We start from the raw sequence: 288358 nt of genomic DNA, 5'->3' as shown, positions 1-288358 counted from the left end.
TTTCTAACCCAAACCGTTTAATTTACATATTCATTTACATATGTCCCACAACACTTTAAAAGTTCCTCGTTGCATTGGTTCAATAGCAATTCATTTATATTTATCTCACTTCCACATTTGTAACATCATTAGAGTCACAATGAGCTTCAAATACTGTAACAAAACCCTCGGTGTCGGCACAGCCCCACCTCCGAAACATCTTATTAAAATTCCTCATCACCCGGTCTCAAAACATCTTCTAATCATATTCCAGTGCAACAAATTAGCAAATTGCAAGGTTGTAGCTCACGTTATCCAATTAAATGAAAATGAAGGACTTTAGCTCTGTCAAAGACAAATTATTCCTACTGCTGTTTTGGGCCAACTTGGCCTCCCGTTTCTGGTTTCTTTATATCACTGTAGCTACCGAGAAACATCCCATGAGCAGTAAAGACACGTTGTTCCAAAGCCCATTTCCCAGATGTCCCATTTTCCTTTGCCTCCCATGGACCTTCTGTTTTCCCACAAGGATGACCCCATGGCCTCCGCATCTGATGGATATTCACTGTCCTGGTCCACCCAACACAGAGCATCCACCACAATGAGGTCCTGGTCTGTGAGCAAGGCTTCAATGCTCTTCAAGATTAACAATAATCCTTCACTTTTTAATTCTCTGTCCCTAAAATCATTCTCATCTTTTGTCAGTCTTTCCTATTTATATCACAAGCTCTCCAGAGACGTTTTATTTAGAAGTGAGCACAATGGAGCCCCAAAATTCCCTCATGAACATAGGTGATATTCCTTTCTTAATCATAACGATCAGCACCGTCACTGACCCTTTCATACCACATCCCAATCCCACTGTCATCTGTGGCAGTTATTTTTGGAGCCATTTCACACATCTAAGGTGGTTAAAAAGCTTTCATCATTTTGGCAGTCGGAAAAACTTGCTACCATACAAGGACAAAGTTTCTCAGGATCAGAGATGCTACTCAAGAACCTTCTTCTCATTTTCCAAAGCTAACAGTGTCACTGACAAAGGCATTCACAGGTTCTCTATGCAATGGGCTAGAATTAACGAAGGGGTGAGTCATTTTTCATTTGCAGAATTTTAATGACTATCATCAACAGCATTTGCATTCATTATTCCTTCATGACATACCGAAGAGCTGGGAAATTTTTCTGCACTTAGAAAACCACATCACTGCAATACTAGTTATGTCAAGGCCTTAATATTTATTGGAATTATTCTTGGCATGTTTTTTTCTTCTCAGAGCACTATGGAGCATGTAATTACTGAAGGAAATATATACCCCTACAAGCATGTTTCTATAAAATAGTGTAAATATACCACGGAACTGATCATCTCTGTAACATGATTTTTTTTTTCCCCATTGAAGGATCATATTCTTCATTTCAATTCCTTCAATTCATGAAGGATTCATGAGTTTTCTTTCATTTTCAGTTGAATAACTGTGGGACTTGAGAATCTGTGTCACAGTGGAAATCCATAGATAGGATTTTCTAAAGGAATAAAGGATATGGATTACGGGTTTTTTTCATGGAGGATTTGGTATATCACCATTAAGAACCTAAATTTCAGAGTTACAGATATCTCGAACCAGACACTTGCAATATCACTGCAGACATGAAGTGTGAGATAGGCTCTATCATGAGCCAGTTCTGAACAGTCATAGCCTGGCAACCAACTGAACACCAGAGGCAATATTACTAAGAGGTTTTCCCCCTGCATGTTCAACAGCCCCAGTTTAGAGAAGCTGCTCGTAGGAGTTCAGTCCTGACAGCCAGTTCAGTTGCTGGTTTCCCTGGTGAGAATGATGACAAATGAGTCAGATCACACCAAGCAGTAGAGCAACTTTCCTGCTTTAGATTTTCCATCACTAAGAAGAGCTCAGAGAGCAATAAGTTCTGCCAGTTGGGTCAACAACAGATTCCAGAGTATTCTGGTTTTCATTATTTGATAAAATAGATAAACCTCATCCAATACCTACCCAGCAGGAGGTTAAAACCCTTTCCAAAGAAATAAAACTCATGCTCCGGTGAATGAAGACAAGCACAGACCCCTAAGACTGGCTTACGTTCAACAGCCACCGACTACTTTTCCAAACAGAAATACCAACAAGCTTCCCACAAGTTCACCAGATACAGGCAAGAGCGGCATTACCTGTGATGGGAGAGGTTTAGCAGGTATGAGATCCCCCACTAGCATGACACTGTATGGCACAAATTTAGCTTAAAGGATGGAGAGCAACAGCGCTGTTATCTGCCCACGCACACACCGAAACCTCACAAACCTGTCTGCATGCAGCCCTGTGCAAAGCCATAGAATATATACTTCTGCTTCTTCCCAGCACTATGAGCTGAATGCAAGCTCTGAGTATCAGCTCAAGCTCTCCTAAAGGCTGACATGATGTAAATGCCTGCACGACAGTCAGGTATGACAGAAAGGGCTGTGGTGAACCTGGTCCATGGGCTGAATTTGACCAGAGGACTACTGCTTCCACTCCTCAAATCTCAGCAGTCCTCTGAGGCAAGAAGCACAAAAGCGGGACCAGTAGCTACGCTTGCCTCTGTACCTTAAAGGGAACCTTGATGGATTGGTTTATTTATTTTTACATGTCAGAGTAGAAAAGCATGAACATTTACTGACAGAAAGCTTTTTTTTCCCTTTGGTTTCAATTCTAGCTGTAGCAGTGCTTTTCTTTTATGTTGGAATATGCCTCGCAGTGTAAATTTTCAGCATAATAAACCTGAGCTACAGAACTGACCTGTCACAGATCATTGCAAACCTGGCCCAGATTTTAAACCCATCACAAAACAGTAAAATATCCCATATTTTATCTTTTAACCTTTTAACCACAAGTATAATTTATTTCATTCTTTGGTAGGACAGTGAACACAGGTATTAGTAACAGAGTAGAGGTACCATTTAAAAGAGTTGGGGGAATCTGTAATCCCTAGGCCAACACTGCCTATGTTTTATATGATATTTACTCTCCCTTGAATTCCTGTTCATGAGGTTCTATGTTCTGTTGACATTCCCCAACTAATTAGAGGGACATTTTATGGCACCAAAGAGACATTGCTTCCCTTTCAGTCCCAGACCTACAAATTCCCTTCTTTCTCATCCTTATTTGATCAACAGGTAAAGAAATGACAAATTGGTGATTTACAATTCTCTAGATGAAGCCTAAAGCTCTGGCTGTCTCTAATGAAGCTAGTCTAATGTGTCAGGAATTTCTGATGCGATCTTTTGGCAACACTTGCAATGCAAAGCTTGGATGAAACAATGTGCCTACAAAGCTATATTTTATAGTCTACCTCCTTGTGTGGGACTCCCACACACATGTGAAAAAGCACTTAATAGTAGTTGTCTCTACTCTACTGAAAAAGGAACTTTCCAATTTTCAGTTATGTTAATGCAGTACCTAATGTCCTGTGGAGGCTGATGTGAGTTGTGCATGCATGAATTCTTATCGATTTCCTTGCAAAGACTTATCTCTGGACTACAAACAGTCTCAACAGAAGAGTTAAGGTGAAATGCTCTCTAAAATGTGTTTCACAAAAGGAAACTATTTCCATTCTTCTGTGGGTAAACTGACGGATATTGCTATGATACCTAGTTAATCCTTTCTGGATGAGCTTTAGATTTTTCTTGGCACAGCATCTTGTACTAGTAAAAAAATAGAAAAAAGTAGAAAATGCTGTTGCCAAGGCATTAAGCAGGAAAATGTTGAATTCTATTCTTGCAAAAGTAGCTCAACTAAACTATCAATGCACAGAATAAAGTGGAAAATGCATGAGTCAGGCTAAGCTGTTTTATCTGCTGGAGAGAGTGGGGAGCCACGCAGCACACCCAGGCTCTGCCTGGAGCAACCAGGGAGCCCTCCTGCTGGAGATACTGTCCCGTGAGCTACCTTCCAGTATCCCAGCTTTGTGTTTTGGTGGTGACTCAGAGTTTAAGCTTGTCAGAAAATAATTCTTCTGCGTACCCAGGGAAAACATTGATCTTTACATGAATACCACTAAACTGTACACTTCTGCACACCATGTACACCAAACCAGAGATTAATAAATGATGCTACAGTACTTCACAGGCATTTCTACTCTGCCTTCATTGTGCTTGCATTCTCCCATGCAGTGGGTGGACTACATTTCCCCCAGCACACTGTAATTTCATTTCTTGGCAGTTTCCCATTGTTCATCATCGGAGTTCCCAGCTCAAGCGCATCAAGAGTTTTGTGTCCAAGTGCAGAGTCCACACCAAAGAAGATACAGGCACATGAAAGGACAGAACAGCAGTGCATGGATTGAGGATCAGTGTGTTCTAATTTGTGAATGCAAAGTTTGCCCATTCCTGCTGTCTGCAACTCCAGACTGCTGGAGAGGGGCTCTTCATTAGGGACTGCAGTGACAGGACAAGGGGGAATGGGTTTAAACTTAAAGAGGGGAAGTTCAGGTTAGATGTAAGGAAGAAGTTCTTTACTATGAGGGTGGTGAGGCTCTGGAACAGGTTGCTCAAGGATGTTGTGAATGCTCCATTCCTGCAGTGTTCAAGGCCAGGCTGGATGAAGTCTTGGGTGACATGGTTTAATGTGTGGTGTCCCTACTCATGGCAGGGGGTTGGAACTGGATGATCTTGAGGTCCTTTCGAACCCAAACCATTCCGTGATTCTATGATTCTCTTCCTTCACCACTGCTCCATCAGGAAAGCTGTGGTCAAGGAGAAGGGCATGTGAATACTGAGAGAGAACTTAATTTTCCACTGGTTTTACCCTGAATAGGAGAACCTGATTCTAAACTAGCTGGCCAGGAAGATGAAGAGCCACCAGCCGAGCTAGAAATAGCAGGCAGGAGCATGTAGTTTCTGATTTTATGTTCAGAGCAAGTCTGCTGATTTACTGAAATGACTATCCATTTACACTGCTTTAAATGGAATCGAAAGCTGACTTGGAGTCAATACATGGCCTGTACTGATACTGCATAGCTGCCATTGTTTTGTTTTTCCCTCCCCTATCACAAAGGGATGTAATTGCACAGGGTCCCCAAATACACTATCTTCTGTTCACTACAAGAAAAATGAATTCATCCTGATCACTCCAGCAAACACTAAACCTGCTAAGGCACATATTTAATCAAATAATTAGGAGAGGTGCAGGGGAAATGTGTGCTGAAAAGATAATGTTGCACTTCAAAGGATTCACTCTTGGTGATTACATTTTACATAGAATGTCATTTTCTTTACGAGTTAAAGAAAAGGTGAAGGAAGAAAAAACAAAGTCCTACAGACTAAACACTCCAGCTCCATCTAAATTATAGACTGCTAAGAGCATGCCTGAAATTGGAGGTGCCACCTTTCAAAGCAGCACTGCCATTAGTTGCTAACATGGCACTATCTGATTTTTCTCTTTCCAAAGTTACTCTCTACATTCAAGCACTTGAGCAAAGAGATACCTGGGCATTCTGGCCGAGCATTTCTATCCTGTAACCCCAAGAACCAGCATCCCAGCCTGCTTGCGGAGCATGACAAACCTGCAGGAGCGTGCAATGCAATTAGAGCCCAGGAGTCAAATGTGTGTGTCACTATTCCATGCAGGAAAGCACTGGAGTATACAAACACTTGGCAAAGACCAAAGGAAAATGACGAGAGCAAAGTGCAAGCACACAAAGCACAGGGAAAAGGAGATACAGAAAAAGAGGGTGTGAAATGCTGATCCTCACCCACATGTCAGCATCCAGCAATAGTTCTGATTTAACATGAAGTAAATTAAAGGACAATCCAATCCACAAAAGGGCTTAAAATCCTTCCCTGTGCTTCACAAACTGCAGTTCTCTTCACCCTCAGCTGAGGAGTATTTTAAAGCCAGAAGACTGACAAATAGTTAAAACCCACCTATTGAAAAGTGTCTGCTGCTGGTTCTGCTGTTCGTATTGAGATTTCCTGTCAGCCTTTACAGAAATTCTTTGGGAGTCTGACAGGATTAAGGGGATTAATACATTAAGGCATTATTACAGCTTTCACAGGGGATTTTCAAAGACTTTACACTGTGATCTATTTGTCCTGTTACATAAAATGAGCATTAACAGGCTGATTGAAAAGAATCACTGCAATCGATATCCTTAATTTTTGTAAACATATTCTGCTCCCAGAATGAGGAGTTGAGGTCACCAGCCCTCCCACAGTGTGTTACTTAAATTAAGATGCATAAACCTAGTTTTGATGCATGCCAAAGGTTGGTCTGGGTGTTACAACCTACTCCTGACAGGGAGAGATTTGTTAACACTGAATCACCAACTCCAATTTGACAACCCCTAAGGTGTCCTGGCTGAATCATCATCTGGATTGCACATAGTCTGCTATTCAGAGACCCATGCTGCAACTGTATTACCAAATGGGTTTTTACCTTAATTAACCATTCATGGGTAGACAGGTGGCTGTCAGTTGCTGTTCTCTTGCTGGACAAGATCATAGTGCTGGGGACATCAGGCTGTGAAGTCCCCTTCCCTCCCCCAGCCCTCCCCAACACTGGCCTGGTACGGCAGACTCCTTTGCACGACTAACTCAGAGAGCCTAAAAACCCTAATGCCTCCATTCTTCAAAGAGCCAACTAATTTATTTCAGGGTCATAAGTAGCACTTGCCTTTGCTTATGGCCTGGTTTCAGCAGGTTTTCCAGGTTCCTCTTCCATGGGCAGAGCCGGTGCTCCCTCTTAGCACTGCACTTTCACCCTTCTTTTTATTTCTCTAGAAACCATTTCACACCACCCCCTAGTACAAAGTTCGGTGCTTTGCTGAGAAAACTTCTCTTCAAAAAGCATTAACAGAAAAAGAACATAACCCCTCTCTTTTCATTCTCTGGCTGCTTTGTGTAAATCTCTGGAATATTTAGGTGTAGAGAGACAGATACTCATCTGTTGCAAATCAGCATAGATCAGTGCAGGTGAGATCAGGGCAACATTTACCACAAGGATGTCTCTTAAAATAGAGGGGCACTCTTAAATTATAGGATCTGCCATAGAGAGGATTCCAAAGTTTTTCTTTTGCCCTATGCTTTCGAGATAATATAGAAAAGAGTCCTTGCTTATACATATCCTGGGCTTTCAGACAGCACTTTACTTAACTAGCCCTGACTAAACTAGCATCTACAAAATGCACAGACCTTAAAGTATCTATGAACCTCTAAATTAGAAGAAGAATTAGCTTTGGCTTTCAGATCAAGACCTAAAATATAGGAATATTTAAGTTGAGACTTGTATTTTTCTAAGCCAGACTAGGTAGCCCATCCTCAATGAAATGCAATAGCTATTCCGTGCCTTATTTCCCTAAACTGTTCTGAAAATCCAGGTACTATAAAATCCCTCCAAGACTGAACAGGGGTCACCCACCTCACACCCATTATCTGCTGAAGTGGCTGCTTAGCCATTGAGTCTCATCTCAATTAAGACCTATTAATGAGCTACTTGTATCAGTGAGATGGATATTATTGTAGAAATGAGACTGGCAATTTTGGGTTGCTATGAAAAGGGGGGTTGGCTCTGTGAAAAAGGCTCCACACTGAGATTTCAGCATTGCCATGCCAGGCAGAAAAAATTATGTTATCTTACAATAAGTTAACAACTTGTTACGGAGTTACTAAAGCATTGAGGCAGTCAGTAGTGTGGTGGGTGGAGGGTTAACACTAATTTGAAGTTATGCTGGAAACCAAAGAGATCCATGTGGGGAGAGATGCAGCTGGAACAGAATATCAGGCAGGATTTAGAAAACAAAACGCCAACCACACACAAAACTTGCATATCCAAATCAGTGTCCTCTCCCCTGATGGCAATCTGACAATATGGGCTTTGCCTAAGAGCAGGAGGCACAGGCCCATGATAAAGTTGATATTGCAAATGGTTTGCCAGCTGGATAATGGAGAATCAGAGAAGTCTTTTGGATGTAATCTAAGCATGAACAGATAGAAATGTAGTTTTCCTCTGTTTCTTCCCTCCTTTCTCCATGGTGCTGCAACTGTGCTACCTGTGCCTTTATTTTACAAAATAGTTTTACAATTTATGTTTCATTTTATATTTACTACTTCTTTAGCTTCTTTGACTCTCCACGTTCTGTCTCAGTTCAGGTCTCCAAAGTACCTAGTAGCAGGTTTCATCTGTGATAAGAGGTCTGGGCTGCAGGGACTAGCTGGGATTGCTCCTTGGCTGGGTGGGTTCTGTACCACCAAATCCCACTAGTTTACTCCTGGCCGCAATCCTCTCCTTTCGATTTTGTGGCTCAGGAGAACCTATTGTATTTTTATTGGATGCAATAGGAATGGCAATGTCCACGAGTCAGGGAACCTGTTCCAAGCCAGAGGTGAAGAGAGGCTTTCCAGAATTTCTCTACTCCTTCCCTTCATTTGCTAAACCAAAGTGATTTGCAACACCTCGCATAAGGAAATGGTTAAAAAAGCAACTCTAGCAAGTGGTTGCTGATATTGCTTTTAATATTGAGATCTCCTGTCAACCCCTTCACAGAAATACTTGGGTAGTTTGACAGGATTAAGAGGATTAATATATTAATGCATTATTACAGCTTTTATAGGAGACTTTCAAAGACTTTAAGAGTGAGATCCATTTGTCCTGTTACATAAAACATACAGTAATTGTCTTAATTGCTCCATTGTGACTAGGTATTGCTGCTCAAATAGTACTGCATGTCTAATTGTGCCAATTGTTCCAGGATCTTGCAGCAGTACAAAACAACAAGGTGAGCCAAACAGGGATTGCTGTCCAAAGATTTCTCCCACCACAACCTACATTCTCTGTTGTTTCTCTAAACTGGACACAGGGAACAAAAATCATCCTGTAATCCTTTAAAAATCCTGTCCATGCACACAAAGTATGCAAAAAGTAGTGCAAAAGTAGTTACGAGCACAGATTTGTTTTCTTTCACCCACCAAGTAGATATGAGTGCAAAGTTCAAGGGAGAAAGTGGAGTAAAAACTTCACTGCTGAAAGAGGGAGATGTCCCTTTGCCCCTATGTTGTTTTCAGAGAGGAGCGAATCATTAAACATCCCCCAAAGCACTTGTTCAAGCAGCATTCAAACAAGACAACAAAAAAACATGACAAGATGCATGCTCTGCTGCTCGTGCATGGCCGTTGACCTTCTGGCCATGACACATGCCGGGAGTTGTCGGTAAGAGTCCTTCTGCAGGCACAGAATTAATCATGTATTAATCTGTTATTAACTTTGCCTTATTGATCAGATCCAGTTCTCTCATGAAGACACACGATCTCTGTCCTTTATGCCCTGCAAAGAAACTTGTCAAATTGATATGAGAGATGCAGCTGGGTGGGTCTCACTTGGAGTGACGTTTGACAGACAATTATAAATAGATGGTAATTCAAGTAGTTCTCAGTAAAACACTCTTTGCACCCAAAAACGCTGATTTACCATTGTCCTGGGTTCAGCTACAGCAGTCATTTTTTCCTCCTTCTTAGTAGCTGGTGCAGGGCTGTGTTTTTGACTTTCAGCCTGGGAACAACGCTGATAACACCGATTTTTTTAGTTGTTGCTATGTAATGTTTATTCTGACTAATGTTTATTCTGACCAAGGACTTTCTCAGTCTCATGCTCTGCCAGGCAGGAGGGGCACAGGAAGCCGGAAGGAAGCAGAAACAGGACACCTGACCCAAACCGGCCAAAGAGGTATTCCATTCCACAGCACGTCATGCCCCATATACAAACCAGGGGGAGTTACCCAGAAGGCCCAGATCGCTGCTCAGGTTGAGCTGGGTGCCAGTCAGCAGATGGTGAGCAATTGTGTCCTCTCCCCTTTTATTTCCCTTATCACTATTATTATTGGTGGTAGCAGTAGTGGTTTTGTATTATACCTTAGTTACTGGACTGCTCTTATCTCAACCCATGGGAGTTGCATTCTTTTGATTCTCCTCCCCATCCCTCCAGGAACAGGGGGAGGAAGAAGGCAGGGAGAGAACGAGCAGCTGCGTGGTTCTGAGTTACCAGCTGGGCTTAAAACAGGACAACCATGGAAATGAGCAAACACCATTTAAGGCTAGGAAGGGCAGCCTAAGTTACTGGGTGCATGAGAACAGAACAGATTCTCACCTATTTGGTCTAGTTTTTTGCCTCTCAGAAACTGCCATCATGGGCTTCCAAGGAAAAAACATGAGAATAATTAGAGTAGATCAATAAGCAAGAACCTACATTGCAGGAGACTCTTCTCAACTCTCAAGTAGCTCAAACAACCAAGCACAAGAACTGGGGTCCTTTCAAAAACCCTCCCTACTATATTGGGTTAATCAGTCCCTGTCCCATACCCCAGACTGCCAGGATTGCCTTGGCTGATCACTATGGGGCTACAAGCCAACCCACAGTCATCACAACACACTGGGTCTTGGATGACACTTAGGTTGCCTGAATTGGATCAAAATGCCTCCATTTGCCTCTTCTTTGTAGCCTTTCTCATTGTAGAGAAGAAAAATGTGATTATAGTAGCGAACCAACTATAAACCATCCTTCTAAAGCGTAGAGCATCTTGCTTTTGAGATATTTCAAAGCAGGTAGAAAAACAGCCAAACTTTGTGACACAGTCCCACATAATCAACCTTGAGTTTTCTTATTCCAGTTATTTCTCAAGCTCTCTTGCATGCTTAATTTCACCTGACTAAAGAATCAGCTGTATTTCCAAAATGTATTCCACAGAAATCCAAATGAAAATGCCCATGGGGTAGTGAGAGAACAGGAAAAAAGCAAATTGTGTTGGAAGAATTTATCAGCAAGAAAGTAAAAGACTTAGAGTCAGGAAGAAGTCTGATCTAATCTGCACAGGTCCTTTGTCCGACTGCAACATCCCCTTCCATAAAGGGAGCAAGTTCTCATTTCAAAAGCGTAGATCACTGCACATGCAATTGACGCTATCACCTGTGAAAGCCTTTCTGCAGTTAGGGAACAAACAGCACCACACTGATTTCTCCCCCCTCCCCCCCCCCCAGCCCCGATTTGCTACAATGGAAATTGTATATCTCACCATGCCTTCTACATCTAAATTACTCTTCGAGTTGTTACCCATTCCATAGGGTACACTGAAGTCACTCACACAACATCTCCCCATTTAAACTCTCTTGGATTTCTTTGGTCTTTGGAAAGCATGGGTAATATCTGCTGCAAAAAAAAAGCCTTTTATTTCTTATCATTTTCTTTACCTTTTGGTATAATACAGGCAGGTTGGGAGAGGAGACACCCATGGTGTCCTCAGGAGCTGTGCTCCCCAGTCCTCTCCACCATCTATTTAAATGTCTGCATCTGCTTTAAGCTGACAGAACCCAGCTGAGATAATGACTTTGCCCCCACAATGTGTGACTTTGTTAGCACATTACTTTGTGAAGAAAGGAGATAGATTTGCCCAAAGGTTGACTGGGGAGAAACTGAGGTTAAGGTTTAAATATCTGTCACTAGATCATAGAAGTAGGGAGGAAATACATATATTGATGAACTGTTTGCATTTCTTTTCATTGTGGGCTTTAAGAAATGCTAATTTGTGGGTTTCAAGCCTGTTAATAAGCTGTCAGATCGAAATGAAAAATTACATAAAGTGCAGTAATTGAAAAAAAGGAGAAGAAAAGCACAGAAATTAAAGAGAAATCTTTGTCCTAATTTGATTTGTGACTTCATTGTAACAGAATAAAGCATGTGTAGATATTAACAATTCATTTACATAACCAACTCCAATCAAGCTATTCAGATAAATGTGCATTCACTTCAGGAAAGGTGGGAGGATTCATTTTAACCTATTAACACCCTTCCTTTCAGATATGTTCTTGTCTGCTTTCTTCCATTACCAGATAAAGTTGTTTACTGGTGAGGAAAACAACTTACTAAGTGGCAGAGCATTTACTTTTCAAAGCTTCAGGGTTCAATCAAGCCATTAGTCTCGGTCTATGTAAGAAAGGAAGACAGGCCTTGGAAACCAAAAGGTATACAGTGAAGAAGCAGTATAGCCTGTAGTCCCCATTTGAGAGAAGGGAAACTGAGGCACAGAATACAATTCTCAACTTTAATCTTCCTATACTGTAATTCTTGATCTGAAAGCTAAAGCAAATGCTTCTTTTCCTAATTTAGAGGTTCTTGTAGGAGCTTTCATGGGAATTCTTTAAGAAAGAAAAGGATCCTTTGGTCTGAGACCACCAAAGTTGTCTCTGCTGGCTTCTCGTATTCCTCTTATATCTTTTATCCTTGTATCTGTTCTCCAGTGGCAAGGTTTCTAATAAATCTTTCCACCATTTCAAACACTTCATATCATTTACCACACGAAGCACATATGCCTTTTTCTTGCCTGTCACATGCAAAGCAGCAGAGGCAGAGAAATTTTAGTGCCTTGTCTGAAGTCAAAGGAAAAAACCCTGAGGCACAATAAGCCACGAGGACTGGCCAACCCCTAAATCCTCTATTCATCCTCACCATGCCCAAAGCACTGTGCTCATTGCTTACATTGTCCCTGATCATAATGAAATAGACCAGTTCTCCACTGAGTAATAATAAAGCAAAAGCAGTCAGACTCCCAGATCCTCCATTTACTGGTATAGGTAAAGCTGTCTTTGTCTACATACATTACTCAAGTCTAATTAGAACTGTAAAGGATTTTTATGACTTTGTGTTTTTCCCTTCTCAGAAGTAAATCCAGCCTTAATACCATGGAGAACATCTTCTGAGGAGAAAAGGAAGAATTAAAGGAAAGCCCAAGTGAAGATATGGGAGAGGATGCCAGGTACAATCATTGAAGCACATGAAGTGAATTAGTCCGAGAGGCAGCTAACCATTCTGCTGAGGAAAGGCATGGAGGGCAGAATGGCAAAGCAGGGAGATCTGAATGGTGATATAAAGCTAACAGAGAGTTCAGCAGCCACATGCTTTCTTCTCATTTACATGGGTATGGGATTTAGCTAACCAAACTGACATGAGGGTAACGTACACTATTTGTCCTTGCGTAGCAAAGCACAGAATTTGGCGCCTTTTTGTTACAAAGTCTTAGATCTGTCACATAACAGTGGATTTTCTTTCCTCTTCTGCCAGCTGTCAAGTGAATGATAGGTCGATTGAAGGCTTAAGCCACAGAAAACACATTTGCCAAAGCCACTCACTTCCTACTCATTTGTTCCCAGTAATAACACACTTGGTTTATAGCCCATCCAGGATCACGTTGTTGCTTAGGTGGCCTATTTTCCACCAAAAACATGCACTCCTTGTGCTTCCTAGTGGCCAGACCAGCCAGTAGGACACTTGGCAGGGAGAACTTAATTTAGGTATGGTCCCCATCATGTCTTGTTACTGTGATATGTAAAGAAGCAAGCAGTGATACCAGAGAGACTAACTTTGCATCCTGCAGTTACCACTGTCCTTGATAAAGTCTTATCAATATCTTTGCATGACAATGTAGTAGCTATGGCACATTATTTTGCCACTTGAAGCTCATCCTGCAGAGGACCAAGGTCTGGATTTACATGCAGGTCTGCCCTGCATCATCTCTGAAAATGCCACGAGACACTTTTGTGGTTCCAGCCAGGGTAGCGACGGGAAACAGAACGAAAACACATCAGGGTGAATTGAGCCAGTCGTGGCCTGGTTCTGTGCTTTGGGAAAAGCCTCAACCACCAATAAGATACTGAGATTGATTTAAAAGAGGAAGTCAGATGCTTCTCCAAGTGCAGGTCTTGGTGTTGAAACCACTATAAACCTAAAAATGCTCCTGGTTTGCATTTCAGTTTGCTAAGGAGCTTGCAATAAGTAGTTTCCCATCCAGGTGTACTGACCAAACTTTAACCTTTCAGCTGAGTTTGTGGCTTTTGCAGCTTTTTTTTAAGCTTTAGGTAGTTTAGAGCTTTTCCATGAAGCAAGTGTGAACGTGGTATCGAACAGTGCATAGACCAGAGATGTGGCAATGCTTTGACAAACTGCAAAGAGCACAGGATAGCTCTGCAGGCATGAGATACCGGGAAGACATCAGCCATCTCCATTCAAGGGGAGACCACCCTGCATTGGGAAACTACTTTAGCCAGAAAGGTCAGTGCTGTGGGACAGAGCAGATGTCTCAGCCATAATTTCCATGGGACAACTTCCGAGGAAATATACAGCTTAATGTTGAACCAGATCCAGAAGTGTAATAAATAAAAGATTAAAGAAACATTAGTCAGTTTGAGCCAAGTGAAATACGCTGCTTTCAAAACAGCAAATCAAACTGTTGCAGTTCCCCTTCCCTTATTACAAAAACTAAGGTGAACATTTTCACGTGGGCATGTCTTGTTTTGCAGAAGCTGCATTTTTCTATTCAAAACACCCCCAAAAGGTAAAGATCCAAACCCAAACCTTTCCAAAAGGAAACTTGAGTAAGTTGGTAACAATGTAATCAACATGGATTAACTAGTACAGCTGCACAACACATTCTGCTAGAAGATATTCAAGTCTATGTAGAGACCAATGTCTTTCTGGATACTTCAGTGCTGGCAGCAGCTTCCCACACATCAGCATCCTCAGCACCCAACCAAATGTGCTTTCCTGGGCTCAGTTACCTCCAAAAGCACCAATGTGCCTCCACCACAAGCCTGAAACTTTCTGAGGAGTATTGGAAAAGCAGCTTATTGAAAACCCACTTGTTTGCTTCCCCAGCAGCTCTGTTGGCACACATTCCTCTGTATCCAGATGGAAAAAGCACAAAGGAAAGCAAATAATGGGATTGAATTCATGTCTATTCCTCCTTCAGTTCCACCCATAGACCACTGTTTGTTTATTCTCTTTATTGCATGTCCTTGTCTCACAACTGCATTCCTGTGATTGACTTGCCTGTATCTATGGAATGTCTGGGGGAGGAGAGGGATAGAAAAGGAAAAGGGGAAGGGAAAAGGAAAAGGAAAAAAGGGAAGTGGGAGGGGGAAATAGGAAAGGGAAAAGGGAAATGGGAGGGAAATGAAGAGATTAAGGAAGAGAAAAGAAGGGAAGACAAGGCAAAAGGAGAAAAGGGTCCACACTTTGAAAAGGGATGCCCAGGTCTTCAGCAGTAAAATGAAATTATTAACTGCAGAGAAGTGCAAACTTTAGCCTGTTCTCTGGCAACGCTCCTCTGCATCTTCCTTGCCTGACAGGACAGGCACAGGGCAGAGAGATGGGCACAGTGCACAGGCAGTTGGCAGGGGAGGGCTGCAAGCATTTCACAAACATCCTACTTAGATCTATAGACATATTTATACGTGTGCCCAGCGCTCAAAGGCAGCCACAGCTCACAGCGAGATCATTTCTCCCACCACTGGACAACAATCATACCTGAGGTAAAACAGGCAGCTGTACATACTGATGGACTGCTAAAGCAGCAGTGCATGGTGCCAGTGAGCACTTTGATTTCCCCAGACAACTACCAAAGACCCGTGTAGACTATTGTCTCGGCAGAGTGGCTGAGCACTCTCTGAAATGTATTTTCACACTTTCTTTAATATTGCTCAGCAAATAGCTTCATTGCACTTCTCCAGACATCCCTGACTGTGTCTATCCCAAGATCTGGGAAAGCATTTTATGTTTGCCTAAAAATGCACTCTATTTATACCTCTGTCTACTGTAGCAGGCAAAACACGTTTTGCTAGCCCCTTTGCCTGGCAACCCCATCTCTTGCATACATCTAGTTACATATATTTTGTCCCCTTCGTTTTCTCATTCACCGAGCCACAGATAATATTGAGCTGGGAATGATTAAAGACAGGCCAGTTAATAAAGGAAAACAGGAATAAAAATGCTACCAGTTTGTGCATCAGCCAAAATGCACCTTTGCCTTAGATGTTGTGGGCAAGCATGGCTGTCATGAAGATGCTCTAGTCTGTCTTTCATAGTGGCAGGGAAGGAATAGTCCACCCACAAACTTAAGGCTCCCTCAAGTCCTCCTATTTATGTGGACTCTTCCAGTTAGTTTCCCCTTGCCTTTGCTGAGGCAGCTGAGCTATTTTCTTAGAGTTTGACAAAGGTGGAGCACATTCCCCTTGCATTATATCAACTGCATCTCAAGGAGACCTTGTGCAGAAGAGATTATGAGATGCTGCATCCTCTGTCTGAGCGTCAGGTTAAAGATGTGCCCCAAGTGACAGGTCTTGGGAGCTTCCTGAACCTGGAACAGGTCCAGAAACAGACCTGAGGTGGATTGGCATGAACCAAGAACAAAAAATAGGCAAAAAGATCTTTCAAATAGCCAAGATTTAGGTGTCAGAGGTGGCTCGGGTGGCACTGTGTGGATCTGAGGCCAATCCACTGGTGATTCCCAGTTCAGTCAGAGCTTGCACAAAACAGAGCATGAATCAAATAGGGAAATCTGTGCCCTTAACATTTCTTGATGAGTGAATGTTGTAAGAATATTTCTCAGATTCCCAGCCATTTCCCCCATTTTGTGTCCAGATGATACAAATGCTTCCAAACTGCATTTCTGCAACAGGAATTTCAGAGCCATATAGCTGATGAGTAAATCTGGACTATGTTTGAGTAAGTCTCCTGGTGATGCAAAGCAGCACCACTCCATTGCAAAGTCTTGTTTGCTCTGCTCATTGCTGCACATTACTCATTGTTCTCCTAATCCATCAGTGGAGAGGTGAAGTGAAATAAAGAGGGAGAAGGTGCTTGGGAGAGGGAGGGGACAGATGAAGGGCAGTGTTGGAAATTACAGCATGAAGGTGATTTTCACCCTTTATTGTTCAGTACATTTGCCATCAACACAGATTATTATTTGAGCCTTAGTTTACTCCCAAATCCAACCACAAATGACTGGGTGTTGTAATATAGTACAAAGTGTTCATACCTGATAAATCCTGCTTGGCTTAAGTACATGGCTCAGCTGAAAGCATGCCAGCATGCTGAGAGTAATCAGTCAAAGTCCCTCCTCTTACCAGTGATTTATGCAGGACCAGAGGAATTGTTTGTGACACGGATGTAATCTCAGTGATATCTGCTCCCATCAGCTGGAGACATGGGTGAACTGTGGGCTCTGGATTCTCCAACGTTTTCATAGCATTGCCAACCTGGATTGAGAGAGGGAAAATTGTTGTTCTCTGCATTGTACCACAGGCTCCTACATACTCGATCAGCTGAAGACACAGAAACATCCAGATATGAATGCGGAATGACCTATATTCCCAGTACATCAAGTGTACACCTGCATGATAAACAGATTTTTGACTTTTCAGTATGTATCACACAGTGAAAATTGTACAACAACATTACATTGCCCAGAAGGTACAGGTTCACTGTAGAAGATCACCAGTAATATGATCACCGTATGGTTTTGTCTTCCCAAAAGACCTGTGTCTTAAATTCCCCTGCATACATCAAGGAGTCAGAATAGTCTATGCTTATAGGTGTCGTACTTATGTGCACTGAAAAAGTATCAGGATCTGAGGGGCAGATTCATACCTCAGTGCTATAACATCTGAAAATACAAGTGTCTGAAAGAAATAGAGACGCAAGTGATACAGCTCTTTCCCCTCTGTTGTGCCAGCTCCTCCACACCCTGCTGGGGGGGGGGGGGGGGATGAACACACTTTTTGGAGGTTTTGAAAAGGATCAATCTTTATTGATTGATCGTTCCTATACATGCTGTCTCTACAGTTGTCCTGTTTCCTATTTTGCAAGACTAAGGTACAGTTTCCCCAAAGAAACAAGTGGTGTTTCTATACAAATACACACCAAGCAACACATGTGCCTATTGGCATTCAGGTCTTTACACCTCCCTGGTGATTAATATGCAGCACAGAAACACACTTCCAGCTACAGGCATTCAGCACAGTAGATCTCCATTTCAGCCCTACAAAAGGCAAAGGTTTGAAGGATTTATAGCCATCCTATTAGGACTGCATGTAGCTATGCATATATGTGGCTACAGATATGTTTCCAGTCTTTGCAATCATGCAAAACATGTATTCACCTACCTCTTCATTCTGTACAGTCTGATATATGAACAAAAGATAACCACACACAAAATCCATTCATAAACACACAAATATGGAACATTTTCCCATATGTATGTGCAGCAGACACAAGCTTATGTGCATAATGATGTTGATGACACATAGGATCCTACTTGGTTTTGTGAAGCCAGGTCCCTGCAGACTCACCATCTCCGTAAGATACCCAGATCACACTAGCTTTTTCTGTCCATGGCTCTCCTGATCCCCTTTGTGGAAAGCAGGGCTGTATCAAGAGCTCTCAGAGAGCAAGAGCTCATATTGCCAACCAAATTGAAGACATGGCTTTGCAAGATGTTTAAAATCTAGCAAAGCTGCAGCTAACAAAAAAAGCTCCAGAGCACTGGTAGAAAAAAACCCCATCAGATTCATTTGCAGACCTAGAATTTGGGGATGGGTAGCCAGCTAGTTATATCATAGATAATCAGCTGCAAATGATCAGTTTTAAGCATTTTCAATCACTGAGTCACATAGAAGCTAAATACTCCCACATGCTGCATCTGAGGGGTTTGGATTGGGGTTTAGGATGCAGAAGGGGTCTTTCAAATTGAACACACAGCCACTGGGTAGAAAAGCTGCTTCAGCTATTGTTTTTATTAAGCTTAAAGGAAAGGTGGGGTAAGGAAAAACGAAGTCTCTCCTATCACAAAATCAGCCTGTAAGAGAAAAGGGGAAACAGCGGGTTAGATGAATCCTGGGGCCAAAATGGAGAAAACCTGAACTTTCAGTAGCTGATCTCCTCCGCCTTGTGCAGCATCAAAGCAGGCAGTATGCGGGCACCTCTGGTTTCACTGTGCGACTACTGCCTCTGATTGCGTACGCTGCACAGGAAGCAGGAGCATTCCCTCAACTCTTATTAAGCCCAAATCTTATTTTATCAATACCATTATCGTGCAGCAGGGAAACTGTCGTTTTCCCCTAAAACCCCTGGTATTACTTTTTGGTGCTCTCATGAATGCTTTTTGCAATGAAAACACCACTCTCTATAATATTATTTTAGTAGGGATTCATTCAAACAAACAGTATGGAGAAACCCTATCCCTCTCTTACTTCATTTCGTAGCTGCACATTGCTTTGTCCTTGCCCACAGTGGGCACACCCGTGGGCTGAGTTTTTCTTTTCACTTCATTTATGTTAAGTTTTCATTTTATTTGACAAGTGTCAGATTGACCAAGGAGCAATTGAGTTCCCAGCGTGGCTCATAATACTTAGCAGTGGTTTATCCTATCACTTAAGGATCAAATGCAATAACTGGGGGACTGAAAAGGTGGGGAAGGATTTAATACTAACTACACTAGCTAGCAGTGGGTCCTGGTGGCAAAATGATCCAAATGCCAAAAATACAGAAACCCAAAGCGTTTTCTGAGCTGCCAATGGGGTTTGCTGTATGGTCAGCCTTAACCTGAGCCAAAGCAAAAGACATGAGAGCTTCAAAGAGTTAACGGAGTCCCACAGGGATCAGAAGTAATTTCTTTCCACGCATTGCACAATTAGTCTAGTGAAAAATGGCTTGAGGGTACAGGTCATTTTCCTCTGAATCATCACAGACTGGCCACCGCCAAAGGCAGGAAACAATGCAAAATGCATGGATGATCTCGGGAGATATGGCAAATCGTGTGCTCCCACTTGATGCAAAAGCCTGCGCTCTCCTGGTAGGTCCCCCAAGGAAACTGGAGTTTGGCACCGTTTCCATAAGTATTCCTATTCAATAATTGATGAGCTCAGTGAGTTCCTAGCAAAGGAGCTGCTTCCAGCCATTTCCTTTATTTAAATGGAATTGTTTGTTTAAGACCGTAAAATGAAAGCCCAGAGGGAGCCAGAGAATTTGACCTACAGTGCCCACTGTAAGAGATCCACAGCCCCAGCAGGGATTTCACTGCTCTGCAAGGCTGGCAGTTACCAAAAGTTGCTGTTAACGCCAGAACTAAAGCCCTCTCCCTTTTGTTGAAGGAGTCTTCATGGCCTCTTGGCAAATCATGGCATATAACACCCATGTAAGTGTTCTTGTTATGTTTAATAAGGTCCACACATCATATAAATTCACCTTTCCAGCTATCATATGGCAAGCCTAGCTTGCCATGATCCCAGAGGAACATCTCAGACAAGTGGTCAGATGCATTATGAAGTCATCTGGGTGATCTGTTGGAGTCTCTTTGTCTCATCCTAAGAGTGGTACCTAGTTGTGATCTGTTGCTAAGTGACAAAGGCCAGGAAGCAAGGAACAGACACTAGATACCTTCCCTGTGTGACCCTTGCACTGTAAGGAGCACCCAGAAGCCTTGGTGGTTCCATTCCTCCAGCTGTCAGCATCTGCAAAGTTAAGGTGAGAGTTGTATAGCAAATATGTTTCTCCACAGGCTTTCTACTGCTTCCTGCTGGCATTTCTGTATGGGCTGGAAATAGCCCATATCTTCATCAGAGATATTTCAGTCCTGCTTTTGGTCTGGACTTCAGAAATACAAAGTCAGATGAACATAGTGTATACAAGGAAAGTAGTTTTCTCTCCTCATCTCAGGAGCATGATTTGGATTTGGTGTGGGTTAGATATGCAGGTCTGCAGCAGTCTTATCCACCAACATGCCAAATGTGCTCAGTGGTACCTGTCAGAGGGTCTGCAGGTCTGCCCTACAGCCATTACCCAGTTCTGCAGGGTCTTGAGCATCCCGAGAAGGTGCACTCACTTACACATATACTCACAGGGACATCCCAGCAGTGCTTGGCAACCCAGTACTCTACCACTTCTCCCCTTCCCAGGCAGCTCCCTCACAAAACACCTCTGGACCTATGAAGCCAGGAGGAGCGTTTGCCATGCAAACCCCATCCTCAGGAGACATGGTCTGGATGCACACAGCCATGTTTCTGGGCTCATTGCCTTTGGGCAGAGAGTGATTCAGGAGGCAGCAACTTCCCTCAGGAAAATATAGGCGTATCTGACCAGTCCAGGAGGGTGAGATGTGCTGATTGCTTTGGCCCTGATCCTGCAAAGACTAAGAGGAGCGTTAACTTTATGCACTGCAAATAGTGCCCCCGCAGCTGTTATAATGGCATAGAGTTCATCTTGTTCCTCATCCATGTTCTGCAAAGCAGCTTGACCCTCTTTGCACTAATGCATCCTGGACTGAACCTCCACATCTCTTCCTAAGCATGTTTGTAACCGAGATAAAGCCTGGCTGGGATGGCAGAAGCACATCTGGCTGCGGGATGCTTATAGCACCTGAGGCAAAGCCCTGTGTATTGTATGCTTGTGGTTAAACCTGCGCTGTGTGTGCTTGATAGCTGGGTATCAGCTAGGTATATGGCTATGTAATTATACTGCAATTAAATTTAATAGCTTTGCTAACAGCTCAACTGCAGGAGAGTTTGTCTAAGAATTTTTGTACTGGGATTATTAACCTTTTGATGGCTTCACACATCTATTTACACTTATATACTGTCCCTTAAATTATATTTACATACTGTCCAGAGGTTTATAAGAACATTTTTGTTGTGATTGTTCTTTTATGAGCCAGCATGGCTCAGTGCAAAACTAATCAAGCAGGGTATGGTGCACATATGGGGTGAGTCCTGCCTGCTAATGTCCATGACGGGAAGGTCTTGGTCCCATGAGCTGGGTAGTATGATGGAAGAAGTGGGCTTAGCCCTCCCAAAACACAGCATGGAAGGTCTAGGATTCCTCCAGGTGGCACTGAGATGTGGCACAGGGAGGCAGGAAAATCCTGCTGAGGTGTAACATAAAAGCCTATATTTCAATCTGGGATCAGTACTTCCCCATCACCTGGTTTGTGCTTTCTCAACCAGTGGATTGTGGCGAGACAATTGAGGACTTCCATCTTAAGGTCCAAGTTTGAAGCCAACTTGTGTGTCTGAAAGAGCTACCAGCTGGTCTATGGCAGCAGCAGGAGCAAGAGCAGTAACCCAGGTTTCCATTAGGCAAGATGCTCTTCTCTCTAGATAATTCGTTGCTTCAGTAGGTTCTCCAGGGACACAGTGGAATATATCTCATCTTCAAGGCTCAGACTTCCATGCCTGTTTAACATGCAGTGAATTTCCATCCTTTCACTTGTTCAGTTTACAGGACTCTATCAATCTCTTTATTTTAACCTTTTGTACTGTGTAAGGTCTAAGTTTAGGCATCCTCGTTTCTCTCTGTTTATTAAGAGGAATGATTTTTGGTTTGCAGATTGGAATCTGCTGAAGTTTTCACTGTGATTTACAAAGTCCTGTGTCTCCTACCACACCAGGTTTTGGTTTTCTGTTTTGTTTTCAGCTGCATAATGATTTTTAATCAGTCAACAATTAATGATGCAAATAAGAAGAAGAGACACTGAAGGATTGCTACATCTTCTGTTTTACAGTTATTTGGGTTTCAGTAATTCTGTCCTCTTTTTCCTTATATTATTCAAAAGTCTGTTGCCACAAATGTTTAGCAACATGTTTAATAGTCAATGCGGAGGAGCACAGTGGACATGATACGGTCCAGTGGAGAGAGCTTTGTGCAGGAAGACATGATACATTGGCTTTTTATGCAAGTGGTGATTATGGGCAATGAAGGATATTAACCTTTCCCCTGCCACTGCATTATACTAAACAAGAAGACAAGGGTCACGCCTTTAGCTACAAGAAGCCTTCAAGTTACTAAGACCCATTGCGACAACCTTTAATCAAAAAAGATAGAAGCTTTGGTAAATACACTGAAAAAGAAGGAATAAGAAATCATCTTTTTGACTTAACCCAGATATTAGTTTTCACTTTCATGCATCTTTAGTGTGATTGCTTTTAGAGCATATTGAAATATAAGGAATGACTCTTTTCAGGGAAAAAGAGGAAGTCACTTGACGACATGATTTCTTTGCTGACTCCAGCTATTTCCTTGAAGAAGACATCGCATGTCCCAAGCCATTCCTTAGCATATGACTGCCCCAGAGTATGGGAGGTGTCACCTATAGACCTTTCATTAATGCAAACTGTGATAGAGAGCACCTGTAACACAGAAGGTTTTATAACCAGTGGGGTGATTTATGCTTTAACTGCAGGACAGGTCCCCAGAGGGAATGGGCGAACTGGAAGGATTTTCGGCCTTTGTATTTGAGGCAAACCAGAGAAATACCATGTTATTGCTCTTTGAGTGCTTTCTTCTAATTGAAGTGGAGGTTTTGGAGGCTTTTCTCCCCACTGCAGTCTATATAGTGCAGTTTTCCATGAAATGCATAACGATGCATCAATAAATCACTAGGCAAAATAAATATGCAGATCTTTTAGTCATGAATGTTGCGAGAAATAAACCTTTTGTAATTGATAATTAATGTCTTCAGAATCAATATCTGGCAGAAGAACCTATAGAGAAAGCCTGATTCATCTATGACTACTCAGGAATGACCGATGCTCTAAAAACAAGCTTGAGTACCAGCCAAGTGTATAAATTACAGCTTTAATGTAAGATAGGTACCCAGTGGCTTGAAACAGGTTCTACTAGTGACAGACGCTGGCCGTTTGGTGTTTCATGAGCACTAACACATTCTTTCATCATGTTAAGATAGACATAGAGGGAAAAGCATTACTCCAGTTTGGGACTGTCTCTCACACAGTGCAGAGATGGGCTGTCCTGCTTTTTCTTGACATCAGTCGTCCTGGGAGGTGCTGTAACTAGAATAATGGAGATACAAAATCCATTGAAATAAGGTGCAGGAATGGGCCTTTGGGACGTATTCTTACATGTGTGCAATTAATTCCAGTAGCCCAAGCAGTCTCTGCTGCAGCCCACAGAGAGAATAGGCTGTAGTAGCTCCTGTTATATTGTGAATCCAGGGGAAAACTGATATACAGAGCAAGTAAAATAATCAAACTCTCCATTCAAGCTTTGATATTTGGGGATGAGGCTAGGCCTCACTGCTGAGATTATCCTGTCCAGTATTTGTGATAGATCTCTATCCTCTGTGTGTGTAGATATAGATGTTAAATGCGCTATATGTCCATTATATGTCATCTCTACATTGATACATGCACAGCAACTAAAAGGACAAATGTAATTACACAAACAAATTCAGGCAGCTCAGATTATGTGCTGAGAGACCCCGTTATCATAGAAAGACCCATAAGAAAGAGTAGCAGGATGTTTGACTGCTGGAATGACTCTTGTTTCCTTTTCATTATTCTTAATAAAAGGAGATGGTGCCGAAAAATTGTGTTTCCTTGGTTATTTTTCCCAGGAGATACTTTACAAAACACAGAATATATAAGAGTCTGTGTTGCAAGCAAATACCTTATTAAGTGAATATAGTTACAAAGAAGAATAACACAAACGAACAGTAATATGTTTCCCCTTTTACACTTAGTAAAAAGTGCAATAGTTCTTGATATGGATTCAATAGCAGCTGCCCTAACAGTGGTGAGAAAAAGAATCTCACAGCCATGGTGTATACAAGAACTTTTTAAATACTGGTACTGGATCATTAGCAACCAGAAAGATATCATAAAACTCTCTGAGCAGACAGCAGCAAGATTTCAACTATGAAATCTGGTAGTGAAGAGAAGGCATTTCTTCTTCTAGTCCAAAAATGCAGGTCTCTAGGAAATAGTGCAAGGACATGCTTAATGGAGGTATCTATGTATGTAAGGACCAATTTCAAGCAAAGTGCTTTAGATATGTATTTACATTACACTAGTAGGGCTGACTGTCAAGCACAGCCCCTTGACCAAGCCATTCCCTCTCTGCCTCAGGCCCTGAGCCCAGGAGTCCTGCCCTTTCCTCCTGTTGCTGGGAAGGGAGGGTGGGTTTCAAAAGAAACCTAACCCAAAAGACCAACTGTTGCCTTGGAACCATGGGCTGTGTTCCAGCAGCAACCCTATGGGAAGTATTATCTGAAACACTATATTTTGGATGTCTAGATTCACAAACTTTCCACTGCAGCCAGCCCATAACTCAACTCATGACCCATAATGTGGGTAGGTAGTGCCAATCCTGTGACATGATGCAGAGCATTGAGCAGAGCCAAGGCCAGATGTGTTAGACATGCTGTGCTGCTAGTCAGCATGAGGGCCTCCACAGCTCTTCAAATGACTCCATCTGTGGGCATCTAAGTTGAAAATGTAAGTGCTCAAGATTTCCACTTAGTCAACAAAGAGAAGGTGGCACATCCAGAGGACAGTTGAGGCTTTGGTGCTCTGCCTCCTCAGGTGTTTGGCTCTTTTATTCACTAACCATGAAAATATGCTGAATTAGTCCCTTAATCTAGGCACATCAAGTGCCCCAAGTTAGCTGAGATTGATGTTAAGCTTTGGGTTGTAAAGAAAATACAAACCAAAGTGCTAAGTGGGGATGTGCTCATCCAGTGTTTCTCCTTGAGGGAATTTTCAGCTCATGGGCCTGTGCCCATGAGTACAGCTGCTGACTGAATGCAATTGGGTTCCTGAAAGAAAAAATATCAGTTGACACAAGCTTAGCAGCGGCAGCGACACAGTTGCCTGATGCTCTTGTGATCCAATGAAAAGGTTTCTATGTCAGGAGACAAGAGGGGCATCCTTTAGTGAAAAGCCCACCAAAGCAGCACACTTACTGGTTACACAGCCTCTTTCTTCCAGGACAAGCTCCATCAGCCAGGAAATAAACCTGAACAGTAGAGATAAAGTTGTATTGTTTCCACTGATGGTGACGTTTGATTTTTCAGTAGAAGCCATCCTATTCAGTCACATTAATGTTTATGATGTTCTTTTCCTCAAAGATTTGAGTTACCTTTGGAAGGACCCCCCACCTCTTTGTTGTTATCATTCCAGCACCATTCCATAACGCCTGTAAAAACAACAACGAAATCTGTGGAGGAAATTGTTTGGGGGTTATTTTTTTAAGAATAAGAAAAAAAATCAAAGATATAAACAGCCAAACCCAACCAGAACTTTTCTTTCACGTTGAGTAACCAGCTTCCATGAGGCATGGCAAGCAGACATTAAATCCTCACTCGACTCACAGGCAAAGCATTCTTCTGTAATTTTGTATGTAAATAAGATGTATTAGGAAATCACTCAAGCAATTAATTAAACAGCTGTTACAGAATAAGTGATAAAGGAAACAGGGGGATGAATATGCGGAATTTTCCTCGTGCAGGCATCAGTGTGTGTTTATTTAATTCTTTGTTTTTTGTGTAGATGTGCATTACAATTCCTGCATACCTTACTATCAGCTCTGAGCATCATCAGGGGGCTGCTATCCCATGTTGTCGGATCCTGACTTCATTACTACAGCAAGAGGAATGGGGCATAAAGACAATTTTGAAGGGGACAGGGGTCTGTAGTTGCTGTCACATGAGGCTGTCAGTGGCCTCAATTTAGCTGAAGGAGGGACTTTATTATCTTTCAGAAGCAATCTTTTGTCTTGGAGAGGTGCAGTGACCTGGGAAAGATGCGCTGACCCTAAGCCAAATGGTAACATCTGCCTTGCTGTCTTCACATGGACACTTACTTGGAGAGAAGCCTACGGTTTTTAACCCGGGCCATGTATTTCACACAGAAGCCATACAATAGAGGAAACAATCTTGGGACAGGCCAAATACCGAAGGATATCACAGCTGAGATCCAGCCAAAGCAGTGAAAGACACACAGCAAGGGACAGTCTGGGACTGATGAGCGAATGAGACAGGACTGATGAAAGGTAAAAGGAAAAAGGGCACCACAGAGGTGAGATTTGACTAAAAACACACACAATGGCATAAGTTGACTAGACAGCTCAAGTCTGACATTCCTAGATCCTTCTATGTGTACTGTCCATTCATTCATCTCCCTGGAAGCACTAGCTGTGCCCTATATATGGAGCAGGATCAGGCCCTTGCCAGGTCTTCTCTAGAGCTGGTGAATGTAATAGACTTCTGAGGTGTAACAGGAAGAAATATGAAGGGAATCACAGAGAAATGAAAAAACTGATGATGCTAGTTATGGTCTTCCACTCCTATCTCATATGCCTGATGTTCCTCATCGATGGGACTAGTCTCAAGACACATCTCATGTGCAGATATTCAGCCCTTTAGGTACAAGACTGCTGTTTTCAACAGTCCTTTTATTTCTGTAGCAGGCTTGGCAGCCGTCTTCACAGCCATTCCATTTGCAATGGGAACAGGCTGTACCACTGCCTCAGTGCAGATCTGTAATGGATGTGGTCCAGCTCTAGACAAGGTCCAAATTGAACAGAAGCCTTCCAGCTTGTGAGCTGCACTTGTGAGGAAAGGAGACACAAATGCCTTGATGGCTTTGAAAGGTAGAGAAAGGCTTGCAATGAGCAGTTAAGGGATTCACTCTCTGGGATGTATTCATCCCCCTACAGAGGTCAGCACAAGGCAATGCATCAGAGCTTCTTTCAGCCTTTGGCTGTTCCCATCCTTTGTATGAAGCTCAGCAGAATGAATGCTCTGGGAAGGTGGCTGCAAACTGAACCTTGTATAGAAATGGCCGTGTTGTGGGTAACGTGGCCTTCAGAGTATCTGCAGCAATTTGCTTAGCTCTGGGACCAAAGTGTGTCATGTCCCCAGCCTTATTAGAAGGAGCTCACTGCCTCTCCAGTAGGAAGGTTCAGAGCCTTGAAGAGATGAAGGGCTGTTCTGCCTAGCCGAGAAAGTAATTTTCATTTGCAACATTCAGCTTCCAACTGTTCAACAATAGCAAGAGGTTAACAATGTGGAACTGGGTCTCGCTCAGAAGAGATGGTTTGCTCAGTCACTGTGCACTTGGCATTGCTGGTCCTCAGGCGGCTCTTTTCTCCTGCTCCCCCTTCCCCAGAAGGGAAGATCCAGATTTCTTTCTCCAGTCCCATGAGATTACTCTTGATTGCAGCTTTTTATCTTATCTTAGGTGTGCTTTAAGATCTTACCTTTCAGATCCTGTCACGAAAAGGGAGCCTGTATATTAAATAAACCAGCAGAACAGATCCTCCTACCACACCACGCCTCTGACATTTCTGAACAACAAGTGAACCCCAAAGGGTTCAGCAGTAAAGAATCAGGACAGCAAAAGTGCTGGTCTCTGGTGACTCCTTCATTAAAGGGACAGTCCAGCTCTCCTGAGAAAGAGACCTTCTGTGATTTTCCAGGGTGACAGCTTTCCTGATGTTTGTGTCTTAGCCACAAACAGGCAGTCTGTAGCATGGAAATGCAGGGAGGAATAGGCTCCTTTGGGTAGCAAAAGACAAGGATGCATCAGTCCCAGAGCAGCCCACCATTGCCACATCATTGTGGAGCACAGGCTGCCCACCATGTACAATTCAATAACTTACCACCATCAGTCCGTTCTATTTAACTAGGAAGCACTTGGTGCCTGGCTAATTAAAAAGGCAAAAGCCAAAAGCAGCTAGGAGGGAAGGGGCTGGCTTTGCTCATTGCTTGGAAATGCAGCATTTCCCCATCCAGAAGTAGGAGAAAAGGAATGCAGCATGGTTCATGACTCCAAAATGACTCAGCAGATCATTTTCACATCAGACCACCTGGCCTCTAATTAACAGTCCCAAAGAAGGGAAGGACATGGATATATTCTTCTATCCACACCGGACAATTATTCCAACAGCTGTCCTAGACATGGCAGATTTAATAACTGCAAATGAAAGACATTTATCTCTGAAACTACTGTTTTGATAAAAAATGGTAGAATCGGTGAATTCATTACTACACACTGACAGTAACACTTGCGGGAGGAGAGGGAACAAGCTTGTGCTGTTATAAATGATTGCAGTCTGGTGGCATTTCGGTCTTGAAGGAGGGTGTTTGTGTGTAACGGAAACATGTGTGGCCTTTATCTGGAATTGCAGTGGTTAATATGCAGAGCACACCTTTTGCAAACACCACCACAAAAGGCTCCTGAGACACCTGTAATTTCTGATCTACCCTCATCAGGCAGAGCTTGTGGGAAATTATATCCAGGAAAGCAGCCACTCAACACATCTTATCTGCTGAGACAATGAGGGAGGCATGGATAGAGATCTCGTATCAACACCTCTGTTCTCACCAGTGCTAAAGCCTGAATACACAAACCTCCAACATGCACAGAAGTTAACTCAGCATAAACCAATATTTAATGAAGTGACTGATTTAACTGGTTCTGGTAGGGCTAGCCACAGCAGCCAGCGTGTAAGGAGATATTCCATGAGGGTTGGAACTAGATGATCTTAAGGTCCTTTCCAACCCAAACTATTCTATGCTTCCATGATTCTGTGATTCCTGCAGAATGCAGCTTTCAGGATCCTTTTCGGCATTTCGTTTCATAATAGGTCCAGATTGAAAAATTTTCCTGTGCTGTTGAAAAATTGCAGCTGAAGAAAGGTAAGAAATAATTATTTCCTTCGCAAAATCTTCAAAATTACTGTTGGAAAATTCCTGCAAACTATTTTCACTGCCAGTTTTGCATCTGCTGCCTATATGATATTCTTTCCTTTGTCCCCTCATCTCTCTTTTTCCTTCCTGACTTTGCCACTCAGAAGAAAAGGAGGAGAAATAATTTCATTAAGCCAATGTTTCGTTTCCTATTTTTGCACGTTAGTGAGAAAAGTAAGAATAAAATAATTTGTAACAACAATTCAGTTCTAATGAAGATGATATTGTTCTTTTTGACTGAACAGAAAAATCAGCCAGCTCTGTCACTCCTTTGTCATTTCTTGGACCACCCAAGTTTAAACAGACCCTGAAGACTTTCATCTCCCATAGAAGTGAAAGGCTTTACCCCAATTTAATTTACCATTATTTCAGGTCAGAAATATGTGCTGAAAGTGTCATATGTTGTGATCTACCATCTCAAGGCCTTCCAGCTGTCAGGCTCTATAGAAATAACTCAGAACATTCAACACAATAGGTTCACTGGGTGTTCAGTGTAAACAAACACTGATGGGATTTATGGATGTACCTTCCAACTCTTTTCTTCCTTCCAAAAAGCAGAGGTGGATTTTGTGACATGAACCTGAAAACCCTCTGTATGCATTGGCAGAAGTCATTTAGTCCTTGCTCATCACACCTGTGACACTGAACTCCAGCTTGGCAGCTTCTCTCTTCTCATCTTGTTTTGCTTTTGATCCTAATATATCTTGACGGGGATTTGCAGTGACTGCCACTCCAGACTGTTCACAAGAAGTCAGTATACGACATGAAAACTCTCAGCCTGCAGATCCTCACATCTACATTGCCATCAATGGACTGGGGCCATCTGACACCAGCTGAGGAACTGTCCCATCACCTCTAGCCAGAGGACCAGCAATGGATAGCTCTTGGCTGGGCCCATTGACTGGACCAATACACAGCTGTATGGAGCAACACCAGAGCTTAGATGCAACAGATCAGTCTGAATAAATCCATGCTGTAGTCACCATTCATTTGCCCTAGAAACAACAGCCTCGTCAGAGCATGATGTACTGGCAAGAATAGCAAAGCATCCGACATGATGAATAATGTTTACGACGAGAATCCAGATGTCATTTTCCATCCTGTAGCTTTAGAAATAATGGCCTGTTACTTCTTATTAAATCAAGGGTAATCCATTCACCTACAGGCCCAATGATAGCTGTTTCTGCTAATCTCTACTCAGGGAGCTATATTCATCAACAGGAAAGGCCTGTGTTTCTAGCAACAACTGGAAGCCCAGTGATCTTCAGCAATGAAATTTCAAATCTCAATTAGTAGTTTAAAAGTATGAGTCTGTCAGCACAGTCCAGCATTTACATAAACCCCAGTCCTCCACCAGTAGTGTCACCTCCTGTGTCCTCAAGCTCGCACACCCCAATATTATTCATTTCCTCCACAAAATATTTTATCTACTAGCAATAAAAAGCTCATTGATTCTTCAATGATGATTCTCCCAGTGTCATATGGCACTTCAGCCAGTTTAATCCTCCCGTGGATGGATCTGGCTGCAAAATTGGCCCTGCACTGAGCTAGGGGTTGGACAAGATAACTTTAGAGGTCCCTTTTAACACAGTTCTTACTATGATTCTATGAGGGAAGTGGTAATAACAGCTACGATTAAAATGCTATGACCTTGGAAAACAACGGAAAGTTCTCTTTAAATGCCCTTTATGCAGTTTGCTTTTCCTAGTTGGGTTGAACCACTGACATCCTTGATTTGACCTGGCAATTATGGCAATGTGCACTTGCCTTCCTTTGTCTTTCTGCTGAAGTGTGAAGAAAGGTTATCTTTCTGTGCAAAAAAAAAGGGGGAAATGTAGAAAGCAGAGATTAAATAAACAAGTGTGTGACCAATTTATTATGAGATATTTGCACACAGCAAGATCTGGTCACATCTACTTTCAGATTCTAGTCTTTTGCTATGGGGCTTTTGGACTGTAATTGTGTTCAGCCTTCTATATATACAATGAATCTATAATGTAATTTTGAGGTACTGAGATGCACTGAAAAACATATGAGCACTAAGTTGCTCTGCCTAATCCATATGAAACAGTGTTGGAAGTCAGCCTGGTAAACATGGCAAGAGAATGAGTAAGGATTTCATCTAGGGCTCTGACACTAATCTAAAAAGGATTATCAAGGAGATAGCCTGAGACGCAGAGCACTTGAACAGAGAGGACAACGAGTCCTATTCAAATGAATGCATTGGGTTGTGGGTGGCTTGTAAGTGATTAGCACATGGACTTCACACTGACCAAGCCAGTAGGAGCTCATCTCTCACAGCCACTGCACTAGTTACATTTACTGTTCTGCTTGCTGAATACAAATAGAGGTTAAGAGAAACAGATGATTTTCAAACATTAGCTTTTAATAGGGACAGCTTGTCTGGTGAGATGAAAAGAATGAAAAGCCCTTGCTGTTCACAGTTGTAATCCCCCCTAGTTGTCTTGCTGTTGTTTGTCCACAAGCTCCACCACTTGTTGCTTTGGGGAACCTGCATCAACACAAATTGATATGAAGACAGCCAACACTCTGCTTGTGCCCCAGCAGAAGGTGGTTCTCATGCTGCAGTGCACATATGTGCCAAAGGTGGTGATGCTTGTGACCATGGTCCTCGACCTCCCTGCTCTATTTCGCTTGTCTTGATTATTCTTTAAATTGTATGTTGTTCCTAATAACAGATTTGTGAGCAACTGTCCATTTGGGGTGATGGAAAGTAAAGGTCAGGCCAGCAAAATATTTAATTGCAGCTGTAACTTAAAACATGAGAATTACCCATTTTGAAACAAAAGAAATCACTTGTTCCCTCTTTTTGTGGCAGAAACCTATAAGCCTACTGATTCCCTCTATCTCATCTGCTTGTCTTCCTCTGGCAAATTGAAGGTTTTATGGCTTTTGGCCTTTTGAACTATAGGATTTAATTTCCAAATACCAGAAAATGCTTTGTGGATTGTAACATGTGCAGTCCTGTTTTCCTGTATCCCATGTGCCTAAAGCCAAGCATCTAGCCAAGATCAAGAATTTATGTGATGTTTCAATAGCAACTGAACAAATCCATGGTAATTCCATAATAGAGCTGTCATCTATCCTCTTACTGTTCTCTTTGGTTTTTGGCTACAATAAATTATGCATGCCCTGAAGTCCCCTAAAATTTTTATAGGTTTGTGGGGTATCATGCAAAGAGTGAATAATTTAAATCAATTTAAAGCCTCTTTAAAGCCTGACAATGTTCTGCATACCGTGGTGTTCCTAACAACCTTGAGCATTACTGCGCCTAGAGCACAACCACTTCGTTAGCACCACCACTTCGTTAGCACAAGGGCTAACTGCCCCCAGTTTATATACTGAGTGTGAAGTTCTGTGGTATGGAACATCCCTTTGGCTAGTTCAGGTCAGCTGTCCTGGCTGTGCTTCCTCCTTACTAGCAGAGCATGGGAAAGTGAAAAGTCCTTGATTAGGGTCAGCACTACTTAGCAACAGCTAAAACATCGGTGTGTTATCAATATTATTGCCCAACTAAAGCCAAAACACAGCTACTAGGAAGAAAATTATCCCAGCTGAAACCAGGATTGTTCTATCAGCATGGTTCAGTGGATGGTTGAATTAGAAATAGTACTGAACGATACAGAGCCTTCCTTGTAAGTAAAGCTGTCACAAATGCACCAAAAGCATCTTTTCCCTTTTATTGCATGCCATACAATGGAAGGTGTTGTGTGCACTACAAGCATTTATCCATTATAAAGTCATATTTGGTTCAGTAAAACTCAAGTGAGTTCCAGTAGGTTAAATATTTCAAAAGCCAAAGTTCTCTCTTTCTGGAGTTCATGTGCTTAGTTCACTTAGCTTTCCAAACATAAAAGTAATCGTAACGTAATAACATACCCAGGGGATCTCAAAACCTCACTGGGTATTTCATGGGACGTATTAAACCATCCACCATGCCTCTCGTCCACTGTAAGATTTGTGCAAAATAGAGAACATTGTTATAAAAGAAGACACATCATAAAATAGAGGGCCAAGGCCTCAAGTTGTGTGTCATCGTAAAGCTGGTAACATTGCACTGATTTGTGCCAGCAGAGAATCTGGCTCTTTGTATTTAAAGTAGACATAAATATCTCAGAGCAATAAAAATGAAATATGCTTTTGCTGTACTTTAAGGAGAGATTTCAGCAAACTTTATGTTTAAATTTCTTGCTTGATTAGCCCACAATGGCTTCTAATCGCTTGGGAGAACTTTTCAAAATCAAACTTGAATATATACTCAAGGCATAAAAGCTGAGAAAGTTGTCTGCAGTTCATGGGGACTAACTTGTGTTTTTTAAGGGGGAAAGAAAATCCTTCAGCTCATTTGCAAATAGTTATTGCATCCAATATTGAGGATCTGAAACTGGCAAAGCCTATTGTTTGAATGAAAGCTCAACACCTCATTTTCCACTCATCTCGCAAAGGATGTGCAGTCCTCTGGAAAATGATAGAGTAATGTTATTATAAAAACGGAGTGAGAGATAAATGGGATCTTTCATGTTTGGGGTTTTTTTTGAGCTAGCCCTTGCAGGTGCGTGTTTTGTGTGTGTGTTTGAAGATGGGATGTGGATGCATCTGGAAGACTAGACTGAACTGTTTATTCAAACTTAGATTGGCTCTGGGTATAACCAAAACACTTGTTTTTCCCATGGGGCTCCAATTCCATTCCTCACCCTGACTTTTGCTGCAGCTGAAGGCGTTCGGTATCTCTGAAGACCCAACTATTCAAGAGGCACGTCAGGCTTTCAGTAGAGGAGAGATAATGCAGCCATCACTGGGAAAGCTGCCTGCACCCCTGACTGCCCATCTGTAAAATGTAACTAATTTTATTCACTGGGGAGTGCTGGGAGAATTAATTGGATTTAGTGGCCACAATGTACTTTGCATTGGTTGGTTGGAAGGAGACTGATAAGAGTCGAGGTGCAAATTTCTCAGAGGTGCAAGGAAAAAACTGACCAAGGAGGAGGGCAATTATTTGAAGAGTCAGTGAAGCAAGGAAAAGACAATTAGCATTGGTATCACCCTAATTCACAACAATTTACAACAATGAGGCTGAGCCACTCTTCCCATCAAGGCCAGAATGCATAATTCCTTGACCTTATTATAAAACATAATTAAAAAAACACAAGCGAAAAGGCTGCTTGTCCACATGGGCAAACAGAAAACTGAAGGACGCAGGAAGGAACTGAAGGACGATGTTTCTTAGGAGTCCTGGAAGTGAAAGAAAACAACAGTAGGTCTAGCAAGCCTAGGGTTACTCAATGGACCCATGGCAAATAGGGGACAGAAAATGAGAATCACAGCACCTTCAGCCTATCTTCTAGCCACCAGAAGTGTCTCATCCGGATCTTGCTTGCAGGGAATCCCAATGCAAGTGTCCTGATGAACAAAGAACCACATAGCTGGCCATTCTCCTGCATTGCAGGAGGCTAGGAGGCTGGGATTCCTTTTTCCTGTTATCTTAGATGTTGGCCTCAAATATCTCCAGCAATGTAGCATGGAGCAAACATTAGAGAAGCAGATGGAACACCAGGAGCAGCAGCATTGATGCCTTCTGAGTGGATTAGAGGCTGAAGTACAGCTGCCACTTTCTTGATCTTTCATTAGCACATAATGTTGTTAATAACAGAGTTAAAGAAAAGACACTCCAAAGGGTACAAGAGAACAGGCCTCTAATGGAACTGTTACTGGTTTGTACCATGGCCTTTGTGTTCTTTTCTGTGTCTAGTTTTTCTTATGTGGACTATCTGTTTTATTTAGGAGGATATTTTATAAGGAGTATGTGGAGATAGGGACTCAGGCCAGGTCAGTTTGCAATAAGAAAAGTACGCCTACCTGACCATACCACCTTTAAATTTCTCCTCTATGACTTTTTTAGGTTGTTCATGGTGTTTATTGTGTTCAAGAGTCTCGTATGCCCAAGAATCAGTGAAGAGACAAGTGGTAGATCTCCTGTTTAACCATGATTGCCTTCATCTCCTCAATCGGGGAAAAAAACGATGAACGAAATCAAAACCAACCAACCAAAAAACTGTTCCAAATAACTCCTTAACTCTGTTAAAAAGAGCAGCTTTTTCTTCATCTGTGAAATGCTCCATTCTCAAACAGAAACGCTTCCTATTATGCTGAGGAGGAAAATGTCCATTAGCATTAAAGGGCAAGCGATCTTTGATAGTATCAACTTTACACGGGGCTTTTCACATGTGCATCCTAACCAGCCATATCCTAAAAACTTGGAAATAGGCACCCCCAATCAACATAAATATGGTACAAGTCAGTCTAACTTTCCTGATTTTGAGGTATCTGCAAAATGTATATGTGCTGAATATCAATGTCCTTGCATTTTACAGTTGTTTGCGAAACACCTAGTGCACTGTAGATGCTATTTATAAAGCTATTGATTTTTATCATTCATCTTTATGCCTGCCTTGTTCTCTGTCTGTTGGCTGATCACTGTCAGATGTACTAGACTGTACTCATGGATTGGACTGGAGTTGAGGGGATTAATTGATTTTATTACATTGAGTGGAATCAGTGGATTTCACATCAGATAGAATCAATAATCTGAACTACATTAGACAGATGAGCAAATGTTGGACAGGATCATTGCTTTGGTTTTCATGGGCTGTTACAGTGGTTGAGACCAGTGGATTGAATTCCTCTGTGTGAGATATGGGGACCAGTTCCATTCGAATCGCACTGGTGGGCTCAATAACTTCAATTCCTTTTTAACTTGAGTTTTTACTGATCTTTATTATAACAATTATACCTAGCGGCAATCACTCTCTCTGGTACACACAAAAAAAAGTTCATTATATGACACAGAGATGAAGTGGCTCATCTTTCCCCTGTTCTAATTTGGTAAATGGTGATTACAGAGGTAGGAGCTTAGCAAAACCCAATGAGCCTTGATACGTTAGTTAGATTTTTAGCAAGTCATCTTTACTGAGACCTAGCTGCATGTAGCCAAGCCAGATGAGAAGTCCAAAACTCTTGCCTGCTGGTAGTGGTGTTATTCTCTTGATTATCTTCCAGCATGTTGAACACTTCTGTGTTAGAAAGGCAGCACAAACGGCTACAGCATCACACATGGTTGTCTTTCTCTTGTCCTTAATCAGAAATGTTGAACTGTTCTCTAAACCTCGAGAGGAAAAGGAATTCATTAGATTTTATCTTTTTTCACTTCTGAATGCTAAGTGTCTCTTCTTTTTTCTCTCTCTTCCTGGGGGAAATGTGTGAGGAGCTGATGTTTAGAAAAAGGATTCCCACATGATGCTGAATTCCATCTTCCGCACAAAACTGCAGTCAAATGTCACTGTGCCAGAGGGGTAGGATGTTAGTAGCATTTTCTTTCAATCCAGTGATCAAAAATAGATTAGCCACCTCTTTCCCTGCTTAGTGACATAAAAACCATGGGGCTGGTCTGCAAAAGTCAAAGGGAGACAGTGTTGGCAACGAGAAGACAGTTCAGTGGGTCATGACCGAAGCTGTCATTTAAAAATAGAAGTTCATTCATACTTCCATATACATAACACTACCAGATTAGAGTGCACAAGGCAGAAGTTTTAACAGGAAATCAGGGAGGGTTAGAAGAAAGGATTAGAGCCAGAGGCTGCCTTCACCTGTGAAACTGCTTCGAGGTCAGCTCAAATCTTCTGTATTTATCTTACGTTTGTGTCCATCAAGCATTTCTTGTTCAATTGATTTAAATTTGTACTGGAAAATCTGCATTATTGCCCAGACTTTTGCTCCTTTTTCTGTTCTTCTGCTCTTCAGGTTTTCTTTCTGCCTAAGAAATGAGGCCAGAGACTGAATCCACAACTGGCATCCCAGAAGCTAAAAACTTTCCGCTAGGTCTGGAGTTATCAGAACCATCCCAGACAAGGGGTGGATATGAAAGAGGCACAAACCTACCCTTAAGGACATCTGCTTTTCTCAATCTGCCTGACTGCATGGGTGAGTTGTCTAATTTCTCATTGCTCAAATAGACATCCAACGAAAGATATTGTAGTAAAGGATGGAGGATAAAAGCAATATAAAATTATTTGGAAATACAGATAATGCCAGTGTCTGCCCTTGCATTTGTCTTTTACTTAAACTGTGAATGTTTTATTTAGAGCTATAGCTTACTGTTTACAGACATTTTTATTATGGGAAGTGGTTGCCCATTATATCTGTGCACATCTGGACAAGAATATTTCCTGGTCTTTCTCTGTAAGGGCAGACTGCATTAGGCTATTAAAAGGGTGGGGGAATATACCTGGTTGAGAATATGAAACACATAGCAGTATTCCACTGTTTAGCTGTTTATACAGTGCTCTCCAACCTAACTGAATGCTAAGAGATCGGCTCAGTTTAAAAACACATTAATGCAGAGAGTCAGATTCACATGTTATACACAAAGAACAGAAAAGCTGCAGCATTCAGTTCAATAATATCTCAGTAAGTCCAACTTGCAGCTCGTCACTGTTGCTAGTTATCTGTTGAGACCTAGTGCCTCTCAACCCCTTCCTGCTGCTTTCCCCCTCTCCCTGTCTTCCTGGGAAGGCAGAATTTCATCTGTCTGCAGTTAGCAGAAACCAAAGTAACTGGACTTGCTGCTGGAACAGAAGAAATATGTGATGTTAACAGTTCATTGAGCTGTGAGATGAACAAGCTGGGTGTTGAAAAGGAAATCCAAGCTAAGAGTACATTTCCAGTGTTAATCAAGCTTCTTCCTTTTGTTGTATATTTCCAAACACTGATTCTAGAATAGTTGTCACCCGTTTTCTTCCAGAATTAGGCAACAGGATGAATATAAGGTGTCTTGGACTCATTTATCCTTACTAAATGATAGCTCTCACTGCTGAATTAGGAGTTCTGCTTCCTCCTCCATCTCTTCTTAAAAGTTCTGTCATGTTTACAGCTGTCAATGCCTTTTGCAACAAAGTCTTGTACAACAGTTTTGATTCTCTCTCGCTTGTGTCCTTTCAACAAGAAGCGATAAGCTGGAAAGCAAGAGGTGAATTTGCTAGGAACAGGAGCAAGGCTGCTTTCTATTCAGAGGAAGATGAAGCAATATCTCTTCTGATACATGAAGACACTTTTCTGTCTTACATGCTGACAGATTTTTTAGGACCCAGTCTTGTTGCTGATGATGGAGGAGACTTCATATAACAGCAACCATGAAGACAAGCGGAAGAGACACAAGGAGCTGGGCGTATGCTGTGAGACAGAGAAAAACCCGCAAGAGCAAAGTTTTCTTTGAAGTCCATGGTTTTCTTCAGAATGTGCTGCTTTAAAAACATACTTTCTCCCCTTTTATTTCCAAGGACTGAGACATCGCTATAAAAGCCATAGTATTTCCACCTTTCTAGAGAACTAGCATAGGTAAGGTAGGTGGGGGTGTGAGCTACTTTTGCCAGATGTTTCTGTTCTCACTCTATGTGAGCAGATGTTGCATGCAGGCTGCTCTGTGCTATTCTTGGCAGGAGCTAACTCAAATAAAACTTTGCACTACACTTTTAGATGGAGAAGAGTTTCGGTTGGGTTTTTTTAGGAGCATTATGTGTAGCTATTGCATAGCCTGAAATGATTTAGAGATCATCTATGTTACAGTAAGCCCATTTGGTGTTTACTTTCATGAGCCACAATGGAGACCTCATGCTGCAGTGAGGTTTGTCTTGAATTTGTGTTTCACTGTCACAAAGCCATCATCATCTGCTGTTTGCTTCTGAGTTTTTATCTTTTGCTCAAGAGAGGAGTACCATATATTATTCACATCACATTATTGTTCACAACACGGGAAGTGCTGGACAAATGCATTATAAGAAAACAGTCCCTGCTGTGAAGAGTTTACAACCTAGACAGAAAACGCTGATGAAATTTAGAGGAAAAGAGCTGTAACATAAAACCAAAATGAGATAAGAAAACATTCAAGGTGCAGTGATCAACATCTGTGCTGTTAATTCCTTTTTTTTTATATATATATATTTTATTTTATTGGCAGAGATGGTTGAAAATCTTTCAAAACTCACCCTCCTTCTGCTAAAAAAGGTTTGCTGTGGAGAAATGAAACTAGTTTTTACTCTGTGTTTTGAATTGAAGTTTGATTTTCAGAAATGCTTTTCATCTTCTGCAAACTAAGCCTTGAGAGGTGCTTTATTAAACTCTATTTCCAAATAATCATGTTGCATTTGTCTTCAAAACAAAAAAGAAAAAAAACCTTCACCAGAACTATGCCCCCCATAAAAATCTCTCCTTCCTTCTCTTACAGTAATTCTATATTCAGTGCATTACTGACGCCAGGTATCATGTCATACACTCACATCCAGCAACTTATATGTTACCATTGTGTTGTATTCGTCCCCTGCTCACCATCAGACACATCTGACAGGTATCTTCCCATGCTTTAGTTCAGCTATATTTGCAGTCCTTGTGGTGGGTAATCACTACCACACTTACAGCAGCAGCTTTCTCCTCTGTCGGAACACTCCTTTTGCCTGTGAATACCAGTTTACACATAGCAAATTTTGGGCTTGATTTTACTAACCAAAAAGCTGTTTTCCATCTCCCAGGAGGGCAAAATTCACCTTCTTCCTTCAGAAATACTGGCCACCATTTTCTGTACTGCAGGTCTACTCACTGCCATGCCATCTAACCTACCCTGGGCTGCCCTAGGCAAAGGGAAGTTGGATAGGAGTAACAGAGAGAGCAACAGGAGTTCGTATCCAACAGAACTTCCTAATCCCATAGAGAAAGATAAGGATTCTGCTCTGTCCATCCTTTGGCTGCACACAGCAAACTCATTGCATCTTTCCAGCCTGCTCACCAGTCCTGAGGGGTTTGGTGACTCCTTTGCTGGCTGTGCTCTCCACCATACTTCCACCTACAGAAATACAAGTCTACCTGATACAGGCTCTTGGAGGATCCCCTATCTTGTGAAGACTACAAATATGTATCTATCGTAAGCGTGTACATTTATCATCAAAATTCCAGAGCATGCAGATAGCTTTGTAGTGGCAAATTGTCTGTTTAACCATGGGATTTTAGCTGGCTTTTTCTAACATATCTTTTATAGCAGCTGCTCTTCAGTGAGTCCTTGAATCTTACATTTGCCTTTGTGAAACTGCAGCAGAGATCACCTTTATTTTATTTTCCTCACTGCCTTTCAGTTCAGTAACAACATCCCTGAGGTGTCCTGTAAAATCCTGAAACATGGGAAGCAGCAGCCTGTGTTTGCATCTAGACAGGAGATGGCAAGTCCAAGTGTGCAGTCACTTTGATGTGATTTCTAGGAGCGGGGATTATATTGCCAGTGCTAACATGCTCTTTTTAGGCTATTCATATTTCATTAAAACCAAGCAGGCTGCATCACTGCAAGAAGTGGGGGAGAACCACTGTTTTGTGTCATGCCACAGAACAGAGTACAGGCAGAGAGGAGGGAGCTGGGCAGGCAGTGGGTATTGCTCCACAGGAAGCTTCCTTTAGAGGAATAGAAATACATTCAGAAGCAGATAAGGTCCTGTGGTGTCATTTTTTAGTTCCCTTTTAATGAACTGTCACAGCCAAAATGTTTTCAGTTGGTCAGAATGGTTTATTTTGAAGAAGGATGGATAACTTTTTCTGAGTTTAATGCTAATCTGAATTCTTTCTATGTGAAAGCTGTACGATCTATAAGGAGCTTGCCATGTATGAGAGGGGCCTGAATGCTGCATGGACTCTTCTTAGCAAGAGGAGTGGTGTGAGTGATGTTGGCTGCAAGTGAAGAAGCTCCTAACAGTGAGACCTAGCCTTAAGGAAGTCCATTTCCAAACTATTTTAAGCCATTACACTCCATATAAAGAAATTCCAGGTTGGGTTCAAATAAAATGTAATTCAGATGTTTAATGGTCCCTTTGGCTTTCTTGGTGTGTTCACATCAAGGAAAAGGTGCTGTTCAGTCAGATCTGGCTGGCTCCAGTCCCACCAGTCAGCTCCATGTACCTGCTCTACCCTCGTCGTGCTCACTGTTAGTTTTTACTGGTTGTATTTCTCAGCTCTTTGGATTTGACACCAAATACATCAGTAAATCTAGATTCTGGTTGTATCACTGCTCTGCTTCATCCTCTCCAAAGGAGTGCACTAGAGGAATTTTGCATTTTCAGGTTCCTGGCTGTCACAGGAGGTTATTGTTCAGGTGCTAGTCTTCTATTTGTTACCAACAGCTCCATTTTCTGCTTCAACTGAAGGATGTTTACAGGGCATTGGGGCTGGTCTTTCTTTGCTTTGTTTTCTACCAGATTCCTAGATTCCTTTTCCTTGCCTCTCCTCCAGCTTATTGAATTCCTGTTGATATGAAACAGACTTCACCATCCAACTTGTTTTTCTCCCTAAGCTTTTCAATGTCTCCACTGTCACCTCTCATTTTGCTTCTTAGACTTACTTCTCCAGGCTATTTTCACAATTTATAGTTGATTATTGTTGCCACTTTTAGTGTACCGTTTACTTTCAGATGTAAAGTCAGGTTTCACATATGGAAAGGATTTCTATTGGAAAAAATGAAAAAGCTATTGAAATGTAAAACTTGCTGAAATAAATCATAGAATATATAAAAAAAAAAGGTGTCAAAGATGTTCTGTTTCATTTATATAAATATACTTAAAGGAACAAGTGACATTCCAGGGAACTATCAGCAGATGGCAACTCCACCAGCAGCAGGCTCAGGGGGAGCAAGTTCTGCTGCTTTAAGGATGAGGTAGCTATTTTTCTCCAGTGCATAAATCTATAGATTATAGTTATTGCTTGACAACCTGCCACTAATTAAATTATAAATGACATGACAAGAAAGAAACACTTTAAATTCACTGAATAACTTTTTTGGGACACTTTTAGTACTTTCCAGTTATGCTCCATTTTCCGAAAGAAAGTGACATCTCCGGGTGTTTATATTTAAAGTAAATTGAACCAGAGAAGAATCTGACATATCTCCCTTCACAGGGAAACTAGGGTGATTACTGAAGGAGCTGCAGGATCTCTGCTAACAGCGTGGATTCATTCCTCTGTTCCCTGTTCAGTAGCTCTGCCTGGAATGACCATCATCCCTCCATGAGCTGCAGCTGGTTTAACAGGGGGAACCTTCTCCAAGTGGGAAGAGAGTTCCTGCCCTTCAAGATCCACCTCATGCTGGAGGAGAAATAGCCTAACAAAGGGACAATCCACCCTGGGGCTTGCAGTTCCATAATGTTAAACACTGCATATGGTGAAGGCTGTAACAAACAAAGCCTCAGATTCAAACAACAGAGGCTAAACCCCAAAAAGTTTCCTTTTCTCAGGTCCATCAGAGTTCCATTGCTTTTGGCAGAGATGGTCCATATATCAGCTCTGAAACATCACTGTATTCATCTCCCTGATATCCATTCCAATGAGCTTCATGCAGTGCCCATGTTTGCTCTCTAGCTCTGTGCTCCATGTCATTTACCGATGTCACTTCATGCAAGGAAAACAACATGGTTTCTGCATGCCAGTACCTGACTGGAACCCAAGTCCCATCTCTGGGTGCTTGCAGAGCCTTGTGTCACCCTGCAGATAATTAGCTGATAAAGCAGATTCATTGCCTCCCTTTTGCCACCAGAAAATGACATAAATCATAGCAGATTTTTTTTCCTTTGATAACTTAATGCTGCAGATGTGAAGTGTTTGGGGATGAACAGGATTTGGTGTTTGTTAATGAGAGTTTAATGTCTTCATCTTCTACATTAAACTCCAGTTAATTAATATTCATTCAATTAGAAAATGTAAAAAGAAATGGTGCAAAATTAAGCTTTACACAGGAAGCAAGTGACCTCATTTCTGCTGCTTTCAGGTGCTAATTAGATTAGCCTCTTTCCTATAAAGGGGGAGGCACCAAGCCCTCCTAGCCCTAAAGAGGAGCCTTGCAGATGGCTGCAGCCACTTTCCTGGAAGCACCTGGTTTTAGTCTGCCCTGAGCTGGTGGAAATGGAAAACTACAACCAGGTAACACACAATGATAGCTTTGTTCGTCTGGAAAGCTTGCTGGTCAGTGAAAGACTCTCTCTGATGGATTGATGGTGTTTTTATGGAGCTGGGTGTTCCTGGGAGCGAAGGATGTGAGCTCTGCTGGTGGCAAACTGGGAGGAACTGTGTGAAGTCTTGGTTTTATCTGGCTCTGTCTGCTTCGGCTGAGTGATTCCTCCTCCCTTTGTTGTGTGTGGTGTCTTCCTGCTTCCCCGCCGGTCTGAAAGGATTGTCTAAACACAGAGTCTTATAGAAATGCAATAAATGGTGCTCTTCTGGAGCTGTGTGTCTTTGGCTTCAAGAGAAGATGTGGCCCTCTTTATACAGGCAGACCACTGGGGTCCTGAATAATCACGATTATCAGCTTATCTAAGGTAACTTTGAAGTTGTCCTTGCTTTGAGGCGGGGGTTGTACCAGATGACCTGCAGAGGTCCTTTCTACTTCGATAACTCTATAACACTGTTACTTACCTAGGTTCTAAAGCCATGCTTGTTTTCTCTATCAGAAATATTGTAAAAGGCAGCCAAAGCCAGTAGAAAACTCAAACTACTTAAAGACCTGTTGTGGATTACTGGATACTGTTCTGGGGGTGGGGAGGCGAGTAGGTGGAATAAAGGTTTTATGTTGTTAACTCTCTTATAGTGCATCATCCATCACTCTCCTCTTAATCTGGTGCTTTCCAGTAGTCCTGAATAGCAATTCCCTTTTAAAATGGGTGAAAAAAACTCAGAGATGAGGTTTTATCTTCTCTTCGGACACTGTCAGAAAGAGTAAACACCATTGCATAAGGATAGTTCAACCACTAAGTGTTTGGGGAATTGGTTTTGTGTGTATTACTAAGAAGTACAGACTATCAACGACACTGCAGTGAGACTGCTTGTGATGATAATTACTTCTTGCAAAGGAGGAGGATAGGATGAAGTGGTAGAAACTTCAGAACAACTTGAAAGCTGCAACACTATTGACACAGAGATGGGGGACCCAATTGTGTTTCATTATGTCCTCTCAACCTGGAGCGATATGGGATTATTCTTAGTGTGAAACATCTTATTTGACTGGGGTCATCAGGAAGATGTAATGATTTTTCAAGGGATACACAAATGGACTACAGTGCAACAGGCACCTTGGCAGAAAGGAGGGAGATCAACAATGCTACAAAGGACAGCTTTTCCTTTGCTCTCTGATCCTGCTGTGGCCCTTTACAATAGAACACAATAGCTCTACCATGGTTTGCCTGATTATGAATTTCTGTGAAGTTTGTCTTTTTTTTTTTCCTTCTTCTGCTTCTGTATCTTTCTCTTGTTCTCTCTGCTACATCTCCTCATTAGCTAAAACATCTTAATCTTCAGAACCTGTGCTTGGTTTCAAGCCAGATTCCTGCTTTCCTTGGCTCATTCTAGCTATCACAATAGTTCGTGCCAACTGTTAAGGCTGTGCTTAAGGCCCCAGTTCAGGATACTGCTTATGAGAGAAGTTGAGGTGCTTATTTGTCTGGTGTAGGCAATGCTGAGAGCAGTGGAGTGCTTTGTATTCCTTGATGTCACTCAGGCTGTCTTTATCTATTGTGCCCTTCTAATCTGCAAGGGGAGGAGGGAGGCCCCTGGGTCTCATGTTTATAGAGTTGTTTGGCTCAAATGATATTCCTCTGATCACAACATTAGTGTGTGGCAAAGCACTTCTGCACATGCTTAACTCATGTTGCATGTATCAGGTTTGTTGAAGCCAATGAGATTTGGTTCTGTGTGCTGAAGTGCTTGGATGAATTGACCTGCTTGTCTTGAGTTTTGAAGCTACTCATCTCTAGGGACATGGCCCTGTTAGCAAATGGTCTTGCTCCTGACTTGGAGATGAGCTTCAGGCACTTGAGAGATTGGCAAGGCTGTAACAAGACAGGTTACATTAAATGGTTAAAAAATAGAGCACGTTTCCCAAGGTTATTGGATTATCCTTTGTTGGACTCATGTAGGCAATGGGCAAGACATTCCTGCTCAATCGTTTCCTGCTGTAATGAAGAAAATATGATTATCTATATCGCCCACAAAACCCTCTTGATGAGAGGGACGTAGAAACCATTGAGAGATCAGAGACCTTACCTTGCATGCTCTGTATATGAGGAAAGCTTTTCATTACTGAAGTAATGTCTGCTTGAGTAGAGAGCTAACAAACACATTGTGCCTCTTTACATCACAGCTTTGCAGGTTAGGTTTCTCCCTACCGTTATAGGTTTTCCTGTCATATCATCCAGACATGGTGTTTCTTCTGTGATAATTGGGAAAACTGGCAGTTGTGGGTCTGTCAAAAAAGGAAACCAGCCTCATATTCCCCACCCCTACTCACTGCTGAGTCAAGAAGTATTTACACTTGACAAGATTAATCTCGCCAGCTATTTGAAGACTTTGCTGGAGTCTCTCATTTCACTGCTCACTCAGGCTGCTCAGGAAGATTAGAGTGATTGCTGATGGCTTTGCAAACTGCTCCAGTGGACACTGAGTAAATATTTCAGGAAGCACAGCAGCAAAACACTCCAAATCCAGCCCTTTCAATGACAAGCCTTTACCTAACCAGCCCAGTCAGAAGGGGAAATGCCAAACCCCTGACCACAAATCCTGTTATCCTTTTAAGAAGGACTAGAGTCATGTTCAGATACCTCACAGCACCATACCCTGAGCTGGTGGTGTTTTGTGCTGTGCTTCTGTTGGGCCAAGCGTGTACTTGAGCTTCCCCATGCTTTGTTTGGGATTAATCCTTCTGGCATGCTGAAGGTTTTTACTTAATTCAATGAAAATATTTGGAGATGCCTGTGTCTTGCTCTTCCTGATTATTGGAAATCTATTAATGAGTGATAGGTCTTGTGAGTACATTAGTAATGTGTACATTAAATGAGCTACATGAGCTGCCAACCAACCAGCTATGTATTTCTGCCCAGCAGTCATATTCGGGGTGGACCAGAAGGGATGGATATCCATATCCCACTTCGGTTTTGGTTTTTATTAGTATCTGGGTTGTAAGTGTGGAAGGGTTCCTAAGAGTACCTCATGCCCCACTTGATACCTACCAAACTGAGTCTGAGCTTTGTACTCAAACCAAACCGTTCAAATCTTGATTTAGTATGGACTTTAACACCAAAACTAGTAAAAGCTTTGCTGTTGGGGCCAAAGCTCTGGGCAAGAATTCAGAGAAGGCAACCCTCAAGTATAGGAGGCAGTTTCTAGGCTTTGGGAAATGAATGTAGCATTGCCATTTAGGCTAGGGGAGATCCCTGTGTTTCTTCCGTGCTTTTTCAATTGAATTCAAATATGGCAGAGAACTCATTCAGAAGGAAATCCAATGGCTTTGCAAACTCTGGTAGCTTCCACAAAACCACCTGGTGTTTTTGATATCTGAACAGATCTAAGATTTGTCCAAAAGTAAATAATTTAGATTTTTCCATATGAATCTTAGTTCTGAAAGTTTAAACCACTCCTTGTCAGACTTTTTAGATCTTTGCATGATTCCCATATGTTTAAAAGGTACCACCCTTGAGTTATCATATTCCCTCTCCTCTTTGCATATCACTGGTGAGAAGATGGGGTTTATAGTCCAGCTCTGAGGACTGAGTAAGAATAAGGGGGAGCACTGCTGACATGAGCTGTCTTGTAGTGTGCTACATCTCCCCACGTCAGCTCTGCTCACTTTTCGCATCTATCACATCTATCGTTAGCACACACTAATGTTACTGGCAATGGCAAGAATTTCATGCTTATTTTATATTTATCTGTCTCCTTGGCTGATGTCCAGTCTGAAAATCCAACTAAAAAATAAAAATAGCAAAATAGAAGCTGTTGTGTCTGAACTGATTATAGGCCATCAGACTTGATGTCGCTTTCAAATTATGATCAGCCTTCAGAGATGGACAGGTCTGTGCTCCTGTCTGATGCTGATGGGTTGTGTGTTCCTACAAGAGAAAACGGGGGGAGGGCAGGCTCTGAAGCTTTTTTCCTTGGGTGAAGGGGACATTTTCTAAATGGGATTTTATTACAGTGACAGTTCTAAGTGTGAATCACCCCATTCATGTGATATTTCCAGCAGCTCCACCAATTATGGCCACCTTTGCCATGAAGAACAAGGAAATTAACAGCAGCTAATGGACTGACAAAGCTTTCAGTGCCAAGTCGCTAGCATATGACAAGGCAGATCAGTCCCCGCCTGCCTCTTTTCTTATTTTCCTCCCTGTCAGATATTTATTGTAATAGTTGAAAGGCAGCATTTAGCTAGCATAGCACTTTCTATTTAAGGTGCTGTGCAGAACAGGCCATTCCAGAGATAAAGGGAAAAAGTATGTTTGAGGATGATATTGGGACTGAAATGGAAATTGCCTTAAATTGGGTTGGCGAGCATCCTTATTATTCATTGGGATGACTCAAGTACCTGTTTTAGGAAAGAGAAAAGACTGAAGGTGGTGATGGGGCAAATATTCTAAACATGAAACTGTTTTCTGCTCACTCACTAAATGAACTCGTAACCCAGCAATGCCTCAGGGGGTCTTCCTCACAGTAACCTCCAGCCCAGCCAGGATGCAGAAGGACTTTAGGGCTGGTTTGCCTGAGAGCAGCTCTATCTGGATCAGCTTCTTGGAGGGCTTCCGTAGAGAGCATCCTTGGTGGGAACTGCTGAATTTGAGGACTAGTAATGGCTGAGGAAGAGGTCCTGTCCTTTGCCCCAACCTCTGTGTGCAAGTGCTCTAATAGGAAGAACTGGCTGGTATAGGATTCACATGGGACTGTCGTGTATTTATGGAGGATATAGCAGAATCTGTAGCACATGTTATCGTGTGTTTCACTTCACTTTTGTGGAGCAATTTGTAAGCTGTATAGGAAGCTACTAAATATGAGCAGCCCAGAATGAAGTATCCTGGACTGATTAATATCTCAGCTCACTGCAGAGTTTCCAAGAGATGAACATATCCTTTCCCTTTCCAGTCTTGTGTTTCCATGGTGGGTGCTTCAGGATTTCCATGATGATATTACAAAAGATATTATAGCAGATACTGTATTTTTTCCATGGTCTGGATTGTAGGATTTTACCTAATGAGCCCTCAACAAGCCTTTGATAACATCAGACTCCTAAACATTGACATCTCAATCCCCTATTTAGAACCTAAGACTTCTAAAGCACTTTTCCCAGTGCCAGAATTGAATTGCATGTCATGCTTTTGAATTGTAACCAGTTTGGAGAAGTACATTATTGCAGGTGCTGTGGGGCAGTGATGCTGTCCCAATATTTAGAGCAGAAAATGAGTAGCCACAGTATCTAACTGCAAATGAGCAAGGACTGTGCTTATCAGAGTGTAATTACCCTGCTCTGTTACCCTGAGGGAGCTGAGGATCTGATAAGAAGCCCCTGGGAAGGGTAGTCTCCTGTCAGGCTGAGAACATGCACAGAGATGAGCTTCTGCTGTTATCCTGCTTTCTCCTTTCTTTCTTCCTCTTTTTCTCTTGTTCTTACAGAAAAGCTTTGCGAGGTTTGTGCCTTTCAAGCTTCCTGGGCAGCAGGCTGAAGAAAATCACTTTCACATCCTCTTCTGGCAGGGTTTTGGACACTTCTGGGTTCCTCTTCAGTGAACTGTGGGCAGCTGGATTGTCCTGGTGTCATCTGCGGTGGTCTGCTCTTGACAAAACTTTCTAGTTCAGTATACTCATATTCTCAGTAGCCATTAGCTCTGCAGCCTGAGCATCATTTGATGGGCTGACAGTGTTTAGGGGCCTGAACACACAGTGTATGAACAGCGCTGAAGGCAAAACTGAGATGATGCTTTCCCCCTTGGGCATGTGGATCTTCACACCCTGCTGAAAGCCCTGTAATGGTTTAGTTCAGGCATAGGTTTAACTCTACTCTTCCCATCCCCAAGCAAAACCAGGTAAAACATTTGTACTCCAGGCCATACAACATGATGCCCCTCAGCTGCCCAGCTTCACAGCAAACTAGAGCTGCATCCCATCTATCTTACATCACTTTACACTTCAAATATTCCCTTCCCCTTAGAAGCATACTTTTAAATGATATCCTGTCAGTCCCATGAAGGAAGGCTGAATTATGCAGAGCAGAGGCTGTGTCTATGGTTGGCAAGTAGTGTGGCCCCTGTGGAGAACAAAGAGTTAATGCAAAGGACTGTTGTCCATGCTATAATAAGTTAAAGCGAGTTACTTTAGGCTACCTCCAGTCTGTTCCCAAAGTCTGACTGATGTAGATGCATGCACACAGGCAACATGTAATGCCTAAAACTGCAGAGCAAATTCTGACAGCTACGAACAGGACCGAGCAGCCTGATCTTGTGCTCTTCCTATCTGACAGATAACACTCAGTGCATCCTCAGAATGGACAGTACTTCATGGTTCATGTATGTTCCCTTCCAACTGGGTCTAAAACATGTTTAGCTGGGTCTAAACAAAACTTATGGTATGGACCTGTGAGGGAGGGCTAGAGATGAGCTAGAAATAAGCAGTTGGGTTTTCATGTGAATAAAAATATATGCAGCATACGAAGAAGAAATAGAAAACCTTTCATTGCAGCTGGTGCTGGAAATGTCATTTATAAGCATTTGCCAGAGGATTAATTTTTAGTTTGTGTCTGGAAACTGTTGATTATTAAAAGAAAGAGCTATGAAAAGTATTGGACCTGAAGCAGAGTAAAACTCTAGTCCATAGTTTCAGTTTTGAAACACGAGTATATAGATGGGGTCTTGATCTTCGTATCATTGTAACATATGGTGTTGCCCAAAAAGAACTCAAGTTGCTGGAAAAAGAATTAGCAAGTATATCACAAGAAGCTGTGCGGAACTGCTTTTTTTTGGTGTGTATTTTTCCCAGCATCTCTCTATATGTGGAAAATACATGAGTATAATTCAGTTTCAAACAGCCATGCCTGCTAACCATATATAAACCAACAAAGCCTAGATGCAGATGTACACTGCTCACATAAGTTGGCTTCTGTATTAGGAAACAGATGTGTTCCTTGTAGGCTTCCTAGGTTATTTAAAAAAAACAAAGCCACTGTATTACATATAGCCCTGACTAGGTTAATTTACATTATGCTGTAAATTAACATAGTTAATTTATTGCTATTAATAAATTAACATAGTTAATTTATTAACTAATTGCTAGTAACAGCACTGCGCCCTCTCACATTAGGATCAACATGTACATGTTCTTTCCAACAGGATAACAATTTAATATCCCATTGCAGCAGTTCAAGAAGGGCTATTCTAGGAAACTAGAAGGTAGAAACTTATTCTTTATTACCCGCATCACATTGTGTATGTGGCTTCAGTTACACTTGGCTGCCTGTACTTCCCAAAAGCTAGCACTGATTTGTTCCAGGCATCCTGCTGTCATTTACAGAGAACATCTAGAAAAATGAAACCAGAGGACACTCTTTCCAGAAAGTCTGTATCTGTACTTGGGGTCCTCAGCTGAGGACCTTTCCTGTCTATGGGCTCATACTAATAAGGAAGAAACCTGGAGCTGCTTCCTTGAGTGTTATTTATCAGTCTCAAGAGAGATGTTTGCTTTAGGGCCTTTGGAGAACATCTTTCTCTGAGGCTTGTATGCAGAGATTTAGGGATGTATTCTTAGCAAGCCAACACACATGGCCTGAGGGTCCTGAGCTCATCATGACTGCTGCCACTGCTGAGAATATTGCCACAAGTGGTGCGCTGGCTGCTCCCGAATCCAATGTCAGCAATAGGAATTGACAATGTGCTGGTAAATCTCGAACCGAAACTGCAACTTTCATTTTGCTGCTAATTGTTGGGAGTTCTTTGAACTCACGTCTGTGGATGGTACTTAAAGCTGCCTCTGCCTGGTACACCTCATAAACAGATGGAGCGTTTGTTGACGTTTCTGTGACAGCTTGAAAACTTGTCTCCTACCTCTGAGCTGAGCCCTTTCTGCCTTGTCCTCCATCTGCCACCTCATTTTAAAACTAGCAGAACAACTCGAGTGAAGCAATTCCGACTTTTTCCATCTGTGCACAGTTAATTAAGAGGGTAATGAGAGCTCCGAATGAACAAGCCCTGCATTAATTCAAGATATGATTAAGGGAAACAGCCAAAAATGAAGAATCTATATGTGCCTACATGCATATATAAAAAAAGTCTGAGTCCCTTTTGTCTGTCTCTGTACTTGCCAGTGTTATGGCTACGGATGATTAAAAAGATAGGAAAGATGACTATGGAAAACTGAGTCCATATTCTGAATGTGAAATCTGTGTATTAGCAGCTCAAAGATGTAGGGACTGTTGTAGCTGAGGCTCTTCTTGTAATGTCTGTGTGTGTCAAGATGGGTGCTTGATAGTGGGAGAAGAAAACACTATTTGCTTTATCCTTGGGTTTGAAAGGTGAGCTACAGAACCAAAGGCATGGAAAGATGCACTAGTCAAAGAATTGTCCCAGTTGAAATTCATGGAATTGTAGAATGGTTTAGGTTGGATAGGACCTTAAGATCATCCAGTTCCAACCCCCTGCTATGGACAGGAACGCCTCACACTAGAAATTAACTGAAAACGTATGGTTCTCCATGATATTTGCTTTTGCTGCTGTCTCTGTGTGTCTTTAGCCAGGAAATATGTGATCACATGGATCTACCTTGGGGGATTTTACAAGAAGCCAAGACTGTCTCTGCAGATACTCAATTAGCTGAGGCTGGAAAAAGGGATATAGTGCCTAATTTTCTTTAGTCAGGCTGAAGAGGCAGCAAGAACTCGGTCAGGGACTCAGGTGTATGAATTGTATAGGGAGTGAGACAATCTCCAGTCCTGTAGAATTTGAAATCAGGATAAGCTCAGCAGTTGGGAGAGGACTGGGCTGTGATAGTGCAGGAGGTAAAACAGGACAGGCAAGAGAAGAGGGCATGAAGACTTCAGAGTGAGGAAGAGGAGAGAGCTGCAGAGCAAAGCAGCAGCTGATGAAGACGATCAGCATTTCCTCTGCACCTTGTGGCTTCCTCCAGTTTTACAGCTTCAGTGTTGCTTTCCTGGGGGTGGAATAATGAGTGGCACTGAAGAGGCTGAGTGAATTCCTGTTTGGGTTTTTTTTCCCCCCTTCTTGGTTTCTTACAGCAGCAGGAAACACAGCAAACATTTCTAAACAAAGCCTGAAATTGGCTGTTTGCATTTTGCCTGTGAAATTTCCTGTGGCTCACAAATTGGTCTCTCATCCCTTTGCTGCCGGGGGAGGCAGACACATTAGAGGCAAGCTTGGCAGCAATCTTGGCTGCAGTCAACAGAAAGGGGCTCAGTTTCACCTGCTAAAGGCTTTACCCACTTAAAACCACTTTTCTGTGAGCCGTGGAGCTCACTCATTGTGAAGCCTGTTGCCTGGTGGGTGTCACTGAGAATAACCCTTTAAAGCCTACCCCATGTGCTGTTTGCCAAAGGAGGGTTTGCACTGGGAGGTGGTGGATTTGAGGAGCTAATGGCATTTACACATGGATCCCAAGGAGACAGCCAAAGCATAATGTCCCAGCCCGAATGATTACACACAGGAATGCAGGGTAGGATGCAAACCATCAAAATATGTATTCTTTCTTATTTCTAAAGGATTTACAGAGCACTGTAGGAAATGGGGCTGGAAGAGAAATCAAGATATAATCCCCTGCCCCAAAGGAACGTCAGAATTGTCACTCCTGTCATGCATTTGTCTAATCTGTACTCAAACCTCCCAGAGTGGGGATTTCACACCCTCCCTGGGCCATCTTTTCCAGTGTTTAGCTACCCTTGCTGTTAGGAAGTTTATATTAATGTCTAGTGTGAATCTCCCTGGCAGTAATTTAAGTCCATTACTCCTTGTTCTACCCGACACAGACACCAAATTTATTCTCCTTCACAACCATTTCTGAAAGCAGATATCTTCCAAAAGATGTAGGTATTGTTCAGCCTGCAAGTAGGAGCAGGGACACAAATGCTCCAAAGCACACCAGTGACACACTTGCATGTCAGGATTCTCCTTGTTCCTCAAGGTAGTCAATATTTGTACAATACCAGAGCTGGACTGATTTTTACACTGATTTGGCAAGGCTGGCTGACACAGTGCAAACCAGAACCGGAAAGTGGATTGCCCAGAGAAGTGAGATGTCAACCTGGGACTACAAAATGGAATTCAGCTGTTATACAGCTCAATTATATATAATATATATCCATACTGTCTTCAGTGTGACTTGGGTTTTACAGGCCAGCCTTTGGGAAGACCTGAGCATCAGGACTCTTTGTATGGGGACCTTCAGCAGTTATTCCTGGGAATAAGGATGTGCTCTGTGCAGGTATTCAGAGCTGTTGTCTTATCCTAGTGACACAAATGCTATTTCTGAGGAGAATGTGACAAATTTAACAGTACCTTGATTTTGTATTAATGTGTCTCTACATGTGCATAGAGAGTATACACTAAGCAAAGCTGAATTGGTAGTCTGAAGTATGCTGTATTATATTATTGAAGACTTGTACTAAACAATTGCACAATTATCTCTGTGTGTATATATATGTGTGTATATATATATAATTCAAGTAAGAAACTTCAGAGTTCTTCTGCCTAGAAGTCCTAGACAAAAAACTCTGCTTAGGCAGTCCAAATACAGGATGGTGTGATGAGCTTGTCCAATCTCGTGGGGTTTATAAGCACATAGACACATGTGAACGTTGATCCTAACTCATTAAATTCAGGGGTACCTGAACTCCCGACACATGAGGCCATCTGTCCCACTCATCACAGCTTTTGTTTGTCTAATTTTATAGGAAATAAGTTGTTATAAATGGATCTTCTACTGCAGTGTGTGCCCTGCTCTGAGATCTAAACCCCCCGCATGAACTGCTCCAGTGAAACTCCCCAGCTGAGTTTTCAACATCTGATATTTATCTTTCGTAAGGCTTCTGCTTAATGTTGCACATTTTTGGGGGGTTGATCTCCTCACTGCATTTGAACAATAAAATGGACAAGTGGTTTTTGCTCAAATCTGAAGGAAATCAAATTCTTCCCCAGGCTGGGAATTAGTTAGAAGTTTCCATTAAGAAGTATCCCCCACATTTCTACCAACTAAGTCTGAAACTCCTTGAAAGAAGGGCTAGTAATGGAAGTGCTGACAGTATCTTAACTAGAGCAGCGTGAAAGGAGTGATATAATAGTTTATTTCAGGTAATGCCATGGTGATTTTTAATTTACATAATGTCAAAAATGCAATATGTGAACCTTCTGAAAGCAAAAAAGTGGTGATAAAAACATCTATTTATTCCTCCTGCCTCCTTGTAGAAATGAGAGAATGAACAAAGCCACAAGGAAAAACCTCAAGGCCATGGTATTTGCATGAAGCATGCTACACATAATGTACCCTAAAAGTGTTTGAAAGAGAAGCTGACCCTGTACACTTACTCTTGTCTCAAATCATTTGCTAGTTTAATAGCTTAACATTTGCAAAATGATGTTTAGATTCTTTTCTTTTCCTAGCATTAAAATATAACTGGTATTTAGTGAATGTGAGCGATCTGTGGATGACTTCCAGGTCCCAAAGTCAATTCTCCCAACAATTCAGCATGTCCTAGCTGTGGATGCACAAAATGTGTTGCAAATGGAGGGGCCTGTGGGGTCTGAGAATAAATGGTCCTCATTCCTGGAATAAGGCATTCAAGTGTTGTCCTCCAACCCCTCTCTGTGCCACAAGTGTTGAGCTCTGGGTCCAGAGCTGTTGCGTGTGTTCCTCAACAGGCTTCTTTCCAGCCATGGACAGGAGGACAGGAACAGGGAGCTCAGCCATGCGATGTGCTGGTGCATGAAAGCTTTGTCTGAGTGAGTGGTAAGGGGATGCTTAGCCTGCTCCCTTGTCCCACTCCCTTGAGCAGGTGACTCTTTGGGGGACCCAGCTATCTTAGTTACAGATTTATTCTGAAATGATCCTGGAGGCTAGTACTAAGTCTGCTGTCCATCCCAAACAATTGCATTGGAGTTATTAAGAGGTTGCTATGAACAGAGAAGGATCAACCAGCTCCTTCCTGAAGAAACTGAACAGTGGATCTATAGTACACTTCCTACTCAAAGAAAGTCCTTTTCATGCCAGAGTAGCTGTTAAACCATTATTTGAGGAAAAAAATGTAGTTTGGTATAACCAGTCCACTAAAATCCCAGTTCAGAGTTGCTAATATTGAACCAGTCTGAGTATCTCCTGGGATTGGAGTTAAGTTCTATGGTCCCTTCTGTTAGTAGAGCTCCATTGGACACTGACTGCATATAGATTACTAATTATTTCTAGGAAACAGGGCTTAAAGATCACTGTGGCAAGCATTACACAAATACAGAAGGAGCATGCCCTGTGCTAAAGACTTTGGAGGAGGAGAAGACAGGAAATACAGGGAAATGGAGATGATGTGGGTAACCAGCATTTCAGAGGAACAATGCAGAAGTCTCCCAGTTGGTACCAAGTCCTCAAACCAGACTTTTCACAGACTTTCAACATGGCAAGTCCTTGTATGAGCCCTCCACGCAAAGAGTAAACTCCAGCTTGAGCTATTAACACAACCCAGTGTGACACAATAGAGCTTGCAGCCACTAAAGCAGCCTAGTGCGACAAAAAATTCCTGAGAGCAGTTAATAGAAATCCTGCAATGATAAAAGAACCCACAGAATAGGAAAATCTCTTGTGCCAACATTAGACTTGGGATATCATTCATAAAAATAAAACAAAAGTCAATTGTAAGGTCCAGGGTACCATAAAATATGAGTTTAGAGAGAGACACTTAGAAGGGAAATTTGCCTTAAATCTGTGTAACCACCTTGAAGCCTCACACATTTACAGTTTTAATCTAGCACATTAGTGAGATTAGTACATGGGTTTTTTTGCAATTAAACTGCATATTTTATCACTTCTTCTACTTTCATGCTATATAAACTTCCAGGAAATTACAGACCTATAAATGTTGCCAGAGCCCTGCCACTGTGAGAGACAGAACAGACACAGAAGCAGTGTGGGAGGCTGCTTCCTTTTTTTCCCCCTAATTGTGTCATTAGGCAATAAACCCAAACCTTTGTAGAGGCAACTGTAGGATTAGGATACACACACACACAGAGTTTGGGTTCCCACAGGAAGCTCTGTGCCTGTAGTCACAAATACCTTCCAAAGAAGGTGCAGAATGAGTCTTCTTGTTTTACTGAGGAGGAAGCAGAGATGGCAGTGGTAGCATTGACACGGTTTCCCAATGTTGGCTAAATCCTTCCCTTTGGTGTTAGGCTGGGTCACTGAGGAAGAAGAACTTGCTGTTCCTCAGACCTTATGCTTGTTAAGTACAAAGATGTTCTTCCCCTTCTTGCCTCTGTTCTCTCATGGCTGTTTCTCCCTCTCCTCTCATGCTGAGCATCAGTTTATCAAGGCATGTCTTCTATTATCACAGTTTACATTTTTTAGTTATTTTAATATTTTCCACAATAGTCCATCGTCCTCAGACATTCATTCCAAGTGACCCCTTAGTTTAAATGTGAGGTGAACCTTTCTGTATTGCATATTGCAATTTCCATATTGCAAAATGTTAACATCAACGCTTGCAGTTCTTAGGATTTGAGAATGCTATGCCTCTGTGACATCAACCGCAGCTCTGCCTTTCCTGCTTAGACTAAAGAGCAGGTGAATGTGTTTGTTTCCCACCAATATTCTGGAGAATGAAGGAGTCCATCCATGTCCCCACGTCAGCCTTTTTCTAGTTATTAACTGAGTATTGTGCTAGACCATGCTTGTGTGTGTCCTGGAGAGAAGAGCAACCCTGGAACTCATTCATCACATTGATCAGTGGGTCCTAAACTCCAGACCCTGTGAGTCACCATCTGCCTTATCTAAAGTGCTTTCAGGCATGGGAGGGGGGTTTGGGCAGTTCTACCATGTCATATGCTGTAAAAGACAGATAACGCTCTCAGCAGAAAGGGATGAAAACAAGAAAAGGGCAGATGCCAGCATTTCCAGAGATCAAGGCACCTCTGTTGTAGGAAACCAAATTAATAAGAGCTGAGCTTTAGGCAAGGTTTGAGTAGCTTTAGAGTCAGTCTGGAATCTGATCCACTCAATCCAGTGCTGCTGATGCCTCTAGCATCGTAAACTCAGCTCCTTTAAATGTCACTTTGGAAGGTGAACAGATGGGAAGTGGAGCTAGAAATATATAATCATGTTAGCTTTCTTTTAAGAAAAAATCTTTTCTTTCTAAAAGTTCTTCCTTGCAAGCCCTTATCTGCCCTGTATTCTCTTCCTTCCACTCTTAGAACTAACAGAATGCTCATCTGGTGCACTTTAGCAGATCTCAGTTCAAGCCAACAGCTGAAAGAGACCCAACATATCACTGAGATAACAGGAACACTTCGCCAGGCTCCAGGCTGAAGCTCCAAGTCCCTTCCTTGAGTGCAACTTTTGAGGCTGACCTTGCAGTAACCGCATTTTAGATGTGGTCATGTCATGGACACAATCAGCTGCCTGGGAAGTGAGAAAGCACCAAGAACTGAAAGCAGAGCATTCTTTAAGGAACCAAAGAAGATTTGCTGAAGCATCTCCAAATAACGTGCAAAAAACCTCTATGTGCTTGTGGATGTAGCCGGAAGGTGGCTTGCTTCTAAAACTCCTGGCAAAGTCATTGCATATAGATTATGAGCCTGTAGATTTTGGGAAATAATGGGTAGAATGTAAAGGCAGAGGCACTAAACAAATTTGTTCATCTTATCAACCCACTGTTTCAAAACTGACAAGTGATCTGGGATGCTAATGCTTCAACAACGCCACAGCTATATAGCCTGAAGAGAGTAGTTTCTCAAAGACAAACCTATTAAACACATTGCACAGGAGCTCCTCCTCTCATGTTCCCTGCTAACAGCAGTTGTGCCTCCTCCAGAGCTCCCTGCAGATGTGGGATCAGGCTCATCTGCTGCATTAGGTGCCTGCATGGTAGAGATGGTCACATCCTAGCTGTGACCTTGTGCCACAGTTATTCTCTGATAGCAAGATTTGCTGTGCAAGCGCATGCTGAACATAAGTCAGATACTCACTAAATTCTCATGCATACCAGACACATGCTCCTTTCTGCAAACAGAGCTCTGCAAAAGCCTTGGAAACAGGGAAGAACAAGTGTCTCTGAGTTCACATTCCCCTTGTGTAGCATCAGAATTAGCATGCTGACATTGCTAAGTGCAACGAGAGGTAAAGATGCACCAGCTACATGTAAAATCATCATCCTCAAATATTTTTTAGGTATTTAACCCCTACTGCTTTGGGATAAGGGCAGTCTTGTGTCCCAGGTTAGGACTACAATGTTCTGCTCTGTATCCGGTGCCCTGAGCTGGCAGTGCCATGGTACATCTGAAAACCACCAATGGTGAAATGCTAGATAGCTCACAAGTGACACTTGTGATGTTTATTTCCCTTCTACTTTGCAACTATACAAGCTGGTGGACATGCTGAAGGATCTGCTGGGAAATCAAACTCCCCACTGTCTATTTGAATAGATAACACAAACTCTTCCAGCTCACTACACATTTATCCTCTCATGATTCCCAAGAACCCCAAGTTCCTCTTATGTCATGTCATGAAAGCTACTTGGCAAGAGAATTGGAGAGGGGAATAAATAATGTAGTTTGTATAGTCCAGTCTCATTTGTAGTTTGAATACTCATCTCCAATGAACTTCCCTGTGGTCAGGAAACTTGGTTCTGTGGAGGGGTTTGGTTGTGGGGGAAGGTTGGGGTTTTTTCTTTATTCCCCACTGATTTGTGTCTCCAGAGAAATGAGTAAAGCCTTACAGATGAACAAGGCATAGAAGAAAGAACATATGCTGTACATGCATTTAAATAGCATTTATCTTACTTTTTCACTGACGTAGTGGTGAAATATGTTCTCTTTGCTTTCAAATTTTAGGGACGAACAGATGGTAGAAAGCTTAGTTTTGGGTATTATGTCCATCAAAATAACCTGTATTGCAAGTACCTCTTACTATAATTGGGGATTTCAGCTGCAGCAGAGTCTGGACTCTAGGAACTAAAGTCCCCTGGAGCTGTAGTATACCCAAAAAAAATGCTTGAATGTTGCCCTATCTATATATGTTTATCAAAAAATTGAGTTCTTCAATGGAGAGATAAGAAATGCATACACCTTTTTGGTCCTGCTTTTGATATGGATGGAGTATAGCCCAGAAGAACTCAGTTTCTGATCTGACTCCTACCTCTCTCCATCTCCAAATGCTCTTACCAGATGTATTCAGTCAGCACTGTGGGGACGTATGAAAATAGGAAAGGAAAGATTAATCTAAGCTTCTCTTTCAAGAAGAAAATCCCAAAAGGTCCAAGAGTGATCTTATCACAGTTTGGGAATTCCTAAAAGCTCTGAAATTCCCAGTGTGAAATGAGTTTGGATGCAACATGGTCTAATGTGTGGTGTCTCTGCCCATGGCAGGGGGGGTTGGAACTAGATGATCCTTTCCAACCCAAACCATTCTATGATTCTGTGTTCTGCCACAGCCACCTTGCTCTGAATAACATGTTCTGTACCAAACCTGTAGGAAGTGAAGGATTTTCTGGTATTTTATGAAGAATTACATTCAAACGCTGCAGAGTAAGCCAAATCCTTTGCTGAAAGCACTTCAGAAAGGGGAAAGTTGGCCTTGGAACTAAATAAGCTTTTGGGGAGGAGGATCATGTAAAATATATGTTTATACCATATCCAGCATGATGGGAACCTCATCTGATGTGTGCCTCCAGGAAGGAAATGCTTATGTACTGCAGTGTTTGTAGAGACATGCGAATGATCTCATTATGGTTTATATATAGACAGGCAAATTCTGAAGCATTCAAGAGCTGTCTTGCACAATTATAGAGGATTTCAGGTTTCTTTTTCTTTGTGGTTTTTTTGGGTTAGTATTTTCTTGTTGTGGGTTTAGTTTTGGTTTTGGGTGTTGTGCTCCTCAGTACTTTTCCTGCTTCAGTGACTCCATTTCTAATCTCTTTGGTCAGTGGGTATTTTGCAGTAATTTAATACCTGGCCAGCATTATCCCAGCTTCCTGGAGGAGGGTCTCTGACATTCCCATCTCATTCTTGCAGCTTGGATTCAGGTTAGTTAATTACACCAAGGGGATATTCTAGTGATGTGTTTAGGGACTTAAAAACATAAAATGAGAAATCCCAAGAGGCAAACATGTAATTCCAGCCACCTTGCTGGAAGGATGCCCAACACAGCAGCAGCCTTTCGAAAGTCACCATTTGCCAGTAATAGCTGCAGAGTGGTAACAGTGGTTCAGTCTTTTCTCTCTATGCTTAGAAAATGTAATAACTGCCTCAAGGATGCTGAAAAATAATTATGGGAAACATACTTCAGACACATCCCTCATTTTTAGGAATGTCAATCATTTCAGTCCCCAAATTACAATGTACAATCAATGGCCCTCCCATTATTTTCCTTTCAAGATTGTTTACTTCAAAACGAAAATAATAATATAAAGCCCAAATGATGGATAGAGTTATCTACATACAGAGAAGGAATCCAGCCATATTTTATTCACCTACATAAATAAGCATTTTATTGAGTGTAGACTCTATCTCACGTTTGGGCCCTGTCAGACTGAGAGCTATCGTTCTGCTTGTACTTATCTACATACACTGAAGTGTGGATATGTTTAAATTAAAACTGGGGGCTCAGAGACCTGTAAAATGTTTAAACATGAGCACGATTACAAATTGGCTGGTGTGTATTTACCACGGCCCCCCGCTGCTTGATATGAAGTTACTTAATTGTGCTTGTTTGCATCATCTGTTCTATAATGCTAACAGCATTTTTTTCATGTAGTAGGAGCCAGTGGTTTTGCATAAGGAGGAGATTGTTGTGCTGGAACAGGTTAAAGATGTTGGGTTTGATTTTCTTAAAGAAGGAAACGTATTTTCTCAACTTCTTTTATAATTGAATAGTGAAAATGGTTTGATTGGGATTTTATTTTTCCTGAAAAAGAAGATTTTGAAACAAAATGGAGAATTGTCAGATCTTATTACACAAAAGAACTAGTATCAGTTTTACCCTTGTTCCCCCCCCCCCCCCCCCCGTGTTTGTGACATTATGAATAGCTGTTCTAATCAAGGGTGCTGCCTCTTCATGGTGTTTTGGGTGGCTATAAATGATACTCACCAGATTTAATCTCCTTGAAGGATAATACATTAAAGGGGGAAAGGGCAGGAAGTACGCTTAAAGTTTTAGTTTCTCTAAATAAGGAGGGTGTTACATGAATCCTCAATTTACTTTAAATAAACCTGGTCAAATGGCAATGATACCAACTTCTAATGTTTCCCTGGGCTGGGAGATGCCATGAATTAGACCAAGAAGGAAGCATGTCTTTGTGTTTTGTATGATACACATATGTACAAGTGACATTCATCAAATAACGTGGCTATGCTGCTAGTCAAGCCATGAAATCCAGCACAGCTTGGCTCAGATTTGGCTGCGTGCACTTGTGCCAGCAAAGGCTCTCACCAAGCACACCACTTCTTTGAAAAACACACAGGTCAAGCATGCGGTGTATGTTCAAAGGATAGAAGGATAAAAGCTGAAGCTGTTTACAGAAGTCTTTGGCAGTAAGACTCAACATTCAGAGAAACTAACGTGATTCCAAGTCCTAATCCCCATCCATGCTGGATTTGCTCGTTTGGAGTGTGTGTAGCTAGGCTTTACATTCAAGCAAATCAGCACTCATTCTGTGGGTGGAATCATTTGCTTTGCATCATTTTGGTAGATGGACACATTTAAGTGAGCTTCTTCCTTTGGAAAAATGCTATGTAGGACCTAAACTTCAAAGGTAATACTGGGAAGCAGCATAAGGGCATAAGAACAGCCAAACCAAGAGCTCTGTTGCCAGCAAGTCTGTCTCGGGCAGAGACATGGACCACGCAGGGCTCCTTCACTCCTAGCCTCCCACCTAGAAGAAATCTGCATTTGAAAGCATCTCAGTTTGTGTTTAGTAGTCTCCAGATCTTTCTCCTTTATCAGACCTGTCTGCCTCCACTTGTCTATTGTCTTAGAGAACAACAGGAAGCTGATCCCAGGTGTGTTACCCCAGCAAACACAGTCCTGGCAGTCCAAACATGCCTTTATGTCTCTGTATACACGTGCAGATCTATACTTCGCTGTAAATGACCTCCCACAAGTATCTGGAGATGTTTATCAGCTCCCAACAGACAGCCAGACCTCTGTTGCCTCCCAAAATCCACCTCTCCCTCCCTCCCTCTGTGTGAGGGTGGATGGGCACTCACAGCCTTTATTCTGTAGCTCCTATTAACTCCACCTCCAGTATGACCTTTTAACCTGTAATTTTTGGAAGTCTCTTTCCAGTCTGATGGTTAAGGGTGCAGGTTGCAGCTGGGAAGGACTTTATAAGCAAACACAGCTTTGTGTGCTCATTGTAGCAGAATTAGTTTGGGGCAAGAATCCAGATGTGAAAGCCACAGACTGCACATATTCCCCTGTAGTTCCCAAGGACCCAGTGTAAATCTACACAAATTATACTCCTTCCTATTTTCTGAGAATAAAAGAATACTGTAAAGAGGAGTTTTCACTACTATACATTAGCATAAGTGTTCCCGTGTTACCCTATTACTGTCACTCCATGCAAACTTTGGGATGCGCAGAATTCTGTCCAGGTTTTTGGACAGGTAGTGCAAGAAGTACAAGCGGTATTAGTTATGTCTGGATGAAATGGGGAATGCAGAGAAAACATGCCTATCAAAAGTTCATGGATAAAATGTATCTGTTTGAGAGCTGATACAAACATTTCACTGTTGGCAAACCAGATTTTAAGCCTAAACAAAGTGACATTGTTTCTTTAAAGAATTCTTATTGCTTTCCTCCCTTGAAGCATCTCAAAACTCCTTCTCCTTAGCAATTCCAACTGCATAACTTTGACATGTCAAGGTTATCTATAATTTCTTCATTTCCTTTCAGAAGAGCTTCCTACCTACACACTACATCATGCATCTTTTATCACCACCTTCACGTATATATAAAATATTGATAATTCCGTCCAAATGTCTTTGCAAATGAAGCCATGTGGCATGGTACTCCCTTCAATTAGCAGCATGTTGGTCTGTTTACTCAAATGACCCCATATGCAGGAGCTGGTCCTGAAAATGAACTTTTAAAATAAGCTTTTGTCTGTTTTCAGTTCTTGTGCTGATTTTTGTCTCTGGTTATATTTAGTATATAGCCTGAGTAATTTCTTTTTTGTTCAATTCTGTGAAGTTGTTCTCAAATTACACTGTCTGGGGACAGAATGGGGTTAGTGGATTTACTCTGTTTTTTTTTCTGCAGCAGCAGAGTGAAGGGTAGATTTAGCTATGACTTGCATTGCAGTAACTGGGAGCAGCAGAGGGTTGCTCTGGATTTGTTCTGGTGTCCTCAACACAAGAAGGAGCTGTTGGAGTAAGTCCAGAGGAGGCCATGAGTATGATCAGGGGCTGGAGCACCTCCTGTATGGAGACAGGCTGAGAACATTGGGGCTGTTCAGCCTGGAGAAGAGAAGCTGCGTGGAGACCTCAGAGCAGCTTCCAGTGTCTGAAAGGGGCTACAAAGATGCTGGAGAGGGACCTTCATCAGGGACTGTAGTGATAGGGCAAGGGGTGATGGGTTCAAACTGAAACAGGGGAAGTTCAGGTTAGATATAAGGAAGAAGTTCTTCCCTGTGAGGGTGGTGAGGTGCTGGCACAGGTTGCCCAAAGGAGTGATAAACGCCCCATCTCTGGCAGTGTTCAAGGCCAGGTTGGACAGAGCCTTGGGTAACATGGTCTAGTGTGAGGCGTCCCTGCCCATGGCAGGGGATTGGAACTGGATGATCTTAAGGTCCTTTCCAACCCTATTCTATGATTCTAACTGAAGACACAGTAAGGCTGGTCTCCATTGACACCAGGAGAGCTGAATTTTTAATTGAGCACCCAATGTGTAAATTAACACCTGGAATTAATTTAGCATCTCACTTGCTAATGAGAAAATAGAAAAGCGAGTTTATAAAACAAAGAAACACATGATTCAGGAGGAAGAGTAAGTGATAAGGAGGGCTTGTTGAAAGACTCAGCTGCAACCTCCTTCATAAGGCAAGTTTGTTGTTAAATTTAATGGGCTATAGGTGTTGATTGGTAGAGTCATAAAATGAACTGTTAATTTGCTATTCTAAGAGAGGAGAAGCTAAATTATGCAAATTGCTTTTAAAACTAGTCTGTTCTCAACATACAGTATAACAAGGTAACGTGGCCCTTTCCACACCATTATTTTTAGGACTTTTCCCCATTGCCATCACTGGTAAATCTTAATGCTTTGAAGTGCTGCAAGGCTTTGATTGCCTCTGATGTGCACTCTCACCAGTGCAGCTCTGTTAGGTGCTGCTGTGCTGTGTCAGCTCAGGAAGGGGCTCCCTTTTGTCACCTATGTTTGAGCACCTACGTGAGTGAGATTTTAAACTGACAGCCCAAAGGAGGCAGTGGTGCTTGTTGCTTTCAGGATGATACGCAGGAAGAGAACTGTGTGGTGAATATGAAGCCTTCCTTCATCTCCTTCAGAGCTGCAACCACGTTGCTCAAAGACTAGACCAGGGAGGTGTCAGCGTTTACACTTTATGAAGAATGAAATGTATCCCGCCAGATCTGGTGTTTCCAACGCAGCAACGGAAATGTCAGCGTCAGTAAGCTCAAAATGAGCAGGTGAAACACAGCCCATTAGAATCAGCAAACACAGGGCAACGGGTAGTGCTTTTGTTGAGTGTGTTGTGATAAATAATAAGCATGCGCAGTGGATGCACAAAGAGCTGTCTCTCAGGATGATGCTGAAACATGTCAGATTGGATGTGTGAGTTATTCTGGGCTTTTTGTGCCACGGACATGGTGTTGGCACCAACCACAGTGCCGTAACATAGACTCTCTGTCCACTAAGATATCAAATTTACTTCTGCTCAGAGCAGGGATCAGTGGACCACTTTCCTGCTGAGTTAGACAGAGTTCATCCTGAGGCCATCTCCTACTTCATGAGAATGGTAAAGGCAGCATCCAAATCAACATCTTGGGGCTTAGTTGGTGCCCTGTGAAGTGTGTGGTGCCTCACATTTACCTAGTGGCCAAGTCCATATAACAATTCCTGATTTTCCCATGCCCCCTGCCACCTTTGGAACACACATGGCTCAACAAACATGAGCATTGCAGAACTGAGAGCGCTATTGACAGGGCTGGATACAGGACAGAGAGCAGGGACCTCTGCATTCACCTTCATAACCTGCATCATCCCCCAAAACGAATACAATGGGTCCCACAGCCTGTAGCCACTGTCCCAGGACTCTCTGCAGTCACATTTTGTGACTTCTTTTGGAGCCATAATTCTTAAGAAATGTGTACATCTGGATTCTTCAGGGAGAAACTAGATATACCACATTGACCACAAGCTGGCTGTTTTCTAGTTGTTTCAAGCTGGAGCCTTTGCAGGTTGGAGGATTGCAGCATAGATGAAGACTTTTTTAATATCCGTAAAAAATAACTTCCAAGTGAGCAATATTTCTACCAAAATGGTGCTTTTTCTTTCTTTTCAGTGAGTTAGAGTAATTTGTGCTGGTAGGCTAGCAGAATTCTGCATCTAATATTGACACTGAGGAGAGGTATAAAAGCTATTACATCCAGTGCCAATAGCTTCTCTTTTCTAATCAAAACAATGTCAAATAAGTAAGAGAATAGGAATGAAATAAGCCAGTTCTTTCCAACTCACCTGTCCCTATAAACCAAGCAAGAAAGTGTGATGGCATTTCTGATATGTGGAGCAATCGGCTATGAGGTCTCGCAAAACCCTGTGGTTTTCTTGCGTGATGTTTGTTTGGGTTTTATTATTGCTATTATCATACAACTGTTAAGTGAATTGCTGAGAAGGTTTCAGCTGAACATCCAGAAGAAACATGCCTAGGGCAAGAACATGGTTTTACTTTTTTAACTTCAAAGACAAGGCAGGGGGGAATCTCTCTCATACATGTCCATCTTCAGCTAAGCATTGTGCATCTGTTTGTTTAGCCAACATCCATTTTCTTGGCACATCAGTTCCTGGCTTATCTGCCCTCTCAAGCCCCTCTGCCCTCCTCTTGCCTTGTGCACCCCGGGGGGAAGGAGCTTCTGCCTAAACATATCAGGCACTGCTGCAGGAGCAGCACAGCTCAGGTGTCCCTACGCAAGGAGAGGAGATGCTCAGTTTGGAGGGGAGCAGTGGGGACATGTATCCCAGCCCCTCAGCTCTGCCACAGTGAGCAGAGTGCTTGAAGCCCACATCCTCCACACCTCACTTTCAAAGGTGCACTACTGCCTTTGCAAGCTCTTCTTCATGAACTGGACATCCCTTTCCTGCCCTGGTGAGGGCTTTGTGTCCTGGACAGTGCTGGCTTTTCTGCCTGCATTGGAGAGGGGAAGGGAGGAAGCCCAGGCTCGTTCTTCAGAATTACTTTTAATTAAGGGTTCCTAAACTTTTGTATTTTTACCAAAACAGAGTGAATATCCAGAAATAACTGAGCTCTAAGGTGGTTGCAGTCACAATCCAGCTCTGTGTTGTGTTGTACACATTGCTGGGCAGAGACATAGGCAAACCCCTCCTCATCTTCTTATCTTCATGTGTGGGAATGAGAGCTCAGGCCAGGGAAGAGATGTTGGGCTGTTCAGGCAGTGGTTGCTCCAGAGGATACAGCACATGAGATTGTTGCTGTTGATGATTTCTCTTCAATATCAGTTATGAAAGAGTTTGTGTGATGACTCATTTCAACCTTAGTTAAGGTCAAAGCACCTAGAGTACAGCCACCCTTAGGATAACTGCAGGTATCTCCACTGAGACAAAGACTCTTTATATTGCTAAGAAACCATCTGTGAGAGTTGTGAGTTACATCTGCAATGAGCAGGTATCTGTGCAGAAACAACTAAAATCTCAGCTTCTTTCCTCAGCCATGCCTTGGGCTCAGCGTGCGCCTGCAGCATCCTCTCAAGGGCTTCGGAAAGAGTTTGATTTTTCCATGGCCAAGCCAAAAGCCTGCTCAAGTTGTAGATGTCTCTCCTTGACACTATAATTCACCAGGGATAGGGCTAATGCAGGACGTGACAGGAGCTCCCACATTAGCACAAAGGAGATGAGCCATGCCGTTACTTGGTGCTGAAGGGCTCAACACCAAGCACAGGAGGGATCTAGACCCCCAACATCAGACACCGTTATGGAGCACACCAAGCTGTGTCCCAGAGCAGTGTCCCACCACTTCAGAGGACCAAGCGTGATCCCGGCTCACAGCTCTCTGCACCTCCATTTCCCATCTGGGTTTGAGACTGCTCTGCTCTCATTCAGATTTGCTGCAGTCTCTTTGTCCATGTTTTGTTCCTTAGTCCCTCCCTTTCCAGGGTAGGCAGTGGCACAGGTAGCTTTGGCTCCCCAGTGGCAATAGGAAGAGGGAGAAGGGAGTGAATCTACTTGGCGAGGCAGCTCCCTGCACAGAGTTCTTCCTATTGCCCAGCTACCAGAGTTCAAATCAACATATTTTCCATACCAAGGGGCTGGACTCTCACACTTCATTTCTTTTCATTACATCTTTGATTAAACACTTCCATTTAAGTACACCTGCTGATACCAGTGGTTCCAAGTAGGAAGCTTGGTGTTCATATTCTGGTACCATTGCTCTGAGAAGCACCTTTGTATCTTGAGTAGCTTAATTAGGTTCAGGTAGAGTTCTGAGAGACCTGAACTCTGGTATCTGGAAGACACCAGAGTTCAGCCATCAGCTGTAGACCTGAACTGGAATACCCCAGTTTGTACTGGGGTACAAAGAAATTTCATTTCTTATTAAATACTTTAAATATCTTTTTCTCAAATAAACATCATTTCCCTGTTGTTATATTTTATAAGTAGATCTATTACTATAGTAACAGTAGTAATATGTTTATTCTGTTCAATTTATGTATGAAATAGAGGGAAGATAGACGTTAATTGGGGCATTTATTCTGAACAAAACCAGGCTATTGGTAAGGAAGGCTGGATGGTGCAGACTCTGGTCCATCACAGGGACATGGCACCTGGAGCTGTTCGAACTGCTTTTTGTGGTCCCTAAAACAGAGCTATCCACCAACCACATCATAGCTCAAGGCGGCTATAAGCAATTGAGGCTGTTTATTGTCCAAAGGTGATGTACTTTGTTGTAAAAGGATTAAAAAGACCACATTTAGGGGCATAAATTTGGAGCCAGGACTCCTCTAGTATGTTCCTTACTCTCCTGACCTTAGACCCTCTGCACATCCCGCACACAGTGGGATGCAGCAGAAAAAATGGCTCGCTCTTTCCTCCTCTCCCCCATCACCAGGGATGAGTGGGACCAGGCAGGGAAACAGGGACATGTCTTTGAGCATTACCACTGCCATGCTCATCTAAAAAGCAAACCACTCTCATCCCACACTGCAAATATTTGCCTCCTGCATGACACAGGGACAACCCTGAGCTCTGGAGAGCATCTGTGGCAGCAGTGAAAAGACATTAATGAATCTCTGCTGATAAGCACTATTTACCTGTTTTGCCTGACCTCCAGCTGATAAACCAGGCACACAAAATGGCACATGCTGACATGTCTTGCTGCTCTGCTCTGCTTGAAGAGAACATTTTTCCTCTATTCAGGTTCATTTACATGTTTTTCTTTCCTAGTTTAGCTGCGTGGCACTAAAAGCACTTTACACGGTGGTGGTGAAATGAGTTTGTGCTGTCTCACTGCCTGGCCTGGCTCTGTCTGTCTCGGGGTGATATTTCCTTTTCCCTCATTGTATGTGCTTGCTTTTGATGATCTTTGCATATGCGGATTAAGCTGGGAAGGAGTTGGAGGAGGCTTTTTCCATCAAATCCTAGATTAGCCAGGCCTGGAGATGGAAGATCAGCCCAAGTGAACTTAATTAAGGTGCTCAGGAGATCTGGATTTCACATAGTCTTGTGCAATCACTTGGACTATAATCCCAGTGCAGTGTTTAATGATATAAACAGTGCTAATAACTCTGGGTCACCTGTCTGGGGAAGACAGATAAGGAGTTGAAAATTATGTACATTACCATAGGTAATCTACTAACAAATACTGTTGAGTAGAGCCCTTGATTCTTATTTCCTTCCCCTTCTGTTCTTGCCCTGATTGCACAGCAAATAAATTGGAAATTCAGAATTAAAGGGTCTGCTAATTCAAATTGATCTGCAACCCCTAGCACCTCATTCACCACAGAAGGTGTAAATGGATCCTGGTATCCACCCTGTGACAGCAAATCTTTAGTCTTCTCTGCTGCATTGTCAGAAATAAGGGAGAAAAGACTATTTTCAATGGCACCAGGAAAAAAGAGAAGTTTGCAGAGGGAGCAGGTGATGTTCTGCTTTATTGTATCAGACAATTATTTTCTAGCAGTTAATATCAACAGTTCTATTTCTGTCTTTACAAACCAAACAGTAGCTTCAGCTTGAAAGTCACGCTCAACTTTCAGGACAAAATGCAACCCATTCTGGCCTTTGGGAGGAGCTGAAGCTGCAACAACCTCTGCTGTGGAGCAGTTGGAGAGCTGGTGTGAGACCCTAGACCATAGATCCCATCACTTCTTAGGCTAAAGATTGGTGGGGGTGCACAGAACAGTAGAGGATGGTTTATTTAAAACCTGATCAGGTAAGAAAATCAACCCCAGCACCTTGGGGTGACCTTCATGGGCATAACTGTATCCTCTTCGCTATGAGAAGAGAGGAAATAACAAATAAGTAAATAGAGGGAATAAAAGAACATATTAGAATGCCCAGAACCAGAATGGTCAGCCTTTGCAATGCCATAGACATGATGCCACAGGCCACCTGGACTCATGGGACATTCCCTCTTGTGTAGCCACACAACTACTTGCATAAGGTCTCATGTGGGACAGCACAGGTCGCACCAGCCCAGCCCCATACAGATCTCATTACAAGGATGTTATATGTTTATTATTCCTTCATACATAGATGTAAATTGCTTTGGGCCAGGTGAAGTCACCTGCCACCTCTTAAGTGAGAGTAGGTCCTGCAGCATGAAACTGGGGTAGCATGGCTTATTTTTGGGCTGACTTCTAAGCCCATGTTATAGCTGCTACCCACCAGGCTGGGAACCGCAGATGAAAAGTGCCCTTTGAGCAAAGTGAAAATAGAGAGAAAGCAGTGTTGTTACTGTAGATTACATTTCTCTCTGCTGCCAGCCATGTGACAGACAGACTGTGTTTCTCTATTTGTACCTGGAACGCTCCAATTTCTCCCAATAGTCTTAAAACCTTATTTTTAAATCTATCTTTTGACACTTACGCAGTGTGACTTGATTTGATAAATAAAACCTTCTGGTGCTGTTGTTCGGGTCTGAGATTAAACACTTGATGCTCTACATAAGGAAATGCTTTTGATGGGTGAATTTAATAGCTATTGGCTACTAGCAGGACTAAGTTAATTGCAGATGGTTCAATTCACAGGTGAATTGCAAGAGGACCACGTAGCCGATTCTGCGAACGCAAGAAGACCCCTAGCTATGGATTGTCTCTGCTGAACATCATGTTTCATGCTGTTTGTGATAATATGATGGCATTCGATTTATAAGAACAGAACAAGCAAAGTTACTTTTCCAGTAACTCAAACGACACAAACTAATTCTTAAAATTTATTGTGGAAGATATTTTTTATTGCTCTGGAGCAATGAGAGCCATATCTGAGTCATCCTTCTTGCTGATTATGTCGAGTTGGTGAATAATACTGCAGTCTACCATCCAAATTTTATATCTCAAAGCTCTTACAGCTCAAAGTATTTAAGGCGCACTGGTCGGGATAGTTATCTCCTTGTTGCAGATGAGGAAACTGAGGCATCTGGATAAGCAGCGTGTGCAGTATCACCCAGTGGATCTGTAGCAGAGTGAGGGCATGAATGCAGGATTGGACCGCTTCCCACTTCAGCTTGCTGCTTGAGTTTGCTTTATTTGTGTTGTTAATTATTTGCATGGCAGTATCCCCTGGAGGCCCAGAAATGGATCTCAACACCTCCTTCTTGTCTGGGCACAGCCTGTGTCCCAAGAGGCTTCTGATTGAAAAGCTCAGCTTTGTCTCTTGAGCTGGGTATATGGTCCTGTGTTCTTATATCTTGCAACAGCAATCAGGGCAATAGACCATATATTCCAGCTCTTGGTCTTCTTGTTTAATATAATAGAGGAGTTTATTTCGTTATGTGAATCTAATGTTTTGTTTTCAACTGTTCATTCACTGAACTTTTATGCATTATGGCTTGTGCTGTCCTTTGTATTCTGTCTCTGCAATCCCTTCCATGCAAGAACTGCCCTGGGCTTAGAATACTCATTGGAGAAGTCGGAATTATCCATAACCCAGCAATGCAGCACCGCACATGCATGCACAACCCCATTTAAACTCAGGCTGGGAAGGTTAAACGCTACACAGCCTGTATCACTGAGATACAGTAAATTCCTTGACAGAAGTATGAGCTTGTCTGATTCTGTGAAAAAATGTAACAGCATCAAAAACATGACACTCAAAGGTCAAGGCAACATTGATCCATGAGAGCTACCTCCTTCATACAGTGCTCTCCTTATGTCAGTTTTGATGGTGATACTTTATATATTTAGGTATATATACAGATACTTGAATATATATTTTGAAAACTTGTTACATATTGTAGTTGTTGGTTTTGGTGTATGTTGGTTAAATCCCTGTATGTTTTGGGTCTAACTACTTCAGATATTGAATGCCACCCTAGATATGATCAGCCTGGTGCAACTACACTGGTACAGTGTATTAAATAATCTAATTATTTAAATCAGCTTTGAAAGAGAGTAAACTGAGGATATGAGGAAAGGGGTGACCTGTCCCTTGTCGCATGAAGAAGGAATAGATGATCGTGCAGTGAATCCATGGAGTCCCAGCTTTCTGACCATTTTACATCCTACCTTTTCTAAGTTCCACTACGAACTTAGAAGAGTTTCACTTCCACATTGATTTTCCTGGACACAGTCCCCTAGTTTTAAAACTACTGAAGTGGTAAAATACCTCCTGGCATTAAGGACAAACAAACTCAGCTGTTGTCATGAATGCTATTGATCAAAGATCACTTAAACCAACAACATTGCATCATGTCACCCCTGTTAACCAACCCGCTTAAACCGTCCAGCTGTACCTGCACCACTTCTCTGTTTGCAAAGACAAGCAGGATAATACTTATGGAAATGCCTGCGATATGAATAATATGAGATGATTATAACCGTATAGATCTTGGCTAAAGGTCTTGCTTAAGAAAGCTTATACTCAGTCAATTCCTGGAGATTTTCAACACAAATAATAGCTTATAGTATGCAATTGGCTTCCTGGCCTCTTGCCTGAACCCTTCATGGTTTCCGTTCTGCTCATGGACTTCTACATTTATAAGCACTTTCTTTTATCTAACCCTGAGAGCCCATCATGTTTTATTTACCCTTTTTTAAGCTCTACCTATGCATTTCCAGCTACACAAAAATCAATAAGCACGTCGCTAATTTTACCTGGAGAGAAAAAAAGAGAATTTACTAGAGAATTAAATGCAGTTGGTCTTGAAGGCTGGTTTTTAAGGGTTCTTTTTTATCTGGGGGAGGAGGGTTAAAATATCCAAACTCACTTTTTTGGGCAATCAATGACTGGCACAAACATAGATTTTAAACATCTGTGTGCTTATGTTAGAGCCAATATTTTTGCAAGCATTTTGATTTGTACCTACCTGTTATAATAGATGCAAAATTAAAAGGTATGTTGGTTTTCTAGAGCAGTTTGTCAGTGGAGTCCTAGAAAAGGCAGGCAATTCATAGGTAGGCAATTCATAGGGAAGTTTCAGAGGGCCTAATCACAGCCTCTAATGAAAGGGGAAAACGAAGGTCTTGATACCAGGACATTGCTTTGGACAGGGGAGCACTTGACCATGATCTTAATGGTGCTCCAACTGGGTAGGTTACAGCCATACTCTGTGCCTCTATTTCCCCATATGTAATGGCAAGGTCTTTTTATATTTCTCTCATTTTCCAAGCAATGAGAAGATCCCAGCACTTCTGTGCTTCTGTCTCAGCCTTTCTTTTCAGCATACTTTCCACCTTCCCGTTATTCTTGTTTGTCTGCACCTCTGACATGGTGTATTTCAATAAAGATAGGGATATATTTTCCATGTGTGTGTACCCAGAGAACAGTGAATGAACATTCACCACATAAATTGAAAAAAAGAAGCAAATTGAATAAATATTCCAGAGCAATCAGTCTGCCAGCAGAATCTCTCCAAAGCACAAAGAATATTCAGGGGAGAAATAACTCTGAGTCCATTTATTTGATTCGCTCATAAGAAAGGAAAAAAGAGATTTGCTTGCTCTTAATTCTGAATGGAGATATGCTTCGGGTCAGATCCTGAAAGATGCTGAGCTCTGAATGTTAGCCTTTGGACACCTTCTGCAATGCAATAAGCACCTTCATCCACTAGTGAATTCAGTGGGGATTGAGCATCCTCAGCACTTTGCAGGATTGTACCTTTTGTCAGGAGACTATCAGCAGGGTTTGGGTACTTATTTGGAAGGAGATACTTCATGTGCTGGCATGATAATAACTAGATCTAGGAGTATCCCCCTGGAAGTAGGTAGTTGCTTTAGATCTCATAGACATTGTCTTAATTGTGCTCTAAATCAGTGCTAGATGGAAGACAGTTCAGCCACAGGCGGCAGAGCAGACTGCACTGGTCTCTGCTGATACTGTGTATTATCAACCCCAACCAAATGCTTTCTAAATAAAGAAATGTTTTGTGCCATAAACTCTGCTGGGTTGGTACTGGAGTGATCTGTTAATGCATCTCGGAGCTAGATTTCCCTCATTGCCCTTCGTCCTTTTTTTTTCTGCCTTTAGTGGATAATAATCAACTTGGAGAGGGGTTTCTAAAAGGAGAAAAGGTTATTCCACTGGCATCAATTTTTGCATTAAATGTGCACTTGGCCAAATGCCAGAACATGCAATAGCTTTGCCATCTGTCCCAGTTGAATACAATTTCAGATTTATTGATTTTTCTCTTTTTTAATTTTGACTTGAGACAAGGTTAAGACTTACAAAAAAATAAAAAGCATCTTTTTTTTCCCCTCCAACGGCATCATAATCTTTTGGCTAAGACCAAACTGCCTTTTGACATGCAGCTGGTGCTGGCTGTCTGGGGTTATAAATGGTCTTTTCTCCCCTGGACACCTATGAGTGTGCACGTTGTTATCTGCACGCATCAGGAAGAGAGGTTGTGTTCAGGGGGTTGTTCCTTTCAGTCACTGGGAAACCTCATTAGAGAGGTTCATTAATGTGTCATGGTTTGCAGTTTGTGCTATTTCTAAACAAATGTGGGCATTTCCAGTTCACCATCCTCCTCCTCTAAGGTGAGGACAGCACCAGGGATACAGGAGCACAAGGAGGTCTTGGTGGAGATGCTTCACTGACCATCAGTTCTTCAAAGGAAGAAGTGAACTTCTCTGTGTGTAGCTCACTGCAAAACAGGTTCCTGAGTGATGATGGGGACCTCTGAGTAGGAGCCCAACAGTGCTAATAACACAATATTTAATCACTTGCTTGAAAGCTTCCTTCTGAGCCACGCAGAGGAAGAGGAAGGTGGCATTTCCTAACCCACCCAGAGTTGACCTTTGCTGAGCCGTGGGGCTGATGACCAGGTTTGCATCCTATAGCACAAACCTCCACTATGTAACTTAACATTAATGGTTAGACTCACCACTTCTCCATCACCTTTTCAGCAAATACTTACCAAGGGACATAGAGAGACATCAAGCTTTTTTAAGCCACCATAGCGATCTAGGTTTGGTCAAAGGCCAGTCCCTCTCATTTTATCCTAGCTCCCTACCTGTGTTATTAAGCTCCTGTTTTGGCAAGTTCTACAGGTTGTATTCAGCCACAGAAATTAATGGGAGCATTCAGAAGGGTTTGATTAGCTCTGAGGTGATAACCCTGGGTATCACCTAAGGAAAATGATAGGTATGTTTGTGAGCAGTTATTTGTATAGTATCCACTTCCCTTCCCATCTCCATAATGTAACCTGACTCACTTCCACAGGAACTCCTGTTATTCAGCTAAAACACTCTTCCACGAGCCAAATTAACACCACAGTGCTGTGCTATGGTGTGTCGTTCTTGTACCATTTCATTACTGTTTTATTGTTTTAACCTTATTATATTACGAGAACCTTTTGCATGGTTTAGTGCACTGAAGAAGTGGTGCAGGTCACTAATGTACCTCTAACCTGGTAACAGATAATTAATAATGATTACAGCTTTGCCATAGGATCCTACTTCCCTTTGTGAATGCTCCAAGTCACTTTATACCCTATTGCCAACCATCTGTTTTAGAGACTCCACTGTGAATAGTGCCTTTTCCCACATTACCCACCAAAGGAGCATCATCCTGCACTGACCTTCCCTTCCACCGATTGCATGATGCATCCATGGGTCCGTCATGAGGATTGCACAGGCCTAACATGGTTTGTGCTCATGTTCTTAAAGGGAAGTAAACTAACCTACAGCACATATTTCTTGAAGCACATGAAGTTCAGATAGTGTGAAGAGGATCGGCCAACTTGCTGGCTTTGTAAATGAAGTCAAATGCCTGTTTGGAGTAGCATCCTGCTTTTTACTTCAACTGAGCTCTGCTAGTTGATGTATGCTGATCTAGCTCTGATGTTCCTTCACCAGGCTGAAAGCAGCAGCCTGCAGGCATGGCTGTTTCCCACATATCTGGAAATTCAATAAGGTCATCTGCAGCATAGATTCTTGCACAAGGGCAAGTAAGTTTTTTCCATCAGCATAAATGTGTGTAGCGCAGATACTAACAAACTTATCAAGCTGTGCATTGACAACCTGATCCCCTGCGGCAAGAAACACATGGCACAGTTTCCCTGGACAGAACTGAGCTATGTTTGCTTTTCACCATTACTACAACAGGAGGATTTCTTTAGAAACGTTCATTTCCCCGCGCCCCCCCAATATCCAACATTTCCCTAGGCACAAATTAAAAATAACTGCAGTGTTCTCTGATTGTTGGGAGAACTCAGAGCTGGAGCTTTATAACTAAGATGAGTCTTTACCATAAATCAGGGCAGCCCAGCCTTTATTGCAGGGCAAGTGATTTGCTTCTGAACACAGTCAGAAAAGGGCAATATCTCCCTGAAAAACACCTATATGCCACCTGCCCAGCTCTCTCCGAGAGCCCTAGATTTACTGAGCATGAAAAGCATATTAACTCAGCTTGTACATACATATTAACTCTTGCATGTACATCTAGCAATTTGCAGGCACGTAGCTCCTCACTAAAGGGAACTCATGTGAAAGGGCATGGCTGGAAGCTGGCTGCTGTAGCTATGAGATTTTGTGCCTAGTTACATGCCCGGCTCCGTGCAGGACTCCAGCATCAGTGCTGCTTATCACCTCCCCAAAGGCTTCAGGTCTGGCTGGTGGTGGGTGTGTATTATTAGCCCAGTTGGGAAGGTGCTGGTGACCCTGCTAGGAAAGAAGGGAATGAATTCAAGGTGGGGTGAGCTGTCCTGGCAGGCTGTTGTCTTCCTCTTTTATTACCCTATTTGTGCTAGTCACAGGTGAGAACATAAAAAGCTCAGGGAAAAAGCGTTACAAAGCTGTATATACAGAGTGGTTCATCCACCCTGTGAGCCACATGGGTACCATTGGGAACATCTCCCAGACCTGTGCACCCAGGCACCAATGACTGAAACCTCTGGACATATGAAACATTTATCCCTGGCTTTCAGGCTTTTAGCCCCGACTGACTGTAGTAGATGCAAAAGAAGCAACAGCGCTGCAGCCTCCCAAGGCTTTATCCATCAGTGATGATGTATTTCTCTTTTGGAATCATGGAAAGAGACACATCCTTTCTGCTTTATTTATAAATTCCCAAAGGAACATAATGCTAATTCTAAATGTCCGACAGAATTCTTTTGGATGAAGAGCTGAGCTGCTATGGGCTGCATTTATGTGTTAGTGTTCAGACAGCCTATTGCCAAGTAAGCTAGTCCTTAAATAACAAATGGTCCATGTTGATATGAAGAAGAATTCTTCACCTTCCCAACAGGCAGGAGCAGCCCATACAGTACCAGTGCAGGTTATCCCTCTGCTGGCTGTCACAGGAGGGACTGGTTCTAAGGCCTTTTTCCTCTGGTCTGTGTAATTCTGGGCTCTCCAAAGTAGGATACTATGCTAAGCTAACATTTTGGTGTGGAAATGGCTTTTGGACACTGGAATATCACCTATCAACCTTTAAAATTCTGGAATTTTCAGTGCCAAATCCATGTGCTGTGTTTATCATGTAGAGTTTAGCCTCTGTACTTGGAATATATATAGATTGATATTATATATTGATTTCAACCAGATTCTCTTTTCATTTCTACCTTCACAATGCAATCTCCTGGAGGTCCAATAGGATTGGTTGGGATGTCATTCAGGCTAGAACATGGCCCTTTAATATTTGTATGAAATAAAAAAGAAAAAAACCCTTTTCATTATTTAATATCCATTCCGGAGTTTGCTTTTCCAAATGTGCAAATACAAATCAATAAATGCTCTTTAGAGATGTTCCGAGATGTCTCTGAGTCAGAGAAACTCCAAGGGCTCCCCACAGACGGAAAACTCTCTCCATCTTTGGCAGCAACCATAGGAAAGCAGAAGGGGGAACAGAAATTCTTTATTCTCCTTTCTGCTTGCAAGCATTATCTATAAAGCATCTGCAGGAAATTCTAGGGAGATTTTATAAAGTAATCCAACATGGATAGTTCCATTTAGATTCAATAGAAAGTCTGTAGGAAGTGTTTGTGGAAAATCCATTGGGATTTCTGAGGGTAATGTATCACAGCAAATGGCCTTTTTAAAGTTGAGCAGACAGGCAAGAGGCGAGAGAACACCTATTTCTTACGTTACAAATGAGGTTGGGGTCATATGTGTTTACAAATCAGCCCTTTGTTAAAACCCCCTTTAATAGGGCTCTCCTTAGCACAGCTCCTGTTGAGATTAACAGACCTGGACGTGAGAGGCAGCAGTAACAGCAACCCATTAACTTACTGCTTATGTGACTCTCATCGAGTCTGGAGAGACTGACTTCCACTAGCAGTAATGAGCCAAGCAGGAGGGCTCCTTCCCTGATGCTGCTCTAACATGCTGGTAACCCCATTGATCCCATCTTGGCTCATGTTATTAAAAAACTGTTATTAAAACTGTTATTAAAAGCTCTAATTTGAAACACCCAGATATGGTCAAGGATGCGAGGGCTGGGCTGTGGAGCCTCACCATTGGTTCCCATTGAGTGGTTTTAGATGTCACACAGGCTGTGCCTTCAGAAAGTACAGGCTTTGCCCCTTACCAAGCTGCAACCTTGATTTTTCCTCCCCCTGGAGATGTAGGACCGAGGTCCTCAGTGCTGGTGCATCCCTGCCATTGACTCTCTTCTTTCTGCATGAGCTGAATAAGTAGCTCCTGATTTCCTGACCTTTTCACCTGCAGAAGGAGGTAATTTAGCCTCCAATTAATGCTTTTATTCCAGAAAAGCAGCAGGGTGGGTGGCCCAGTCATCAGAGTATTCAGGAGACCTCAGTTTGCTCCCCATATGTCCTGCTGGATGATATTGTTCAAGGCACATCATCTTGCCATGAGCCACTTGTGAAACTCAATTAATGCACTGAACTCACAGAGAAAGTGCTGTGAGAGCAGCAGCATCTAAGACCTACTGGATTTTTGTTTTATGATTGTGATGATTTAAACCATGTCAACCAGCATGGGAGGCACCAGCTGCTTCCACCATGGGTGTAGGTTGACATTCGGTGAATGAACAGGCCACCCATCTTACCGTAATCCAGCTTTTCTATGCCCTCACACTCACCCTCATTTATCAGCCTGTACATTATTCCCTGCCTTGTTATCTTTGCATTTGGCTCATCACAGCTTCACACAAGATAAGTGTCTCATATAAGGGTGTAAAAACACATGCAAGCTGCTCACTGCCCCTGTGTGCATTCATACCCATGTCTTTTGGACATACAGTTGTACAACTCCCACTGCCCATGAGCTCATGCTCTGTGTGTGCAGGTCTTATCTTCAAATTCCCTCTGCATCACGCCACTATCTGGCCCCATGTACTTACCCACTCAGCTACTCCTTGGAATAAGGCAATGCAGTTCCCATTGAAGCCAATGGCAAAACCACTCTGTGCCCAAGGATGAATTTGGCCCATTATTTACAAATAATTTAAAGCAATTCTGTAAATGTTTGTGTGCCTGAAGGTCTGAGGATGATTTACAGCTCTCTCAGATTGTATAGACCCTTGATCCAGCAGTGTCATTCACAGTAATGGGATGTCTCAGCTGTCCAAACAGAGACATGTTTTAAATGTTAAAAATGTTCAGTGATCGATTTTTCTCTGTTTATAGTAAATGCCTTGATTAGATTCTCTTGTAGGCACTCCAAAGGCAGACTCCCACTCACGGGTCTTCCCACATGATGAAATCTAGTTCCTTCTTCGCTCTGCTTCTTATTTTCCCCTCCCTTAAATGAATTTAGTGCTTTAGAAGGGTGACTGATTGATGGCCTCCACCACTGAGGCTTTCTCAAGCAGCACCTAGGAATATCTTTCTACTGCCTGACCTCCAGGCAAAGGGGTGAGCTCTGAAGGCAGGGGGGAGTGTGAGCTACGGATTCCCTTGGGATGTAAGGGGTAGCTAAGTCTGCTATATCCTGGCCTCAACATTAAGGTGGTTAGATTTATGCCTTCATAAAGGCACTCAAATGCCATCTCTCCTTTACATAGAAAACCGAGACTGTGTGGAACCAGGTGATTTGCTGGAACTGGAAGAAATTGCAGGGCAGAGGTGGGAATTGATAAAAGATACCCCCATTGGGTGCTTTAATCTCAGTTTTTCCCTTCCTCAGCTCTCTGCATTTCTACTAGAAAAATAATGCAAGACAGGTTAAGGTATTTTTGTGAAGTCTGCTCTGAACTGGATTGAGACCATCAATTCATTTCACATCCATCACTAACCAGCCATTAAATGCAATGGCTTTCATTCCTATTGACCTGGTCTATAATCAGACCAGAGACCTTGAAATGTGAACAACGTTCTATCCTATTAACAGACCCCTGAGCCATCCAATCCCCCTGATAGCCATGACCTTTTTTCCTTTTCTTTTTTTAATTTTTAATGGAAATAGCTCCACTTTAATCCATGTGTCTCTATTGATCAGGAGATCAAGTCCACTTGATGCACACTGTGTAAGGTAGTATGACGCCAAGAACATCTTGTGACTTAGTAAGAAAGAGTCAGCCTAACATTCAGTCATTAACCTCCCTTTTTTAATTTAGTTAAATTGCAGCTTGCCCTTTTGATTTTTGTCTCTGTTCCCCCTCTTCAGTTGAGATTCACTGGCATATGTGGATATTTCATCTACAATGCCATAATGTCATGGATATTGAAACAAGTAACATGAGCCCATTATTTCTCTTGAGAATATCAGAGATATGTATAGCATGCAGTGGCAGGACAGACCCATAGACAGAAATAAAGGTTCGCTACATTTTTATTGTCCAGGTTAGAATTAATTGGTGACAAGGCAAAATTTCTCCAGAACCATATAATATAGGAATGGTCTTGTCAGAAGATGCTCTCATATTCATTTAACTTCAAATCAAGGGGGTTAGAGGAGCTCTGTTAGGCTCAGAGATGTTTATTTCACACCAGAAATCAGATTGCATGGAGAACTCGGAGTACTCTGCCTGATTTTCCCTTCATAGACACCAGTTTACACCCTAATCTGCCAATATCGTATTCATCTAGAACCTCTAAGAGAGGAGGTCCAGGGCTTTTTACTGGCCAATGTGTTAATACTACATTTTCAGTCATCACTGTAGTGTATCGTGCAGCTCCCCTCCACCAAAGTTCAGCTCAGAGATGCCTATCACGGCTGCGCTGCAGAACTGCCAGTTTCCTTTATTAGATGAGAGATATTACCCCAGTTGAGCTCTGGGGGTTTGCTACCCCGTCAGGGGATCAAATTGTTTCTACTCATGTCTCTGATTACAGAAATCACTCTGCTTCTCTACTAAATGATGGCTAATGTCCTTTCATACCCTTAAAAATAAATATGAGACAGCACTGATCCTCATTATTTAATTTCCAAGGACTATACATTGATTGTTGAATAAAGATGTCAAGGGTGAATTAACAACTCATCTCTACTGCTACAAACCTACAAATTAAGTTGAAAGGGACCTTAGCTTTTGGATAGCTTTCCAGCATCAACTGTCTCCTAAAGCAAACCTCTGTACCATCACAACCAGTGACCTCTGCACCATTCTTGTTCTGTTTGGATCATGTTTAACCTCAATTTGTGCTGAAACAGAGCCAGGCAGGAGGTGTTCTGGATTTTTGCAATTCTCTGGACACAGCGATGGGCAGACTCAGATGGTAATTTCAGGCATGGAGACAGATTAGGAAGCACATAATAAGCTCCAGTCAGCTAGGTGCAAATCTTTTAAGGGCCCAGACTAGTTATAAAGTAGTGCACAGTTAATGTAAGAATTAATTCAGGGCCATGACAAAGTAAAAGGAAGCTATAGCATGTTCGAGTGCATTTGTGCATGTACCTGGAAGCACTGCTCGTATTCTTTAATATCTCTTTGCAATATGTATTTCAGATCCTGCATTTTACACCTATTAAGTGTGAGAAGCACTTATACACTATAGCTAAATCAAGGAATGAATTCCTCTTGCACAACCTCCTCCCATTAATTTACTTTAGTGAATTTGGGGCTAATGAAAGGATATAGGTTGGCCATTCCTTTTTTTAAGGGACCTTTATCATGCAGCACAGTTTTTCTTTTGATACTTTTGGAATCAGAATGTGTTGAGTAAGAAAGGACCGTAAGATTATCCACTTCCACGCCCTGCTATTGGCAGGGACACCTCACCTTTGTGGTTTTGTGCTGTCCTGAGCTAGCAATGTCTCAGAAAGAATTTGCTCCACTTTTTCTCAGGACTTGGTTTCGTTATTGCAAATATCCACAGGGGAAGCAGCTATGACCATGGTTTCTTTTACAAGGATAATAGAGACCTCAGACACCAAGCGAGAGTAGCATTAACACACCACTGTCTGAAACCATATTGCAATCTCCTATCTGGTAATGAACTCTCAACATCTCATTGCCATGTCAGACCCTTGTTAATTTGTTCTATGATGTTTCTCTCTGTGCTTCTCCCCAGCATGTGTCTTCTCTCCTTGTTTCATTTGCTAAACATCATCATGACTATATTTCACTTGCAGACCGCACAGTGTGCCATTACATATGTCAGCATCACCGGCACTGTCTTTACAGATGGAGAAAAAGAGAAGCAAATTTATACTAAAGTTGCACAGTGCCACTCAGCAAGGTCATAGGAGATGCAGAAGAAATAGGTCTTTGGTCATTATGACCAGGTGAAGTTGAGATGAAGCAAATGCATTTTGACCACAATAAAATTGGAACGGGTGGGTGGATTTCTTTGTAGCCTGGGGCTCACCTGCAGCTTCCCCAGTAGTCAAGCACACGTTATCGAGCAGGAGTAGTGAGTCACACTATAACTCAACTGCACTTGCAGTGATTTTTTTCGAGCCTGAGCACAACACACTTGGTTTACCTTGCTGCCAGGTCAGGCAAAAGAAGCCAGAATAATCTGAATGGAGAAAGCACAGATAGTGTGTCCAAATGGCAAATAGCTTCTGAGCTGTTGAACATGCTGTCGCTCAGGAATCTCATCATGACAGCTGTCTTGGGCTGTTGTACTGTCTGCAGGGCTGTGCTGGGAGCCCACAGGGACTCATCAGTGTGTGTTCCCTCCTTGGGCAGGAAGGAGGTTTGGGTTTACAGGTGGTATTGAGGCAGGAGAGTAAGTTGTCTCACAGTAGAGAAGAAGTTGCTTTAAAGGAGCACTCTGGAATTTATGGTGCAGCCAGACTATCACAAGTCATTGGCTGAGTGTATTTAAGGCCTTACTGCCTCCATAGCTGGATGCTGCAACTGCTTCTGTGGAAAGGTAGTGGTTGTGTATGAGACTTTTCACCAATGCTGTGCAGGGACACAGAGAGTACTTGTACAGTCACATATAACACCTCACTTGAGAAGGTCCATAACTGTTTTTAATGACTCTAAATGCTGGCGAAGGGATGTCCATCTTCTTAGGGCAGTACTAGCATATGGCAGCCCAGCACAGCAGGGTCAGAGGAGGACAATACCGATGAATCAGCTTCAGATGGGATGCAGGATGTGCCTTGTCCTTACATACAGTGAGTTTGATTGTGTGTAAGTTCTCTGAACCATGGGTTTATTCAGTTTGACTGGAAACCTTGTGAGAAGAGGCTTTCCTTGTGAGATGTTGAGCAGCATTCCCATCCCTGGCTGCACGATGTCTTTTTGAGCATGACATCCTACGGTGCCAGGACAAGATTTGAAGGTTGTGCTTCCAAATGGCCTCACAACTGGGAGATGTTCATGTAGCAGGGGTATGTTACAAGGCAGTTCCTCTCTTCCAACAGGAGCTTTCTGCCTGAAATAAGCCTCCTCTGGTCATGTACCTGTCCTGCTACATGACAGCGTTATGCAATGGTCCTCCTTGCTACTTATTTTCTGTTACTGAATGCCTTGAGTGTGGCTGGACTGGAATTTGGGTTATTGCTGATGCTGGGAAACCATGATGCTTTGTTCTAGTATTTCATTTCTCAGCCTGTCTGCACTTCTTGGGCTGCCCTTTACTGTGTATCCCCCTTTGTTCCCTAAGGGTCACCGAGGCATGGTGAGAAGGCCAGGAGTTTTGTGCATTTTAAAATGTCACATCAAAGTAAGGAATTCATCCTAGCCCAGAGACACAGGCTTGAGACTGCTTATGCTTCATTCTTGATTATCTCTTAGGTCAAGGTCCCTGCTAGCGGAATAGCATTTAGAAAGCTCCTTAGGCCCTGCCTCTGCCACTGACCTTCTCTGCAGCCTGAGGCAAGTCACTTCATTCTTCAGGATTTCTGCTTCCCCTTCTACCTTTCCTTTATTTGCTTGAACAGTGTGTGCTTGAGGCCAGGCAGTATTTCTAAACACGCATATCTTGCCTAGAGTGACAGAGGCTTGATTTCATTTGGGTCCTGTGCTCCTGTAGCACAGAAGAATGAACTCATTCCCACCTCTGTGTCTCCCACGATGTGTTTTGATGACAGAATGAAGTAGCGTTTAATGAGTAAGAGGCACTGTCTTGCAGTCAATGTCAAGGGAGGATGAGGGACAAGACGTGTCTACTTACCAGGTGTGCCTTTCAGTTCATGTGCATCAACTCTGTATTTTTGGAAATAGAAGGGCAAGATTCTTGTCTGGTGTCCCAAGGTGTTCATATAGCAGTAGAACCTGTAGTCTATGGATCTGTCTGAGCACCTTGCCATAACAGTTGAAGCAGTAATAGGCATCAAAGCATGCCGGGGGAAGCAGGATTAATAGAACCCAATGGGAGACAAGTTGCATCATTATCTGCTGATGACATGATTAGGACTTTTCAACAGAAACATAGGTGCATTCCAGGGGGGGCTTATCATCTGACTTAGGCTCTAACCATCATTCAATCATAAAATATGTTCAGTTGTTGGCAGGTGGAAAATAGCAAGTTTTAAAGGAAAGATTTTGAGCACTCTTAGAGGGCAGTCGGTACAGAGGGAGGCCATGCTTGTTGTTGAAATCACGGTGATCTGGAGCCAGTTAGAGTTAGCTCACAGTCCCATACTGCAGTCCCTTTTATCACAGCAAAACCCAGAAGTCCTGTTCACAAAGCATTAGACCATGTGCCAGCTCATTCAGCCATCTCTGAAAAGGATGCTTCAAGACACACAGCACATAATAAATTGATGCTTGCATGAACGTGTATTCCCACTTCCTGCAGTAAATGTGAACCTTGTTTTGTTAAGAATTCCTGGCAAGATTCCTGTTTTCTTCCTGAAACCAAACAAGAAGCCAGGGGACTTTGAGCGGAGTAAAGGAAAGTTATTATATTCAGCCTTATTTCAACAGTCTTTCCTAAACTCACAAGCTCTGTATCCCCTAACGCTGAGAGGAAGAATAACACACATTTACCTATATGCAATCAGTGGTAGTTACACATCTTAATAGACAGTGAAATGTGAACAGGAATTCACAAGACAGACCTATATGATTAGGAGGTTAATTAATACGATAGCTTAACCAAAACAACACTGACAAAACCCAAGCTTCTGACTTACAACCTGCGACTGAAGCAATTCAGCAGACTGGAACAAGTCTCGGGTTTGAGGTTTCATCTTATTTATTGTTTTGTCTTGGAGCAGTACAGTTTGTAAGTAAAAACCAGCCCGAGCAGTTCTCTGGAAGAGTGACCACCCCTTTTCACTCCATGGAAGCTAATGGCTCATCTACCAATTCAGCAGGAGTCAGGAGATAGTCATCTTCCTTCAATATCTTTTGTCTTTCTCCACTGACACCTCATTGATGGGCAATTTTTCTAAACAACAGCAAAATTGCAGTGCCTGCTTCTCTGTCAATAAATTCCATTATTGCACATGGAGGTTGGTAGCATAGCTAGAAAACGCCAAAGTGATTACATTGAGGAACTACACATCTGTGGTCTGAGCACTCCATAAATCTATGGACAAAGTTTGATAAAGTGCATTGATACTTTATCTGACAAGAGCCCGTCTAGATTTATGGGGCTCAAAGCTGCTCTCACTGTCATTCCTTGATTCAATTAGTGCAAAAGCACTTCCCATCTTCACACTTCTTTCTTGTTGGGCAAAATGGGATCTTGACATTCTTCCCCCACTTTAATGAGCAAAATAGAAAGTGATGGAATCAGCCAAAGAATAATAGTGTGGCTCTGGAAGCTGATAGGATAATGCAATCACACGCTTTCAGGTTAATGTGCTGTGATCCATGGAGGATTTGCTACAGTGTTGGGGTGCCGTCAGTTTTTCCCTAAATCTGTTGTAGTCCTAATGATGAGCAGCAAAATCGGGTGAAATTGTGGCAGGTTTAAAAGAAACACACTGTACTTTTTCATTTGTTTTAAGGTTGTTAGGATTGAGAGGCACTGAGAGACAGGGAGAAAGAGTAGTTTATGCTTTAGTACAACTGGCGAGTCATGTTGCGCTCCTGCATTTGTTTTCTGGAATTGGCAACGTGATGGGAAAATAGATTTAGTGCAAGGACATTACTGGGTGTAGCTTTTGAGGAATTATTGTTAGAACCTTGGTATTTTGAGAACAAAGGACTTGTGTAACAAGCACATCACAGCATGGTTTGGTGAAGAGGAAGGTTCGAGCAGCCTCTCTCTCCTGCTCTCACTTTACAACAGATAGTTGCAATAATGTACTCCCTCAACACACGCTGGCTTTGTCTTTGCTTTATTACAGGAAAAGTGTTTCTAACACTTGCTGTTGCATTGATGCCTCAGGCCCAATTTATGTCCCTGAAAGTTCCAAAAATCCTGCTGCTGTGAGAATTCAGGACTGTTTTTCTGTTGGGATGATAAAGGAGAGTTAGAGTTGGATATAATGTCTGGCATTGATATGCAACTTGTGTAGAGGTATGGAGAACTCATGTAAACAATGGACGTGCTAGATGAGGATGGTTTGCTGTGATTTCTGCCCAAGAAGAGGGACTTTCTCCTGACCGTGCCTTGCTGAACTTTGAGGACTGAAGTGACACTTAAGAAGTGCACAGGCTTCACGGTGACCCCTGGGGCAGGGACAGATTCACCCCACAGCATCGTTGCCATACTGTGGAGATTGCTTGCTTTCCCCTGACATCATGTAACTCCTCTGTGCTCCCTGACAGGAATACAATTTACTGCAATTTACTATAAATCCTCATAAAAGCCCTTCTCTTGTGACACTCAGTCAGAAACCCTAAAAATGATTGACAGGCTCTTCATAAATATTTATGATCTCTAAAAAAAGATTGAAAGAAAGAAAAGTTAAATTCTTCCCTCAGTGAAGTTTGATGGTGGAGACTTTTCTGCATTGTCCAGGTCTAACCTTCGTCTGGTGTAAGCTACAGGAGCTGGGGCTGGCCCAGGAGAAATGGCCTCATGCTGCCCAGCAGAGCTGGTCCTGCTTAGGCTTACCCTCATCCCCAAATCACACACGTGCAAAGAGCTCTAACCAGCCAGCTTGGCCATGGTGATGGAGTCCTCTGGGAAGGCAGCCCCGCTGCTGCTTTGCTCATGGCATGGAATCCAGATGAAGCATGGTGAGATTAGAAGGGCAGGAGGCCTTTAAAGCCCTAATAACTTGCCCAAAATTGGAAAACCTGCTTTTCTGACTGCTTTTGTACAAGGCTGCTACATATAGTCTTGTCTCCTCTTTTTGCCACGGGGAAGACTTGTGATCCAAAGAGGGTCCTTCAAGGCTGGTTTTCCCAAGAGAAATCAGCCATGGGCGTTTGAGCCCATCAACTAAATTCCATGGGGCTGATTAAGAGTTTATATTCATTTTATTTTGCTACTTTGACTTCTGTTCTTGTGCAGTTTATAAATAGTTATGACATTTACTGGTTTTTAATTTGGGAGGAATAAAGCAGAATAGGTTTGAATCAGGTAAGTGTCGGTGTTTGAGATGCGGAGTCAAGCAAGGAGAGGAAATTTGAATATGGTAAATTAAGAGAATGTTCCTCAGATGAAACTGTCTCCCAATCATAAGTCATGTGACGATGTATTTCAGTTGAGTGACAACAATATTAACAAACTGAAGAAGAGATTGATGTGCATCACAGGTCCGTGAATGCAAAATAAAAGGGAAAGGCTTGCTAGCCTGTGATAGGCAAAGTATAAATATGTATCACTCGGTTCTAAAGTGAGTTATGATTACATTTTCCTACTTGTACCTGAAATCTGTAGAGGTTATTCATCTTATCCCTGTATCAGCCATGACAGTTATAGCCATGCGGTGCATACGGCAGAGATACCCGCTCAGCAGATAAATCAGCAGGCATGAAGGGAACTGTTGTTATCAATTTGATCTTCAGAATAAATATACAAATATGTGTACAGTATTGTTGTCACCGAGAACAATTTCCCTTCTTCTTGCCGATACATTTTTAAGAGGTTGTTCCAAGAGCCACTTTCCGACAATGCCAGAGGGAGATGCAGGGAAGAAATGATCAGGCAGGAGAACTAGATTTGTGGACTGTTTATTTTCCTTTTTTATTAGTTAAAAAAGAAAAAGACACACAAAACCCCAAGAAAACCCACAAAAATCCACTTCCCTCTAGCATCATTCAGCGTGCAATTCTGGCTGGATGCAGGAAGTGAGGGTAGGGAAGAGAGGCGATGGGGACGGTTACGGTCAGTGAACACGTGTAAAAGAAAACCATTCCTGATGAGGCAGAGAGTCGTATTGTCCCTCTCAACTGGTGCTCAAGAGCTAAAGGTTTTATGATGCAGCACAGACTGTAGTTTAATCCTGATTTACCACGGCAGTTCAACAAGGAGGAGAGACTCTCACAAGACTCAGCCAGGCAACTCAGTTGCCGCCAGGACCTGCTGGCATACACAGGGCAGAGAATATGGGAAGGGGAAGCGAGGGGAGATTTCTTCTCCTTCACTTGCAAGTCAGATCACAGTGACAGGCACAAGGATGTGGAAGTGCTGGGACTGTGCCACTGCAGCAAACCAAACAGCATCTGAACAGGGGGACGTCAGGTCATCTAAGTGCAGGAATAGAAGAATGCTGCCCCGGAGGAGTCCTTTCTCCCCTGGCATCATTTTGGCCACTCATCTAAATCATTCCAAGGCCAGTCCTGGGGCTGGGGTGTGAGACCGTGCCCCACACCCACAGCTTCTCTCAGCTGGAACATCCTTGCAGAGGTACAAGTAAGGCAGTATGGCAGCAGAGACAGCACCATGTCCCAGTTTTGAGTACTGGAAGCAAAATGGAAAGGTAGGGACAGTGACTCTAATACCATTAAGAGGCACCTGCATAAGCTGAGTCCTATGGCCCAGGCTATAAAGGCTCATTCAGCTATAAGTGCCAGTGGGTACCAAAGTTAAGATGTTGAATTCACTGTCTGCCTTTTCTGTGTGCATTGCTCCAGATTTACAGATGAGGAAATGGAGGCTCTCCACGTTCAGCTGCTAAATATCTCAGCATGATGCAAAAGCAGCAGCAGCAGCAGCCACGCAGCCAGTCCCTTGCCCAAATGATACCAAATACCCTTGTAGATGATAACAATATGAAATAGTTACCGTCCTTGACAGCTACATTCTGCCCTCTTCCTTTTTGCAAGTCTGGGGGGAAGGAGAGTGATTCTATATAGTTACAATTTCCAGGTAAAGGCTGGAATGTAATCTCTCAGTAGCCCAGGGAGAAAAGACCTGTGCCTGAACTGTCTTGGTTTTTAAACTGCTGTCTCTTCTGGGGAGGCTTTTGTTACTTCATTACTACCATTCATTTAGCTTGCATCATAACTGTGCTCAAGGTCCCCAGCAAGGGTAGAGTCCCAGATTTGCCAAGAAGTAAAAAAATGTGGTTTCCAAATAAAGTATTACTTGGACAGGTCTTTGAGAGTTACAAATCATAACCTTCAGGCTCCATCCTACCTCACAGAACTTAACATCTCGACTTCCCTGTCAGGCAGCCTTGTATTATAAGGCTGTAACCTCAGATACTCTGTGGCTTGGTACATACCCGGGTTATAAAGTTTTCTAACCCTCTCTCCTCAAGCTACAAAGCCAAGCTCGTGCCTTCCTTTTTACCAGCTACATCTTGAAGTATGGCAAGGATTTGATTTTTATTTCCCTGAGGAAACCTCAGGATTTACTCGGGAAAGTCAGAGGTTAATAAAGATGTGTTTGATTTGGAAATGAGAAAGTGCCATGGAAGTGCTGGGGAGCCAGGAGTCTGTGAGATGCAGGAAGCAACAAACTTGACTCTGAAGATGACTGAGGACGTCACCTGCGAGGCATCCGAGATGCTGCATGCTGAGTGTGTTTAATGACATGTAGAGAGAGGAGATGAATTGGGTTGTGGTTTTTTTCCCCTAAACTATCATACTTTCATGAAAAACAACTTCTGTCCTTCAGCTGTAAGAGCTATTCCTATTCTTGAACTGTGAAGGAGGAGGAGTGAGCAGGAAAATGCCATATGAAATTGTTGAGCTAAATTCAGAGACGGTACATTGGCCAACAAGGAAAATGTAACCATATATCACAGCATTCTGTTAATAAGGATTCATTTTTAGCCCAACTTGTCTGTAGTGAAAACCCGTAACATTTAATTTCCATGACGCTAGAATTAAGGCTGACTTTAACCTCTACACTTTAGGTTTCTGCTATGGTGTAAATCTCTCTGCTCAGATAGCAATACAGGAGCCATCCCCGTACCATAATAAGTGGAGAATGCTGACTCGTAACTCATACCGCGTAATTCCAGACCCCAAATATGCAGCTTCCATTGCTGCGAATACTGTTGCTAAAAAGGTACCCATTGCTTTAGAAAAGTATTTGCTAAAAGAAACCATTTTTCATAAATGGTTGTAGTAAAGTGATAGTGAAAAGGATGCAGGTAGATACACTTGTTTTCTATCCATAAAAATTGGAAAAATTCTATTTTCCCCTGCATTTATTTCCAACTGTATTAGTAACTTACACTGCCATGGCAATTTAGGCACCTATTTTGTGTTCTCCACTACCAAAATACCTTTGAAAAGCTGGATCTTAGGCATTACAGTGATTGTTTTGCAGGTAAAGCTAAAGCAATCCACTACCAAATGAGATGCAAAGGACAAATCTTGTGTCACTGTGACACTGCTTTCACTCCAAATCACTGCTTTCTCTCACCTGCAGAGTTCTTTTGCATCAGTGTAAAAACAGGGCCCAACATGATTTCAGATGAAGATGGCAGAAGCTGATATGCACACTGCTATAAACGAAAATTGCAGAACAACACGTTATTAGATGTGTCTCCATTTCATCCCCTGCTGAATGAAGACATGGTCTCCTTCAAAGCAGGGCTATGGGTTTTACCTCCTGAATGACTGGAAGGTGTTCAGAGGGAGTCTTGAGTGGAAAAGGCAGAGGAATCATAAAGTATTGTTATAGTAGGGCTGCCTGGAAAAATTAGGAACCCTAATGCTAATTAGAGCTGTGTGAATAATTCATAACAGATCGTTTATTAAAAGAATGCTGCTCCTTCTTTTCTATTTGCAAATTGTCCATAAGCAGATGGTGATTTTTCTGGATTGCGTTCATTATTCAAACCTATTTGGCTAAATCATTTTGGGGGAGGAAGCTCTGCTACGTGTCTCATTCAGGAGGAGTTCGCTGGGCGTATTTAATGGTCAGCATTCACCAGGATCATGTTAGTTTTCATTGGATATATTGATCACCTGGTGGGTTTCTGTTCCTGACTGAATATGTTCACATTTAAAATAGGGACTCTGACATGAACACTCATACACTGTGCATTACAGCTCCTTGTGCTCCCCCATCTGTATGCCACATCAACCCGCTGTCTCTCTGTTCAGAACTTGCCTTTGCATAGAATTATTCAGAAATGTTTAAATCAGAATAATTATTCCTGAATAGCTCTCTCTGTGAGCACTTATTCTATAATAAGAGTGCTGTGTACCAGTTTAGTTTAATCTGCTTGAAAGTGAGCTAAACTAAACAGGAATAAGGCATGCCAACTGCCAGAGAAAAGATGCCACAATTGAAATTCACAGCCTATCATCTCCTGCTTTTAAACACAAAATACCTTTTCTGGGTCAGGCGCCCCTGAGCAGCAAAGCTGTGGAAGCTGGAGGGTTGCACTCTAAATACCCTGTTCAATGCACCCACTGTTAGAGAGGAGATACTCAAAGGGACCTTGAGTTTGACCCCAAACAGCTGGTCTTTGGTTATCCAAATTAATTCCCATGCGTGTACAAACCCTTTGGCTCAAGAAGCCTCTTGTTCTGGGGGTGTGCAGCTCCCAGCACAACAGTGCCTGGTCCCTGATGGGCAGTGGGGTTAAGGAAGCAGGTAGCATCATGTAGCAAGGGTGGAATTAGGATCAGACACCAGCATCCCGAGACCACCTCCAAACCTCTGTTTCTAATCTCTGAATAATATTACTCCTCAGTGGAAGCAAACAAGAAAGAAATAGACTACCAAAACATCAGTGGATAAATATTCCTTCTGCACTGCAAACTGTTGCTTACAGCTAGTATTTTTTGGGTAATGATCTGCTTTAAGATTTTCTCCGAGATGTATATTCCATCTCTTTGACACTGTCTCGGCCTTATCTCTGCTCTTTTTTTTTTTTCCTTCCTTAAATCTCTTTACCTTTAAAATGTTCTTTCCCTGAGCAGTTGCAGATGTATCATTGCTGTTGTGCTCTTAGCACGCAGCTGAGCACCTTGGGAAGCAGAGGGAGGCTGCTCACAGCAAACTCTGCACCCTGGATGTGGATGAACTGGCTGCCCTGATCCTCTGCCTTAAGCACCGCCAAGTGCTTAAGCACTGCATCCACCCGAGGTGGAGGCAGAATTAGAGCAGAAACTAGCAGCAGGACACTACTTTTTTTAAAAGGAGCTTAAAAAATAATTACAATAAATTTTAAAACCGAGGGAACTTATTTAAAAAGAAATCTTTGAAGTCAAAACTATGGATTTCAGTTTCTCAGCCCCAGCAGGAAGGCTTCCTGTGCAATCATGGATGGGATTTTAATAAGTGCTTAAAGCAGTTGCATTTCAGCCGGAGCCAGGCATTTGACTTCCACAGTGATACTGGATGGGGTGCTTCTTGCCAGGCTTTAGCTGTTTGGTACCTAGCTTTACCTGCTGAACTAAGATTTGTGTATACCCAAAAGAGGGAGACAGTCACTATCAGATGGACATCTTATCTAGAAGAGATCAGCTGTCCTCTCCTGCAACAAGAAATCTGCATTAGATTCCCTATTGAGGCCAGCAGGAATGAGGATTGCAGCAGCAGAGATGTGATGAAAAGAGAAAAGGCTGCCTAAAAATATGTGGAGAAAATGCTGAACATACACGTACATAACAGGAGATTAATTTAGTGCATTAAGAACAGTCCACCCCTTCTGAGCTACCCAGGGCCATGACAAAGGGGGAGCAATGAAGAGTATAGAAAGCACAGGGTAACTCACCAGCGCTTCTGCATCAGTTTTATTGGAGTGAGAATCATAAAGATACTGGGGGGTTGCAGGAGTTGAAGTAAAAAATGTTCTTAGAGATACGTGATGTTTGAACTAACAAGCTAGAGTGCAACAGATTGCCAAGATACTACAGGGAGACCGGCAATTGGAGAGCTTACATTTTAATGTGTGACAGGGCAGAGATATTAAGTGCAAAACAAGCCATGTTGCTCTGACTGACAGCCATGCTCCACCACTGGCATCCAACCCTTTCCCACCCCATCACCAGCATCTTCTCCCTGAGCTCCACAACATCCTTCATCCTTTAGTCATTCCTCTGCACAGGCTTGGCATCACTTCCCCTAGTGCTCATTGCTTGCATTAGTCCTTCTGACAGCTCAGCAGACTAGCAAAGGCTTAACTAGCATTTAATTCAAAGTCTTTGATATGTCCCAGTGCCCTGATCCTCTTTGCCTCATTTTCCCTGGAGACACACAGTGCCAGGCCAGGCTTCAGCTTTGGTGCAGGGCACGGGAGTGTGGTCATAAAATCAACCAGGTTGGAAAAGACCTTTAAGATCATCAAATCCAAGGCTGGCAAGACCATCATTAAACCATATCACTGAGGGCCTCATGTATACAGTTTCTGAACACATCCAGGGATGGTGATTCATCACTCGGTGAAGAGTGATGCAGCAAGGATCCTTGGCTAGGGTATACCCTTGGTATCTCATTCCCTCTATTCCAACAAGGTGCTCACCCCACCCCTTTCTGTGCATTGTGTGACTGACTCCAACACCATGAGGCCCCATGAAAGTTACGGTGTAAAGCACCAATGTGATGCCAGGCTTCGTGCTGACTCTCCAGAGAGGAAATGTTCTACCCAGAGGCACTGGTTGACATAGTGCCTCCCTAGAGACAACTTGAAGCCAAGAGGAGCCATGGCTCTCCCCATCCCTATATTTTCATCAACATGTTTGATTCTATTAGGTTAGATATAAGAAGTTCTTTACTGTGAGGGTGGTGAGGCACTGGAATGGGTTGCCCAAGGGTGTTGTGAATGCTCCATCCCTGGCAGTGTTCAAGGCCAGGTTGATGGAGTCTTGGATGACATGGATTGGTGTGTGGTCTTAAGGTCCTTTCCAACCCAAAACATTCTATGATTCTGTGTTTCCAGATTGCAACAGGGAGTTAAAGTTCTGCAGGTCACTTGCCAAGCTTCCCACAGCCAACACTATAAAGAAGAGCAGCTGATGTTTCTTCTGTGCTTGTGTTTCCCAAGAAGGGTATGTTAATATAGCCTGTCTTTATTATCCTATCTGAAAAGATATTTCACTTTACCAGTTTTTACTACACAATCTCAATAACTCCAACTTGTTTAAAGGCTCACTGCTCCAGGAAAATGCATTAGATCTTGTCTTTTAAATCCGCCAGCTCCCATTTATTGGTATTAATAATACATTGGGAAAGCTGTTCTTTTTATTTTATTTGGGTCCTCTGAATATTCTTTTTTTTTTTTTTTTTTTTGGCAGCTCTAAATTCAAATATTTTAAAAAGAAAATGTTTTCAACCAGCATTTCTGTATCCTAGAAGTAACGATGCTCTGCATGTCATTAAGGAGTTATTTGCAGTGCTTAGGAAGGGGGAAATGCGAAGGAGGGGAAAAAGTAAGTAGCAAAACTGTTTTATAATCATTTGTGAATCCAAAGTGTCCAGGGAGAAAGTTTTTAATAATAAAGAAAATACCTAAATTAGTTTCCATTTAAAGTTTAGGCATCTTGAATTTATAAATGCTATTTAAGCAGAGAAATGTTGATGAGGGCTCGAGTAATTATTCGCATAAGTGGAAACGCAAAACTTTGGTGCTTCTACACAGTTCATTCTACTTCTGCTAACTCCACCGAGCTTTCAGCTCAGCTCACCCCTGGGATTGCTGCATGTTTATGTATTTACTGGAGAAGATACTTTTCTCTTTTGCCAAGCTAGCATAGGCTTTTTAATCTTTCACTCGTTTCAGCATTACTATTGTGAAGAAGGGTATTCACAGTCAGGCACTTCTCTGAGGAATGCTGGTGTAAAATCAGAGTAAAGGGGCTGAAGTCAGTGGAATTTCTCTACTTCTTAAGCATAACCACATGCAGCTACAGCCCCCAGTGCTTAAAGGACCTGGTAACCCAGGATCACCTCGTGTTTACCTTCGTCTCCCTCCTCCTGTGCTAATCAAAATGGGAGAGAGGAAGTTTGGCCAATAGCAATTCTTTTTCCTATGCTGTATAAATGCAATCCCTGCATTATTATATTGAAGCTGGGAACCTCTAAGCAATTACTTCCCAGCACATTAGTGTCCATGTACTAAATGCTAAAGTGTTTATTCAGTGCATTGCAGGATCAGGTTATTGCTGATTCTGTCCATCATGCCAAGAAATTATTGCTATAAGTGCTTTAAGAGTGTGGCCAGTACAATGGAGATATAACCAAGCTGAAGGACTGCAGTACTCTTATTTAGGGGGGAGAAAGAGGCTGCAAACGTGTTCAGATGCACAAAATCTCATCATCAAACGTACATTGCTTTAGGAACTGGGAGAAACAGGGAGGGGGAAAGACACAAACATCTTCATACTGAAATTGAGTGGAAATTGGAATAGGGAAGGAAATATGCTTTCTTTTTCAATTCCAGATGCTCATGCAGTCTTTTGCCTGGGATTAAGAGGTCACTTATTGCAGCCTTAAAGGATAAGGACTGGGCTAGGTAGGAGACTCAGCAGCTGTTTATTCTGTAAATGTTTGAATATGAATCAGGTCTTGCTTTCCAGAGCTTCGCTTATAACTTTTATTTACCAGGATAATATCAGAAGTCTAATTAATTCTTCCCACCTTTTTCAATTCTCAGTGTCTCAGTGCTTCAGCAAAGCTGGAACCCTTTAGAGCTTTCTATCTCTTGAATGAAATATCCTTGTTTATAAGGATGGCTACGTCTTCATCTTTTCAGCTGAGATTGTCTTAAAACGTACTGGTGCAGAGCGCACAGAGAATGCTGGGGGAATAATCATTTCTCTTTTTGCATTTGGTTTTCAACTGGTCGTTCATTTCTGTAACCACCTTTATCAGAGTCCTTCCTACACAGTTGTTAATATTCAGGAATGATTATTCTCTCTTTCAAAAGTTTAGAGATATCAGCCTCAGTGCGACAAACTGAGATCTGGGGCTAGGAAGTGACTTCTCCAAAACCACACAGGGAAGGATTTTAAGGCTGGGATTCAACAGACCTAAATTGGTGTCTAATCCTCAAATACTTCTGCAGACTCTTTCTGAGGCGAGTTGCCACTCTCTGGGGGTATTTCTGGAGACAACTCTTTGACTAAATGCAGCCATAAAAGGGGCAAAGTTGGGCTTGATAAGTCCCAGTCTAGGTATCTGGGTGCATCCCCAGGAGGAGGAGGAGAGTGGGGTTGATGTCCAGGGTGATGCACCCCAGCTTTCCTGGATCAGGTACTGGCTACCACCGTAACCTTGAGCTTTCCTGTGTGAGATGACAGCCCCTCCTCTGAAGCCTTGTCTATTTTGACTGTAAGCTCTTTAAGTTGGGTCTATCTTGTAATGCTCGCACATCCTAGAAAGCTACCACAGGAACGGCCCTTATCTTGATGAGGTACTCAGTGTGCTGCTCTAGTGCATTGTAATAATAATATCATTAGAAAAGTTCCTTCCTATCATCCAGCCCAAGGACAAATGAGATCTCCCTCTGTGCTAATTCAACAAGGATTTTGTTTATTCTTGATTATTTCTATTGGTAATACCGGAGTTCGTCCTGTTTGCTCACAACACTCTCTCTGCTGCTAAAGCCTTTTCTTTTTGCATTCGACCTAAATGCTTCCAGTTCTGACAATGTTTAGGTCTAGTGACTCCTTTTAGCTTTTAAGCAAAATTTCTTCTTTCTTGTATTTCTGACACCCCCAAAATAGTTGTTCAGTAAAAATGGCTGATAACATTGTGGCCAAAGGAGATGCATCAGCAGATCAACCATTTCCTAAACATATCACAAGAAGTTCTGTGTTGATTATGCATTCTTTATTGATAATTATTAATTATATGCTGGTTATTACAGCTGTGTCTTGTTTTATTGGCATGCTATGCATTTCACAGAGGAAAATAGGTGACATTAGCTCAGCTCAGTGATTAATAACTTTATGATAATGATATATATCTACTTATCATTGAACTCTGGGACACATAAAGTCCTATACAAGCTCGTTCACACCCTGCTTGGTACATGCAGGGGTGACTTTGCCACTGATATAGGGCCACCTGGACAGCCAAAAGAGGGAGATGATAATTAGTCCCCATTAATTAATGGAGATTGGCTGGCTTTGGGCTTCTTGAGTTTTTACAATGTGATTTTACGCTTGGAGTTTTGCTGGACTCTAAAGATATGCCTAAGCTTACACAGCCAACTGGGCTTCCTTGAGCAGGCTCCATGTCCAAGAAATAGGACAAAAGTAGGGAAAATCATTTCCCTTCCCTCATGTTTAAACTTTTACAACTAAACAGAATTCACCTCTGAAGATCCTGACCCTTCTTCTCCCATGTCCCTTTGAACACTTCTGGAAACATGGGAGCACAGCCTTAGCCATACGGGTGGTCTTGCTTTACTGCAGCTTCTTCCCTTCCCTCCATCCAGAGCACTGGGGACATGGGAGTGATCCAGACCCACTGACAGATGTGCTTTGGAGAAGGGAGTTGCTCAGGATTTACACCAGCATTCAAACCCTCCTCTTAATGCTTCTTTAACTTTGGCTGTGCCAAGCAAGTACCTGTTTTGATTTGCAACCTCGGTGTTATTTGAATGTACTTCTTACTGGCACATAAGAGATGCTGATAGCTTCTGAAATCTATATTCCATCCATGAGATAACAAGACAACAAATTTTTTACATCCTAGGGGGAAAACACCAGTGACAGGCTGTTAGGGGAGGAGATGGAGGCACATATCCCTGTCCCTCCACTCAGGATTCAGCCCGATGTAGTTGAGATGATGGAAATGTCACATTTCCCACAGAGGGACGGGGCACCTCAGCACTGGGGCTGGATTGATTTCCCTTTGCTGGAGCAATTACAATTCCAAAGTGGCAAAAAATAATAACAAGAAATGAGTAATAAACACCCCATTTGAATCTCTAAATTAATATCAGATTTTAATTAGAAAGGTTTAATTTTTGGAATGGAAAAGCTACTTTTGCACAATTACTCCATGCAACTTTTAATTAACTTTCAAGAACTTTCTCTTACTTAAGAAAAAATCTAATTAATAATACTTAGGGAACTATCAGCATAAAATAAGCCACGGAAAGGGGTAGAGAAATATAAAACATATTAGATAAAATTACTTGGAGGAAAGACTTGTTAATTGTGAAAACAAAGCCAAAGCTTCCAGCTTTCCTAATTCTGGCCTAGAAGGAGTTTTTGGTGAATGGAAGCATGAGAAAGACATGTGAATCACGAGGTTTAGAACAGAAAATACTGTTATATTAGTCAGCTGTTGCAAAGATCTGTATGACTAGAGGAAATGATCTGTTTCACTCGCCAAAGGTTCCTTTACGTGGGCGAAATATGACAGGGGTAGACAGGATGGTTCCAGGGAGATGGTGAATGAAGGGGCGAAGAATGAGTTGGGAAGCCACACGATTGCTCCCCAAAGAGCCCTAAACCCAGCTGCAAAGAGAGGGGAGTGTGCCAAGCCTCATTGCTGGGCAGGAAAACGCAGGCAAAGAGCAGTACATCTGCTTGTAACCACTGTGAGGATGGGGATGGAGGGGAGCTGTAGAATCACAAGCGAAACCAGAGTAAAGGAAACATTTCTGAGGCATTGCTCAGCCCTCCAGAAGGAAGGCTTGGGGGACTACAAGGGTCTGTATGTGCTAGATGGGCCAAGCAGAACAAGGCTTGGAGCAGGAGTGTTACAATGTGCTGGAGGAGAAGTATATTACTGCAGGAAACAAGAGGGAAATTATGTCGGGGTACAAGGACACAAAGGGGCAGCCGGTGGTAAAACCTGTTGCTTCAGTAATGGAACAACACCAAATGAGAGTCACTTCATAGTAATATTTTGCCCAGCTTGTTCCAGCTGAGTTTTAAATGAACCAGTGTATACAGCTGTCAGTGGTTCTTTTCTGAGATTGCTCCAACACAAGAAATCCTCCGTGGTCTAAGCAGTGTGGTTTGAAATATCTGTATTTGAGCATATAAAGGAGCCTGAGCCTCTCTAATGTAGCCCTCTGCCAACACGGCTTTGGCTCAGCTAAATATACCCTGAATTAAACTGAACCCTACAAATCCTGGATGTAGTGTCCTTTATGCCCAGTTCAGCCAGAGCAAGCGCCTACCTCCATCTCCCTTCAGGGAGGGGAGGAAGGATGCAAACCCAAAGATATAAAGCATTCCTTATAACAGAGGATGGGGGGAAAACTGATGTTTGCAGCCCCTTCTCCTAATGAGCTCTCTAGCCAATATAGCTAAAAAATAAATCAGTTGTCAGGAACAAAGCGCCTGGAACAGAAACAGTAAAAGTTTGGATTGGGGACCTGCCTGAAGACCCCAGGGACAGAAACATCCTGCTTTTTGCATGCTGCTCTTGCAACAAGCCCATGGGTTGTGCCTAAGCTGCTCTCAGACAGCAGTTGAGAGCAGAGCATGGGCTCAATCCTCCTGCCTTCCTCTTCCTCTGTGCCTGGCCAGAGGAAAACATGCCTGTTACTGCCCTATCAAGCTCAGCCTACTGCTGTCATACCAAGACCAGGTCCTGTATCCAGCCTGGTTGGTGCTGCCTGGGTTTTTCTGAAGCAGGGCTGGCATATCTGCTGGCTGAACTAGACCATGCCAATCACTGGCCATATTGTTGGCACTCCATAGTCTTTGCTAAGTCATCTTTACTGTGGTGATGTCTGCTTGGTGTTGCTACCCTTGCTCCTGTAATGCATTCCATATGCATCAAGTATTTAGACACAACATAGCGTAGTGTTCGGGACCCAGATTTCCCTTCTTCGTTCTTCTCTGCTCTTGCATTTTAGAGTCTGCCTTTGATGGCCAGTAGAAGAGGGCTGTACACTTGAAGATCTGTTGTTCTACAGCCACACAGGTGATGTGCTTGCACTCTGTGCTCACACCAGAGGAGCAGCATGTTCCCTAGAAAGCTGAATAAGCAGCAAGCCCTAAGGACTCATCTGCAGCCCAAGAGCTTGTCTGAAATAACTTTAAACCACTTAGCTCGGGTTCTGTTGGCAGCTTTTTGTATTGTTTTATCACCTGCATTGAGGCACATCATGCAAAGGGGATGATTTGGAGCTCACTCAGGTCTATCTGCCCCTTGCTATGTAAGCTGCAGTTAGAGAAGTGAGCGCAGTGTGTGGCTGCCCTACAACCAGAAAGGGGAGGAAGATAAGGGAGGCAAAGAGGAGGAAAGCATCCACTTGAGCAAGTTCACATTTAAATCAGTATGAAAAATGATGTGGTCCAGAGCCCCCAAGTGCACAGGGCCAGCACTGGACCACGCTTGTCTCTGCTTCTCTAGCTGAGGACGAACCTGAAGCTATGCTTTTCTCTGGAGCTATGAAAGCATGTCACCAAATGTGCTACTTTTGTATTCCAAGTAATTTTACTTTGCAAGGAAAAAACCCACCCTCAGCTCTTGCAAAACAACCGCCACAACAACAGAAAGAAAAGGGGGAAAGAAGAGAAAGAATAACACCCAAACGAGTTTAGATTCTCACATCCCTGCTAGGATGTTCCAAATATAACCACAAAACACAGTTCTTAAGCCCATATTTATTACTATACAAATCTAGTTTAAAAACAGCTCTACAGGGGTTTGTGTTTAGCTGTAGCACTAGATCAGAGGAAAAAGGACAGCCTGTGCCAGGCAGAAGTGTAATGCTGCACTGACCTCCAGTGGAATTTGAAGGAATACTCCAACTGCAGAGGCTTCGGAACCCTCTGAAGCCCAAACTAGCTTTGTTTCAGAGCGTTATAAGGGCACCGACTTCGTATGGGGATGAGGGAATTTTTTGCAGATTACTGTACACTTAGGATAAATGCATTCAACTGCTAAAAGGGGATTTGTTTCGAATAACACTTCCAGTCTGAGTCTAGCCTCATCAAATTTAAACTCAAATATGCAGGTATTAAATAGAGCTTTCCAAAATCAATCAGCTTGAGGGGTTTTTAATTGATTGAGGAGCAATTTTCCCTCCACTTTTCCATTGCAGAGAATTTTTAAAGATGGTTAATTTCGGTTTTCCCATTAGAAAACCTCTTATTTATCTCGGTTTGGTCACCTAACCAAGAAACTCTAATGACAGTCGCTCCGTCACATTTCCTCTCAGCAGTTAGTAGGAGTTCCTCAAGGTCAGACAAAGGTGATCAAATAACAGTGTCACTTCACATCTCAACCATGTGTGAATGATTGATCGCCCCGATCAGATATTAGAGTGGCACCGCTTAACATTGTGTCCTTTGATCTCCTCATCAAAGAAGAAGAACGTAATATGCCCAAGATATTCTCCAGAGCGCCTTAATTTAACAATCTCAAGGGCAGATGAAGGAAAATGTGGTGTCTTTTTCTCTATCAGCCTCTAACTTCAATGACTTCATATCCATTGTGCTAGGATACCAAGCACCGAAAGACTGTCACCGACTCATCGCTCACAGTGTGAACATCAGAAAACCAGCTCAGCTTCAGTTTTAAAAGACAACCTTTTCTGAAAGGAGTCCCTTTCCTGTGAAACAGCTAGAGGGCCCTTCCAGGTTGTTCATAGAGTTTTCTCTGAAGAGCAATTAGAGAACTATTGTTCAAAGTGTGCTCAACAAGGAGGCAATGAGGACTTCAAAGGGAAGAGGCAGAGATTGATAAAGCCACTCTAGAAACAAGCAGGGGGGAGTCAGACAGACAAGGGGACCTGAAAGGAGAAGAAGAACAAGAGAAATGAAGGGGGTGCTCTGGGGTTTAATTTGTTATTGCCTTCTTTTTTCAAGCAAGGTACAAATATTTCCACCCAAATATTCAAATGAAGTGAAACAAAATGCTTTGGCTTCAAGTTGTTTAACCTAATTTAACATTTTTTCTAAGCCCTTCATTCCAACCATCCTTTAAACTCAGGCCAAATTTTAAATTAAAATTGCAGCTGGACAAGTTGAAGAGTTTGATTTCCTAAATTAGCCTCCCACATCCTTCAAGGTATTTACTTGGCACCCATCTACAGACCCTATGTGTGATGAGAAGTAAGAAGCAGGCACACAAGAGGCAGAAAGGCTGTGTACCATTCACTGCCTTACACCCACCATGCCAGTAAGGTCATGTTTTGACTCTAAATCATGTAAGTTAGCACTTGGGACCCCAGGACACAAGCACTTATAAAAGTCCCACTCATTTTGCTTGCCCTGCTTAGACTGTAATTCATCTGAACCAAGTACCATGGTGTTAGGTGTTTGTGCTGGGATCCTGCTCCATGACGTGGGCTCTTGGTTACTGCTCTACCATTAACATCTAGATCCTTGGGGTGTACATACACATGATCATACAAGGGAAACCCAAAACTTCCTTGCTGTGGTGGCAGAAGTGCAGGTGTATTTCCTTGGTTTAGGAATGTATTTTCTGATATTTTAAAGCAAAGCAATCAGATATAAACTGAAAACAAGGAAAAATTCAGCCCAAATTTTGCCCAATTTATAATCATCTGACAACAGTGTTTTTATAATAAGAAGTGTCAGCAAATTCAATAGGTTCAAATGCTGCTCCTCTGTATAACCTACTATGCATACAATTTAAGGCATATACCAACCTATTTAAATACATAGTGATTTTGGTTTTGCCAAAGGCTCTGGTCCACCTCTAACAAAGTCTTCAAGGGATTTTTCTTCTCCCCCCACTGCTGTTGCACAATTTCATATGAGATTTCTTGCTATTAGTAATACGACAGAGCAAAAGAGTAATGTACAGCAGGTGGAGAGATGCTGTGTATGGAATATACTGCATGCTTAGTGGGATGTTTTTGTTCATGGGCAGTTTTTGTTATTGCAATAGGGTCAGTCCTGCTTTGACCTTTCACAGAAATCCTCCCCCTATGGCTAAAGCAGCCTGAAACACCTTCTCTTTCACTCTGGATATAAAACCAGCTGCACTAGAAAGGCCCCGTCGCTGGATGAAGTCCCATTGAATGCTGTTAAAAGGAGGTACTTGTGAATGTCTTTGTAAGCTGCCAAGTTTTAATGCCTGTGGTGTATTATTTCCTTGGGAATGCATGAAAAATGTCAGTTAGTGAAGTGAAGAAATGGGATCTTTAAAAAATGAAAAGACCAAAAAAAAAAAAAAATGGAAGAAAAAGATCTAATTTACCTTCTAATGATGATTCTTTGTGAAGCTCCAGGGACCCGCAATTTCTAATTGAAGCTGGAAATGCATAAACAGGCATCACTTGGGGTAAAATTTACCTCTACCAGTGCTGCGGTATATGGTAGAGGCAACCTTTCTGTTTTGAGCGCCAGCAGAGGCTTTAGGAGGTCTGAGTATAGTGGGTCCATAGAATGACTTTATTCTCCCATGAGCTACATGTACAGCCCCTGACACATTGGTGTTGCTGCTCTAGGGAGAGAGCTCAATTCAAAGGTACCACCTCCACATCTACTCGCTTCTCCTAAGAGAAAGCATTCCTGGTTTCAATCTATTTGCCACTTTTTCAGCTTCTCCTTGCACGCTCATTGCAATGCAGGAAGTGTAGCAGGTTTATATCATCTATCATATCTTAATTAAAAGGTCTGCAGCTTTTGCTTGGACGTTGTTCATTTTGGGTTAGAATTATCAAACTAAAGCGATTGGACATTATTGAAAAAACATGTCTTGATGGCACTGAACCAAGACTCCTGACAAAAACTGTTGGCAGAAAACTCCACGAGTGTGACTGTTCATCATGCTTTGCAAGTTATTTATTTCCAAATGTCAGAATTTTTCCACAGACCAGAAAATCCCATTCCTTCCTGTCTCTATTACAAAGTACCTCATCCTCCCCTCCCCTCCACCCAAACACTGAGGTTGGAGGAATGCACAGATCAGCAAGACGTGCCAAGAGCTACTGAAAGGATAAACCAAGTTACTCAAATTATTCTTACAAAGCAGGAAAATATGGATGTAATTTTATGCCATTATTTGCTGAGTCTTGAGCAGTGAGACAAGCCCTCCGGCCCAAGTACGTAACATCTCAATTATGCAAACCCTGGATTCATTATTCCTGCTTTGATGTCATACCTCCTACAAGCATATTGCTGTAATTCCTCCTGTCACGTGGCATTTCAGGGGGTAAAAAAAAAGCAATATTTCGGGGGTAGAAATTTAACCTGCCAATTAGTAGGATGTGTGTGTTGTGCAGAAGACTAGGGGAAATAGTTTCTCCCTCTCAAAAGGGATGTGAACCTTTTCTTTAAATACTTCTTCACCCACTTTAGTACTTTAAAATCCAAACTCGGTTTATTTCCAGGGCCCCAGTTATCCCTATCACAATGAGTAATAGAATGTACTCTGTTCTCCACCAGTTCACAGTCTTCAAATCCAAGTGTGGCCTTTTCTTAAGATATCTCTTGTTAGTTTCAGTGTTGACGCAGAGGGAGCTGAATGCTGTCCCTATGGTCTGAGTTACATGGTCAGACTGGGCTATCAAGACAGCTCTTTGCTGTTTCAAGAGCAGTTCTGGGAACTGCAGAAGTGTTCACAGCTGCAGTGACCTATGGGCAAACAGCAAAGACTATTTGTAAGGGACAAATTTCACTTGGGTTCACATCAGAAATCTAATTCAAAGGATTAGATCACCTTGTCAGGGAGCTAAAACAATACCCTGCCACCTATGCCCAATGAAGAGCAATCAACACAGCTCTGAATTTTGTGACTGCTTATAACAAACTGCCCATAAACAAGCTGCAGACCGAGGCAGGAACTTCAGATAACAAATGAATTTGAGCAAATCTCAGCAACAGCTCCTGGACAACTTGTGAACAGACAGGAAACTAAATTAATCAGATAAATGATTTGCTCAGCTCTGGTAGAAAATGTCAAACACTCCAAAACTAACCTTTTGGCAGCAGGATTGCTCTTCTCAGATCTATGTAAGATTTCTGCCTTTTGCATTTGTCAACAGAGCTAGGAAGCAAGTGTATTTCAATAAGGGCAAAGTGCTATTCTTAACACTAGGCACAGACCCTCTGACTACCTGCAACGAGCGTGCAAACTCCACTGCACATACGGCACTGGCTAGAAAGCCAAATGCTGTTTCCCAAACTAAAGGGAAACACTTTTGAGCAGCCTGTAGCTAAACCTGAGCAGAATATTTCTATCAGAGCTGATTTTTCTCCTAAAAGCTTTGACTGCTGTTTTTCTAAGGGTTATTTTCAATTAGACTTATCTGTTCTATAGAAATGTTAATTTTGTGTTTAGAAATTAGGCACAACATTGATTTTTCTTGCTGGAAGTTAAGAGTATTCTGAAAGGTTGTTGCAGTGCCAACAAGAGCGATAGCCAAACTGGCTTGTGTTACCTTTCCATTTGGTGGCAGGGTTCTCCATCTAAGCCTTGGCTTCAGTGCTGCAGCCTGCTGGTCCCCGAGTGCCCTCCCAGCCCTGGCACACAGCACTGGGGTGCTCTGTGAGGCTTGTTGCCCATCCAGAAAGTTTTCCTGTTGTGGTTGCTGTTTTCCTCCAGAAACAATCCACCAGAAAACCTTCCTGTGTTGACACAGACTCTTATAATTAGAAAAATCCAGTTTTACAAAAGGAGAAGCAGCACTTATTAGTACAGCATGGATGCACATCTTGCTTTGTTTCACATATAATCGCCAGGAGTAATATTCATTCTCCTGCAGAGGATCAAAATAAGGTCCCTGCAGCAGCCAAATCCCCTTCCTCTCTTGTGAGTGGGGTGAACAAAGGACAGGAACACACACTGTATATTTGCATATGCTTAAGTCGTGTTGAAGCAAGTGCTTTTCTGAATCAGAGCATCTATTCTCTGTGTACCAGCGTGTGGTACCGAGCCTCCTGTTTTAGGTACATTCACCATGAGTACAGGTGGGGAGACCTTGTTCTACACCAGGTCTATGGTATTGATTAACCATAGGTGTATTTGGAGTGGAGTTGTCTCTTTACTAGGTTGAAGTACAGGGTGTTCAATGTTTATTGTGTTCTTAACAAAGTCTGTTATCAACAAGTTTGAAGTTTGTTGCTATCTTCTAGCGTCTTAGGCTAATCACAGTAATGAAGGCATTGAACGGAGCCCTTCTCAGGTGGCATTTACCATTGTTTGCTGCAGATAACATAGCTTTCTGATTACAGTCGGCTTTTATCACTTCAGAGCAAATCTACTCCACTGAAATGTGCTAATAAAACCCACGGAAGCAACAAACTGGAAAGAAGTGTTACAGCAATAAAGGAACATGAGGGGAAAATGTACAGCTTTTGCCGCTGTTATCGTTTTCAATTTATTAAGATCTAACCATTTTTGTAATATGGCACTATTGCTGGGGGTTAATTTAATCTTCTGTAATACCAGGCTTGAGACAGTTTTCAGTGTCAATTTAGATGTAATGCATATTTCTGCGTTAGAATCAGAGAAACACCCTCCGTGGCCCCATGACCATATGCTTTCAACAGTCCAAGTGTAAATGTCCAGCACTTTACACGATCATTTTATGAGATTAGCTCCAGCCTTTAAACACACAAGTCCCAATAAAAACGTTTGGCTTTGTGGCTCCAAGGACAGAGTGGGCTCCTTGCTGTAACAGAGATGAGCTGAGTTATGACCTGTAGCAACCCATCCGCCTGCGCTCCACTCAGCCAACCATCCTGTATTTATCTACTGCCTTTCACTGTAAAGGGTCCCAGAAGCAGATTAGAAAACTGCTGGGCTAAATCCTGAGATCTTCATTCAACCCTTGCTGAAGACAGCAGTTGCTTTGCGTGTATAAGGATAATGTAAAATCCAGTCAAGATTTTATGCTGCCACGGGGGAGGCTAAAGTCAGCAGCCAGGGCAGCAGCCTACATAAAACAGAGAGGGGAAAACTGGATCCAAGTATTTGGGCCAGCACAGGAGAAGGACAGTCAATGTCCTCCAAATCTGCACGTAGGAGATAGGACATATAGAGACCTCATTTCTGTAATCACACAAAATAAATAGTATCAAACTTTGTGTCTGCTTTGTATAAGATACACTGAACTGGCTAAGATTTCAATCTGCCTTTGTATTCAAGTTATCTCTTGCAAATCAAGGACATCAAACCTTCCCCATCTTCCACCTCCCCAATGGATACCTGGTTCAATCCAGTCCTGCTGCCCTATGACCTCTTCCGTTCTTGTCTTTTCTGAAAGATTCAGCTCCTGCTATTTCTCTTTTGATGTGCCTCCTTGCAGTTAATGCATTCATCTCACAATAGGAGCTGGAGTGGAAAAGCAAGTTACTAGAATACGCTTCCCTTCTTTGGAGCCTTGTAGGCCTCTAGATTTCACTGAACATTGTCCAGCCCCTGTGGTTAGAGACTGCGTGTTTTTGAACCCGTTCACATCCACATGCCCTTCGTGAGGGGTGAGTTTCACAACTTACCTCCAGATTCATTGTGGCCTCCCAGTTGTTTTTCCATTTTGTTTACTTGAAGGTGATGCTTTTGTGAAGGGAGAAGAAATGGGGATTAAAGAGGAGGCAATGGATCTCACAGAGGCATGAGACTATTCAAGAGACCAAGTCTCTGGAGACATATAGGAGGTTTAAGAGTGCTGAGTAAGAAGCATCATGTGGTAAGAAACACCAAGCCCAAAGACTTGGTCTGTCACAGAGCTGCTGCACGTGCTGCAGACATTCAAAGGACAGAGCAGTCACACTGTCCCAAGCCTTATTCCATCCCCACCCTGCCTGTGTCCAAGTATCTCATAAGCTCTAGTATGCTCAGCCTGACATATCTTGCTCCCTCCCCCCTAATGGAGCAGATGGAGAAATTGAATCTTCAAAAGATCAAGTGATTTAACAAGGTCATGTAGGACAGAAGGAGAAGAGATTGAATTTAAGTCTAAAGAACTCGCATTCTTCTCCTCCTCTCTCCGGACTCTAATGAGAGCCCCAAATGTGGAGCCAGGGATGTCAGAGTTACTAAATGGAAAGGCAGCATATCTGCAGTGTTCTGTTAAAATCCTTGCACAGAGATCACACATAGTTCCTGCACCTCTGAGAGAGGCCATGCAATATCTAGCAGGCAATTAATTAGATCTTCAAGTAGGTGCCAGCAGAGAGGCTTCAAGCTTCATAGAAGGCTTGGGGTGAATGAGAAGGGTGGATGCAGGATTGCAACACGGCAGGGGGGAATGGAAGATGTGCTACCCCCTCCCTCAACACCACAGCTCCTGGTGCAAATATCTATGTTCCTGTGCTGTTTAATCCCAGGAAATGCTGCAAGGTGCTGTTTGTGTGGCTGGTGTGATAAGGAACGATGTACTGTGCAGGGCGGAACTGAGTTTCACTGGATTGTATTACACTGGAGTAGAGTGAAGAAAATACCAATCTTCTATGAATCTCAATGATTGAGGCTGGGAGAGAGCGTGGAATGGCAGAGCCTTTGAATGCTCTGCCTGCGAGGTTGTGTGTCTTGTTTAGAGGATGCTAAAAGGCATTGCTTGTTGCTGAATCAAGATTTCCTCTTAAACTCACTCCAGTAGTTTTCCTGTGTTTGCCTCAAGCCACCAGGCAGATATCAGGGGATGTTCTTGACAGAACAACTTCATCCTCCCTGTTGCAAGTGCCTCAATATTGCAGATGAGACTGTGTTGGGTGGGAAGGGCTGCTCAGGGGGAGGTGAAAACGCTCAAGCAGTCCCACAGAGGAATCCCAGGTACAGACCTATTGTAGGCAAAGAGCCAGAGAAGGACTTAATTAACTCATCCTCATCTCTGTGTTCCAAAACACAAAGCCCAGGAAGGTGTGGGAGGGCCAGGCACAGAGGGCAGAGCAGGGAAGGCAGATGTGTCCCTTCGCTTCTGTGCTCCCCCAGCTCCCCAGCAAGAAGCAGCTCAGGAGTTGCATTGTGGGCAACTAATGAGATTAATGCAAATGGGTAGACGAAGTTCTACCCATATATGCCCTTCACACAATGACGGACACCTTCTGCTACAGTTTATTTTTCTAGCAATCATCAGTAGCACTAATAATAATTAAATCTCAGAGGCTGTAATGAATAATACATAGCAGCATTCTGTTAGCAAAACAAAAACACTGTAAAAGATTTTCTCCTAAGCTAACATCAGTGCCTGTTTCTTGCAGTGATTTATTTTTTGTGTGTGATGTATTAAGCACCTTTAAAGTTTGCTGTATTGAAACATAGATAGTACTGAGTCACTGATGCGTGGAAAAATCCTGGAAACAGTTTAAAGGAAAGCAGGCACCACTAAGCTGATCATTTTTATTTGTGTGTAACCGGCAGAGACAAGCAGCATTCACAGCTCAAGCTGTAGCAATGGACAGGAATGGAGAGGGCTGGGGGGAGACTGAGCATAGCAGGGCTTGAATCCTTCTGTCTGACCTTGGACACATAGATTAGGGATGAAATTCATCTCTTCCCAAAGTTAGACATCTAGTTGAGGCTAATCAGTGAGGCTTCTCAGAGCCAAGGACAGGACAACACTGCAGAGAGTTTAAGTGGCTTTTAGTGGCCAAGGTTAGATGAAGTTATTTGGGCCAGTGATACCTGTGCAGGTATCTAAAGGCATCAGTCAGGCCCAAACAGCTGCTGCTCAGCACAAGCCCTATTGCAGTTGCAGTTCTGCAGGCAAATAAAAGTCCTTTTGCTTAGAGAGCATCCCCTATTCCTGGAACTGCAAATGACAGTGTGTTCCCTCTTACTGCTGTGTTTGCAGAACTGGAGGAGAAAAATGACCATGTCAAATGCCCCTACTTACACCAGTGTGTAACTATTTGGTCACTCTCAGAGAGGCCTCCAAAGGATCATCACTTACAAAGTGTAACACAGTCATTACTCAAGGAGTAGAGCATCTGAAGGCTGAGAATATGGTAGGTCTGGCCCTAAAAGGGTAAGAGCATCTGTCCCCCAGCTGCATTGGATGCTCAGGCACTGCAAATTCATGTGACAATGTGCATGTTACTGCTGGACTCACTCAGATTTAAATACCTTGCCTCTAGTATGCAACATAAATAGGCAATATGGGGTATAAGATACCTGGTAAATGAAGAGATAAAAAGTCCTGGCCATGTTTTCTTTTCAAGTACTGAAGGGGTTAATGCATCACATACATACCTCAGCTGCATATGGATGTCCTGCTACTTTATAAACTGAAATCATCCCAGTTCTAAGCAACTACTGGATTCAAGTCCTACAAGGACGGTTCTGTGCTATGCACCTTATGGGTGGCCAAAAGCCTAACCAGCAACATCCAGGAGTGGTTGGTTTACTCATTGGACTCTACCAAATGAGTAAACCACCTTTAGAAGACAGCAATGACATTCAGATCAAGAGGGATGGATCTGGAGCTGCAAAAATAACGTCTTTACATAGCAAATTCAGTAATTTCTAAGAAAAGAACAGTTTCCAGGAGTCCCGATGCCAAAGAATAGTAGAATAAATGTAAATGCAATGCAAGAAATTGATCAGCCTCAAGAAAATGATCGGAGCTCTTTGTCCAGATATCAGTGAGACCAAGCTCATAACATCCACCATGCTGCTACAGAAATGCCATTTCAGAGATAGGGCTGGTACAAGAGAGGGCAGCCTTGGCAGTGCTAACACCCCTTCACTGCTTGTAAAACCACTTAGAGACTCTACATCCATATTCTCTGATGGAGTTCCACTGCCAGGAGGTTTCACAGTCAACTGAAAGAAAATATTAATGTGAACCTGATCTGAAGAGCAGAGAAAGGACAATTTGCCTCTCCGATACCAGATCAGACAACGGAATAGCCTACCAAAAGGAGCAACTGGTTTAATCAGTATAATCAGATATCGCACGGATAAGCACAAGATAAATAACCTGATACCGCAGCTACGAGCACGGCATGAATAACACAATACCCTAGCAATGAGCTCAACACAAATAACCCAATACCACAGCAGTGAGCTCAGTATAAATAATCCAATACCATGGTGATTAGCTTAGCATGAACACTGTGATACCACAGCAATTAGCCTGGTGTAAATAACCCCAAATCCCGGCAGTCAGCATGGCATGAATAATTGTATCCCCACACCAACCACCACAGCATAACTAAGGCAGAAAGAAGGCAGGTAGAAAGGCATTGGTATGTGTTTATTAATACAGTTAGAGGTTCATACAGCAGTATCAGCATTGGAATGCTCCCAGTTTTCCCCATCCAGCCGACAAAGCTAACCCCTGCAGCCACCCACAAAATCAGATTTGTGGGCTGTGCACACAGTGTATCTGGAGGGAAGGAAAAACAGTGCAGGAAATGAGGCGGGTTTGGGGTCGTTTTGAGCAGGCGGGATGAACCCAGGCCTGTGGTCAGTATCCTCAAAAGCACTCTCTGGATCTTGATTTCTGCTCCCAATAAATTCAGTGCAACTGAAAAACTCCTGTGACAGTAACTGCAGCAGAGCTGAGCATCCTCCAGATATCCCCATGGATGCATGGGCTGCAGGTAGAGGGGAAGGGTGGGCGCAGTGGGGCTGGAGCTCAGTTCTTCCTTCTGGGGGTCCCCACTGTGATTCTACCCTGAATCATGCTCCCTGTCCCTGCCAAGTCCTCCTCTGATTATGAATGTGACATTGCTACCACCACGAGTCCACTTAACATATGAATGCTGAATTTATATGTGAGTCACAAATACATCTTTTTATGCACTCTTAAAAACCAGAAGCATAATTACTAAGGTCAATATATAATGTTTATTTCCTTTATAATAGACATTATGATTTCACTTGAGGGAAAAGAAACTGTGTGCATAAAAATAATGACAAATATTAAAGTCACCAAAATAATGGAACCAGATCACTCTACTAATCCTAAATTTAAATGCATTAACGATCCCTGTAACATTAAAGGTCTGATAAGCCAAATTAGGTTTCTTGTAAGCATAATTAATCTTCTTTTTCAATGAAGATATTACAAGGGAGTTAATTTGAATCCCAAAGGCATTTCTGAAATTGAATTATATAGATAAAGCAAATATTTGACCTTTTACTGATAATTACTATAAAAAATCAACATGCAAATGAAGCTTATGAAAACCTCTCCTGGTTTGAAATGGTATTATTGGGGATAATAAAATCCTCCGTAACCAAAACCCAAGAATTTAATGACTTAAAAGACAGGTAGCCCTTACCTTCATCTATAATTTGGGAGCATTACATTACAACTGTGGGGTCTGTGTTTATTTATAAATAATTGAATGGAATAAAGCATAGATGATTATGTCAAATGCACAGATTATCTGGTTTCATTTGTAGGTCATTAAATGTAAAAGACTGCTAGGTTTGGGGCACCTTTCCTTCTGAAATAATTTTTTGGTGTCATGAAATGATGGTAATATTTACTGATTTAAATTGTCCTATGATTGGAAGATTCCTTCTCATGGCACTATATCAGGATATTTTAAAAGAAATCTTTATTCAGTTCAATGGAAATAGCGCTCATTCCTTTATCACAAACAGAAGCTTCTAAAATCTCACATAACTGGAGACTGATTTCTGGATGTGTTTAGGAAGGATTCAGGCTCTTCTAAGGTGCCAAAGAGCCTCTGATGGTGAGTGTGGTACCCACAGGCTGGTGGGATTCGCAGGATTAAATTGCAGATCATCAAACAAGTAACAAGATCACCCAGGGAATGCCTTTTTTGCCAAGGTTCTGAGTTAACATGGAGGTTGCTAATGACCAGGACACCATTTCCGTGTGTTTGCACAGCACCTTGTGTGAGGGAACTGGCTGCCAGGACTTGGTCTATCAGTTATTGCTTATAATCATAGAATGACAGGATGGTTTGGGTTGAAGAAACCTTAAAGGGACTAGTTCCAACCCCCTGCCATGGGCAGGGACACCTTCCACTAGAGCACGTTGCTCCAAGCCCCTGTGTCCAACCTGGCCTTGAACACTGCCAGGGATGGGGCAGCCATAGCTTCTCTGGGCACCCTGTGCCAGCGCCTCACCACCCTCACAGCAAAGAACTTCTTCCTTATATCTAATCTAAACTTCCCCTGTTTAAGTTCAAACCTGTTACCCCTTGTCCTACCACTACAGTCCCTAATGAAGAGTCCCTCCCCAGCATCCTTATCTGAAGGCCCCCTTCAGATACTGGAAGGCTGCTATGAGGTCTCCACGCTTGTGTGGACTTCATAATGCAATAGGATAAATCTGGGGCAGTCTCTCTGACATCAGCCTAAATTCTTGTCCCCTTTTGTCAATTTTAGAGTCTAGCTGTTACTTGCCAAAATAACATTTTCATGCAAGGACCAAGTTCTCATCCCATGAAGCCATCTAAACACTTCAGGTTAACTGTCATCACAAAGGCATGATGCCCTCATCCTTTTCTCCTTGCAGTTGCGTGCAAGATGGCCTTCCCTGTTGAGGTTCCCCAGCCTTTGTGCTTGCTGAGCAAGCCAGAAGAGAAGGCAAGACCAAGAGAAGCAGAAAGTAGGTTTTATTTCGTAGGAGCAGAGAAAAAGCACTGAACTTCTCACAGCTGGGTCGTTATTGTTGGCCATGGTTTTTATTAGCTGGAAAAAGAAAGTACAAGAATAGATCCTTGTCACTAAGGCCTCGGCTGATACAACAACTAGGTTGAAATCAAACCTCACCGTCACCCATAAAACCAGCAAGCTTCCTATTAGCCAATCTTTTAGCATGTGGCAATGCCAGAAAGTAAAGGGAAATGTTTCTCATACTTCACATTGCTCCGTTCAGCCCAGATGTGAGGCCCAACAAAACACTAGAACAGAACTAAAGCTCTTATTGTAACGATTCTACCCCTGTTCTCCTGTTAAATTAAGGCCTTCAGTCTCCAGGCCTGTCAATCAAGAACCTCTCACAAGCAGAAAATTCCCTTTAAAAATGTATAAAGGAAAAGCAATGCTCCGCTGACCCTGGCTGCACACCAGCTCAAGACAATGCATATTGTTATGAGCGTGGAAGCATTTCCAGTCGACACCGACGTGTATTGTGATGAGGCTGCTCTGAAGCGATGCCAGCCCATTTGGGTTTGAATGTGCACTGAAGTAAATGAGCTGCTGTTTCTGAGGCCAGCAAAAGGAATTTTACAGCTCTGACAGTAAGCGGTGTCACATCAAGGAAAGAGTGGTTGTGCAGCCATGACTCTTGGGTTTTATTTCCAGCTGTGCCATTGATTAATCAGCCAACTGCAAGTCACTTTAATGTTGAGTTTCTCAAACATGATCTTGTAATTTGGCCCCTCCTTGAATTTTATTGTCGTTGAGTCAAGCACAAGTACACTGTGAGACACTCCAGCAGCTCTCAGCATAGATGCTGCTCTGCAGAAATGGCACTTAGGGGGAATCTCTTTCTAGGAGAGCAGCTAAACCAAATGGGTTGCTATTGTGAAATTTTACCTCCAGATATACTCTCCTTATGCCTGTGTGTCTCCAAGAGCCCTGATCCCTACTCAGAAACTCCAGGCATTACTATAATACCAGTAGTAACATTCCCAAAGAGCTCAGTATATTTTGAATGTCCATTTTCAAACAGCTTGAACTGCTCATTGTCAGGATCACGTTATCAAGAAAGCCAAAGAAGGAAGTGAAGCTGATGCAGATAAAGCTAAACTCATTTTAAACTAGCTAGCTCAGGTGTCTGCAGCAATCTAGCAGCACAGCTTGGGTCTCAGGTCAAGGCATAAAAGCTGTCTATGATGCGATCAGTACCAAGCAGGGTAGCCAAGAGGTGCTGCAGTCACTCTGCGGGTGCTGGCTGGCTGAGCTGTCACACACTTCAGAGCCTCAAGTCTCCTCAGTCCTCCAGACTCTTTTGAAATATCTACCTAGGAACACATAATAAACTGCTTTTATTCAGGTCTGGTTTTGACTTAAGTAGAGCTGGTGGAAGATGCTCTCCACTACCAATTTTACTCTGATCAGGGTCATTGGAAGCCTGAAGAGAAGCATCATTCCTTTATCAAGAGACTTTTCGGGGACAACATTAGCCAGTCTATTCTATCTCAAGCCCCTAGCCTTTAGATATAACTGCTTTATTAAATGTCACAAATGCTCATTTGACTTAGATGGTCTCTCTCTCTCTCTCAAAAAGAGAGAATGTTAATTTAGACATAGAAAATGGCCCATTTACTGTTGAATTCAAAGCAAATACCCCGTCTCTGACTCTAAACGCAGCCTCTTCTGTTGGGAGTGTTTGTGGTAAGGGACATTTAAATGGCCTGAAACAAAGTCATTTTCTTTGTCATTATTACACTGGAGTTTTCTATCTCTCTGATTAGATTAGAATTGAATCTGGTTGAAAGAAATTGAATTTGTACATTTCCCTAATCATACAATCTTCAAACACTGAACTTTCTTGTACCAATTAGTCTGTCCTGATCGGAATGAACCTTCAGAGATGTCCCTATTGATGGGAACAAGGAATGAAAAGCTGTTGATGAAAGTGATGATCGATTGATAAACTGTCACCTGCATAAACACTCTCATGCTCTTCTCAGGGCAATTGCATTTGTGGCATCTTCAGAACTTCTCTGACTACTAAAAAACACGCTGTTCTGCTCTGTACTTGTAGAAAATTCACATCCTTCATTCTCATGGACACTCATATTTAAGCACTGCAATACACATTTGTTGTAATAAATTATTTTCTGGATATAGAACTCTGTTTCCATCCATTCCTCTTTCCAAACTGAAAAAAACCTAACATTTTGCCCCCCTGTGTATGCCAATTGCTTGTCTTTTTGTGATATGAACCATTTCTAATTTCATACTTAGCAACCCAGCAAAAGGTAGCAAAGGGCAACTCAGTGACACTTCCTCCAGCGAGAAGCACAGTTATATATGTGTGTGCTCATGTGAGTGTGACAGCAGCACACATGATAAAACACTGCCTTAAAAGCTCAGTGCCACTTCTCAGTCTGTAGCCTCTGTCAGCTGTGACCCCGCTATGGTGGGAATCACCAATAGCAGGAGAAGGGACTGGGGAGGGCTGATGAAAGGAGCAGGGGGGGAAAGTGCAGGTTTGTTAGAGATTAGGGAGTTATCGATGGGAAGGCAACAGCAAGTATTCAAGGCGAAGGAGATGGTTTCTGACAGCCAGCCCAAGTTAAATGATTGCTGAAGTGACATTAAATTAAGCTGGTTTTGACACAGATGTATTTACCTCTATGTAAGCAGAGAATCACCTCGCTGGGGCTGGGGTTTTTCTTCAAGTGACGAGTGGAGACATTAAGACAGTTTTAGTGACTGCTCAAATGGAATGTGTTTTTATATTGAGAAGGGTTGTTTCAAAGAAACATCTATCAAAAGGGAAAACAAGACTTCGGCGAGCAAAAGCGCTGTTAGATCAGAACCCGAGAGATGAAGTACAGAATCATTGTTAGTGGAGGAGTGAAAATATAATAGGAGAACTCGAACTTTGAAACATTTGGCTTCATTACTCTTCTCAACAATAGAAATGCCTCAGGTCATCTTTGCTCAGGGGTTTTTTTCCCCCTTGTTTTGAGCATTATTCCACAGGGCCACTCTCTGCAGTAGCTCATATTTGTGCTGCCTTGTAAACCAACATGCTGTGGGAAAGGCTTTCTGTTCCCCAGAGACAAGACATAGCCCTGCCTGGCCTGGCTCTTTGGCAGTGTATAGTACAACAGAAGTATTTTTAAGGAAAATAATAACTGTTCCACATAAAATGAGCATCTAGGCTCCCTCTACAATCAACAGAGAGAGGGAAAGGTGTTTCAAGGGGGTGACTCACCACGAGATAGGTCTAAGAGCACTCAATGGACTTGTTCTCATCTCCAGAGACTAGAGAGGAGCGTAGATGAGTGGCATAGTGGTAGATGGCAATAATCAGATAAAATTAATACATTCAAAGTGGCTAATCCTTTCCAGATGGCTTGGGGATAAGCAGAACTCTACAAAATTGGAGTTTGAGCAAGAAATCAGTGAGACTATTGAACACCCTTTAGCTTTAGAGATCATGGAAGAACAGGGGCATTGGCAGCAAAGCAGTGTGATGTGGCCTTTGCAATGCTGCAGAGGACAGGATGCATCTCTGACCCTCCGGGAAAACTGAGCACAGGCTGGAACAGGTCTCACAGGAGACTGCTAATGCAGGCAGCACCAGAGCATCCAGCGGCAAAGCTCCTGGTTTCCATCTGTATATCCACCACCCCAAGAGTTCATCCCATGGATTCTACACAGGGGATCGAGGTTTGCAGTATATGCTCTGCCTGATGCAGCAACCCAGTTTTTTGCAGGCATCAAGAGGGAATTCTGTTCAGCTTTCTGAATATAGTGACTTCTAGTGCTCCTGCTCCATCTGGTCCTTCTTGGAGGGAATGCAACAGTGGCATTCAGAGGGAAGTTGAGGATGGCTTGTCCCACATCATACTACAATGACACGTATCAAATGATCTCCATGAACAGTGACTTCCCCTCATGGGACAATCACAGCGATGCTCATTTTTAGCACCAAATCATGGCTTTGCAGAGGCTCCAGCTCAGAAGCTAATGAATGTTTGCTCAAGGAAGGGCTTCTTTCACCAGCTGTTGGCAGTAGCTATTCTGCCTTTAATCATGGATTCACATGTCTGGGTCAGATAACAGCATCTGCTGTGGAAAAATGCAGTTTCATGAATGGTCCTTTAAAAAGAACTCACTATTTTAGGTACCAGGAACCACCTGATCCACCATTGTCAGTTTTGCAAAGGCTGGGATTCTCCAATGCGTTCAGCATTCTCCTGAATAATGATAATTCATCTGTGTTCACTAAACTATCATATTTCATAGAAGAAGTTAATTAAATGGTGATTTGCACTTCCGCTGAACATTAAACATTTAATGCAGATGCTCCAGTCATTGCCTGAGCTCTAAAGTGGGAAATGGCTTCAAAACTTCATATTTCCTTAAGAGGTTTAATGATGCTAGATCAGGCTATTTGCATACATACATATCCAGGCATATTTTATCCCTGCATTTATTGCAAACAAACCCAGCTTTCTTTCTCCCATGTTCTTAAGAATATGAGGCGGGACATACAGATTGCAACTGAAGGGTTCTCTCTGGATGATTTGCCCCCACCACCATTAAATTAATGGGCTCATTAATGAGAGATTTTCTAGGAAGGCATTAGAAAGGAACAGTTATCTACAGCAGGTCGCCTCTCCTATAATTTAGAAGAAATTAATTGGTAATAAATTAAGAATGCTAAAAATTAATTCTCCTGCAGCAGCAGTGGGGCTCATACACGTTGCCTTCAGCTGAAGTGCCACAGTAAATCCAAAGCAAAGTAAATAATTGTTGGGATGGGGGAGGAAGAAGGAATTAATATTAATGTGCATTGGAGAGGATGACACAGAAGGCAGCCTTTGGATGGTGTGCAGTGAGTGTTCTTGCTTTCGAAACTATGAATCTTTGTAGGAGGTAGTAACATAAAGCACGAGATATTGCTGGGTGTCTTCCGTCCTTCACGCGCTGGGTGGCCCTGATAAATCATACTGCTCTTGTCCAAATGGTCCTGTCTGTGCAGCAGGTCACATTGAGGGTAAGGCTTTTGCTTGCTAGGCAAACGGATGGCTGTCAAACCTCATCTGGCTTTGGATTTGTAGGCCTGCAGTGATCACTTTTGTGTAGAAGCAGGCCCTCACTTTTACAGAACTTAGCACTTTTTTCCCTATTACCCCTCAAAAGGAAAACCAACTTGGAATCACTTCAGTTTTGGAATGCAAAGTGTGAAAGTGAAGTAATTTCTTCTTCTTTTTGTTCTTTTGACGTTGCATGCTTTCAAGTGAGAGAGAGATGGGGAAAAAGGGGAGAGGTTTCAGCACATCTTCAAAAGCAAAGAAGTTTCATTCTCTCCACGCCCAGAAACCAGTTAAAAAAGGCAGCAGCAAACTTCTTCTTTGAGTTGTTCCATTAATAACACTTCATCTTCCAAGTTGCAAATAGCTTGGGTTTTCCCCTCCTCCCATATTTGCACAACCTTAGCTTGAAAACAGAAGAAGCACTGATTTAGCATCAAACCCCAGGATTTTCAGATCTAAACTTCTTTTAGCTATTACACAAGAATCTCTTTCTCAAAATAAAAAGGCTTAAACCAGTTATTGTTGCATATAACAAATGCACTTAGAGTACTAGTTATGCTTTAATGTACATTAATTTAAGGTTTGCTGGCCTTTTTCCAACCAAGCCTGTGCCTAGAGCGTTTTTTTAGGCTATGAAAAATTATTCACAGATACGCCATGCATTAAGTTAGTAAATGAATATAAGTTTGAATTCAATTTGTTTTAGCAAACTACTGTTATAAAGAGGCTAGTGTAGCATGAATGATTATCCAGATTTATGTTTAGCATCTGACTAAATGTTAAGCTACTTTTTCAAGGATCCACTAATTCTAAATAAAGGCAGAACTGTGCCATTCCTGCATGGCAGCTCCCAGTGCCAGCTTCACACTCTGTCAGGTTCTTAACTTGGTGCTTTTCCTGCAACTGATATCTTCCATTCCCAGGTGCTTCAACAGAGGCAGGATTCATTCAGAGCCTGATCCATGCTGGCTAGCCTGCTTATATAGAGTTATGTGACTTTTCAATGCCAAAAGTGTGTTCTCCTTCACTCTTCCCATGTCCTACACATGTTTCAGGCTGGTCCAAGAATGACATTTCCCCAAAAGACAGAGGGAGGAGCAAAAGAACTGGTGTTTTTCTCCAGACATTTAGATAAGGAAGGAGAGGGGGGTACAACAATTATCCCTTCAGCGACATTATCCACTATAGGAAGCATCATGTCTTATCAGACCCTTCCTCCTCAGCAAGCAATGAAAGGAAGGGTCTGGTAAGACATGATGACAACGCAGGACGGTCCCTTCTCAGCAAGGGAGGATGCTTTTGCCTCCTAGTCTGATATCAGTTAGATCCAGGGGGGCTTATGTGAGCTTTGCTTTGAATGTAGCTTTTTTCCCCCAACACATGGTGTGTCTGCACTATGTATTCACACACTGTCAATGAATGTGAGCTTTAAGCTTGCCAAAACTGGGATCAGGTGTGCCAGATGCAGGGCTAGGGGATGGGGACAGTTGCTGTACATCACAGGCTTTGGGAGGAGTGACAACACTGCCACCTAAAGAGCAGCCAGCTGACAGGAGGTGTCCAAAGGACTTCAAAAAATGATGGCTAAGGTCCATATCCTCTTCAGAGGTCAAGCTATATGAGCAAAGCTGGCTTTCCCGCCTACTAGCCATGGCAGCTCAGGCAGTAGAAGACAGCCTTCATGATAAGCAGCTTCAGTCCTTGTTTGAGACCTATAAGGAGGAAAATGGATTTACAATAGGTTTGTACTCGGGCCCTATGCACAGGACCATATTTTCCTCTCCAGAAGGGAGCCAGGCAGCAGCACAACACAACCCACGCATCATTCGCACCATTAAACTGCTCTTATGGTGGGCTGGAACATCTGATTAAACGTTCACCAGGATGAGCTCCAGGCTCACCCTGGAAAGAAGCCACCAGCACATCACAACAGCATTGCAAGATTTACAAGGAGCAGATGAAGTCGAGTCCTACAATAGTTCATTATAATTAACAAAGCTGGAATTGCACTGGGCTTTGAGCTGTATATCAATGCTAAATATCTCATTACCAGCTTAAAATATTTATGTCTCATGGTCTTTATCACAAATGCAGGCTCGTAGTTAGTGTGTCCCGGTCCAAAAGATGAATTCCAAGGAGAAAATGAACTGCTTGGATTAAAAGGCTGGCAGCCCTGCAGGATAAAATTCCTTACTGCACATGACCCCAGTAATGGAGGGAGAAAAAGACAGCAATGAATGCAGAATATGGGGCTGCAGAGTTATGGGCCATGAAGGATAATGCTCTCCACTTTCCCCCCTTGCTCTCTCCTTGGGGTCAGATCGCTCCCTGGGCTGTCACAGCTGATGGCAGCTTGTGCATTCATTTAATCAAGGGCTGACAGGAGCTTCTGGGTCCAGCCTGAGCATTGGTGGCAACTGCTGGTGTTCATGTATCCATGTTTGTGAACACTTTCTCTGTAGCACAGCCTGCTCTCCCTCCAACCTGAGTGTCTTGAGGGATTTCCAGGTATTGAGAGTGAGAGACAGCACTGATTGACTTTCTCCCTCATCAGAGTGCACCTTAGTGGGATGGGGATCTGTTTCAGGAGCTTTGGTGAGCTCCCTTAGTGTCTCCTTTTTTCTCTTCACTTGGAAGGATGCATCCTTGCAAACACAGCCTTCCTCTGGTGACATCAGCATCCCATGCACTCATCCCCAGCTAGTGCAAGGCTTCAGAGTCACTGTGAATATGTCATAGAATCACAGAATCACTGGTTTGGGTTGGAAGGGACCTTAAAGCTCATCCAGTTCCAACCTCCTGCCACGGGCAGGGACACCTTCCAGTAGATAAAGTTGCTCCAAGCCCCATCCAACCTGGCCTTGAACACTGCCAGGGATGGGGCAGCCGCAGCTTCTCTGGGCACTCTGTGCCAGCGCCTCACCACTATCATAGTGAAGGAGAAGTAAAAGTTAACTGCTGTTATTCTTTTTAATGTTTTCTCTGGAGAACAAGGGTCAAGTCCTGGGCAAAAGCTGCAACTCTTTTTCGTTGGCTCAGCACTGCTTCACTGAGGACTTGAATAATTTGGAGGTGTGAATACTGCACTGGGACTTGGAAGAGCTGCTTCTCTCCCTGCTATCTGTGCATCATAGGCTTGACTCCCTTCCCCTTCTGCACAGGGAGGCAAAGGAATGTCCTTGTTTCTTGCTTTTGTCTGTTGGTGTGGGGCAGAGCGGGTACTGCCTTGTATTCTGCACATGTTCAGTGACGGGAGCAGCCAAGCCCTGGTCTCCACTGGGACCTCTGGGCTCCACTCTAGTATGAATAAACAATTTTCCCCTCTACTGCCTGTTACTCCAAGTTTGTAAATAATTCCTAGACTCACTGAAAAGCTCAGGCATGAAGCCTGAGCCATCCAAGAGGCACAGTAGAAGTGCAGCAAACTGGCAAGGGTCTCAATAGAGGGGATGAGTAGAGCAGCCTCTGTTGCCCATCCACTCAACAAGCAGAGATGTGCCAAGCCAGTGTCACACTGTCCCTGGTCCCATCCAGCCTGTATGTCCCCCACACCTTCCCCAGTTCCTTGGCCTTGCAGGGAATTAATGTGCTAGGTGGGAGAGGGTGCATACTGGGAATGAGCCAAGGAGAGATGGAGTATTGATGCGACAGATCCCAGCCCGGCTGGAGGAGGGCGAGGTGGATGGATTACTTTGCTTACAGCTTTCTCCTGTGAGGCGCTAAACTGTTCGACTTGGCAGCATTTAGTTTCCAAAAGCTGATACAGTTATTGTGAACATACTCCAAAAAAATGGGGCAATTTTTAAGATTCCAATTAGCAGGTGAGCATTTTGTGACAGAGAGAAGTCGGGAGCACGGAGGCATATTCTGTATACATAGAACATTTATCTGGGAGATTAGCACCTCTTAGTAAATAGGTATTAACTAAAATCTGTCTGAATTATGCTTCTAATTACGATTTCATTTGCAGGGTGGTTGTATTTATTACGATAAGCTTCTTGTGTATTTATTGTATTATGTATTGGAGTGAGCCTCTCTGGATGTTGAATGCATGCGGTAAATGCCAGGGCTCATAAGAATTACAGTGAGTATAACTGCAAAACCCTTGATAGGAGTCAAGTCATTTTATTCAAACCTCGGGAGCTTTCTCTTGCATTAAATGCAAGAAACATTCCAGGTCTTTCCATTGACATCTTTATATGTATTGCTCAGGCATCTTTTTTTAATTATTTCTCCCTCTCATTCTTTAGCCTGTTGCCCAAAATGCAAATTCTAGCTTTTTTCCCCAATAATCTCTCTATTGGAGGTATGGTTATTATTTAGATCACCCTGTGCTTTTGGAGGCAGCGCTTTGCTGCTATTTGGTGGACTTCCTGCTCTATCTTCTGCAGGCTCAGGTAGACTGCATCAATCTACATTGCTGGGCTTGGTGATGGCAACCTCCAAAGTGACCTAAGAAGCAGCTGTGGGTGGAGATCTAGATCTAAGGAGCCCGTTCCAGGTTTCATACAAGAATATATTGAGTCTTTACACAAACTCCACAGAGCCAGGGTGGTTATAAATCGTAGTCAGACAATTGTGCATTTAATGCTTCTCATGAATGTATAAGGTTTGTCTCCAGAAAGGTATAATGAAGGAAAGCAGATTAAAGCCAGGAAGTGTCTCGTTAGCATGTGATGGAAATGTTAATCAGGAGGCTTTAAGGAGGGTGTAATTAATTCCTGACACACTGCTGTGTGAGGTGCTTGGGGCCAATCAGGAATCAAAGGGCAAATCAGTTGGAGGGGGAGGTGGGGAAAGGTTACTTTACAGTGGGAGAGGGGCTGCTTGGGGTTGTTTTGGGTGTTTTCCCCCATTTTACAGGTGTTCATGTTGGCCTGGAGCAAGACCTACATGAAACCTGGCCTCAGTTCCTGGAAACAGGTAAGTCATGTTGTTGCTTTCTGCTTCCTCATCAGAGAGTTGGAGGTATTCTTATGCACTCTGTTAGCAATGCTGTGCAACAGATGCTGATAAAACAAGTAGATGATTTGAAAGCTCTTACTAAGCCAGTAAGAGCTTACTGGTCCTCTCTCTCCCTACTGCTCTTACATGTGTAGTTTGTTTTGCTCATGTTCTCCCCTGTATTGACTAGAGGGTCTCTCTGTGTCAGGCAGAGATTCTGATCTTGTCTGCAAAATGCAAACTAAACCTGTGGTGTTACATCAATGATAATAATTGTATAATGGTACATATAATAATAGTAATATTTGTAGTAGTTCATATGTGTATTGTATATAGTATGCATATAATAGTATACATATTACATATTTACTAGTACATATAATCATAATAATAATTGTCTGTGGCACTGACTCCTGTTCTGATAGTGTATTCTCTGAGCTTTAAACACAATGATGCCAAGGTGCCTGTGCTACCAGCACAGTGTGTGCCTCTGATGCATAGTGGTGGTGAAGAGCTGTACATGTGTGTGTGCCTCTGCAGGGATACCAGTAACTTCCTCTGGAAAGAGGCTTTGCTCCATGCATGGGAAGCAGAATGAGGAATTTGTTCCCCCTTGGGAATGGAGGGTGGTACTGTCTGATTTTGGTGTGACCCTAGAGGAAAGATGCAAATGCATGTAGCTGCTCCATAGATCTCAGCTACAGTTTCTGTTAGGGCAGCCTCTTTCAGAATGTGAGCTAAAAGGTTGCTGTGTATTTCCCCAAGTGAGCTTCATTTGTTTCTGTTTCTAGTACAAACAAAGCAGGGATTCAATTTTTATGCTGCAAACACAATCACTGTGTTAAACATCACTCTGTATGGAACCTCTTGCATTTTTCCAGTGAGAAGGACTTTCCACCTGTATGGAAATGAAAGCTTGAGTTTATTCCCTTGGACTTAAGCACTTCTGCTAGCTATCACTCCTGGTTTGGATCCAAATTTCATCCTTGTTATTGCACTCTTCACACTCTGCCTGAGGCCTCAACATTCAAACAGAGCAAAAACTCCCAGTCCCTGAGGATCTCTGTTAACTGTGACTTCTCCAACATCTGGGACTCTCCCACCCCAACAGATTTGCAAGTACAGAGAGACTTGATTTTACTGGCTAATATCACAGAAAAGAATAAAACATGCAATCCAGTGAGACTGTGAACCATTAAACTTGATTATTGTCAATGTGTGCCTTATACCTGCAGCTTGTGGGAAGTTCTCGCCTGTGGTTAACCAGCAACTGTTGTTGTTTATGTGTTTATTAGCTTGTAGCCAGCATATGCTTAATGGCTCTTCTGGTCATTGTTTTTAGCTGTGGTTTTAATCTCTGTTTTTGCAAGACATTGTGGCCCCAGCACTCACAAACTATCTCTACTGACCTTTTAGTAAGAGGTCCCTTTTGTGACAGGCTCTGAACTTTTATCCTCCTCTCCAGCATTGCTTTTGGCTGGTGAACTGCAAGGAAAATACAATAGTGAGGAAACTGGCTACAACAAGAAGTTCTGGCTCAGGGCTGGTCAAGGTGGGATCAAGGCCAGCCCCATTAGAGAGGGCTGCTAGATCCAAGCATGATCTGGGCAACAAGAGAAAACATTCCAGCTAGTCGCTCCAGAGCCAGCTGGATGGTTACTTCTCTCCCTACGGGAGAAGGAAAATTTGGGGTTGTATTTAAGCTTTTTAAAGTCTTAAACTGGATCTTTTAGCACCCGAAATTATTTGTATGATGACCCCATATGCCCTTCAAGGATGATTTGGGATAACATTTCCTTGGGGTGGTTGCCCGAAAGCCCAGTTCAGCTGTTACCTATGCATAGGGGCACCTGATCTTCTTGGTTTGGGGCCCTGGTGTTTCCAGACCAGAGATCTCTTCTAGTAGGGAAATACTTCTGTGCTTACTCTGTCTTTACACCTAGCAGCATCCAGAACCGAAGCTTTTGTTGAAGTCTCCGAGGAGGCATTTTTATTGGACACATAACTAGACTGGGAAAAATTGATATTCCCAAAAAATTCTGTCTCTCTAGTCAGAGGAAGAGGTTAATGATGCATCTTTCCTGGGAGAATCTGTGTCCTAGTGCAAGGAAGGAGTCCAGGATTCGCTGTGCAGAGAGGAAAGGATCTGGTGGCACACAAATCAGACCTAGGCACTCAGGCCTAAGGGTTTGTCCATAGCTGCCTGATTTCTGATAGCTCTGATATTGGGAATACCTTAACTTCAGCGCACGGGCTGTCTTAACTCTGCTCTTCAGTCAGGGACCGGTGGTCCTCCGCAAGCCTGGGAGGTCCCAAACCTCTCCTGTAGCAAACCTTTGAAGGCAATTGCAATAGCTTCTTTCTTCTTAACTACAAAACCAGTGTTTCTGTTCACATTTTAAACTGAGTCAGTAAGAAATGCAAACTATTACTTCAGCACCTGCCTTTCTCTTATGGGGCTGGAGGAGTGTTACCTTTACTTAGCTGGTTGAACAGATATATTCCATAACTCTTCAGGGAATTAATATTCATGTTATTAAGTTTAACATATTGCTCCCAGTTCCCCATCTTTTTGGTTTAACAAGCAATTGCAGAGTTGGAATGATGAGCTTGGTTGAAAATGCTGCACCTCTTTTTGGGGTCTGGGGACTGAGTTTTACCAATTAAAGTGGAAATATATTTGAACTGCACAGTGGAAAATCAACAGCTAAATTAGTAGTATGTAAGATTGAAAACACTATGGTAGGAGGACCTCACTGGGGACCAGTGTAACCCCCACCTCGATGAGGTTATATGAGGGAGCTGGCTTTGCTACTTTGGCATAAGATTTGTCCTTAAGGAAGCTCATGGATCTGATGGGGCCAGAGCATCCTTCCTGGATGGTGCCGCAGCCAGTGTAACTCTGGAGGAGAAACTCTTCTATGGGGATGGTGCAATGGGACCATAGTGGGTCTCTGCAGGTGGATAGAAATAGCAAACCTCCAGCATCTCTTCCCAATATCTGCAGCCAATCCTGGTTTGAGGAGTTCGGTTGGTGTGGTTTTTTCAAACAAGAATGTCTTGGGAGAGATGTCCCAGTGATGCAAGTCTGGGGGCACCAAAGGTCCTGCTCCTCAGTTTGTTATGGGGTAGCTGAAGATTCCTGCCAGAAGCATTCAGAAAAACCCCACTTTCTGGGCTTGCTTTCTAGCCTTCCAATTTCATAGGTGTCTTCACGCCTCCTATCCACAGCTGAAACACAACATGTGATATGCCAGGAATAGTCTTTAAACCAGGCTATTATTCTGAATACATTGGTGATTAGAGAAATCTCTCCCACACTTATGTTGGAAGATACCAAGGTTTAGGTGTTCCTTTAATGCCAGCTCAATCCCTCCTCCTTCCCCAGGAACGATTGCCTCTCTGAAGGCTGTTCTACCCAGCAGGATAGAAAACACACCTCTATCACTTTCCTTCTCTGAGCTTACTTTCTAATGTGTTTACACTTTTCAGCCCTCTGTCCCTGTACGGAGTTCTCATGAATGCAGTACAAAGTTAAGTTCATCAGGGAAAGCTGCAGTCACATCAGGTTATTTATTAGACTGGGCAGCAATAATCAATAATAGATGGCTTAGAAGTTTAAAGGTTTTTAATGAGCAACTTACCAAGAACCTGCTTCTGGAACATATTTGTTGGCATTTTCTACCTTAATCTGAAGCAGTGGCTGATTTTCTTTCCTAATCTCTGGAAAGTACTTGGTGATTTGAATGGGATATGAGCGCCTGAGAGACTGTGTTTTATTTCAATTTAAAAGATATAAAATCAAAACTTTCAGTAAAGCACCTTGTAGTAAAGGTGGGTTTGCTTTGTCCTGGGCTATTGTGCAGCACTGATTTCCACCACTGAGGTCCACATTGCATTTCATGCTTTCCCATTTGTATGGAGTTGTTTCTCCTCCACTGTCTGAGTGTCAGTGCTGCTGTGAGCTCTTATGTCTTGCTTTTGCTAATCTTGAATGACTCTCTTCTGAAGCTGATACACTCAGTCCCTTCCATCTCACCACCCGTATGTATGCAATTGCATAAATAAAGAAATAATAAGCCTCTGCACCATTAAATTCAGGGAAAAAGCTGCATTTCAAATGCAGGAAACAGAAGCAACTGAAAGTCTTGCTAATTTTTACACTAATTTACACCAGAGGGAATAAGGAGTCTTGTAAATCAGATGCTAATTTTGTTTGCTTAACTTCCTAGTCAGCACAATGACCTTTCATCCACGAGGAGGAACAAATTAGTGTACAAGTTCTTTGTGGGAGAGAGGAGAAATTGCCTCAACCTGATACTGAATAATGCCCAATTAAATGTACTTCTAAACAGCTCTGCCTTGCCTCTGAGAAGGAAGTTTCAGCTAAAAGAACAAAATGATACCCCTTTTATTTGCCACTTCACACAATCTCTTCACGCCATGCAAACAACCCTAACCCTAGTGTGTCTGATAGAGGATTTGCAACGCTCTCGATTATTGGTAAGAGGATAAGAAGCTTATTGCTGTTTATAGGGAGAGGATAAAAGATTCCCTCTTCCCCTTGCTAGGAGGGGAATGGATTTCCATGTTTATCAGCAATCAGGAGTGGGAAATATATGGGTAACAAAGCTGCAAACACACCAAAAAAACCCTTTCTGGTAGGTAGAAGGAATTCTTCATATTTGGTAATGGGATAAAGGACATTAGGCGTGCTCTTTGGTGAGATAAGGAGCTTACAGTGAAGTGGAAATGCTTTTTCGTATCAATATAGAGAGCCAGAGTCCTCCTGAGGATTAGGAGGCAGCTAAGCGGCTACCTGGGGATTTGTGGAAGGAACAGAGGGATTCTTGAGGTGGCAACAGCTCTGGAGTGTTTGCAGCCGTGATGGAGAGTGAGCGATACCCTGCAGAGCTTTGTGCTTGGGCAGATGTTTGCCCACAGGCTGTGGATGGGGAACCAGCCAGTGAGTTACAGCTATAGGAAAGCAAAAGAGATGGCAGATGCTTTGGTCACTACTGATGTAGTGTGATGATGCCTTCGATCTCTGGGCATACAGGGCCTGAAAGATATTAGAGATAGAGGCTTCTTCAGCATCATTCCTTCTGCCACCTCCTGCTCCGTCCAGATGGCAAGGTCTCTTCTCCAAGAAAACCCAGCTGTTTGTGCTCAGCCTGGGAGATGGTGATGAGGCAGGAGGAAAAGCAGGAATCCAGACCCGTGCCATGCATTTGAAGGGATGCCCATCCCTTCCTTGCTCCAGAGGCAACGTTTCATTTCCTTAGCCATGCTCTCATTGTCAGGTTGATGTAAATTTAATATCCTCAGGTCATAATGACAGAAAACCAAACAATTTCCAGGCATTTGTCACACAGTAAATGAAAGAGATGATGTGGTGTCGGGCAGAACATTTGATTCACTGAGCTGTAAAGGCAGCTGCCCAAAACATCACATTCCAGTTACTGTTGGGAAGAAAATAGAGTGGAGCAGTCAATGAGAGGACGAGGAGAGTGCCATGATGATGCTCCGTGCATCAGGTGCTGAGATGCTGCAGGGGCCGCATCTCACTGCTGAGTCTCATTGCATCCCCTGATGTCTACAACAGGGGAGGTTAGAAGTCAAACATATCAAAACATTAAATTTGTGGCACAAGTCTTGTTTAGAATAGGCTCCTTGTACCTGGAGGCAGAAGGTGGGGTATTTTAGACATCAATAGCTTCTTGTTTCAGTAGAGGGCTCTAAGCCGGGACCTGTGCTGTGTTGGTGGCACTCGATGTCTTGGACATCTCCAGCATCAGCTCTCCTGCTGCAGCCACTGTTCAAGTCAATGTATGTTCCTGGTTCGCAAAGAGCCATGAAATGGTGACAGGACACATGTGAGCAACCCTGTCTGCAGTACTGAGGTAACCAGGAACTATCTGGGGTTTCTTCTCCAGATGCAGATTGGGATATGTTGCTCAGGCCAGATGTGGGGCTGGCAGGTTCTCCTCTGCTCATCTATGGCTCGTGCTTCTGTGTTAAGGCACAGCTGGAGCAAAATCCCATCAAACCTCCTTCACAGACTCCGCATGGGACACTGCTCTTCCCTCCTGTCTCACACGTGGCAGTGAAATAGGAACTAATGGCACTGGGTAGAAGCAGTAATTCAGATGTTATCCTTCCTCCCTGCCCCAGAGAAACTGAGGATGTTAAGAGGATATCAGCTACACAGTCCTATGTACACTTAGAGCAGATATCCAATTCCTCTCTTAGCTCCTTCATAAATCTCCACCAAGGAGTCACTGTTGCATCCACCTCTGCCAGCTGTGGGTCTCCTCTCCTCCTGGGAGCCATGAGAGGACACAGGACACAGCAGCAGCAGCCTGGGCTTGTGAGGACCCCAAGGACAGATCTGATGGTCAGTCCCTTCATAGTGACTTTATCTATAAGCATCATTAGAGCTTATAGATGGTTCCTGAAGCTGTGGTTCTCTAAAGGCAAAAGTCAGATAAGGCTTGTGAGGAAGTTAATATGACTTTTGTGACCTGCTAATGCCACTGAGGGAAAGGAAAAGAAGCTGTCCAGCATATAAACCTTTCTTCAAACATGCAGCGCTATGCAGATGAGACTGTACTGCCTATCCCCAAAACTTCCTCCTTTTAGTGCTTTCCAACTTACACCTTTACCAGCCTGAGCCAATGTGACTGCATCCAGCTAAAACATCCCAGGAAACTTCAGAGGGAAGAAATCCTTTCTTTACTTTGCTTTTTAATCAGCTGTTTAACCCAGAATGTTCTCTTAGTCTAAGCAAGGACTTTCAAGGCAGCAATGCCTCTGTGTGAAAGGAAAAAGGAAAATCAGACAGACTGCTGTAGCTGGGGGTTTTTAAGCAGTTTTCAAATTCGTGTTGGTTTTGGCAGCTTCACTGTCTGTCACCTAAATTCATACTTCAGATGTAGCTACTAATTGTCCCTATTTTCAGGAGATCCTGGGGTGCAGGGCTCACAACTGAGCACTCTGCAACCAGGAGTAACTTGTGTTTCAGCAAAGCAGGGTTAGGCTGGCTTGTGACTGACTTAGGAAGCAGAAAGTACAGACACAAGCGTAGTATAGGAGCCAGGTTCAGCTTTTGGCTGAAACAAAACTAGGCCTAAATGAACCATGGTGAGGAGTGAACTCGCCCTTAAGCTTGTGGCAAAGAAGTGTGAGCAAAATGTGGGATCTTGTACTAAGTGTCTTTTGCTGTGTTGTGCCATGTGGTTCCTTTTTGGTCCCAGACAGTGAAGTCCCACTGACAGGTGACCTGTCCTCTCTGGAAACTGTTTCTCTCATTAGGACACGGGGACCATGAGTTAAGGTACGGAGGGAGATTATTTTGCAACCAGCTCTAGCTAATCCTCTTGTACTTCTTCATCCAGACACTGGAGAAGAGAGAGAGAGCTTGGGAGCCGTCTGTCCATGCATTGCACAGGTCACCAGGCTTCTTCCATGGAGAAATGTTGACTTAATCCTCTCTGTTGCAGTAGGGCCAAGAAGGCAGCACAGCCCAGCAATGCTGTTGCCGTGCAGTGTGTGGCAGCCCTCAGCCCAAAGAGTTCAGACTGAAGGGTTAAATCCATATTCATGGCTCTTCCTCCCACTGTGCAGATCCAGGGCTTGGGCTGCCTCCCTCACAGATGGAAGGCGAGCAGGACGCTCCTCGGATCCAGATCCAGAGCTCAGGTCTTTTCAAATAAGAAATTAGGATTGGGCTCCTCTCCACTTGGGTACAGGCAATAGATTCATGCATTGCTTATCCTCCCCTTGACAAACCCTCCAGCTCAGAGGATAAGCTTCAAGCCTAACTAGTTACCAAAGGGATCCAGATGCCAGCTAGCCGAGTGTGCTTGCTGGCAAGGACCAGAGTTATGCTTTGGCCTCTCCAAAGGACTGCAGAGTGGAGTGGCAGTGATGAAACTGCTCCGGGGGGGCTGGCAGCAGACCAGGCTGCCAGTGCTTGAGTTTATCGGTGGAAACTCATGCACTAAGTCTATTGAGGTGCGAGAGTTGTTTTCTTCATGCATATTGCTCTCTGAGCTGAGTGGGGTTGTTTATTAGACCTGTGAAATGTGTCTATTGGAACAGAGAAAGAGGATGGAAACATCCTCTCTGAGCTCAGCTCCCTGTTGCTTCATGCTGAAGCTTTATGGTAGAACTCTCTCAAATCTATAGGTTTTTGGTCTCCATGCTAGGGCCTGAGGACCTGTGGTGGATCTGTGCTGGTCTGTCAGGAGCTCAGTGAAGGGTGAAACCTGCTGCCCCACCAAAGAGTGGGAGAGCGGAAGCACGTTGTATTGCTTTTCACAAGAATTTAGAGTGATGTTCTGTGTTTTATTTTTTTTCCCCACCCAAAAATCCTGGCAAGGATGGTTCAGCATCACCCATGCGCTTGCAGCATCCTCACCACCCCACCAGGAGCATCACCAGCTTCATAACCAAGCCCTGCTCACCCATGGGCACACATTGCCCACCCAGAATAAATCACTGCAGCCCTCTTAGCCAACTGTTGCCCCAACTACACACCCCATGCAAGAGCCTGCTGGCAAGGCCCTCCCTGCCCTCATGCCCGCGGATGGCAGGGGACTTCTCATATCCCTTTTCCAGCTGAATCTTTCTCTCTGGAGCTTAACTTCAGCAAAGGAATGATTTGCTCTTACAGCCTGTTAATGAATTTCTGAGCTAAGGAATTAATTACCGGCTGCCTAAATGAGACTTGTCCTATCCTTTGAGATCCATCTTTTTGATTCTAATTAATTTTAAAAATTACTTTTTAGAGCCTTCAGTAGAGATTCTCATTTCTTTTACTCCAATATTATTTCTCTGATAAGCAAGTTAATTTTTAGATCGGAATCCGCCTAATCTCAAATTTGTCACACAAACCCCTGCTCTCTAAGATACAGTTTACAGCCTTTATGGAGATGATAGGACATGATGCACAAATCATTCTTTCTTCTGTTCTCCTTTTTAAACACCTGAATGTGTGTGTTCAAAGGAGATTAATTGAAACTCTTCACTGTGCTGTGTTTAGGGAAGATCTTTAATGTTTTAGAACCAAAAACAAATATTAGTTAGAAAGCTTCTCTAATTGCACTTTTTCACGACGAAAAATGCATGTCTAATTTGCTTCTTTTAGGAGAACATTCGCTTTATGGGTATTTGCTGGAGTTTGACAGTTATTTAACTGGCTGTTTTTATTAACTCGTGTTCTCAGCATCGAGTGCAATGACAGCTGGGGAAAATTCAAATATCAATTTTGTGTTCTTATCAAAGCTGCCATCCTACAGGCTGCAATAAACTGTGCAGCAAAACGTCATTCCAGCTCCTGAATTTCTCCTGTTGGAGTTTCGCACTTGAGACCGTTGTTTTTGTTTGTTGTGGGGATTGCAGCACCTCATCTGATGCTGCAGCTCCCAACGATGTACCAAGTACATAAGGAAGACCCAGGCTTCCTCCTCTGTGTCTTCAGGCTGAACAGAACAGGCTGTGATGGGTGAGTGCCAGCCTGGCCGGTGTTTCTCATTCTCTGCTGGGTGATAATGCTGATACAGCAGGGACTAAGATGAGTGCATTGGTGAGGCTTGGAGACCAGGGAAGGGCAGCCAGCATAACAGGCTTGGGGTCTCCATCATGATGGATGCTGTGTAGGCACACAGCCCTCTCTTCAGGACCAACCACAGCAGAGGGTTGAGGAGACACTGCTGCCTTTCCTTCCCTATGGGCATTTATTTGTTTGTTTTCTGTTAAGGATGCTTAAAACTCGATAGAAGGTTTAAAAATGTATTAGCAAAGGACAGAGACTTACAATATCTCCAGAATCCTTGCAAGCAAAACCCTAGGGAGTCATGGAAGTCTTTCTGGTGACCTCAAAGGAATTTGGATTCCTCAGTATGTCTCATTTGTGGAGAACATCACTGCTGCTCGGCTGCTGCTCTGCATCCCTCCATGCCCCACATTGAGGTACACTATAGACCATTCTCCATTCCTGGCACATTTTGAGGAGCACCAGTGCATGAAGTGGATGCAGTTGCTTGACTGTGCATCTGTGTAGGGCATCTTTTAAGAATCAAACTTCCCACATTTGTATGCAAGCTGGGAAAGAAACTCCTTAGTCATTTTGGACAATTTTGTCTTATGGTTTGTTTGGGTTCTTAAGCTCCTTCTATTTGTATTTTTGCAATCCCACCTGTGTGTGGTATGGATCTTGGAGTCGAAGAATCCCAGATGCTTAGCAGATGGTTAGCTTGAAAAAATAATCAGAGAGGCAGCAAAATTCTGTGTTCATGAGCTCCTATTTATTTCAATCTGGTGTTTTGCCTCACAACAAGACTAATAAGCAATTACTCCAGCATCTCAAATGCTTATGCAGTGTAAATGCATCTGTCAACCAGATTCAACATCATCAATAAAGCTGCCAAAGCTGTTCATAATTCAATGATATATGCTTTGAGCATCTTTTTTGAATATAATTTAAAGATTGCAGTCCTATGATTCTGACATTATTTGCTATGTGTTTAAAAATACCTCCAGCTGGAAAGAGCCATGTGTGCATCGCATAATCACCTCTGCCTGTGTGGACCACTGCAAACGGTGCCATTTGGCTTGTGCGCTGGTCTTAGTTTCTGGCTTGTCTCTGACAGGGCTCCCATGAGGGCTGGAGGGGCTGTAAGAATCTATCTGGGATTTGCAGTGTTTCTTTCCTCCTTTCTCTTCAATTCATCCCTGTGCAGAACTTCATCGAAGCTCTATAAGCTTTACGTGCTGCTCATGAAGGGAATTTGTCCACAGAGAAGGTGTATTCTGCAATATGCTGGGGGATTATTTGTTTTAATATCTTTTACAGCCAGAAAAGGCTGATGTGATCAGTCTCTGTGTGTGTACACACATTCATTGCTTTCCTTGATTTCAACCCAATTTGACAGAGATGTCCCAGATATGTTTTCATTAACACACATGAAAAAGTCATGGTGCGCTTCTGCAAGCTGAAACATTGCCTCAGCTTAAAATTAGTTAAGGCTAGAATCCATCACAGGCACTGAGGATCCCCATGCTGCTCTCCAACCACTTTATATCTCCTTCTCCATATCCCTATCCCAACCTCCTTCCTTTCCTCTGCACCTTGCTGTGCACCCACAAACTGTTCTATTCCACCAACGCTTTGGAACAGAGTCATGCTGCAGACAAGTGTAATGCTCATGCCTCAGCCGGAGAAAGATCAGCCCCAAGCTCAGCCATTCCTTAGATCTTAATGTGTCCATGTGGGAAAGGTGTTTATGAATGTCCCAGCTGTGGGAAAAGCTTCAATTGGATCTTGCAGTTTGCCCTAAGACACAAATCCATGGGAGATGATCATTCATTAGTGTCAGTGCTGGTGGGGTGATGCTTTCAGCCTAGAGCATCACACTGAGAAAACAAGGAGTATTTTGTATGGGAAATGTCAGTGGGTCCTTGCAGGTCACTGATCTGGTGTGGGGGGACCAGCATCTGCCTGGGGTCCCTGCCTTAACTCCCATCTGCTGCCACAGCAGGTGAACTTGTAATTACACATTGACCATGCCCAGACACCTCAGGAATGCTGAGCTCCCATTGTGCCAAGCACCATGCGGACCCACGCTAGGATGAGCATCATCCTCCTCTGTGCTAATGTTTGTAGCAACACTAACTAATGGGTGGAGAAAGCATTACACTTCTCTGCAGCATGACTCTGTTCCAAAGCATTGGTGGAATAGAACAGTTTGTGGGCGCACAGCAAGGTGCAGAGGAAAGGAAGGAGGTTGGGATACGGGTATGGAGAAGGAGATATAAAGTGGTTGGGGAGCAGCATGGGGACCCTCAGTGCCTGTGATGGATTCTAGTCTTAACTAACGGTGGAAAGAGGGGGCCCTTTGCTGCTGGTGGGTTGTGAGCACAATTGGTAGCTGTGCACAGCCAAATTGCCCTGGTCTGTCACCTGTGCCTCCCTACTGTTTGTGATGGTGTTCATCCACTTGGGCAGTTTCAGCGTCCAGAGGGTGGTAGGCTTTTGGGTGAAATGAGGAGGGGGCATTGGTTTAGCTTTTGAGCCCCCCATAACCAGAGCTGACATCTCACCAGGTCTGGATGGACCCTGGTCCACTTCCCACCTAGGTTTTCCCTCTGAGTGACAGAACCAAGCCATTTGTCACTGTGTAATGGGATTATTGTCACTTTCTTGCATACCAGCTTCCCTCCAGCTGTCTGTGTGTGGTGGTTTTCTGTCAGGGTGCTTTCAGCTCTTATTTTTCTGAGCGTGGTGCACATGTTTTCCAATTGCTCATCAATTGCAAGAAACTGATGCTTGCTGGAGTTTGGCTCAGTCTTATCTCTGCTACCAAATTCACACAGACCCTGTTGAAAAGTGCATAGGCTTTTATTGCAGCTCTGAGGAGGGATTGACTATTCCTCCCATCAGGATCATTCTGTATGAGTGCAAAGACTCGGTTCACTTTGCACACTGAGTATGCTAATTTACTCTTCCTCTGTCTCCAAGCTACCCACTGGTGTTAGTTTCTCTTTATTTTGCTTTGTATTTTGTCTTATGCCAGAGTTACTGGAATACAGATTTCTGAGATCCCAATGATGGTTTTAATACATATATTTTTAATATTTATTGTTTTAAGTCTCTGTGTAATAAGAATCTGAGTCTATCAATGCAGGAGGCAATCCTGCTCTGTTTAATTTCTCTGCTCTCTCAACTGTGTCAGTTCCTGAAGGGACAAAAAGGGAAAAGTAAAAGAAACGAGGGTAAAACAGAAAAGATGGTTAAAGCACCACACGAGGAGCAGTAGCCCAAGGATAGACGAAGGAAGTGGTTTGAAATTATCTCTTTGGAAAAGATATATCTCAACTTCAGGCAAGACAGAGCAGGGCACATGATGCTGTGTGCAGCCCTGGTCGTGTTGCACAAGCACTATAGGATGTGATGGATGTCCGTGTGTCTGTCACTCTGACCAAAAACCTTGGTCAAGGGCTGAGCTTGTTGGACTCTAGTCCCTGACCTGTGTATTCAATCATGTCTCTCCTTGGCTATCCAAGCCTGCAGGCAAAGAAAGTGAGGTCAGGGCAGGTTTTAATGTCACCACCATTGTTGAGGTGGTTATGGGGTTTACCTTGGAATAATAGGAGCTGTCTCATGCACTGCTGCATTAGCCTCATTGCCAGCCATATGGAGTTTCTCTTTATTGAGAGATTTTGGAGTGACCACAAGTTGATCTTTCCCCATGTCAATAGAAAAACATTCTGGCTGAGGTTTATCCCAAAAGTGAACTTATTTTGTCCTCATGTTAATTCCTTCACTGGAACGAGTCAGATTGCTTTGACTGACCTTATGTTGGATTTTAGGTTTTTCATTCCTAGACTCCACAATTAAGTGTTCATGTTATGAATCCCGGGAAGAGGTCAGCTTGTATTTGTATATCGCTGCATTGGGCTGGGTTTTGGGGTGCTGTTTTGGTCTGTTTCCCTGATGTTTTGTAAATAGCTCCCATCATTGGTGGAGATAAGTCCTCCTGTTTCTACATGCACAAGTGTTTGAATGGGTCCTTCGGAGTCTCCAGTAAAAATAGAGTTCAAATCCAAGTTTGCCAGGAGCATCTTCTGCCTCGCTCTGTGAAACCAGTGAAGCTTTCTATAACACCGGTCACAAACAGTGGATCGACTCTTACTATTGGTCTTGTGAGGAATTACAGGATCACTTTGGAGTGTGTATTTTTACATGAGAGATCACATTGCACCATTTTACTCCATTTCGTACTTTCACAGCTAAGAGTTCTTATAAGACCATGGAGTAAGTACAAAAGCGAAGGTGGTTTCCCTCTCCCAGCAAGCTCTATTCAACTGAGCTCCAGCTCTTAAATCCAGCCTGGTTTTATAGCCAAGAGGAACAAGCCAAAAAGATGACAGAAGAATTGAAAACCCTGTATGAAGTATTTTACACAAGAGTGATGTGGCACATACAGGCTGGTTAATAACGTATTGTAAGTGTTTTACTGGCACTTGTGAGCGATGCAATTGCCACACATCTCATGCTAATAAAAACTTTAATTGACACCATATTACTATGGTGTCTTGAGTCAAATCCTGTTGCTGCCACTCATGCGGTTGATCCCCAGGGAGATGGTGGGGTTCCATAGGGAGGGAGCCAAGCCAAGGTCCCAAGAGGCTTCCACAGCTGTGTGCTAGCACCACGCAAGCCAATAGCTATGGATTGATGAGCAGATCCTCCTCCCCATCACTGCTGCCCCTGTGAAGCTCTGGTTTTCCTCAGGCTGGAATAGCTCCTGCTCTCCTTCATAAGATGGTGGTTGTTTGCTTGTTGTATTGAGGCAAAGTGCATGGTGGTTTCTGTAGAATATCAAGTCAGTTTGGACACTGCAGTTTCTGTGGAGGAGCTGCAGCAAAGCTGATGGCCATGCAATGCTCATGGTGGCCACTTGCTGCAGTATGAGATAGCCCAAGACTGTGGAGGGTGCATTTAGACTAGAGAAGCTCCAGGGTTCACCTCTCCATGCAGAAGAGTATGGAGATGCTCTTGGTCTCACTGAGGTTGCAGCTGTGAGGTCTTACAGGGGACATAGGATCATGGAATGGTTTGGGTTGGAATGGACCTTTAAGACTATCTAGTTCCAACCCCCTGCCATGGGCAAGGACTGGCAGGAGCTGCAAAATCATTCCTGAAAAGTGGAGCCTGGAGGGAGAACCAGCACAAAGCAGGAGACCTCTAGGGTCTATGGAGAGCAGATCATTACAAAGCTGCTCCGGCTGCATGGAGTTGTCAGGATGTTTCTCTGTTTCCCTGTGTTGAGGTTCAGTGTGAAGCCTGCAGTGTTTGTGCAGGTTACCAGGCCAGCTCACTTCGTATCGATCTTTCTCTCTGCATTACCATCAGATGTGACTAAAACCAATCAAGGAGCAGGTCTGTGCAAGCCTGCACTCAAGTGGACATAAATACAAATATCCTTCCCATTCTGCAGGCTGAATTCCATCAAACAGATGGGGTTTGGGGTGGGAGTTAGCCCTGTTCCTGCTTAATGTCACATTTTTCCAGCACGAGACGTAGGAATGTCGGGTTTTAGGCACATGAGCATCCCTGCATTTACACCAACAAAAACCAATCAGGCTCCAATCAAAACTGGTCCCGTTATCTGGACAGTGGCTGACGATGATGGATCGAGACAGGTTTAGAAGATCAAACACGAGACAATCTGCACTGCATTTCAAACCAGCTCAGGCTTTTAAGCGCCAATGTGACATCTGGTGGACTCAGCAACACAAACCGCTCTTTAAACCACCTCCTCTGTCCCCATCAACCCTTATTTGCCATTGTTATAAATGAATAGCTTTCTCCAAGATATAACTCATTATCCCATATGTGCATTTGGTGTGTTGCTCTGATAGGAATAGTGAAATTAGAGCTGCATGATTCTCCTTTTTTTACCTCCTTAACCACCAGTGGTTTGCTATATTTTATTAGCATTTCTACCTGAAGGAGGTTGAGAACAAAGTAACTTTAAAAATCACAGTATTTCTCTAATGCAATGTCTGGAGAGAAGTTTATTGTGCTTTTAGAGGATGTAAGTAAACACGTTCCTTAAATGTATTCCCATCTACCAAAAAAACATAATCCTGATGTGGCTTTAGGCAAGCAGAATGCTGGTGGGGACTGTCAGAGCACCAGTGTGTACCATAGGCAAGGACTGGCACAGGCTGGTGCAGCGGCACAATCTCTTTCTCTGTATTTCCATGCCTTGAGGACAGGGGAAGGCTGAGTTTAACACTGAGCTGCAAGGGGATGCTCTTGTATCTGCCAAACGGTACTATGGGATCACAACATGGGTTTCACAGCAAGTGATCCTGGAGGGAAATGGGGAGCAAATGGGCTCAAAGTCTGCTCAGGGGAAGCGGAGAACTCGCCTCTCCCATCCAGATGTGCACACAATGGAGTTCTTTAACTTCGTATTAGATGACTGCTGGAGAATGCATAATGTGCTCTGATGACTTGAGGCAAAGCAGGTTGGTCTGTCACATCTTTGACATCATTTTTCAAGGCTTTCAACATCACTTGCAGACTTGAGGGCCAGTGGGGATCAAGGATGAGCACCCAGACACCTGCCTGTGCCCTGGCTGCATCCTATGGGAGCTGTGAGATGCTCGCACTGGGTCCAACTGCAGCTGGGGTTGGAGGAGAGGGGCACAAGGTGGACATGACACCCCATAGACTGGTGCAGAGCCAGGCAAAGTGTCAGGGTGTGATTTCTCTGAGTTTGAGCAGCGCAAATACCTTAATGAAGCCTTAAATGAACTTCTGCTTCAATGTGCTTCTCCTCACTGAAACAGTGGAGGAGGGCTGCAGGGATGGGGCAGCTCCTGTAACAAACCACCTCACCTCTTCTAACCCCTGGAAAGTTTATTTCTATATATACACCATCTTTATATAGTGCAAAGATTTTTCCCTGTCAGCTGAGATACTCTATGGAGGGGTGATGAAAGGCTCAGCCTCCCCTAGTTAGTTCATAGAGCAAATCCCTGCACCAGAAATCGCAGCTGAAGCTCTTGTATCCCACCTTCCCCTTCACCCATGTGCGGTAGGATGTACACCAGTGAGTACGTATGTCTGGGGGTTAACGTACAGGTGGGCACATCTCCAGCACCACAGTGTAGGGGCAGGGAGAGAGGAAGATGTGGAGTTGCAGCCTGAGGCCAGCACAGGGGTGGGATGTTAAGCCAAGGGAACACAACTCTCTGCCTATCCACAAACCCCTTTCTGTCCCCATATGAAGCCCCATGGCTCTGGGAAAGTGCCAAATTCCTTCATGCTGAGTGAAGGGGAGACCATAAAGAGCGAGACATGGCCTGCAGGCAGTTAAATTTCCCACTTCTCTGAGCATCAATATCACGATTGCTCTGTCTAAATAACACCCAGGCTCTGGGCACTGTATTACGTATCCTAAGCGTGATTTACTGCTGCAATAAATTAGCCTCTAAGCCAAAGAGTCGAAAATAATTGGCCTTACATCTTGGTCTCCCTTTTACCCTGCTGCTTTTTCCTTTCCATGCGTTCTCTTCCCTCTCCCTTTTATCCATTCCCAGGTATTTTCCCCCCTGTTATTCCTTCTCAAGGGGCACTTTTTGATTCTTTTCCACACTTTGTGTTCTTGTTGGGATTTAACAGACCTGTTTTCTTGTCCGTTGTTTTCTCCTCCAGCCGTTCCAAGCTGTCGTGTCCTTGAGCTTTCACCCTCCTCCTGGGGACAATGATCCAGTGCTGGCTACAGCTCATCCTGTGGAGCTGGAGGAGAAGCCCCTGTCCACAGTGCAAAGGAGGTGATGGAGGAGCTGAGGTTGGTCACAGATGGGTTTTAAATGGACTTTAAAATGAGCTACACATCTTATTGCTCTACACTAGCAGTAGATGACCTCTGAATATGAAATACAGCAGGGCAGGAGGCTGGGGTATGGATGGCTTATGAATTTTCTGCATCTTCTCTGTGTGGTTCTGCTTTATGCATTTAATCCAAAGGCTTCTGATTGATACAAGAGCTAGCAGCTTATATCTGCACTCATCTGACCTTCCAGTGGCACCAGCTCCTCCCATATCCCCACTCGGTAGCAAGTTCCCAGTGTAACTGGCCAAGGGGCTGGGCATCAGCCCCTGGGCAGGAGGAGGTACAAGGTGTGTGTTGGGAGGGAAGAGGTGAATTAATAAGGGCAGCTCTGGCAAAAAAGGCTCAAAGCTTCAGTAATTGTGGTCTTTGGGGTTTGACCCAGAAGGTTTTGTCCCATGACACACTCTGAAAGCTGTGAAGAGGGGTGGCTAACTCAGGCTTTAGTTATCTCTAACACCAAGAAAGAATGGGCTCAAAAATGCAAGTGAATGGTATGTATGTGTGTATGTGCACATATAGATACCAGGAGAGATGGAGAGGGCAATCCTCCCTTTAGCACAGCGTAAGTACCACCCCAGCCCTGTAGCTGCATATATATCAAGTAACCCCTGTAGCTGTCAGGAAAAGGGGTTACTTGATGTATTTATCGCTTTAAGTTTGCTGTTTTGCAAAGATGTGGTGCATCCACATTGATGCTGTTATCACCTATAGTTGAGGGTGCTTTTGATGATGCTGCACAGTGCACTGACACCTCTGGGCTCCCCATCAACGCTGCCTGTGTGTGTCACACTGAACACAGCAGCTCCAAGCCCGTTTATTCAACAGCGTATAGAACTGGGAACAACTTGACTGTTTTTGCCGCTCAGCAATCCCAGCGAGAACAGCTTGAAAGAGAGGAGAGTGGGGTGGGTTTTCTTTACCTCCCTTTAAATAAATGGGCATTTTCTATTTTCTTTTCTCTCTGTGCTTTTTTTTTTTGAGCTGCTAATGTTCCTTTTGCGTGCGGGTGCGATGCTGCCGCTGCTTGAGGATGCACACAGTGGAGTGCAAAGAGAAAGATTGCATCTCATGCATAATGCATGGCCCAGCAACCCGCTGCTGCCACAAATTACCCGAGTAGATTCCTCCAACAGGGCTGGAGGGAAGGAAGGAGGGGTGGGAAATATCATACTGAGTATCTTTCTAAAGGGATGACAAGAGAAACACCTAAAAAAATAGGGAGAGATGCTCACAAGAGGGGTTAATATGAAAGTAAAGGTAAAGGTGGTGTGGTTGATGAGTGTGGAGCAGCAGGTCTGAACAGGGAGTGGGGCAACAGCAGTTCTGTGGTCCTGGATGGATGGGGACAGCCCAGAGCTGCCTGTGGGGATGTCCAAGGTGTGAGTTTGTGTTGGTGCGAGTTTATGAGAGGAGCAACTTGTGAGTAGATAGGTAGGAAAAGGGTTACTTGGTTTATTTCTCGCTTTCAATTTGATGTGTTGCAGCTCTGCATTGATGCTGCTTCCCTAGAGCAGGAGCGAGCAGTGCAAAGTACATGTGAGAGGATGGTGACGAGGGAGACAGAAAGATGGGAACTGGCCACTAAAGAAATTTGGAATCTTTCTTTTTCCTTGCTGTCAGCATCCCAAGAGCAGCCTTGGCTCCCCCCACTGTTGCCAGTTGCTGTTTGCAGCCTTGGATGCAGCCTCCCCTCCCTGCAAGAGGTACTTTCTGCAAGCAGATGCTGCAGCCTTTCCTTCTGTAATATACAAAGTAAGTGACGAAGCTTCACCGCTTCTAAAGAAGCTGTGTGTGCTTCACCACTGCTAAATCTGAGTTATGCACTGCAGGATGGCAGGAGAGGAGCAGCCCACGGCCCTTCGCCGAGAGCAATTCCTTCTGGAGTGCTGCACTGTGGTGAGAAACCTGGATGCTGATCTGTGAGTTGTGTCAAACTTGGAGGTGGAGTAACAGTGGCATTATAGGAGCAGACAGGGTGTGATTCGCTTCAGCTTCATGCTGGAGCGTGAGGAGTTGGCCCATCAACACAACAGGGATGCTGTTGCAAGCAGGGGTGAGGGGTTTGGTGCTGCCAGGGATGGGGCATCCATGGAAACCAAAGCCTGTTGAAAGGAGCCAGGGATTTGCCTCAAGGGGAGTGGGTACCAAAACTTCAGCAAGCACCAAACATGCTGGTAACTGTACAGTGGCCTCTGGATCACTGTGGTTCAATGTAGGGCACGTTTTAAGACTGTTTGGTGTTCGTTTTCTTCCATGTAAGTAAGGCAGAATAAGACCTGGCTCCAAATCTCATCTTACTGTCATTTAAGGCCAGGCTGGACGGGGCTCGGAGCAACCTGCTCTAGTGGAAGATGTCCCTGTCCATGGCAGGGGGTTGGAACTGGATGAGCTTTAAGGTCCCTTCCAAGCCAAACCATTCCATGATTCCCAGCAAGGTGTGTTTGGGTTTATTTCAGCTTCCTGCAGGCAGGACCAAGCACAAACCCAGAGCAGCAGCTTCATGCAAGAGGGTTGGTGGCCGCAGATGCTGGGCTCTGCACAGCGTGGTCCATAACCCGCTCCCCACACTGCAGCCCAGTTCTTCTCCAGCACAAGTTGCTTTTGCCATCTAGTGGCTGTTCCAGAAAGGCTCAAAAATGGACCTGGGCAGCCAAGGTGGAGATGGGCAAGGTCAGGAAGGGGAGAAATGTATGGGCGGGGGTATTGGTGTTGTCAAGCAGCTCTTTTCCATGCTGTTACAGAAGTGAGGATGGCACCAGTGTGTCAGGCTGTGCCCAGTGCACTGCTCATAGGGGAAGGTTAGCGCTGGAGTTCCCAGGCCAGAGCATGACAGCCCTTGAGATGCTGCCTGTGCTCTGCTGCCTGCGTTTGACACATCCAGAGCAGAACCTGTATCTGGAGGTGCAGATCACCCCAAATGCTTGCTGGAGTGCACCAAATGGCTTTAATGCGAGCAGCTCATGGGCTCCCTGACCCCGCAAGGGGATGTTACAACAAAGCCATGTGTCTGCCTCCAGGTACAGGATTTAATCCCTGTCCCACAGCTACCTGGGCTGGAATTGCTCTAGGAAGCCATAGATTCAACCAGCTCATGTCTGTGGGTGCCTGAAGGTCAGGCTTTGGCTGTTTATGAATTGGGATGTTGGTGTCAGTAGGATTCTAAAGCGTTTTCCTACTTTCTCTTCTATATCTTTCCTCCCAGATCACCATTTCAGTTGCAGTTACAAGTGCTGACAGGACTTGCTTTCTGCCTACATCAGGAGTGTCTTTACACTTGGGGTCCCCTCTGCTTGGCTTTCCAGGACACCATTGCCCCACACAGATCCATCCCTCTCCTCCTGGGCAGACACATCCCACAGAGCTTCCCATGGGATCTGGCAGCTTCTGTTGAGATTAACCCACCGCATGGCTCCGCTGCGCTGTTGTTTCCAAGCACTCGACTGCATTAGCATTGATTTATGTCTAATACAACCACCCACCGGTGAGGTTTTGGGTATCATTTCTATTTGTTCTCTTTGGCAGAGGTAATTACAACCTTGGTTTTAAGCTGCAGGCGCAGGCTCCCAGCCACGCTGAGCTGAAGGGATGGCTCGGGGCTGGCCGGCAGCACCGGGGACGTGTGTGTCGGTAATGCACTGCTCTGCCCCAATGGCACTAATACTTCCTTTATGCCTGTGTAGCTGCACATGTTCTAGGGGCCTAAAGAGAAGGAAAAAACCTTCTCTTTTCCCCCCTTTCTCTGCTCTTTTCCCCCCCTTCTCTGCTCTTTTTTCCCCCCTTTCTCTCACTCTTTTTTCCCCCCTTTCTCTCACTCTTTTTTCCCTCCTTTCTCTCACTCTTTTCCCCCCTCTTTCTCTCACTCTTTCCCCCCCTTTCTCTCACTCTTTTTCCCCCCCTTCTCTCACTCTTTTTTCCCTCCTTTCTCTCACTCTTTTTCCCCCCTCTTTCTCTCACTCTTTTCCCCCCTTTCTCTCACTCTTTTTCCCCCCTTTCACTCTTTTTTTCCCCCTTTCTCTCACTCTTTTTTCCCCCCTTTCTCTCACTCTTTTTTCCCCCCTTTCTCTCACTCTTTTTTCCCCCCTTTCTCTCACTCTTTTTTCCCCCCTTTCTCTCACTCTTTTTTCCCCCCTTTCTCTCACTCTTTTTTCCCCCCTTTCTCTCACTCTTTTTCCCCCCTTTCTCTCACTCTTTTTTCCCCCCTTTCTCTCACTCTTTTTTCCCCCCTTTCTCTCACTCTTTTTTCCCCCCTTTCTCTCTTTTTCCTTTTTATCTTGCCTCTCTTTTCCCTTTCTCTCATTTCTCTTCTCTTTTTCCTTTTCCCTTCTCACTTCCCGCCTTCAGCATCCTCTCTGAGAAAGCCCATTCACTGAGCACAAAACCACCAGAGAGGTTCAAGGTCACAGGTAAAGACACCACCAGCCCTGTGGCTCTCCCCTCACCTACTCGAGTGCTGGTTCCTGAACTCCTCTCTCAGCAATGTCTCCACTCACCTTGCACATCTAATGAGAGCAGAGGCAGGCAGGAGCTCACTAAGCAAATGAGCCCCTCCTTTACAATACCATTTGCTTACGCTGCTTATTTTTCTTGGGCATAATTATTTTTAAGGGGGAAAATGTAATTTTGCTTAATGGGAACCAAGTTTAACACTCCGTGAGCTTTGTCTGCTCCATCTGGGAAGCATTTTTCCTTCTTTTTTTTCTTTTAATTATTATTAAACCAGCCCAGTAAATTGCATGTGGTTAAGAGGCACTTCTCATTAAGATGAAATACTTTGATCTTGGAGGATCATCTGCTTTTAAAGAGGTGATGATACGCTATAGGGTGTATTTTAACTCCCCCATTAACCCAATCTTGCAGCACCCACATCCCTTGGGACCTGCCCAGCACATGCAGGGTGCGAATGCTGATGGGAAGCTGGATGCAGCAGCAATCAGAGCTGATGGGAAGGAAGGAAAAAGGGGTCAGGAGAAGAGGGCACAGCGGGGACCATGAAGAAGTAAGTGGCAAATCATGGCAGGGAAGGGAAATGTTTAATCAGATTATTTAAGTACAGATGGTATAGAGGGGGGAAAAAGAGGCTGCAAGAAGACCAAGAGACAGGAGAGCACTATATATAGATGTACAGCTGCTTCCTTCAGGTGGTGTAACTCAAGACCGTGGGGTGATTAATTTTGTGAGTTGAAATGTATAGCGGGTTCTGATTGCATCTGAGTGTCTATAATTTAGCTACTTAGTAAAATTAACTCGACGTTTTTAGTGAGCTGTGAGGACAATAATGTGTGAAGAGACTGAAGAAGGAGTTTGACTGCATTGGCTCTTCCCTTACCTCCCCCTTTTTGTCAATTTGCAAAGCTTATTTTTAACTTTCCCAATTTTCTTTTCCTGGCATCTTTCCTCTAATCCAGACGAAGGAATTGGCCTCCCCCTGCTGTCGGCTAAGGACAACGACGCATTATTACTGAGCTTTCATTTCCCTCCACGGACTAGAGGCGCAAGGATGCAGCAGCCACGATGTGAGATGGATGTTCAGGCTAACTCAGGTAAGAGCTGTATATTGGGATATCCAAGGCATATAATGTAGTTCAGAGAATGATACCTCTGGAAGACCATGGGATCTCCCATTAAATCCATTTTCAGCCTTCAGAAGGCATCATGGCACAGGTTGCCCAGAGAAGCTGTGGCTGCCCCACCCCTGGCAGTGTTCAAGGCCAGGCTGGACAGGGCTTGGAGCAACACGGTCTAGTGTGAGGTGTCCCTGCCCATAGCAGGGGATTGGAACTAGATGATCTTGAGGTCCTTTCCAACCCAAACCATTCTATACTGGCACCCACCCAAACTTAGGAGCTGCCCAAAGGGAGCATGCACAGCTTTTACCTCTTACTATCAAGCTGTGATTTAGAAGTGAAGTGATGTAGAGCATTTTTGTGGTATTCAGAGTTAGCTGAATATCATCAACTTGTTGGGAAACCATCTGAACAAACCAAAGCTTTAGTGGAAGGAGCTATTCTGGCTTGTCTTGGTCCTCGACGTGTTGTGCATGTAGTACCAGAGCAGTTGAAATGGCTTCTGTCTCTCGGCCAGCACAGTGGGTGTCAGAGCTATCTGTGTTCACAGCCAGGTTTAAATGAGCACAGATTGACTGTTGTGAAATGACACATTGGTTATTCTCTAGAGTGCAATATCCAAGGATATTATATTGGGTTATACCCAATATAACCACAATCCTGCACAGAGATTTCCCAGATGTGGTGCTAAACTTCTTGGATGATGAGGGTGAGTTATCCAGGATAATGAAACATCATCAAGGGGAAAAAAGAATAAAATCACACTTAGTGAGAAATTCACTTAGTTCAGTAAAGCCATGATTGTACCATAAAGTCTACTTTTGTAACCAAAAAGATCACTTTAAATTAGTCTTCTTAGGGTTAAACTACCTTTCCAGTTCACTTAGTGGCACTGAGAGGAGGTTGCAGGCAGTCAGCATGAGTTGGAGCATGAAGGGAGTACAGCTAGGCATGTTTTATACTTGTGTTCTCTGGCCTTGCCAAAATACCACTTCTATGTATCAACATGGGACATAAACCCCCAGTAAAAGATTTAATTAAGTTTATGAAACATTTTTCAGAGGTGTTAGGAGAAAAATGGATTCCAAAGCTGTTGGGCTGTGTCCTCTTTCTGCCCTCTCTGTACAGATCCCAGTGAGGGTGGGGGATGACACTGATGTTTTACCAACAGCACAAGCTCTTTCTATTCAATGTTGTCGAAAGCAAGTTTCCAACACCCCCACTCAGCCAGGATAAGCCTTGTCTGTACCTTACAGACACGTCATGAAGGACTGGATTGGATTCATTCCATGCTAATGTGGCTTCCCGTGGCAGGGGGTTGGATCTAGATGATCTTTCAGGTCCCTTCCAACTCTGAGCACTCATTGAACAAAGAATCATAGAATGGTTAAAGTCTGCTGCTTTAAATAAAATAACACAAACACATTTGTGATGATGTTTCATTTTAATTGTCTGATTCTAAGTAACACCATCAGACTTGGCATCAATCTAAGTTTCTAACAGGGCAGTGAGAAAGCTCCAGAAGAACCTTCCAGACAGGTTTCAAATGCTATAAAATATTGAACATTTCTCACATTGCTACAAACCAATGACAACTGACAGCATTATTATTATTATTCTTTTAACCTACATTCTTTTAGCAGTAGACAAACACTTTGGAAGGTGAATCACATTTGTGATTCTTTTAGGACCTGTTTCGCTATAACAACAAATAGTTTTCTAACAGGACAAGTACAAATATAAAATTTCAAATGAGCCAACTTTAAAAAACAAAAAATCTGGATTTTTTCACTTTCTCCAGTACCTCTTTTTCTGTAATAAATATTAAAAACCATCTTTTACATTACAGAAAATGTTAAATAAGTTATTTACCAAAAGATTATTGTTGGTTTTTGGTCAAAGGCTGATTCCATTAAGAGCTGAACCAACGTTTTTACATCAATAAATAGTAAGGCATAAAGAAGCAAAGAACAATCACAGGAGCAGTCTCTATGAGTGGACCCTTCTCCTTCAGAGAATCCTTTTTTTGCTGGTATAGGAAGGTGACTTTTGATTCTCAGCTGGTGGGACCTGGTGGGAAAAGCAATAATTATTGTTACTGTTTTATAGCACTTCAAGTGCACACAATTTGTCTCTACCCCTGGGCCATGATGCTGCAAAAGGATCTGCAAATAGGAGCTTCTGTAAGAAGATCTCTGTAGGAAGAGTGTTTTTATGTCACCACTTTCTAACTCGGGTAGGGCTGAGGCAAAGCAGCCACATAGTGGTCAGGAAGGCATTGCTGGTGAGGAAAAGGGAGAAGAGATGCATGGAAAAGGTTAGAGGAAAATTGAAGGAGGGGCTGGGAAATGTACAATCATTCAGAGTGCAGTGGTGTGAGGAGAAGGAGGGGATGCAGGAGTCAAGAAGTGTATTACATCCTCCTGGGAATAGAGTTCAAACCTTCTGGGAGAAATCTGAACAGTGATTACTTAAACTAATTTAATACATTGCATTAGCAAATAGCTGTTTGCAAAAGCTTTGCCTGTGGGTCTGTATTTTAAAAAAAGGCACCACCAGTTATTAATACATCCACAAGTTTTAAATAAGGGTGTCTTTGGTGAACTTAGTCAGTAGGCAAGTTATTGGACTGTGATCTGCTGAAAGAAAACTACTGGATGAAGATGATAAATGAGTATTAACGTAGGGAAGGCAGTAGGTTTAGCTGTTGACATGGTCAGTCATAAAACTCTGATTCAAACATCAAATATTGCAGAATATCTATCCTACTAACCTGCTGCCACCCAAATTGATTAGGTAGGAAACCTAAAGCAATTCAGACTAATTCTGCAGCATACTACTAACACAGCAATGCATATTTCTAACAGGTATATAAAAAGGCATTAAATGCAACCAAAAATTGTACTTACTTCCAGGTTTCCTCTAGCCTTCTTCAAGACATCATGAGTTAAAACCACTGGAAAGAAAGAGGAGAATGAAAAGAACACTGCACAGTCTTTCTATATTCCCCTGTATTTAAGTCCTAAATAAGGTATGTATCTGCAGCAACTTGGCAATCACACACCACTTCCACTTTCCTACTCACCACAATCCAGAGGTGTTCCTCCCTCCCGGGCCCTGTTAAGAAGCTCAGGCTGATGTACACCCCTCCAGCTGCAGCAACCCCAGATTAAGGGGCAATGCTGCCCAAGGAGATGGTTAGGGAAGAGCAGAAGGACACTCACAACCACAGGGCAGGTCCAAAGCCAGCAATGAAATGGCATTTCCTATCCCCAGCCTATGTTTCATCTAGTGCAGAATCTGATTTTCAAATCTAAGCACCAGGGAAATGTTTTTAGTTTCTCTACCATAAGAACAATACATGTGAAAACAGCCATAGCTCATCACAACAGGCGTGAACTACAATACTGATGACCTGGTTCCCTTGATCCAAGTCATCATAGGAACACTTTCTGTTAATTTTAAAGGGAGGTGCTACATGATCTAACTACAATTTGATCTATTCAGTAGCTTACTTGGTCTGGGGAGGGGAGAAAACCTGTGCATTGGAGAGGTTATGGGGGATGATGGGCTGGGAAAGGGACAGATGGCAGAAGGCAGCCAGATCCTCCAGCAGTTCAAGGACAAAGCAACCTATATATGCTTAGGGGAAATTATGTCAGTGGCTTGCTCTGAAGGCTTCCAAGTTTCCTCTATTCAGCTAGTTTGCCTCTGTGGGGACAGCATGAGACCTGTGGAAGGAGGAGGGGATGCTTCTAAACAAAACTGATCTTTAGAAATGTCAGGTTAAATATGTGATTCTCTAATCTCTGTCAGGTCCATAACTGCAGAAAAATACCATTCACAAGTACCAATTGAATATTCCAGTCTCAAAAATAAACAATTTAGCCATAATAAAGATTTTTCATTACAATAATAACAATCCAACAACTCCAAGGGTGTAGCTGTCATGAGATAATTATACCCTTGGCAGATTACTGCAATTTGGCACTGCATTGTTACATGTTCAGAGGTTCAGATGAGGTTTATAAGCAATGAGTTCTCACGCCAGAGAAAGCATACAGAAGACTCTGAGCCACCAGAATGTTCCAGTCTCTGCCTCTAAATATATTTAGGAGTGCTCAACTAAATAACAGAGGCAACCTGAATATCCTCAGTGGATTGGCCAACTAACAGGATGTTGGGAGAATGAAGGCAGCCAAGGTCACCTATTGTGATGTTTTTGCTTTCTTACTAGCAAAGGAGAAAGGAAGAAACATCAAACCCAAGTGTAAGCATCGTAACAAAATCCAGCAGCTTCCTATGATCCCCTAGTTTTGTTATATGCTTGGCCAGGAACTTGTGTACAGATGCAATTTAGAAACATTTCTGAAATTGCTCTTTAAAGGCAAAGGTAATCTGACATCCATAATTCCCATAATCAATGAAACTCACCGAAAATCATATCTAGGTCTTTCTGTGTAGCAGATTGTTATGTGCTCATAAAGAACTCTGCTAGTAAAGTCATTTCACCTGGCAAACTCGGTTTTTCTAAATCAAAAATATTAAATTCAGTACATGAAGAGACTTTAGAGGATGTGATACTATCAGCCAAGCTGCTGCTAGCCAGGCAGTACTTTGCATTGAGGAGATTGCAGGAAATACAGGCTTTCGTTTATGAGGATCTAGTTTAGATGAGGTTGAATGCCCTGAAAAGGAGTGAGTAAATTAAGGGGGAGATGATGTACTTCTTTTTGAAAACATGGGGTGGCTGTGGGCATACCATTCTGGCCAGGAGGGTAAAATCTCTGCTGAGTTATACTCTGGAATTACCCAGATGGCAGTGGAACTAGGAACTGACCAAACAAAACCAGTAAATCTACTGCAGGGCTATTATTTGGACAGACACGATGATAGAATAGCTTTGATTTTTATATGACAAACCCAAACTGAGCAGTTTAAGTTTAAAACCTAAACAAAACATAACTTTGGATTTAATATAAGTAGTTTGTACATCATTTAATAGAATCACAGACTGGTTTGGGTTGGAAGGAACCATAAAGCTCATCCAGTTCCAACCCCTGCCAGGGATGGGGCAGCCACAGCTTCTCTGGGCAACCTGTGCCAGGGTCTTACCACCCTCACAGGGAAGAACTTCTTAATATCTAATCTAACTCTCCCATTTGTCAGTTTAAAGCCATTCCCCCTTGTCTTGTCCCTACAGAGCCTTGTAAAAATTCATGTTGTTGTTTCTCCAATTTTAGAGGTAGCCACGGACTACAAAAATTAAACAAGAACCAGTATGCAGCCTACACTTACACTGGTCAATGATGACTTTCTCCATGTTTTCCTTCAGCTGGTTTGTGGAGTGCAAGCGTTTTACTGTGCTATGTAACTTCTTCTCTTGCTCAGAGAGTTTCTTCCGTAATCTGAATACTTCTGCTTTCATTCCATCATCCTAAATTGAGAGAAGGAAATATAATATTGAAGTAGTATATATCAGTATATTTTTTATATATATATATATATATCAGTATTATATAACAGTATATTGTACATTGCTAAATACTTTTGTACAAGAGCCTTTAAGATTCCTAAAAGGAGTGAAACATCACTGAGTGCCTGTCCTTCCATGTTCACTTCCCCAGTGACATATATGATTTCCTGTGATATCTGCCAAGAGACAACTGTAATTCTTAGCTGGCTTTTAGTGCAATTGATTTTCCTTCTATTCTGAGAAAAGCCTTAACACCAGTGCCTATTTTTGCTTTCCATTCCTCTCTTCCTTTTTTTTCCCCCTCAACCAGAACATCTAAGGAAGGCCAATGCTATGGGATCAGCCTACCAGTTTCAGAACTTCCAGCTTCCTTCTCCACTGTTCTGTTAATAGCTGATGATGCCTTTATCCAAGGGCTAAAAAGCACTGTACAAATGACTGGGACAGTTATATTGCAAGATTATACGACAGTGTCACCATTTAAGCTTTAGTTTTCACCACCATTCTAATCAAGTTACTGTTAGTCTCTTCAAACAGGACTATAAGGAGCCCTGACATAGTCTGCTAGTATCACTGATCTTGATTCTCATGCAAACTTAAGCTTGTACATTTACTTCTTTTCTTGTTGTGCCACTTGTTAACTAATAGTATCTATCTTCTGGAATTTGCCCCTGGCATTTAGCTCTTCAGAAGAACTGATTACTCACAACTCCTGTGGGGCTGAAGAGAAGGCAGCGAATGCTCAGTATCTTTTAGAATCAAGCTTCAAGAGACACACTGCATTTAAGACATCAGAAACAATCTAATATCCTTAAGATCTCGGGATGTTAGATAAGAAACTCCAGGAAAGATTCTATTAGGCTCTAATTAGGTGCAGTCCTGGGAATTCAGATACTCCACATGCTAAGGTTGGATTTTCAGAAGTGACTGATCCAGATCAAGAGGGTTTAGATCTGTATGACAGTAAAGCATCAGATGCATCACCCACCATGTGTGTGAGCTATGTTCAGATACTGCAATCCAGGCCAATATAGAGCTGTCTATATAGATTATACACATGAGGATAAAAATGGAAGTATACACACTTGTCAAGACATCCTAAATATGGAGCTGAAACATCAGTGAATATATTAAACAGCAGAGTTCATTCTTACTGCTTTTGTGATTTTTACACACTGAAGGATGCTAGAAAATAACAGCAAAAATGTTATGAAAATTATATAGAAAATATTTACTTTCCTAAAGTTTGGGGTTATTTTCCCAGCAATATCCTGCTTCTTTTTAAGGAAACACATACAAAAAACCTCAGTGAAAAACACTTTAGATTCATTTTCAAGCCAGACTTTGAAACAGTTTCATTACTGAGTGGTGGTATTACGACAGTATAGACAATTCATTCCTCATTCAGTTTACTTCCACGCATTTGCATAGTGCAATCCTTTTTAGTTAAAATGTTATAAAACTTGTCTGGGGCTTTTGTCACACTTGTATAAAAACATCCTATTTTATAGCTTAGGCATCCACAATGTAAAAGGAGAATGTAGCTCAGATTACATCAAAGTTGCTGAAGTTTCTCTTGTTACTAGAATATGCATAAACAAATTGAATTTGGTTCTGTAGCAGGGAGTCCAAACCTTTTCTTGATGAAATGGAGCATTTGCCTGCCTGGGTTTCCTGTATCATGTAACAGGCTTACAGAATACCACTGTAATATAAAATGTATATAAATATAAGTGTAAATAAACACCTCAGTATGCAATGTGATAGAAAACCAGCACACATTCAGCCTTAGCCTTCAGTGACAGGAGCTGTAAATCCATGTGGCCAAAGACATCCAAGATTCATGGGTTTCAAAAGATTTTCCCAAATGCCATGTTCCTAATATTGCTACACCAGGAAAAAACCCCAAACCAACAAAAAACTACAACCAACCAACCAACCAACAAACCCCACTAAAACCCACAAAGCCCTCCAAAATGAAGCACAACAGTACCTGAGTGCCATGAGTGGTACCGTGTACACCTTTCAGTGGAAGGGAAACTCTCCAAAGAAGTTTGAGTAAACGTGCAGCCTCTTCTAAAATCTGCTGTACTGTGTGAATATTAGCTGAAAAGCTCTGCAGTGCTGCCTGCTCTGGTACCTGTGTCATAGGAGTAGAGACATGGTAAATTTTATGCTTAAAACATTATGAAAATGTTATCTTAATTAATGGTTTAAACCCCGTTGGTATTTTGATTTCATATTTAAGATGATGTACACAGCTATTGTGTGCCACAAAAGCTAATTTGTTGGTTTACAAAGGCTGCTGAATTATGCATTATCTGAGAATCTCAGGGAGGGAGGGGGATTTATCCTAATCAATAACCATGATTAATAATAGATTATATTTACTGGAGTTGCTATGCCACATGGTAATAGTTGGCAACTCTCTTCTCTCTCCATTTGCATTTCGTGTCATGTTATTTGAAAGTCAAATGATTACAGACATCAATTTAAGCAATATAGATGTTTCTTCCTTAGCAGACCCTTTAAACTGTTCCATTTAATGCTAAAATAACTATCAGGACACACATAAAATGTTTTCCTCTGCTGACAGATGAGAAAACCAAATTGAAGAAATTGCATAAACGTGAAATAAAGGAGGGGAAGAATGCAAGGGTTGGAAATGAATTACCAGAGCAATGGTGATACAGAAGGGGGAAGGGTAATGAAAGAAAAGCATTCACAGTTCCTGCCCCATGCAGCATTCCATTTGAATACTTATTTAGCATTGTTATCTAACCAGAACCCTCCTGTCACATAAAATATCCCATTTGCTAAGTAGTCTGAAATTTCAGTGATGTAAAGCTTGATAGGAAACTGCAAATGGTGAAACTTATTGCTTTTATCTTTACACCAACACCACAAGTTACAAACTTAGCCAGATTACTTTTGCAGTCATTATCAGGATCTTAACTAGGTCATTTGAAAATATATGATACTTCAGAGAGTCTTAAGTGTCATTCAGGCATCATTTTAGTGTGTGAGCACCCATGTGATCCCACAAAAAGAAGTTCAGAATTGGTGAAGACTGTGTCTTCAGGAGCTTTACTAATTAGGACTGGCAAAATAAGTAGTGCAAATTTATCCATGCAGTTAAGACCTTCTGGTTTTTGAAGAGCAATGAGCATGTTTTTTACACATTTATATTATCATAAAATCATAGGGGTGAAAGGACCTTCATTAGTCACCTCATTTACTTTCCCACTCAAAGGCAGGAAAGCGTTACATGTAATTTTTCAAGCATTCACATAATCTGTTCTTAAAAGCACCCTCCATTCCAGTGTTTCATTAGTTTTACCACTGGCATGTGTTTTAAATGCCTGATCCAGGCCTTTCCTGTTGTGGTTTCTTAGTTCCTTATTAGCTGCCATGGTCATGTACAAATTGTTCCTTCGCTGTTGTTGAAGCTTGTAGGTAGATTTGTCTTATTCAATCCACCCCATATCTTTATCATCAACTGTATCCAGAAATTAACAGTATTAAACAAGAAAAAAATAGCATAAGCAAGCACTAGTTCTCTTGATTCTAGAGGAAAAGGATTGACATTATTCAATACAAGGCAAACATTTTATTGGTTTAAGAATTATTATGTTTAAGACTATAGCAAGAGGACTGTGACTTGATACCGATGTGTCACATGTGACATTGTCTTAGAAGACAGTGTTTAATTATTTATGAGCTATTCAAGTTTCTAGACTAGCTACTGATACTGCTCAGGCATTCAACCGCTTCCAGGAATTGGAAACATATTAAAAAGCTTCCCTAATATGAAACAAGCCTCATTAGTATACATCAGTCATTGATGTACAGCTACAACCTGGTGTTACCAAGTGAGGAACTTCGTCAGCTGCATATCAGACTTCTTTTAACTGTCTCATATTTCCTGGATTTATCCCAAGTCTTCATTACAAAAAAATCTCCTTAATTATTTTTATCCTTAGGTTACTGATATATACCCCTAGTTTAAGCCCTTTCTAAAGCATTTCAGTTTTATCTGCAGTTTTTTGTTGGTTTTGTTTGGCTTTATTACTTCCAGTGTAACAATCACCAATTTCCATAGTAAAAACAAGTAGTTCTACCTCATTTCAGGTTGCAAGTAGAAGTGAGATTGCTTATTAAAGGACTACAATTAACTAATTTACCCACAGCTTCATTAACCCAGAATCACAAATAGGTGCCTGCATCTACATGAAGCTTGTCAGGGTTGAGGTGTCCTGACAGAGTGACTCTGTTAATGGTACCTACTGCACCATTAACCCAGTTCTTTGCTTTTGTAACCTACACATTTTGCACCTCTAGGTAAAATTCACCATCCTTTAACAGCTTTCTCTGCTTACCTTTATTCCAGGCTCCTGTAGCTTTGTACCAGTGACCTCTCTTAAAGGAATTTCCATTTCTGCTAAAACCTGTTGCCCTTCTGAAATCTGCTTCCGTAGAGCATTATAATCCTCAATCAAGCCAAGAACATGGCGCCCGTTTTTGTCTGCCCACATCCGATGCCCGGGCACAAGGCGAGGGGTACAAGCTGTGCTGGAGGATGAAGTGCTACTACAGTGTGAAGTGCTGTCTACATCATCTTTAGAGGCTGAGGGTGTACCTGGGGCAGAAAGAGCTTAATGGTTTTAATCCTTACATTTAGAAATAACCATTCTATGACACTAGACTCATCTTAAACAGCAAGTCTGGGATACTGATAACACGCCCGTTAAAGATGATACTTTGGGATGTACCTGGTTTCACTAGTGAAATGCAATGTCCATCCTTCTGCAGCTCACAAATCTTTCTGCTGGCAGCAGGGCATTTGCAACGATTTTCTATATATAAAAACAGGACAAGGGAGAGTACATAACATTAACATGCATAAAAACCAATTCATAACTCTACGTCTGTTCCTTTTTTTTGCTGATGCTGCATTTGGACTCAGGAAGCAGAGAAACACAGCTAATTTTCTAGAACCACACCACGTATCTTCCAGTATTTATCCACATTTATCTTTTTAGCATCCATCCAAAGTCCTAGATACCTCCCAAAATCAAATCTAAAATACATCCTGATGAAGACATTTTAATCAACAAATGCAATCTTCTCGTTAACGCCACAAGTGTGACACCCTCCACAACTATAGCATAAAGATCATATCTGTACCCCCCCTCTTCAGACATTCCAAATTCCCTAAGTACCTATGAGTAAAGACTAATCATGTAAAAAGCTAACAAATTCAGCTCACATTCCAAGGAGTTTTTCTGGTCCATATCAAACCAAGCTGTTATAACTCACTTCACCATTTTCTTAAACAAATTAGGAGCTTCTCCAGCTCCTATCTACTCTACCTGACACACATCAAAAGCAACAATATGTAATTTGGGGATACTGTTACTACAGGTTCCCCACAATAACTGTTCCACACCTACTTGATCATTGACTGGCCCTAAGAAACCATCCCCATATGGAGCACAGACTGTAATTTAGCGTTCAAGTATGAAGTGCACAGAGAAAGGTAGAAACCCAGAAATGTTACTTGCTACATTAAGCATCTTTCTTTCTTGCTAGGAGTTATGCTCATTATGCATTTCATCTGAAGTATGATTCTAACTGGACATATGTCCAGTCATGATATGGACACACAAATAAGATGGTAAAAACCCCTGTTGTGTCTCATGAGCTCTCACACTAATCCTCTGGCTGATGCTACTTAAGTAGGCATGTTCAGCTGTATGGACCCAAAAAGCCCCATTATTATTGGTTCCCATAACACGATGTAAGCCTACAAGCAGCAGGAGAGGTGGCTTTATTCTGGAAGTATAGAAAGATGTTACTATGCAGAGTACTTCAGCAGCAAGGAAAGAACATTCTTATGCCCTCTGTATCCCATGTACATCTATATTGGGACAATAATCTAACCCTGAGTGTAAACACTACATTTTCCCTGTATCACTTAACAGTGACTGAAATAAAGGTAAAGTATTCCTCAAGGGCAAAAAGGGGACAACTGGTTTATAAAAAACCCCATTTAGTGCACTTATTGATCATTCTTCAGCAATATATACTTGCCCTTAGCAAACATTATAGAGCTCTGCATTAAAAAAAGAACCCCCAGGTAAGCAAAATTTATGGCAATTTAATGCAGGCAACCTTCCATCCCAGAGACTGTCTGCAACTGCTTTTCTGGAAGGAAAAGGAAGTGACAGTTGGAGGCTATAAGACACTGTGCATTTTACCACCCTGTGAAATGCTCTAACAGGAAAGGGATCAGGAAGGCTGATGGGCAGCTCCCACATGTACAGTCGATGTTGTACAAGGCTTTAAGAGCATCTGTAAAGAACAAGGCACAGGTTCTACAGTATAACAAAAGTATATATGGCACAGTACCATTCATTCCTGCATAGTGCTGAGATTCTTGTTTCAGAAAATAGTTGATATTTAGAGCTGACACTGCTCTCACTTCCTCTTTCTTGTCTTTGGAAAGCTGCTCCTCTAGTTTTTCATGCAAAGACTTGTTTGTTTCGATGCTCCTCTCAAGCTGCACTCGCAAACTCTGTATTTCAGTCAACAGCTCGTGTAAGTCAAGTGGATTATTCTGATCTTTCCGGAATTCTTCTGCTGCATCACATCTGGGATCTGAGACAATTTCCAAAGAAACACTTCACATCTTTAACAATTAAAATAATATTAGCTAGGCTCACAGTGCTGAGCAAGTAAATTACAGCCAGCCTTATCCTCGATATTAAGAACTACAAACAGCATTAAGATAATGGTTTGACCAAAAAAGCATGTCTTAATTGCTTTTACCCTTGAAAGATTTGAAGAGCCCAAAATTATCTTTCACTTGGTCCATAAAAGCTAAAAAGCCAAAAGCAAAAAAAAAAAATACAATAAATGCAAACATGAAGAGGATTTACAAAATGTGAAGTGCATTAATGCACAGTCTGGGGCAAGGAAAAGGAATGGGTAATCTCGGAGCTCGGAGGAGGGATGGAGTAGACTTAGGAGTTGAATTTTATACACAGAAGAACAAAGGAAATAGTGATCACCTGGCAACCAGAGGAACAAATCTGAAGCTGAAAAGCAAGGGCTGTGTTTGTCTTTCCATAAAAGGAGGTCAATACACAAAAAATTCCATGTATTCTTTCATGCTGAAATCCAACTGATCTCCAGACAGTGGGAAGGCACTCAACTGTATGAGGAGAGTGCTGCTGCTCTCTAATTACATTACCAGTTCTGCAAGGAGACTTACTTCCATCCCTAAGCCAACTTTGGCTTAAAGCCTTATGCCAACAGGGCTCCTCTGGTGCAGACATGCATGAAATACAAGTGATGGCAGGGCATATTACTTAAAGTAGTAGGAAGAAAAAAACCCCAACTTTTAGAAGCACTTCCAGTGAGAAATTTGCTAGATACTGTAATGAGTAAGCAGCAATGAACAGTATTCCACTTCTTTACCTAACCAGATCAACGTGATGGTATAGATTCCTTAAAAGGGGTAGGAAGAACTTGTGTCAGTGTCACTCCTACTCCTCATCTTTAAGTGGCAGAAAAGCAGGCAGGAAATAATTAAACATCTCATTCAGAAAGCAGTGCCAGCACTTCTGCCCTCCCTAGGGAGAAGACACTACCCTCGGATTCAGACAAGAGAAAGCACAACCTGAGTAAGCACTACCTGCAAGGATGCAGCAGCATGTGTTTAGATGACAAGTAAATACGAAATCTTAGATGACAAGTAAAGCTCCCCATGAAGCTTATCCAGCCTGAGGCACTGAAACTCACTATTAGTTTTTAGCTTTGCTAAAAAGATAAAGGAAACTTGGGTGTGCCAAGTCAGAAGATAGCACAGATCTCAACCTCACAGCTATATTCCAAAGGTAAAAAGCAGTATTTTATCAAGTTGTCAGTTCTTTGCATAGCAGACACAAGGAGAAACAGCAACCTGGCCAACTGTCCTTTGACAGGATCATATTCAGAGAGGGAAGGGTTGCATGGGCTAAGGGTGTAGAAACAATGTGCATTTATACCTGTCCTCTTCCTTCTTGCTTCTTCCAGCTTCTCATAAACCTTGATCTCAGTTCGGAGCGACTGCAGTAACTTCTCATTCTCAGAGAACTGATGTTGCTTTACATTGATTTCTGTTTGCAACCTGCGAAGTCCCAGTAAATACCTAAGTTAAATTTGCTCCAAAATCTAAAATCCATTCCCCCTTCCCTCCATCATTCTTCTCTTGCCTTTGGAATACATCTATGTGCCTCATTCATGTTAATGGCTATGACTAAACACGTGCTTGTCGCACTGACAATTTTCTTCTCTAAATGAATGTCTAAATGTGGACAGAATCAATACCTGTTTAACTCATTACGACTGCTGTAAATTTGACATGTCAGATATCTGGTTTCATCTTCCTTTTGGCCAATTTGTTTTTGCAGCCTTTCATTCTCTCTCTTGATGCATTCGTAATCCTCATGAAGATGCTCAATGATTGCATTCTTTTTAGAAAGAGATTCTCTTAACTTTTCATTTTCCTTCTGTTTGTCTGAAACAGGAAGAAACACCAGGTATTTGCAAGGCCCACAACCCACCAAAGCTATGCTCTTTAACAAAACCAGCTTTTTCAGTGACACTCAGAAAATCACAGCTGCTCTTCTGAGTTTTAGGATTTCAGTATTTCAATTTTCTAACTACTTTTGCTAGTCATATTTTCTGTAACAGGACTTATAATGGCTCAATAAAACCTTGTGAACAGCCTTATAGGCCAAACGCCCCCAGCACCTCTTGGGATTTGGTCAGAAGGATAGCATTCAGCAACTAGTGGCAGCAGGATCCCAAGGAAGGCACATGAATTTTGCCAATCCTCGCAAAATAACAGATTTAACTTCTCTTGAGGAAGAAAAGATCTCAGTGGGATTGTTTTAGGGCACACTGCATCCATGTTCCTCCTTGTCCTCTCCTTCCCAGCCCTATTTGTCTGCCAAATGTATCACATCAGTCCTTTCCTTGGCACAAGCCGTTTCCCCAAACTAGTCCTGTGACAAGGAATTGCTGATAGGGACAACTGAGCATTCTGAGACAGCTGCAGCTTATGGGGCCCCCAAGTTTTCCATGATCCTGCGTTTAGCATCGGAAAAGGCAAAGAAATAGCACGGAGGAATCATTCCACCTCCCAACAGTTAGAAAATGCTTCCTTCATCTTCAGTAGTCTTGTTGAAAGCATATGAAAACAGTAATCCCCAGATGCTGTTAAAAATGTGCATCACCAGCCTTTCACTACTGAAGGTCCATGCTAAGACTATTGACAGAAAGCACCTGAGACCAAAACATGCAGAAGGTACCTAAGAGGCTTTTCTTTCTCTAGTGCATCCAGGACTAAAAAGAAAAGAAGCTCCCAAACTCCAGAGATACTGACATTATTTTTTAGACACAAAGGCAACAATGCTCTATTCATCATGGTTCTTCTAAAAAAGAAACCCTGATATTATCAGATCATATTGTCAACCATGGAAACAAAAGCAGGAATATATTAATTAAACAAGCAGAACTTGAAGACACTGATAAGCACCAAGATGCACCAGAACAAACGAGGGAATACATGACTCTGGAAGAGGTACCAGTGCTTTTACACAGTCTGAAAACATGGAGACTTAGAAACTAACTGTGGTTTAAGCTGCTTTATAAACCTACTCAGTGAGTTGTTGGTTTTCCTGGGGGAAAAAGAGAGGGAAGACTAATATTCTCTCTTCACAGGTGTGAAAATGAGGGAAGTTTAATCCCAGAGATTACAAATACTTACAAATGGATTCCCTCAGTTCTGTTCTCTTCTGAAGTGTTTCCAAAAAGATGGCTTGGTCATAGAATCATAGAGCAGATAGGATTGGAAAGGACCTGAAGATCATCTAGTTCCAAGCCTGGACTAGTCTGTCCAGTCAAGCCTCTGTAGCAGACTATGGAATCTAAGTGTTATTACTTTGCTTCCCTTTGCAACTCTTCTGTACAGACTGGTCTCATTTTCAGCAATAATGCTATTGTATGGATTTGTGTTAAAAAGGGTTTCAGAATGGAAGCATAGGGAAAAAGAAGGAAGAAAATGGTAATAAAAGGCACAGGGGAAGAAGGAAAAGAATGTATAGAGCACAAGGAATGCAAAAAGAAGAATGGAGAAATGAAAGTGAATATCAAATGGAAAATGCTACAAATAAACAGAAGGAAGGAGCATTAGTGCTACTTCTTTATCATTGTTAACTTCAGATTGAATGGTTATGTCTGAGCATGGAATTTCAGGGGTGAGAAGAACGGTTAAGTCAGTTTAATGAATGGCCTGTTAATATTTCATTGTTTTCTGATGTGGAATGAGTTGCAGTCTACTGCTGCAAAGTACATTCTTACCTCTGGATCCTTTTGCTAGCATTGCATTCAGAACTTGATTTTGCTTCCTCAGGAAATGTATTTCAGAAGTCAGGGAATTATGCTGCTCTGAGCCATGGTTAAAAATGTTTGCAGAACCTATAAATATATACAGAAAAGATGATTTATGACTCATCTCTAGGTCATTAAAGATTAAACCTTCCAGACAAGAACAATTTAAAAAATTGCAGAAAAAACATGTTATGAAAGAGATTTCTCCCTTCTGTATTTTGAAGGTTATCCCCACAGACTAAAAGGCAGTTCAGGTTAATGCCAAGTAATCCAAAGCCCTGCACCACAAGTACCTCTCACTGCTGGCAACCATTACCAAAATGGCAAAATTCTCCCCTGGCAGTCCTTACCTGTCCTCTAATGCTCCAACAGGACAAAATGCAGGAGGAGTTTGTGACATTGCTATTCTTTGAAAGTTATGCAAACTGGAGGAGGGTTTACCATATATTTCAGTCTTGCTCTGATCATACTCTGTTGTATTTAATGATACCATTGCAGAGGACCACTAGATCCTACCAACTAATCCACGGTGCAGGAAGTAACATAAGTAGTCTGGTACCAGATTTGTTACCACATGAGTCTAGAACATAAGGCTGGAGGCACTGTCTTTGCCTTTGATTACAAACCAAGAACCCATTTATGATCACAGGGATGAAGATTCATCCCTCTTCAATTTATGTGTCTAAAATTTAGATAACTGAGCCAGTGTGGAGCAACCATCATGGGGAGAAACAGGCACCACCAGAGAGCAGTTATCAATGTGTCTTCCACACATCTCTGCAGATGAGATGCCCTGTCCTCCAAAAGGAAGTACTACTCATCAGTGCCTCCATGAGAAGCTCTGAGTAACCAGCACAGACTTAGATGTCTAACTTTTAGAAAATTAAGGGTGATGAATCCTACTCTAAGGATCTCATTGCACTAGTCGTGTAAGTGTTAGATCGTGTATCCACTCAAATTCAGCCTAGGTAATCCTCACAATGTACTGTATCTATGCTACTCATCCCACAGCGATGTGTAATGTTCCAGTACAGTCTGAAAAGTGCCACATTCCACTCTCAAGGTGGCTGCCTCTAAAATCAAGACAAGTAATTGTTATTGCCCTTTATAACCTGCTTATAGTCAATAAAACACTTCAGGACCCATCGGAATTAATGTTATTATTAAGAATAGTTTTCAGTTGATTGGTTATCTCAGTATATCCTACACTTTAAAGCTTCAGACAACTACATGAGTGTCAACTATTTGGTTAATAGAGAAATAACCAGCTGGCAAAAAAATTAGCTCAATGTATGAAGAGGATGCCTTTCAGCTCTCGCAGTTCACTTCAATTTGATGTGCTGCACTTCCTCTGAGTAATCTCATTTTATTGTAATCCCAATTGAAGCTTTTACCCACTGCCTAACTGGGATGTAGTGTGCCATGATATGCACCTCTTGTCGTTACTGAAAGACTCAAAGGCTCTAGAAGCCTGGCACTAATGGCATTTTACTATCTATATGTTAAAGAGTAGAAGTAGCTATGCGAACTCAAAAGGCTTTTCCCTTTCAGATTCTAACAAAGCAATTCAACTCGAAGTGGCAAGGCTTGATGGTCTCATCTTGATTCTAATTTAATTTATTGCCCATCACCCAGCTTTATCCTATTTGACAAGTTATGCTATCATAGTTCTACTGAAAGGCTTTAGAATATAACTACCAGTTATCTTACATAATAAGGGATAATGTAGAGTCAGTGGTAATAGGGCCACAATCCTGCAATTTGACCCACTGCCGAGACGACTACTTCTGTGCAGAGTCCTGCTGACATCAATTACGCTCTCCATAGATGCACAGGTTCATCTAACCAGAGTAAAGTAGAGCATCAGGGCCTACAATTGCAATACACTTGAGTTTTCATTATGTTTTGTGCTGCAAAAAAGGAGTGCTAAGAAAGTGCACCTTGATGGTTTCAAAGGAAACACTGACTGAAAGACAGGCACTGCTGAAAATCATAGCCAAGAGGAAGGAAATATTCACTCCCAGTAAAGCAAAATAAAGGCATACTAAAGCTGAAGTCTGAGTAGATACATTAGTTACTTATGGGTTAAAAAGGCGGCAAACAAAACCCCCTTTTAATCTTAACTGCCATTAATAAGATCTGAAACCTTGGAAACTCACAATTAAACCTTTGATTTGATTTGGAAGCCTAACATTTGAAACGATTGAAGCAATTATTTCAGTTCTCCTTGCACTGCAAACCTCAGCTCTACAGTAACGATGCAGTTATTACCAGCACTCGAGCCATTTATAGAATACTAGAAGCCCAGAGGCATTCAAACACTTAGAGAATCTAAATATTAAAAATAGCATAGCAAAAATAGTGGGCAGATGTGTGTACATACATCCATCTAATATTTAGCAAACAAGAATAAATCTATGCATTAACTTTGGCTGAACAAACAATATCCCATGAATTTAACAGGCTTTCATCGACAATTAAGTATGTCACAACTTGGTTTTGGTTTTTGATGGAAAACAACCTAAGGATATTAAGTAAAAACTTTGAATTATTATTGTCCCAAAGCTAAAATCTGCTCCAGCTTCACTTAGGAACTCCTTTTTGCCCTGGAAGTCAAAAAAAGCCCATCTATTAGGAAAAAAGAGGCATCGCTACTATGAGAGAGGATATGTATATTGATAACATGAAAGAGATCTTCAAAGCAGAGACAGGAAGCACTGAGAGATCATAGTAACAAAAATGAGCTGTTCTAACAGGTAGTTCCTTCTTTCTCTTCCAGATTTCCCCTCCATGCGTTGGTAGGTGCACTAAGGCAACAAGAAGACAGATGGAAGGTATAAGACAGTTAGTTTATAAAGAAAATATACTTTCACTGCATTAATGGATGCCCTTGCCAGAATCTTTATGAAGCTGTAAAAGAGTTGGAAGTGTTTCAGTGTGGTTATTTCATGGGAACAGTATGCCTTTCCAGCAGTGTAAATACTTCATGAATGAAATGGATGCTTTTATACACCTTTCCATCACTGTAAATTATTCCTGAAAGCAAACTGCCATTTGCAGGTAGTCTCCATTTAAACAACAACAGAAGTGGATCATGGGGATGATGTAAAACATAATGAATCTAATGCCAACATTAGTGAAACTGAGTAAAAGGAAAGCATGTACGTATTTATTGCCTGCTTCCAGTTTGAGTAATATTGCATATTAATCAGTTAACCTATGGGGAAAAACCTGGGAAGCAGAGCAAGAACAGAATGAAGATTAGGAAAGTATGCTTTGGTGTGGTGTGCTTGAAAAGGTGCTGCAAAAGCATCCTCAGTGAGAGCCTGGCTATCCTCCTGTGAGAAGTTTTAAATGTACCACAGAGTTTGGCTTTCAAAGATGCTGAACACAAGTGAGCTGTGACTCTGAATTTGCATGCCTATTTTTAGTGGTTTTCATCCACTGCTTTATATTAGAGTTTAGAATGAAAACCAGCTCGATGTTCAAATTTCCATCAGTTGCTGCCAGGTATTTCTTATTAACAACTCGTGATGTTATTCTGTGCAGAAGACACTTCTGACACCACTCAATTCAAATGACAAGCTGGACCTCGGCTCCGTCTTACTGATATTTTGTCCCTGTATGTGAATACAAGCTGGCTTTAAAGCACTCAGAAAACTCCAGAGAAGGCACCTCCAACAGGCCTGTTAGCAGAGGTGCTGTATTGACCACCACAGGTGTACATGGAGTAGGCATAGGAAAGCTAATTCCACAACATTCCTACTTTGGCTCAATAGCAGCAATGTAATTTAGAGCAAAGCATCTCCTCCTATATTCATAGTGGGTCCAGGCCCCACTGAAATTGTGTTGATAAAATGGGCTTCCTCTCCTGCAACTATCCCTGGCTGCACATGGCAGAGAATTAAAAGAAGATGACATCCTAGAATCCAAGACCATTACAGCAATAATGATATCCCAAAGGCACAAAAAAGGAACAAAAAAAGAGCAGGCTATTTGTTGATAACAGAACCAGAAAGGTCTTTCAATTCCCTGTATGAAATTCAAGCACAGCATCATCAAACACCATAAAACTACCTGGTTGTCCTGGTCTCTCAGCAATATGTGCAATTGTAGGTTTGAGGCTGTGTGGTGTTAACTCACAGAGGTGGAAATAAAAGATTTGTGCATTCGTCCTGGATACACTTCAAGCAATGGACTCAAGGAAGAGGCACATTATGGCTCTATTAATGTTACTGTACTCGCAGCATGGTGAAGCTGTGTGTGCTGCTGGAGCTCAAGATGCAGCAGTGCTCAGAGAAAGACTCAGCATTTCCCAACTGTGAAGGGGTGGGGTTTATTCAAAAAAGCACACAAAACATTTCCAGCAGCATTTCATCCCTCAGGCTTTAAGCAGGAAAAGTGGATTTAGTTTGCTATGAAATAAATCCTTACCTTGATCTAGTTCCTTGTCTGTTACTTGTCTCTCAAGCTGCTTCCTCAGTTTCTCATTAGTTTTTATGGAGTACTCTAAACGTTGTCTCAGGATTCTAATTTCTTGCAGATGCTCCATTAGTAACTCTAAATAAACAAACAGACCACTTCTTATTCAGAGTAAATGATTGTATTGCTTTATACCATGTATTCCTGTCAAATCTAATGTGAGTTAACATGAAAAAATGATACAGAACTGTTCAAAATGGTAGACATTAAGTATCTGACATAGCAACGATCTTTTTCCATATGAAAAATGGAATGAAAACTCCATTTTAACTTAAACAATGGCCTAGTTCTAAGGCTCTTTAAACAACTTCTTCCTACCAAACTGTAGTAGATAACAATTTTGCCCAGTTAAAGCATTGCCCGTACTGAGAAACGAATCCAAAGTTCTGCAATGCAGCTTCACATTCGGGCTCGACACACCAACAGTATATATTTTACCTTATAACAATAGGAAGCTTACCAGAGTAACTCAGATATAAATTTGACTTTGACTTACACAATGCATGCCATAATAAATACATCTCTTGTACCAAATTTCATTACTCTACCTTTCCGTTCTTGCTTTCCTGTTCTACAATTTTTCTTCCATTGGCTGCGAGTTTCAGCTTCACACAGGAACTTATCTGTTTTAACTGTCACCATCTCATTTGTCAGCTTATCCATGTCATACTCTCCTGGTTTACTCTGCAATATTTTCTTCCTGAACAGCATGTGCTATCTCAGCTATTAAATTTTCCTCGCTGGCTATAACGAACTACTGCATCACTTGTGCTTCGTGAAACTATCCAGGTCAAACACAACACCACTTATTAATTATGCAGCACTTACAATTCTCAAGGAAACACAACACTGGCTTTTATAAAATTAGAAAAATCCCTCTTTTTCTATGAAATAATCTCTTGACAATTGTCTATTTTCCTCTTATATCGTGTCTATTTAAAGACTGTCTCGAGTACTGTAAAGAGATGATACTCTAAAACAACAAAGACACTAAACATCATAGTTAATTTTGTTTCAAACAGGAGGCAGTTCAAATCGTTGTCATCTCTGGATGTCTTATTACTGACATTGCAATGATTATGCCAAGATCCTGGAAAGCTGAAGCAGACAAACATTCTTCATTATTTCTTAATTAGTTCCCTGGTGTCTTATTTAGGGCATTTTTCCCAATATCCAGTGAAACTTCAGTGGGAAAATAAATTACCTGGGGGAAACTTGTTTGGCAGAAGCGCCAGCGTGCCATGCTGTCCTTCTAGGTCGTGCCTGGGCTCAGGTGATCCAAGAGATGACTTTTCTGACAAATCAAAGTCAGACAAGCTATGAAGAGCAGATGGTAGAGGTGATTCCTCCTTCAGTTGCTGGTACATAGCGGTGTTCTTCTCATTATCCCTTTTGTGCCAAACAAAACGTTTTGAAATAGAGAAATTGTTTTATTACTTTGGAAGCTTGAATAGAGAGCACAGTGTCAAACGTACAGGAGTGGATTTATGTGACAGAACATGACAAAGCACTACACATCACAGGAATAGATCAAGACTGAAATGCAGACCTCACTGAAGTCAGCAGGAAGAATCAATAGACCTTCAGGCCAGGCCCCAGCACTAGGCAGTCATCATTAAGTTAAGGGGACCTCAAGTTGCCCTGAACAGGTAAGCTGAGGATTTCTGTGGCACAGAAGAATTCCAGGCTGGCATGAAACCAACACATGCAGCGTAACAACACCTGCTCTCTTCACCTTCAGTGTAAGGGTGATAGAGAATGAACTGCACCAGCACCATGCTCCAGTCATCCTGAGCCAGCCCCCAAGGTCACAGCAACAGAAAGGTGGCTGAGTATCCCTCCTGGCAGCTGCAATTAGGGTAATATCTGAGCACACGCAACAGGGTGCTATGGCATATTTTATTTGTTCATGAAAGGAACAAACCTGGTAGTATGATGCTTCCTCTCAGTATCTCAGCTGTTTGATGAGAAGTGGGGGAAAACCCCCCCTTGGTTTCTCTTCTATGGATATTTTATTAACAAAATGGATATTAATGAAACAGGGAACATAAGCAAAGCCCTCCAGAAAGCAAAAGAGTGGAAGTTGTGCTACAAAACATGGAGCATCCTTATCAACTTAACATACAACCCTATGTTTGATAAACATTCAATTGCACTCTTACCTTTGAGCTAATTCATAAAGTATAGCAACTTCTGCCCCTATTGCTTCTCCTGCAAAGCAGAAAGATCTGGTTAAAACCAGATATTGAGAATTATACTTTTTTCCCCCCCCATCTTCAACTCTTTATACAGGGAATGGTAAATTAAAGAGAAATTAGAGAAGTCAACAGATACTCTACACACTGTGTATTAATGTCAAATGCTGTACATGAGCACAACTATTTACAGCCCCGCAGCAAAGCAATATTCTCTGGAGTTCAAAAAGAATTACGAGGTACCACAGGTGCCAGATTTTACAGCTTTGGTGTTTTAGTTAGCACACAGATGTGAAATATGGTGCTATATAGCAAAAGGATTAGGCCTACATCTCATTATTTCTTCAATAAAAAAATACATAAACCCAATTCCATCACATTTGGATTTGGTCCACCCAGGCTCACCAGTTATCGTTAATAAAGGGGCATACGCAGGCTTTTGCCTGCAGTATTCTCAATGGTAGAGTGTGTGAGCACACGCACAGTGCAAGAGACCTGGACTCAGACACTAATTTAACTAAGGAAATAAGAGTTCCATGGTGTCCCCTTGGCTCCCCATATTCTGACTTTTTAGTGCCATTAAGCAGAGGTGGAAAGCAAGCGCTGCACAGCTCAAAATTCAGGGGAATGAACTGAAGGTCAGGCTGGAAAGGCAGAGACAGACGGTTGTTGATGCTTCTTCTTTACGGTCAATTCTTAGTACGCTGGATGTTCTTTATAACCCTACAAACATCATTTTACTTTAATGTGTGATTCAATGCAGCACCATTGTGTTAGATATATTGAATTGTCTCAGTTGTCAGTGACTTTTCATAGTATATAGGATACCATCTGTTGGTTTAAAGGCATTTAATGTTTATTCACTACAGAGACTTCTCATTTGTAATGCAAGGAATCTGTAGCCACTGAAATCATTGAATACACTCAATCTTTTATTACACTATGCTATGACACAGTAGCCATAATACCTTTTTCTCATATACAACTCCTTTATATGAGCAATTGAAACTGCAACATGCTGCCACTACCTTTAATGAAAGGCAGAATACAGATCATTGTATAGCTGGCGCCTGGATGGTTCTGAACAAAGTGATCTTCTGGAGCCAATTTCGTGAAGACGTGGGGGTCAGGGGCCTTATTTCAGGCCAGCACAAGTGTTTTGCTGAGGGTGGCAGTTTTGCAGCTGACATCTGTGGAAGTGTTGCTTTTGGGTCAGAAAGAGCAACGTTGTGATGATAGGAAAAGGTCCTTCTTGCTGAATCTCACCCATGAAAGAATCCCTTTTCCATCACTTTGCTGCTAATTTTCTCCAAACTAAGGACTGATGGCAACATGCACGATGTGCTCTTCCTTCAGGTGAAAAAAGGTTGATTTTGATGCTCGTTTTACAAAGCATGGTTGCATTTTAGCTCTCCATTAGGAAAAATTGAGTGCTTTTCTTAACAAGCTGGACTACCTGGCAGCAAGATGCAGGTCCCTTAAGAAAATTACTAGAAGCGGTAGGAATAATATATCTCCTGATGTGGTCTCACTTCAGACATTTAAGGGCTTGCCTTTCCAACTTCATGCTTTGTCAAAGAATAGGTGGGAAAACTGGGATAAACAGTCAAAGGACAAGATGGGTAAGCTCCTATTTTTCAGACAACGTGCCAGTTCTCACTGATAATTCAAAGGGCTTTGCCTAGTGGTACACATTACAATATCCTTTCCTAGGTTATAAACTCCATTCGGTGCTTGGCTTTCTCTAACACAAGGACAACACTCCTCTGCTTGGCTTCCCCTAGGACCTCTGCTCAGGAGGCTCTTGTTCTACTATTATGCCCTACAAATAGACGCTGATTTGCAACACCACAGTCTCTAACTCAGGAGCTACTCAAAATTCTAAAGGAATTCTTCTCCTCTGCCTTCTAACCAAATAGATTTTCCCTTTCTGCCCCCCCCTAATTTTAATTGTCCATATGCACAATTTGGGTGGGTTTCTCTGTGACAGCTATGGTTCTTTTACTTGGTACATGGAGTGACAGCTGATTTTATACCTGCATGCAATTTAACTTGTGTTATTTCTACAGGAATATCAATCCTGGTATTATCTTCCAAGGTTCCTTGTGGTTTCTTTAAAGGCACTGGCCCTAGACATTGGCCATATCACATATGGTTATGATAATTTCTATATGATAACTTCTTCTTTGACTCCAAAAGTACAGCCCTGATCTCTGCACTGCATTTACCCTTCTTACAAGTGACTGCACTTTAGGGGAAGAACTTCAGGAACCTGTAACTTTTGGGTTTTAGTTAAACATAGATTGTGCTAAAAACCGTGAACCATACCCATGAGAACCCTTCAATGGAGATATGTGATGCTCAGGCTCAAAATGGTCAGCTGGGCTGCTTCCTGATAAAAAAAATCCTAAAGCCTACTTGTAACTAAACTTTTACTGAACTATAACCACTATATTTTAAACAGTTAAAAGATGTATACACTAAGATAAATGAATCAAAATGGAAGGCGTCAATACAGAGGACAACTACACAAGTAAAATCCAGTCTTTGTGGAGCACTAAAATTGTACTTCCCAAGACAGCCCTCACTATAAATCATCTAAAAGCAACCAAAAGGAAGTAAGGCTTTCTTTTCACTAAAAAAAGGGAAAAACAACCCTTCAAATTCCAAGAATGTTAATATATTTCAGACAAGAAGCACAAAATACAGCTACTTACCATACAGGAACTGCCCTTCTAGCTTCTCAAACAATAGCACACTTTGATTCAGTTGCTCACGGAAGCCTTCAGCAACATAATAATCTACATCACTGGCTTGAAGCAGTTCCTCAAAACCTTTAATAAGGCTCGTCAGATGCTGATGGTAAGCGACACAACCACTGCGGATCTCTTTCATTTGCTGGCGTTGAAAGGAGACTTCTCGAGCTTGGGAATGAACTAATGAATCATAGCTGAGAAAATGAAATTAGCTTTCAAGTCATTTTCTGACCATAAGGAACATTTAAGTATAAATAAAAAGGGAATTAAACTTATATTCCTAAGCTATAATTTGATGTGACTCAATTTGCTTTTAAAATGCTTTTACAGCCTCACAATGAGAAATGTATTGTCTCTAACTGGTGAGTTTTGTATTTCTGGGCATAACTTGTGGGTTATTATCCTTCACTTAACTGCTTCCTTTAGAAGATGGGCAGCAATTAAGGTGATTACTTGTTTGTCTGCTTGAAAATAACCTGCATGGCATTCATAGGTGCCAAATGAAAGTATGAACGAATACACAAAAAGAATATTTTCAAATCTATATATTTTTCTGACTGGTTGGCTTTGTTCTTCCATAGCAAATTAAAAAGAAATCCAACAATAGAGAACTGTCTCTTCTATAACTTCTTGTATTTCCTGCCAGGAGCACAATATTGGACTTTCTGAGCTGATGGGTTCACCCACGCTGAAAATTCTGCACATCTCTGCATGCTTATTATCAGAGACTATGACCATGACAAGCACTGTAGTGTCCAAACTCTTGTATTCCACAAGCCAGGACATAAATCTCAACTCAGATCAACTGAATTTATTCTTCATTTGCAAGTAGAGATGTTCCCTTTATAGTGCCACTGTCTGTACCACTGATTGACTTCTTTCTATAGAATTAGTAGAGAAAAAGGCAGAGGGTCTAAAAAGATGCAGGGAATCAAAGAAAATATGCAGCATAAACAAAATGTATGATGGTGTGGGTTGTTATAGGATTTTTATTGTCATGGCTATAGGAAGAGATGCACAACTCACTTCTGGGTCTGTCAGTTGTGACTCATGTAGTTGTCCTAGACAGTGGCCATAAAACCTTTACAGCAATCCACACTGTCTCATTCCTTAATTTACAGTTGGATCTGCCTGTGTGAAATGGATGAGGTATATTTTCAAGGTATGTACATTTATATCTACTATGTAGCACAACTGTATTTTATGTCAGTAATATCAAGAGATATACAATAGTCCATGCTGATGGTTGCTCAGTCTCCAAATACTTCTCCTCAAGCATTCTGAAGCCAAAAGGCTGAATACCTTTCTTTGTTACACTTCCTTAAGGCTCTCAGGACAATATGAATATTCGAAGGGGGAGGGAAAAAGCGTGTCACCTGAAAATCACCTGAGTGATACAAAAGTGTAATACTTTGATTACAGAGGTCAGCCCATCTCACAGGGAAACGGGGAGATCTGACTTTGCCCAACAGAGGATGTCTTGCAGCAAAGAGTTGTGGCCCTGAGGTGTGGGGTAAAACAGACGTATCTGGCATAGAACCTTTACAGAGGATTATATGAGCTTATCAGAAGCAGTTTTCTTTTAAGAGAAATACTGGTTTTGTACTTTGAGGCATCTTTTAACTAAACAGTGGCTTTATGTTCATGTCAGTGAAATTCAGCCTTTACTCCAACAACGCACTCCTATGTGAATAAAATTGTCTTCATATTGCCTTCCTGTGTTACTCGGTATTGCTGTTTACAAAAAGGAAGCCAAAACAGTAATAGCTTTACTCACTTGGATGGTGATGTTTCTCTCAGTTTGTTCTGAAGATGATACACTTCATCAAGACGCATATTCGCAATTTGCTCTTTTTCAAGTTCTGCCTCATTTGCTGACAGTAGTTCCTTGAGGTTTTGTGCTGTCCAAGTATGAGGTGCTTTTGAACACTCTGAATTCCTATTTTCGGGGTGATTCTCATAATCCACCAGCTGATGGACACTAGAAAACGGTTTGATTTCTTGCACAGCTCTATCATCTTGCACTCGTGTAACATGTCCTTCCACAGGCAAGGCTGTGTCACTGAAAGCTATATTGGAAACACCACTCAATAAAAACTGGTCAGAGGTCTGCAAATGAAACACGAACATCTTGTACTTCTCAAGCTCAGACTTCATATTCTTAATTCTTTCTTTCAATTCTTCTATATCCTCTATGACTGCACAGTCATCAAGTGCATCTGTACTTGTTACACGCAATTTGAGAGAACGCAGGCACTTGGAACCTGAATATGCAGGGGCTGAGTCAATGCCCTCATGTTCCATGGAATAAAACTCTTCATTTATCTCTTTTAATGAATGCTGGATATTCACATTGCTGATGCTATGATGATTTTGCATATCTGAAAAACAGGAGGTTTGCATGTGAATATTAATATTCCTTTATCTGACATTCTGCTCTTAACAGCACTAGAATGAATTCATTTACTTCTATAATAACAGAATACAAACGCAGAATAATTACAAGCTCTACAATATTAGTTTTGGACTTCTGACCTCTTTCTATGATTTGCCCATTAATTCAACTTGCACTTCAAATATTCCAACCCCCTTCTCACCTTTCAAACAAACAATAGGCGAAATACATCTGCTTTCTTTGCCCAAATGACTGAAAATGAGTTTTGCTATATGCAATCCTGAATCAGACACCAATGAAGCCCAGACTTTTCCAGTCACAATGATGATAACCTCAAACAGAAGGCACCGAGACTTAATAGTAGACTCGATGACTTCGAATGGTTCTTCCTAAAACTTCTAATTAAATACTTTTCTCCTCACTCCAAAAATCTATACAAAACCAACTGGAGCAGAAAGTCAGTGGAATTGTAAAAAGATTATCAACCAAATAGTAAAATATGAAAAAAAGGGCTTTAATAACTTCTTTTTAAAATCCATTAACATGTTCAGTGTTAAAGGTTTTACTGGCACTCATTTGGCATGCACATCACATCCCCTAGCTGACTTTGCCATTCATAAGTAATGCGATCACCCCAGCTTCACATCAAGAAAAGCTATATATTCCTACATATATTCTATGTTTATAGTTCTGGGTATGTTGAGGGCTTCTATGTGTAAAGTGTCTTGGAAAATGGTTATTTTCTGGTTACCAGTAAGTTAAATTTTCCCCTTCTATTAGTTCTGCAAAAGATCACTATGAATTAGAACCTCCCTTCTGGGAGTCATTCATTGATCTTGCAGAGGTCTTAATACTTTCAAATTGGTTTCCATGGAGAATTCGAATGCCCAGGTTCAAGCTCTAAATCAGTATAAAGTCTCGGGGGGGGCAGCTGTATACGAAGGCCCAAGTCAAACACTAGAGAATAGAAACAAACATAACCTAAAAACCAGAAAACCATGAAGCTGGGATATCAACTTCCTTGAAATTTAGGCTCGACGATGTTCCCTGCAGCACACAGATTGCTGCACACCATTAGGTACGTCATTCGAAAGGTGACACAATCGCAGGACAGAAATGCTTCCAAGAAAATGCCTGTGTATGAATTCAAGACACGTTGACTAAGGAAATGCAACACTCAAGTTCATCAGCCTCTCCTCCGTCTCTACCACTTGGTTGCTGCGGTAACACACATGTCAAAGGTTGAGGACTGAGACAGAAGAAAACCCTAGTATTAAATGACCTCTTAAAACCTGTCATCCTGATTGCATGCAGAGGTTCCAGATAATCGAAAGAGGAAATAAAATCAGGGAAGAAATACTTTTGATTCGAATACTGGTTATAGTTTTTAATGAAACACTGCCCTTTAGTTAAGGTCTCTGTACATCTATGTGTCCACATGCACAGAGGGCACGATCCTGCAAACCAACTGCCCAGCTTCAATGAAACTACGTACACAAAGGATATGAGAAAGGATTACAAAGTTGGCCATATCCTCTACAGACAACATGTTAATCAGGTTATTCAAGTCATCCCCCAAAAATACTAATGGGTGATGCAGAAACATGTAATACAAAGTATGAAGCCTATTTACATTTTCATTAAAAGATTCCATTAGGTTTCAACCTACTTGAATGCCTTCAAATAAATCCGATAAGCAAAATTCTATCATTCAGTTGCTTCATTCCAATAGTTCATAACTAGATGCAGAAGCAATAAGTAACAAACATTTAATTCAGAGGAGAGTTCAGAAGTGAGTACGTTAGCAATAGAGATCAGAGTTAGCCATACAACTCATTAGTTTTACTGGAAACCAGACTCATAAATCCCTGTGGCCCTTCAGAAAGCATAACCCTTAAAAGACCAACTTGGATTCCTGAAGCAATTAATCCATTCTAGCTAAGAAAGCAAGTTTTAAATCCCACAAATAATGGCTGGGGAGACAATTACTTGCAGTAATTTACAATTTGGCACAATTCAGAAGAAAGCAGAGTTTTAAAATCTCTTTTTTTTTTACTATACCATATAAATGCTTTACCTAGATAATTTGGCTGATTTTTGTCCATTGCATATTCATTCTTGCTCTTTGTATCTGGATCAAGATCTTGCAGCTCCACCTGGACCTCACTATTAACCAGTTTGAGGATGGAGTTATCTGAAGGAGGTAAAAGAGAAGTCAGTGACTGAAAGGAAATGAATGAGGATAGTTAAAAACCCAAAACCAAACACCACCCCCCTACTTCCCCCCAATACACCTTACAAACCCAAATCTGGTTCTCTGACAATTTGGAACAGGAAAATCATCTAAGAACAACAACTGAAAATGTAATACAGACATTACTGGTCACATAAGACAGCGTTTGCACGTATTCTTAAAATCCTTGAACTGATTATAAGGATAACTACAAAGAATGTGAACTGCAAAGCTTCCAAACACCAAATAAACGTCTGCAGGTCCGCTTTGTAATGTAACAGCTGATCAATTTCTAGTGCATTTTTAAATGGTTTATGTTAAGCTTAGAGAAAAGGCTAAAAAGTTTCTCCAATATGAGCATTGATCATAACCTAATCTTCTGCAATCTCCCATTGCATCAAGTCTCACAATTCCTTAATGTACAGAACAGCTGTTAGCCAGGGTAAAGGAATAGGTGTGAAAAGGAAATCAGAGGACTGCAGTCCCAACAGGTTCTGATTGATTTCAGGATTCAAACCACAAGTAATGCCCTTCTCAGAATTCTCCATGCGTTTTGCACCTACCAATATTATTTAATCATAGAATCACAGAATGATTTGGGCTGAAAGGACCTTAAAGCTCCTCCAGTTCCAACCCCTGCCACGGGCAGGGACACCTTCCACTAGAGCAGGTTGCTCCAAGCCCCTGTGTCCAACCTGGCCTTGAACACTGCCGGGGATGGGGCAGCCACAGCTTCTCTGGGCACCCTGTGCCAGCACCTCAGCACCCTCACAGGGAAGAGCTTCTGCCTCAGAGCTCATCTCAATCTCCCCTCTGGCAGGTTAAAGCCATTCCCCTTGTTCTGTCCCTACAGGCCCTTGCCCAAAGCCCCTCTCCAGGTTTCTTGTAGCCCCTTTAGGCACTGGGAGCTGCTCTAAGTTCTCCCTGGAGCATTCTCTTCTCCAGGCTGAAGTCCTATCAGCTTAAGTATTCTCATCAAAGTTGTGCCATATCTGTCCCCTACTACAACAACATTATCATTAACAACGAATTCTCTGCAACCTCTGCATTTGACAGTGCCTCACTTGCTATTCGATTGAGTCTTTTCTGTTATATTTATACCTCCTCTCTCTCTCACCTATCCTTTACATGTCTACTCAGTTTTTAATCTAACTGCTAAGCACATATCTATTTTATTTACCACTCCAAATCTTTATATAATACCCATGGTTCTCTGCCTTACCATTTGTCGTCATCCTTTGCCAATCCAGCTGCTTTGTCAACAGCTCAGTTTAAATTCACCCAGCTACACTGGAAACAGACACAGATGACTTGACTGATAGTGGAATACTGGGAAAACCTCTTTATGCAGCATAAAGAAATACAGTATTTTTATACTCTCCTGTCTCCATTACAGACATTTTCATTAGGCTTGGCATCTATAAAGGAAATTTTTCATTGACATCTGTGTGTGCATTTGTGGGCACCCTGTGAAACTGCCATTTATTATACACTTTATGCCATGTCTACACAGCACTTTCCATTCCATGTAAAGCTGGTTCACATTCTAGCAGCACAGATACAAGGAAATAGAAAGGTATTTTTCCAGGTCTATATATATTTGCCTACTCAAGAAATTCATAAGATTAAGCAGCATTGTACATATGTAAAAATTACCTGGTTTTACCTTGTACTACAAGAAAAGAAGACTCTATTTCAAGCAGTATTACAAGTCATGATGTCCACTCTTTCTTTACCTCTCACTGATGTGCTTTCCTGTGGGTCTTCTTGAAGGCTTTCAGTTACAGACTCCTTCAACTCTCCATTTGTTTGTGGCTCAAACTCTTTGGGTTGTACTTCACAAGCTTTCAGGCCTTCATAAGGTGCCCTGCTGTGAGGCTGTAGGTTTGAATCTGACTTCGGCACACAGGAGTTCAAAGGCACGTTTCCTAAGGGTCTGGATGACTTCAAGAGAACAGGCAGACGGGACTTCTTGGGCAGGGAAGCAGAATCAGCCTGAAAAAGGCAGGGAATAAAACAGGCAGTTGGTAGCTCACATGTAACAGCCAAGTAAATGAAGCACGAACAGACATTCAGAGAGGAAAACTAAAGATTTTCCTGTAAGATCAGCCAGCTGTCACATTAGTTTTGAAAAGGAGATGGCAATAGCCTTGCACCATGAAAAACAAGCATTCAGAGAGGAAAACACACCTATCTCCCACTGGTTTCATTTTCTGTAGGTAGCTGCTGCTCATGCATCCACAGCCACACAATGGATGGCTTCCAGTTCATGAAGCAAGACAGACAATTCACCATTGACTAGCAAAGGCTTTTAATGAGTCGGTGTATTCGTTAACTCTGAATCTGTGTATGGCCTAGAAAAATAGTTTCTCACCCAAACTGACCTCTCCAATTCCTACTTTCCACTCTCATTTATATCATAAATGTCAAACAGCCCAGGAACCGTTTCCTTAAATCTTAATTGAGGATCCTCCTAACTTTTTACACATTCCTGAATGTCTTTTCCTTTCTTCCTTTTGTTTCGACCCAACAGACTCTACTTCATACCAGCCCACTTCCATCCCCTTGAGAAACTCAACATAGCTTTGCAGCAGCTATGGAGGAAATGTATACTCCCACATACTCCTTTTATGAAGGAGAATAGCTCCTTCACCCATATAAATAGCTTCCACAGGATTCCCATTTCCTACTGAACAGACATTCCATCACTGGAGCTGGGAGGAGAAGCCAGATTTCTTTACGAAGTCAAATTCTTAAGTCACTACATTTCAGCCTCTCACCTTTTGAAGGCTGCATGACATAAATGTGTCCCTGTTTAAACCACAGAGCATAAAAGGCTGTTATCTCCAAAAAGCTAAACACACGCTGTATGTTGATGAGCGCTATGGAATTGTGTGTAATGATCATAAAACTCAATAATGGCATGTTCAGATAGATTTAGTGTATTTTTTTGCTGTTCATTTGCTTCACTGGTGTCGTAAGTCCCTTAATGTCTTTCACCACCCAATGTACTCTGAAGTACCTTTCCACATTCCCTTCTTAGCAATTATAGTCTTTACACAATTTAAAATAATAAAAAGCAAGTTCCATTTTCCTAATGGCATACTCAATTCCTGTGGTACATACATGAATACAATATCATTTGGAGGCTGGAAAATAAATCCAGGCGGGATGAACTTCCTAAACTGCATTAATAACAGCCAGCAATTGCCAGCTGTCTCAGGGCTGTTGTACAGACATATATGTCACCCAGATTACGCCAAGTCCAGTTCAGTTGGCTACAGGTAATTAGTTATAAAAGCCATTCAGAAGCAAAAGGTACACTGCATTAGCCAAATAAGAAAGCTTTTAAAGCATCTGACTTAGGGATTGCATTGTGGTTGCAACTGATTTAACTAGAGAGGAATCTGGAAATTGATGAATCAAAACAGTACACTGAAACTCAGTGAAAACAGGAACTTGGAAAAAGAGATTTGCAGAAAGAACTCCTAGGTATTCCCTGTGGAGGGCAGACAGCCCTTTACTTGCCTTCAGAGAGACTGTCCTGCATTTCTGAGAAGATAAGCAACTCAAAGACATCATTAGTGTTCTTAAGCAAACCATTGCAAGCAGATCTTTGAGGACCTGCCAGGTCCTCAAATCTCTTCCCACTCTACTACCTATCTTTACTCTTCCTGACTTCCCCCTGCCCTCATCTCTTCATGTGCTCCTGGAGTCACCTGTGCTGCAAGCACCAACAGATGAGGCAGCACATCCCCTCCTATCTCAGACTAGCCAAGGCATCACAAAGATGCAGGAACAGCCACCACAGAAGCCAACCTGCCAAACACAAATGACCAAATGGCAAATAGACTCAGAGCATTAACACTAGCAGAAGAATATTTCCATTATTATCCTTCTTTCCTCCACAAACATGAGGTTGGACTAAGTGATCTCCAGTGGTTCCTTCCAGCCACAACCATTCTGAGATTCTGTGACTAAGAACATACCTGAAGATACTCTGATAGATTTTGGTTACATGCAAATTGTTTGGTGAAATAAGACACAGGTTTTTGTGAATGAAGGTTTTGATTTTCCAGGGGTATCACAACCTATTTCTAAGACTGGCATGAACTTTCTAGGGTGTTTGCCAGGGACCAACCGTGCATGCCAAAATCTTTTCTTTAAAATCCCGATCTATACTGAGATGCTTATGCCTGTACAGAACAAAGTCTTATCAGCATCTCTCCGTTTACAAGCCCCTTCCTTCAGAATGATGAATCCAACAAGAACAAGCCAGAACACAAAGGAATGGTTCCCGATTTCCAGCTCACAGAAGTCTCACTAAAGCCATGGAAAACATCCTTTGCGGAAGTTGCTATAACGTTCTCTATTAGCAGTGCACAGAGTCAAAAGCGATCCTCTCATTTGTCTGCTCTGTAAGAAGAGAGATCTTCAAAGAGTTTTCAACTTCACTTCTGTAACTGCCACTGAAACAATACACATGAACTCTTTAGCAGACACTTTTCCCACCTCTTCATTTGGGATCACAAGCCTTTTGTGTTTCGCCTGCACACAAAAGGCTTGGAAACTCATCTGGCACAAGCAATTTACACCTGGACTTACAACACAGATTATGTGCACTTAGGTTGCAAACAAACATGAAGAACTACCCTCAGTTTTATAAAGTACTACTGGTCACGCTTCTCGTAAAGCAAGGCACAATGATAACATGTTAATAAAAGCCTAAACTTAAGATTCAGGTTTGTTGCAATCTACTATTAACTCTTCACCAGCTCTCAGACATTACACAGGTCTTCAATTTGCTAGAACGCATTTGTCATTTAGACTTCATAAGCATTCAGTTCAGTGCTCTGGTTCTGCACATTATGAACATGTAGGCAGAGATGTTAGATAGCGCAGAATCAGGCCATTATGCTACAAACTATCTCTTTTTTCAGAAGCTATAATATTTACCAGTATCTGGTCCCGGTGAGGATTGAAATTCAATTCATTAATGCTCTAAAGCACACTGAAGTATGTGATGAAAAGCTCTGAACATTAAGAACAATTATCTAAAATATATTTGGGCTTGCATCTCCTTTTTTTAATTTTAAAAATTACACAAAAGCAAGATTTTAATATTAGAAATGAAACATATTTTTCCCTTTTATACATCTATTCCCTAAGTACCATAAAGGGAATCTTAAATAAACTTACTTCATTTGTTCTCCTTGCAGAAAACAGGCTTTCATGCTGTTCACCCTTCTTATACACATTTTCTTGCTGATGTTCTCTTTCTGCATTTAATCTTGAATATTTTGACTTTTCTTCTGAGGCTCCTTTTTTGCCTTCATGTTTCAATCTCATGACATTACCCTCCAAAGTCACTGTTTGTGTAACTGCATCTTTCAATTCCGCTTTCAACAACTCAATATCCTTATTAATCTGTGGCATCGCATCTGGGTAAAGCTTCTCTTCCCCATCAGAAATTGATTTCAATTCCACTTGCTGCTTTAAGAATTTATTGACCTGCTTGAAATGTTTGAGTTCAGCTCTTAGTTGAATAATCATTTGCCTAAGATCTTTTTCATCCTTTTTCTCCATATCTTCACTTGAACATTCTTCCTCAGTTGTGTTCAGATGATCTAAGAGTTCATTTACAATTTTCATTTGTTCTTGTCTGCTATACTCAGAAAAGAGGAAAGAAAAGGCATGAATTTAGGTTTTGATTTAAGCAAACAAGAATACCTTCTAAGGAACTCGTTTGCAGTGTCTTGACATATAGGAAATTCCCAGGAGATTCCATTTTACTCACTAATGAATTACTCACTAACAAAGAGAATCTTGCAAACCTTTTCACAAGATGAGTTATACCATAAATTATCCCATCAATGCCTTTCTCCTATTTATGACCATCTACAACCCTCTCCCCATCGTGAACAGATACTAAACAAAATCAATTGCTTACATAGCACAGCAATGTAAGAAACACAAATGGATTTGCAAAAGAGTTTCCTCTCTAACTACCTTAAAAATAAAATCCCTCCAAAACCACAGGAGAGTCCAGATATTGAGATCTGAAAATCTATCCCTTGATGTATTTCTAACGTACCAGGGAAGATAGGACCTGAGAGAGCAGCTAAAAGCCTGCAAAACCAGCTCATTCCAGACCACCAAACTGCCCCACAGACAGCCCGTGGTCCATGGACAACACTTCATAAAGCAATGCTTTAAGAGAAACTGAAGCCAAATAAGAGCCATTTAAAGCTTAAGCAAACCCTTAAATTCTACTGATGATTTCGTGTGTCCAATAGAGAGCTCTTTGTGCCACTAAACATATAAACCAGCATTTAAAACAACTGCATTTGTATAGCCAGCATTCGAAATGGGAGAAGCTAACCAGGCTTTTTATGTCTTTCTCTGGCATCTAATGTCATTAGTGAGAATTCAGTTCTGCAAAGTACAGGCTCATCACCAGTCAATCTGGTCATTTACACTTGAACATAGAAAAGATTACACACTAGAGTGGTAAAGATGATGGTGCTGGAATCACTCATTAGCAGACTTTTAAGTAAAGTTAACAAATAAAACAACATAACCTATTCATCTTCTAAGAGAGTAGTATCTCCTTATTTGCCCCTCACTAGTGCTTAGACAACTAAGACCATTTATGCCTGCTGGAGAGTTTTAAATAGTAATGTAAAAATATAGAAGTGCTTGACTAAAGTCAAGCACAGTGCATGCTGCACATAGAAAACTGGACGTGACTTTTGCAACTCCACAGGATACTCTGCTACCAGCATTGCTGAGCACAACGTGTATGGAAGGTCATTCCCATTACTCTCCAGGAACTACTATGGGTAGCTGAAAGAACAGCACCAAATGACACTGGCAAAAGTCATATACTGTACACAGTCATTACAGTGCGGAGAGAAGCAGGAAAGGAAAATGAGCATCATCTTCACAAAGGCTCTAACTCTGTTTTCAACCAGATTCAGTGGTGTAAGCATGAAACTGGGGGCAACAAAACTAATCAGGGTGTGTTTTTTCCTATACAGCCTTTTTTTTCTTGGTATTGTCCAGTTCCTATGGAAACAAGCATTTCAGCTGGGAATTGATCAAACCATAGGGTAACACACACTTGAAAAATGGGTTACACAAGAGCTTATACAGATTTAGTTACACAAGTATTTCCTCCTGCATGAAAAGTGACCTAAGTACTTACAACATGGTTCACCTCAGCACAGTCCTACCAGTGGTTACACTGGAATAACCCATTAGTCAACTGCAGGACATGGGTCCAGACTCCCTAAACTGCTGACAGAGAGCAAACCTCTGTCCAAGCAGTTTAGATGAAACAGCAAAGGCCACAAAGTATGCTGTAATGCCCATTCAAAATTAACCCTGTAAAACCATCATTGTAACTCCAATTCCTCCGTCCTCACTTGGGTACACATGTAAGTTTTACAGCAGAAAAGCGTTGTCTCCTCCACCACAATGCCTTTCACTACCACCTATCTGTGGCCTTTCACACTGCTAAAGCCCATCCTGAAAACAATCAGTTCCTACAGCAAAGCTCTCTCTATCAGTAACTTTGGAGAGGTTTTGTTTCCTTGTAATGGGTTTTTCTCAAGGATTTCTACTGATAGTATGTTTCCTAATTACTTAATTGCATGATAGGCTGAAACGGCTCTGAAGGTGCCTTGTCAATCTCTCAGGTAAATTAGACAGTGCCATTATCTAAATTCACTTTAGCAAAATGATTTTATTCTCTTCTCAAATAGAAAGACTGTCAAAAGCAGTGCATATCGCTCATACTTACGTAGATTCCAGTACAGATGTTCTATTTTCTCTTAGCAGAGATGTGAGCAAATCCTCTTCTGTTTCATGTTCACTCATTCCTATTCTGCCCAAGTGTTTGCCAGGTGTATCATGTTCAAACTGAGGCTTATGTGGACTCCTATAATGTCTGTCTCTGCAGAAACTCTCTGAATAGCCTGATGGAGTTATCTGTTAAAAAATTGCCAACACTTTCTTATTACACAGGTATGTAATGTTCTATTAAATTTGGGGCTGTAATCTTTTTGTAATCAGCTTTTGGAATTCCTGAATCTCTTTCTCTACATTAACAAGCGTCCACAGACATTTCACTTACTATTTATTAATAGAAAAACTAATTAACATCTATTTCATATGATTAATTCATAGTGATCAGTTGTTTAGTAAGTAGATTTCCCTGAAGGTCTTTATCTACGAAGTGGTAGGAAACTTCTGACATGTTGCCTGCAGATTGAAGCTAACTTTTTATTAGTTCCCCTTTTAATCATCTGTCTTTATAGCACGATTCTGTATTGGGATCTCCAAATGCAAGCCCTGATGGACAGGACAGGATGAAGCTTGAAGTATTTACAAACTGCCAACTTCTTGTACGCAGCACCGTAGATGTGTCCTAAGAAATTTCTACACGGGATCTCTCCAGTAATTCAACCCCATTTAAATCAATGAAAGTCTGCAATGAGAATTCAGACTGGGCCCATTCGGATACAATTTCAACCAGCAGACATCAGCAGTGTGAGATTAAGATGCTTAAGAGTCAAAAGAACCTTTACAATACACCACTTACCTGTTTATCCACCTCACAAGGAAAATCCAAAGATACTTGAAGGCATACCTAGTAAACAGAGGGACATAGAAATCACACATTTCAAAGAACACAACATCATTATTCTTCATGATTACTAACCAAAATGCCCTGGTTTGTGTCATATTTTAGCATATTACAATTTTTAAACCAGAAAGGTTCAACTTTAATTGCACTCTATGATCTAAGGTCCCTTGCAACCTGAATTATTTTATGATTCCATGATGCTTTCTATTACACTGCATTTAAGTGACAGAATAAGAGGACAGCAGATTCCTGTATGCAGGAAAATGTAGTCATCAAATTACCAAGACATCAAGTATTTCAACCCTGAAGAAGGATCTACAGCATTTTTAACTCAATCATAGCAGCAAGTGAATCTTATACCATTTGTACTATAGGCCTGACTGCAATGCTGGCTGAAGATCAGTGTGCGTGTATGCAAACAAACACGACTTCAAGGGACTTTCTGTCATCCCCATTAAGGAAGATTATGACTCCAACAAGAGAAAACAAGGACCAGAACAAAACCTGTCCTGACTGCAGAAAAAGCTTTCAGAACCTCTTTAGGATAACGATTAGTTGAAAGCAAAAATCAGATACCAAGTATGCTTTGTTTGCAAAAGACTTTGTGTTCTGAGAAAATCAGAACTTCTAAAGGCGTGCAGAGAGAAGAGCACTTTAACATAAGGTACCCAGAGTGGAGTCCTACCTGACTGACCCTCTCAGAAAATTGGCTCTTCTGCATCTTCCTGTCATTGTCACCATCTTCAGTCTGCATCACAGGCTCCCCTGTTGTTTCAAGACACTACACAAAGTATGGAATGATGTGAAAATGTAGCACAACAAAAATACTGTGATATGAAACATGCATAAATAAGTCAGTGACATGTCTGAAAAGAAAAGTAAGAAAAGGCTGCAATACAAAGTAACAAACACTGAATTAGGTTTCTTCAACAAGATCAAAGAAAATTAATATAAACCCAGGAATAACTCATATTAAATAGAGTGAAACTTTGTCTTGTGCATTCCTTCATTTTCAGCTAACCCTTTCTCCTCAGAATTTACAGAGAATATCAAAACCACTTCAGCTCTTCTGGGAAAGGACCTCTGTCTCTTCAGTCATGTTCTCACCCTGCCTATTTTATTTTCCAATTTCCAGAATGTATTTTCATTTGCTACACAATTTATGCTCCAGCATCCAAAACATAGATGCTTTTAAAACAAAGCACATGTAGCTTGCTAGACACTAAAAAGATTTACTGTAACACTTCAAGTTACAATCTGCTGTGTCTTGCCCAAATGTGCCAATCTGTAGCAAATGGTGCCAAATCATCTTTTTCTTCTTATTTTCCACAGAACCCAATCCATGTCCCATCACTAATAATTTCTGAGCAAAGAGGAGGGAGACTCAGCTTTTTTAATAGCAGAATCTAAGTTCCTGCCACCAGCATTACTGGCAGTAAGACCAGAATCCCTTTGGTTTGCTGGATAGAATCACAGAGGGGTTTGGGTTGGAAAGGACCTTAAAGCTCATCCAGTTCCAACCCCCTGCCATGGGCAGGGACATCTTCCACTAGAGCAGGTTGCTCCAAGCCCCTGTGTCCAACCTGGCCTTGAACACTGCCAGGGATGGGGCAGCCACAGCTTCTCTGGGCACCCTGTGCCAGCACCTCAGCACCCTTCTTTCTTCCTTATGTCTGATCTAAACCTCCCCTCTCTTTAGATCTTTGCTGCTAAAGTCTCATTAAATAGCAGAAACATGCAAAAGTGATGGTGAACATCAAGGATGCTATGCCTAATCTGCCTAAACCATAGGTAGGAGACAGCACTGACACAGAGGATTCAAACCTGCATTATTAGTCTTAAAGCACTTGTGGCAATAGTACAGCAACTCTGGGTCTAACAGTTGTATTTTGGTGTGACTTGGGTGAAAGAAAAATTACCTTAAGACAAGGAAAGCAGAATCTTGAGCATAGTTACAGGAAATGGAGTTTATAGGCAGAGAGATTCAGATGATGGACTGGAAGGAAAGAAGCTGGTGCGTAGGGGTCATGGATGTGATATTTATAGCTTCGAGGGATAATACAGCGCAGGGCTGAAACTTATGGCAGGAAAAGAGAAACCTGCTTCCCCTACACCACATGCTGGAAAGTCTCAGCTCACAGCATGTCAGTGCAACCACAGGAAAGCAGGATTCTGCAAAGGGCGTTAGTTTTCCTTCTTAATGACACTGGGAATTGAATGCCTGTGTGGGGTTTGAGTTTTAATTGAGTATGCATAGAATGCATGCATACGTATATATATATAACATATATATATATGAAATAAATGAGAAAAGCCTTTTTATCTTCCTATCTCTCCCAGTATTAGCAACTCTAATGGTTTTAAGGACGAATTTTACAAGGCAGAAACCGGATGGCGCAGCATATTGATACATTTGCCTTTTGCTATTAAAAATCTATATTGAAAACTAACTTCCACCTCGTGATTGAATTATTTTGGTATCTTCACTCAGACTTGGTTTTCTAGGATAGCACGAAGTAAAGACCATCTGAAAAGTGGAGGAAGACACAGGACTGTGGTATATAGCAAGGGCATGTGTATAAAAAGATCTTTTTGCTGTAATCATGGGATGCCAAAGGTGTAGTCATTTTAGTTATTATAAAAAGAAATGTTAAGGTTTAATCTTCCATGTGTAAATTCAGGACAAACCTGCATTTGTGTATTAAAAACACCCTTATTTGCACATATACCTTTATCCACCCGATGCAACTACTTTTTATGACTCAACATTTATTAGTATAGGCTTTTCCCAGGCCAGTATTTGGTTTAATAAGTGATGATCCTTCGAATGAAACTATTACACAGGACCAACGGGTTATAGCACACTGTTACAACAAACGACTGCGATTTGAGCCTGGTCCTGTGGCTGAGAAGCTGGAATGAAACTTTTTGTGCTCTAAGGAATACAACCTCATATTCAACATAATATTAAAAGAAAATAAGTGTCTTAAGGCCAGGAAAAGAAAAAAGCCTACCCAGAATAAGCTGCTGTTTAAAGTATTTCCTTGGAGACTAAAAACCTTGAGAATGTTTTTCCTAAATGAACCACTGATATGCTTGGTTTGCAAAGATCCCTGGAGCCCTGAAGGCTGAAATCACTGAGGCTGCTTCTCTCTGAGAAAGCAGATGTTCAGAGGACAGTACAAAAACAACCTTTTTCTCTCCTCCTTCTCGCTCCCAACATGAACATTAAGCCAAGACACAGAGTACTAGGGGCTGTCAGACCTTAGGGAGATGCCCTGCAGAGGCACCAACCTGCAGATTCATCTGATTTGTGCTCCGAAGCCGGAGAAAAAGCCACAGGAAAAGAAAGATGGGTACATTTTGAGAACTAGAGGATACATCTTCCTGTGTCTGTCCAAATCCTTCTTATAGCACATATGCTAGTGTCAGCTCAGCACTACCTGCCAACAAATTCTAGCCCAAAATACACATGACAAACAGAACTTAGGGGTTTTTTTGACAGTGGTTATTAAGATGCAAAACACACTGCTGTCACAAGCCATAGCCCGAAATCCAGGTTGCCATTTATTGTCAAGACTGATAAAATTATACCTTTTAAACTAAAAAACTTAATTACAGTTCCTTTCACTTTTGAGCTCCACGGCGATATTCATTCTGGCAGGGTTAAAATGGTTAGAATACCCTATTTGACTTTCCTATTTCCTTTACCAGGCTTTTGAGGTTTATTTATATTTTAGAAGCTTCACTCTGTCATTCTACATCTAATTTCATGTAGCCAGCTTCTTAAGGAAGTAGCGCTGCATGTACTTTTCGTGCTGAGACAAACACTGGAGCACACAGTATCTTCTCAGGATAATCTTTATCACACAGGACATGGTATCTTTGGTGTTAACCACGGCATCGGCGAGGGTGCAGCACCCTCTGCAGGGTAAGGAGGCAAACTGCTACAAATGCTAATTATAGGAAGTGCAGATTGCCCACAAGCTTTTCATGCAAAGCTATTACAGGAAGATGTAATTCATTATTTTGATAAAAGCCATGGCATCCCTAAAGGTCAATCTATAATTTAAAACATATTTCAATTAAAGGTAGCACAAGCATGCCTTAAAACTGAACAAGCAAGAGTGTTTCATGACTAAAAGCTAGAAGGTTCACTAGAATCTACCAGAGAGGCTCCTTCACCATTCACACCCAGCAACCCAGCACCCAAAATGCTTCTCAGTGGAAGTATTTTGCCAAGACCTCTTCTTCCCCACAGCTAAAACCCATCTTAGCTTTGGGCAAATGAATGAAACACCCAGCAATGATTATTTCCTTGCACCTCTGAGCAATCTGCCACATGCTGGCCACTTCTCCATATACTTCTACAGTCTATATGAAGGAATAGCCAAGAGTTTGAGTGACTTGAAGCACTCTTCTCTCTTTTTCGGCTACAGTGAACCCTCATTGTTTTGTAGATGCAGAGGAGATATGAACTAAGCTCTTACAGAATTAGACACGGCATGAGAACAAGCAGACTTTCAATAATAACTAAACAGTAACATAAGATAGTGCTTTCTTTGTCAAATTAACTATTTCCTCCCCTTTCTGTTGACAAAACAAATATATCACCCCCCCAATTGATATCTCAATGTGCATGTTGTTTTCTTAAAAACCAAGTGGACATATCACCGAACACTTGCATTGAGCTCATTCTCTGTTGTGCTAACATCTTAAAGTCGTTTACATCATTAATTTCAGAAGCTATTATAAGGCATTAGCAAGACCTGAGGGGTTTACACTCATTCTGCACTGACGTAAATGACTCCACAAGGTGTATCAGATGCAAGAGTCAGATTCACTACTTTAATAGAGAAAACCTACCTCACTGTGGTTTAGTATTTTTAGTGCTTCCGTCCCTTTAGAGTCTGTTGTACAAAGTCCAAGCTGCTTTTTCTTAAGTTCTTGATTAATTGACTGCAGATCCTTAACCATCAAGAGAAGGTCAGCAACCTAAATAACCAAAGGAAGAACAAACAGAACTGGTAGCATCCATACTAGTATGAAAACGAATCCTGACCTATAAATCTCCAGCTAAATGTAAACTGCAGAGTTGGAAAGCCTGAGTTTCTATACCTGTTCATGAGGCAATCTCCCTAAGTATGAAAAACATGGTTATAGATTTGTGAGTTCAAGAAATCTTAACTTGTAAGACTGTAGTTTCCAACCATGTTATTAAGTTGAGGTACCAAGTTTCACAACTCAGCAGCAAGAAGAAACCTGAGGGCACCTCACACCAACAAGCTGATTTGAGAAGAAACATTTTAGTGCAAGGGAAACCAGCATTACAGAGAAATAGTAGCATTCAGAAACAACCTTGTTCTTCTGTCTCAAACACCCTTTATAAACTAGTATACTCCTGAGTAGTTTCACAGGACAACAATGTTCAAAGCTCTTGAACAGACATTACTGACACAGAGTCATGTAGACTCATATCAAGAATTACAGACTGGTTTGGGTTGGAAAGGACCTTAAGATCACCTAGTTCCAACCCTTCTGCAATGGGCAGGGACACCTTCCACTAGACTAGGCTGCTCCAAGCCCTGTCCAACCTGGCCTTGAACACTGCCAAGGAAGAAGGCAATGTCTGCAGAAGAAAGTGGAAGCTCTTTATTAGACCAATTGAAATATTTAGGAAAACAGACCAGCTTTCAAGCATAGAAACCTTTTTCCAAGTAAGAAATGGTTTATAAACCATAAACTCTTTTGCTAATGAGTGTCCCTGAACCTACTGAGGGGAATATGTTCAGAGATAAAAGTGGTACAACCCCAGAATGGGACTGGGACACAATCTGGGGTTCTGTTTATTGAAACCTGTTCAGTGTAAGACAAACTTCTTGCCTCCGGATTACCCACCCCCAGATTTTGAACACCTGCCTACAATTCAGCTGGCCATGAGAAATGTAAAACTTCACTTATGTTCACTCCTAAAGAACCATATGCAAAGTAATTCTTCATCATAAATGGGTGCATGGATCAGAGGTCACTGCACAGGATAAGTAACAAGAACCGGTTTCTGAACTGCGACACTGATTTACTGTCTGACAATGGTCCGCACATTTCATCTCTGTGAATTTCAGATCTCCTCCTGTAGAATGGAGAGAACATTAACTTACCTCAGGGTTATTTTATAACATGCCGTATTTACCAAAAGACTTGCAAATCCTGGGCTGGAGTGTGCTATAGAGAAGTATAAATTATAGACACCACTAACACTTTCATGATTAATAAAGGTGCATGAAACACACGTTGTAGGATTCTTAATGTAAAATCCTTTCTTTGGAGGCACTTCATGATCACTAAAATATGGTACTGAGTCTGAAACTTTAATCCAAGTGTCTATCATAAAACCTTTGCAGCAAGCCAGCTATCTTTCAGCTGATTTCGAAGCTCATGTGGTGGAACAAAGACTAAATAGTTCATAAAAGGTGGATCACAAAGCACAGAGGTGAAAACTTCAAATCCTTTCAGGACTCCCCAGCCGCACCTAAATAAACCTTTTTGAGAGAGATACACAGACTATAAACGAAGCAGAATTTAGCCATTAGAAACAGTAAATAATAAAAGAGATCAATACCTTTTCCTTAAGTTCTTCAAGAGACAGATGGTCTATCTGTGGGCTTAAATGATCTTGCTCTCTTAAACAGATACTCATATAAGATGTTTGATCTCCACAGAAAGAAAGTGTTTCATCTGTCAAAATAACCAAGGACAGGAATTGTTTCAGAAACTCTATTTGCAGAGAAACACAGCATAAAATGCAAAGACAGGACTTTTCAAAGAAGAACCAACTCGTAAAGTCTGTGGGAGGCCAGTTAAAATGTTTCAAACCCCAAAATAAGCTTTCTGTTTAATCGAACAGATTTTGCCCTCATATTTCTTTGTGCCGCTGACATGCAGACAGGCCCTATTTTGTGGGGCTGTATTTTCTGTGGTTATCAGGATGAGTTCTGAATTATAATTTGCATATTTAGCATTACAATTAGGAATAATTTTTAGGGAGGATCAGGAAGGCACGAATAGTTATTCTGGTTTAACTAGCTTTTTATAAACACAAACACAAGGTCCCAAGGGGAAAAGCCAGGTCAGATAAAGTTATTGAATTGAGTTTGCTTAGGGGTCAAAAGATTGCATTCATTGAATTGAACATAGTTACCTATTCATTTCCTCTCTAAGTGCAGGAATGATTTGTTATGTTTCAATAAACACCTGTTCATTTACACTATAGATGACAGCTAATTCTATAAATATATCTCATTAGATGGGGAGAAAGCGTATTTAAATCAGGACAAAGAGGAGATATCCAAATCCTCCTCCCAGCTCTGACACTGATCCCATGGCTGCTGCAAAGACCCAAAGCTTCACCAATGATTCCTAATTTTCAGAGCCTTCATTCCTACCAGCCTCACCCTCAGCATAACTGCTCTTGAGATGCCAGGAGTATCCCCAAGACCCTTTGGCCTACCCTAGTTCATCATCTCTGTGCCGTTGAGGTTGGAAACTGCAACAGCAGAAGCTTACCTTTTGTCACTTATCATAGCTGTCAAGGGAGTGATGCTAAAATTGAAAATCTAAGTTGAAAGAGGTAATTGAACAGGCTCTACTGTTATTTATATACCCCCTCATGAATAAAACAGATACCTCTGTACATTTGCAGTAAACTATATTTAACAACGTCCACTTCAATTATTCTTTTCTATATCTAAGTATATACTAAAAAGGCATCCAAAGAAGTACAATAAAAAAGCCAGAAAATAAGATATATTTAAAAGCTCTGCTATTTACAAGATACAAAGTAAAACCTCTAGCTATTTCTTCTTTCTCTGGAAGCACTTCTGGTAGGAGGAGTTTAGCCATTTCCTGAGACAAGTATTGTGAAATAATTACATTCCATGGCCAGAAAGGGATCCCATGGCCACAGATTCACTTAAAGGCAGGAATCTGAGCCTGCTGCAGAAAACAGTAAATTCTATGGGTGCGAAATTGTAGGCAGCTTGAAATGATCACTGCAGTAGAATTGCCACGGAATTACTAACATTTGCTGCACAGAAAGAGCAAAGCTGTCCCTCTGTATATACCCTGATTGCTCAAAGACATTCTTTTACAAATCCCCCATATCATTTTCAGTAGAGAAAGCTGCACGGAAGTCTTTTCCCACCTTTTTCTACTCTCAAACATTTCTTCTCCATCACAGCAAACTGTAATAAAACCAGTTTTCTTTTGTACAAGATAACCAAGGAAAGGGCTGTGCTGAAGACGTGTACAGACCTTGTCGGGTTTTAATGTCCTTAATCTGATCTTCTAAGATCTTCTGGAGATTCCGATTATCTAAAACAGCTTCTTCTAGTTGTTTTCTCAACATGAAAATGTTGTTCAGTTCCATTTGCAAGCTATTTATACTAAAGAAAGGGAGAAAAAAAAAAAACATCTTTCACATTCAATTGAAAGCATTTTGTTGTGCACCTCAGCGTGTTTTATACATCCAGGCTTCCACACAGAGCCTGTTCCACATTAAGCCATCGCTGGTTTTCATCACCCAGTTACAGCATTTTGATACATAGGCACAAACCAACCCCTACATTGAAAGATGAGACTAAACGTTTACATATATGGCCTTTTCTTGCTGTTTTGAGCTGTGCTGCTTCTATGTCAGCTTCAACAGATACACTCCACCAGCCAACTGCTGGGTAATTCATTTTAAGGAAAATCACAATTAGTAACTTCTGAAAAGCATGCCAAAAAATATCATTATCATATATATCATAAAGCAAAATATCATAATACTGATGGCTCTGTGCATTCCATGATATGGTGACCATGGAAACTTTGTTCCCTTGCTACAGAACTATATTATACAATCTAATGTTCCACTTAAGCAAAAACTGAAAAGATTCTGTTTCATTGAAAACATGACCCAGACACAACTGTTTTACTCCTTCATTTATCCAACAGGCTGTAAAAAAAGACTTTTTAAGGTCTAAATTGTCTCAATTATCTCAATGGGGTGTAAATGCCAAAACTTACAAATTATAATTTGCCAAGGTGAAATAATTCTTTAAGCAGCTTCATCCCAAGGTGGCCACTGAGGCTCTTATTTCAGCATCAGCCACTGTCCCCCAGCCTCAGTGTCAGCACCTGTAGTTGCCCCTTGCTGTATCTTCCCCAACCCTTCAGGAACATCAATTCAGCTCTGATCAGGCCCTAAAAAGACTTAAGTACACTAAAAACTGAAATTGTAATATGAAATAAAGTGGATTTAGTAACAAATTCAGTGTTACTGAACTCATTGTATTATTTACTTTCACATTTACCTCATTCAGAACCTCAGTGAAGATAAATTAAGCTGCTGTCGAATTTCCAATCCACAGCACTAAATGCCAGAGAATCCAGGAATCTTTACAACAAATTTAAATGCCTCTTACAGGAGACTCTACAGGAACATCCAGCACATCATACTTGTGTGAGAACAACAGCATATTGTAGAAACACATTAATTGAAAGGCAGCACGTATGAAAAGCCTCGGTCTGTCTCCTGACATGACTCTTGTCAGTGTTTCCAGCACAAGAAACTACTGCTTTAACCAATCCTCCCTCCTTCAAGAGTATCTTTGGAGAGAGAGCTCTCTTAAATGCTCAGCAAAAAATTAAGAATCAGAACAACCCCACACATTACAAGAAGCTAAGTAAGCACATTTCCTCCTTTTCATGAGCTAAAGGTTTTATAAGAAAAAGCATTTATTTCCCGCTTGAAGAGACACAAAATGTCTTGGTCCTGACATCCAGTAGCTTAGCTTGAAAAATAACCATCCAGGTTGCTTAAAATAAATAACGCCTCAAAGAAGATATGTCAGCAAGAAAACAGATGTTTGCCTAAAATCCGTGGCACTGCTGATGGCAATTACGTAAATGAGGAAGTGGAATTTATCTGCAGGGCTCATCAACTGCCCAGAACTTTGGGGGGGTCAACTCTTCTTTGATGAGATGTATAGCACATCTCAGCCCACAAAACTATGAAGAGGAGACATAAGACAACCTGCCTCCAACTTCCAGCTCTGCTGCTGAATCATTGCACATCCTCTGCAAAACGCTGCTCTGCGCATCCTATAACTCAACAGCAAGAAAACAAAACTAATGATCCTGCTCCTAATTCTACAGAAGTTAACTGCAAAACTCCTATTACCCTAATGGTTATAACTACAGTTATCATTTTCCTCGTTTGAAAGGTATTCTAAGAAAAACTAGTATCAGAGCTATATTATTTTGTTGTCATCACTCTACAGCGTTGACAGTGTTGACACAGAACGCATTTCAATGTCAGGTTCCGCCTTCCCTATGAAATATTAAAAACAACTGGCTTCTTCCTTCATTTGGTGACTGTTCAACAGAAAAGTCACAAAATACATTGCTCTTTTCCCAGAGAGAAGAAATAATGTCCACAATCATAGAATGGTTTGGGTTGGAAAGGACCTTAGGATCGTCCAGTTCCAACCCCCTGCCATGGACAGGGATGCCTCACACTAGACCATGTCACCCAAGGCTCTGTCCAACCCAGCCTTGAACACTGCCAGGGATGGGGCATTCACCACTTCTCTGGGCAACCTGTGCCAGTGTCTCACCACCCTCACAGTAAAGAGCTTCTTCCTTAGATCTAACCTGAACTGAAGTTTGAACCCATAATCTGACTTCTATCACTATTCCTAAGGAAAAAGACTCTAGAACTTGAAACAGCTTCCGAGCTGTGGCCAAGCACAAGATGGCGTTAGTATTAATGTGCTTAATTCAAACATCAGCTCTCATCCACCCTAGTGCTATTCACTTGATGGTTTCCAAACTATAGTGGACTATAAACCAACTGCAAAATACAAACACACATCCCCACAAAGCTGGCAGGTACAAGCCATTGCTTTCAGGCAGGGAGAGCTGGGAGCAGCTCTCTCAAACACTGTCAATACCAAGTTATTTGTAATCGTAAAAGTAGGTGTTTTGTATAAAACATTTAAATTTATCTTACCTAAAGGCTAAGAATTGTCTTTATTTTATCCTAACGTGTCTTCCCTAGCAATAATAGGATACAAAGTAGGCCACAGACTCCTTTCTAAAATGTTCTGTTCTTTGATTTTCAAAGGTTAAAAAACACTTGCTCCTGCCATACTCCTGAATGCCTTACATTGAAGGCACACTATGCAAACTTCAATTACTCTGTTTTGTTTAACTTTCTGGTTAAATAAATCTTACTGGCTCACATTCTCATCAGAATTCTCACAGTGCCACATTTAAGATAAGCATTATCTGTATTTTAGGAGTAAAACATGAGAAATCAGCCAGCACCCAGAAGTTACACTGCAACTTGATTTGTTTCCCCTATATTCCAACACAGATGACTCCTCAAAAATCTAAGCTGTTTGCTTTGGTAGCTCTAAATGGAAACATGGCTCATCTGAGATGTCAATCCAAACACAAACATTTTCAGGAACATTTAAGTAATCTACATAGTAGAACCTCACTTACACAAATATTTCTCTTCTAAGGAGAGTACTTACAGCTCTTTTATGCCTTATGAACAACCGACACATACAAGCTTCTGCCTTTTGCCCTTTGAGTTTAGATTATCCACCAAAATAGAAACAGTACTCACCTATCTGACTCTTTGAAGGTCTTCACTAGCGTAGAATAGATATTTTGTTCTTTTCTTAAAGCAAGGATCAGTTTTTCATATTCAGCTTCTTTATTTTCCTAAATTAGAACAAGAACATAAGTTTACAGTGTCATTTTTAAGTTTGCATGTCTACAACTGTGTGTGCACCTGTGTCCTGAAGAAAAGGTGAAATAAGTACCACTCAAATTTGCTGAACGGGACTGTCCACCTCCAAAGCCTAATCTGAACCTGGAAACTGTGCATGATACTTAAAACCAGCTATTATTAAAGGAGGCAAATACTGTTTCACTATTTACTTACCATGAATCACATATCTAAAAGGTTCAGCATTTTTATCACAGTCATAGAATCCCAGACTGGTTTGGGTTGAATGGACCTTAAAGCTCATCCAGTTCCAACCCCCTGCCATGGGCAGGGACACCTTCCACTAGAGCAGGTTGCTCCAAGCCCCTGTGGCCAACCTGGCCTTGAACACTGCCAGGGATGGGGCAGCCACAGCTTCTCTGGGCACCCTGTGCCAGCGCCTCAGCACCCTCACAGGGAACAATTTCTGCCTAAGAGCTCATCTCAATCTCCCCTCTGTCAGGTTAAAGCCATTCCCCCTTGTCCTGTCCCTGCAGGCCCTTGTCCAAAGCCCCTCTTCCAGGTTTCTTGTAGCCTCTTTAGGCACTGGAGCTGCTCTAGGGTCTCCCCAGAGCCTTCTCTTCTCCAGGCTGAACCAGTCCAGCTCTCTCTGCGGCCTAAAAAGAAACCCCCCAACCCAAGCATCCTCACTTCCAGTTTACTACTCAACAACCCAGGAACAACCTGGCAGGAGGAGAAGGGAGGAAAGGGAAAGCAGACAAACCCAAGCTCCAAGCACACATTTTAGAACATTGTCCTAACAGTCCTCTCTGTGTTCTGGCTAAAACTGGCTTTCTTTGAGGGAAAGGTTCCTGCAAATTCTGTTCCATTTCTGAACAAAAAGGACTGTATCGAGCTGAGAATATAAAGGATGAACGTGTCAGATCCACTCGTTGAGTCAGCTTTCTGCACACTCAGCTGGGCCACTGCAAGCTGCTGCTTTACTTGTGCAAAGAAGAGAAAATTGTTTACCTGCAGTCTTGCTCATAGACAGTATATTATTATTATCTGAATAAATCCAGACACTCATTCTACATTCTCAGTAAGGAACCACTAATTTCCCCAAGATCTTTTCACTCCAAAACAACGACACAATCCCCTTTTCAGCAGGCGACAAAAAACGCAGCTATTTAAAGGAGTTTTTCTTTGTGCTTATTACATAAAATACCTAAGATAACTATCTCAGAAGAGAAAATACTAGGATAGCTATAGCAAATTTCGATGTATTAATGTCAGACACCTATATTCTGCCTGTGTTTGAGAAGAACAGTGGGTCTTGTCGCTTTCTCTTTTGATTGAAAGCTGAAAGGAAGAATAAAAAAACGCCACAGCTCAGGTGGAATCTCAGCTAAGGGAACTCTTGAGAGATACTAAATCATTAGTGAACAGATCATTAACAAGGAAGAAATCTACACCCAGGAGTTTGAAGCAGCTGTTATTACTCCAATTGCAATTCCTAAGGAAGGGATTGCAACCAAAATCCAGCTACAATAAAACCTCGTTAACTCACACTAATGATGCAAAGACTCTGTTAATTTGGGAAAAAAATCAGTATTCTGCAAAGTAAACAAGCACAAAAGCAAGGACAACTGTTGTTTACTTTTCATTATTTACACTCAGATTTCACAATATGCTGGCAAATATGTTAAATAATATTCTGCAAGTGTAATCAGGTTTGGATCAAATGATTCCTACAAGTCAGATCTTACTGCAGAACAAGTACCATCCACCACCTAACACTACAGATTCTGACCTCGCCTTTGTACACATGCATCCTGTTCAGCCACCATCATTCCTAATGGCAGTTGGAATTCTAACAAATGTTTCCAGTGAAATTTATATATGAAATACTGTTCTACATGTGAAGCGAAAAGGCTGCGTGGAGACCTCAGAGCAGCCCTCCAATATTTGAAGGGGGCTACAAGGATGCTGGAGAGGGGCTCTTCATTAGGGATTGTAACAATAGGACAAGGGGTGATGGGTTCAAACTGAAACAGGGGAAGTTCTGGTTGGATCTAAGGAAGAAGTTCTTTACTGTGAGGGCGGTGAGACACTGGCACAGGGTGCCCAGAGAAGTGGTAAATGCTCCATCTCTGGCAGTGTTCAAGGCCAGGTTGGACAGAGCCTTGGGTGACATATTCTAGTGTGAGGCATCCCTGTCCATGGCAGGGGGTTGGAACTGGATGATCTTAAGGTCCTTTCCAGCCCAAACCATTCTGTGATTCTATGATTCATATTAAGTTTATTACCTAGACATGGAGAGGTGGAGCACAGAGCAAGGCCTTCTGCTGACTGAGTGCTGAGGAGTACAGAAGCAAACTGATGGAGGCAAGTGGTCCAGATCCATTTTGATGCATTAATCAAAAAACCACTCGAAAAACCCACATTAAAAAGTACATCTTAGAGCCTGAATGAAGGAGTCTTATCAAGATGTTGGAATCTGAGCCTTTCAAGAACAGTCACTGAACATGAAACACACAGATTGCAATTTAACTAGGAAAAAGTTTGATCACAACGACACTGATCAATGACGTAGAAAGCAACAGGAAGAAATAAATCTTCTGACTTAATTTAGTTGGTTAACAGCCTGTTAAAAGTTCCACTGAACTCTTCCATATGTCTCATACAAGCTCTGCGATTATTACTGAAGACACGACAGAACTATATCCTAATTAAAAGCTCTTTCTGAAGCACTGGCAAAGTAATGTCACTGTGAAGAGTTTACGGTACACAAATTAGATAACGGTTGTCACCAGTTGTTCTGGGTCTGTGACTGTTGTATTATCAAAGCAGTGTCATACACAGAACCATGCTCCGGCTTCCTGCGTTGCTTTTAGAATTCACAGGTTAATTTAGTTCCACATTTGCACCAAAATCTCAGGAAGTGCATCAAATCCTCCCCAATTCTTTTTTTTCCTGCGTAACAACAGACATTAAACAGGAGGTGTTTAATTCCAAATGTCAAAGACTACACACAACTTATTAAACTCTCAATCCAACTAGGTAGATGTTAGGGAAATCAAGAAGTGTTCTTGATTTTTCAGACTCTTTCATGAATAATAAGGATGAGAAGATACAGTCTGAACATAGGGGTTTTTTTTTCCCTGTACATTATTACTGTCATTTCTAAATAAAGCGTAGGAGTGAATTACTCCAATCAACTCCCCAACGGTACACAAAACATAAGGCAGCTCTGTAACTTAAATAGACCGTAATGCTGTGGGAGTTAATGAAACATTAAACCTCTTGACACATGGTGTGAGGGAAAATGTGTTAAAGGAGATAGCTGCAAGACATCCAGGACCATATTGCAGTGAAAGATTTATATTCCCATGAAAGGAGGCAATCTAATACATTAAAGTCTATATTTAAGTCTGAAATACTAATGCTAAGCAGCAGAGGTGTAAAACATAACTTATTTTCATTAAAGGTTTCTCAAATTGTAAGCAATGAAAGTAAAAGGTTTATACCTCCACAATAAATAAGTGATTGGCAAAGTCACAAGAAGATCCAGTTGCCTCAGTGAATATTCTCCTGCTTACAACAACCACCAGGATCATTCCAAAATCCCTGAAGGTTAGAGGATGATGATTGAGAGAAGGCCACCACCTACACCTCATCACAGACACATCCATCCATCCATCCATCCATCCATCCATCCATCCATCCATCCATTCATTCATCCACCCATCAGTACTAGAATGTGGTCATTTCTTCTAGTACTGCAGTCAACTTTCTGTATGGGCTACCATAAATGACACATTTGCTAATAAGATCAAAATTGTTACAGGCCACTGAGTCATATATCTAAAGAGGACAATTAATATAGCAAAACACTTTGTTGGTGACTTTTAGATGTCATCTCAACCACAGAAAATGTCATAAAGCTGTTGGGTCTGAGGAACTTATGGCTCTTCTTGGAGATAGGTAAGGGATGACTAGTGGGCCATCTACAGATCTCCAAATACCACTTCATCAGGCTATCTCCTTTAAGATGAAACGTCTGCTAATATGGAAATGGTGAGACACACCAACCACATCCATTCCCATCACCAGGCCACGCTCAGTGTCATGAGTAAGAAGCATCATGTCTAAAGCGTGTGAAGATATGGATATTGACAACAAAGATTGCTGGTGTCAGCTCTAAGCTAATCGTATCACATCAGAAACTGAACTATCACCCTGTTTCTGTGTTCACATCAGTTTCAAGAGACTGAAAGCAACAACTACAATGCACTGACAGGACATTTGTATGAAAGGAAAAGTCAACCACAACGTGCACACAGCATCAATTTCAACAGCTAAGATGTGTCTGCAGTGCTGCACCAATGCACCAATTCCAATCCTCAAGACACCCTCGAATGAAATGCTCTACCTCCATCAATAACTTCCATGCACTGACAGAAATCCTCCAGCTGCAGCAAACAGCAGCACAACTGTATGCACACAGTATTCCTCAGTTCCCTGACTGCACAGTGTAACTCCTTAAATACAGGAGTAATTCTAACCAAAGGTAATAATGTGCTGATCATATAGGAATTCACAGGTGGCTTGTGTCTGCAGAGACATCAGGTTTGCCTTGCAGTGCACCAGTAACTACATGTCCTGCTCCACTTCAAGCGGTGTATAAGCTCTCCCTCACAGACATAACATGCAGAGGCTACATAACAGCAAATCCAAGAATCTTTCTTACACTTGGAGAAATCAATTCAGAATTAAACCTCCTATCACTGTGGCCCCTTACTGCAGTATCACTGTGTGCAAGATTACACCTGCAACACAACACAACCCAGAAGCACAGCTCAAGGACTGAGCAAGAGCCACTTTTCTCAATTTACCTGCTTTTCTCCGTAATAAAATGAACCACAAAGGTCTAAAAATCTGTGTTAGAAATAGATTTACCGAACAAATGCTCCAACATAAAGAGCTTTGTCAGGAATATTGGTTGAGAGAAGAAGAGCATTAAGCGCTAAACTAACTAGTTTCCAAAATCATATGGAGTCTCTTTGCATTTCTGCATTTGAAATAGATTTCATTCCAAGACTTCATAGATGTCAGAGTCAGCAGTTGCATGACTACCCTAATTATCAGTGCCCTCGCACTCTCTCTTCAGCCCATGACAGTGGCTCAAGAATCCCAACTCCCAAATTAGAAACTGCCGTTTATCTTCCCTGGCCTGGCCAAGGCACCCAGCAGAGCTTTGGATGTTAATTGCTTTAAAATCTATCATTAAAGTCAAATAAAGTGAAAAGATCTGATGAAAAGCGAGAAAGTTCTGCATCTCTCAATTCAGTTTCTTCAACTTGCAAGATCAGTGAGGCCAGAGCAGCTTGGTTTCTGTTCTCTCTGGTGGGGAGCATCCTGCTGAGCGTTTGTTGAGAGTTGGTGCAGCACTGGAAAGTCATCAAAGAGGCCAAAGCAGCCAATAAGAGCAGAGCTCTGGGTAATCTGTGTCCAAAACCTCCTGATTAATATGCCAAAGCAGGTTCTTAGAGAGGTATCTTACACAGAGCTTGAGCTGCAAGGACAATGGGTTGTGATTAGGTATTGTTCAGAGCCACTAAGTGAACCAGCAACAGAGAATAGATGGTGATTAGAAGGTGGGTGCTGGGTCATTGTCATGCAGGGCTTCGCTTGCCCCTGTTCTCTCCCCTGGTTACACACCTGTATTGGAAGCGGGGTGTAGGGAAGAAAGTCAGTGTTTGATTTTCACTGATTCTGCATGATTTTCCATCCTCCTTTGTGACAGAAGTTATGTGCATGCACTGCAGTTTGTTTTACAGAGTTAGAATTTCTACTCAGCCATTCACAGACTTTATTTTCTCTGCATGTATATTCATATATACTTTGCTATACTCTGCTCTAGTACCCTGGCAACAGCGCTGCAGCTCCTTTACTCTGAGCTTGTCACATAACCCATGACTCAATGTGTGCTTGCACCTATCTTATTTAATAATAGTGCCTGTAACATATTAAGTGGCTCATCACTAACGTGCTCAGAATGTGACACAAAACAACACTTATGTTGCCTTTACTATTGGCTCACTTTATTTTAGACTTCCTTAAGCAAATCTCATTCATGACTGATACATTACTTAAAGAAATGAAATACATAGTATGTACTAGTCTAATCCTTTTTACTTTGCCTGATGCTTTTGGAGACCTTAACACACTAGGCTGCAAACACTACCAAAAAAAGACAAGAAATGTACCTCCAAAAGCAGCTTTCAATAATCTGTTCACAATAATGCACTCATGGAGTCAGCAAGTGATTAAAAAACTTAACAGTACCTGACTCTTTTTAGTGAGTTTGGTGACGCCATATAAGCTCAAAGTCCAATACTATGTACTTTTATGATGGTAGATCAATACCATCACAATCATACAAATCATATGCTGCAATTATTAATAAAGCCATTGTCATCTTTTTAATCATATAGAACATTTGGATACAACAGATATGAAGAAAACCAGCCCCTTACTAGATGAGTGAATTACAACGTGTGTGAGCCCACACTTTGGAAACCAAAGTCCAAATTCTCTTCACTTTGAAGTCAAGGTATTCATCTGTGAATGATCAGTTATGAAAAACTCACCTCCAACTCTCTGACTATCTTGATGATTGACTGTTGAGACTGTGCAGCACATTTTTCCTTTACTAAGCCCTCATTTTTCAGTTCAAGTTCTTCATTGGCTCTCAGAAGGTTCTTGTACTTATTCAGGAGCTCCTGCAGTTCTGCATCCTTTTCTTTTACTGTTCCATCAAGTTTCTAATAAAAGAAAACAACGAGACAGTTCTACAGAATTTATTCTAGTTTTAAATTGCAAAATAGACAAACAAACAAAATGCAGGAGACTATCCCAGGATGATCCAGCACGTGTTCTTTACCACACAAAGGAAGAGCTCAATTTAACAAAATAGAAGCAAAAAAAGATCCATCTTTCCCCAGCTATCCAATCTTTCAAGCATTAAAAGCCAAGACATGCGTCTTGGTCTCCAGACCAAGTTGAGAGCAACCTCAACTATTATTCTTTGCATTGCTGGTTGAATACCATTAGAACTTTCTAGGGTTACACCTCCAGCTATAGAAAACCCTGAGCAGGGGTCCATTATCATTCAGGCAGCTCCCTCCTATACTTCATTTTGAATGGGCTCCAAAAAAAGCAGATTAAATATTTCAGTATCTATACTTCTTCCTCAACTCCCAGTTTCTGCACAATAAACTGACAATCAAAGGCATTTCAGAGCTTTTAAAGTATCTTACCACAACAGTGAAAACTCTACTAAGTATTAGTAAAGCTTTCTTCCTCCCTCTGTCCACACGCTTCATAAAACCTTAACAAGAAATCGTGTTGAATGCCACACACTATAATTATATCTCTATTCTGCAAATACAGTGTTATAGAAAGTGAAGGATTATCATCCAAATCAATAGTAATTCCAAACACAAGCGTGATTTTGTATTAATTCCTCATACAAAAAAATCAAATTATAACTTTCTACTTTTCATTTCAACTTCAAGTCTACCTACCTGAAGCAGGAGATCCTTTTGACTGACGTTGTCTGTTAGCTGCTTGATAACTAGTTCTTGGCTCTGCAGCTTCTGATTACTTTCACTCAGAAGAATATTGTAATGATGTTCGAGCGCTTGTTCTTTCTCAGTCATTTCACCATGTAATTTCTCCAGCTGATTTCTAAGATCCTACAAAACAAGTGAAACTGAATATTCAGCAAATCAACTCTTAAAAGTTTAAGACTAGAAACCCATATTATTACTTGAACTTGCCATTGCTTCAAACTACTCCTATCACTTAAGAGTCTGGAGAGTGTATTTAATCCAGGCTCTTTCTCTTGGCATCAACACACAATGAAAGAAAACTTTTAGATGAGGTGTCACTACTGTCTTCTAGGTTGTTATTGTTTAAATGCCTGTGGTACAGAATGACTGGACTTCAAGGCTGTTGGGAATATCATGCACGTACATGTTGTTGCTGTCAGCATGAACACTTACTTCTGAGTCCATTTACTGCCTTACTAGAAATAGGAGAAAATTGGTTACGGGTGATTCAGTTTGTCATTTGCTCTTTTTCTCATCACACCATGAAAATTCTTGCACTAACATTGTATTACCAGTTCCTTTTGCATCAAACAAAAGGTCACCAATGTTAAAACATTTTCTTTTGGCAAGAGCACAAACTTCAAATGACCACTCGGGTCAGTCTTGTGATTAGAAGCTGTGAACAGAACTACAGCTTGATTCTGGCTCTGTTAATTACTTCCTGCAGCTCCAAGATTAACCACATCATCTCCACAGCTTAGCTCCCCATCAGCCCATTTTGCCTCTAAAAGACAGAAACAAGCTCTTTCAAGAGCCTCATGCAGCAGCAAGTCCAAAGGACTCTGAGATCTGTTCGGATCAAGAAGGACTACTGCAATGCAGGAAGCAGTATCTCCTAGTCCACAGGTCACACACTTGAAGCACACCACAACTATAGCTTTCTCCTGCATTCCTGCAGATCCTGTTCCACTTCACTTGAAAATCCACCATCTGTGGCTATCTGTGGGCTTTCAAAGCCTGACCACCTGACAAAGCCTTGGGTTCCAAGCAAGAACATCAAACAATTCCTATTCCTTACACTTTGCTGTGAACTGGCTTCTCTCTCGTCCCACCCCTGTCAGCTGAAGGAGGCATAGCCTGCATATACACTAGCTCACTGCATAAACTCTTACTGCACAAAAAGATCCAGAGCATTTACTGTATGCATGCAAAAAGAAAAGTAGGAACTTGTAACAAAGGAGCTATTGTCTAAAGTTAAACAATTACAACTTACAGGAAACTTTATATTATCTAAACTTCTCTTCAGACCCAAAGAATCAGGCAACACAGCCTACACCTTGAAATAAATGTTTTCCATTTATTCCCCAAAAGGGCCCATTTGTGAAGTACCATAAGCCCTTTAAATAGTTTGCACATATGGTAGTCACCTATAAACTTTACATTTACCTCCAGTGGGATTTCAAATTCAATAGTTGTTTCCTATTCTAAGTACAAAGAAATAGTACTAGTGACACTTTAATTGCAACCTCTTTACAAACTGTTTTATATCCTTTTCTTGACTTAATTACCTTGCTTCATGCAGGTTCACATCAAACCCTTAACATCAATTTTACTACTCAGTGTTTTACCTCTGTTTATTTTGCACATTAAATGCAAATTGTCATTTATAATGCCTTTGGTTTACTTGCTTCATTTTAGCTTCATTACCAGGATTCAGCTAAAAAATCCCTAATAGCTCCCCCCAAGAAACCCTCAAAAGCTATTCAAAGAATGATTAAGCTTAGACCTTCAGTTCTGAAAAGTAATGAAGTTCATTTTTTCAGGATCAAAAGAACTACTTCCTTAACTAAGAAAACTGAAGACTTGCAGAATCAGGTCCCAGTTTTGTCTATAGACATAAACTCTTCAATATGTTTCTATTTCTTCCTAACTACTAACCATAAACTGGAATGTGACAGAGCTCTCTTGGAAACACTGCAAGGTCCGTCGTTTGGCTTCAAGGGATGGAGCTCTTCAAGGGGGTCACATAAACCCTATTCACATAGAATATGTCAATTGGAAGCAAAGGATCAGCTGCAGCGTTATAGCTGTCACTGCATTGCAAAGTTCACTTCTTGGCTTTCCATTTTTACATTGTTTTCATACTATCATATCACTGAGAGGCTTTAAGTGAACGTATCATGTTAGGCAACTTCAAAGGAACACTTTTGATCTCTCCTATAACTCCAAGTGCCCAATACTCTGTGACTTCTCTTTATGAAAACCATAAACAGCTTTAAGAAGGAACGATGATAGACTTGCATAGATAGAAAAGATGCTGCTGCAATAACAGTACTACACCGCTATCATCTACTCTCAGTCATCCTGGTGTATGCTTGTCAGGTACAGAAACCATGCCTCTGCCTTGCAAGCAGCAAAGAAGTTATGGCTAGGTTTATGGAAAGAGGTGGACTGACAAGGCATACAATTGTGGAGTAAGTAAAACAGCTTGCAAGAGATTTCCAATTTGCAGCTACTTTGCCTCTACTATTGCTGCCCCCAGAGTTCCCTAAATCCTTCCCAAAACAAGCGAGGGTTGAGAATGAAAATTATCTTCTTTACCTGAGCTGGAATTCTGTAACACACAAAACTATCCATCACTATAGCAGGTTGCTCGAACTCACTGACCACTCAAATTGTCTGGGAGAAAATCTATTGGTTTCTATACATTGAGTTGCAAGGATAATATAGTAGCTACAGCTCTTAAAGCATAAACTTTGCAATTCCCTCTGCCAACCTTTCTCCCCAAGAGACTTTTCTATGATTAATGATAGTTGAAGTAAGAAAATGAATGTGAAACACTCTAATATAGAAGACCAGAGCAGATGCCTCCCCCTCCTTGTCAGATGGAAAACAGTTTGGTGAATAATTGAGTTGTGAAGCTCCAAAACCTCCCTCTCAGGCTTCCTAACTACAGATAGGAAGACTAAATAATAAATTCTGCCTAATGAGTTATTCTGCATTTCCCCAACCAACTGATCAAATATGAATACCTAGTAAATACACTTTAATTGTCTACACTTAGGCCTGGAGAGAGAATGGGTACTTGAAGTGTTTATTCATGTAAATGTGAACAAACTCTTTGATCAAGAAGCACTGAATCTCAGTTACAGAGACAGTAACGTGGTGGACACAAGCAACATTAAAGATGAGATTACGTTCGTTCCTCATCAATTGTATATAAGAATATATATGCCCAAAGTTTCTGGTTTCAAAGAGCATAAAGTGATGCTGAATTACTGCTTAACAGCAGCTTCTGGAAGTACAGAACTGGAACAGGTTTTGCTTTTAAAGTTGACCTAGTCAAAAGCCAGGGCATGCACCCACTGTGAGACAGGGATGTTGTTCAAGGACATCTACACCCATTCCTCCAGAATACTCCTAATGCTGGGCTCAGTCTGTGATTTGCATGATTAGCTCGCATGTAGCAGTCTTAATTTAGTTCAAACTTCTTCCATTCCAGGACAGTAATGCCCAAATCATCTCCAACCCAACTGGGTTTACAACAGAGCAGAAGTACTTTTTCTGGATCTCAAGTTTCGGAGGTTTTTTAATAGTTATATGCAAAAATGTGGGTTATCCTAATTGCAAGATTGAAAAGTCACTGAAAATTTCCCTGTGAGTGAGTGAAGAGCAAAGAGAGGAGCTCATTACAGATGTCACAGGCATTTTCTGCAGTTTACACACATTCAGGCTGGTTTTTATTCTAACAAAATCGGGTTTTATTCTAACAAAATAGAAACACTGATAAATAGGTATCCTGGAGTATAAATATAACTGCATTTTTAAGGCTGTCTCATAAAAAGTTTGCAGCAGATCACTGAAGTGCTTTTCTATTTGTCAAAGAGCAAAATATCACAGCATATTTTTTTCCTCCCACATAGCTACTACTTAATGGGCAACATTTCACAGGCAATGGTGCTGTATCCAAATGTACTAGCAACTCCTGAAATTGAAGCAGCTGTTCTGCAAGGAATAGGAAATAGGGTAGGGATATAATTTTTACAAGACTGCTCATCTTTTGGCAGGAATGCTTTTCCCCAAGGAACTAGTCATTTACATGAAAACCTTGGACGTAATGGAGGCAAATAGGTTTCTGTAACACAAGTAACTTTGAATCCCCGGGCAACTCCCCGCTCAGCCCTATTTTTCCTGCCTTTGCTATACAGAGTTACAATCCAGCTCCCCTGAAAGACAGAAAAAGTTCTGAGTAGAGAAGACAGTTAAATATAAAATACTTTAAATCAATAAAACGTGCTCTTTGTGGCTGTTTTACTGACAGGAGCGATCTGTTCTTTCTCTCCTTAACCTCAACACCCTGAAGAAATTTCAAAGCACACCAAAGATAGAGACTCTGTGACAGCAGCCTAACCACAGTTGACAATCAACCCAAAACGCAAGTTAAATTGGGGACAGGAGGAGGGCGAGGAACTAGTTTGTTTGTAGGTAAAGAGACCCCTCTACTGGTTTTAAGCGAGATTGCAGGAACAGCAATTTCCACCCGTACCTGCTTTATTAAGGTCCTTATTTGAGAACTGAACCAAAACAAGACAAGCTCATTTAATCTTTTATGTAATTTAATAAAGCAGGAGGCTAATCCCTAACTGAAGAGGACCAGACTCTGCATGCAGGCAGGACTCACTCATTAGAGAAACGCTGCCCTAATGGAAGCTGTGGTTACAAATCCACATGAACAGATAGAGGTGAGAGGTATGTTTTAATGGCAACCTCTCAGCAGAAAGTGGTTTTCTTCCTTTTCAAAGGAAGAAAACAAGGATCCTGATCATTCACTTGGTTGCTGGGAGCAGAAGCGCTTATCTGAATGCCTACAGCAAGGTAAAAAACCACCCTACACAGAATATGAAGCAAGCAAAGTTAATGAACAGATACAGCACATCATTTTCAGGTTAAATTGTGATCAACTAATCCTCTGCTTTGGGAATTTTACAAGCAGAAATAATTAAATTGCCTTTTAAAATGAAAGCCTTTGCAGTGACCCTGTTATGATAGCAAAAAGCTGAAGTTTTGCCTAAGGTTGCAGCTATTGGCTACTTGCTCCTGTTCTGCATTAGAACCTTGAAGTTGAATTTAAGTAGTGTAATTTAAGATGACGTAGAGACATATAACAAGAGAAATGCAGCAGAAATATACAACACACATTGTCGTGCATATTCAGATTCTCTCATCAGACAGAGACCAATAGCAACCATTTAGCGCTTCCAAAGGCTAACGATTTTTTTCTAGGACCTAAGCCTATCAAAATGATATTTAACATACTTTTCAATGCACACTATATGCCAGGCAATCTTCTTGGCCACACTCTTTTCAATACTGACTTTAGGCAAATGCACTTCTATTTCTAAAAATCATTCACATTAAACCCCTCAATTTGTTAGAAAAGGAGATGCTCAAAGTGCTAAATTATTTTTAAACTCTATGAAATAAAGAGTGATAATAACATTAATGGTTTTGTCACTTCTGCTCTTCTGTAGTTGTGCTTCATCCAGCTCCTTCTCCATTTTCTCTCTTTCTAAATTCAAATCGTTGAGCTCTTGATCAGTCCTTTTAATCCTCCTTTGTAGCTTATGATTCTCAGCATCCTTTGTAAGGTTTTCTGAACGCAGCTCTGCTAAGAGGGTCTCTTTTTCCATCAAGAGAGCTTGATAATCCGCAGCACCCTGAAACATAAAGCAGCATTCAAGTTCTAAAAGGGTATTTTGTAGAGACTGGAAGTCTTCACTCCTGTTGTGTCCAAACCCAGACCCCCACACCTCTTTCCAGTGCTTCAAAACTGTGGTGCAAAAATGCAGTGGAGTGATAGTTACTCAGACAACAGGGAAAAGATAACTGAACATCTTCCCAACTAATGTAACACAACTTTCAGTGACACCCAGTGCAGGATAACAAAGCCTTAGATAACTAAGAATTAGATAAAGGTTGACCTGCAAAGGAGCCCATAGTGCAAGTGAGATCATATTATTATTATTGGTTCCCAAAGCTCTTACTACATAAAGCTTTCTCCTTTGGGTCACTTTGAATCCAGAGTAGGTCAAGTAGTTACCAAGTCATAAGCATATTGTTTTATATGAAATAACATCTGATTTATGTTCTTCCCCATCACAAACTGGTAGAACTGGCCTCAAAGTTCACCACACGTGACAGGAGTAGTGGGCTATGCAGCATGATCTACTCACAGAGAACTGCCTTCAACTCGAGTGTGCAGCTAAGTAGTAGAGCTATGAGGAGAAGGGCTTGCTCTGTCACCCCTTATGCAATATGGATTCTGTGGACAGGAGGGATTAGTTGCATACTTTTTCAACCTAGAACTTCTCAGAAACAATTAAGCTCTCATCAAAACAAAAGGGTTAAAATTAGGGAAGTATTTCAAAGCAGGACTTCCATGGTATGAAAAAGCAAACATTAGCTATAGATTCACACCCAGGCCAAAATGACCTGAAGAAGAAACAGGATATGCTTTTCTATATAAAGCACACTTCAAATTTGGGTTTAAGTGAAATAAATGGCTTTTGAAGAAATGGAGGTGAAAACTAAAGATTACTACTGCATTATACTGTGAAAGCAAGAAACAGTGCAGTCAGTCACAAAAGCTTTAGGTGTGTGTACTCTGGACACGAGCACATCAACCTCTTCCATTCCTGCTAAGCTCAGAAACAGAGCAGATGAACAAACATCATCATGGAAGATTCATCACTGCCTCTAATCCATATTAGTTACTTTTATCAGACTTAGTTTTAGATGAGTTTGAAACCATTACAAGAGACATTATGTTGTCTGCTTTAATGTCAAATTCTTACTTCCCCCCAGTTTACATTTTAAGACCTTTATAATGCATAATTCATCATCATAAAGTCCTTTCTCCTACACACACAGGAAAGCATTACTAAATCACATCTCCCAAATAACACGCCACTGTTTTATAAATAGTGGTTTCACATTTATTATACAAATAAATCCCAACAGGTGTCTCATACACAGTTCAACTCTGCTAACCTGAAGCATGTGTTGTTACCATACTTTTGGTACAAAACCCAAAAGATTCTTAGGTCAACAAAGCAACCTTGATATCGTCTCAGCTCCACAACTGTTCGTGGCTTTATTTTTAACTCATTTGGGTTTTACACATTTCTCCCTTAGTTTTCAGTTGTTACAAAAGAAAAAGCTCGAGAAAAAGATAAATAACCTGATATTTTATCACTCTGTCCTTCAAATTATTTGGGAATTGTTTTCAATGTAAGAAAAGAAATCAAACATTTTAAAGTCATTTCCACTTCTCTGCTTTCAGAGCTACAAAGCCCTGCCTGCTGTGGGGAATTATGGAGAAGGGAGAAGCCACATTAACTGCTTGCTTCTTACCTTGAACTTTTGCATGTGTGCTTTGTGAGTTGCCTCTCTTGCCTTAGCCAGTGAAGCATTTAGATCTTCAATTTCAGAACCAAGCTCCTCATTCTTTAAATAAAGTAAAATAAACACTATGTAGAAAGAGTTATTTCCAAGGGACGGTGCTTCAGTAATAGCTATCCCACCTCATTACCCATACACCAAACTACCCTAAACAAATACTTTACAAAACAAAACCATCAAATATATCATAATTAATCTTGTATAAGTAAGTTCTGGTTCTTACACAGCACTCACTACACTGCCTGTCGCTCAAGTTGTGTATTACCCATTCTTCCACAAAATCTGAATTCCAGCTGACGTTGACCTTCTCCTATTTTAGCTGACTTTATGACAGCTCCACTTACTCAACACCACAAAATACTTCTCATACCTTTTAAGTGGTGCTCAGAGCTGATAAAAAAATCAATGTGCAACTGAAAACATTTTCCATCAAACTTTTTAAGTGCTTTTTCCTTTCTCTTCAAGTCCAAGACCCGAAACTCTAAATAAACAGAGCTGCTTACAGGTATGACAGCAGTGATTAAGGACCCACTAGAAGACTCCTAATGGTTACAGTGAGATACAGTCAAACTTGCCCCACACATAACACATATTTCTCTCCCAATGATAGTTCAGCAAGATCATAGCCATCATACCTCTTTTTCCTTTGCTTTCAATGCAACAGTTAGCCCTTGAATAGTTTTATCCCTTTTCAAACCATTCTTCTTTTCAACAGCAAGCTCATTTTCTCTCTCTTGTAGCTCTTCTTGAAGTGACTAAATTAGATTATGTGAAAGTTGCATTAACTTCCCACTAAGAGATACTGTAACTGCACATTAATAAGTACATTCTCTCAGAGTTCTTATATCTTATTACTTAGGTTACTAACATAAAATATAGTCCCAAATGCAAGTCATCATCTTAAGGATGTGCCTGGAATACAGTATAAGAAGCTTAATCTCATGAGCTGGCCATGAGTATCAGCTTCAATGTGATGAGTGCACCTATCTGCTTTACTGAAAACTGCTTCAAAACCAAGGGGAGCCTTCCTGCCACCTAACATATAAGAGAATTTACCAGAGGACTTTGCTTTGCATCAAGGCCTCTCTGTAACTATGAGTGTGTAACAGAAGGGATCCCAACATGCACTGTAAGTGGTTGAGGAAAGAGAAATAAAACCAGAACTTACCTGAATCTTTTTTTCAAAGGAGTTTCTCTCATTTCTAAGCTCCATTCTAATAGCCTATATGAACAAAACAGTTGTTAAGAGTCAAGTAAATTCAGTCTAAAAATGCAAATGTAACTCATTAAACATTAAAATGAATCAAAATGAGGTTAATAACATTGGGGAGGAAAAGAAAAGCAACCAACCTCAGTATATGCCTTTTGGCAGGAATATACATCTATATATGATTTTAAAAATCATATATAACAACAGAGTTGTGTGAAGGGATTCATCATGGGTTTTTCTCCACTACTGCATCCCAAAATGATCACACAGTTCATCATAGAATCAAATAGGTTGGAATAGACCTTTAGGATCATCAAGTCCAACCATTACCAAAGGACTGCCAAGAGCACCACTAAACAACATCACTGAGGGCCACACGGTTTGAACACTGTCCACCTCCTACGAAATGCTTAAAGGTGACCCTGTTTTCACCTTGACACACAAATACTCTTGGGAAACCAGGGTAGTTTTTCCTGACAAATTCTGATTTAATTGCAAGACCACCCAGACCTGAAAACTTTTAATTCCACACATTGGTTCCAATCACACAAGGTTCTCTTGTCTATTCTTTACAGAAATCAAAGATGTGCAGGTATTGATCAATATTAACTCCTAAAACCAAAGGGAGGGAAACTTCTCAGCAGCATGACAGCCTCCACGATTGCTTTCTTAATTCTGCCAGCTTTAATTTATTGTTTGAATAACCAATGGAGGGAAAAAAGACAGACAACAAGCCTTAAATAAAAGCTGTTTCTACATGTCAGCTTGCAGGATATCTGTCTTCCTGTTTAAGAGCCAAGTGAAATAGAAGGCTGACTCTTAGCACCTCTTGTAAATGAAAGGTTAGACTTTCCTTTTATTTCATGAAGGGTTTTTATGCCTGTGGTAAGAAAAAGCTTACCACAGCTTTTTCTCCAACCTATAACAGTAGAGATACCTCCCAAAACCAAACTCTCAAGTCACATTCTTAGCTTCTTTAGCAGCTGTGGCATCTATTGAGGGATAGATTAACATCTAGCATTTTTCTTTTTAATATATACTTCTGTAAAGCAATTGCACAGTATCTATAACACAGGCACAAAGTCAAGGGGAAACATGACCTCTCATTGAATGAATGGTAAAGCCTGGATAATAAGGATGAATATTGACCAGCAAACCACAATATAACCAATGAATGTTATAGAAATGGAGAAGGGAGGGAGGGAACAACCATGGAGAAGAATATTTTAAAAGACTGGCTTAAGTCACTCACATATTGTCATGCACAAAGCCTTTAAAATCCTACACCACATGAGATTGAACAGTTCTGTGTGTTCAGTCTGCTTCCTCACCTCTATCTCACCATCTTTTTCATGCCTCAAAGCACTGGTAAGTTCTGTGATCTTTTCTGCTGATAAGTTCCCATCATAAGATCCACTCTGAGACTTTTCCTCTTCCAGGTGTTGAATTATAGCTTCTTTACTTTTCAATGACAGATTCAGTTGCTCTATAAGTCTAAAATTATAAAATCAATATTAATCTTGCATCATCTAGCACCAATCCTCCAGCCATTGCAGTACATCTTGCAGACAATTTCCGTAGGTGAAGACTCCAAGCAATACCTATTAAACCTTGGGGAGGACTTTCACAACCCTTTCTCCCTCCAGAGAAATCAGAAAAGGTGAAGTAACTTTACAACAAGCAACAAATAGGGTTGAGCTCCCTGCAAAGTGCTCATTCTTCTTTTCAAATGTCAACACTTAAGCTTCAATACTTTACTTACATCATCCTTTATAGCACACACAAAAAGCTTATCAAGCTTCTTCCACTTCGTACACCACCATATCCTTACGTGTCATCACTGAGTATCCCCCAAGTACCCAGTTACATTTATATTTGTAGCTAAGCTGGTTCTCATTTCACATAAGCAAAGAAAAAGTTAGGTCAGCACTACCTTGGTCAATGCACATCTTGCCACTCCCAGTATTCCAACAATGTTCATGTTTCCTGACAGATATAAGGGTTATTATGGCAAAACTTTCTGGCATAAAATGCCAGCTGTGATTCCCTTTGTATTTTGTAGCCTAAATGGTGAGAGGATCTTTTTAACACAATATGAATTCCAGATGTGCTACTCCCAGACACATTTAAGGCATTGCACATTAATATTTGATTCACTTCAAGAAGTCAAACACTCTCTTCTTCCATTAGCACTATGTTTTTCTAGCCCTGGGAATCTACACTGATCTACCAGCATGCAATTATAGAAGCTCCTGCTAACACTGGATCATGGAGGGGAAGAAAAGAGAGGGGAAAACCACCAAAACCAAACTAAAACCTTCATCATACTCCATGCACTGACCCCATCCTGACAGTTTGTTTCCACACTTCAAGCACTATTATCACACAAGCTGTCAACTAGAGTACCTCTGAAAGGGACTGGGTTTAGAACTCCTTCCCAGCTCAAGTCTCTCCGGAGAGCAACTGTGTTCAACGCAGATGACTAACAGATAGAAAGAGGAAGACAGGGAAGGGGAAAGGAGGGAGATAAACTTGAGAGCCAGGTTATAACTAAGTCGTGGCACATAAGGTGCAGTATCGAAACTTCTTAGAACAGATTGATAATTTTAGGCCACCATAGATTGCAGATTTGCAGTTTTCTATCTGTATGCTTTTAGAACTGTCTGGAACACACTGCAAACCTTGCTTTGGCCCTACCATAACATAAACCCTACAAAATGAAAAAGCCTCAGGCCAACATAATTTTCTGTTACCAGGGTAGAGCAATTACGCAGTGACTCACAGAGCAGCTACCTGCAGGGCTCAGCCACAAACAGATGGGAAAGGATACTCCAAAGTATAAGGAATCATAATAATCTTGATCTCCACTGTGGGCTCATATCCCCAGACTAAGCAAGCTTTACTGGGAGGCTTGCCAGGCTTGTATTTGACCCTCCATATCTAAAAAAGAAAAATCCTCCAAAGTATTGAGATTTGAGTCGATACATTTTTCCCCATCTGAAGTTAAGGAACAACTCACACACCTTTGCCACTACCTGCCAAACAAAGCCAAGCCAGTGCTCTGCAAAGCACAATCAAAACAGTGAAGCTCAAACACACAGTTTCTCTCCCCATTAGACACATCCTTAACTGACACATCCCTGGGACTGCAGAGTACATGAATGCCATAAAGCAGTAAGTGAATACAAATGGTAGAGTCAAGTTCTATTCAGCAGTGGTTCAAGAAAGCAGCCAGCAGGAGGTAAGTCAAAGTTACAAAGATGCTTTCAAGTAGGACATGCTCATGTCACATGCGTGCTGATCCTTTTGCACTTCCAGGCAACTTTTAAAGAGGATTTTTCTGTCATGCAGCATGTAAACTGGTTGTTGTGTTGCTACTCATTTAATAGCTGAATAGATAAGATGGCCAGTAACACTCACTCATGTATCTGAGGGTAGGATCAAACTATTAAAACCTATAAATCCATGTTGACTCTTTGCACTTGAACAACAAAGAATTCCAGCAGTCAGAAGCATCACTAGCAAGAGTTCTGACCTGTCTTTCTCAGCTCCTGTAATCATATCCACATCCTTTGCAGGGGCATTCATAATTGAAGCAAGTTTCTGCTCAGCAGCTATTCTCAGAGCTTTCTCCTTCTCTGTCATTGCAACAGCTTTTTCCACATCATCTTGGGCAGCTTTAAGATCCTGTAATTAAAACACACACACACACAATCCTGATGCCTGTAAGAACAAAATGCTCACTATTTTCTTTCACAGACTGAAGTTTCTTCTACCAAACATATGTTGGCATGTTTAATTTAGCAACTTTTACCAAGTAGTTCAAGCGCTTTGCGAAGGCTTCTGAACTCTTTGTGGTTTAATCTTGAAAATGCAGACATTTTCCATGGTACATTAAAAAAGGGAAGTTTGTTTCAAAGAAATAAAACCAATACCCTGACAGCAGAACTGGAAATAAAAGTGCCCCTGTGCTATGGTTTGAGATTTAGCCATTATAATTTGGCTTTTTCCCACTGTCCTCTCGCTATCATAATAAATAGCTACACTTACAGAGGTTAAAGAAGGGCTTTTTTATTCCATCAGAGATGAAATTAATATTCCCAGGCTCACTGTGGCTAATTGGAACTCTTCCCCTCATCATTTATAATATTTTGCAAGCATTGATAAAGTCTGAACCTGACTTTTTTCTCTTGAACAGCAATAGAAATGGAGATAACACCCAGAGATTCCAGTCAACTTCCTCTAGGTGACCCAAATAGGGGACACCAGAAAACCCCACACTTGGCCTACACTACATAAAATTCGTTTCAGATCTTCATATTGTAAAGCTTCTCTGCTGTGCTCACTGAATTTCTCTATGAAAAAGAAGCCTCCTTGTAGCCTAACAAGTAATTCCTCTCTCCATTTCAAATCTATACTATAAAGCATATCTCTTCAGGGGAGCAAGAGGAAAAGGTCCTTCACCACCAGACTTCACCACTCAACCCCTTTCCTGAGAAGCTGTTCTGTCAGCACTCACCTTTCAATCAAAACCTCTGAATTAAGTTAATCTTTGTTAGTGTTACCTGGATCTATATCATTATATGGTGCTACATAAACAAGTGACTAAAGCTACTCTGCAGTGGTCACATTCGTCAGTGTAATGAAATTAATGTCAGAGGCCAACACTATCTCCAGGCTACAGAAAATGCTGTATCACCATGAGATGAGAGTATTTGCCCTTATACCTTGGCAGATCTGGGAAACACCAGCCTGACTGGCTGGTTTAGTACAGAGTAAGTGATTTAGGAACTTCTCTACCAATCCAATAGCATGACGAATGCTTTGAGAAAACCCCATTCCACTTAAGAGGTCATGGAGATTCCCCCCTCCTCCTGTCTTGAAGGAGCTCACTGCTTTCTGAATACTGCTAAATCATCCTGATAGAAAATAGCATCAGGAGATTGCTACTAATACCTTCCATGTCTAATTCATTCTTCAGGGATGGGAAAGCACATATTGGCATATATCCATTTGTGCTATTTCTGTTTACTTCCAGAAAGAGCAGCAGACCTCTATCCCCCTCACAAACACAGCTATAAAATCCCACACCTCCAGCTAAGTGTACACAGTCAATGATGCAAAACAACCATGAGTTTATGTATTTCTAGAACTTGACACAAACATTTCCAGCACAGACCATTCAGTATCACATTTGTTCTTTACAAGGAATTGAACTTCTCCTTGCTTCTAAGGAAGCAGGTTATTCATGCAAAGAAATTTGGGGAGTTTTTGGCTTTACGCTACAAAATGAGGAAAACATGAAGCAATTCCCCTGTAAAGAGACCAGCAATGGCTTGACAATAAATACAGGAATAAACTGTCTCAACCACAGACAGCAAGGAATTTAAAAAGCCATTGTTAAGAATAACCCTCTGGAACAGGAGAATGTGATGCAAAAAGATATAGTAACAGCAGAAGCCAACAATATTTGACACATAGAGTACAAGAGGCAGAACAGAGGGAAGCACCCACTGGTTCACCTACCCAGAAGCTGCCAGGTGTAAGAGGCCTCTCAGCCTATAATGAACACACAAGAGTGGAAATATAGAAAGCCTCTAGAAAAAATAGCTCCTCTACAACCTCTAGGAAAAAACAGCAACTCTATAGAGTGGGTATTTTCCCAGGAAAGCTGGAATCGTTTTGAAAACATAGATAACAATATGAAATCTCAGACAATAGCACCAAGACAGGACTGGTTTCTAACTACTCCTTCAGTTTCAGCCACCCACCTTTTCCAGCAAGTTTATTCTGCTGGTCAGGATTTCTTCCATTTCTTGCATCTTCTTTTGTGCCTCTTCTTTTACACGTTGCATTTCAGCATCACCACCCTGGGCCAAGCTTTCAACTGCCTTACTGAAAGGCCACAATATAGATAGAAATCCCATTATATATCAAAGTGGAAAACATTTAAATCATGAGTGGCTGGTAGAATATACACAGGCAAGTGCCTACCACTTCATCTGGATCTCCTTGTCACTTGAAGATTAAATACAAACAGCTATACACTACATAGCAATGAGTTTCACACACAAGCCTTGTCACAGTGGATAAGCAATCACTTTAGATGTATGATGAAAACTTCTAATGATTCCTTCATATTTTTAAAGCTTTCAAATACAGTATTTGGTATAGATGCATTTTGTGTTGAAAGCAGCACTGGAATAAACTCGAGTTACACGGCTGCTGAGATGTCTCCAATTGCCTTTTCAGTAACTGTTAATACCTTGAAGGAACACGACAACTAGTGCTTCTTTATTAAACAAAGGGCACCCACTTGTTTATGATTTCCCACTAAACTTTGCTTCCTATTCTGAATTTGTGCAAGGTTCCATTCAAAGCCCAGCAATACCCTTTAACAGTTACCTAGAGAGCCCAAACAAAAACTAATCTGGTCCTCAGGATCTACTTGAAATTAGGCTCCTCTGAAAAAAGGCTAATTGGTAACAACTCAATGCCATGTGTATTAGGCCACACAAAGAGAATGAGCTGAAACTGAGCCTGTGTAGCAGTCAGTAGCTGTCAGTCGTTGCCAGCCCCGGTTAGTTTGGAACATGATAGCTAGAAAGAAGCAGTTTAACAGGCTATTATCAGCACTAGTCATCCATTCCCTCTCCAAAGCATATTCCAGCCTGCCCATGCTGTAAAACCACGTAGCATTATGATTTTTAAATAAGTAATATTTACTTAGAAAAGACGTTCTACCAGAAAAGCAGCAATTTTAAAGTGTATTCATGTTTATACCATTAAAACCCACAACATGCATTCTAGATTAGTTCTGAACTGTTTCCTCAGCCTTGCTGAGAAGTGTTTTGTGTCATGCCTTCTCAATCCAGTGCTGTTAAAATAACCTCCACCTCTTCACTTGTTGAGACAATTAAGCTCTTAGCTTGACTTCTACAATAGGCATGCTAAGCCATTCCCAACTAGAGAGTCATTTATGTACCTGAAAATACAGTAGAATGAAGGAGATCATCAAAGTCACTCCACCCAGTGTAAGTAAATTAACAGCACAGTGCATTTAAGAATTCACATGTGATTTCTGTAATCAATGAAGCAATTGCTAGATAAGTGCCCTTAAAATACTACTTTTTGAGATCCTCATATTCCCAAAACATTAGGAAAAACCAAACAGAAGCAAGATCTTGGAAATCCTGAGTAACAGACGTGAAGAAATGCACTGGAACTTACGAGGCTTTGATGAGCAGCTTCTCTCTCTCCTGCAGATCACGCTTCAGACTTTCAATCTCAACTTTTAGCTCAATGTTCTAGGACAAAAGAAATACAGTGTCTGGGGAAAGCTCAGAGGTCACCCTACCCAAAAGTTATTGGCAATGTGTAGATTACTTTTTTGCTTGGACTATCAAATATAACATATCAGTGGGCTAAGAATAGCATAGAGACATTTTAGCTTTTAAAGGACATATTTTGCAAGGTTCAAGCCTTTCAGAAATCTCAGAAAGCATTTAGGAGCATTGCATTCAAGCACGACAAATCCCCTGCATACACTTTACTATAATGGGGGGATACTGCAGATCAGCATAGGGAGTTACTAAAGCTTTCAACGCATGTTTTTTCTTTGACCTAAGATATATTTTGTATTCTTTTAAAAACCTCATTGTATCAGCTATGGAGATATTTAATAATCTTTAAATTACTTTGTTACAGCCTGAGAAAACTACTCATGACATAAGCACCCATTGTACAAAGAACAACTTGGCCTGCAGGTTGACAGACACCACTTCAATATGTTAGCAATTACAAGGAAGACACCAGTGTAGAAGCCCAGGACAGAAAACCCATCAACAATATTCAGTTGAAACCATGACCCAGCTGAACATCAACGTATGACTTAACTACTGCAACAAGCATCAACAGACTTAAGTTTCCATCCTATTATGGAAAAGAGATCTTATGCAAGCATCTGTTATAAATAACATGCTACTGCGTAACCAAAATGATTTCTTTTCCCTTCTAGAACTCAGGCACTACTAAAGGTGCTTCCTATCATCTGCAAACCTGAAATAATGAGGATGCAAAACATATCACTTGACTCAAACCCTTCTCCCAACTTATAGAGACCAGTTTCTTCCACAAACTGACATAAGATTTCCTGAATCCAGTACAAATATGGATTCTTTCAAGTCAGAGCAATAAAACTAGAAGCTATACACAACCCTAATACAATTTCATCCACTTATTTCAAAGGAAGCAACTTTGAGCTGGAGTTCCCAAACCACCTCCGAGTAGTTGTACTGACCCGATAAACCCAGGAAAGAATAGAGGGGTGAACTGAACTGCCTGGTAATAGAAAGCACAGTAACTACATACCAAGCTCAGAAGCGTGCTTCAATTTCCCATTCAGTATCTAGTTTGAGTAGTACATAACCACAGAAACTCATGCCTTAGAAACTCATTTTTCCACACTTTATATTGGTTATTTAAATTTAGTTATTACTGGAAAGGATTAGGCCAGAATTATATAAACTCTTCAAAAAGATATACTATTAAATTCTTCTAAATGCATACGATTTTGTATATTTCTTCAGTGGGACCATCAAACTTCTGCTGCATTCGTTCCTCCAGAAAGTATATACGAAGCTTCAGGTTGAAGTTCTCTTTTTTCAGATCAGTGATTTGCTGGGAAATAAGAAAGAAAAGGAGCAAGTTATGTCATGTATTCCAAACCAAGTAAAATAAACAGGGAAAACTACCACTATTTGGCTTTGCTCTCCACAGTGCAAGATTAAAATTCATAGAATCACAGAATCAACAAGGTTAGAAAAGACCTTTAAGATCATCCAGGCTGACCATTACCCCAGGACTGCCAATTCCACCACTAAACCATATCACTGAGGGCCTTATCTACACTGGACACAGTTAAATGTGTACTTAGGTGTGGGTGATATACACACACACATATATATTTAAATTGTGAAGGTGTTAATATCAGCATACAACATCCACGTGAAAAAGAAACATCCTTCCCTTCGAGATAGCACCAGCATGGAGCTGCAAACACTCCAAGCTCTTCAATGGGTTTCTATCTTCCACACCTTCAGCACGTATCATGATTTATTCTTCCCCCACCATTCTCCATCTCCATTCCTCACCTGAACAAGAAGAAATCCCAACCTACCCCTTCAGAATGTTCTGGGGTTTTCAGATTCTGGTTTTAAGATACACAGACCCATTGGCGCACCCATAAACTCTGTACGTTTGTGTAAGATGTTAGCATTTAGCTTGTGTTTAGTCTTAGTCCTGCAAAACTCTGACACACCAGCAATTAAGCAAATAATTATAAAGGGGTATTGTTTAAACATATATAATACATGCTGTTGTGCAGACAGTGCTTTTTAGAACATTCCTTCTTTAAGTACTAAAACACTGTCTGACTTTACACACAAAGAATCCAAGAGTTCGGAGGGTTTTAAATCTAAAAATATTACGTAGTTCTTTCTTTTATAAGAAAGAACTTGAACAAAACACAAGACATCATGTTGAAGCAGAAGCATTTTCTTGGCAAAAGCAGGGGCTGGCAGCCTATTCACAGGAAGAAAAGCCACAGGCATACAAAGCACGTGAGCCCAATCGCGCACCAATAAAACCTTTATCCCATCACATATTTCAGAGTGCAATTCCTTGGTTATGATTTTTACCCTTCCTAGTAGAAGCAGTAACACAGTTGATGGTTTCATTAAAGAAAGCAGTCTCCCTCTAAATTTATTTTAAGGGACTAAGCATGAAGCATTCATTTAAATAAGCCTTGTGTCCCCTGCCAGATGCTTTCAGCAAAAGGAGATCTAGTATGTTACAGAGCTACTAATCAAATATTTATGCAGGCTTTCCCAGAACAGCATTGTACCATTTGTAAGAATTATTAGCAATACAATTCTTCAAATATTTGGCTTGTGAAACCTAAAATGATTTTCTCTAACTGCAGAACCTGCATCTTCAAAGTCTGCAGCTCCATCATCTGCCCAGCGAGATGCCTCAGCACTATTCACACTAGTAAATATCATCCAAGGCTCTGAAAATACCCTTGACAACATCGACTCTGTGGCCCATTCATAAATGCTGAAGAAGCCTGTCTTTAGAAGCAGTAGCAATACATATAGTTAACATTAATCTTGTTTCCCTACAATTATAACTAGATGATCACAAACAGCAGTGGACATGAACTATGCACGTTGTAACTGCTTAAAACATGATACCTTAGGAGTATCGTGGGGTATCTTGAGTAACTGGAATGACTCTTTCAGAACATTCAAACAGACGTAAGCACAAAAACAATGCAACGTTGTACTTGAATTCATGTGACAGAGCCCAATGCAGAATATTGCTCAGAACTGAAATCCTTATTCAGAGTAAGCACAGACATGAAAGATCTTCTAAAGGCTGCAGAACCATGCTAGATCCTTCATGTCTCGCTGGCAAGCTCAGCTCTATGTCCAGCTCATGAGAGCAGACCTTATAGCACTTGGCTTGGTTTACATTTTGGTTTGGGGTTGTTGGGTTTGGGTTTTCTATGCTGTCAGTAGGTTACTCCTAACCGAGAGTCCCTGTTTGTTCATTCAGAAAAAGCCCAGAGATGCTCTGAAACTTTATCAGTTGAAGTCCTAGTTGGAATTCACATGTACAATACAGTTTGAAACAGAAAGAAACAATTTCAAAAGAGCTCAGTATATCTTAATTCAACTCACATGTATTTCAGTGGCAATAGAATTACATCAAAGAGCTTAAGGGTACTATTTTCAAAAGGCAAACAAAACAGACTATGCAATCATAAAGCAAGCAGTGAAACAAATGTTGTCTCTGACATTCAGTTGCTTGGAGGAAAGTTAATTCAGGCAGGCTACAATTAAAAAGTTATAGCTTAATAAAAGACAATGTGTAAAATGTGAGCAAGTTCACACTGCAAAATGATTTTAATGGCAACGATCTCAACTTAAGCATTTAAAGACTCAGCCTTAATTCCTTTCTGCATTTTAATTTCTGTATTTAAAAAAGGAATGAAAGAAGAAAAATAGCAGACTAGTCCTGAAAAGAAAACCAAAACAAAGTAATACACTCTACACAGAATATTCCAGACAGCATGGTAGCAAAGACCACATGCCTAGCTTGGTTTAGCTCCTTTCCAAGTCTTCATAGAGCCACTTTTATGCCAAACAGCATCTGTCAGCAGAGGCTGTGGTTTCACAGCACAGGTTTTGCCAGTAAAGGCCATTTTAACAACACAGCAAAACCAAAAGTGGGTTTGGGGAGACAAGAAATGAACACACATGTACTATGACATAGTTCCCTAACTTGATACTGATTGTCCTTTCTACTTGTTAACATCCAATAATAACAAGGTCCTCAGTTAGAGATGTCTTTCACTTCACCCATGTATTCACATGTTCTATTACAAGGTGGTTCCACCCCATATTGTAAGAAAGTGGGACAGACCCTAAATACTAACAAAATCTAGACCTCTACCATCACCTAGATCAGCATCATCTCCAGGTCTAAACATAAAAGGACCTTTTCTACATGGATCCACCCTTTAGCCCATTCAAGGGTCAGTATATCCACCCTGTTCTCTGAGCTGCAAGGAAAGGAGCCCACTCCTTCCATTACCTCTTTCTCATATCCGGTATAAATCACATAGCCTCAAAGACCAGCAAATCCATGCAGTAATATAAATATAAATATATATATATACACACACACAAACCACCTCCAGGCAGGAGGTATCAGGAACTTCACCTGCTAATTCAGATTTGGTTTAAAGTGGGATAAGAACAGTCAGTCCAAAAGCACATCTAAACTCAACTACAGCTGAATGCTCAGTAAATAGTAAAAAGACAAGGATGGTAAATGCTCCCTTTTTCAAGTTTAGCCTTCCTGCTACCAGAAATCTTAGACTCAAAAACATGAGAGAGAAATATCTCTGTGTTTAATAGTGCTCAATGGATCCTTCTTCCTTTACCTGAATGGATTTTTGAGCTTCATTATACTGTTGGCATCCATAAAAGCCCATGAGAAGTTTTACAGCTCAGTTTAACATAAGGGGTCTGTACACACAAGGAACCCAGAGACATGGAGACACCCTTTCTCCTCTACATCACATAGAGCAAACAACAACAGATTTTTCTTCCCTCCTACAACATTTTCCCCTCTGCAAACAAACACTGCAGATAATAAACCACTTGCAGAACATATATTCTAGACTGAGGTCTTGGGCATATATCACAGTAAAAGATTTTAAGCACATACTAATGCCAAGACAAGAGTCTTCCTACCCCAGCCAATACACAAAAACAAAAGAGGAAGTGAAATAGACACAGACCAAGGCTTTTCAAAACAAGCTTTAAACCCTGAGCAAAGAGCAAAGCTTTCGCCTTAGGGGGACATAAGGCCACAAGAAACGGAAAGGGTTTCGAAGAACCACTCATTTCAAACATAACAATGCTACAAAAGGCAACAGCAGCTGCAGAAGCACACTAAAACCTGCAGACACTCAAAGACATCCTAAAGATAACAAGCCACAGCCTTTATCTGTAGCAGTCATCTCAGCGTTTTGATTGCCTTCCCCTCTACAGTTCCTTCACACAATCATAAGAACTTGAGTTAAACAATTTAAAGCTTAACACAGCCATACCCCAACCAAAGCAGCATTTCAGCAGTTATAAAAGACTGAGTTATTCAATTTAAATAACCAACACAATTCATATATGGTTTTAAAAGGTCTAATGCTTTCCTTTAGATTTTAGTAAGTGTCAAACCCAGTTTTATCTACAGAATTGTCACAGTGATTCCAGATCTTTACAACAAAAGTATTCCAAGCAGACTCGTACATAATTATATAGTTAAAAAGTATTATACATAGTCAATGAATTAAAAACACAATTCCTCTACCAGCCTAAATGAAAATAAACTTGATGATTCCTTGAAATAAATCAATTGCAGACTTGCAAACCAAGTTCTTATGTTTCTGATGATTGCATGAACTTTTGAGCAGAGGGTGCCAATTTTGTTTCACAACTTCAGAGCAGCACTTGGCCGGGCTCAGCAACAAGTTTTTCTCTCTGTTACTGAAAGCAATAGTTCAGAAACAGAGGTTCAAAGCACAGCCAGCCAGTCACACCTCTAACAGACGAACTGAAAACCTGATCCAGAGAGTCAACACTTGAGCCAGCATGTTAGAAATATCTTGGCCATAAATCTGTCACCGAGTCTTATATTAAAAGTCTGCTTACATTTTCATAGTCCTTCATGGTCCGAGCTCTAGCTGGTGAGATTGTGTCTTCTGCCACATCTGGTAACACTAGATATTTAAGAAGACAGAACAAGTTCAGACAGCGGAATCTCTAAGCTGGGCTTCAAGCTGGAAACAGCAAAGATTTCAGTTTAGATTAGCCTATGCTAATCTAAACATAATAAAAGTACACCACCTTCCGAAAAGAGGAGGCATATTTTTTTTTGCCCCTTTTTCACATTAAATGTTAGTGCTGTTAACTAGTTAGTACCTAGATTTCTTCTGATCACAGCAAGTTGGCTACCACTTAAGCTCCCAAGTTCCAAATTCATCCCTTTAAACCAAGATGTGCACTGAAATTAAGCTACGTGAGGTGCATTTTCAATACTAAGTCTCAGAGCAACTACAGAGGAGTCCCATATTAGAATGAAGTCCTATTAAACCATTAGAAAGCAGTTCAAATCTTTCAATATCTTACTGGTCAGAGGACAGGGCTCCACCTTAGACATGGGAAACCGTGGACAGAGGAAATGGCCAGTATGTAAGTTTCTAAAACGCAGTTTACATGCACTTAAAGCTTCTGTTTGCGCACACATTCTGTTACATTCAACTTACTCCCACTCAAATACGTGAGGGCAAACTTTTAATCAGAATAATGAGACTGTATAAACCACTTATCTTCAATATAAAGAAGAGGTAGCTGAGGATTGACTCTCATACTAACCAAAAGAAAACAATTCATTTAAAGCACTTCTAAGGTTGTTCTGCAAGGTAGTGCGACTTTGAAATTAACCCAAAGAATAACAGCCAGTGATGACTCTAATCAATTTCACAAACAGCTTTCCTAGAGCACATGCAGAATACAGTAACATCGTTTTGCAGCATGGGCATGTTTCTTACATGTACTTCCTTTTGTGAGCAAATAGATCTTTGTGGTAAACCATTTGATTTGTCTTAGTTTCAGTTACCTACTTCATCTACACAATGAATTCAGCCAAGTTATGTTGCTGGATACGTGCATGTAAAGAGACATCAAAAACATACACCTCAAATGTACATAACAGAAAACGGAACAGTTAACACCACAGATAGAAGGCTTCAAAGTAGTACTTTTCAGCCATTTGATTTTAAAGTGTTTCAAGCAAGTCTCCCGCAACTGAAGATGAACATAATTCAATGGCCATCATATAGACAAACATCCTGAACTGAAGCTTCTGTTCAACAGCAGAAGGAGGCTTCTGAATGTGTGAATAGATAAAAGCTAAGAGCCTAGAGCAGGTCTTCAGGCAGGAAGTAACTCTGAAGAGCTGAACTGGAAAACCTGATGATACGCAGCATTCAACTTCCCTAAAACTAAGCATAACATGAAAGAGTAGTACTGCCTTGCTGGATATTGTAAGGATCTTAAGTACACGCTCCACAAAACCACTGAGCATCTTATGTAAGACTAAGAGCCATAACGACCACAGGCAAACAGAGCAGACAGCAGTAATTGCAGCAGTTGCTGGCGGTTTATAGCCTTAAAAAGACATAACTTACAAAAACTGAATCACTTGAAGACATTTTCTGACTTTTTTCATAGAATCCCAGACTGGTTTATGTTAGAAAGAACCTTAAAGCTTCTCCAGTTCCAACTCCCTGCCACAGGCAGGGACACCTTCCACTAGAGCAGGTTGCTCCAAGCCCCTGTGTCCAACCTGGCCTTGAACACTGCCAGGGATGGGGCAGCCACAGCTTCTCTGGGCACCCTGTGCCAGCGCCTCAGCACCCTCACAGGGAACAACTTCTGCCTAAGAGCTCACCTCAATCTCCCTTCTGGCAGGTTAAAGCCATTCCCCTTGTCCTGTCCCTACAGGCCCTTGTCCAAAGCCCCTCTCCAGGTTTCTTGTAGCCCCTTTAGGCACTGGAGCTGCTCTAAGGTCTCCCCTCAAGGAGCCTTCTCTTCTCCAGGCTGAACCAGCCCAGCTCTCTCAGCCTGGCTCCAGAGCAGAGCTGCTCCAGCCCTTTGGTATCTTTTTCCCTCAGGTTCCCAGACCCGCAGAAGCACCGAGCCCCCAGAGGCGGGGGGGCTCCTCCATAGCCGGGACGGCGCGGTGCCGCGACGATGTGACCGCCACCTCCCGCACCACACGCCATCCATCCTTACCGTCGCCGCGGGCCGGGCCGGGCTGAGGATCCCCGCAGGAGACGTCCGGCAGCTGGGACACGCTGAAGAAGGAGGAGGACACCGCTGAGGACAAGCGCTGGGGGTCCCGTCCCCACGACACCCGCTCGGGGCCGGCGGGCCCAGCCGCGCCACATTCACCGGCGGGGAGCGGGAGCTGCGGGCCCGGCGCATGAGCCCCCCCACCCAACGACCCTGCCCGCATACCTGCCCTCAAGCTCCACCGGCAGCGTCGGGTCCTCGCCCGGCAGCGAGTCCATGACCCGCGGGTCCCAGTCAGACGCAACTCCGGCTCCTTTGTGCGCGGCTTTGGCGGCTTCGCTGGAATTCAAACAGCCGCAATCGCTTCCGCCATCTTTGCGTCGACGGAGGTGAAGCCGCTGAAGCCGCCGCGGAGGAGCGTGCGAAGCGGGCATAATGGAAACTGAAGGAGAGCCGCCATGTTTGGTGAGGGCAGCGGCTGAAGGGGAGCGGGCAGGCGCCATGTTGGCTGAGGGCAGAGCGGGGCGGGGTATGGTGGAGACTGCCAGCTGGGCAATGGGGGAGAAAGCCGTCGGGCGCCATCTTGAGTGAGGGAAGCCAGGGCGATGTCAGCCAGCCGCCATCTTGGTTTCAAAGGGAGACGGGCGGCGAGGAGCCGCCGTGTTTATTGAGGGCAGAGGGGCTGCCACCTTTGTTGAGGGCAAGCCGGGTGCGTGTGTCGAGCCCGTGGGGAGGTGGCAGCGGGACGGGGCTGCGCGACGGGACAGCCCCCGGTGTCTTCAGGCCCCATTCCCAGAACTCCGCGTTTGGAAGAGGCTTTTGTGAGGTGCGCCGGGCCCCAGACCCCTGCGAGGCTTGGCAGAGCCGCCGGAGCTGATTGTTTCCATGTCCTCCGCGGCGCCAGGCCTCTGTCAGGCTTGGAGAGCGAAATAATGACGCTTTAATTTCACATTCCAGTCACTATTCTCTGTAGCTGGCAGGGGTGACAATCCGCGAAGCCAGCTGCTGTCACCACCCGTCCTGCACCGAAACAGGACGATCTTGAGACAATCGGAGGGGGGGGGGTTGTAAAGCAGAGAGCTAAGCATTGCAGCTTTCCCACTTTTGGGGGAGAAAGTGGAATTACATTGAATATTTCAGGCTGTTGGAAATGCCAAACTGAATTAAATACTGCACTGTGTCCCTGAGGAGGGCCCAGCCTGGCGTGAGAGCACTGGAAGCCGGTGGAGCTTGCCTCAATGTCCCTCACACTATCCCCACTCTCTTTTAATTCATTATTAGGATTGAAACTTTCCTGCAATATTTACAACCAGGGCATCGTGCCAGGACTCACTCAGCATTACCTGTAACATGAGGAAGCCCATTGCAGCGAGACGCTAGCCCGGCTCTTACCCACAGGAGAAACCATGTGCTTAAGTGCACAGTTTGGTTTCCTCTTCCCTACTGAGTGTGTCAGGTTTCACTCAATATCATCTGGGTTATCTCAAAGGGATTCATACCTGGCCAGGAAATAGGCCATGAACAAGGACTGACCATGGGCTATGGTGATTAGGTGTGTTTATTTCAGAGGGTCTTTTTATAAGAGCAAGTAGGGACAGGACAAGGGGGAATGGCTTTAACCTGCCAGAGGGGAGACTGGGATGAGCTCTTAGGCAGAAGCTTTTCCCTGTGAGGGTGCTGAGGTGCTGGCACAGGGTGCCCAGAGAAGCTGTGGCTGCCCCATCCCTGGCAGTGTTCAAGGCCAGGTTGGACACGGGCTTGGAGCAACCTGCTCTAGTGGAAGGTGTCCCTGCCAGCGGCAGGGGGTTGGAACTGGAGGAGCTTTAAGGTTCTTTCCAACACAAACCATTCTAGGATTCTATGATTATTCCAAACTGTCGTGGTGCCCCGTTAGCTCCATTTTCTCTGTGTATCCCCACCATACCATGTACTTGCTATTCAGAACAGATTCAAGCTGGTAAAATGCCCTAAACTGGTCATAGTGGTCATTGTAACCACTGGATGCATATGGTCATGGTGGGCTTCCCATCCCTACTTCTGCCTTTCAACTTTGTGTGTACAAGTACATGATGGAGCAGCAGTTGGTGCCCCAAACTGCCAGGAAACACCAGACACTACCTAGCTCAACTAAGCTCTTAATCTCATCTCCTACCCCATTGGACATGCCTCATGCTTTGCATTCAGGGTCTGACAACCCTAAGAGATCTTCAGGCCCTTCAAATCCCCCCATAGGCCCCTTGAGAGACCTTATGTGACTGGTTCCCCTTCTGCAGTGGCCTCACCTTCTGCTGAGCTGAAGTGGAGTTTGCAAAATCAGGTCTGCCATATGGCAGCAGGATGTGATCAGCCAGTCTGAAACATGGCTTCACTCCTTTACAGAGCAGATCTTCACAGAACGAGTGAGTCCCCTTACGGGGAGGATGGTACCAACTGGCTCACGTTTAAGGTTGCAGTAGTGTGTTACATATTTGATCTATGCCATTAAATCAGCATCCATCAGCCAGGAGTACAGCACACATTATTCACTGCCCATGCGATGGGGGCACAGCACCTCTGTGTGTGCACAGCCATGGTTTGTGTCCCAACATACTAGCTTTCGAAAGGAAATCAGCAGGGCCCTCCTGGTGAAGTTTATCATGTCATGAAACAGTTGTCTGGTGGACAAAGACATATAGATATATAGGTGCATATACACACAGACACGATGGAAAACTTCCCTGGCTATCTGCACTGCCCAGTGTTCTAACAGCAGCAGCACCAAGAAGCTACGAGGGACAGAAAGGGCTGGGAAACGTATTGTTTAGAAGCAGTTAACGACTTGCCTCCTGGTAATCTGCTTAATGTTGTTTAACCGTATCTTAATTAGTAACACATTTGGGGAGATTATGCTAAATCCTCGTGCCAGGAAGCTGCATTGGAACGATGCTTTCCTACTTTACAAGGCAGCCCGGGATCCTGACTGCCTCAGAAACAAAAGTACTAAAGGGAATCTAGGAGAGAAATATGGTGAGTTTAACAGTGTGGATGAGCTGGCCACGAACTCCCAAGGAGCAGGATGAAATCCAGCAGCTCAGTGTGCTATGGCTGAGGTGTGATGGTGGCACAAGGAGGACAGATGTCACCATCAGCTGAGCATGGGTCCTCCTTCCCATCCTGTCCTTAAGTCCCTCCTCTGGAGACCTGGCTCAGCATTCAGTTATCCCTCCTCCTGTTACAGTTCATAGTGGAATTCCTCCTGAGCTAAGTCACACACAATCAAACTGTTCTGCTAATACAAACCAGCTCTCAATAAACTCCCTGGAATTTCACCAGTGTGGCCCTTACTTCTACAGCTCTGGCTCGGTTAAACATGTGAATGAACATTCACTTTTAAGTGCTCACCTAATTTATGGTGATTTACCTCTCCAAGTTCTTTGCTTAATAAGAGTTAGACATAACATTCAGCAGAAAAGACTGGCCTTCAGCATTTGTATTGGCTTCTGGGCCAAAAAAATCCATTTCCTAACACTGACAAGTGAGAAAGAAATGCAAGTTTTCTGTAGGTCCTTTTACGGACACTACCAGAACTGTCTAGAACTATTGATGCACCAGATATGGATTTCAGAGCATCTGATAACATAAATTTCCTTTGAAAAACCCATTGTGGTCATGAAGAAAAATCCAATACAATCTCCTCTTCCAATTTCTAGCTTTGCTCTGTGGGTTTCAGTGTTAATGACTGCATAAATCCCTGCCAAATTATGTCTATGGGAATGTTACAGGCAACAACAGGGAACCACGCATTCACTGCCTGGCTTCCAAACATGTTCATGTAAGTAGCTGAAAGCTGGGATGAATAAGCAGACACAAAACATCACGGGCCTCCTTTTATAGATGGATTATCTGACACAGAACGTCAACTGTACTTATAGCTGATGTTAAAAACCATTTTTGTGCCATGGTTCTCCTCTCACATCCGGGGTATAACGAAGGAATAATTCTCTCTGAACAAATGTCATTTAAGATCAGATTCAATCCTTTTAAGTTTTGATCCAGCTCTGGTTGCCATCAGTGGGAACACTCCTGCTGAACTTGAATGATCAAAAAACAAACAAATGCAAAAATCCAAGTGGCATAGATACAAATTATATACATTTATTTTTTATTCATTTTAAATAACATTCTTCTGTATAAATTCTGACATATATTCAAATCATACACTTTCTATTTTAGAAATGCATTTGTAAGCATAGCATATGCTTAGGAGACACCTTATTTGGATGCGTAGTAAGACTGACGGGTTTCACTTGGGAGCAAGTACAACTTTTAAGGCCCACATTTCTCTTATTTTAATCCATTCCTCTGACACAAAGAGCAGAGTCCTGTGGGAGCTCATTTTAAAACTTCACTTGAAAGAGAAACTTATTTTTACATCCTTTATTTAAAGGAGACTGTGCAAACTTCCCCCCAGGTTTCCATTGCATGTAACATTTAAGATGAAGCTGCTGTAGAGCACTGAACTGGCCCAGGACACCCAAAGGATGCTGACTGCATCCCCTCCTCCTTCATAAAGGGCTTCCACCGTGCTAAGTTTGCTCAGCCTGGTCCAAGGGAATTCTCATTCCGATGGATGACATCTCCTCACAGCTCCTCAGGGCTGGTGCTCCGCACAGTTACTTCTAGCTACAGTGGTTCGTGAGATTTGAGATCATCTATTCCCATTAACCCAATCACTCTTTGCATGTCTGTTGCACTCTGTGCTTACCAAATGCTCTCCTAAGTTGTGAGCCATCCAGGCTGCCCCACGCCTTTGACACATCATTGCTTTTTGCCCTTTATCCACTCCACTATATCCTCTTGCCTTCAAGTTACTTGACTGTTGAACTCACCCCATCCAGACCAGCTGGGTCCACAGGGCCCTCACAACCCTGAGGATTGTGCCTTGAGAGCTGGTTTCCCACCTTCACCCAGCCCTTGTCCCACCTTCTCTATGTTCTACAGCCACTCTACCGTGCCATCGACTCCCTTTCTCCATGACAGCCACACAGCAGCGTGCCCACTTAGAAGGTGATGCATGGTGGCCCTTCAGCAATCCTACATACTGCCACATCAGCCCTAGAAGTCATCTAGATGCCTTCCCCTTGTCTTGCTAGCTTCAGAGTTGGCCCCAGCGCAGCCCTCTAAGTCCATTTCTGGTTTACCTGCCCACACTCCAACGTGGCATAGGGAAACCTCAACACCTAGAAAGCTTCATGGTGAGTTATAACATGGCAGGTCAGTGGTCCTGGTGGCCTTTAGTCCCCTGGCACAGGTGTATTACTCTGCACCCCCTCAAAATACAATGCCAACTAAGCTGATAGGAGATATAACGATCTCAGCTTCATCCTCACCTCCTGCAGCACCCAGGGGACACTGCATGAGTGATGGAGAGAGCAAGGAGGATCTCATCTCACACCGCCAAAATCGAACATGAAGCTGTTTCTTCTTTCTTTGCTGAGGCATTGATGCCCTCTTGTAAGTGCTGTTCCACTATGCCAAAGGCCTGGTTGGCTGGAGATGACTGGGATTTTCCTGCTGAGTCATTGTGCCATCTGACAGGCACTGTCCCAGTGCCACATCCTTGCTGTGCTCCAGTCCCTGCTAAAGAACATCCTGTGCTTTCCTCTGCTCTCCAAACCCAGGTAGCCAGGTCCCCCCTGTCTGGCCAAGCTTCCCATCACATCTGTGCGGGCCATCTACATCCCTTCATCCAGATGTGCGACCTGCAGCAGCACAGCTGTACCACCCTCCCTCGCACATTGACTGTGAGGCATCCTGCCCTCCTCCTCTGCTCAAACCCGAAGTGTTGAGAGTAATTTGGAGGTCAGAAGCAGTCCAGATGCAAACACCTCCTGCGCCGTGGTAGGCACAGACTGGGAGGGCTCAGCATCTGAACTCACACTCTGGTTTTGCTAATGTTATTTCTACAGTGAGAGAAAACTCAAGGCCTGTTCCTGGTCCAAAGTAGCCAACGGTCATCCCAAAATCTGAGGAAGAGGTGTTTTTTGGCAAAGATGAAGAGCACTCCTAAAACATTCTGGAAAATTAAAGTGAACAGTCCATCCTTCACTTTGCCTGCCAGCATTAGTCCCAGAAGCTAACACTTCCTAAATCACCTTTCCCCACCCTATGAAGTGACCAAGTGCAAGTGTATCCCTAAATCAGCACTGCTAAAGAATTACACCTTTCAGGAAATTTTCTGCTCTTCCAAAGTTTGATGAGTGACTCGAGGATTAGCAACATCCAGATTTTCTCCTCCACTCCTCCCCTGTTTCATAACTCCAAGTAACATTGCTCTGAATGACATCAGCCAAATTATCTAAACTCTGGGACCTCACCCAGGCCCATAGCAGGCAACAGGAGCTTTTCCATCAGCTCAGTATCACATTCTGCCCTTGCAGTTGCCCTTGATCATCTTCAACTCTTTCCCTTCTTACTTGCTGTGCCCCATCTTTAAACCAGGCAAGCAAGTTTTTGAGGCAGAAATGGCATGTTTGTGCATGTGTTTAAAGCACCTATTCCCCCCTATTCCCACCCTCCCCAAAAAAGTCTCCAATGATAAGAAAAGCCTCCATGCAGCACCAGAAAGCAAATAAATAATCACCACATTCTTCCTACCATTTCTCATCTTGAGAAAGACTTCCTTTCGCCTGGCTCTGAGGATGCATCAGTCAGCTCCTGCTGACCTTTAGCAGGTACTTCATTTATCCTCAGCAGCGATCGCCTGCAGAGCACCAACACGCACAGCAATGCAGCTTTAGGTCTGAGGTTCCTCATGAGTTAGGTGAGAGATTTCATTCACACCCTGCTTAAATGTAATAGTATTGATTTCCATGGGCTGGACCTGGTGGCTCGCCAGCACAGGGAGGGCACGGTGCCTGCCTTGAGGCAGACACCAAGTGAGGAGTGACCTTCCTGTGCTGTGCTCCCCATGAGTTGTTCTCCCTCTAAGAGTCCACCAGCCTCCCCCAAAACTCAGGGGAATCAGGGACACAGCTGATTCCCCATCACCACCACCTTGTGCTACATACATTTCCAGAAAGCATCCATGCACTTTTAGCTTTTAAGCCTAGAAGCTCTTCAGCTGAAAGCCATTCCCACCCAAATCCAGATTTTGTTGCTTTTGCCCACCAAGAGGCTGCTTTCAGCCCTCTGACATGTCTCCCCTTTCACTGTCAGTGCAGGAGAGATGGGAATGAGATCCACTCACACCATGAGCAGCCACTTGGGAAAAGCTCAGCCATCGAGATCAGGCTCTCAGTGCATTCATGACAGTGTATTTGCATTTTGTATGGAGATTTGAAAGCAAGTAACAGAATGGTACATCCAATTTTAGGACACTTACTAGGCCCTAGTCATGGCAACACTGGTATTCACTCTGTATTTAAAGGAACGGGGAAATTTAACAGATGCAGGTAGGGAGCACTCGTATGTTCTCTACAAAAGAAAGTTAGTCAATGACACTAGAAGAAAAGCTTTAAGCAGTCGGTGTTTGCCAGAGTCCCAGCTCCAACAATATTGCCATCTAATTTACAGTATTTTAAACAACCCTCAAGTTTTTGTTTCCTTTTTAAACAACGCCACTAACCGCTGTACAGTTAAAATCTAGAGGATAAAATATGACTTGGGGGATAGGGGAGGATCATGGGTTTGTTGTTGGGGGAGGGGTGTTTTTTTGGTTGGTTGGTTGTCTTTTTTGTACAAATAATTACAAATACAATTCCAAGAAGATATATTACATTTTATATACAGAACACACCATTGCTATCAGGGTAGGGTATTAAGCCTAGCTTTTCTTTTTACACGGCAACCCTGAGATGTCTTTGTCGTCTTCCCTTGCACAGAAACTATACAAGTTCATTAACTCCTTCTAGAAAAAACAAAATGGATTGCTATGTTTTAATAGCATCATCACCCTGTATAAATACTCCGAAAGGGAAAAGCTTTGTCTCTTCCCTAACTCCAATGTTTTAATTCTTTATTTTTCCCCTGTTCCCCTGCTTAGTGGAAACTGATAATGGTGACTTTTTTCAAGTGTGCACCTCACTCCTCTACTTGCCTTTTGGTAGTACAGTGAACACCTCCCTTTCTCTCTTTGTCCTCCTTTTCAAACAAATTTATATCAGGAACTAATATGAAGCCTTTCCTGAAAATCCACTCTTAATTCATGAGCTACTTCTCAAACTAAAGGATGAAGACAGAAGTGTTAGGTTGGCTGGATGTCAAGTAGCTTTTGATGAGTCACGGGTAGTGCTTTCTCCACCCCACCACTTCTTCATAAGAAAAACATTTCAGATCAGCATCATCAAGCCTTTAACAACAGTGAACTCTGTGGATCTTGATGGAGAACAGGACACTGAATGCACTTCACCATATTACCTGAAATTCGGATGTACTACACTTTTCTCTGTTCACCTGCAAGCTACAGCATACCCAGCATAAAGAGTATCTGAAGAGCAAATTCCTCTGCGTGGAGCCTTGGCACGGATTCCTGATATCCCTTCAACAAGCCCCATAACTTTTCCAAGCCAACTTTGGAATAGCTGGATCGCTGCTTCTAAGCTTTATAGTTATGCATGGGAGTCGTCAGCGTTAGCTGTCCATTCGGTGCGACTTCATTCCCGTCATCTTCCAACAGCCCCGAAACGTCAGCGTTGGGAATGCTGTCGTGGTAGCTGCTAAAACTGATGTTGTCCTCTTTGAGTTCAATGGTCCAAAAAGGAGCGTTGAGTTTTCTGTTCTGATACTCACGGTACATGTAGACAGCACCCACAAAGCCCATTAGTAGGACCACAACAATGATGATAACTGTCAAGATAATGATGTTAAACTGAGTCCAGGACACATCTGCAAAAGCAGAAGTGCTGTTGTCAGAGGAACTCATGGGAAATAGCATCTGTATAGTTGTGGGTGACAACGTACTGTTTATCACTGCAGTTGAAAAGGATGTTGCCTTGGTGGCATTTGGAGCTGAAGTTGTGAACTCCCCTGTTTCTGGCCCAAGAGTGGCTTCTACAAAACAGATAAAAAGTGGTCAATAAAAACATGCTAAGCTGGAGTTAAACATAAAAATAAGAGATTTTACATTATATCACATTTATTATGGCAATAAAGTCTGAACTGTTAAAGCTGGTATTTTCTCACAACAGTTTACAAAAGTAGCCAGGGTTGGGCTTGGTTCTTTTAAGTAATTCTGTGTGTTAAATGCTCACTGACTGCAGCATCCCCATGAAAAATCTGGGGATGGAGGGGTAGGTGCAGTAGCCAAGATTCAGTGTTAGATACATTCACAAATCTCACAGCAACCCCCAGTTTGCATAACCAGAAACAAAAAGTAACCAAATCATCCCCCAAAAAAGACTGTGGATGTTCTTATGAAACTTTTGAGTTTGGATCCGGGTTTGATTTCAGCTGCTGGCATTTGTCCACACATGAAGGATGAGAACATGGGAACTATCAGACTGCGCCACAAGCTCCGTCTTCCTCTGCAGCCTGTTCCTAGGCACAAAATAGCCAAGAACCTGCCTTGCTTCCAGCAATGGGATAACTCCCTTCTCAAACCTAGGAGTCAGTGACACGTTAACACTGGACATCTCACAAGTGGGATGCAAATTCATTATGCCTTCCTTAAACCAGTTGAGCTATAGGCCTTGGAAAGCATCATAAAAGCCTGAATATTAGGCTCCCAAATATAACTTACAAAGCATCTTTTCACAGGAATAATCTGATCTATTTTAGGTTCTCAAGTCCAGGAACCCTCCAGAAGCTGAAGTGTCAACCAGCCAAGATGTTCTCTACACCTATTGCTCCACAGGACTCTCTGCACCCTATTTCCCACTCTCTCCCATTTCTCTTTGTCCTACCAGAAACGCAACTTTATTTTAAACCCACTTACAGCTGCAGCAATTACAGCTGATGGTGCTGTTGTATTGATCCAGCTCTCCCAAAGAGAACGTCTACTAATTATGACTGAGGAGAGTCACTTCCAAAGGACTAATTTTGCACTAAGCTGCATCTCCAATGGCAACAGGAGCTGGAAATATTCAGCACATCTCTTACCACAGGCCCTCAGGGGAACTCCCACGAGTTAACTTTGGGCTGTCACGTTCCAAGCTCGGGCAATGGAGAAAGAAAATCCTCTGAAGGGGGCATCGCACACCTAATTTAGGCTCCTGTTCAGAGTCCTCTCCCTGCAGCAGCTCCTCTATTCTCTGCAGGTCTTGCCTGAGGTTGATAAGGCTATTCAGGATGCTGAATGCCACAAAGGCATTTCTCTGTGGGATCACAGGCAGAATTTTGCAGTAGGAAGCAACGTGACAGGAGCAAGAGGTTCCTGGATACAGCTTTGGGAGAAGGGCACGAGGGATTCGGTCATCCTTTCCAAATTCCTGTATTAACACTCAATACTTGGCAAACCCTGGCTTAGTAGCTATAATTAGAAATAAAACCCCAGAACAGAGACAATGGCTGATTCACCAGCAAGGAAACAGGACTTTGCTGGGCTTTATTTGTGAGTCAGCATCAGCTCAGCGCTGGCAGGGGGACATGGGTGAAAACATTTCCTGGACCCGACGGTAACGTCATGGTGAAACAGTGCCCTGCTCTGAGCACGGGCTGGCGCTTTGAGCTGTGACACAGCGATGCCTGTTCCCGCTCACCAGGGCTGTGCCAACCCTCCAGATGTCCACAAGCAGCTCCTTGAGAGCGGCAGATGTTCAGTCAATGGGCTGCTTTGGCAGCTTTGACGTGAGCGTCATATCCAGCTGCCTGATTGAAATGCAGTCCCTGCAAAGCTTCTGCTACCTCCCGCAGTGAATGAGCCCCAGCAGGAGCCAGGGCTGTGCCAGCAGCCCCTGTGCCAGCTCTCAGGGATGGTGGTGATGCTGGGCTGGGTGGCACGGGGCCACTCTGCATTGGTAAGTTCTTGCCTCACCATCACGGCAGAAACACCAACCACCCAGGGGTCTAAAACACTGACTTGGGTCTAAAACACTGACTTGGGTCATCCCACACATCCTTTGGGTATTCTTTCCATCAGCCTTGAAAGCATCAAAATCTTGGTCAGGTTTAAGACTCTGGACACCCCCTGTAGATATTGGAGGTTGGGTTTAGCTTTATGCTGGCTTCTTTCAACTGCAAGCACTTAAACAGAGACTTAAATCATCATCTGGGTGATAATTCTGCTCTAGAAGCCACTCAAAACTAGGCCACTCAAATGCACTAGTGGTTTATGAACATCTTAACCTAAAAGTAGTTAACACACAGTGCCTCAGCATGTCAATTTTTAGGCAAATTGTGTGTAAGAAACCAGAAAGAAACTGTGTGTCTCTTTAGTTGCTTAATAAGAAAGGGTAAAAAAGGGCATCAAAGAAACAGGAAAGCTAGAAGAACGTGTTCCAGCCCTTTTGAAAGGGGACAGTCCTTCCCTACATCAGGAATTGGCTGTAACAATGCTGTTAAAATCAAACTGAATGGTGAAAACTGCAAGCCTCCAAGCCAAGCCATACCCATGGATTTTAATGCAGCAAGGTCATGCAGCTCTCTGCACAAAAAGAACTGTGCAGGGGGAGATAATGAATGAGCTGATGCAAAAGTGCCATTTCCAGCCCTGTAACGGTACAGTTCCAGCTAACGAGCATTCAACTTTTCTGTATTGATCATCTCTCTGAGCAGAGCAGGACGCTGTGATTACACCTCCAGAGAGCAGCATGGGAGTGAAAACCACATTAGCTCCTAACAGAAGATCTGAATTAAATCTCTGCTGGTGACAAGGACAAATTCGGGCCCAGATATTTTCCCAAACTCCTGAGGTCTCTTATCTAATCCATAACACCAGTAATGTTTCCATGCATGGAGCTGGAGATCCACCTTGTGGGCCAACCTCCTGATACCCACTGAAGGAGCAAATCAAGAACCATTTTCTCTTGTTTTACTAAGAGTCCTCCCACTGTGCAGTAGCCTCTCTCAGTACCAGACCTGATTTGTGTCAGAGATGCTAAATGCAGTGTCTTGGATGTGGATTGAAGACTGATCAGAGACCCTCAGAGTGGATACAAGTAAATTCCGGGGTTCACTTGCTAATACCTAAATTTGGTCCAAATATTGTTTGCAGAGTATGAGAAGTGACAAGATTTATTATAAACACCCTTTCTAGGGAACTAGGCAGTGCTGTTGGATGGCCTAGTCAATAAGGACAATTCACTGGGCACTAAGATCATGTGTATCAAGCAATGGAAATCTGAAAACCTACATTTAAATACACTGCAAATAGAGTTGGGTTTTTTTCCAGCTTATTCACTAGAGGTGTCTGCTGCAGTCTGGGAATCAGGGTGGTTACAGAGCTAACTCTAAATCAGATTTCAAAGCCAGTAGGCACCGATATGGTCTGGTTTTCTTCCCTGTACCACAGACTAGATGAATCTGAACCAATCTGAACAATAAGTAACATTCGTAGCAGCCTTTCAGTATCTGAAGGGGGCCTGCAAGGATGCCGGAGAGGTAGTCTTTATCAGGGGCTGTAGCAATAGGACAAGGGGTGGTGGGTTTAAACTGAAACAGGGGAAGTTCAGGTGAGATCTAAGGAAGTTCTTCCCTGTGAGGGTGCTGAGGCGCTGGCATAGGTTGCCCAGAGAAGTGGTAAATGCTCCATCCCTGGCAGTGTTCAATGCCAGGTTGGACAGAGCCTCGGGCAACATGGTCTAGTGTGAGGTGTCCCTGCCCATGGCAGGGAGTTGGAACTGATGATCTTAAGGTCCTTTCCAATCCAAACCATTCTATGATTCCCTCCCCAGCCTTCAGGCTGCTTGTGCCCACCTGAGCTGCACAACGAGCTTCAACACAGATCTGAGGAGTGTGTTTTACCTTTCTTGGTGCAGTTGGTCCCGTCGAGGTCTCGGCTGTAGCCATCCTCACACCGCTCGCAGTGGAAGCCGGCGGTGTGGTACAGGCAGCCGATGCACTCCCCGCTGTCCGGCCGGCACACGCTGGGTGACTGCACTGGGTCCACGTTCCCGTTGCACTTACACCTCACGCAGATGCTGTCGGAGTTGTAGTAGCCGTTGTCACAGCGGTTGCAGTTCGGGCCTGTGTACCCAGTTTTGCACTTGTCACACCTTGGGGCACTTTCACCAGGCTCTAAAGAATATAGAAAGCAAACAGGGGATGCGCCATAGCCCCTCAGAGAGAAACACCCACTGTGGGGTTAGTTCTGAGGGGCCTGACCACAAGCCACTGTGACAGAAATCAGCCACCGAGTATTAACCAATCTCAGATTTTAAGCTGAAAATACAACTTTTGAACTGCAGCAGTTTCTTTGTCCCTAGGGGTTAAAAAGAAGCTTCAGGGGGTTCTGATGCCTTGTACCAGCATCACAGAGCACGCTCAGCATGATGCTAAGCAAACAGATGATTACTCCTGAACATTTCCATCTCAAACAGCCAATTTCAGAAAACAGCTGGAATTATATCAGGGATGTTAGGAATCTGCAGGAACTTTTGGGGCTATACCAAGCCAGCGGTGCCTTGATTGCAAAACTGATTAGGGAAAGATCAAAAAAAGTCTTACATGTTTATTACAGTTATAACTTCTCTTGGATATGTGAAAATAGAGCAGGTAGATTGGGGAGCCTCTGCTTGGAATCCCATGGAGATGCTCAGAAGAGGGCTCACAGTGGTGTGGACAGCTACATGCCCCTGCTGGGCACCTCCTCTACCTCTCCTGGCTGCCACAATCCCAGCAGTTCCTCTCTGCAAAACTCTGCAGGTTCTTCAAGGCAGGCTGCAACCTGCAGCAATGAATTCTGACACCCTCCACTGCTCTCACAAGAGGCAACACAAGCACCAGGGATGCATCATGCCAGGCGCTGCTTCCACAAGGTGCCCTGGTTCCCACAAACAGGTTCACGGGCTATAAACCCCTTACTAGGCTGATGCACACAGTGGCAACTTAATTGTAAAGAGCCACATTCATTATCTGAGGAGTTAGACCAAAGAGAAAGCCTTACGTATGTGGCAGGTTCCGGTCGATGCCACGGTGGAGCACGGGCAGCGATGGCAGGAGTGGGCAGGATGGGTGCTTCTGTAGAATCCCTCCTTGCAGAGCTCACAGTGGTTTCCCTCGGTGTTCCCCTGGCAGTGCAGGCAGATGCCTGGGGAAGGGACAGGAGCACAAGCAACCATTGAGGAGCAGGAACTGGAGCGGAACATTTGGAGCACGAATCCGCATGGAGCACTCTCAATTATCAGAGCTCACAGGTGATTTTTGGATGCCCTTTGGCCAAAACATGATCTTGGCCTCTTATGACCTCGCTCCCCCTCCGTCTGCACACACATAATGTGAAGAAGTAGGTAGCCCCAGCAGAGAGGCTCACAGCCCATCACTGAAAGGTTAGCGCAGGTAAACACGTGCTATCAATACTAAATGGTCGTCAAGGAAAGGGATTTCAGTTTGCATTTGTATCAGTGAGATGGAATCCTGATGCTTCAAACTCTCACTCCCATGAGAGGTCTCTCCAGTTTATTGCCTGGTTTTTTGTGCACAGCCTTTTCCTACACCACAGAGCTGGCGCTCAGGGTAAGGAAGTGCCACTGTCCTGCTTTGGGGGCAGATGGCTCCATCCCATCCCATCCCATCCCATCCCATGCAGCTCGAGCTCCTCCATCCCCATCACAGGCTCAAGGCAGCAGCAATTACTGACCTTCCCAGAGAACCAGAGGAGAACTGGGGGGTTGCATGAGCCACGTCTCCTTCCTGGAGGATTCAGGGAAGTCCCTGAATCAGAAAATCAATGTGCTGTGTCTTAGCTGAGGCTGTGTCCCAGTGGCCCTCTAAATTGCATTTTGTGGCCAGAGAAAGAAAGATGTCCCTGGTTATAAAAGCGCAGCCTCCATCAAAAGCCCATCCATCAACAGGAACATCCTGTAATTCAGCAGGCTCCTTGACAAGGTGGCAGTGACCTGAGGGAAGCTGAGATTATTAAATCCCATGTACAAGACTCTGAAAAGGCAACAGCCACCTTCTAACAAACCAGGGCAGCACAGAGTGGTTTATTCCCTGCACATAGAAGCCCACACAGGAGATTCACTGAGCTAATCTAGCAGCCCTGTACGGGTATGGAAAAGTCTCATCCACATTAACTGCACAAAAAACCCTGAATTAGGTTAATGCTGACTGTTAGAAAAGAAAACAAACCACACAGCAGATTCTCTTATTCACATTGGAGCAGTTTGGCTCCCTTGCAATCCCAACACGCTGCACGGCTCCTTCTCCTTCCACAGCGATGACTCTGCAGCTCAGCATCCCTGAGCATCGCCAGCGTGTCCTTGGAGCCGACCCTCATGCTAAGGGCAGGAAGCAAACCCACTTTTGGGATGATTCACTGGCACAGTGGTGCTGGCAGCACCCTGGTGACTAAGGACACTCACAAACAGCTCCCACACACTGTTTGCTCTTCACCCAGCAGCTTGTCAGCCACGAGCCAGTGGTTTTTGTGGGAGACATGTCAGGGTTTGAGGGGAAATGATCTGCTGGGCTCGGCTGTTCCACTTGCAAACCTCCATCAGCTGCTCCAGTGGGATGCCTGGTACAGACCAGCTCAGGGAAGGTTAATCTGCCCCATCAGCAGCAAGAGTGCCTTGAACCATGCTCTGCAGGCTTTAATAGTGGCATAAATCTGGAGTCTGTACAGTGTTGGTCGTTTCAGGACCAATGTCTTTCCCATCAGCAGGAATTACTCGCATTTCTCTGCACCAACCCTGTGATATGGCTGTGCTTCCAATGAGTCAGCAAGTTGCTCAGCCGTACAGAGCACGCATGGGCTTGCAATCGGGTATCACTGTGGAAAGCCTTAATAATTAATAGCACTTCCCATCCCAATAATGCCCTCAGGATGGATCAGACCTCCCAATACCCTAAGTGGGAAGCAGCAACCAAACCCACTGCACTGACACGACAAGGGCCGTGTCGAAGGAAGCGCTGTCGCCTCGGGAGCTGCCTGATTCCCAACCCAGTGATATTAAATATTCCTCCTGGCCTGAGGAATGCCGAGTGGAGCCGGTTGCAAAGCCGGCAGAGGGAGCCCAAAGAACAGCGTTGATGCCAAAGAAAGCTTGAAAATGTGACAAAGACCACATAGAGTTGATGTAAAGCTGGGGAGGTCACCCAGAGTGCAGTGTCTAGAGCAGGCTGAGCACTGTGTTACTTATTAGATGTCAGATCTAATTGTTAATCGACTGTTCTCTGCTCTGGTTTTGTTGGGTTCTCCCACCCCCGGCAGCAAACAAAGCAGATGGAGGAAATTTGGGGGGAAAAAAGGGTTTTTTGTCAAATCAACAATAGGGCATTAACCAAAAAGAGGGCTTTTCTTTGCAGTGCTGTGGGCAGCGCTGGGCAGCCCCAGCAGAAGGGCTGCTGCACAGCCCCATCCCCGGGCAAGATCTGTGCTGGGTTTTGGGGGTTTTAATTAAATCAAGAGCAGGGGGAACATTGAGGAAGAAAATGGGAGAGCAGATTATCTTACTCCTTCACAAAACCCACACAGCCAGCTCCAAATCAGTAACACAGCTCATGTGTGCACAGCTTTAGGTACAGTTTTGTATCCTTCAATATTGGTAGGACAGAAGCACATACAGTTCAGTAGAGGAATGAATGCAGTAATTCATCAGTGTAGACCTGGTGCTCAGTGCTAACTGATGCTCAGCAGGATCAGGGCATTGGCTGCCCATTCCTCTGCTTTTCAAGGCCAGGTTGGACGGGGCTTGGAGCAACCTTCTCTAGTGGAAGGTGTCCCTGCCCATGGCAAGTGGTTGGAACTGGATGAGCTTTAAGGTCCCTTCCACCCAAACCATTCTAGGATTCTATGAAACACACAGGCCACAAGGTAACAGATACCTGTGCAGAAATTACCCCAAATCACCTTATTTAATGAGCTCTGCCTCTCTGCCACCTACAAAACCCCCTACAAAGGCTTTTAAACTATTACTCCTTTCTAAGCTCCTGCATAAGTATTACAGAACTGCATTTCAGCCTAGAAGTTCTGATGAGAATTTGGATTTTGGAGTGTGAGTTTTGTTGCTAAAGTGGGGACTGTGCAGGAGTCACATAACATTGCTCCTCCGGGATCTCTCCTTTCAGTGGAGATGGGAAAGCAATTAGGTTCCCCCTGCCCTCCCATGAGCTCTTTGAGCACAGGTACCTCGACATTTGCACTCCATCAACATCTGCATGAGTGAGAGACAGCCAAAGAAGTGATCAAGGAAAAGGAACAAGGCAAACTTATAAGAAGAAGGCAATATTAATTAGGTGCTGCCAATTTTTTCCAGCGCTAATAGTGTTATCTGTGGCAATAACAGTCACCTTACGTCAGTGCTAGTGCAGTAGATGTTTCCAGGTAAACAGCAGTTAAACAACAACTCCTTAAAAGCCTGTGTTGTGTATTTGGGTAAGTGCAGAGAACAATAGAGCGCTGATTTCCAATAGAGACTGCAGAATAAAGGCTCTGCACTGCAGCCTGGGCTGGATAACGCAGCTTTTATTGACTTCTGTAAGAAGAGTAGCTCCAAACCTGCATTTTAATTTCAGTTTATATGTAAAGATTCTGGGTACTCAAGGCCAAAATTCAATGCTTCTAAAGATGCAGATGAAGAGGATGAGAGCAGAACAGAAAGAGCAAAAACCAGAGACAGAGGAGACAGGTAAAGCCTGCACCCACCATGTATGACCAAGGGGAAGGTTACCTGTGGAGCTGTTGCAGGTCTTGGAGTGGTTGTTGCACTGGCACGGCTCACACGTCGTTTCATTAAACCTGTAGTATCCATCACTGCACTGGTCACACTTCAGGCCCGTGACACCAGCTTTACACTGGCATTTCCCAGAGCTGCACAGGGCAAAACAGACAGTGAAATCTGGATGTGCTGGAAGGCAGCCAAAGTGCAAACCTCTGGTCAGTGATTTGGGCCTCCCTTTGCAAAGGAAGGGAACTGCTGGAAGCACAACACAAAACCCATGGGCAACAACTTCCAAAAGCGATGGGGAGTTCAGGAGAGATTGAATCTCTGCAAAAGCAGTTGCCTTGACAGCAATTTCCAGCTGGGCACCAGAAACCATCACTCATTGTGGAAAGCCTTGGCCCAAAGCCATCCCCATGCATCACCCACAGCAGATGCTCCAACAGCCTCTCTCCACTCCCAGCTTCCTCAAGCACCTGCCCCAGGTCCTGCAGGACACCGGGACACCCATGAGCACTACACCTGGACCATAAAAGAGCACCCACGTGGATGATCACCTCTCCCCACCTGGATACCAAGCTGCACTTCCCAGGTTTTTTGGGAGAGCGGACAATTCCCTGCTCATCACAAGCATTCCCAGCTCCCTAAAGAGCCAGCGCAGCAGCTCAGGTGTCTTGTTTGGATTTCAGCAGGCAGCCACTTGCTCTCCTCCATGATCCTATTCATCCCTCCCATGCAGCATCCCCACAGCCAGCCAGGCAAAGCCCCTCTCTCCAGTCACCTTCTCCTACCCAGCAGGAGCCAGGGAAGGATGAGAGAGGGTTTTCCCTTCCCCAGCAGTTTCCACTATGCTAACCCCAGCCAGAAGCCTGTTTACTTGGGCACAGAGTCTGACTGCACGGAGGGTGGAGCTCTGCACAGTTAAAACAGAGGGTATTGGTGTTAGCTGGCACGGGCAAATACCAGCAGGCTATAAAAAGCAAAGGTTACCCTCCTTCCTCTGGCTGTCCATGCCAGTCTCTTGATGTAGAGGCTTCAAACCCATCGCTTTCATAAGTGACTATATACTAGCAGCATTTAAGCTCAACTCTCAGAGAAATAAGGGCATGTAAGGACAGGACAAGGGGGAATGGCTTTAACCTGCCAGAGGGGAGATTGAGATGAGCTCTTAGGCAGAAATTGTTCCCTGTGAGGGTGCTGAGGTGCTGGCACAGGGTGCCCAGAGAAGCTGTGGCTGCCCCATCCCTGGCAGTGTTCAAGGCCAGGTTGGACACAGGGGCTTGGAGCAACCTGCTCTAGTGGAAGGTGTCCCTGCCCATGACAGGGGGTTGGAACTAGTCCCTTTAAGGTCCCTTCAACTCAAACCATCCTGTCATTCTATGAAATCAGAGGAATGGATAAAATGCCCTTTTCCCATCAACCCCACACATGGCAACAACCAGCTATGGCTTATCCCACTGGCACATGAAGGAACCACTAACTCCCAAGCTGAGGACAAGGGAGTGCAGAAGTGCCTCTCCGTATCTCCAATAGCCCTTAACCTGTGTGCTGCACAGGGAAGCCAGGACAACCACCCAAAGAACCATGATTTGGTCTCCTTCAGGAGATGGCCTCAGTTGCAGCTGTAGTGGATGAGGCAGGTACCATCCACAGAGCACGCCACTGGATGCACCCTCGTCTCAGCTCTCCCTCCATATAACCTCCTCCTTATTCCTCCACTTGTTTAATTCAGTATTCCAGGGTTCAATGTGCCTGCACAGAGATAACCTATTGTTCTCCCTCTCTCCTCCTGAGGAAGAGTGAGCAATGCACAATTTGCTTCTAAAAGCCCTTACAAAAAAACCTGCTGATTAAAACTAACAGAGGCTGAGGCTCCAAATGGCTCGATGCACTGTGGATGTGTTGGTTTTCATTAAGATGCAGTAGATTGCAATGTTTTGGGGAAGACATTGCTTCCGTTGGAAATTAACAGCATTTAGTATTTCTCTTGTTCATTTGCTTGCCAAAGGAAGAGGAAACACTCAAAGGCACACCAAAACACGGAACTCAGCCCAAGCGGGTACACAATTAAATAGTTCCTGCATGTGAAACTTCAGGCATAATTTAATGGACTGATTACAAGAAGGAGAAAAGGAAAGATGACGTTTCCTTGCTCTCCAGACCATTATCTGGAGTTGCAGCAGGCAGATGCACAATTCAAAGGGATGCTGTTAAGCAGCTCAGTACATTTGACTTTGAAAGAGCTTTTCACGAGTCCCAACGTTCATCCAAATGTTGTCACAGTGAAATATGAGCAAAAAAGAAGTTTGGGTTTATTTGCTTCTGATTGCTACCAGTTGGATATTCCTGTATGTGGGCAAGGGGCAGGCAGAGCCAAGCAGGGAAAAGCAACTAATTGGGAGGAACTGATGCTTAACCTGAAAACACATCTGTGTTTACTCATAGGATGTGCCTTATGAGTAGGACATAGCAGGAACGAGCACTAGAGCTGGTCAATGTTCACCCTCCCAAGCTGGAGTCCAGAGTGCTCCGTTTTACCCTCTCCTGTCCCTCCATTAAGCCTTTACATTGCAATCCTCCTCTTCCTCCCAGCAGGCACCCCTCCATCCGGACTCCCACTTCATTGCTTTAAAGGAGGTTTATTTCCCCAAAGACATTGCTAGAGCTCAGCACAGCATTTTGGGGCAGTATCCCTTGATTTGACTTGTTAGCTTAAAAATAACAGGAAAGCAAGCTATATATATATATATATATATAAAAGGCAGTTTTGGAAAGTTTGGGTTTAATGCCTCTCAAGCAGACCTTTTCTCAACATGTTACACATGGCCCAGAGCCAAGTTCTGCATGTGCAAGAATTAAATCACTCAGCAAATATAAAGCTTTGCCTGTGGTCATTGCTTCCATAGAATAAAGCCCCCTTACAACACTCCTTTTTATAGCTGCAGCCCAGTAAAGGCTGTCAGACACTTTTTAAAGCAAAGGTCAATGATATAAATGCATTGAAACCACACAGAAAAAAAAAAGAAGTCCTGTTAACAGACTGATTGTGCACATAAGAATCCAGAAACTTGAAAGAAAAGACCCACAGTTTAATACTTGCATGGTGAGAACTGAACTGGATTATGAGCATCAGCCAGGAATTTCTGTTTTGGGGGGAAGTGGGGGGAAAAGAGGGGGAAGGGAAGGAGGGGAAACATTTTGATGCAATAACATCAATTGCTCCACTCCATTTCAGATGATTATTGACTTCATTCAAGCAAACCAATGTTCAGCTCTCACAAAAGAATCGATGTTGGGGCAAAACCAGACTTTCAGCAACAAAAGCCTTGGTTTCTCCTAGGTTTTTATGAATATAAAAACTTACTTACTTTACTTACTTTCAAGACCATGTAGTAGTGCATATCACCATCACATCATCCATCAACTTTATATACGTTTTCTAATGATTAAAACCATCACCAGCACATGAAACCCTGGCAGAGGGAGCCGACAGTGATTAGCCAGCCAGCGGGGATAGGGGCAGAGCATGTGCAAGGCTTGAATGGAGCACTGAATGATCCAATACCCCAGGGGCAATAGCTACACTTGAGGCCAGGTCTGGGATCCCCCAAGGCAGGGACTTATGCATCTGATCAGAACGATGGGCTTTGTGATGCCTTAGGAGCTGCTGCCCTGATGCCTGAGGCTGGATGTGCTCACTGTGTGATGCTGACAGCCAGGGCAGCAGGCACTGGGCAGGGGCTCTAAATAAAAGCAAGTATTGGGCAAGGGGAACAGCCTAAGCCCCCAAAATATCTCTACAAAAGCCAGTCTGCTTTTACTTCCAGCCCCTTTCCACTCCACCCAAGGGGAAACAGTCACTGGATGCAGGAAACCCCATCACTTACCAAGTGATCTGGGCCATTAGTGGCAACAAACCATTGCTGGTGGTGGGATTTTACATGGGACTGCAGCTTCACAGCTACAGAAGGGGATACAGGAGAGACCCTATGCATTACTTTGGCTGCTGTTCTAGAGGAGGACTAGTTTTGACCCCACTTGGAAGTGTCCCTGCAGCAGAGCACAGAGAACAGGTATCACCTCCAAAGTCCTGTCTCATGCCTGGCCTGAAGCCGCAGAGCATCCCACAGGGAATTTTCATCCCCCAGGTCTGATGGCCAGGGAAGGACACGCTGATGGGATGGGCAGTGCCCTCACCTTGTACCCCCCCAGCACAGGAGAGCCTCATCAAAAGGGGAGAACCAAAAAAGCACTAAAATATCTGTGATCTGAGACAGCTCCCAGTGTGCAGTTGCATCTGCACTGGGTCTCCACTGCTCCGCAGGAACATCCTGAAGTTGGAGAGGGACATGACAGACACAAGATGGATGGGGAGATGGAGGACCATAGCCTTAAGGGCTGTTGGGAGACATGCTGTGCAGTTTAATGGTGTAACAGAAAACTCTCAGCAACCTCTAATCATTTATTTTCTTCCTTTTTTTTCCCCAAGAAGGAGGGAAGGGAGGAATTCATTTGGAATGTTTCCCACATGCCAGAAGAACCCAGATGCCCAGGAAGTGCCTGATCACGTCCAAGCCAGCCAAAACAGTTCAGCACCAACCTTCTGTGCCTTTATATTTAAAACATATGAGCCCGGTAAGCTTTTGGGGCAGCCAGAGAAGGAGGGAGCTCCCATGGGTCCCAAACCAGGGCATATCATGTGGATGAGCTACTCAAAACCCACTCAAAACTATGCTGCCCCATAGAATCAAGGCCTGGATTGGGTTGGAAGGGACCTTACACTCATCCAGTTCCAACCCCCTGCCATGGGCAGGGACACCTTCCACTAGAGCAGGTTGCTCCAAGCCCCTGTGTCCAACCTGGCCTTGAACACTGCCAGGGATGGGGCAGCCACAGCTTCTCTGGGCACCCTGTGCCAGCACCTCAGCACCCTCACAGGGAAGAACTTCTGCCTTACATCTAACCTGAACTTCCCCTGTTTCAGTTTAAATCCATCATCCCTTGTCCTATCGCTATAGTCCATGATGAAGAGTCCCATCCACTCCCAGCCACTGCCTTGTAAACCTCTGATGACACATAAGCCCATCATCCATCCCAGCAGCGCCCAGAGGTGCTCCTGTAACATATACAATTATCAGCAATGACAGGGCTCAGTATGAATGAGGGAGAACACGCTGCTGAACCGTGAGCATCTGTAAAACAACCCTCATGAAAAGGTTCTGTCACACTTTGATGGAGTAAGACAAAAGGATGCTGTGTGAGATGAGGTGGGTTCAGAAGAGATGTCACTAAGAACACTGCGTTTCTCCAGCGAGCCCGGCTCCCTTTGTGCTGATTTGCTGTGATGTCTGACAGCAGCCAGGGGATAAATCTCTCTGGGCAACGCAGAGAAGTTAACATCTGAAAGCTAAACGCTCCAAGCCAGTTCCATGGAGAACCAACAGCTAATGCTCACCCTGCACAGAGAAACCCTCATGACCCATGTGTTGATTTTCCTTTAGGTCCGTTGACTATCAGCACATGGGCAAGCGGAGAGCAGGAAAAAGCCCCACGTTTGGGTTTCACCTCCCTGCTCCATCAGCTCAATCCACAGCTAAAACACTTGAGAGGAAGGGTTAGTGCACCCATGGGTGAGCCCCGCTCAGAGCCGCCTTTGTGGAGGGCAGAAGAAGCAGAGCTTTATTGTGAGGAACATTGGGCCATTGTGCTCCACATTCCTCGCTCCGTGCCGGGGGACGGCATCTGTTTATATGGCAGCTCTTGACGGAGCGGGGACACTTCACAGCTCTGAAAGGCCACTCTGTGAATGTCAAAGGGGCACCTTGTCTGGCCACCGCTGCCTCCACCGCCCCGTCTCCCCCGCTAAGGATGCCCCGTGCAGATGGGAAAGCCGGGAATCTCCATCCCAGGGCTCTGCTGTCAGCCAGGACCCCAGTGGCTGGGGAGGAAGGAAGCGATGGGAAGACCATAATAGCTCCAGAGAGGGAGGTTGGATGGGGTCCTCTATGATTTGGCATGAGGAGGAGCAGCAAAAGCCTAACTAACCACAAAATCTCAACCCCAAACGGTGGGTCCTGGCTTCTCAGAGCATCCCTGGAGATAACAGCATTATGGGGATAGGCAACATCAACGCAGAGGATGCATCAACGGGGAAGGCAGAGAGATGGGGCTGGTCCCGACTGGACACACCAGTTTTGCCCAGTGCAATCCCTCCATCACATCTCAACTGATGCCTCCTCTGAGGCAGCAGAAAAAGCCATGGGCAACACACACTGCCCGAGGTCAGGCTGGGCACCACCTTCCCCAAACCAGAATTTAGCCGCAAGAGCTTAAATACTGGAGCCAATATGTTTTTTGAGGGCAGTCAGTGTTTAGCAGAGAAGCAAGTGTGCACCAGGCAACACAGGAACAGCAAAGCCTGCTGGAAGATCACCAAACAACAGGATTTCAGAGAAGCCACAATTACTGTAGGGGAGATGATAACAATCTGCCTTTCCCTGCTGCTGTGTCCAGTCACTCATTTCCCATCCCTGCCTGCAACCGAGTGAACATGGGTGCAGATACAATATTTACTTGCTTGTGGGGGAAAAGAGCAAATGGGATGTAAAGGATGTAAGAGTCTCTAATAGGAGAGAGGTTTAGATAGTTAAAGCACAAAAACATGCTCTAACAGGGCAGTGTTCAAGGCCAAGTTGGACGGGGCTTGGAGCAACCTGCTCTAGTGTGAGGTGTCCCGGCCCATAGCAGAAGGTTGGAACTGGATGATCTTAAGGTCCTTTCCAACCCAAAGCAGTCTGTGATTCTATGATTCTGCTCTTCTGCTCTTATGATGTCCACATGAAGCAGCTTCCGCTACAAAAAAAGCCCTGTTCTCTGCAGTGTGATGCTGACAAGGCATTAGTGGGAGATAATGAGCCTCCGTTTGTGCTCAGCCAATCTATAGAAGTCATTTAAAATAGGAGAAAAGGGGGAGGCTTGTCTTTGGGTTTAAAAATAAAGTTCTCGAGGAGTTGGGCTCCCAAGGTCTTCTCTCCGAAGGGGAGCAGTGCCCAGCGTGGTTGACTGGACTGCTAAATGGAATGGAAATACAGTTCCCATGCAAAGCAGAGCCATCGCAGAAGTGTGATGACGGTCTAAAGACAGGAGATGAAGACTTTTCTCAATGCAAAACGACAACTCCACCACCTTCCCCCAGATAACCTCCTGTGGCTGGGATGTGCAGAAGCCGTGGGAACATGAGGTCTCTCATCTAAAACCATTGCCACGAGCACCCTCCCTGCACAGACTGGTGAAGCTCCACAAAACCCTTGTATTTCAATGGAGCTGCATTTTCTGACTAGCAAAAACCCCTGAATTCTGCCCCACATGGCTTCACACCACATGACGCTCAATCTGTGTCCCACCTGGGTACTTCCCAACACCATCAGGACTGACATTCCTTATTGCTTTTCCCCTCCACGGGCTCTTCGCATCCTTTCACGTCCCACCAGCTCCTCCTGCCCAGCTCCCCAGGCTCCTTCAGAAACCTCAGCCCTTACTCAAAGCCCTTCACAAAGAACATTGTCCGGTGCTGCTGACCTTACCCTCAGCAGCAGCACCCCATATGAGTGAGGGTCACAAGATCAGCCTCTCCTAAGAGAAGCCCACTACAAAGAAGGCACAGAGGGACGGGGACTGCCCAGCGAACAGCGCTCCCCTTTCAGTCCTGCAGCATCCCCGCTCCAGGGGACAGCAGTGTATGAATGCTCTTGGGGACCCTCTGCCTTAATTCTAATGTGAACACAAAGCATGAGATGCCCTTGAGGGGGGTAAAACATCCCTGAATTAACACTTTGACATTTCTATGCGTGCTTTATCTTTTCTTTTAGAACGGAATTGAGTGACAGGAGCGCTCTCTAACATGACTTATGCCGAGCCTGCAGCATGAACCGTGCATGAACCAGGATCCACGCTGCAGAGCTGCGTCCCCAGCCAGCAGTAAGGAAATACTGCTCAGTTAGGGAGGGAATGGAGTGCTGCACGCTTGGGCAGTGTGTTTCAGCACCAGACATGAACCAAAGTTAATGTCACCTCCAAGAAGCATGTTGGAGCCTCTGCTTCCCATCGACCTCCTGCTTGTGGGGAAACTGAGACACAAGCAGAGGAAGCAACTTAAAGACCACAATTTAACATGCATCTGTTTTCAGTAGGGACTATGATAGCGTATTATCTATGTTTACAGCTTAAGGGAGCTGGAAAAGCCTAACCTGGTTTAGATGGTTAACCCAGGTTTAGCTAAACCATGTGGCAATTGAAAACACCACGTAGCAGCCACAGCTCTCCTCGGGCTGATGAGCACGGGTAACAGTGCAATAGACGTTGAAGGCTGAAGCATCACCTTGCCTTCCCTGAACTGGGACAAGTTCATTTAAAACACAAAACCTCCCAGGGAAAAAGGGAATCAAGGGCTGAACCATGCCAGTCTCTTGATGTAGAAGGCTTCAAACCCATCGCTTTCATAAGTGACTATATACTAGCAGCATTTAAGCTCAACTCTCAGAGAAATAAGGGCCTGTAGGGACAGGACAAGGGGAATGGCTTTAACCTGCCAGAGGGGAGATTGAGATGAGCTCTGAGGCAGAAGTTGTTCCCTGTGAGGGTGCTGAGGCACTGGCACAGGGTGCCCAGAGAAGCTGTGGCTGCCCCATCCCTGGCAGTGTTCAAGGCCAGGTTGGACACAGGGGCTTGGAGCAACCTGCTCTAGTGGAAGGTGTCCCTGCCTGTGGCAGGGGTTGGAACTGGAGGAGCTTTAAGGTCCCTTCCAACCCAAACCAGGCTGGGATTCTATGTCTGCAGCCCAGAGTGGGGCTGAGCAGTGCTAGGAAGGCACAAATAAATAGATAAATAAAATGCAGAGTCATTTGAAGTCTGCTTACCAGGAGGGTGCCACACGCTGCCCTTTCCTGCCTGCGCTCCTGCTCCTTTAAATGAATCAGCCAGAGGACAGGTTTACACAGGACAATTACTTCCGCATGCAGTTAAAGAGCTGCGCTACAGCTCCTTGTGTCATTCCAGCAGGGAAAGGCTTCCCCCAAACCAAACCCCTTTCCTCTTGCCCTGTGCTCCCCAGGCAGAGCCCTGCCACATCCCAGGGCCGTTCCATGAGTCACTGGGGACACGACGGGCAAAGCCACAACGCAGGACATGCAGGGCAAGGGTGTGCTGGGACTGCAGAAAGAGCCCCACTGCTGCCCTGGCTGATGGGGCTGGAGACCACCATCACCCCAGAGCGCCTCTGCTGCGTATGGGGGCTCCTTGCCCAGCCATAGGGAGTCAGAGATAAGAGTTCAAGGCACAGGACTGTGCTCACGTGAAGATAGACAAGTAAATGCACAGGGGTGCAAGCCTGGGAGATGTGGGGCTGGCCAGCCTGGGCATGGTGAGCTTCTCCAGCAACATCACCTTCACCTTCTCCATCAGGTAGGGATGCTCTTGCTTCCTCAAAGGACAACACAGCTTTCAACTGGAGGGGACCAAAGGATGGTGAGAGATGCAGCTGGTGGGGGCAGCTCCTGGCTGGGGCCACATTGCCATGGGCTGGGACCACCACCAGGGACCATCCCCAGCAGCCCTTCCATGCACCCATGTGAGTCACTCTCATTCTCCACGACTCCATGAGCTCGACCACAGCCCCTGAAACTCCAGCTTCCTTCTCCACCCTTCCTCTATGGACTATGAACACTTCCAGGCCACAGCTATCTCTAGCAAGCATCCACACAGCATCCAACCCAGCACAGTGTGGTTTTATCTCAGGTTTCTAGGCGTTAACTGCAACAGGGACAACACACCCCCCCTTCTCCAAGATAGGCCAGCCCCACTGGATTGCATCCAGCCCCACAGCAAGCTCCAGCTTCAACTACACACAGCTTTTCATCTAACACAAAAACCACCCAAAGCAGAGCACGGAAACCCTCTGCCATCCCAGAGGGGGATCTATGTGGATCTCCCCAGATAATCACATTTAAACCACCACCAAAACAGACCTTTGATTAGTGGCCATGGAGCCCATTCACAGCGACAGCATGTCAGGTCAATGTTCACTCCCAAAATCAACTCTGTGCCTCGGGAAAGGGATTTCTGATATTTGTATTTGATGGGCTACATTTGAGGTCTGGTTAATAAACAGGGTACTGGGGTGTGCCATCTGGCCGGCCACAGAGCATGCCTAGAAATAACACTGATCATCATCATATGGTGGTGCTTTAAAAGGCAGTTTGACAAAAGCCTGAGCAAGCTGATTGAAATGGCTGAGGCATGTTTTGTGTGCCCGGAGAGCTCAGCCTGCAGGCACCCTGCCCGTCAAACCAGGGGGTCAGAGTCCAAAATGACACTGCTGTTTCACTCAGACACTGATCTCAACAGTAGTCGCTTCTGTCTTAAGCCAGCACGCGGGAATTGTGCAACTTAGAGTTGGGCTGGTGCTATAGAGTAGTAAATAAATTAAACATACAGCTTACAGTGCTTTTAATGTCAATGAAACAGAAGCTGGTGGCTGGTGTTGGGCAATGCTTCTGTGCCACATCCCAAGCAGGGATTGCCCGGAGGGATGGAAGGACACGCACCGCTTCTCCAGGGACTCCGCAGCAGGTAGACATCAAACCCAGAGCTCCAGACCCAGGGTTTCCAGCACAGGAGTCAAAAACCCCATCTCTGGATTCACACACACATGTCCCTGCAAGGGAGATGTTCTCCCACCCATCGGGACAGACCCCATGGGAGGGATGCGCCCTGGTACCCACATCCCAGATGCCTCCCTGCATCCATCCCATTCACTGACAGCAGCGGATGTCTCTAGTCCTGTACTTTTGCCATCTGCAGCTGCCTGCTTTAATGCAATAGAAATGATGGGCGCATTTTTCCTGCCGGATTTTGCATCCCACTTCATTTTCCCATATAAATCACTGCATGAAGCTGCCCAGCTCGCAGCCACACTGACGCCCCCAGCCCTACAACACAGACAACTGACCTAATTTTCCTCTTTTTAAACATCCAGAGGTCATCTCCATCTGCAGCAAAGCCCACTGAGCAGGGAAGAAAAGCACAAAGCCATCTCTGTTAACATCAGTCCTCCTCCCCGAGCCTTCCTCCAAATTGTACCCTATGCTGCCTCTTCTAAATGCCTGAGGATCTGCATCTCCCACATCCCTCAAGGCTGTACAATGGTGCTGAAGAGCAGAAGGTAGGGATTTCACTGCCATTTCTGGGTCCATACACGTTGGAGTTATGGCTCACTATGAGCACCAACTCCACCTCATTCTCCTTCACATCTCTGAGCATCACCTGAAGCTCCGAAGGGCGTTTCTTGGCTCATTCCATGTGAGACATCATCCATGTCTGTGCTTCACCCGCTGCCCAGTGACTCAGAACGCTCCCTCCCAGCTAACCCAGTTGCTCCAGCTGCACCTCCCTCTTCTCCCAGCCCTCGAAGATAAGATTTGCCCCATCTGCTTTTCTGCCTGATTTCCCTTTCTAGTAAATCTGACCAAACTCTTTCTAGTCTGTGGCAACCTCTGATGCTTCCAGGCTCATCCTCCCATACCTAAAACAACCACTAAACAAAACAAGTGAAAAACTCTACGCTTTCCACCCCCAAGAATCACTTTTTTTAGTAAGAAAGTCACTTCAGTCAACTGCAGCATTACTTTAAGTTCTGGTTTTTCAGAGCTTATACAAGCAGAAAGATACAGCATCGAAACAAAAAGGAAGGACATCAACAGAAGGTTTGGGTGTTTGGAAAAGCAAAATACATGTATACAACAACGGCAAAGAGCATGTCCCTGCAGCACATGTCGCTTCTGACTCAGCCCCTGCCTGGGCAGGGAAGTGCAGATGTTCAACACACGCTGAGCCTGCACCAAGCCCTAAAAGACAACAAGGCTGATGCCAGCACAAGCCCATTGCATCCGCACGCAGGTATCACCTCCCTGGCAGTGCCCTGGAGCTCTGGGCACACCTTTGCCGGTGGCAGGAAGAGAAGGGAGCCCAGGAAGGCTGGAGCACCCCAAAGGGTCAGGCTGCTGCTCAGCCCGTTCTTTGCAGTAACACAGAGACACCCTCAACTCAGCAACAAATCTGAGTGACAGATCACTGGTTGGAAAAGAAGATAATTGCATGCTGGCTTTTAAAAGGAACAATGTGAGGGTGGGTAAGGTGAAATGAAGAGGAATACATTCATTATACAAGAGCTCAACTGCGGTGACTTTCTTAACACAGCCAAGGAGAGGAGGTGGCAGGGTTAAACAACAGGCAAGGCAGGAGGTGACACTGCTGTCGGGCTGCTGCATGGCAAGGGCAGAGCATAAAGCTTCATTTGCCTCCATGTAATAAATAACCCTATGGAAAATAAACCTCTCCAAAGCTGTGCTCCACCCCACCTCCCCTCAAGCATGAAGGCAGTCCCATCCAATAGGGACTAATGGATGCACAAGGACGAATGGATGCACAAGAGGAGATGTTCTGCTTCCATACAACCCAGAAATGCAAGTTACCTCCCTTGTGGGCTGCCAGGGCTTTTGCCACAGCTAGATATTTTTATAATCCAGCTCTTGAAAGAGAGGAATATGCTTCATGAATTTTTATAAGCCCAGCTTCCTTCCTGCTTTTTCTTGTCTTTTTTTCCCCCCCCTAAATACCAGCACCAGATGCCAAGATCCATCCTCGCCTGATCTGCATCCCGAATCCCAAAATAACCCCATATCCTGATGCCACACACACAGAGCTCAGTGAACCACCACCTTACTCACCCATCACACTGGGCGCTGAGAGAACCGGTGGGGCTGCATCCGCAGGGATGGCACCGCTGGCTCCTCGGATCCAGGAAGAAGCCCTGGGCACAGGTCTCGCAGCGCAGCCCCGCGTAGCCCTCGAGGCAGGGGCACTGCCCCGTGGTGCTGTTGCATTCGGCGCTGGCGCTGCCCACGGCGCTGCAGTTGCACAGGTCTCCTGCAAGGGGAAAGAGAAGCTGAAACCAATGTGATGGGGACATGCCACCGAGCAGGACCAGTGTCCCTGCCCGCCCCTTGCTTACCCCAGGCTGGAAGCATCGTCACTGTAAGGATGGTATTTGCTTTAAGATGCTGAGATGGTAAAAACAACTGTTGGGAGCATCCTGGGGGTGCTCTGCACCTGGGGGTTCAGAGCCCATGGTTCATGTTTCAAATCTCTCTCCAAAATAGAGCTAGATTATGGGTCTAGCTACTTAAATACATACATATGTAGCTGTATATAATGTGTGTATGTGTACATATACATACATACACACTCCTGGCTGGCTGGTTACATGCCTCCAGGAGCTGACAAGAGCTGGCTGCTATAACATTAGGATAAAGTCAGCAATAGGTGGCAGAATCACTGATTATCAGATCCTCCATCTCACCCTTGATTTACCAACAGGCTGGTTGTAGGACACGGACACACACAACACACCTACTCCATGAACCGGCACCAGTATATCCCACTCCTGAAGAATGCATAGAGTCCCATGACTGGGAGCCAGAGGAGTAAAGGAGCTCCAGGCATTTGGGCCTGTGGCACAGGTCCCACTGTAACTGCCCTCAAGGAAGCACCGAGCACATGAAAATGGCTTTAAAAACTCATGTGGTGGAGCTGGGGGCAGGATGGAGCCACTTAAACCACAAGATGCCACCTTTGTCCCCATGGTGAGCAGGGACAGCTTTGGGGACCCCTATATGTGCTTCAGGAACAATCCATATTAACAGGGCTATGGAAAGCACACACCAAGCAGCTGCTTTAAGAGAAGCAAATCTTTTGATCAAGTGAGGAATTCCCAGTCCCTCCACATGTTATTTCTCATCATACTTTAAAGCACCGAACGCACTGAAGGGAACCTCTCCCCGGCAATTTGTTTCTGCCAAGAGCTGTATCTCCATTCCTTCATTGCAAAATATTTAGTGTCTTAATAATTTAAAGGCCTTTTTCTGCCAAGAGTGAATGATAAACAAGGATTATTTGCAGAAGTAGTGCATAAAGCATCGGGGGCTTTATGCAAATGCTGGTGTTTGTTATTCCCTGGGAAAAGCCAGTGTTCAGGACACTCCATAGGGAAGCTAGGTCCCCATCCCCAGACAGCCTGACTTAAAGCTCAAACCATATCAAGAAGACCCAGCTCTATGCAAGCACGAGTCTTTCATATTATTTAACATTTATATTGCACACTTGTGCCCCAATCCAATGGGAATGATCCCAGCCCGTACCTGCAGCAAACCACACTTTAATGACTGGATAAAGATTCATTTATAAATACAGAAGTAATCTGCTGGAATCAGACCACGCTGAAGACCTCAGAGTATCATTGGAAACACAAGCCAGAAGGTCTCCTGCATCACAGCAGCTTTGTAAAGGCTCCTCAGTGCCCATCTTCCCTGGGGACCTGGGAAATAGCTCCTGGTGCTTTGACTTTTCATCTGTATTCTTCCAACACACAGAGAGATACGAGTTGCTGAGCTTTGTGATGCTGTCAATGCATGCACAGTGTCACCACAGAAGTCACTTTGTACCTACACACCTGTGAAATTGCACCTAAATACTCCTCAATCTAAAGCAGCAAGTAGGACAAACACCTCGAGATCTGCAATTATCCACTTGAGCAGCCACTTCATATAATGAACCAAATCCCCATCTCAATTATCCAAGTGGAACCTTATCGATTTGGGGACTTGGGCTTCTCCCAGCCGATGGGAGCCAGGAAAACTTGTTGAGCAGAGAAAAAGCACTTTGGAGTTTGTCAAACATGCATCAAAACAGATTTACCTCTCAAAGCTCATTACGTGCAGTGCCATTAGACCCGCTAGACTTCATTAAGCAAAGACAACAAGTATTACATCAGTTGTAACAGTGATGTTAGGGCAGGTCCAGAATGGGGCAAGAAGCTGCTCCACATGGAGCATGAATGCAATTGGAAAGAGTTCCTCCATGCTGATGAGGATCATCCATAAGCACTGCCCAACTTTTGCCCTCTCCATCCAGCAAAAGTGATGGACACAGCTCACTGGGAGCCATCAGAGCTCAAAAGGACACATAGGCACATTGCTGTAAAGATCCGCTGCAGAGCCTGAAAGGCCTTTAGTGAGACAGGGCTGTGGTGCAGCAGCTTTATGAACTTGGTTTTGTGGCCATGCCTGCACTAGGGGGAAAAGGAAGATTGTCCCCAAGTATATTATACTGACAGGAGCAGGGAGAACTGATGTTGACAGCACATTACCTTCCAGGAATATCAGCCATGGGAAAAATACAAGGAAAAAACAGAAGTCAGAAGAGTTATTGCACATATTGGCAAGAGTCTTATATTTCTTCTGCCCTTTATCAAAGGGCCTCAACCATCCATCAAAAGGATCCAGCCACTGCCAAGCCATGGTGCAACTCATTGGGAATGTCATTGCTACCTACAGAAGCCCCACACACGCCAGGCAGCAGCAGGAGGCAAAGGCAGGATCCAACCAGGCCCCGCTGCCTTATCCAAGGGGTGCGAACACAAACAGCCTTGCTGGGAACAGCAGCTGACTTAGGGTTGATCTTGGCAAGGGCACCAAGTACCAAAGTGGGTTTTCCTTCCAAGAGCAGCTCTGTTTGTGCACTGAGAAGCTTTTAGGAAGCTGTATGCTTCCCAAACCCACACGCAGCACCTTCCCAATGCCTTTTTATCTTTTCCTGCAGGTCTTTGCCCATCAAAACTGCACCAAATCAGGTCAAAACCTGGAAGCAGTTCAGCCTCAGCAGCAAACTCAACAGTAACGCAGATGCCACCAGCTCTGCTATGCTGGTTTCCCATGAGAGTGAGAGAAATGCTGCAATAGCCCAAAATAACACAGGCAAAAAGCAGCTTTGTGCTCACAGGCTGGTGGAGCATCAGCTCCAGCTGCCTCAGCAGCAATGGGGGAAGCTGGTTCTGCTGCCAGCGGGGGCGCGGGGATGAGCCCGTCTGCTGCGGAAGCTATTGGGAGGCTGCAAAATCACCCCCGAGTGCATGATAAGACACAATGGAGCAGATATGGAAGATATATCCATAAAGGGATGTTTCCTTGCAGGCCCTGCATCCCCAAAACCACCCCAGAGATTGCTGGGGAGGGATGGTGGCCTGGTTCAGGGCAGCAGCATCACTTGTGGTCCTCCCTACCCGTCTCCAAGCCACCCTCACTGTACCCAGCTCATCTCACACGTCCGCCTGGCTGATGCAACCCAAACATGCCCTTAAAGCCCCTTTGGTTGCAGCAGAGAAGAGCCAGCAGCAGCATTAAAATCCATTGCCTAGCACAGTATTGACGTTCGACATGATGATGTACCACACTATGAAAACCTGAGGCTTATTTAAAAGACACTTTGTTGTCCCAATGGCAGCCGGGTTCAAGAAGATGAGAACGGTCCATAGCCTGAATAGGAAAGTGATAACAAACATCCGCCTTAGACTCTGGGAACACAGCAAAGATGACAAGCACTACAGAGGATGATCAGGGAACATTATCTTGGCTCCTGGCCAGAGCCTGAGTTTTTGGAGCCTTTATTCAGTTTTCTCAAGCAAATGCTTTAGATGTTGAAGGTAACCTTCAAAACCACCTTACCCAGAGCTCAGCAAACACAAAGCAATGAACAGAGGTGGGTGAACCCCAGAGCTGCCCATACCAGGGTGCTCAGCTGTGGTTGGAGGTATTGTGTTGAGGTTGGGATAACACCATCAGCAATGGGATGCAAGGGCAAGGACCCCTCAGGGATGAGGTGCTGGTCCAAGCTCTGACTCCCAGCTCACTACAGTGACTCACCCTCGCCCTGCCTCAGTTTCCCCATCCACAGGGTGTTCACCCAACCCCTGGGGCCTCTGAGCCCCGCTTGTCTCTGCCACTTCTAACACATCAAGGTTTCCCTTCCTTCCCCATAAAGCACCACGCAGCAGCTCAAAGCACTTGGCTATCAGTGATAAAAAACACCACCTTTGCTTGTGAAGGTGCTGACAGGCTCTAATTACTTAACTGCCTTGATGACATTTTGAGATCCCAGAATAGAGGCAGTATAAAAGAGTGTATCACCACCACATGTTACTCCTTCAAGCCCAAAAACCCAAACACTGCTCCCTTCATGAGCAGCATTTTAACCTTTACTTTTCATTGCTTAGAGGCAGGTGGAATAGGAGGAAAGGTTTATAGTTTGCTACAGCAAAGGACAGGCTGCTGTATGGGAGACACAGATTTAACGTGCAGTTTCACCTAGCTGCAACCCTGAATTGATTAATTACTATTAGTTGTAGGTTACTAATAAATTGGAGAATGGCTGTTTCTGGGTTTTATTGTACTGGATGTAAGCAGCACCAACACAACCAAGAAACCACCAGGTTTGAGGAGTGACACCACATCCCTTCATCTCCCATCCCCTCACAGTACTTAAGTAGGGCTCATGCTGGTGTAAAAATGATGTCTCAGATTATTTTCTCACATCCTTTCGGTCTTGCAGTGGTTTAAGTGTTCTCACATCTTTTAAATGTGATTCCTTCTCCCATCCGAGCCACTTAATGAATGAATAATTGAAAACCAGGTGAAATATTTACAAACAGCAAAAGAAAACACTATGAAACACACCAAGATGTCTGTGTGAAACCATATTTGCTGGGCACATCCTGGAACAGCACGAATCCTGAACCAAGTCACCTACTCATGGGAGCCAGTATGGAAAATCCAAGATGCACATTATTAGCTGAAAGAGCAAGTCCCAGGGATGCTATTTATTGTCCTGCTTCAAAAGCATCCCCAGGGAGACAGCCATTTCCTATTCTCTGTAACAGATGAAGGAAAAATCATACCTATACATATATATCTCTCTCTAACCTGGAGGTACTGCTCAGGTTTTGGGTGCAGCCCCAGTGCGGTTTCTCAGCCTCACATGAACCACACAAAGACACAGCTCAGCAAGAACCTCACCTCCCAAATACCCCACCAGGTATCCTGCTGGATTTAGAAGAGCAATAAAGATGCCAGGCTTGTAGTTAACACTGAGTTTATTCCAATGAAATCTCACTTCACACCAGTCTGACCTTCCAGGTATTAAACCAGCACCAGCCCAGTATCACATTCATCTGCACAGATAGGATGGAGCTAGTATATTCACTAGAGGACAGCATCCCATCCCTGGAAAGGATGTGTTTTGGTACTAATGTAGCAGTTTCCACCCCTCTTTATTCCCAAATTCAAGCCCTGCCTCATTCTCCCTCATTTCCCCCTCCCAACCCCTCTCTCCAGACACCATTTCTGACAACTCAGGAATAAAAGGATCAGGCAGAAGGTTTAAAAACCCATCCAAGGCCATTTCCCTTCCCCTTGTATTTAAATTGTGGAACTCATTTTCAGGGGATGCTCTGGGAGCCAGAAATACCTACGGCTTCAAAGGAGGACTGGATGAGCTCACAGAGCACAGGTCCACTGGTAGCTATTAAACACAGGGATCTGGAAGCATCCTGATGGGAAAGTCCCTGAAACCCCGGCTGCAAAGTCAGGATTATGCCCTTGCCATCTTCTTCTGGCCAGTCTTGAATGGGTGAAGCTTTGCTCTGACCCTCGTCATTTCCACTACTCAGGAATGGTTGCAGCTCCAGTCCTCCCCCCACACACACAAATCCGCCTTAAAGGGTTAGACACGGCTATTTCCACTGGGAATCTTTTCCTATTACAGCCAAAGGCACAGCTGTGCTCCTTCCCCCTGCCTCTCAACAAGCTCTTTCCTTACCCCCAAGAAGATATTTCATCCCCTCAGTACAATCCACTGGTGCACTAATCCTTCCCCAGCAATTGGATGAAGGTCAGGCTGGTACCATCCCAACATGGGATACAGGATAACAGGAGCATCTGTGAGCCTCACCATGAGCTGCTGTCTGTTAAAAGAAAGTCCTATTTTACCCAGCCCTCGTCAAACAACTCACTGAGCTCAAGCTCATCCCTTCCACATCTCTGATGCCACCATCTCAGCGTGGTCAAAGCAGCTTTTGCATTCAACTCCATCGCTCCTCACTTGGGTAGCTGGGTGCAACCAAGCTGAACCCATGAATATAAGAGCTGCTACCCCAGTGTAAGGATGCTTTTGCCTCCAACCATTCCAGACAGTGAGCCTTCACCCCATGGCTTGCAGATCTGAAAAGGTACAGAAGCATTGAGCTCTCCCATAGCAAGCTGAGGAGCATCTGCCATGGGCTAAGAGCTCCTGCAAGAACAGGATCAGAGATGAGCTCAGTCGCATCTAGGCAGCATTGAGCACAAAAATAGTCAACTCTTGCATTACCAAGGTGCATTAAGGTGCTCAGACCTGTCATTTACTCTCACTTGAGGCTACAATGCAAAGCCAGAGTGGTAGGAAGAGGATCTCTGCCTACCCCAGAAGGTTTTATATACATAGAGAAGTGTCTTGGTATTTTGCATTCATTTTATTACTCAGTGCACCAGATTCAGGGCACTTAAGGACTCCATCAAGCTCAAGGCACTGCTGAGCCAGGCATGCTGCTGATGAAGAGAACAGCATCATTCACATTAATGCTGTTAAGTGCTTTATACAAGTCACTTGTGTTGTTCCATAAAAGGATTGTATGGGTCAAAAGGGGGAGAAAGACAAGAATTTCTCAATGCTTATACATCACTTGTAATACTGTTAAAAGATTAAACATATTTGTTGAGGAAAATTACATCAGATTAAATCTCTCTTTATCACTTGGAAAGAACTACAAAGCCACGGTCCCAACTCTCGGGGTCACACAAGCACTTTCCACCAGCACGAAGCAAGGAGACTTGGGGTTTCAGCCAAACTCCAGCTCAGCCCAGACCAAGTCACCCCTCTGCCTTCTCTCTGCATTCTCAAGGAGATGCAGCATCACTCCCTTTGTTCACAGCCCTCCAACCATGAGCAAAGCAAGCGCTCCTCTCCTTCAGCTAACCCACAGCCAGGACTCTCACACCTTAAATGCCAAGGCTGCTTATTCCTTGGGATTAGTGGTTTTTACTCCTTCCCTGCACCTGCAATGGAACATAGTGGCATTTGGTTTCTGAAAGCCCCTGGTGCAATGCGAGCACATTGTTTTATTCCCTTCCTTTTTGATGCTGAACAAGTTACCAACCTGCACAGCGAGCTTTGAACCAGCTCATTCCCATGTCAACATGCATCAAAGAAGTCAGGCTTGCAGGTGTAAAGCTATCTTGGGAGACTCAAGGATCGAACCCTGCCAAAACCAAGGGAAATCTGGATTCTCATTAACCTCCTATTCCTCCTGCACTGGGAGATCCACAGCTTACAGCACCAATGGGGTTGACGGCAGAGCAAAATAGCTGAGGAGCTCCCATCGATGGGACAAGGTGATGTCAGGAGAAGCAGGAGTGGTCCAGTCATTACTAAGAACCAGGTTATAAGGCAGAAGAAGGCACAGGAGGGATTGCACAGCTGCAGCTAAGCAATTATCCCTATATAACAATACATTTCCACCCGCAGACAAACCCTCCGGGTCTCTTCCTAAGCCGACTGTGTACAAAGAGGAATGCGGCCCTAAACTGTTTATGATACAAGAAACTACAGTAACTTCAAACAGACCAACTAAATGCTGGAGGATTAAAACCTCAACAGTTAAAAAGAAAACTGATCCAAGCCCTTTAATTACTTCAGAAATAGTTTTGTTGGCGTTTTACTCGAGTTGGTTTGATTTTTCCCACTAATATTTCCACGAGCATCTGCAACTATATAAATATTCCATGTTTCTGTTTGAAAAATCTCTGTATTTCTTACCACCCAGCACGCGACAAAGCCAGCCTGGCTCAGGGCTTGGAGATAAACAGGATGAAATGGAACTTTGGCAAGTACCTCCACAGCAGCACACAGCAACCCTACTTTCAGCAGCACCTCTCAGGAAATGTAAGTACTTTTGTCAGCAAAATGCTTCCACATTCAAAGATCAAGACACCTCATACGGGACAGGGCTGGGAATTTAATAGTAGGCTTCAATTTTAGTACCTACCGACCATGTCCTAGCAGAGAAGGGGATTAGGAAAAGCTGCCTGAATAATCTGAACTATAATCACCTGTTGAAGTCTCCATGTGCTCAGATCTCTGCAAAAAGTAATTAAAATCACCAACTTTGCTCGGTGCTTTGGGGAATTGCAGCTAATGAATGAATACGTTCATTTCTACAGGAGCTTTAAAGGCACTACAGAGAAATAGCCTGAGTGAGAATCATCTTTTCAACCATTTATATTTGGGCTTATCAAGTTGTGTTGTACAAATAACCTGCAAGAAAACAGGGGTTAGGAGATGAGTCGGAGGATGAGCGCGGATGAATCCCTGTTTTAGTGCTCCCAGCACACAGTCAGAGCTGGTACTTGCCTGAGTGAAGCTCCTCTAGTCCAGCTCCAGGCTCCTGCATGGGCTTGCACATGAAAACCCAAGTTACTTTGCCTTCACTGCTGATGCTTTGCTGCAATGCAGACATGGGCCAGGACGGACCCTGCAGGGCAGGATTTGGATGCAGTAACAGGATACGATGGGACAGCTCTACCTTTGCCACTCAGGAGTCTGCAAAGGTCTAGGCAGAGCAGGACTCCTTTGCTCCAATAACACAGGCTGCAAAGCAGGGACCTTGTCCAGCTTACAAGGAACTAATCTGCCCAGCTACAGGAGCTGCCTCCTGCCTGCACATCTGTATGACACAATTAAGTTACCTAAACCCAAAACACATCTCTGGACCTTGCCTGCTGACAGCATCTGCAGATGCAATAGCATCTCCTCAGTCCCTGCCATTAACTACTCGGCACTGACACCAGTCAGAGCTACCAAAGCTTGGTCCAACGTAGGATGGATGTGGTGAGAAGTCATCCTTTCTCTCTCATTTAAAGCAGTCACTTTTACACTGGGAGGAAGACATGGAGATGCTAACAGCAACGGCACAGGTGTGCCATCAATCCATAATTCAATAGGAAAATGCTGGGAATCACATCCTCCCCCAGCGAGGTGTTGGTGAGAGGCAGAGGAGCAGCTCTGCAGCTCCTGGAAGCAGCAGATGCTCACTCGGATGACTGCCACACACACAACCTCTGGAGATGGTCTTCACCTTCTGGGGCAGCCCAGGTTCCTCTCCAAGTGAGCAGGAGTGCTTTTTGAGCTGCTCTAATAATTCCCCAAGACCAGAGATGCATCCAAAGGGAGGCTTTGGACATCCAAGAGAAGTGGAAGATGGACCAAGGGGGTCCACACTGCATGACATGAAGCAAGGTCAGACCCTGAGTCCCACCTCCCACTCCTCCATCACACCCTACGGACACCAGTACCAGGCAGATGTGTCCCCCCTGTATCACTGGATAATCTCCTGGATGCACAGGAACTTCCATGATGGAGCACATCACCCCCTCTCCACCCACAGAGCAGACCTCCTTCCCATGGCACTTCACATGAACAAAAGCCAGCAACAGGAGCAACTCTATTTAAATCCTTTCAAGGCAGAGCTGCTGAAGGGGCTCGTGCACATCTTTTCAGCTGGTTTAGCATGAAGTGATGCTCTCTGCAGACGCAGGGCAGGGGGCCCTCCACGTGCAGCTCTGCACGCAGGCAGCAAGAGGCATCTTTACAGCATTTTTGCCCTTTTTAAAGGGGAAGAAAAGGCAGACTCACTTTGGAGGGGTTGAGGCTGGTTTGTGTTGAAGCCTGTGGAGAAAACCTGGAATGAAAACTTTCATCAGTAACTCCAGCAGGTGCCCAGGGCTGCTCCTTTTAAGATTCAGCTCCTCCACCAGAGGAGCAAAGGGACAGACTCGTTAACAAAGGCTTCTTTTATCCACAGTGTAATAAACACTTACTGAAAGTGTTAATCAAAAGAAGCTTTGCAGAGCCTGAGCTAAGACCCCAGTCCCTCTCAGCTCATTGCATTTCCAAGCTCAGAGATGAACTAAAGCCTCAGCATCACAGGATTCATTCCCAATACACTTGCCTATTTTTTTTTCTCCCTACTCTAAACAAACATATTTAAATGCAGACTTTTAGTCATTACACACAGCAAAGTACCTTTCTCCCTCTCTCATTCACTTTAAAGGCTGCACAGAAGAAGGGACTTGACAGTCTGAAGCCAACAAGTCCTGGATCTCTCATTGCTCCCAAGCTCGGCTCCCTGTTTTGTCTCCTTGCTTATTAAGTGGAATTACCATAGCAGAAACTCCAGCAGGAGACTGGGATAGCACGAAGCATGAGTAATCACAACTGGTTTCAGGCAGGTTTTGCCATTTGGGTCCTGTTTCAAGGTTATGATGACATAGTGCCACGGGCTAACTTGGAGTTACCGTAACTCTTGCCAGAACAAGGAGTTGTAAGTTATAATGTGCTGCAAGCTGCTGGGATACAGCAAGGAAAATGTCTTGTGAACTAGGAAGAGAGGTTTCCTGCTCCGTAAGTTTTATTCCCTCATTTTATAATGCAGCTTTCTGTTTGCCCTGCTACACTTTGCATGGGACAGTGATGCATTCGCCTCCAGCTCACAGTGGGTGACTTTAATTCCCCCTTTGAGAATGTATTTCACCTTTGCTTTCATCCAGCACCAGCCAAACTGGGTTGCAGATCTGCAATCAGACAATATTTGCTGGCAAACCTATGGAAGAGAAGTTGAGCTTTCAAAGAGGGAACTGATACGGGCCAGAGCACGTCATGGAAAAAGGCACCTGGATGGAGAAAGCTGCCACTTATCAGTGAAAGGGGGAAATGAAACAGATCCATTATCTGCTGGGGACTGCTGAGGAGGAGTAGACAGCAGCAGGGACACCTCAGTGCATCCAAGCTGTGCTCCAAACCTTTCTCCATTGATCACAGTGGTGTCATACACTTAGAGAGCACAAATTCTACCCTTTTCACACAGAACAGGGGCAAAGTCCACCTGCAGCAGGTTCCTGCCTCCTGCTTACCTTTGATTTAACCCTGGGCCCTGCAGCAAATTCATTACTTCAATCAGGGCTGCACATCAGCTTTTCATTTCTATCTCCTTGGTCACCATGCTGGACACCTATAGATGGACACTGTAGCTCCTGCTCAGCCACAAGCTATTGCCTGTATTTATTTCCAGTGATAGCTTGCCTTCAAAAGGAAGATGTTTCCATTAAGCAGCACAAGTTCAGCAACCACAAACAGTGACTTAAAGTCTAAGCCAATTCTCCGAAACCTCCACAATAAATACTGGGCCGTCCAATGGAGCATGACAAGTAACAGCCCTGTCCTGCAGAACAGCCAAATCCTCTTTAAATTGGCGAAAGCCTTAACAGTGTGATGGGAAGGATGGAGGCAGCCAGGCACAAGGGTTTCAGGCACCCTGTGCAGTGCTCCCCATATCACCCACAGCTTAGGCACTAAACTAAGACCAAGTCTGAACCAAGATGCTAAACCCAAACTACTGCTATGCAGAGTCACAGCTGAGCCCCCCATCAGCACCACTCACATCTTGCAACGGGGACAGCATCACCAAGGAGGAATTACCCTCCAAGGCAGAACACTCAGTCTTGGGTTTGCAAAAACAAGCCTGATCCCAAGTCAAAAATAAAGCTCCAAACCACAGCGCTTCCCTCCATAGCCAGAGGGTCAGCCAGAAGAGGTTTGTTGACATTTCTATACTGACCATTTCCCCATTTTTGAGGGCTTTATAATGACTGTTTTGGTGTTACAGGAGGAGAAGCGGTACCTCCCCTTCCACCGGCTCTGCTGCCAAAGAGAAGCCCTGCTAAAAGAACATCAAGTCCCATCTGCAAAGAGGCATCCACAATCCTACCAAATCCAGAGGAGCTGAAGGTACCCAACACAACGCACAGAGCGGCTCTCCTTTGACACAGCACACAGTAAAATATATTACCTGGTATTATATATATAGGAGGAGAGGTATCAGCTCTAAGGGCTGCCTAGTTCACATATGTACATGACAGTGGACACAAGGGAGGTCCCTAAGAGGGATCACAAAGTGATGGGTGGTGAAGCAGAGAGGGAAGCACTGATTCCCCAGCCCACAAGCTTGAACTCACCATCTACACACCTACTTGGGAAGCTTTTAAGGGGTTTGTAAACCAAGAATCTGTGACAGCCATTGCTCCAGGCACTCTGTGACACCACATTGAGGTGCTGGGGGGAAAGATCCTCTCCTGGGCATAGCAGGACCATCACTCCCTCCATCCCACCCCAAAGCTTGCCTCCTTCTGCAGGGAAGCCAACACTGCCCTTGTACCCAACTGCCCCTTCAGAGATCAGCCCCTTTCTTGTTTATTTTCCATTTTAAATGGATTAGACACGCACAAAATCCTCCCTTGAAAAGAAACCACCAAGATGTGAAAAGAATGGGAAGATCCAACTGCGCGGCGTCAGTGCTAATCCACGTCAAAGGGCCGCACTGTCAACAACTTACTGTAAACTTCCAGGAGGGAAAAAGAAGAACTGCTCCCAATAAAACAGTTAACTGCAGACAAATGTTTGTTATTCATTATGTGGAGTCAAGCTTGGGTTTCTCAACACCACTGCCAAGCCAAAGCAAGCAAATTAATAATACAACATCTTTTACAGGGAGCTCCACGCCGTGCCCTTGAAGAGAGAAAGGCTGGAGGCAGGTGAAAGCTCTGTTTGCTTTGCTCTGATAACAGGTATTTAGTTTTCTACATCGCTTTGCTTTAGCATAGCCTGTAACCCAGCCGAGCAGCCCGGCTCCACCTCCCCATCTGCTCCCCACACCAGCTGGTCCCACAGCAGAGGAGATGATGTGCAAGATGTAGTGATGCCATGCAGCCCACTGACCCAAATGAGGGATCCCCCAGTGCTGCCCAGGAATTGGAGGGCATTGCTGGAAAACCCACAAGACAGAGCTTAACATGACATGGTTGTTTGAAGGAGGGGAGTGCCAGGAGATGGGATGGCTGCGCTCATGCCCAAGGCACCCAGGAGCTTAAAAACAAGGCAAATCCCCACCAGGATCCTTCCTCGAGCACTGGGAATGGGCAAAAACCCAGCTGGGCGCAGCAGGAAAAGGCAGAGCTGGGGAGGCTCCAGCAAAGACATCTCCTGTGTTGGCACAAAGTGAGCAAACACCCAGCCCAGGCAAGAGCCGACAGGTCAGCGTGATCCTCTTCCATTCCAATAACCCTTTTGTTTGGATCAACAACCTGGAGCAGATTCTCTACCTTGGCTGGGTATCCTGGGGTCCCAATTGCATCCCAGTGCAGCTTCCCCCAGCCCTCAGGCTGCAGTTTGGGGTAGGAAAGGGTGAATGAAAACAACCCCCCTACACAGCCTGTGCCAGTGCCAGCATTGCGCAAGGCACTGCGCCCTCTTTCCGCATCCACAAAGGAAGAGCACTGGGAAGGTGTGGATGCCTCTGCCCCATTACTCACACATCTGCAAGCAGGACATGTTTTGTGAAAGCAGTTTGGTTTGTAGGAGCCACATCCAAGAATCCTGCCCGTTCCCTGTTGTGGTGCATCCATCCTGATTTTCCTCCTAAATAACTCGCTCCTTGCAGTGCTCAGGTTAGCTTGTCTCTGGTTTGGAGCAGAGGAAGGGCACCAGAAAAAACACAGTCTTATGATGTTTGCTTTGTTCCCGATGACAAAAGGCAAGAGTTACAGCCACCAACAAAAAAGCATATATATAAAAATATATACATTATATACATTTATATCTTTTTTGAAATAGAGGGCAGGAGGAAAAGGGAATTATTGAAGTTTCTCATGGACCAAGGAGCTTCAAAAAAAGCAGAGGAAAGAAACAAAACATCAAGTTTCAACTGTTTTCAATGGAAAAAGTCCATTAAAGGAAAAGGGATCTTTTGCAGAAATATATATTTTGCTGATTTTGACAAAAAACCCTGTTCAAAAGAGGGGAAAAAAGCCTGTATTTAAAGGTTTTCAGCTAGTATTGCTTTGCATCTTTACAGCGCTATTCATGAAAGCATCCTCACAACCTGTTATTACCGGAGCATGGCGTGCCCAGGGAGAAGGTGGGTCTGACCACACACTGGGTGCAGGCTGGGGTTAGGAGACAACCCTGGCCTGTCCCATGAAAATGAGGTGTTATGAAAGGCAGGAGATAAAACATATATATTAAAGAAAAAAAAAAAAAAGCCATGTTCCACTTCTGTGTTTTGCCCCTGGGGAGGGGAAATGCTGATCCTCCAGCTCACAGATGGTCCTTTTGCAATGACCTCCTGGTTTCCACCCCGCTGGCCATGTCTGCTGAAGGGGAAGGATTCTGGAGGAAGGATGAAAGACATGAGGCTCCCTCCCCAGCAGCAGTGCCGGGAGCGCTGCACGTGCCGTGCACGTCATGGGATGCGGTGGGTGAAGCATCGCCTTGGTCCACCGGTCCCTCCCCAACCACGACCACATCTCCCACTACAGGGAGGAAGCTGTGGCCTGAGCACACACCTCCCCAGCAATTAAAGTCATTTCCTTAATATCGACCAGTCTCTGCCATCCTGTGACAGCCTACAGAAACATTAATGATACCTCTCCAATTCAAACCAGTTTCTTTCTCATTCAGGTGCTGCTGGACCCGAGTTCGGATTTGGCAATAGCACGCAAAGATTGAGCATCACCTTAATGGTTGTTTTTCCACCTTCTATCTCCCCAATACTTCAAACTACACACACAGGGATGAATTTAGAGTAATGCCACCAATGAAATGCTCAAATTAATAGCACTAAAGTGTAAATGCTGCATGTGACAGCAGCAGAGCCATGCTTGGGAAAACGATCTGTGAAAGCTTAAAAACCAGCACAAGATGAGACCACTGGGAGAGGAACAAAAAAGCAACAAAACAAACAGTCCATTTCAATATCCTTTCCAAAGGAACCAAAAGGAACACATCAGAGAATAATCATTTAGCACAGATCAAACAGTAGAACTAGCACATTAAAAATACATGCAAGCATTAATCAGCTACACAGAGTTATATGCCATCATTTCCGTAAATAATACAGGATCAAAGCAGCCCAAGCAGCACTATCAGTTAATATAGTCAGCCAGTCAGTCAAAATAGGGTAAAGCTGCCTGAAAACTGTGGCAGTATCATTTGCCAGGAATAAAGCAGATCCATCTGAGAAGTGGCATGACCAGTTGAACGGGTAAAGGTTACCCGCAGCCTCCTCATTACACAGAGGTGATGCCAAAAGGGAAAATAAAGAAATAAAGGGTTAATACAGCTTCAAGTATGTATATTTGGGGAAGCTTGGGGAATACCAGTGTCTATCTTGTCTAGTGATAACCCCCCTGAAGAGCTGGGGAGAGGTGGGAGGACCAACCCCAGCAGGAGCATCCCCAGTAGCATCAGTCCCATGCTGGCCACAGCTGGAGCATGGACAGGCCATGGGGCTACCAACTAAACCAGAGCCCCTTCCTGAGAGCCAGGGCAGCACATAGAGACTCCCTTTTGCTCAGTAGCAATATCCCTGCTGCAGAAACCATCCTGCCTGCTTAGTGTGAAAGCTCACCACCACCACCCCCCTTTAAATATACATACATCTACCCATGCATAGAGAATGCCAGTGTCATTAAGGCTTTTGCTGAAAGGCTGCAGAGCCATTTAGCTGGCTGATTTTTCAAGCAGGCATGTGGAGCAGCACAAGCTATAAATAGCAGGGATGCTTGCCTCGTCATGCTTCTGGTGGCTTATTTATAAGGATGGGGGGCAACTGAATTAGAAACAGGGAAAACAGAGAGTTGGGCTTCTCTTTGGTTTCAAGGCCAAGCTGCCTGAAAAGAAAAACCTTCGAGGTTCTGCCTTTTTCGGCTCTTTCCAGGCAGAAAGCAAACGCCCATCTCATGCTCAGACTGAATCGGTCACATTTACAAGGCAAATTTTAATTCATACAGCAGGTGTTCAGGGAAAAAAAATCCTACTTGAAGCAGCACTAAGGCTTTGCATTAGTTCATGCAGCTCCAGGGAAGCTCCTTATTTTCTGGAATAGGACCCACGTGTGCATGAAGCAGGAGCAGAGACCCCAAAAGTCTTTTTTAGAGCAAGGGGAATAAGAGTCCTGAAGAGGGGTGAGCAGAGCTATTGCCACACATGAGGGCTGGCAGCTTGTCCACTGTCACAACCCCACTGCATTGCATGTGACGAAGGGCAATAGGAATTTTGCATGGGAAGAGCTGGATGAGCATCAGCCAGAGGAGGAATTCAGCCTCCAACAAAAGAGCCGCTTTGGGCAGCTCAACCCAGCTGATTAGTGCTCCGGGAGCATGTTTAGATGGTCTATTCTTCATAGGCTACTAGGCACAATCCAGGAAAACCACGTGAACCCAGCATTCCCCATCGGCATTCCGAGCCGCTATGAAATAGCTGAAAGCAAAGGGGGACAGCCAGGCTGCCCCAAACCTGCTCTGCTGTGGGACCCCAACCAGTTGGGATGCAGGAGGAGCTGGACCACTTTCAAGCGTCACTGGTTGTGACAAAGCTGGGAGAAAAGTCATGGGGGGAGCAAGTGACCCTATCAGAAGAGGTGACATCCTCCATGGCACCCTCTGGAACAGGCAGCTGCAGAGGAGCCAGGACCAGCACTTTTGGGAAGTTTCCTGTTGAATCAGGGGGGAACAAAGTTCTGTCCAAACAAATAAGCTTTAATTATTCCAAGTACAGAATGTCTTGTTCAAAATGCCTCCGCACTGACAAGCTTTAATCCAATAAAAGACCCTTCCAGACAAGCCCTGCTGGGATTTTGGGAGCACTCTCCCTGGCAACCCCCAGCTCCAAACTGGGGTTGGATTTAAACCCAATGTCTGTCTTATGGGGCAGCCTCAAGGCACAGGAACCTCGAGCTCACTGGAAGCAGAAGCAAAGCAAAAACAACCACTTCATTTCAGTCTGACCCAACCCAAAATCAAATTAAAGAAAGCAAACAATTTCCTGTGATCCCGAAATCCTGGGTTTGAGCCAGTTTAACGAGACCAAATTGCAACCAGTTCTCCTGAGGTGGTGCAGACACACGACCCCCCCCCAAGGCAGGGCAGATGGCGAGATTGCAATCTAGCCTTTAGCTCATGACACATATTCATATCCCCAACCAATTATAAAGTGCCAGACTCAGCCCCCTACACCCACCGAGCGATGCCTCACTGCACAAGGCACCCTTTTGAGCTCAGACACACAGCACGAGCTGGGGCAGGACCTCTGAAGCAAGCCCAAGCCCTGCTGCAACCACATTTAAGAGCTTGGTGAAGTCTCAGGTGCAGTTTAAGTGCTATAGAGCATTCCAGCTCCTTAACATGTTTTTGCCGGTTTATTTTAAGTGCTTGTCAGAGGTAAAGCAGAAGGCGCCTTCCCTTCTTAGCCAGATGGCTGCAAGAGAAATCCCTGCTATAGCATGGGCATGAGTCTATTTCTGATGCTAAGATCTCAGCTGCTTCTTGGAAGCACCAGCGAGCACCTCGCGCCCGCAGCAGCATTTCCTGACAGTCAGCTGGCATTGGCTCTGCAAACAGCAGCACCACAATGACTTAGCCCTGGGTATTTATAGGCCACAGGCTCTTGTCAAAGAGAAAACCTCTGAGATCTTTCCCCTGACTTCAGCAGACTCACATCCGGGGCTTCTGTTCCTCGGGGACAGCTTGTTCTGTGCTTCTCTGCTCACAGCCATGGGATGCAGATGTCCTGATGTCCCTGTCCTGGGGACACGACTGGTGGGGACAGACTCAATGCCCACCATCACCACCACCCATCTGGGTAGACCCCAAGATGCTGAAGCCAGCCCCAAGGCTGCACCAGAGCAGCACAAAGATGACGGTCCCCTCATGATGGGGTTATTCGCCCCTGAGGTTACACAATCAGTATAGCCCACGAGATGAGCTCTGCTGCCATCACTCCTTAACTGCAGTGGTATTCCCCCTCTGGAACAGCCCAGTCCACGCCAGGCCATGAGCAGGATCAAGGCCAAAGTGCTTCTCAGCTACCATTTAAAAGCAAAGCAGCAAAACCCCAGCACTGATCCCTGCAGAGGGAAGGCAACAAACAAGACCCGGGATGCTCTGTAGATCCTCCCAGAAACATCCTGATTTTCATGAGCATCGCTAAGTCCAAGAATCTCAAAATCTTGAGTCAGGACAGTTGGAAGCATCTGATTCAAAAATGACTCAGACAGGAGTGTGGAGGCAGGAGGAAGCAAGGGAGTGACATTTTCTGCTGTGGGCAACATCCCTTTATATTAAGCTCAAAGATACAAACCCCACAATTTATTACTTGAGTGAAAAAAAGGCACTCTCTGCCATGGCTGCTCCAGTACTGATCCCAAGTCTCAAAACCATCTTCCTTATGCTCAGCCTTCATGTCTGTATGCTTGATTTCCATATCTTTAACAAATGTAAATCCTACTGACATCTCAGAAGCAACCTATCTCATTAACCACATTGAGCACAATCCTGAGCTCTCAACAAGGAAAGCTTAAGCTGCCTTCCCAAGCCATGAGCATGAATACAGCCCCAGTTCCCCCCACTTGCCCCCCACTGGGTCAGTGGCAGAGCAGGGGCATTCAGGTAGGACCTCAGCTTGTACCTAAAGAGATGGAGGTTTTTAAGGCTGCAAAAGCCCATTGCAAACATTGAGTCTCACCTACTGCTCAGCCCTTGGAAACCCAACAAGCTGCATGGCCATGAAACATGTATGCGCATCCCTAAGAGTCCCATATCACGCTGAGCATAGGGGAAAAGCTGATCATGGGGCAAATCTGGATGGGAAGACCTCTACTGAAGGGTGTAATGGCTGGATGGGAAGAAGAGGAGTCACCCAGAGCTGCAAAATGGACCAGCACCGGCAAGATGTCCCAAAACTGCCTTCAGCAACTTGGCTGTTTCTGTCCCACCGGGATGTGAGAGCTCCCAACCCCTCGAGGAGCACAGCCCCAGTGTGTCAGGGTCTGGCTGTTGATGGCTCCATGGCTTGGACCAGAGTCTTTCCCCTACAGTAGTGCCAGTGCTGTAGGGACCTGCCCGTATGGGGTGCGCAGACCTTTCTCCACACACTGTGCACAAAAGCAGACCCTTCCACTTCAGCTGGATGATGAAGCAATGAAGCCAGTGACCAGGACCGTATCCACTCCATCTCCCTGCACCAGCTGATTAGCCAGGCCACCCCTATTGCCCTCAGGGATTTGCCAGGCTCCTCTTTACAAGCTAAACCAGCTAATCCCACCCAAAGCTGCAGCCACCACCCGCTCCATTCAGGCTATGAGCATCCCAGTAAGAGGCGGCCCCATGCCAGAGGCTGGAGCCATCAGGCGTCACTGCACACCCTGACTCAGCTTTCACCCATTTCCGCAGCAGCACAGGACACCTTCCCGTGGTTAACTGCTCCCAGCCACCTGCATTTCCTGCCCTATGCTTGCAGCAGAACTGCTCGTCGTCCCCTCCCATGAGGTGCAGAGGTGAGGAGACAGACACAGGCTCACATCTGGGACGTGGTGACTCAGTGGAACACTATAGAAACCACAGGGAATTGAAGGCAATGCTGTCAGGATGGGAAACACTTGGTACAGCCTAAAGGTGCCTCTATGCAGGGTTTGGGTACAGCTCTTCTATGCGGGGACAGTGAGGGTGTGCAAGGTTTGGGCTCTTCAGCCCACCCATCTGCTATGCACAGAACTAAATGTCCTTCGAAAGAGACTCATATTGTTCAACACATGGGTGGAATAGAGGAGTTTTGTTCTTTAGGCAGGCAAAGTCCATCCAGGGCCCCATCTCTGCTCCAACACGAAGCATCCATCCAAACAGCATCCATCCCTAAGTCAGTTTCCCCAGCAAAGCTCCAGCTTTTGCTTTAAAACCAAACCACTGCACATAAAGGAAGAGGCAGAGTCTCCGCGGCGGGTGTTAGAGGCTTTGGCGATAAGACAGGGGATACTCCTAAGCTTGTCTCCATAAACATGAGGATTAGCCATTTACTTCTCTTAAAAACAAAATCCGGGATTTTAACATGATCACAGGCTTGGAAAGAAAAACAAACATCGGGAAACTGGAAAAGGGGAGAGAATGCGAGAGGAGGGAGCAGGAGCTCGGGGGTAGCTGGAGTGCTTCTTAAACCAGAATGAGAAAAATGCATTGAAGTTGGAATTTATATCTCAGTAGCACTGAACAAACATGGAATGTGAGGACTCTCACACCAGTTTCTTATCAGTAATAACACCATTCGCATTAAAGGAAGCCTTACTAATACTGTGGCATGAGAAAAGGCCTGTTTGTTTCATGCAATAAGCCATATAATGCATTAATTACCTATTGAATTGGAAAAGAGATGTTGAAAACATGCATGAATGTAAGCAAAAGGAGGGTTTCAGCTGAACCCATGGTGCCCACTGGCTTTATTGTGCCCTTGGTGCGAACCCCTGTGCCTCCCCCTACAAAACCCACACCACACACGGGGATGCTCCCACATTCTGCAGCATCTCCCACTGCCACCTCATCCTCTGGTACTCCAAAAACGCACCCAACCCATGAGCACACCAGCAACCCCTATCAGCCAGGGTCAATCTCAACCAGCCACACTAACAAATAAGCCTGTTTGAGAGGACATAATCTGGCCATGAGTTCCCACCCTGGCCACCGCAGCAGCATAAAGGCACCAGAGAGCAATTTTGAGATCAAGCTGCTGTAGCCATTAATAATTAGCACTTTCAAACTTCAAAGAGTGATGCTGGCCTCCACAATAAAAACTCAGCACACCCCGGAATGGTTGGGAAGAGTTTACATCATCAGTGCTCCCATTTCCCAAATGAGATCTGAAATGCAGAAGTGAGGACAGGCCACGGGGACCCATGGAGGTGCTGGGATTAGACACAAACCCTCCTGACTCTCATCCCCAGCACCAGACACGAAAGGATGGTATGTGAGTAAGCATCATACATGGGCATTCAAGAGCATTCCAAAGCCATTGCTAAACCAGTCTCCTCGCCTGATACTTGTCACTTGGTCCAATTGAGAGGGATGCTCTTCATGAAACCACTGGAGCCCAAGATGGGAGAGGAGATGCCTTCTGACACCCACAGACAAACACAACATAAGGTCAGACAGTGAAATACATGCACAACACAACTTGGGGTGGGTATGTGCATCCCCTGTTTGGTACCCAGAGGGTTTCACACATGCCAGGTGAGTTGCTGGTGAGGTCTGATCATAGCACGATAGAGAAAACTGCTTTTGCTTTAAGAAAACTCAACCCCTCCTATCTTTATCAGCAATTCCTAATCTTGAGCCATTCTGCCTCTTCCAGAGAAAGTAAAGACAGAAACCTCAATGGAAAAAAACCAGAGGAATTAAAGCCTGAAAACAAGAGACTCCAGATCTTCAGCTGATTATATTTCCAGCCAAATAAAACAGGTTGATTAATGCACTTGTTCAGACTGCTAAAGCTACAAGAACAGCAGGTTACATCCCTTTCACACTGGAGGAAGCTCACCACAACTTAAACCAAACATCTTCCCCGCAAGGAGAAAACAAATACAAAAAAGGCAATAATCAGTGCAATAGCATTTGCAAGTGTGTGAACATAAGGCTTTGGGAACGCAGAGTGAAGCTGAGTTCTCCAGTAAGATGGACAAAGCTCCATCCATAGACTCCAGCAGAGTTTTGTCTGCTTAATCTACAAGTAAACTGGAGTCTCAGCTTTGAAGACCATCAGTGTTTTCAGGTCCTAGTAAGCAACCAGCGATTCGGTGCTACATCCAGCGAGAGCTTCACCCGAAAGCGTAGCCCTCCTGTCCACCCTTTACCTCTTCCCTCCTCACGTTCCCCACTGCCAATTCCATATATTGCCCCTACCGTAATGTTTTCCTCTGCTCTGTACGAGCTCCCAGACAGCAACAGGGACAGGACCAGGTCTTGAGAAGACTGCACTGAGACCTGTGTTCCCCAAAACAGAAGCAGCCCATGGTTCTCATCCCTTGCACACCCTTTGGGTACCACACCAGTGCGCACTCTTCACAGCGCCCACTGAGCTGTGAATGCACCTTCAGATCCAGGTAAGAACATGGGCTCCAGCGACCCCAAGTTATGGTTAACCCTATTCTGCTCTCAGCACATGGAGGTGGGACACGGGGGAAGCCTTGATGCTCACAGACCAACTCTGCCTCCAAGGTACCACCCGGTGGTGCTCGAAGCCAGCATCCTCCCTGTTGGACCCTGGTGAAACGGTGATGGGAAGGATGTGGCTTCACCTTCTCCACAGGGAGCACGGTGCACACCAGGGATGCCTGCTCCGAAGCATGCTCCGGGGAGTCGGAGCCAGCGCCCGCCCCGCTGCTCCCCAAAAACACCACAGCACCAGTCTGGCACAGCCGAAGCCACGCCGCATCCCTCACCCACCCCGCACCGAACCCCGTGCGGGGGTCGCTGCCCCCGGAGCCCAGCCCCGCTCCAGGCACCCGGGGCTGCGGCCTCAGATGCTCCGGGGGTGCCTCCTCCCGGCCCGCACGGGGGTCGCTGCGGCCGGGGGGACCCGGGGAGCCGCCGCCCGCGGCTGCGCCTTTGTCCGCCGGCGGAGGGAAGGAGCGAGCGGGCAGCCCCATCCCGCCGCCGGCGCCCCCGGCACGGACACGCGTGAGCCGCTCACCTGCGGGGCCGCTGCCCGCGGCCGCCTCCTCCTGTTCCTCTTCTTCGTCCTCCTCCTCCTCCTCCGCTACCGCCGCCGCCTCCTCCTCCTCCTCCTCCGGCGGCGGCGGCGGCGGGCTGCCCCGGGCGGGCGCGGTGGTACCGCGGGTCCGGACCGGCGGCGCGGCGGTGCCGGGGCTGCCCTCAGCGGGGCCGCCGCTGCCGCTGCCGGTCTCGGAGGGCGGCGCGGTGCTGGAGGGCAGCCCGGCGGCGGCAGCCAGGAGGGCGGCGAGGCAGAGCAGGGCGAGCCCGGGCGCGGTCCTCGGCCGGTGCCTCATGCTGCGGCGCGGCGCTCCGCCATTCATTCATTCATTCATCCAGGCGCTCCTTCCTCCACCGAGAGGGGCCGGGGAGCGGCGGCTCCCTCCGTCCCTCCCGCCCGCCTCACCCGGCCATGCCGCCCCGAGCGCCCCGCAGGCGGCACCCGCCGCGCCCCGGCCCGGCTGACAGCGCCGCGCCCGCTCAGCCCCGCCCCTCGCCCGCCGCCGCCGCCAATCAGAGCCGCGCCCGCCCCACCTGACGGCAACTTTGTACCTCTTTGTGCGCGGCGCAGCCAATCAGCGGCCGAAGGGGCGGGTCCATGGGCGGAGCCAAACGGGGAGCGGGGCGGGCTGTGGCATTGTGAGGGCGGAGAAGGGGGGGGCGGTACCCCCCGGAGCTGGTGCTAGGCCGGGGAGCGGGCACGGACCCCCCCGAGCATCCCGGTTTCTATGTGTGTGTAGATATTCTCTATTCTTAATATCATCTTTAATTAATGATTTTTTAATTATCTTTAATATTATTAGTTTAAAAATTAATTCCCTCCCCCCCCATTTTGCAAATCCGTGGGGCCGCGCCGGGAGCCCGTTGCGGCGGGTCCATCCCTATGGAGTGATGCTCGCACCGCTCCAGGTCCATGGAGGGGTCCAGAGGTCGGGGGTACCCCCCCAAACCTCGGCAGGACCCCTCCGGCAGCCACCTCCATCCCCTGCCCACCTCCACACCTCCATGACCTGCTCGCCTTCGTGCTGCCCATCCGGCTGGAGCTGATTCCCACCCATCCATAGGGACAATGAAACCTGAGGAAGCATCCCGGCTGCCCGCCACCCATGGTCCTGCTGGGCACGGGCACTGGGAGCAACCTTGGCCAAATCTCCCCCATCCATGGGGGAGCATAGTGATACATAGATTAGTTATTTATGGTACCCACTGGATGATGGCTGGTTCATGTGCATCGAAGGAGGATGCTGCCAGCGTGGAAAACGCTGCTCTGATCAACACAAAGGCACGTGGCTGCGTGCTGGGGTGTGCCAAGCAACATGGAGCCCTATGGGCAGCTGCCATCCCCATGCATCCTGCTGCGGGATGGTGCATAGTAAGATGGTGCACAGCACTATGGGCATGGTGGCTCTGGGCTGCCCACCCCTGCCCAGAGGTGTGTGTGGCATCACCAGACAAGTGTCTGCATCATCTGTCATTGACATCATCTGCTGACAAGTGTCTCTTCAGTATTAGACAGTCCCACCATCAACCACCGCACGATCTGGGCTGCAAGTCCTTCTCCAGCACAATATTTAGGGGTTGTCTACAAGAGCATAGCTGCTGTGGGCTAATTATTCTGCAGTAACTCACTGCTCTTCCCACATATCCATCTCCTTCTCAGGAATAAACGGGACTTTATTCCTGCATAATAATACATTTATTATTCCCCAGAGTTATGCTGTGCCATTTCCCCCATGGAGACAAACCCTTCCGAGATTTGCTTTTCGTGATCATTGTCAGCCTGTCATTTCCCACGGGGAGTGAAGAGTCCCTCTGATCAGGAGGAATCCAGCTGACAGAGAGGGAGGATGGTTTGCTGATCAAGCCTCTCCTCCAGCGATTCACACGAGGTTATTGTCTGTGGGCACGGGAAGGGAGAAGCCAAGCGGAGGAATGATTGTTAAGGCAAGAGTTGTCTGGAACAAAGAGATTCCTTAGTTTTAAATGAAAGCTACACAGCCTCAGCAGCCAAAGGGTGGATCCTTCTTCATCCATCCTCCATCTCCAGCCCATCTCCTGGCTCAGGGCTGCTGCCAGATATGCTTCGCTGGTTTCCAGAACACTACATCCTCCCTTTCCGCTTGCTAGGAGGGTTTAGGCATGTCACAGCCTTCATCTCTTTATCCTCAGGACCCCAACACAGGAGAGAGGCACGAAGATCCTGCCTGGGTCAGGCATTGTGGAGCATCCTTATGCCAGCAGGACCCATGGAAAAGGACCAACCACCTCTTGGAGTGGGGATCCAGATGCAAAACCAGAGCCTCCTTCTGCCCAGCTGGCTGATTTCAGTGCTGCCTCATCATGAGAATCATTACAAAGAGCAGCACAACTAAAACTATCTCTGCTGTGTTGATGGTCACACAACCCAAAGCCTTCATGGTAACACCATATCCTGGTGGCAGCAGGGGTGGAAACCCCAAGGGGTGAATTCCAACGTTGGTGGAAACCACCAGCAGCTCCCAGATCTGCCAGTCTGGGCTGTGGGAAAGGCTGAGGAATGGCCGTGGAAGATGCTGGGTGAAGGGGATGGAGGATGCGGCTGACATGTCCCAGGCCCTGCACAGGGACAGCTTCAGCAGGACTCACCGCTCCCCCTGTTGATGTCAAATATAGTTGCAAGAGCTCCTCAGCATTGGACCCAAACCATCCCCGGCTGCACCCCAGATAAAGAGGGTCCCGAAAAGCCTTTGGCTGCTTTCAAGGACATTCATTTGAGGATGCCAAGGGCACAGAGCAGACCTGTGCTGGCACCGTGCCACCAAAATGTTCATGCTTCCCTTCGTTTTATGCTTTCATTTTGCAATGAGAAGGTGAGAAATGCACGTCCGAGCAGGATGGATCCTTGGGGAATGAGGAGGGCTGATGCAGAGCCCAGGTTGTGAGCAGGCAGCCCAGCCTTATGCCTGCATTTTGCATAGGTTTTAAGGGTACCAACATCCCCACACACAGAATTGTTCCTATTCCATCACATCAGCAAGATTTTCCTCCCCAGTGGAAAGTTGCCATCCGATATTCAGCAGCCAGCTCTTTCTCTGACCTATTTGCAAACCCCAAGCCACTCTCTCCAACCACCCACTGCTCGAAAGCTTTGATAATTCAATGAGATGTTAATTCTGACACCCAGCATAAGTCACCATAGGAAAATTTAGGGGTTTTTAATTATCATTGATGCAGGAGTAATGAATCCTCTCCACAGATATAGTTTTCAAAGCACCCAGCAGCATTTTGCTGCACAACTCCCATTAAGTCAACCTGTATTAGGTGGTTGCTGACAGTCCCATGTGCTTTGGGGCAGGCAGAGCCTAGAAATGATGGGGATGCACAAATCTGCCTTGGGGGCTGAGGAGCAAAGGTAAGGCACAGCTTGGCCAGTGCATGTAGGTGTTAGCATACAGCTGCTTAAAAAGCATGCTGCAAAAGGGCACTGTCAGTTTTAAGCGCATCAGGATCACCTTTAAGGACAGAAGTATGCTTTAAAGGCAAGTCTGAGCTGCACACGATGCTGGGAACGTATCCACCTTCATTTCAGAGCCTGACCCAATGGGTCTTTGCAGGACTTGCCCCTGAGGAACATGCCCTCCATTCCCTTTGCAGAGCCCTGTCAAGTGCTGCCCTGATTTAAGGGAGATCAAGATATTTTTTAGGCATCACTTGAAAATCCTCAGTGACTATTTTCATTATTCCACATGCATATTTATAATTAGTTTAAATCATCGAATAAAGAGCGTTTGAGAGTCAAGATCCCCAGGAGCACCTCTACAAACCCGGGCATGAGATGCAGGAACTGACTTAAAACACAAGCATGAAGCAGAAGTCATAGCTTTATTTTCACTGCTGGAGCCAGGTAAGCAGCATGTGTGTTGAGATGCAAATAATTCTTCTAAATCATCCTGTTTTCATGACCAGGCCAATGTTAGAAACATAAAGACAACATTTAGAGTGCAGAGCTCTGCGTTTTCATCTCTTTCACCGTGTATTTTAAGCATAAAGCACCTTCTATGTGGTTGCTCTGAAAAAGCAGCCTTGCCTTTGCTGGAGCTCACGCATTGCCTACATTTATCCTCTGATTTGAATATAAATGAAAGCTAGTGAGTTAAAAATGGAGCCTGGAGACTCATCTCTGCACAGGCGTATGTATGGCTGCTGGTGGCGGGGCTTGGTGGGCAAAACCGGGACCCCCACTGTGTTGTGTGGGAAGAGTATCTGCAGCATCACCAAGCTCCTCTGAGGTGACAAATTCCTCCTTCCTTGAGGTCCAGTTGCCTCACACGCCATGCTCATGGGGAATTTACCCTTGTACGTGTCTCTGAAACACTGATGTTGCTTTAAAAGTGCCTTTGGCTAACTGTTCTGGGCATGGGCCACTGATAGCCCTATCACTGCGGTGCTGAGCATCCCTCCCTCCTGCTCCCTGCAAACCTTCCTGGGAAGGGAATGGGCATCCCTTAGCCCTGGCTACAAGCCACATGCCGCCTCCATAGGCTCACACACCTTTTTTATTTGCAGAGAGCAACCACAGTGATGAAACAGCAAATGTCCAGCATCTTTCTTGCAACTTCCCAGACAGCAGCAAATGTCACATCCTTGGCCAATGGTGCTACAAAACACCATGTGCCACAGCTACCATTACTCCTACCATGAGCGTAAACATACCCAGCATTAGCACAGGTCTGTTGTCACTGCAAATAGATGCAATTAGCAGCCAAACCTCCCTCTTAAGCAGGGGTGGAATGTAGGAAGCAGGGAGCAGGACACGGTGGTGGTATGTGTAACACTACGGTCCCAATTCCGCACACACTTAAAGAGCAGCTTAACTTTAAGCATGTCAAGGTCATACAAACGTAAAGCTAAGCTCTTCTCTGACTCAAAAATGCCCTACAAATACAAAAGACTGAATAAATTGCCTAGTGCATATGTTTATCACTGTTGTCCAAGAGGTTGGATCAAAAGGGCTGAGCAGGGAAGGGACAGGCCCCACGCTGCTGACTCAGATCGCTCAGACACTACAATTCCTTCTTCCACGGGTAATTGTGGCACTTTCAAATGAGTTTTCATCTCCAAATCCTATTGTCCATCCCAAACTCCTATTGATCAGGAAGGATTGCATTTGCCCTGTTAATCAAAAGAGGGTGTTTCAGTGCAGCTGGAGTGCTGCATTGCGAGCACCCTGCTGGGCGCAGCCCGGGAACCGGCAATTCGCACACGTGGAGGTTTGGAATGAAATTCATCTGAGTGGTAATGTCAAAACTAAAGCGAGCAATTTGTTGAAATGAAATGCTTTGGGAAAAAGATTATCCTCTGGAGGTCAAAATGAATGGCTCAGATTTTTCTCCCCGTCAATAATTTCCTACATCTTCCCGCAAAATGGTTTGATTTCAGCAAATCTGCACTCGCCAATAAAAATCACTGCCACTGAAACCCTTTCTAGCCTTCCCCCTGACAGAGGAGCTTTCCTGGAGCTGAGCTCCAGGCTCCTGCATGTAGATTGTCCTTCCCACTCCCCTCTTGCAAACACATATCATATGTGTACACGTGTGCACGTCCCATCCTACC

The 288358-nt window shown here is 43.4% G+C and overlaps 2 protein-coding genes across 9 annotated transcripts; both read right to left on the bottom strand.

The window, feature by feature from the left end:
- Positions 1 to 148726: 148726 nt before the first annotated feature.
- Positions 148727 to 229944, bottom strand: CDK5RAP2 (CDK5 regulatory subunit associated protein 2). Of its 8 annotated transcripts, XM_030506876.1 has the most exons (39): positions 229630 to 229944; positions 229405 to 229466; positions 227260 to 227327; positions 222548 to 222658; positions 221210 to 221286; positions 219751 to 219874; positions 217515 to 217666; positions 215311 to 215473; positions 213938 to 213991; positions 213405 to 213524; positions 212722 to 212814; positions 210807 to 211025; positions 205282 to 205452; positions 204346 to 204519; positions 197606 to 197703; positions 194239 to 194369; positions 192548 to 192663; positions 190795 to 190923; positions 186614 to 186709; positions 185884 to 185931; positions 185083 to 185270; positions 182478 to 182943; positions 179015 to 179273; positions 177123 to 177239; positions 174428 to 175031; positions 172612 to 172844; positions 169862 to 169910; positions 168904 to 169088; positions 167652 to 167777; positions 163188 to 163304; positions 161151 to 161340; positions 160829 to 160950; positions 159189 to 159437; positions 157550 to 157633; positions 157157 to 157416; positions 154771 to 154917; positions 152600 to 152738; positions 150211 to 150257; positions 148727 to 149371 (listed from the first exon to the last, which is right to left on the bottom strand). In XM_030506876.1, exons 1-39 carry the CDS (start codon positions 229905 to 229907, stop codon positions 149312 to 149314), a joined length of 6126 nt encoding a protein of 2041 aa, XP_030362736.1. In that variant the 5' UTR covers positions 229908 to 229944; the 3' UTR covers positions 148727 to 149311. The 8 variants fall into 8 exon arrangements, with proteins under 8 accessions (XP_030362736.1, XP_030362739.1, XP_030362737.1 ...); XM_030506879.1 differs by lacking the exon at positions 204346 to 204519; XM_030506877.1 differs by lacking the exon at positions 212722 to 212814.
- A 4954-nt stretch (positions 229945 to 234898) lies between these two features.
- On the bottom strand, positions 234899 to 283220 carry MEGF9 (multiple EGF like domains 9). The gene is made up of 6 exons (XM_030507212.1): positions 282747 to 283220; positions 259928 to 260126; positions 247155 to 247294; positions 243425 to 243568; positions 242284 to 242556; positions 234899 to 238434 (listed from the first exon to the last, which is right to left on the bottom strand). Exons 1-6 carry the CDS (start codon positions 283087 to 283089, stop codon positions 237980 to 237982), a joined length of 1554 nt encoding a protein of 517 aa, XP_030363072.1. The 5' UTR covers positions 283090 to 283220; the 3' UTR covers positions 234899 to 237979.
- Between the last annotated feature and the right edge of the window lie 5138 nt (positions 283221 to 288358).

Source organism: Strigops habroptila, chromosome 15 (genome assembly GCF_004027225.2).
Source record: "Strigops habroptila isolate Jane chromosome 15, bStrHab1.2.pri, whole genome shotgun sequence".
In the NCBI taxonomy this organism is placed as follows: domain Eukaryota; kingdom Metazoa; phylum Chordata; class Aves; order Psittaciformes; family Psittacidae; genus Strigops; species Strigops habroptila.
This window is presented reverse-complemented; position numbering and strand designations above follow the sequence as displayed.

Bases quoted from the DNA above. Each gene is read 5' to 3' on its own strand.
- MEGF9 (XM_030507212.1), bottom strand. From the start codon at position 283,089: ATGAATGGCGGAGCGCCGCGCCGCAGCATGAGGCACCGGCCGAGGACC. The intron at 260,127-282,746 runs GTGAGCGGCTCA...TTCCCCTTGCAG, and splicing joins CGCGGGCAGCGGCCCCGCAG to GAGACCTGTGCAACTGCAGC. The intron at 242,557-243,424 runs GTAAGGCTTTCT...TATATTCTTTAG, and splicing joins GACCGGAACCTGCCACATAC to AGCCTGGTGAAAGTGCCCCA.
- CDK5RAP2 (XM_030506876.1), bottom strand. From the start codon at position 229,907: ATGGCGCCTGCCCGCTCCCCTTCAGCCGCTGCCCTCACCAAACATGGC. The intron at 213,525-213,937 runs GTAAGTTCTGGT...AATCTAATTTAG, and splicing joins CCTTTGAAAAAAAGATTCAG to TCACTTCAAGAAGAGCTACA. The intron at 163,305-167,651 runs GTAAGGATTTAT...ATATATTTATAG, and splicing joins AGACAAGGAACTAGATCAAG to GTTCTGCAAACATTTTTAAC.